This window comes from Neoarius graeffei, chromosome 21, assembly GCF_027579695.1.
Source record: "Neoarius graeffei isolate fNeoGra1 chromosome 21, fNeoGra1.pri, whole genome shotgun sequence".
NCBI classification, from domain to species: domain Eukaryota; kingdom Metazoa; phylum Chordata; class Actinopteri; order Siluriformes; family Ariidae; genus Neoarius; species Neoarius graeffei.
In genome coordinates, this window is record NC_083589.1 from 42,349,775 (window position 1) to 42,638,132 (window position 288,358).

The following is a 288,358-nucleotide window of genomic DNA, read 5'->3' on the forward strand; positions in this document are numbered from 1 at the left end:
TTGAACTGCAGTACTGGAACCACAATATTTAGCAGCTCACCCAGATAGTACTGGTTGGACACCCTTTGGAATATCTAGTCATCTAGAATAAGAAACCTTATTAAATCTCACCCAAAACAAGCAACAGCTCAACCATGATACACACCTATCATGAGACTCGAGGAGAAAAGTTCCTCAGCAGCTTGGACAGAAGCATGTGTGAGCCAAGCAGGCACAAGACCACTGCTACTCACATTGTGGAGCCTGGAAAGCATTAGAACAAAAGGCTAAAGGAACACAGCCTCCCAAGTAAACCCAAACAGATTTATTGGTAGGTATTGCTCCATACGTCAGCTACTGACTCAATGAAAGTCTTAGGCTACGTTTACATTACGTCGAATCAGCGGATCATCAGATTAATGTTCTTAAAACGATTCGCGTTTACACCAAAACCGTTAGCCGTGCACACAGCAACACCAATACACGGATACGCTCGGCTCCGCAGGCATCCTGCGCTCCAAATCACTCCGCCCTGAACAGCGAGTGCCCTCTGGAGGGTGCGCACTCTGGCCCTGCGCAGCTCACAGAGCGCGCGAGTGAAGTGCACAAGCCACGATTCGGGACTGAGCCGCTGTGTGTGTGATCCCAGCGCATATCACTTACTACTTGCAAGTGGAAGGATGGCAAGCCTAAAGACAATCATAACTACACAATGGGCAGTACTTGCATCAGTATTTGCAGTATTTTCATACTTTTATACTCTAATGAAAGGTGATACAAGGCGTAAGTCCACACCGTTTTTCAGCAGTCGCGTCACATGACCAACGCCAGCGAATCAGGAAGGTGGATGTCACAGTGACATTGTCCAATGAGACGCCAGCTAGAGCTCAGCACAGCGTATTCACGTATCTCAATGTTTACACAGCACCGGACCAGATACGATCTAGATTGAATACGTGGACGCTGGCGGATTCCCGTTTCCCGGCTTTTCCAGGTGGTTTAATGTAAACGGACAGTGCATCCGTGAAGAAAACGAGACAGATACAGTCTAATGTAAACGTAGCCTTAGCACCAGCACTTCCAAGTAGAGGATGGCCACTTTAGGCACTGGAGCAAAATGAAGGGTGAAGATAAAGACCAGCTCATTTGCAGTCACCTGAATGAAAAAGGAAAGCTATAAAACCAGCTATGACAAACTTAAAGCAATACTGAGGTCCTTGGCAATAGAAAGCTTACCATCAACTTGCTGTGGCAATCATCCAATGTCAATTCATAGATAAGGAATTGGGAAGCATCAACAACCCCTTTGGCAGCACAGCCTACCAATGTGAGAGCAGCAACATCACAGGTTACAACAGTTCCAAGCAGTTCTTTCATCATCTCTACATACACTGCAGTCTCATTGCACCTTGCCATTACCACCTCAGAAAGAACAGGCTGAGGCAGTCTCACAAAGTGCACTGGGGTTGGTGGTGTTGGGATTTGTGGTGCTACTGGAAAACACCAAGACAGTTTCTTCACTGATTGCTGAATTACTTGCTGGGCTTGAGCATCTGAAGGATTTAAGCTGTAGCCCAAGTGAGGCTACTGCAGGGCTTCCAGCTTAGGAACCCCTTGGAGTCTACTGAGAAGGCAACCCAGCATTCACTCACAGTGAAGGATGCCCTGGCTCATTAGGTTAAAGTCCAGCAGGAGCTTAGATATTCCCCCAGCTTGTCCACTGTACTATTGACAAACCATCTGCAAAAGCCTAACTCACCATCAACTTGGTTAAAAACCCATTACTACTAACAGATAACTGCAAGCACACCAATACTAGCAGAGCACTTCCTATTTATGCAGTGATTTTGTGCAACGATTCAGGCTTCTGGGCCTGTTGAGTTGCTAATTAGGCTGTCTAACAAAATTTAATTGGACACAGAGCTTAATTGTCTAGGACACATGACCGAGCAAAGCAAGTTGCCAAACATAGAAATCTAATTACAGTCCCTGATTGAGGACTTGAGTTAAAAATGAAATGTAAAAAAGGGAAATATCTTATGTTGCCAGAGCACGTTCATTGTAACTGTGCTTGCTTTAAAGAATACCTTTTTAAATACCTTTGAACTTTTCAAGAACTATTTAAGAAAGTGAAAACTTAATATATTCTAGACTCATTACACATAAACTAAAATGTTTCAAGCATTTTTTCAATTTTATCTTCTATTAGGGCAGAGAGACCCACTCTGTGTGTGTGTGTACGGTATATATCCTCCTTGTCCATTTTAATAGGAACACCTTTACACCCATAGACATATAAACATAGACGCCGCATTCTGCATAGAATCATACTGTGGCAGCGGGGGCGTGGTCAAGCATCGTTCTGTGACAGGAGGGCGGAGTCAGGGAAAGTAAGTGGCAGAATCACTACACCTGTCGTTAATTAATGTGTTTGTGTCTTCCCAGTGACCGTGCCCTATTTAAGGAGAGAGAGAGCAAGAGCAGAGGGTGCTCTCTCCCCCCAACCAGACGACTGGAATGTGTGTGCGTGCGTGTGTGGCTGAGAGAGAAAGATTTGCACTGAAAAGTGAAAATAAAAGAGTTTTTGTTAACTCAGTTCTGTCCTGCCGTCCTTCTGTGCTCCACCCACCTACACGCACTGTCACAGTGGTGCTGAAACCCGGGATCAAGCACAGAAGAGAACAGCCCCATGGAGTCCTCCACCTACGCCGACCTGATCCACGCCCTCACCATGGCCCAACAGAGCCAGCACCAGGTGCTGCTCGCCCTCCGAAAGGAGCAAGAACAACGGTTCGAGGCCCTAGTGCTGGCGCAACAGGAAGATCGTCGGGCGTTCCGGCACCTCCTCGCGTCGGTGGGGTCCACCATCTCCACCGCCGTGGGCCCTTCCCCCCTCACCCTCACGAAGATGGGCCCGCAGGACGACCCCGAGGCATTCCTCACACTCTTTGAGCAGGTAGCAGAGACCTCGGGTGGCCAGTGGAACAGCGCGCGGCGCGCCTCCTCCCCCTGCTAATGGGAGAGGCGCAGCTGGCCGCGCTACAGCTCCCCGCCGACCGCCGGCTGGCCTAAGCGGACCTTCGCCGGACCATCCTCCAGCGGGTGGGATGCACCCCGGAGCATCAACGTCAGCGTTTCTGCGCTTGGAGGAAGTCGGCCGGCCGTTCGCGTTTGGTCAGCAACTCCGGGACGCCTGCTGGCAGTGGTTGAGGGCCGACAGCTGCGACGCCGAGGGACTCATCGACCAGGTGGTACTGGAGCAGTTCGTCGCACGTTTACCAGCGGGAACTGCAGAGTGGGTCCAGTGCCACTGCCCAGCATCGCTGGATCAGGCAATCGAGCTGTCGGAGGACCATCTGGCGGCTGTCCCGAATGGCAGGACAGCAGACGACCTCTTCTCTCCTCTCTCTCTCTCTCTCTCTCTCTCTCATCCCTCCTCCTGTGTCTTCTCCTCGTCCTATTCCCCCACCGCGGAGGCGGGGGCCGGCGCCACCTCAGCCGGCCCGCTGCACCCGCGGTGCCCTCCCGTGTCTCCCTTCTGTGTCTGTCTCTCCCCCCCCTCAGGTGAGTGAGCCCCAGAGCACTAGTGCAGAGAGGGAGCCCGGGCCGGTTTGCTGGCGCTGCGGGGAGCCGGGCCACCTCCAACAGCAGTGCTCGGTAATGGAGGTGGGCGCGGTGGTTTGGATCCCCGATGCGCCAGGAGCTGCCCTCGATCGGGCCGGAGCGTATCGCATACCGGTGAGTATCCAAGGGGATACATATCAGGCATTGGTGGATTCTGGCTGTAATCAGACCTCAATCCACCAAAGCCTGGTGCAAGACAAGGCATTGGGGGGAGCACAATTGGTGAAGGTGTTGTGTGTGCACGGGGATGTTCACAACTACCCTTTAGTGTCGGTCCACATTCTTTTCTGAGGGGAAAAATTTATAGTGAAGGCAGCGGTTAATCCTCGCCTTACCCACTCTATAATTTTGGGGACTGATTGGCTGGGATTTGGGATTTAATGACACATTTAGTGAAGAGTGGGTCCTGCCATTTAACAGGGAGAGGTCCCGGTGTCGCTTTGGCGGGAGCAGCTGTCACAGAGCCATCTACATCATCTCCGCGTCAGAGTGAGGAGCCGCCAGCCCCTCCTCTCTCTGTTGGGGAATCCCTCGCAGATTTCCCATTAGAGCAATTGCGAGACGAGACTCTGCGACATGCGTTTGACCAAGTGAGAGTAATCGATGGTCAAACACTCCAGCCGAACACCACCCCGTCCTTCCCCTACTTCGCGATTATGAAGGATAGATTATACCGAGTGACGCAGGACACTCAAACTAAAGAGCGAGTCACGCAGCTTTTGATTCCGAAGAGCCGCCGGGAATTGGTATTCCAGGCGGCTCACTTTAATCCCATGGTTGGACACTTGGGGCAGGATAAAACACTAGCCCGAATAATGGCCCGATTCTATTGGCTGGGGATTCGCGGTGATGTCCATAGGTGGTGTACGGCGTGCCGCGAATGCCAGTTAGTAAATCCAGCGGCCATTCCAAAAGCGCCTTTGCGCCCTCTACCATTAATCGAGACCCCGTTCGAAAGAATTGGGATGGATCTCGTCGGGCCATTAGATCGGTCAACACGAGGGTACCGCTTTATATTAGTTCTAGTGGACTATGCAATGCGATACCCGGAAGCAGTGCCTCTTCGCAATATCTCAGCACGCAGTATTGCGGAGACGCTCTTCCGCATTATCTCCTGAGTTGGAATCCCGAAAGAGATTCTGACTGATCAAGGCACCTCGTTTATGTCACGAACACTGAACGAACTGTATGGGTTATCAGGTATTAAGCCGATCCGCACCAGCGTGTATCACCCACAAACGGATGGTTTAGTGGAACGGTATAATCGCACCCTTAAAAACATAATTAAAAAATTTGTAAGTGAGGACGCGCGTAACTGGGATAAATGGCTCCAATCCTTGCTCTTTGCAGTGCGAGAGGTCCCCCAAGCCTCCACGGGGTTCTCCCCGTTTGAATTATTATATGGGCGTAAGCCGCGCGGCATTTTAGATGTGCTGCGAGAAAATTGGGAGGAGGGACCTTCACCAAGCAAAAATGAAATTCAATACATTATTGACCTGCGCGCAAAACTCCACACACTCACACACCTAATCCAGGAGAATTTGCGGCAGGCCCAAGAAAGGCAAACCCACCTGTACGACAAGGGTATGCCTTAGGGAGTTCGCACCGGGAGATAAAGTACTCGTACTGTTGCCCACATCGAGCTCTAAATTAGTCGCCAAGTGGCAAGGACCCTTTGAGGTCACACGGCGAGTCGGAGACGTCGACTATGGAGTGAAGTGAACGGACAGGGGTGGGGCACTACAGATTTACCACCTCAACCTACTCAAACTCTGGAACGAGGAGGTCCCCGTGGTGTTGGTGTCGGTGGTTCCGGAGAAGGCGGAGCTGGGGCTGGAGGTTCAAAAAGGAACATTAGCATCATGTACCTCTCTGGTCCCCTGTGGAGACCACCTCTCCCCGACCCAACTCGCGGAGGTTGCCCAGTTGCAGACCGAGTTTTCGGATGTGTTCTTGCCCCTGCCCGGCCGCACTAACCTCATAGAGCACCACATTGAGATGCCCCTGGGGGTGGTAGTGCGTAGCTGCCCTTACAGGTTACCCGAACACAAGAAAAAGGTGGTTCGGGAAGAACTCGAGGCCATGCTCGAAATGGGCATCGTCGAGGAGTCCCACAGTGACTGGAGCAGCCCGGTGGTCTTGGTACCCAAGGCCGACGGGTAGGTCCGGTTCTGTGTAGACTATAGAAAAGTCAACGCGGTGTCTAAATTCGATGCGTACCCAATGCCTCGTATTGATGAGTTGCTAGGCACGGCTCGTTTTTACTCGACATTGGATTTAACAAAGGGTTATTGGCAGATCCCCTTGACTCCATTATCCCGGGAAAAAACAGCCTTTTCCACACCGTTCGGCTTACACCAATTCATCACACTTCCTTTTGGGCTGTTTGGGGCACCCGCTACGTTTCAGCAGCTGATGGACAGGGTCCTCCGCCCCCACACCACCTATGCGGCCACCTATCTTGACGACATCATCGTCTATAGTAACGACTGGCCGAGGCACCTCGAACATCTGAGGGCTGTCCTTAGGTTGCTGAGGTGAGCGGGTCTCACAGCCAACCCGAAGAAGTGTGCGATTGGGCAGGTGGAAGTACGGTATCTGGGCTTCCACTTGGGCAATGGGCAGGTGCGTCCCCAAATTAACAAGACAGCAGCAATTGCGGCCTGCCCAAGGCCCAAGACCACAAAGGGGATGAGACAGTTCCTGGGGCTGGCTGGCTATTATCGTAGGTTTATACCTAATTATTCAGACGTCACCAGCCCGCTGACTGATCTGACTAAAAAGGGGGCACCAGATCCGGTCCAGTGGACGGAGCAATGCCAGCGGGCTTTTTCTAAGGTAAAGGCTGCACTGTGTGGGGGACCACTTTTACACTCCCCTGACTTTTCTCTCCCCTTTATGTTGCAGACAGATGCGTCGGACAGAGGGCTGGGGGCCGTTTTGTCCCAGCAGGTGGAGGGGGAGGATCGCCCAGTCTTATACATTAGTCGTAAGCTGTCGGTGCGTGAGGTGCGCTACAGCACCATCGAGAAGGAGTGTCTGGCGATCAAGTGGGCGTTCCTCGCCCTCCAGTACTACCTGCTGGGACGCCCTTTCACCCTCTGTTCGGACCACGCGCCCCTCCAGTGGCTCCACCGCATGAAGGATGCCAACGCGCGGATCACCCGTTGGTATCTGGCACCCCAACCCTTTAACTTCAAGGTGATCCACAGGCCGGGGGCGCAGATGGTCCTGGTGGACTTCCTCTCCCGTCAAGGGGGGGGGGAGTCAGCTGCAGGCCGGACGGCCGCCTGGCCTGAGTCGGGTGGTGGGGGTATGTGGCAGCGGGGGCGTGGTCAAGCATCGGTCTGTGACAGGAGGGCGGAGTCAGGGAAGGTAAGTGGCAGAATCACTACACCTGTCGTTAATTAATATTTGTGTCTTCCCAGTGACCGCACCCTATTTAAGGAGAGAGAGCGAGAGCAGATGGTGCTATCTCTCCCCAACCAGACGACTGGAATGTGTGTGCATGTGTGTGTGGCTGAGAGAGAAAGATTTGCACTGAAAAGTGAAAATAAGAGTTTTTGTGAACTCATTTCTGTCCTGCCGTCCTTCTGTGCTCCACCCACCTACACGCACTGTCACACATACGTCATCCTCGCCACCATATTGGATGTGGCAAAGTGGAGATTCTTCAACCGTCTCTGGTATAGCATCTAGACAGTAGCTGGGAATAAAGATGCCTCATTCATGTGCTGCGTTTAACTGTACCAACAGGTTTACCGTCCAAACGAGATCACATGGGATTACCTTTCACAGGTGAGACTGGAAAAATACTTTTCAATACTGTTCCGTCAGTCTTCAGTTTCCCAGCTCATTTCCACTGGGTAGGTGTATAGTTATAAGCAGTGAGAATTAGATAATACAGTGCCACACTATGATGAACGTTTTTGAACGTATGATGAATGTTTTTAACCTTTCTGAATGTGAAGGAATCAGTGATGTATTTTGTTTTGGTAGGACGTTAGAACTTGGCCGAACTCAGTTTGGCGGTCATTCAGCTCACTTTATTCAACGAGAGTAGGTCTGTGTGGTGACTCAATAAATAAAACAGTAAATTTTTATTTTCATTCACTATTTCCAGTTTTTCCACTATTTCCATCATTTATCATATTCAGTCTTGTAGATTGGTTATTGTGGCCTCAGAGTTTGGTAGCTTGGTACGGTATGCTGACTGATTAGCTTACCTGAGCTATCTATCGCATATCTGTCGCTATTTTGCAGTGCACAGGGTATTTCGCACACTATTTATAACCATCACATTAAAAGTTATGTGTTGTTTTGATGCTTGTTTGTTTCCCAAATATGTGTGTGCCTTAATGGGTGAATAAAAGGCATCAAGTTAAATATTATTGTAGAAAGGGGCTTTATGAAGTTCACTCCATTTACTTGCATTGGTTTACGGGGAAGATTTGCCACATCCAATACGGCGGACACTCTGACGTATCCCAGCAACGGGGCCACGAGCTCAATGCGGCGTCTATGTTTATATGTCTATGTTTACACCTGCTCATTTATGCAGTTATCTAACCAGCCAATCCCTTAACAGCAGCAGAATGTATAAAATCATGCAGATACAGATCAAGAGTTTCAGTTAATGTTCACATCAAACATTAGAATGGGAAAAATGTGATCTCTTTGACTTAAACCATGGTTGTTGGTGCTAGGTGGGCTGGTTTGAGTCTTTCTATAACTACTGAGCTCCTGGGATTTTCACACACAACAGTCTCTAGAGCTTAAACAGAATGACACGAAAAACAACAAAAAAAAAAACACTGAGCGAGTGACAGTTCTGTGGGTGGAAACATCTTATTGATAAGAAATGTCAGAGGAAAATGTCCAGGGGTGGGTTTCCCAAAAGCATTGTAGCACAAAGATAATTGTTAAATGGTAGATCGAGCATCACAATGAACACTCTGTCTCCTAGTTAAGATGCTCTTAGCATTAAGAGGCTTTTGGGAAACCCAACCCAGATTGGTTCGAGCTGCCAGGAAGGATATAGTAACTCATATAGCAACTCTTTACAACTGTGGTGAACAGAAAAGCATCTCAGCGTGCACAAAACATCGAACCTTGAGGCGCATGGGCTACAACAACAGAAAACCACATTGGGTTCCTCTCCTGTCAGCCAAGACCAGGAATCTGAGGCTATCATAGGCACAGGCTCCTGATCTTTTTCCAGTCTTCAACTATCCAGTTTTGGTGAACCTGTGCCCATGATAGCCTCATTCTTGTTTTTGAGTGACTTGGTAAACTTTAGAGACTGTTGTGTGTGAAAATCCCAGGAGATCAGCAGTTTTTGAAATATTCAAACCAGCCCATCTGGTACCAATATCCTTGCCATGGTTAAAGTCACAGAGATCACACTTTTCTAACATTCTGCTGTTTGATGTGAACTCTAATTCAAGGTCTTGACCTGTATCCATCTATCTAGCCATTATTTATGCCACTTATCCATCAGGGTTGTGGGGGAAGCTGGAAGAAATACCAGTTGACTTTGGGTCAGAGGCGGGGTACACCCTGGGCAGGTGGCCAATCTATTGCAGGGCTAACACAGAGATGAACAGTCATTCACACTCACGTTCATAACTATGGGCAATTTAGAGTAATGAGTTGACTTAGTCCACATGTCTTTGGACTGTGGGAGGAAACCAGATCACCCAGAGGAAATACATGCAAGCATGCAAAAACCACACAGAAAGGCCCCTGTTGGCCACAAGGTTCGAACCCAGAACCTTCTTGCTGTGAGGCAACAGAGCTAACCACTGGACCACCTCTTGACCTGTGTCTGCATGATTTATTGCATTGCACTCCTGCCACATGATTGGCTGATTGGATAAGTACATGAAAGAGCAAGTGTGCAGATGTTCTTGTTAGAGTGGACAGTGAGCATAACATTAAAACCACTGAGAGGTGAAGTGAATAACATTGATTTTCTCATTACCATGGCACCTGTCAGTGTCATACAGGGATATATTAGGCAGCAAATGAACAGTCAGTTGGTGTGTTGGAAGCAGCAGAAGCATGAAAAATGGAGACTGTTAGGATCTGGGTGACTTTGTCAAGGGCTACTTGTGGGTCAACTGGGTCAGTTCAAAAACTGACTGTTCACTTGCTGCACATATATATATATACAGTGTCTTGCAAAAGTATTCATCCCTCTTCATGTTTGTCCTGTTTTGTCGCATTACAAGCTGGAATTAAAATGGATTTTTGGAGGATTAGCACCATTTGATTTACACAACATGCCTACCACTTTAAAGGTGCAAATCGTTCTTTTATTGTGACACAAACAATAATTAAGATGAAAAAACAGAAATCTGGAGTGTGTATAAGTATTCACCCCTTTTCGTATGAAACCCTAAAATAAGAGCTGGTCCAACCAATTCACTTCATAGGTAACATAATTAGTTTATTAAGATCCACCTGTGTGCAATCAAAGTGTCACATGATCTGTCACATGATGTCTGTATAAATCAACCTGTTCTGGAAGGACCCTGACTCTGCAACACTACTAAGCAAGCAACATAAAAACCAAGGAGCCTCCAAACAGGTCAGAGACAAAATTGTGGAGAAGTATAGATCAGGGTTGTTTTATAAAATATCCCAACCGTTGAATATCCCAGGGCGCACCATTAAATCCATTACAGTAAAATGGAAAGAATATGGCACCACTACAAAACTGACAAGAGAAGGCTGCCTACCAAAACTCACAGACCGTGCAAGGAGGGCATTAATCAGAGATGCAACAAAGACACCAAAGATAACACTGAAGGAGCTGCAAAGATCCACAGCGGAGATGGGAGTATCTGTCCATAGGACCACTTTAAGCCATACACTCCACAGAGCAGGGCTTTATGGAAGAGTGGCCAAAAAAAGTCATTGTTTAAGAAAACACATTTGGAGTTTGCCCAACAGCATGTGGCAGACTCCCCAAACACATGGAAGAAGATTCTCTGGTCAAATAAGACAAAAATTGAACTTTTTGGCCATCATGGGAAACGCCAAGTGTGGTGCAAACCCAACACCCTGAGAACACCATTCCTACAGTGAAGCATGGTGGCAGCAGCATGATGCTGTGGGGATATTTTTCATCTGCAGGCACAGGAAAGCTGGTCAGGACTGAAGGAAAGAAGGATAACACTAAATACAAGTCAATTCTGGAGGAAAACCTATTTGAGTTGGTCAGAGGTTTGAGACTGGGATGAAGGTTCACATTCCAGCAGGTCAATGACCCTAAACATACTGCTAAAGCTACACTGAAGTGGTTTAAAGGGAAACATTTAAATGTCTTGGAATGGCCTAGTCAAAGCTCAGACCTCAATCCAATTGAAAATCTGTGGCATAACTTGAAGATTGCTGTACACCAACACAACCCATCTAGCTTGAAGGAGTTAGAGCAGTTTTGCCTTGAGGAATGGGCAAAAATCCCAGATGTGTTAAACTATTAGAGGCATACTCCAAGAAACTTGCAGCTGTAACTGCAGCAAAAGGTGGCTTTACAAAATATTGACTTTGGGGGTGGTGGTGAATACCTATGCACACTCCAGATTTCTGTTTTTTCATCTTAATTATTGTTTGTCACAATAAAACAATTTTCCCCTTTAAAGTGGTAGGCATTTTGTGTAAATCAAATGGTGCTAACCCCCCAAAAAATCCATTTTAATTCCAGCTTGTAATGCGACAAAACAGGATAAACACCGGGGGGGGGGGGGAATATATACACACACACACACACACACACACACACACACACACGCAAACTGTATGGGCCTTACTTTATCTTGTGACATTAGGAAATATGAAATCATGAAAGTTATCATGTGTTAATTGTCTCCCTTTCAGCAATTCATCAGCCAAGGGTGGGGCATTCATGGCTTATGAATTGCATTATCTTGACCTGTGTAAACTCTCTTGGCACGTAATATGGCCATTTGGACTACATAGATACTATTAAAGAAACTATTTCCTGGATTGCGCAATCTTACATTCACAAAAACCACAAGCCCTCCCCCTTCATTCTTCTTGCTTTCTTTGATGCTTCTGTCTTCATGAAATTTGTGATTGCAGGATTAGACGTTTCAGCTCTTAGACAAGTTTGTACTACGTTTGAATTATGTCCTTTTTCTGGAGTTGCTGCTGCATAATTGCTCACAATTCTGAATGTCTGCCAGCATGGCCTTGTCACATAGGTGTGTCCAACATTCCTCTTTAACAATAATTTAAGTATATACATACTGGTTGAATAAAGAAGACAGCTATTGTGAGCTTTCAGTTCAAGATCAACGTTTTAAAAGTGCAAAGGTAAACAGACATGGAACCTCCCACAGATGCAAAGAAGTATCAGAGACCTGTACAAACAATACCAGACAGGTTTCATTCCAGCGTGAAGCAGACTTGGCTATTTAGCTTTCAACGTTTAGCATGGTGGTCTTAGGAATCTTCTCACATAATGTTTTGCAGGATAGCGAGAATAGCTTTGGCAAGTGGGGTTCAACACAAATATATTCAAGACGAATATCAACTCTGTGGCAGAAAGTTCAGATAAATGTGCATGTGCAGTTATTTATCCACAGCTGCAGTGACTCAGTTTCAATAGCTGTCTATTATTATTATTTGGTAGTTAACCAGATGCCTTTCAAGTGGTCTGGCCACATCCTCTCCATCTCATTCAAAGGGTGATACTGCCAAATTTAAATCATTAAAATTTATTGTTATGTATGTAACCACCATGTTTCTGTCTTTTTAGGGCACCAATGAAACTACTGAGTGATATAACTATTGGTGGTCATTATTCAGTGCACATGTTAATGATTATGGATTGGGCATACATGTACCAGAACACCCATAGAGCACCTTTTTTGCCGCTTTTCCACTACAAACGCGGCTGAGTCGGGCTGAGCCGTGCCGTGCTGAGTCGAGCTGAGTGGGGCTGTTGGAGTTGCATTTCGACTACAACCGCGCTGAACCGTGCTGGCTGGAAGTGGGTGGACACATTGGGTGGAGTTAGCGAAAGTGGGTGGACGTCAGGTGATGTCGTTAAGCAGCGCAAACAGTGACATCAGTGAGCTTTTAAGCGGTAGTCTCACGACCCGGATAGTAAACAATAAACACGGAGGACATGGAGTCGTTAGTGTTGCTGGTCTTGGTGCTGTGGCTTGTTGTCACCGACAACACGGACAGATACTGGCAAGAGCGTATAGATGAGGCGAGGCGCATAAGGCTTCAGAAATTCTCGTAATTCGTAATTCTTCTCCTTCCGGGTTTGCGGTGTTTACAGATCCCAGCGCGCTCACGGGGCATGTGTGGGCATGTGAGGACACTCCTCCTCACCAATCAGTGCACAGGGAAGTGTCTGCTCACGCCCCCAACCTCACTCGGCTCGCTTTGGCTCGCTTCAGCCCTACTCCAAAACGGTGCGAGTTTTAGGGGCTAAGCAGGGCTGAAGCGAGCTGAGTTGTGCTGGTTTTTGGTAGTCGAAACGCGAGCCGTGTCGGGCTGAAGTGAGCTGAAGCGAGCTGAAGTGAGCTGAAAAAGGGTAGTGGAAAAGGGCCATTAGTGTCATTGACAGGTTTATGGTCTTCCATTAGTCATTGACATATGTCATTGGACTGTTTCATTTCTTTCATTAAGATTCAAAATCACATGATTCATTTATCCTGATATAGACACAACTGATTTCATTTCAGCTCTTTATTTCTCTTTCTCATAATTTGTTTTTCAAATGCTTTACCTGAAGGAGCTTCAGAAGCCAATGGAAAAAAAAAACCCTAACTCAATAACAAGAAGCAAGTTCACACATTAGCAATTAACTGAGGCATTGCAATGATTAGGTGCTCAGTGAAACTGAGACCTCACTGGGAGGTTTGGATCTGCCTGCCTGTTTGGGAAACTAAACCTGCTATTATTTCAGCAGGAATATATATGGCTTGGGAAAGCAATCACAGTCTTTTCAGCACATCTCTGAGCTTATTTTAATTATGGTTAACAAAGTTCAACGAAATGATACACCAACCCGACTTCACTTTTCATCACTTCAATCTGTAATGTGCAAAAATATTCAGGCCAAAGTTTGTGTGGTATTTTTTTTTTTTAGTGATGACAGTTTTCATTCTACTTCCTCTTTCCTGGAATAATGAAAACATATTCTATATGGTTACTTATTGATTCTGAAAAATCAATTTAAAAAAACATAAGAACCTCATAAAAACAATAAAGACCCAACTTCACCCTTCTGAAAATGTTATTCTGTCCCTCTCATTAATATTTTGGCAGACTTGCCATGTGAACATACTTGTAGATCTATAAATGGAACAGAAAAAAAAAGTTTTAAAGAAAGTATTATACCATATGATCAAAGTTTGGTTTAACAGCTGGACACCTGTGACATTCGAGATGCTTAGTCCTACTACATTTATTAAAGACAGACCCATAAACTACCATGCCCTGTTTTCTACAAATATCTGTTACCAAGAAAGAAAGCCTGAATGACTAACAAAAACAGTATTACCTGACTCCCACATATGCACTAATCTAAATATTTCATTATTTTTAAATTTCATGATTTGCAGCAACATGCCAAAATAACGAATGACTTAAATGAGCCTGGTGTAAGTCATGCTGTTCGCGTACTGTTGTCTTTATCATTCTTTTTGATGTGCCTTTTATGGCAGATGTCAACTCAAATTACAATGGGATATTAAATTCCTTTTTAGTGTTTTAAAGCAGATTAAAAAAGAGGTTTTTCAAGCAATAAATCCAGTAGCTATATAAAACATTATTAGCATACAGAAGCTATACCATCTCTCAGTGCATCTATACTTGCCTTTGGTGTTTTACATCATGCCTTTCAAATAGACAGCAATGTATTACATCTTAAAACAACAACAACCCTGTATTACTCACCTGTTACTCAATGAGTGGACCAGGGATTAATATTGGTCCCCTCTGTAGTATATACTTCACAGGGTCTTACCTTTCTGTGTTATGCTGATCATACTTAGATAGCCTAAATATTAGCACTAAATGTACCATTGCTACCTTGTTCTTTGACAGCATGTACAGTGCCAGTGAAAAGGTTATGAACATGTGGAAATAAACATGTGTTACATTGTATTTAAGGACTCACCATTCTCAGGTTCTCATGGTAGAGCATCCATCCATCCATCCATCCATCCATCCACTATTTGTAGCCGCTTATCCTGTTCTACAGGGTTGTAGGCAAGCTGGAGCCTATCCCAGCTGACTATGGGCGAGAGGCGGGCTACACCCTGGACAAGTTGCCAGGTCATCACAGGGCTGACACATAGACACAGACAACCATTCACATTCACACCTACGGTCAATTTAGAGTCACCAGTTAACCTAACCTGCATGTCTTTGGACTGTGGGGGAAACCGGAGCACCCGAAGGAAACCCACATGGACACGAGGAGAACATGCTAACTCCGCACAGAAAGGCCCTCGTTGGCCATTGGGCTCGAACCCAGGACCTTCTTGCTGTGAGGCGGCAGTAACCACTACACCACCATGCCGCCCTATGGTAGAGCATATAAATGAGGGGGGAAAAAAAACAGGCACTGAGTCCTGCAGTGCCCATGTAGATCCTGGGCTCTGGTTTGTGTCTGTGTGGAGTTTTGCATGTTCTCCTCTGTGGGGGAAGACATACAAGTAGTTGGATTGGCTACTCTAAATTGCTCAAAGTGTGAATGAGTGAATGAATGTCTCTGTGTGTGTGTGTGTGTGTGTGTGTGTGTGTGTGTGTGTGTGTGTGTGTGTGTGTGTGTGCATGGTGCTCTATAATTGATTATTGTCCCATTCCCATGCAGGTTGTATTTCTACCTCACACCCAGGCCAAGTTTACATTAGACCGTATCTGTCTCGTTTTCTTCGCAGATGCACTGTCCGTTTACATTAAACCGCCTGGAAACGCCGGGAAACGGGAATCCGCCAGCGTCCACGTATTCAATCCAGGGCCCTGTACTACGAACGGAGGTTAACCTACCCAGAAGTAACCCAGGGTTCCCCCGCTAAACCGGGGTTGACAAAACCTGGTTATCTTGTTTGGGGTTAAACGGTACTACGACGCCAGTTATGAAGTTGATTTGTTGAACCTGGTTTAACCTAATCAGGGTTAATGCGCATTCACGTTAAAGGGGAGGTTATCAGCGCAAATCACCACTGTTCACAATGGCACGGTCGCCGTACTTCACGGAGGAAGAATGCGCTGTCATAATGCAAAGCTACGAGGAGTTCAAGACAACATTAAGAGCAAAATCTAACACAGCGGCTGCCAATAAGGAGCGGCAAGCATGTTGGCAACGAATTGCCGATCGGGTAAATGCGTAAGAACATTCTCCCTTCTACATGTTCCAGAACAGAAGTATAGGATGAGAGAAAGCTTCATGATCAATCGCAAGTCACAGAAAATGGTCCTTCGACGTGGCCCCAGTCATATATAGCTTAATGTCCGAAAAATCCTGAATAAAATTTGGTATGGTAAATTCATGGAGTAGCCTACTTAAACTGATATGTGCACAGAGTCACATGAATTAGGATGACTGACTGTTCAGTCCCTTTGACTAAGTTGGTGTATGTCCTGTGAACATTTCAGAGGCAACAGCAGTGCCAAACGCACCTGGCAACAGGTGAAAATGAAATATAAAAATATCATTCATAATAGGGTGTGTGTGTGTGTGTGTGTGCGTGCAAGCAAGCATTCATTTGCCTTTTATTTATTCAAGTTTTATCTGTTTGCCTAATAGTTCAAATTGTTTTGTATACAGTTTATAATGTTGTTGTGTGATATTAATGATAATATTGTGGGAAAACTACTTTGCACGGACGTTCATTTAATTTATTCTATCGTCATTTTGTTTATTCTATTTTTGTGTATTTTATTTATCTGTTTGTCTAGTTGTATCTATTTTCTAATAATAATATATTTTTTGCATTAATAGTTTGTTTTTTCCTATTAAAATAATCTTGTGTTCTTGTTATAACTTTATCTATTTATCTGACTGTTTAGTTGTATCTATTTTTGTTACAATTTCAATATTTTTAATATAGAAAGTTTGTTTTTTTCTATTAAAATGTTCTTGTGTGATAACTAGTTCTTGTGTTATATTTATTGTAGTTGTATCTATTTTGTATTTTTGTAAAACAAGTGTTTTTCTATAAAATATTCTTGCGTTCTTGATAACTATGTTCTTGAGTGGCTTCTTCTTCTTCTTCTTTTTTTTTTTTACAGAAAAGCCGTTATGCATGGACATTCATTGAAGCCCTCATTGTTTTTTAATGGTTATTTATGAGCGTTTAGGGGTTACAATAATGTAAGTCTAGGTTGCTTTATATAAAAGGTATGTCCAGAAATATTGATGTCACTGTCTAAGCAGAGGGATCTGGCTTCTTTAGACGCTGTCTTCTTAAAACTGAATAAATATTTAAAAAGAGCCAAATGAGCCAGTCTTTTGAACGGCTCTTTTCAAAGAACGGATCACAAAGATGCGGATCCCATCAAAGAGCCAAATCCCATCTCTAATCTGCGCTCCGATATCGCACGGGTCATCCAGGTACGCTGGCAATGTCTCTAGAGGAAATGTCGGTGGAGAGGTGGTGTTTAAAAAGGGTGTGGTTAATCGGAAACCTCGGGTTAACCAAGAACATAACCTGAGACGAGCAGGTTTGAGATGCAGCGTAAGTTGCCATGGCAGCATACCTCGGTTTGAACATAGCCAACTTTCGTAGTATGGGTTAATCGGGAAGTTACGCTGCACGTGATCAAGTTACTCTCGAAGTTACCCTGGTAAGCCAGAAAACCCGCTTCGTAGTACAGGGCCCAGATCGTGTCTGGTCCGGTGCTGTGTAAACATTGAGAATACGCGGATACGCTGTGCTGAGCTCTAGCTGGCGTCGTCATTGGACAACGTCACTGTGACATCCACCTTCCTGATTCGCTGGCGTTGGTCATGTGACGCGACTGCTGAAAAACGGCGCGGACTTCCGCCTTGTATCACCTTTCATTAAAGAGTATAAAAGTATGAAAATACTGCAAATACTGATGCAAATACTGCCCATTGTGTAGTTATGATTGTCTTTAGGCTTGCCATCCTTCCACTTGCAAGTGGTAAGTGATATGCGCTGAGATCACACACACACAGCGGCTCAGTCCCGAATCACTGCTTGTGCGCTTCACTCGCGCGCTGTGTGAGCTGCGCAGGGCCGGAGTGCGCACCCTCCAGAGGGCACTCGCTGTTCAGGGCGGAGTGATTTGGAGCGCAGGATGCCTGCGGAGCCGAGCGTATCCGTGTATTGGTGTTGCTGTGTGCACGCAAATCGTGTATTGGTGTTGCTGTGTGCACACTAATCGTTTTAAAAACATTAATCTGATGATCCGCTGATACGGTCTAATGTAAACATGGGCCCAGTGTTCCCAGGATAGACTTTGCTCAACCACAACTCTAACCAGGATAAATCAGTTCCTAAAGATGAATGAATGATGAATGTTGTGTTGATATTAAAGTCTCATCTCATTATCTGTAGCCGCTTTATCCTGTTCTACAGGGTCGCAGGCAAGCTGGAGCCTATCCCAGCTGACTACGGGCGAAAGGCGGGGTACACCCTGGACAAGTCGCCAGGTCATCACAGGGCTGACACATAGACACAGACAACCATTCACACTCACATTCACACCTACGGTCAATTTAGAGTCACCAGTTAACCTAACCTGCATGTCTTTGGACTGTGGGGGAAACCGGAGCACCCGGAGGAAACCCACGCGGACACGGGGAGAACATGCAAACTCTGCACAGAAAGGCCCTCGTTGGCCACGGGGCTCGAACCCGGACCTTCTTGCTGTGAGGCGACAGCGCTAACCACTACACCACTACATTATGTTGCCCTGATATTAAAGTGTTATAACAAATATATGCACACATATAGACAAATTATAATGCATGCTGTGTCTAATTCTAGATCTAATCCCCCCCCCCCCCCCCCCCCCCCACCCCCAATAAAATGGCACCAACATTTTCTGTTTCTAATTTGGTAACTGTAGAGCATTTAAGTTGAATTCATTTAACCAAAAATATTTATACAAGGTGCACAAAAAAGTTTTACTAGCAGTGTATTTCTGCTTAAAGGAGAGAGAGAGAGAGAGAGAGAGAGAGAGAGAGAGATGGCAGGGAAAGGAAGTAAGAGATAGAGACAGACACAGTGAGAGTGAGTGAGTGAGTGAGTGAGAGATAGAGTGAGTCAGTGAGAAAGGAATATCTGCGCGTCAGTGAGAGTTTGCTGGAGCAGCACGACGCGGTGCGCCTTGGAACATTTGGGAAGTTTCCAAAAAGGATCCTTTATAAAATCATCACCTTAATGTCGGGACTGCTGAATATCACCCCACCGATGCTATGGTTACCTTTATTACGGTATGTGTGATTATTTAGTTTTGTTTCTGTTCAGTTTTTCAGTGCATGTCACACAGTTGTCTGTGGCTTGGCACAGTGATCATGGATTGCGCGTTCACTCGATTGGCGCAGGACAAAAACGCACAGTTTCAGCTCTCCAGTTTCTAATCTTTAATAGCTTTCATCAGCATACAGAGGAAATATATATGTGTGTGGCATAAGCACAAACGTTTTTCCAGTCTGTTATAGGCTACATTTTAGCGTCAATTCATTGTTACATTATTCACAGCTAAAAGGTTGCAGTGTGTCTTCTTTATAAGTGAAAGCTTGCAGTTGCAGTGTGGCAGCTAGAAAAAAGTGAAATGCTATACACAGCCTGAGGGGCAACTGCAAACCAGTACAGGCAAATTCATCCGTTTCCTTCCCTTCCTTGATATGCACTCGTCTGGGTGGAAAACAAAAGAGTTCCAGCGCCGAAAGTGTGGCTGCGCCCCAAACCGCATCCTACTGTAGTAAATATTGTGTTCAGTCAGGACGGTGGCGTTCTCACAGGTCGCACTGGAGGGATTAGTTACACTGTGCGTTATGTGGCACTCTCATATAAGCTGTACTCTCATATAAGCTGTACCCAGTGTAGCGTTTTTCCGTGCGCAAACGCAGCAGTTAGGCAAACTATTTAAAATATGGCTTTGACATGCAGAGAATACATGCATATTCATGCAAAGCCTCCTGGAATTTAACAGAGCAATGGGTCACAACAACAAAAATGTAAGAAAATTTGTTTAAAAAAATTTCTGTGACTTTTTACAATACAGTACTCAATGGCAAATGAACACATATCATTTTCATGTAAGCTCACAAGTAAGAGTTAATTCAGTAAGTATTAATCCCACACTTGCAAACTTTTCCAGTGTGTTTTCTTGAATAATTGTGTCATTGCCCAAGCAGCTGAACTGACTCTACTCCCTGTTTTCTTCTGAAAGGATGATCCGGTCAAATACGGAATGTGGAAAATTGTTCATTTTTGTTTTCATGTACAGTTTGGTTTGCAGTTATATAACACACACACACACACACACACACACACACACACACACACACACACACACACATGTCCATACGCATACATATGTTGAAAGAGACAGTCAATGGCTTTCACTCACTGTGGTCTTGTGTAGGCTTGCCATACTGTGGAATCTGTCAAATAGAGTTAATCGACCTAACACAAAAAACATCTGCTGTGAAATTAGCTAAAGAAGTTCAGGACAGAGTGAGACCGAGACCATGTGAAGGCATCCAGCTTACTTAATCCATTCTTACAGATGATCACTCACATGATAAACGTGGCAAAATTATGCCTGTCGTGTTGACTCGCAGTAAGTGTTCTGGGAATGAAGAGAGGTTGTGTGTACTTGCAAGTAAAGCGAATGTTTTCTTCAAATCAAATGATTTCTTCATTATACGAGGGTAAATCAACAAGTTCTAAGACAGATGTTATAATTTCAAAAGGAATTCAAAAGAATAAAAAAAGGAATACAAAGAAGGAATTCTCCGATGGAAACATCGCTTGCAGAAGTGTTTAGACTTAAATATGTAGAGAAATAGCTTTGTTATTTTCATAAATAAAGATTTTTTTCAATTTGTCTTAGAACTTTTTGACTTATCCTCATATTTTGACTTAACTAGAGGTTTTATTGTATACTGTTAAAAATTTACTGTAAAATTTACAGTAAATTACTGGCAGCAGAGTAGCCAGTATTTTACTGCAAAATTTACAGTTACAAAAAAACCCTACTGTAAATTGTGGAACAGTATGTTACTGTAATTTTTACACTACTGCAAGATGTTACTGTAAATTTTACAGTAAATTTTTAACAGTGTAGACACGGACAACCATTCACACTCACAACTACGGTCAATTTAGAGTCACCAGTTAACCTAACCTGCATGTCTTTGGACTGTGGGGGAAACCGGAGCACCCGGAGGAAACCCACGCGGACACGGGGAGAACATGCAAACTCCACACAGAAAGGCCCTCGCCGGCCACGGGGCTCGAACCCGGACCTTCTTGCTGTGAGGCGATAGCACTAACCACTACACCACCATGCCGCCCTGAGGCTAATGTTTAGGCCTAAAAACCAACGTTAGATTGTGTCCGTATACTTGTAGAATTGATACAGATGTTGCCGACTTATGCACACGTTGAAAAATACCGGTCATAAAAACAAATCAGTATGAGTTCAACATCCAGTAAAGCTTATTATATTTAGAGGCAACTTGCAAAAGAGCTTGCTTCCCGCTCCCTTACCAGATTCACGGCAGTGGGTGAGTGGGTTGCATCAGCATCCGTCTGCTCGCTTCGTGCTTAGCGCCAAAAAATTCCCAGAAATCTTCACGCATTACGGTAGCAGTACACTGTACTGTATAAACATAGCCACCTACAGTTATTTACTGTATAAGCGTCACACAGTATCTTACTGTAAAATAATACGGTGCTATACTGTAAGTTTTACAGCAATTGTTTACAGTGATATACCGTACTTTTGCATGTACTTTTACATTACTTATACCTGAACGGACACAGTAGTTAATCCATGTCCATAAGAATGTAGAACGTATTTCTGCTACTTCAGGAGAAATCTATGTTCATCATCAGATACAGTGGCGGCTGGTGGTAATTTTTTGGGGGTGGGTGGGGCACAGTGAATAATATATATGTGTATGTATATATATATATATATATATATATATATATATAAACTTTTTTTATTTGACTCTGAACTGTGTTCATCTGAATAACAAACATGCTACACATAAAAGTTGTAACATCCATCCATCCATCCATTATCTGTAGCCGCTTATCCTGTCCAACAGGGTCGCAGGCAAGCTGGAGCCTATCCCAGCTGACTATGGGCGAGAGGCGAGGTACACCCTGGACAAGTCGCCAGGTCATCGCAGGGCTGACACAGAGACAAACAACCATTCACAATTTAGAGCCACCAGTTAGCCTAACCTGCATGCCTTTGGACTGTGGGGGAAACTGGAGCACCCGGAGGAAACCCATGCAAACTCCACACAGAAAGGCCCTCGTCGGCCGCTGGGCTCGAACCCAGGACCTTCTTGCTGTGAGGCGACAGTGCTAACCACTACACCACTGTGCCGCCCAAAAGTTGCAACACTTTTATTCAAACCAAAAAACACTAAACTTACAGTTTTGTTATCTGTCCTTTTTTGTAACTTGCACTTTGATTAATGTGTGCAGTCTTTTAACTTTCAGTTACTCCTCTAAACATATGTTAACGGAAAAAGAACAATCGAGTAAATAATCCACTTCGTTCATGTTCATTACATCTGCGACTGAGACCATAACACGCCTACTGGTGATTATGCTGATTATGGAAATGTCTGCAAAATGAGCTAGAATATATTAGCCTACTGAAGCTCAAAACTTGGTAGGCGTGTCATGCTGTGTAATCATGTAACACAACTATCACTGACTGGCTGCATGAACCTCTAATACTGGGCTCATTTCAGTTAGCTCACAGCCTCACTTCATATCATTGTGTGTGTGTGTGTGTGTGTGTGTTTATGAGTGCTAGTGGTGCTGTTACACTCGCTTTAAAAAAACCACAAATAATCATCTTTAAAATGTTTATTAACCACAGATAAGATGATGTGGATGCCCAACCTTATATTGATTTTTATTTTATGTTTGAAAGATGGGCGGGGCTTAGCCCTGCTAGCCCATTCATATGATCCACCTCTGACCAGGAATGTACCTGCATGATCATTAGAGAATTGTAGATGGTTTGCAGGTGCTACATTAAGCAGTAATGCAGTCGAAAACATCTCCAGCAGGGCTTTCCGCATGCCGTTAATTTTATAGGGCTAGAAAAACTTACAGACGTCAGTAGCTGGGAAGGGATGTTCAGATTCCTGCAGTTCTTGTGAATATCTTGTTCAAAATAGTTCTGAATAACTGACATTAAATTGCAGAAAGAGTTTACTATTTTAATAACTTCAGTGAGACTAATAAATATGTTGTTAATTAATAAATATTCCTTTTTACTTTTTATATATTTGGTGTTCTTTTCCTTGTTTTGCGATCAGACATGCAGTCATTTTATAAAACAAGTTTGAGGAGAACAAAAAGTAAGGGAAACAATGAAAAATATAAGTTGTGATTTTATTCAAAACAAGTACAAGAAATTATTGCATCTTTGAAATCTAAAGTGTATAATCAGCTCCAGAATTATTGGCACCCTTGGTAAATATAGGTGAGAAGGTTATTTACAAATATCTTTGTAGTTAATTAGCTTAATATAAAGCTGAAAATATGAAAGAAGTATAATCTTTAACTGAAGTCAGTTCATTCTAACAGTATAAAACATAATTAGCTTTTTTTTTTTTTTTGCTTTTTCATAATTAGTCACAGTTATTGTCAGCCCTGAATTTAGTACTTGCACAAATTACACCAAAAGTACTTCTACAAAGCAAGAAATCTGAGACACTCCTCAGGACAGACTCTTTCCAGATCGCCAGGGTTTTAGATTATCTCTTCTGGATTTTCCTCTTTAGCTCACACCACAGGTTTTTCACTGGGAGTTGGGACGTGGGTGGCCATGACAAATGTTTGATTCATTTTTATGTAGATTTGGACATATGTTTTGAATAATTGTCCTGCTGAAAGTTCCAGCAATGACCCAGCTGCAGCTCCTTGGTAGAGTTTTACTTAAAATCTCCCACAACGTTACAGATCTTCCACCATACTGAACAGTGGTGATTACGTTGTTTTCTGTGTAATCATCCATCTTTCATGCCAAACCCACCTTGAGTATTGGTTGTCAGAAAGCTCTATTTTTGTCTCATCTGACCATGGAACTGGTTCTGGTCAAAGCTCCTGTACTGTCTAGCAAACCCCAAGTATTTATGTTTGTGGTAAGATGAAATGAAAGGTTTTTTTCTGGTACACCTTGCAAATAGTTTGTTGACATGGATGTCACATGTAATTATAGATTTGGGGACTCAATACTGCAAATTTCCAACCATGATGTTTAGAGAGCTTTTTGCCTCAGTAAGACTAGTGTGTATGGAAATAGTATGATAACGTAATTTGGTTTCAATGTGATTTTCAATGGTCACAGATTTGGGCCTATGTTCTAGACTATGATGAGTCTTAAAACAAGGAAAAGTGTTGTGTAGTTTATGCAGAAATAAACAGGGGGTACCAAAACAGTCTGTATTTAATATGAGTTATGCGTTCCCAGGTTCTGATGGGGGCAAGACCTTTAGCAGCTAAATTATGCACATATTGCAACTTGCTTTACCGTCAGGCAGAGTGTTTAAAGAACAACACTACAGTTAGTTATGTCAAGATGCAATAAATGCATGTCTAAGGAATTCGCCTACAGGGTAAAAAGAGAAAAAGATTATGTTTTACTTAGTCCTGACAAGTGAGGATATTGGAAACTGTTCTCGATATCCTGGATGAAGTTCATATGAAAATATGGGTGGTGTATTTCCTAGTAAAACACTCCTGTCTATATAATAAAAATTAACATGGCCTCAGATGTATCAAGATTCTGTATATAAAAAAGTTCTGTGTCATCCAGGTCTTTATATCAGCCAGTCATACTGACTACTAATGGTGATTTGAACAAAATGGACCCATATTTTCTGTTCAGTGTAATGGCTCAGATATAGCACATGTACATAAACAAATTGTAAATTCAGTGCAGGTTGTATGCAGGAGCAGATTAATGGTCACGTAGGGCTGTATTCAGAGTTGAGTTAAGCACACTTTAAGACCTCAACTAACTACAGATTTATAGTGGTGCTTGAAAGTTTGTGAACCCTTTAGAATTTTCTATATTTCTGCATAAATATGAACTAAAACATCATCAGATTTTCACACAAGTCCTAAAAGTAGATAAAGAGAACCCAGTTAAACAAATGAGACAAAAATATTATACTTGGTCATTTATTTATTGAGGAAAATGATCCAATATTACATATCTGTGAGTGGCAAAAGTATGTGAACCTCTAGGATTAGCAGTTAATTTGAAGGTGAAATTAGAGTCAGGTGTTTTCAATCAATGGGATGACAATCAGGTGTGAGTGGGCACCCTGTTTTATTTAAAGAACAGTGATCTATCAAAGTCTGATCTTCACGACACATGTTTGTGGAAGTGTATCATGGCACGAACAAAGGAGATTTCTGAGGACCTCAGAAAAAGTGTTGTTGATGCTCATCAGGCTGGAAAAGGTTACAAAACCATCTCTAAAGAGTTTGGACTCCACCAATCCACAGTCAGAGAGATTGTGTACAAATGGAGGAAATTCAAGACCACTGTTACCCTCCCCAGGAGTGGTCGACCGCCAAAGATCAGTCCAAGAGCAAGGTGTGTAATAGTCGGCGAGGTCACAAAGGACCACAGGGTAACTTCTAAGCAACTGAAGGCCTATCTCACATTGGCTAATGTTAAAGTTCATGAATCCACCATCAGGAAAACACTGAACAACAATGGTGTGCATGGCAGGGTTGCAAGGAGAAAGCCACTGCTCTCCAAAAAGAACATTACTACTCATCTGCAGTTTGCTAAAGATCATATGGACAAGCCAGAAGGCTATTGGAAAAATGCTTTGTGGACAGATGAGACCAAAATAGAACTTTTTGGTTAAAATGAGAAGTGTTATGTTTGGAGAAAGGAAAACACTGCATTCCAGCGTAAGAACCTTATCTCATCTGTGAAACATGGTGGTTGTAGTATCATGGTTTGGGTCTGTTTTGCTGCATCTAGGCCAGGACGGCTTGCCATCATTGATGGAACAATGAATTCTGAATTATACCAGTGAATTCTAAAGGAAAATGTCAGGACATCTGTCCATGAACTGAATCTCAAGAGAAGGTGGGATAAGAAGAAAGAAGAAACCTTTATTTGACACATGCACACTTCAAGCACAGTGAAATTCATCCTCTGCATTTAACCCATCTGAAGCAGTGAACACACGTGCACACACACACACACACACACCCAGAGCAGTGGGCAGCCACACTAGAGCACCCGGGGAGCAGTCAGGGGTTAGGTACCTTGGTCAAGGGTACTTCAGCCCAAGGCCGCCCCACGTTAACCTAACTGCATGTCTTTGGACTGTGGGGGAAACCGGAGCACCCGGAGGAAACCCACGCAGACACGGGGAGAACATGCAAACTCCACACAGAAAGACCCTCGCCAGCCGTTGGGTTCGAACCAGGAACCTTCTTGCTGTGAGGCGACCGTGCTAACCACTACACCACTGTGCCGCCCGATATGGGCTATGCAGCAAGACGACGACCCTAAGCACACAAGTCGTTCTACCAAACAACGGTTAAAGAAGAATAAAGTTAATGTTTTGGAATGGCCAAGTCAAAGTCCTGACCTTAATCCAATCGAAATGTTGTGGAAGGACCTGAAGCGAGCAGTTCATGTGAGGAAACCCAACAACATCCCAGAGTTGAAGCTGTTCTGTATGGAGGAATGGGCTAAAATTCCTCCAAGCTGGTGTGCAGGACTGATCAACAGTTACCGGAAACGTTTAGTTGCAGTTATTGCTGCACAAGGGGGTCACAGCAGATACTGAAAGCAAAGGTTCACATACTTTTGCCACTCACAGATATGTAATATTGGATCATTTTCCTCAATAAATAAATGACCAAGTATAATATTTTTGTCTCATTTGTTTAACTGGGTTCTCTTTATCTACATTTAGGACTTGTGTGAAAATCTGATGATGTTTTAGGTCATATTTATGCAGAAATATAGAAAATTCTAAAGGGTTCACAAACTTTCAAGCACCACTGTAAGCGCTGTTCAGAAGTAAGGCAAGGCAAGGCAAGGCAAGTTTATTTATATAGCACATTTCATACACAGTGGCAGTTCAATGTGCTTTACAGAAGTAAAAGCAAAACAGTAAGCAATAGAAAATAAAATTACATAAAATAAATGGGGAAGAAAAATAATAAGAATTAAACAATAGTAGAAATAAAATAATAAAATGAAATAAAAGTTCAATTAAAAAAACAGCAGAATAAAATAGAATAAAAGTTAAGTAAAATTTAAAACATGCAGAGACTGTAAAAGTAAAGAGTTTAAAACATGTAGAGATGACAATATTAATAATTTAGCAGAAAGCATCTGAAAACAGCTTGGTCTTTAGTCTAGATTTGAAGCTGCCAACAGCTTTGATGTCCTCTGGGAGTTGGTTCCATAGCTGTACTGCATAGTAGCTAAAAGCTGCTTCACCACACTTTGTTTTAACAACAGGTTTTAACAGTAAATTTTGCTGCTGCGATCTGGTAGATCTGATTGGGTTAGGCCGCTGCAACATATCAGAGAGGTAATTGGGCCCTGTACCATTTAGAGATTTGTACACCAGAAGCAATGCTTTAAAGTCAATTCTGTAGCTTACTGGAAGTCAAAGGGACCTTAGAATTGGAGTAATGTGCTCTGTTCTTTTTGTTCGTGTGAGAACCCTAGCCGCTGCATTTTGAATCAGCTGAAGTCGTTTGATGGTCTTTTTTGGCAGGCCCGTGAAAAGGCCATTGCAGTAATCAACCCTACTAGAGATGAAGGCATGTATAAGTTTTTCCAGATCATTTTTTTACATAAGTCCTCTTAGTTTGGAAATGTTTTTTAGGTGATAAAATGCTGTTTTAGTGATTGCTTTCATGTGACTGTCAAAGTTTAGCTCGCTGTCAATAAAAACACCAAGATTTTTAACCATTTCTTTAGTTTTAATCCCCTTTGTGTCAAGAATAGTGGTAATCCTGAGTCTTTCATCTTTTTTTCCAAATAGAATTACTTCTGTTTTATTTGTGTTCAGCTGAAGAAAATTTTGTGAAATCCAGTTGTTGATTTGATCGATACACTGGTAGAGACATTCAAGGGGGGCATAATCATTAGGTGATAGAGCAAAATAAATTTGGGTGTCATCTGCATAGCAGTGATACAAAATTGAATTGTTCTTGATAATTTGCCCAAGTGGGAGCATATAAAGGTTGAATAGTAATGGTCCAAGAATTGACCCCTGGGGGACACCACAGGTCAAGGACATTGATGTCGAGGAACAATTTCCCATGGTAACAAAGAAGCTTCTATCTTTTAAGTATGATTTTAACCAATTGATAACTTTACCAGTCAACCCAACCCAGTGTTCAAGTCGATATAGCAGTATGTTGTGATCAACAGTATCAAAAGCTGCACTGAGGTCCAGTAATACCAGGACCGATGTTTTGCCTGCATCAGTATTAAGACGTATGTCATTTATAACTTTAATCAGCGCTGTTTCAGTGCTATGATTGGCACGAAATCCTGACTGAAAGTTATCAAAACAGCTGTTTGATATCAAGAAGGCAGTTAATTGAAGACAATTTTTTCAAGGATTTTCCCGATGAATGGTAGATTTGATATTGGCCTGTAGTTATTTAATACTGAAGCATCCAGATTATTCTTTTTAAGTAGGGGCTTTACAACGCCTTTTTTCAGGGACACAGGAACAATGCCAGTCTCTAGGGATGTATTTATGATTTGAAGCACATCTGTAATTATAAGATGAAGAACAGACTTAAAAAAGTTGGTGGGCAGAATGTCCAATTCAGATGTTGAGGAACTGAGATTTTGTACAGTTTTTTCAAGAGTCTCATAATCAATTAAACAAAATTCTGACATTGTGTTGAAGTTATCTGTCTGTGTCACTGATGATTGCAGTTTTTCAATTATTTGCAACTGAGATATATTATGAGCAATATTCTGCCGTATTTTATCAATTTTACCTTTGAAGAAGGATGCAAACTCATTGCATTTATTAACTGAGAGAAGTTCAGGTACTAATTGTGGTGGGGGATTAGTTAGCTTCTCTACTGTTGAAAATAGCACACGGGCATTGTTCATATTCCTGTTGATGATGTTGGAGAAGAAAGACTCTCTTGCTTTACGAATTACATAATTATATTTACAAAGCATCTCTTTATAGATTTGATAATGGATGTGAAGTTTAGATTTGCGCCATTTTCTTTCAGTCTTTCTACATTCTCTCTTTAGCAGTTTAACAGCTGGGTATTGCTTCCATGGTGCTTTCTGCTTATCATTGACTCTTTTAATTTTGAATGGAGCAATATCATCCATAATTTGGGTCATATTTAAATTAAAAATTTACAGTAAATCATCTACAGAGTCTGACATTTTGGTTGAGATCCGAGAGAGAGCTTGCTCAAAAAGAACACATGTTGTCGTTTATGACTCTCCTACCCATAGTCGTTGAGCTGTTCTGAATGTGAGGAGACATAGAAACATCAGAGAAAACACAAAAATGATCAGATAAGGCCAGGTCAACAACAGTAGTAGAAACAGTAAGACCCTTTGTGATGACAAGGTCAAGGGTATGACCACGAGAGTGGGTCGGCCCCTGTACATGTTGTACTAGGTTGAAGTTGTCAATAAGTGCAAGTAGTTCTTTGGCATAAGTGTTTTCAGGATTATCTACATGCAAGTTAAAATCCCCAGATATAATAAGACAGTCAAACTCTAAGCAAATGACTGACAACAGTTCACCAAGCTCTTCCAGAAAAACTTTGGCTGAATGTCTCGGAGGCCTGTAAATAGTTAATAATAATATGTTAGGAGAGCATGTAACAAGTGCACATAAGTGTTCAAAGGATGTAAAATCACCAAGTGAGGATTGTTTACATTGAAAAGAGACTTTGAATATATTTGCGATCCTTCCACCTTTCCCCTGTCGGGTAACATTCATAAAATTAAAATTTGGGGGAGTTGCTTCAATAAGGGTGGTAGCACTATTTGCTTGATCCAGCCATGTTTCAGTTAGAAGCAAAAAATCAAGATTGTGTTTGCAGATAAGATCATTAATTAAAAATGACTTGTTTGAAAGTGATCTAACATTCAGAAGAGCTAGCTTTACAGAAAGTCTAGAAGTAATATCCGCTTGGGCATTCTGATATTGTTTTGAAACAGGAAGGAGACTAGACTGGTTTACCCCCTGGGTTAAATATGCTCTATGTTTTCTATTTCTTATCAACACAGGAATAGAGAATGGCATAGGCATACTGGGTCCCAGCTTGTTTTCAAAACTACACCCAATGCCGGGACCCACAGCACATCATACAAGACTTTCTGTATGTTCCATTAGGTTTGACGGTGAAAGAACTGGAGATGTCATGTATCTTTTAGATGGTGAAAAGACTGGTAGCCAGCTGAAAGTCCTGGGCGAACACAGTTCAGTCTGTTGGTTAATTTTTGATGAACTGGGTACACTGCTAAGTAGTATGAGAGTTTGACATGCGAGGGTGGTGTTGGTTAAAAATAGAGGTGTGTCCAATTTTATGTGATTCTAACTTTGAACTTATGCCAATTTTTCTTGCATTACAATGTCTAGAGTGCTTGGTCAACCCACGGGCATATTTTCATCCCGTGTATATGTTATGATTTCATAACCTTTATTTAGTATCTCATGGCCAAGGTGTGTGCAACTAACTGTCTGCACATGATATTGAAAACATGCAAAATAATATATTGTGTTGGATCAAGTATTATTTTTTTAAGCTGCTGAATAATGATGGTGGAAACCATATTGCTAAATTAAACCAAGTTTACAGCGATACAACTAGGACTATTCATCACCCCATTTTGATGCTTATTTCAATGTTTTCCATCTTCTACTTCCTATATAATTGTACAAATCTTTTTTTTTATTTTTCATTTTAAATAAATCTCCACCTTTGATGTTATATTGTATTACATTTGAAATTTGACAAATGATCTTTCCTTTTCAAGCTATATAATAAAATGTGTAGACACTTGAAACGTTCAGTCTTGGATGATTTTACTCAAGAAAAATTTTACAACCTCAGAGGCAAGAGCAGGCAAGTAATATGAATAATCTGAATAATCTACATATGGCGAATATCCTAGATAATTTTCCACGCATAAATATTGGTTTAAAGTTTGGATTTAAGTCGCCAAATCTGAATATGCTCTCGAGACAATTTGAGGTATACTTCGGATTTTTTTTGGAAGACTTTTCTGAAAGACTGTTTTGGAATTCTGACCTTCACCTATGAAATATAGCAATAGTACTTGTTTTGTTTGGACTAATTCATTTTTAAGTACAAATGCTGCCTCATAGAGATATGTTACACTCACTCAAAATCTCGAAGAAGCAACTGTACATATAGAAGGAGTTTTCTTGCACTCTTTCCACCATCACTGCCATGTATTTATGTTGCCTTATGTCTGTATATTCTGTATGAGCCCTGTTTTGGAGTGCTGCTTTACTCTCACAGACCTGATGTGACCCAAATATGTGAGCAGAGTGACAGTGCTCCACCAAAAGCTGGTCTGTCCCTACAGAATGTGAACTGAGGATCTGGCCAGAAACTTAGAGTACTTGCATGTAATGCATCAAAGGTTAAATCATACTGAAACATGGCCATACCCAAACAGCCATACCCAGTAGTGACCTCAGGCTTTTTGGTTTCCATATTCATACTGTGGGAAATTCACAGCTTTGACCATATATGGAACTGTTTGATCAGTGAATATCAAATAAAATGAGAAGCCATCTAGATAGTCTTTACTTAAAGTGTATTTGGGAATTGTGGACATTTGTAGATGAAGATATCTCAAGAATGAGTTACGTTATTCATTTTCTTTATTAAAACTCATTTTCACTTAAAAAAGTTACACTGACAGTCTAAAGAAAACCAGTAGACCTGCAGACATACTGTACGTGATCATAATCACCTCATCTCATCATCTCTAGCCACTTTATCCTGTTCTACAGGGTCACAGGCAAGCTGGAGCCTATCCCAGCTGACTACGGGCGAGAGGCGGGGTACACCCTGGACGAGTCACCAGGTCATCACAGGGCTGACACATAGACACAGACAACCATTCACACTCACAACTAAGGTCAATTTAGAGTCACCAGTTAACCTAACCTGCATGTCTTTGGATTGTGGGGGAAACCGGAGCACCTGGAGGAAACCCACGTGGACACAGGGAGAACATACAAACTCCACACAGAAAGGCCCTCGCCGGCCACGGGGCTCAAACCTGGACCTTCTTGCTGTGAGGCGACGGTGCTAACCACTACACCACCGTGCCGCCCCTCGTAATCACCTGTGTCATTTAAATTCAGTTCAGCAATATAAGGGGGAAAAATTCTCTTATAATCACTGAATTGTACTACATATCATAACATGTGGAACAGTACAAGGCAACTCAAACTTATCCTGGGAGAACTTCAGGGTGAACTTGCTTTTGCATTGTTTGTGTGTGCCTTTGTGTGTCTGGGTCTTTGCATATTATTTTTTTTTAGAAAGCTGTTTTGCAAAACAAAATATATGCAACAATCCTTGGGCTATAAAACGCAACGTTAGATTGCTGCTGTGTTAATAGTACTTACAGCTATTTATAATGCAGAAGGAAAATTAGCTATCATTTTCCACTTACTGGAGACAGTCAGTGTCAGATAGTGTTAGCAAATATACAAGGTTAGTCCTTACAATTCCAAACACTACCACAGGATCAAAACAACCTTAACCATGTAAAGCCTAGGTCACAACCAGATGTACGATTTTTTGGCCGTGCAATTTTTGGCGTTTCCCAAATCGCTGCGTTTTTTTTGTTCGTGGAGAAAGAGACACGTTGGCCGTAAGTTTGTCTTGCAACCTGAAAAAAACGTAAGCGTCCGTAGAGTTTGTTTGACATGACAAAGAATCTCTGTGGCCAGTCTACGGCTTGAAAATCAGCACGTCACACGCGCGCCCTCCGTGCGTTTCATGCGTTTTTTGCACGTAGACCGGCCGTAGGAGCACATACGGCCAGTTGTGACCGAGGCATTATTGAATGTTCATATGATCATATTGTACATGATTCTTTAGTATTAATCAATTAAAACATAAACATTTTGCTTTTCTGTAATCTTGCGTGAAACTGCGATTACTTTTGTCTGCCTTTTCACACCTACTTTGTTTGGTGTAGACCTGTTGAACTTTTTCTTTAATTTGGTCTATTTTGACATACAGTATGTGAACACTTCACTCATATTTGAGCCATGATTCTCCAAAAACGTTGGTCTCGGTCCTCATCTAAATGAACTGTGATACTGTTCACTACTAAAATGCAAACTATCATAGTTTTATAAAGGTCCACACCATAATGATGTTGAGCACTTTTATTATCATGGTAAAGTTTAGTTATTGGTATTCATCTTTTTAACTGACTTTTGAATGAATTCTGGAGTCCATCCATCCATTATCTGTAGCCACTTATCCTATACAGGGTCACGGGCAAGCTGGAGCCTATCCCAGCTGACTATGGGCAAGAGGTGGGGTACACTCTGGACAAGTCACCAGTTCATCGCAGGGCTGACACACAGAGACAAACAACCATTCACACCCACATTCACACCTACGGTCAATTTAGAGCCACCAATTAGCCTAACCTGCGTGTCTTTGGACTGTGGGGGAAACCGGAGCACCCGAAGGAAACCCACGCAGACGCAGGGAGAACATGCAAACTCCACACAGAAAGGCCCCCATCGGCCACTGGGCTTGAACCCAAAACCTTTTTGCTGTGAGGTGACACTGCTAACCACTACACCACCATGCCACCCATTCTGGAGTCCAATATACTCTTATACACATGCACACACAGGATTTTGAAGTGAAACTCAATATACAACTTTCTTTGCGTTAATATAAAAAAGAAAAGATTGGTCACCCCAGAGAACAATAGAAATGGGTCAAGAAAATGTTTATAATGCAGACTTCGTTTGTCAGAGTAATTGATTTTTTGACCTTGCTGTATGATGACTATTATTCTGTTTTAGTAGTCTAAGGTTGTATAATTGTACATATCGTTTCTCATCAAAATACAAAACATTAAAAAATTTGTAAAATACTAAACTCATACTTTCTCTTAAGAGAACCAATCAGACGTGTCTATCAAAGCACACACCATTAAACCTGATCAAGGAACACTTTTGCATGGAAGGAATTCAAAATCTTGAGAACTGTTCAAGAAAAAAGTCACAAAAGTTCTAAATATGGTGCACATGTTAGTAAATCGTCATCATGCCCACACACTTGGGAGAACAGTAATAATAACAATTTAAAATGTCATGGTTCCCCTCCCTCAAGTCCAACCCACCAATTATCAAGTGAAAACACTGTGTTTCATTCATAAATCTTACTGAAGAAACTGACACAAGGCAATTCTCATATGAAAGGTTATGTTTATGGCTAAGAGTTGGTTTATCAAAGACAGATTATGTTACAACTTGGGTCAGTAATAGCTTAGTTGTTAAAGTTTGGTGCTGGTGACCAGAAGATTTTGAGCTCATGTGACTGCCTGAAATCCACTGCAGGGACATTGCATGTAACTAGTAGCTTGTAGTACTCAAGTCCAGGACTCGGACTCGAGTCTGACTCGTGCCCTAATTTTAAGGACTCATGACTTGACTTGGACTGATGACTCAGACTTGTACATTAACTGCATTTGGACTCGTAAATTGGAGACGAGGATTTTTTCTTTATTTTTTGCAACATGCTATAATAAATTGGCATAAGATATTTATATCTACATTAAGTTTTGTACTAATTTCGTGCAAGAGTGTCACACCTGCACGCCTTGGCACATGCATCAGATAGACTCTCGGGCACACTCTAGACAGCACGTGTGCCAAGTGGACTCTCTGGCACGCGCTATAAACGGTTTCACATGAAGGCAGCAACAGCCACCATCAAATGGTTGGAGTCTTGTTCTCAGACTCGACTCGGATCAGTAGTGGACTCAACTCGGACTTGACTCGAAATTTTCTTTAATGACTCAGACTTGAATGCTTAGGACTCGAGACTGGACTCTGACTCGACTACAACACTGACTAGTAGTGTATTTTACCTTCAACATCTCAATTGATTTTGTCTCAAATATAAATTGCTCTGGATAAAAACATCTGCCAAATAATTAAATAAAAATATAGCTATGTGCATGCAGTTGTGGTAAGATTATTTCAAAGAACCAACTCAAGACAGTTCACAGGAGTACTTTCTCTATAATGTCTATGGTTATGCAGATGTCTGGCCTGTTGCACAGCTGAACTGTTATCATCAGTCCCTGATACTGTAAAAAGGTAGCAGACTTGAAGTATGAATAAATTCCACAAAAGTATAATGCTTTATTACATGCTGTTTTCACTAGAGACATTTTTGTTCTGAAAACCAAATTTCTGCACTCAGTTCCACAGAGAAATTGCACAGAATCCTTTTTTTAATTAAAATTTTTTTTTTGGGGGGAGGGACCGCAACATGGCTGGAACCCAGACAATAAAAATAGTAAAACTAACATCAATTCAGCAAGGGAGAAATGCTGTAACACTGGCAGTAGTGTATAAATATTTACTCTGCTGTGGCTGCTGGACAAATATTATCTAATTGTAAATGATAAAGACAGAAGTGTAAATATATCAGACTTGATGACAGTGTCACGTTCATGTATTGTAGCTACTTAAAGAGTGTTTGCACTGCCTTTAAATTATTCATCCATCACAAATTCCCAGGAAGACCTTGTTTTGGATCATTTTATTCATCAAACTAGATAAATAAAGATTGGATTAAACTGGGTTTCAAATTGCGACAGTATCACTAAGAGTGTAACTTTCACTGTTTCATATAGGCTTGGTAATCCTTTCCTGAATTTCAGAATAAGTCTCTCATTTTATTACTCCTTCTTTATTTTCCTGAAAGCTTATTCATTTTATTTTGTTTGGCAGAGCAGTATCAGTATAGACTGGAGGGCGCTCTGAGCTTACACTCAGCCTTTATTTGCCTTTAAATGGTATTCTGGGCGAATACGAACAGTAATCAGTCTCAGACCAAGCATTTCCCCTGTCTATGCTATGTTCTTTGGCACCAAGATGAAATGTGTTTTTAATGAAAATTAAACCACTTCTTTATGAAACAAATGTCTACACTGTCACTAAATATACTTGACGTGAAGCAAGCGTGAATTAAAATAGTTATTTCCATAAAACGTTACAAATAATCTACATGTATTTCATATAGAAGATAAGGACTTTTATCTAACCATCAAGACTCTTTTATATATAAACATGCAAAATTTTGAAGCTCCATGTTACAAGTATGCTTTTGAGCTGTGCATACAGTAAACATCAGGAAAGTTTGGGCTTAAAATGAGGACTGACTGCAAGCTCAGCCCTCTAAAATCATTAGAGAACCTACAATTTCAAGCACTGGCAGGGAGTGTGTAGAGATCACACTTGCAGTGTGCTTTGTGTTAACAGGAGGTGTTGAATGCAGCTGGCTAGGCCAGACATTCAAATGTGCTCCAAACACACAGTCGCATAGCTACAAGACAGCAGTAACAGTCTTTCCTCTGCTTATTCATCCATAACCTTCAGGAAGAGATGTGCAGTTCATCATGTGCGTGTCACAAATTGTTTGTTGACCACACTTTTGAGAATTTATTGATTCATACTCCAGTCATTGTGGCTGGATAAGTATCAGAGTGTAGGACTATGAGTGTAAAACTACCAAACTTCGATTTCTATGTTGACTTTACTTTGATCTATGATGGTCTGGTGTAGACTCAAAAGACTGAGACTAGGCAGTGTGCGTACCTGCAGAGAGTGTTAATAGTTTCCTTACACAAGTTGATTTTATAACTCAAATAGACCATCAGTAATGACTCTTAGTTGAAACTACTGTTTAATTAGTTCAGTATGTGAACGTCATAAAGTAATTTAATTAAAGAAAAATAACTCAAATCCGAAGATAATGAAAGCTAGATGTCAAGTCAGCACACTGTACAGAGTATATGTGTAGATTTCTCTGACTAGAAATATTTGTCTGTTTGATCCTGATGTGATTTCAGAGACTGCGGGGTCAAGCCTGTGTGCTGAAAACATTCCGCAGGTCTCTGAATGTAAACCAAGAAGTATGCACAAAGCATTCTTTCCTGTCTCTTGCCTTCCACCAGATGGGAATTGGTGTATGGTGCTAGTCACAGATCCAGATTTGAGGGGTTCAGAAACTCCTGCTTTGCGGGAACATCTGGACATTTGGAAAGCATTAGGGCTTAGATGCTCTTTTTTTTTTTTTTTTTTTATAAATACTGGGTGGTTAGACATCAAATCTATTACTGCTAAGGTGTTTTTCCATTGAACATTTGAAAACAGGATCTGGGCCCACAGGAGTCGATGGGTTCTAGTTGTTGCTCAAGGTTTCCAGGAATTGAATTGGCCATAGTGATGACTGAAAGTGGCCGTGACATTGCTGTTTATGGTATGCTGTCACTATTGTTAAATCCAATATGAAAGAAGTGCTGGGATTAACTTTGTTTATTTGTCTAATCCACCATTTAGTTAACAAATTCATACTGACTGATTTAATGCCTTAATGTTCTCAGTTTTTTTCCCCTCCATTTTTAATCTACAATCTCTTTTTAAAAAAATGACGTGTACACATGTCGCATGCCTCTGTATACAGGCCCGTAGCCAGCATTGGGGGGGGGGGGGGGGGGGGGGGGGGGGGGATCTTTTTTCCCCAAAAGTGGACTTCATCTGGCCCCCTACTCTCGTACCCCCCAAATACACTTCAAATCTTCTAATTTAGACATTTTTTTATTCGTTATAAGTTCTCTGTTGTCTAACTTATTATTGTTATCTTCCTACAACTGTGCTGTGACTTCATTGTCTGTCTCTGTTGCTCACCTCAGTTGTCTGTTGTTTCTCTTTTCCATTGCCTGTCTCTGTTGCTCTCCTTTATTGTCTGTCTGTTTTTGCTCTCCTTCATTGTCTGTCTCTGTTGTTGCTCTCCTTCATTGTCTGTCTCTGTTGTTGCTCTCCCCTCCTCTGTCTGTCTGTTGTTGCTCTCCTTTATTGTCTGTCTGTTGTTGCTCTCCTTCATTGTCTGTCTGTTGTTGCTCTCCTTCATTGTCTGTCTCTGTTGTTGCTCTCCTTCATTGTCTGTCTCTGTTGTTGCTCTCCTTCATTGTCTGTCTCTGTTGTTGCTCTCCTTCATTGTCTGTCTGTTGTTGCTCTCCCCTCCTCTGTCTGTCTGTTGTTGCTCTTCTTCATTGTCTGTCTCTGTTGCTCTCCTTCACTGTCTGTCTGTTGTTGCTCTCCCCTCCTCTGTCTGTCTGTTGTTGCTCTTCTTCATTGTCTGTCTCTGTTGCTCTCCTTCACTGTCTGTCTGTTGTTGCTCTCCCCTCCTCTGTCTGTCTCTGTTGTTGCTCTCCTTCATTGTCTGTCTCTGTTGTTGCTCTCCTTCATTGTCTGTCTGTTGTTGCTCTCCCCTCCTCTGTCTGTCTCTGTTGTTGCTCTCCTTCATTGTCTGTCTCTGTTGTTGCTCTCCTTCATTGTCTGTCTGTTGTTGCTCTCCCCTCCTCTGTCTGTCTGTTGTTGCTCTTCTTCATTGTCTGTCTCTGTTGCTCTCCTTCACTGTCTGTCTGTTGTTGCTCTCCCCTCCTCTGTCGGTCTGTTGTTGCTCTTCTTCATTGTCTGTCTCTGTTGCTCTCCTTCACTGTCTGTCTGTTGTTGCTCTCCCCTCCTCTGTCTGTCTGTTGTTGTCTGTCTCTGTTGCTCACTTCAGTTGTTGTTTATGGCATCAGAACACTCCTGATCTCCCCATGCTTTAGCATAAAAAACAACAATAATTTCTAATTGAGATAAATGTTTCAAGTAATCCTGAGATTGAAATAATATCGCACAGCCCTATAAGGACAATTAATTTAAAATTGCCCAAATGCAGCAACAGTGGATGTTTTCACACACACTGGTCTGAACATTTTCATTTTTCAGCTAGTGCACACGTTTCTTTTCACTCTGATCCAAATGCCAAACCACTGACAGGGCATCATGTTACCATGACAGGGCGTCATGTTACCATGATGCCATGTTACCATGACGACTGAAAAACATGTGCTCTTAAAGTCTCGCATTTTACTGTCTTCACACCACACCACAGCTCCGATTTCCCAAGCTAAGCTAAAAAAAAATAAAAGCAGCCCCAGGTCTGACGCTACTAGTACCTAGCCATCGAGCCACCTAACTCATCTCTGTGTGTGCGTGTCACTGCCACACATAGACTGACGGACGGGCTGATGCTACCCCCCACCCCCACTGATCACTCTGACAGATCGATCTACCACTACTGTTGTAAACAAAAGAAAAACAAAGTCCTGCACTCAGCACCTTACCCATTTTGGCCCTTTTTTGGAACATGGCGCCAATATTTTGAGACAAAGTAGCAGCAGATTTCTTGCGTTTTCTGTCTTTATCTTCTTTTTTCCCCATTTTCTCTTCTATCCAGGGCTACCGCGTGACGTCACCGTACCGCGAGATTTTGTTAGGCGCCATATTGGAAGACCAAGTACATGCACTCACAATATAAAACAAAGTACGAGCGAGAGTAAAGTGACACGATGGCTGATAATTCGGGTTATGTGAGTACATTACCAGTTGCAGAAAGGGCACTGTATGTGGAGAAACTGGCTGTGATTGATGGGTTTGACCCATATGATAAGACTCGGGGCAAGGGAGAATGGATTTTTTTATTTCATAATTTATTTTTAATTTACTACTTATCTGTTTTTATTTATATGTATTTGAATTATTTGGACATGGGGGAAAAACTATATTTAAAATCCAAAGAGGGATGGAGGGAGGAAAATTAAAACAAAAGAAAGAAATGAAATATAGAGTAGAGTATATTTGATAAAATTAAGGATGTTTTTATTCAATAAACATTTAAAAAAATGTTCTACAACACTCTAGCCTAGTGACTTACCAGTAACAAAATAGACTTGTGTCTATCCCCTTGTGTCTCAATCACAGCTGGTATTCTGAAGAAAGACTTCTTTTCACCTTTCCCATCAGCTTTGTTAGAACCCTAACACAGCACAAAAGTTTACCATTGTAGGTTTTTGATGATCCAAGTGCCTCGTGGGTTCACATACCGCGCGCTACCGTTATTTCCCCCTAATCACGAGTTTGTTGGTCTTCCAATATGGCGCAGGGTTTGTTTACTTCCGATTTCGGATGACGTCAGTGAAAGGGGTCTAATGGGGGCATTACCGTCACCCACTGGATTGGGGTGTAAAGCAGTCTGAACAAAACGTGTAAACATAAACATAGGAGAAATGAACCCGTTTTTCTAACTCGTCCTCACTTAGTCTACTTTTCTTTTTTGATTAGTCTGGATTTGATATTGTAAATTTAAATGTGAATCAATGTATATTCATCGGAGATGAACAAATGAATAAATCTTGAGTAATCTTGAGGGGCGTGTGTGTCCGGGGGGGGGGGGGGGGGGGGATCGAACGAACCCTCCTGGCTACGGGCCAGGTATACATAGCTGGTTTGCAACAGCTACAATTAGGTCTTGTTGGTGCCAGTCTTCTGTAAGTATTATATGGGAATGGGAAAAGTACAGTACCAGTTTTCTGGTGCTGAAAGTTCTGCTGCTGTGCAGTGTAAAATTCTCTTTTGTTCTTCATGAAGAGTCGACTTGACAGATTAGAAGTGAAGGTTCTTATTTGATGCGCAGGGTTCAGTCACAAAAAACAAATGTCCTGCAAGTTCATTAACAGCATGTGCTGTTATCACAGAGTGGACATTATAGACCTTCTGATATCTTGAAGGGACTTCACAGGGCATATTTCTGCCTCACCCTGGTAAATGTTTTGTATCTGCCATCACCCTGATAAGGATAAAGTGGTTACTGTGAGAGAGTTGTTTTATTTTTAACGTAGCTTTATAAACAAAAGAACATTTCAGAAATGACTTAAATAATTCTTTAAACTAAATTTAGTGGATTTGTGAGATAAGCAAATGTTTGTACTGTAAGTTAGCTGCATTCAAAGCAATCAATTTTTAAACTTAAATAGTTTAAGGCTTTCAGTTTTAACTTGAAGAAAGTTCATGGCATCAAAGCAGTTAGATTGAGTGGTGTAATCTATCCTTACAAGATATCCTCATGTGTTTGCGAATGGACTCAGAAAAATCTGTGACTGACCATCCCAGTATCAGTCAAATGCTTTCTTTCCTGTGAACGTAAGTGGTTCTTGGCCATATCTAGTAACAGTGAAAGTGTCAGACTCTCTACAAACAACTAGCAGTCAAGCTTGCAGTCAAAAGTGCAGTTACTGTAAGTGCAGGAGTCATGGTGATTTGTGTTTCCATTCTTAACAACGCTTAAATTAGGGAAACAGGGTTGAATCTTAAACTCTGCAACGCTGTGACAAACAAGCCTAGAGTCTGGCACCCATGACTTACAGGTTGTTTCTAGTCTTTCTTTGTATGAAGTGCAACAAATTCCCTTCCGTTGTTATAATTCCTTAGACATGTTTACACAAGGGTGGCACGGTGGTGTAGCACTGTCGCTTCACAGAAAGAAGGTCCTGGGTTCGAGCCCAGCGCCTTTCTGTGTGGAGTTTGCATGGGTTTCCTCCAGGTACTCCAGTTTCCCCCACAGTCCAAAGACATGCAGGTTAGGCTAATTGGTGGCTCTAAATTGGCCATAGGTGTGAATGTGAGTGTGAATGATTGGTTGTCTCTATGTGTCAGCCCTGTGATGACCTGGTGACTTGTCCAGGGTGTACCCTGCCTCTCACCCATAGTCAGCTGGGATAGGCTCCAAAGCAAAGGGGAGTCCCATATACGATTCGTACATTGGGGGAGTGCCTGTTAGAGAGCGCACTTGTCCTGGGCCATCGGCATAGTGAGGTAGGGTGGCCAGTTCCTTTCCTCGCCGCCTTTAACTTCCCCAGTGTTTCCACCAGGTCCCCATTCACTGCTGGGTGGACAGGGAGCGAGCCCCAGATCCCCGTCGAGCTGAGGCTCGAACCAGGGACCGTTCGCTTAGCGGTCAAGCGCTCTAACCACTTGGCCACCTGCGCTCCGGATAGGCTCCAGCTTGCCTGTGACCCTGTACAGGATAAGCGGCTACAGATAATGGATGGATGGATGTTTACACAACTATCTGCACATGCAAAATTCTTCCCTCTGGGGTGTACACAACTGAGGGATAATAGAGCACCTGGTCCAAGTTAGTGACTCGGATGTCTACACCTGGACTATAGTCTCAAGGACTGTTGGAGCTTATTGGGTCTTTCATACTTCACAAAAAAATGATGCACCAGGATAAGAAGATTCTGTCTGAATATGTGGTTGTATGACATTATGGCATATCCAGAAGAGAAAATCAGAGCCAGAGAGAGAATTCATAGGCTCTGAAAAGTGTTAAGTGGTTTATACCAAAAAAAAAGTGCTGTTTCCATCCCAGGTGAACCCACTGTAAACTGTTCTACACCCTCCGAGTGCTAAACTGTGTATTAACAGCATGCACTAAGATGAAGAGCTCAGATAATACTGTGCGGTTTAAGAGGCCGTGGCTAATCCCAAAGCAATCCACTGGGAGTTTAAAGCTCACATAATGGTAAGCTTGTTTGGCTGGTCTTAGGGGATGTGCGTAGGCAGTGAAGAACCCCCACACAGCAAAATCCCAACACCGAATTAACCCTTACTATGTTCATTTATGTCCAGCTGGACTTCAGTGAGAGTTATTGGTGTTAATTCAGCATGAGAGATTTTACTGACTTGAGAACATTGCCAGGGCATCACATAACAGCTTAGCACCTGCTGGTAGATGTCAGTAATGGTGTTGAAGACACAAGCTAGGAACAGCCTCCAAACATGGCACCCAAGAGTCACAGCGCCCCCTATCACCTGATTACTAATTGCACCTGTCTTTCGTTCCTCAGCAATCACCTTGCCTACTTAAGCCCAGCTCTCACAAACTTGCTTTGCGAAGTATCATTTAGTGTTCCTGTGCCTAACTTTACTGAGCCGTTTACTTTCTGCCTGACTTCCTGTGTTTAGACCATTATCTACGTTCAGTCCCTGACCTCGCTCTATTGTTTTCTCTGCACTATCCTGTTTGCCGATCGACCGACCCCTGCCCATTACTTTGACTACGATTCCTGCTCTTCGTTTTGGCTCAGTCTGCAGTTTGCTTCTCTCCGCTCTCCCCTGTGCCCGCATCCGTAAGTGCCTGCACCCTGACAGTAGAATGTTTGCCTCTGCAACCCAGTCAAGCACAACCCAATGCAAACAACACACGAAAATATGGAAATTCAAAATTGCTGTATGTTATATGCTTCATGGTAGTTTCATTCAAAAGTACTTTGCTTATTACATTCAAAAGAGAATTTACATGAAACCAACCAGATTTCATTCACACTTTTTGTTTTCATTTCTGCATGAAATTGTACATTGATTAAGCAGAAGTCTGTTAAAGGACATGTTTAAGTAGTTTTTATTTCTAAATGGAAATAAAATGTAAAAAAAAAAACTGGTTTGAAGTGTTGCATATAAGCTTAATATGTTAATATGTAATCTCATAAAATAGGCCCAATTTGTTTAACATTCATTGGTTAAAAATTAGAATTTCAGGGAGCATCATGCAGCAACGTTTAATATCCATGTGGAATAAGCTTTGACTTTTAAGTTTTGGTATATGTGTAATAAAAAGGAAGGCAGACACACATTTATAAAGTATCACAAGTCAAGTTACGTAAGTTAACATTTGTAAGTACACTTTGCTTAGATCATATCGATTCTTGCAGACATTTTGTAAGCGGCGATTGTGCATGACTAAATATTTTTTGATTCCCTGTAGTTTTACTCGAACACTTCTCAGTGTCATTAAACAGTATGCCTAAGAGCTATTTAACAACAGTTCCCTTGTGTTTAGGAAGAACTACGAAGCATTCAGCTGGGAAGTTTGGCACATTCCCCCCTGCTACTCCCAGTCCAGCTGCCAGGCTGCTTTAAGAACAACATTCTTCTGATCCGCTGATGATCAGTCCACTCCTGCAGCTATTCCTGCTGCCATTCACCCCTGACACATGTGACTTATGAGGGCTACTGTCCTTGTCTAGTGCATGCTATTTGTTGCATAATTTCAAGTTCTTTCATCAAAGATGCATTGTTGGCAGATGTGAATACCTTAGGGATCTGCAAAATGTAAAAGCAGCAAGACAAAGTTCAAACACGGGGTGAAAGGCATGGAACTCAGATTGCATTTTCTGGTAGGAACGCTAGATACTGTAAATTGCAGGACAGGTTATGACTGAAACATTAACCATGATGTTCAATGCTGGCTTTATTAAATTATGGTTGTATGGAGCCTTATACTATGTTGGCAATTCTAAAATGTATGCCAACCATGTCACTCACACCCAGACTAATTTAAAGCAGGATAGAATGTATCTGAGCCTTCTTAAAGAACCCTGGTCATAGTCACTAAACTGATAAGGAGGCTCATTCCAGGCACTTGAACCGCTCTGCTAAGGCTTGGTAAACAGATATCATGCAAGTACACTGCCTAGAGTAATGGACTCAGTGATTCGCCAGGTAAATGCAACCAGTTCCCTGTGTCTCATTCAGTATGTGGAGAATGATTAATAACAAGTAGGAAAAGTATGGAATCAATTTTGTGCCAAAATGTTCATACAATACTTTTGAAATATCAAACAAAAACGACAAATCAAAATACAAAAAAAGAAAAGTCAATTTTTTTAGACTGGCAAACAAATTATTCGTGTAATCGTGCAAAATATCAGTCTATTACTCTTCAGAAACCTTTTATTTTTGTTCCGCGTCTTTCTGAGTTTTGTTTGACGTAATTTATTTTGGTTGCGATTCCAGCTTTCTTGTTTGCGCTCCCTGACTTTTTGCTTGCAGTTTTGGCACAAACTTCACGTGTGGGTGGGCTGTCCAGGAATGCATTCCCATTGGGTAACTTGTGTTTGACTGACAGCTACGCTCAGCCATTCCCTACTCGGATTTTGGCGGACTGTTTGACGAGTGACCGATCCATTGAGGATCGAGTGGACTTCAGTGGTGACTATGATACTGAATTTACACTTTGTTGAATTAATTCAATATTATAGTCGCCACCGAAGTCCACTCGATCCTTATTTACCGTCAATGGATCGGTCACTCGTCAAACAGTCCGCCAGAATCTGAGTAGGAAATGGCCGCAACAGCCTCCGGGGAATGGCTGAGTGTAGCTGTCAGTCAAACACAAGTTACCCAATGGGAATGCATTCCTGGACAGCCCACCCACATGTGAAGTTTGTGCCAAAACTGCAAGCAAAAAGTCAGGGAGCGCAAACGAGAAAGCTGGAATCGCAACCAAAATAAATTACGTCAAACAAAACTGAGAAAGACGCGGAACAAAAATAAAAGGTTTCTGAAGAGTAATAGACTGATATTTTGCACGATTGCATGAATAATTTGTTTGCCAGTCTAAAAAAATTGACTTTTTTTCTTTTTTTGTATTTTGATTTGTCGTTTTTGTTTGATATTTCAAAAGTATTGTATGAACATTTTGGCACAAAATTGATTCCATAGAAAAGTACATCAAACCAAATATTTCCCAACCTGGCTTTCAGCCTGCTTTTGCAAACCTATAATCTCTTAATGGTTATGAACAAACTAAACCTGTCAAACTATAAGTACACCTGACTGGATTAGAAATAGAAGAAGCTTTGTTATGGGCCTTTATAAACTAAAAATGTGCATGTTGAGTGTGCCTGTCATGCCCACTTTGCAGCTGAGGTGAAACTCTCAAGCAGAAATCAATTATGTATGCTGTATGATTTTCAAAGTACAATAAAAAAAAAAACTGGGTTGCAAAGATGATTGGCCTTACATCAGGTGACTGGGAGCCAAGAGGACAGCTGACGTACCTGCAGAGGAAGGTGTACATATATACAGTATATGTCCTGGACAGTACTGTGCAAAAGAAATGTTGTAGAGCAAAAATGCCTTCAAAAATAATGAAATTAAATTTTTTTACATTAAAAAAATACTATAAAGAGCAGTAAAAAGTAATAAATGGAACAAAGTCAATGAGACCAATAAATGAGACCAATAATTTTACATTTATAGCACTGTCACCTCACAGCAAGAAGGTCCGGGTTCGAGCCCAGTGGCCAACAAGGGCCTTTCTGTGTGGAGTTCTCCCCGTGTCTGCGTGGGTTTCCTCCGGGTGCTCCGGTTTCCCCCACAGTCCAAAGGCATGCAGGTTAGGTTAACTGGTGGCTCTAAATTGTCCATAGGTGTGGATGTGAGTGTGAATGGTTGTTTGTCTCTATGTGTCAGCCCTGTGATAACTGGGCGACTTGTCCAGGGTGTACCCCGCCTTTCACCCATCGTCAGCTGGGATAGGCTCCAGCTTGCCTGTGGCCCTGTACAGGATAAGCAGCTACAGATAATGGACGGATGGATGGAATTTTACATATAGATTGAATCATCCTTTCTAAACTGTTTCACAAGCATGGTTTCTCATCTCTACTGCTGTCAGTGGCCAATTCTTTTCAAGTCTCTTGGCCAAGTCTTGTGCAAGTTGGAAGTGTTTCCGGATGTGTCACACAAGAATACGTCATGGTGGCTCACTCCCCATGGATTGTTCACTATGCTGCCAAAGAATTTTAAAATAAAAGTCCCTGTGGTTCTCTTTCCATAGCACCAATGGGACTTCAAAATAAATGTCCTTTTTCATGCCTGGACCCTCCTTGAGTCACATGGAGGATTATCATGGATATATATATATATATATATATAAAATTATTTTTCTATCCACATTCACTGGATATGAACAATCATGTGCTCTGATTGGGTACTCTACTACTGGGCTATCAACTCATATACCGTCAGTAGAAAATGGTGGACCGTGTTGCTGAACCAACCGAGGATGAAATAAAAACTGTATTCGAAAACAAAAACCCCCAAAAATATAAAAGAAAGCAACAAAATATGGAATAAAAGTAGTTGATGGTAAAAACATATCTTTTTTTTTTCAAGAATTATTATTATTGTGGGGCGGCACGGTGGTGTAGTGGTTAGCGCTGTCGCCTCACAGCAAGAAGGTCCTGGGTTCGAGCCCCGGGGCCGGCAAGGGCCTTTCTGTGTGGAGTTTGCATGTTCTCCCCGTGTCCGCGTGGGTTTCCTCCGGGTGCTCCGGTTTCCCCCACAGTCCAAAGACATGCAGGTTAGGTTAACTGGTGACTCTAAATTGACCGTGGGTGTGAATGGTTGTCTGTGTCTATGTGTCAGCCCTGTGATGACCTGGCGACTTGTCCAGGGTGTACCCCGCCTTTCGCCCGTAGTCAGCTGGGATAGGCTCCAGCTTGCCTGCGACCCTGTAGAAGGATAAAGCGGCTAGAGATAATGAGATTAGATTATTATTGTGTTTTTCATTTTGCCGGTTTGTTTACATTCTAAGTGGAAATTATTTTGTTGGACGTTTTGTAAAAAGTTTTTAATTTATTGAATTTGCAAAAAATAAAAATGCTCTGTTTCTCAAAATCCAGTAAATGTGGATAGAATGAAACAGTTATTCCACTCAGTCTCGTCGGACATGGCTTATAGCTAACTCAGCGCAGTGTGCCTCGTTGGTTATCAGCTCATGTATGACTCGATTTCGTGGAATAACACACACACACACACACACACACACACACACACACACTAGACCTGTCTCACATTGAAAAGATTTGGTGCATTATGAAATGCAAAATATGACAGAGGAGACCTGGAACTGTTGAGCAACTGTAATTGTATATCAGGAAAGAAGGGGACAACATTTCAATTTCAAAATTGCAGCACTTGGTCTCCTCAGTTCCCAAACATTTACAGAGTGTTGTTTGGGAATTGTAAGCCTTTATTTGTCACCTTAGAGCACAGTAAAATTCTTTTTCTGCATTTAACCCATCTGGGGATGTGAGCACACATACCCAGAGCAGTGGGCAGCTGTGCTGCAGCGCCTGGGGAGCAATTGGGGGTTAGGTGCCTTGCCCAAGGGCACTTCAGCCATTCCTGCTGGTCCAAGGACTCCAACAAGCAACCTTTTGGTCCTAAAGCTGCCTCTCTAACCTTTAGGCCATGGCTTCCTGCCATATCTCCCTGAGGTGGGTGAAATACTAAAGCACAGACAGGTGGGAAATGGTGGAACACAGTCTCTTTTATTTTTGATATAGCTTTTCAGTGTCACTTTCACTCTATGCACATACGCACACACTCTCTTGTCAGGAGATGACCACCTCTTCTCTCTCCACCTCCTTTTCACTGCTCTGTCATGACTGCAAAACAGACACACCCAACATCAGTTAACAACAGGTGACATCACTTTGCCACTCACCTTCCCTGCCCCCGCCCTCCATTCACAAACTGATGCTTGACCACGCCCCCGCTGCCACACTCCCCTACTTTTATATATATACTGTATGATTACTTGATTTGTATGCACTTGTTTGTTTGAGGAACAGTGGGGATCACTTAAAAATAAAACAAGCACACTCCAGCATACAGGACAGTCTCAGTCTGGAGTTTACCTAAAAACTGTCTGGGTCAAGGAACACATCTCATTGTGAATCTTCAAAAATAAAAATTCCTTCCTCATCCTCATTCTCTTACTGGAACAGTTCCTTGACACTTCCTTCTTAACACATTTGTAAATCTGGCTGTCATTTGAGCACATCTGTACTTCTCGGGGGCCAACATTTAATCTGTTTATGCAACAGGATGACAGAAGAGCGCGTGAGTCACTGACTTTCAATAATCAAGACAAATTTGGAAACAATTTTGAAACAAACTATACTGATAGTCTTTGTATTCTGAATACATTAAAACACTTTCGATCATTTAGAGAAATTATATGACAAATGACAGAAAATATTGTTTAAGAAATTGCCTTGTAAATAGGGTACCATTACCATAAATCTATATGGTTTATGAGTAACATTTTGATGGTTTAAAACTTTCCAAAGCACATAAATGAAGAAACATCCAAAGGAAGGCTGTGGACCTAATGACACAATGACAAATATTAAATACGTTTTTGTTCTTTAGTCTGGAGTCCCATATAGTACATTTCCACAGAGGCCATATGATTACTTCTCATCTCATCTCCTCTCATTATCTCTAGCCGCTTTATCCTGTTCTACAGGGTCGCAGGCAAGCTGGAGCCTATCCCAGCTGACTACGGGTGAAAGGCGGGGTACACCCTGGACAAGTCGCCAGGTCATCACAGGGCTGACACATAGACACAGACAACCATTCACACTCAGGCCAAGTTTACATTAGACCGTATCTGTCTCGTTTTCTTCGCGGATGCACTGTCTGTTTACATTAAAACGCCTGGAAACGCCGGGAAATGGGAATCCGCCAGGGTCCACGTATTCAATCCAGATCGTGTCTGGTTCGGTGCTGTGTAAACATTGAGAATACGCGGATACGCGGATACACTGTGCTGAGCTCTAGCTGGTGTCGTCATTGGACAACGTCACTGTGACATCCACCTTCCTGATTCGCTGGCGTTGGTCATGTGACGCGACTGCTGAAAAACGGCGCGGACTTCCGCCTTGTATCACCTTTCATTAAAGAGTATAAAAGTATGAAAATACTGCAAATACTGATGCAAATACTGCCCATTGTGTAGTTATGATTGTCTTTAGGCTTGCCATCCTTCCACTTGCAAGTGGTAAGTGATATGCGCTGGGATCACACACACACAGCGGCTCAGTCCCGAATCACTGCTCGTGCGCTATACTCGCGCGCTCTGTGAGCTGCGCAGGGCCGGAGTGCGCACCCTCCAGAGGGCACTCGCTGTTCAGGGCGGAGTGATTTGGAGCGCAGGATGCCTGCGGAGCCGAGCGTATCCGTGTATTGGTGTTGCTGTGTGCACGCAAATCGCGTATTGGTGTTGCTGTGTGCACGCTAATCGTTTTAAAAACGTTAATCTGATGATCTGCTGATACGGTCTAATGTAAACCCCACCTCACATTCACACCTACGGTCAATTTAGAGTCACCGGTTAACCTAACCTGCATGTCTTTGGACTGTGGGGGAAACCGGAGCACCCGGAGGAAACCCACGCGGACACGGGGAGAACATGCAAACTCTGCACAGAAAGGCCCTTGTCGGCCACGGGGCTCGAACCCGGGCCTTCTTGCTGTGAGGTGACAGCGCTAACCAATACACCACCGTGCCGCCCCTAATATGATTACTTTTTTCTTTTAAACATGTTTTTCTTAATTTTATCATTTTACCTACACTTAAACAGCAATTTTGACCAACAAAAAAGACATTGTCAAAATATGTTTTAAATTTCCAAGAACAGATACATTTCAAAACATTTTTTTTTTAAATTGAAGTGTGGATTGAGGAAAATGGACACCGTTTACCATTTAATAGTCTTGTGTACAATATAAACCCTCCATCCCCGTGTGTAAGGTCACATTCACTACTATACAGCTAGCCTCTGTGTTCCTGATGCTCTTGCTAACCTTAGACATTTTTTAATTTTTATTTTTATTTTATTTTTTGTAACTTGTCCATCTTTGCTGGTGCATATCAGAACGAACTGCTAAAACATGGTAAATGGTGTAACGGTCTTGGTTCGGGTAATGTGCATGCTCAATACAGGCTGTTTTTGCTGTGGATGAAAATCTGTCGACAATGAATAAATAAAAGTGAACCAAATAAAGCTGAGGAAGAATTGAAAATGAGATGAAATGAAAGAATGGGAGAACTTGTTTTGTGGATGCTGTAAAAGAGTAAATCCAAAGAATGAGTTCACAATGTGTGCACTGTAAAAATTAGGCTCCTCACATTAAAGACAGCTGTTGTCTGTATGAAACTAGTAATGTTTTCTTTCAGTTATGTAAAATATCTGTGAAACTCAAAGCCAATGAATAATTCAAGCCTGAAACTCAGTAAAACTCCATCTATTCTTACTTTGTGTTTAATATATCTCTGGAAAAAGTTTACTGCTTCAACTCTAATTGTTACGTGAATGTGCACTTTTTTTCTTTGCTAATTGCAGTGCTTTTTGGATTTTATAGTGTTAGTCCTTTAGTGTAAACTTGCATATATAGTTTTATATGTCTGTGCTCTCATAAAATGCATTGCAAACGTCTTATTTGTTTTGAACCACACAGACAGTAGTACTTCAAGACTGACTTTACTGATTTGGATGATCAAAGTAAGTAAGAGTCTTATTTCAGTAAAATCTTTTGCTATGCGTATCTCTAATGCTCTAATCTAATCTGATATATTTTATGAATTCAGCAGTAGAAGTACATTGGAAATGTAAAACCACCCAGCTTTTACACAAAACTCAAGTTGCATTATTTGATCCACTTGACAGTGTATATTTCTAAAGTATACTTGATTGTACATGAGAATATATATATATATATATATATATATATATATATATATATATATATATATATATATATATATATATATATATATACGAAGAGATGAGATGAAGAGGCAAACATGATATCATTATTGACCCTGACAAAAAAAGAGATGCTGCTCTGAGTCCTTTTCAGACTAATTTTGCCTTTTAATCTAAAATGAACTCTTTTACTTGATCTCCTCTTTTTGGTTGGAATTTATCCAAGATTCAAGATGTCTTTATTGAAATTCGCAGTGAAGTCGCCACTGAATTGCTTTCAATTTACAGACTTAAAGGTTAAAAACTTATACGACTAACGATATTGCACATCTCATAACATTCGTGATTAAAAGTAGCAAGATTCTTACACTATACCCCTTACACACAATGATTAACACATTCATAAAATCCGCATAACAAATAAAATATGTATACATCGATTGCACTTAATTTTTCGATCGTCTGAGAACAGAGAAGTGTTAACGACATGGAAAATATTTGCGGCTTGCTGCTGATGGAAATTATTCCCCAGACTTATTGAGCAGGTTGCACATGTACGGAATAGGAGAGTTGCTGTATCGGTTTGTTCTTGTTTTGGGGCAGTTCAGTTTCTGACTGTTTCTCGTGACACGGCCTGAGACCTGAAGCCTGGTCGGTGGCAGCCAATCTCTGTATTCAGACTTCAGCGATGTCCTTGCGAACTTGAGGCAGAGCTGCTCCCTTCTTTCTGCTAATGTCACAAGACCAAGGCTTTGCAGTGCACAAGAGTAGCCTGTGTAAGCGTTCCCTAAAATGATACGGCATGCCCGCTTCTGGATTCTTTCCAGTTTGTCCGCTTGAGATTGGGTTAGTCCTGATGACCATGCGGGTGCCGCATACTCAAGAATGGGCCTAACATAGCCCGTATAAATCGTCGTCAGGTCAGCTGTAGACAGGGCGAACTTCCTTAGTCGTTTGAGGAAGTAAAGCTTCCTCGATGCGAACTTAGCATTTGATCAACTTGTTTGTCCCATCGCAGATCTTTTTGGATGTGAAGCCCTAGAACTTTCAAACAAGATACAACGGCTAAGGGCGCTTCACAAATCTGAAGTGGTGGAAGTAGAGGAGGGTTTCGACAGAAAGTCACATGCATGGTGAGGCATTTGGTACCGTTCAGCAGCATGTGGTTGTTCGTAGACCATAAGTGTAGCTCGTCCAACTCCTCTTGAAGGGTGGAGGGCTGGTGGAGGGCTCTGGACTCAAGCAGATTCATGTCGTCCATGTATTTCCACGTCGGAATGGCGGTGTTACTTGCCGCGTCATCAATAAGGGTTCGGAACAAAATGGGACCAAGCAAGGTTCCTTGAGCAACACCACAAGACAGATGTTCCCAACTGGAGAGTGAACCACGGTAACAGACACACTGCTTCCTGTCAGAAATGAAGTCACAGATCCATGGGATTAACTCACTCCTCAGACCCTTGTTCAGCAGTTTTAAGATGACTGTGTTGTGATGCACCCTATCAAAGGCTTTTGAAAAGTCAGTACCCACTAAAGTGCAGATGGATGCTGGAGCGTCAGTGCCTCTACACAGACTGTCAACTAAGCTCATCAGAGCATGAACAGTTGAGCGTCCCTTAAGACTGCCATACTGTCTCTTGTCAAAGCTGATGTCTTGTAGAATCCATTCCACTGCAAAGTACTCGGCTATCTTCGAAAACTGAGAAGTTAAGGAGATAGGTCTTAACTGGTCTATACTTGCAGGCTGCGTCTTAGGAAGGGGAACAATGACTGCCTGTTTCCACTGGTATGGTACAACTCCCTCATTGAAAGAAGCATTGAGTATGTGACAGAACGGCGTAGCAAGTTCACAGGCAAACTCACGGAGTAGCTTCAGAGGAATGTTGTCAGGGCCAGGTGCCTTGGTTGTCTTAACCGCCAGGAGCTGCTGGTAAACATCCCAAATATGCAAAGTGGGGAGCTGGTTTGCAGCGGGTAGGAAGGTGGGCAGTTGACAGAGATCCAATGCAGGGAGTGCCTTGGACACTTCGGCAAATTTTGTGTTGATGATGTCTGCAACAGATGCATCGACCTCGGTATCCAGTCCCGGAATGGTTATCTCTCTCCCACCTTTACTCACGTTTACCATGTTCATGACCTCCTGATGCCAACGTCGTGGATTGGCATGCTTGAGGGAGGCAACCCGGTCAGTGTAGTAACTCTTCTTGGCTCGAGATAGTGCTCTCTGAACTAGATTCCGATAAAACTTCCAAATAATATGGCCATGTTTATGAAAGGCTTTCTGTCGCAGACTAATGAGATATTTGATCTGAGGTGTCACCCAAGGTTTATCAGTACTATGTATTTTATCCTCCTGCAACAAAGACTTTCCAATGAATGCAAGATGAACACACTTAAAATTCTTTTGTTTCCTGTTCAACCGCTCCAGAATGAAATTTAACACCTTAAAAAAAAATCCTTATTTACATAGCACCCAAAACAAGTGTCATAGCTAATAGGGTTCTGTTCTTATATATATGCCTCATTTCAAATGTTCACATGGCAAAGTTATAAATTACAGTATGGAAAGTGCTACTGAAAGGATATATATATATATATATATATATATATATATATATATATATATATATATATATATATATATATATATATATATATATCCAGACAGGGTTCTCAGAGGTCTGGGAGGCCCAAATATATTTAGTTTTATTACTCTGCAGTCTGACAGGCCCCATTTATGCCAAATGACCCTTTGCCTACGTGGAAACATAATTTTTGGCCACAAAAAAGAGACATATTGTCAAAATATATTTGAAATCTGCAGGAACAGATGTATTTGAACAAATTTTTTTAAATTGAAGTATGGATGGAGGGAAATTAGACTTTTACCATTTAATAGTTAAGTGTACAATATAAACCCTGCATCCCTGTGTGCAAGGCCATGTATTAACTGCTGTACAGATAACCTCTGTTTGCCTAATGGTGTTACTAACCTTCAAAAATATATTTGTGACCTGACTTGTCCATCTTTGCTGATCCGTATCAGAACAAGCTACTAAAACATGGTAAATGGTGTAAACCTCCTAGTTTGGGTAATGTGCAGTACGGTATGTGCATGCTTAGGCTGTTTACACGTTTTGTTGTGGATGAAAATCTGTTTGCAATGAATGAATAAATGTGGACCAAATAAAATTGAAGAAGAATGAAAAATGAAATGAAATAAAAGAAAAGGACAAATTGTTTTGTGCAAGTTTCCTGAAGAATACAGCTAAGGAATTAGACGTGTTCATAATATGTGCACATATTGTCGACTTCTCTGAGTGCTTTTCAGAATATAATTTTGCCTTTTAACCTAAAATTAACTCTTACTTCATTTCCTCCTTTTGGTTGGAATTTAACGTCCCACAACAAAGACTTTCAATAAAGAAGGCAAAATTATATTCAGGGGTGGCACGGTGGTGTAGTGGTTAGCGCTGTCGCCTCACAGCAAGAAGGTCCTGGGTTCGAGCCCCGGGGCCGGCGAGGGCCTTTCTGTGTGGAGTTTGCATGTTCTCCCTGTGTCCGCGTGGGTTTCCTCCGGGTGCTCCGGTTTCCCCCACAGTCCAAAGACATGCAGGTTAGGTTAACTGGTGACTCTAAATTGACCGTAGGTGTGAGTGTGAATGGTTGTCTGTGTCTATGTGTCAGCCCTGTGATGACCTGGCGACTTGTCCAGGGTGTACCCCGCCTTTCGCCCGTAGTCAGCTGGGATAGGCTCCAGCTTGCCTGCGACCCTGTAGAAGGATAAAGCGGCTTGAGATAATGAGATGAGATGAGAAAATTATATTCAACAAAACATTGTGAAACAGCCTACACTGAGCATGCACATACTGCACATTACCCAGACCAGGAGGTTTACACCATTTACCATGTTTTAGTATGCAAGATGAACACACTTAAAATAGTTTTGTTTTCCTGGAAAGAAGGGTAATGCCTTCCAAAACAAATCCTTAATTATGTAATGCCAAAAAAAAAAAAGTCATAGCTAGTAGGGTCTCTAAATTCCCTTTTCTTTGATATATGCCCCATTTCAAAGCTTCATATGGTAAAGTTATCATTTACAGTATAGGAGGTGCTCGTGAAAGGAGATATATTCACACTAGGTTCTCAGAGGTCTAGGAGGCCCAAATATATTTGGTTTCATTACTCTGCAATCTGTCAGGCCCCATTTATGCCAAATGACCCTTTGATGTATTATCTGTAATCACTGACTGCCTTTAACATTCCTGTCTTAACGTATTGCCATCATCATTAGTTGAGCTCAGACACTGGACTCAGGACCTGAGTTGGCCTGGTCTGATGAATCATGTTTTCTTTTACATCATGTGGATGGCTGGGTGCATGATCTTCGCTTACCTGGGGAAGAGATAGCACCAGGATGCACAATGAGAAGAAGGCAAGCCAACAGAGGCAATGTTCTGCTGGGAAACCTTGGGCTCTGGCATTCATGTGGATACTACTCTATTATGTACAACTTACATAAACACTGTTGAAGACCAAGTACACCCCTTCATGGCAATAGTAGTCCCTAATGGAAGTGGCCTCTTTCAGCAGGATAATGCTCCCTGCCACACTGCAAAAATTGTTCAGGAATCGTTTAAGTAACATAACAAAGGGTTCATGGTGTTTACTTGGTCTCCACATTCGTCAGATCTCAATCCGATTGAGCATTTGTGGGATGTAGTTGCAACTTACAGGATTTAAAGGATCTGCTGCTAAAGTCTTGATGCCAGATACCACAGCACACCTTCAGAGGTCTTGTAGAGCCCATGCCTTGATTTGTCAGAGCTGTAAGGGTGGCACAAGGGAGACCTACACGATATTAGGCAGGCGGTTTGAATATTATGGCTGATCATTGCACAAATTAATAATATATTAATACTTAACTAATGCTTTCATAATGACAGATTAATAGATCCAGTCATTCTTAGGGCATCAGGAAATAAGAAAGTGTATACATTAACAACTTCTGACTTATGTATGAATAACAAAGAATAACCTAGCACAGGATATATGCAGTGGTGCTTGAAAGTTTGTGAACCCTTTAGAATTTTCTATATTTCTGCATAAATATGACCTAAAACATCATCAGATTTTCACACAAGTCCTAAAAGTAGATAAAGAGAACCCAGTTAAACAAATGAGACAAAAATATTATACTTGGTCATTTATTTATTGAGGAAAATGATCCAATATTACATATCTGTGAGTGGCAAAAGTATGTGAACCTTTGCTTTCAGTTTCTGGTGTGACCCCCTTGTGTAGCAATAACTGCAACTAAACGTTTCTGGTAACTGTTGATCAGTCCTGCACACCGGCTTGGAGGAATTTTAGCCCATTCCTCCATACAGAACAGCTTCAACTCTGGGATGTTGTTAGGTTTCCTCACATGAACTGCTCACTTCAGGTCCTTCCACAACATTTAGATTGGCTTAAGGTCAGGACTTTGACTTGGCGATTCCAAAACATTAACTTTATTCTTCTTTAACCATTCTTTGGTAGAACGATTTGTGTGCTTAGGGTCATTGTCTTGCTGCATGACCCACCTTCTCTTGAGATTCGGTTCATGGACAGATGTCCTGACATTTTCCTTTAGAATTCGCTGGTATAATTCAGAATTCATTGTTCCATCAATGATGGCAAGCCATCCTGGCCCAGATGCAGCAAAACAGGCCCAAACCATGATACTACCACCACCATGTTTCACAGATGAGATAAGGTTCTTATGCTGGAATGCAGTGTTTTCCTTTCTCCAAACATAATGCTTCTCATTTAAACCAAAAAGTTCTATTTTGGTCTCATCCGTCCACAAAACATTTTTCCAATAGCCTTCTGGCTTGTCCATGTGATCTTTAGCAAACTGTAGATGAGCAGCAATGTTCTTTTTGGAGAGCAGTGGCTTTCTCCTTGCAACCCTGCCATGCACACCATTGTTGTTCAGTGTTCTCCTGATGGTGGACTCATGAACATTAAAGGAGATATGCAGAACCTTTATTTTTAAATACATTTCTGAGTGGATAGTATCTCCATCCTTGACTCTTGTATGCTGCATAAATGGGAATAAAAAAATAGATATTTTTGAGAGTTAAAATCGACTGCAAAGTTAGCATTCGAGCTGCCCCGCTGAGCCAGCCGGGCCTGAGTGCGTGACGTCACAGCAGGAACCGGTTTTAAGGCCGAGGCCTTTTACAGCTATAGACCAAAGTCATATAAATACAAATTTATGGTGAAAGTAAGAAATACCATTACCGACTTGCTCAACTAAGACTGATTTGACTTCATTGATTGTGGGTTGACTCTCATTAAAACAGGCTAGATGTTATAACTTATGCAACATACATGTACATGCATGCATTTTCACTGATAAAACGTAAAAGGCTAAGTAAATAATTAGATGAACTGAGACAATCACATTCTGAAGCAAATTAAATAATCTTATACTGGTAACTTAAACACACAATACAAGTTACATGTATTAATCTAAATTCAGGTAAACAACGTGTTGTTTTTGTTGTTTTGTATTCAAATGAGAGTCGGAGCTTACCCGTCTGTGTTCTCGCTTCTTGGAGGCCAATCTTGTGGCCAGTTGTTTTGAAACAATCTGACTTTCAGTTGTTCTTTCAGTTCTCCGTTCATTCGCTTCTTCCACATAAAGGCGAGATATTGCTGCTGAGACAAGCATATCCAGCTGAGAAATCAGACGGCTGGTCCACTCATTCTCCATTTTCTCCATACTGAGTACTCCGTCATTACTGCTAGGCTCAGGCAATTACTAAAACTCAGGACGGGACGGGACGTCACCAGTTTTAACAACAACCGTGGGGAGGTCACTGCCCGAGCGATATGTCACATCCCGTTCCGTCCCGGGTTTTACCAACAACCCTCGTCTCACACTCCAGGAGAACTGGTGCAACTGAACTTACTTTACTTTTTAAATAAAATAAAATAAAATAAATAAATACTTTCCTTTTCTTGTAGTTTTATTTAATTGTTGGTACTGCACCCTCTTTCAATACAGGCTTATAGCCAACACTCCTCAACAGATCAGAGGTTTCATACGAGTCTTCAGTAAAATGCGCAGAGCAGAGGAGAGACCACTTCGTAGCTGCCCAATGTGCCTGTGTACTTCTCACAAAATGTGTCCAAATCTTTGCAGTTTGAACATTCTTGGGCCATGAATGCAACGTAAATCCGGCTTCTGTCATGTTGCTGCACCGGCCAACAACAGATCTACATGGCATGGTGATAAATTAGTTCAAAATGGAGGATCGGAGTTACAGTCAGTTCTGTGTTTTAGTATAGCGGAAATGGCGATGAAACCGATAGACTTCCTGCTGTGACGTTACGGACGTCAAGGTCATTCACTCAGACCATTACCTATATGAATCATTTTAATCGTAAAAATTACTATATTAGATTTATTGTTAACGCTTAAAACTATTCCTATGCCATTCTTGAGGTATCAAGGCATTTATAAATGAAAGTGAGGCCACGGTTCTGCGTATCTCCTTTAACGTTAGCCGATGTGAGAGAGGCCTTCAGTTGCTTAGAAGTTACCCTGGGGTCCTTTGTGACCTCGCTGATTATTACATGCCTTGCTCTTGGAGTGATCTTTGTTGGTCGACCACTCTTGGGGAGGGTAACAATGGTCTTGAATTTCCTCCATTTGTACACAATCTGTCTGACTGTGGATTGGTGGAGTCCAAACTCTTTAGAGATGGTTTTGTAACCTTTTCCAGCCTGATGAGTATCAACAACGTTTTTTCTGAGGTCCTCAGAAATCTCCTTTGTTCGTGCCATGATACACTTCCACAAACGTGTTGTGAAGATCAGACTTTGATAGATCCCTGTTCTTTAAATAAAACAGGGTGCCCACTCACACCTGATTGTCATCCCATTGATTGAAAACACCTGACTCTAATTTCACCTTCAAATTAACTGCTAATCCTGGAGGTTCACATACTTTTGCCACTCACAGATATGTAATATTGTATCATTTTCCTCAGTAAATAAATGACCAAGTATAATATTTTTGTCTCATTTGTTTAACTGGGTTCTCTTTATCTACTTTTAGGACTTGTGTGAAAATCTGATGATGTTTTAGGTCATATTTATGCAGAAATATAGAAAATTCTAAAGGGTTCACAAACTTTCAAGCACCAGTGTACATACTAGGTAACATCATGAACTAAAATAGGCCACCAGTATTATTCATGAGATAGTTCATGTGAGAAATTGGTACGTGAGAAAAGTTATGGTAGAGGATCTTGATGTTGTGATAGGATATCTCCTTTTCGCATTTCAGATGGTTCTCCTTTGCCAAAAAAAAAGGGAAAGGGAACAGCCTGAATGTTTTAGCATACAGGTAACACAGTGTATGGATATGTCTATTTACACGATTACCTGTTTGTTCAGCATATCGCAGAAAATCATAGGAATACAGGCTAAAGTAACAAAAGGGCATTGACCAATCCATACACAATTACTATGTACTTACAGTGCCACCTAGTAGTGGAGAAGGTAGTTTCCCTTTATCCTGATTAAATGAGAGGCATTTCTCAGCTCTAATTTAAAAAAATTTCAAGACTATGACCTACTCTAAAGCTAATGGACCGTGTGGAAACAGAATATTTACACTTTACAAGTATGGTATTCAGCCCTCTGTAATCTGTGCATGGACATAGACCTTTTTCACAAAATTATATATAAGAAATTATATATTTGTGTTCCGATAGTCAATAGTGTGTATTTGCAGCCAGTTAAGCCCAAGGACCATTTTATCAGTGCAGAATTGGAGCATTAAAAGATACATGTTCTCACGGTATAAGGTGCTTATTAACAGATGTAGGTTTCTGTGACATGGGTCATGGATCTTTCTCCAATGGGTATGTCATCAAGTATAACTGGAAAGGGGATTGTAGTAGGTCAACGAGTAGAGTTATCTCCACCAATATGAAATTTCACACTACACTATAGTGTAGTAGAGCTGGGAAACACAGAGGGTGATGATGGTAGTGAATTGCCACAGGCATGAATATTTGCTGTTTGGAAAATGGAAGAAGTCCTACCCTAGCTTACTTTGAACAGGGATCTTTCAGAGAAGGTTATCCAGCTTGATAGAGATAATGATAAGTCCATCCAGTGTCATATTCCCATCTCAACAAGCCAGTTCTCTCTGTGCATCATCCCAGAGAAGAGTGCAGAATGCTTTTTAGTTCCAGCCACAGAAAGTCACTAAGTTATTGTAACAGAAGGCATAACCACCTGGGAACTGGAATCATGAGGCACAACAGTCTTTCTCCACAGTCCTTTCTCTCTGGTGCATGGTCAAAGGGAGATCAAGGGAGAAAGAAGATATATCCTCCCACTGATTCCCAAATCACTGTGGCCCACTCTAAGGCTCTACCTGTTAGCAGAACTGTGGTGGTTTTGGTGAGTGGTGATTGTGTTGATTTTGGTCATATCACAGTAAGTGGCAATTGCCAGACTGTTGAAATATAGTGAACACTGTCATAGGAAGTTGCGAAATTTAGAGGGCGTTCCATCATACTTGCGAGGTAGGGCAAGCCAGTGTGATAACTGGTGGAAGAAGTAGATTTTGCAAAGTCTTTTTTTTTTTTGCTCTATTTGATCAATTTTAAAGATAAAAAACCCCAAGCATTACATGACCTATTCATCTATATCCAAAACAACAGTATAACATACACAGTATGAACCTACTGTTAGGTACGTAAAGGAGGCAGATGCAAGTGCAGAAGTATAAGTTTAATAATAATGTGAAGATATATACAATAGTGAAAACAGACACAAACAGTCCAAAACAGCAAGCTAAATCCAAATCGTGAAACATGCAAAGGGTTGGGCGAGGCACAAACGTGATATCAGAGGCAAAGTGAGAACCGGAATGAGAAACAGGCACAGGAAACAGGAACTCAGAAACATGGGTAGTAAGGCTCGATAATGCGTACTGATATAGCATAATACTTCGCACTGATCATGCATCAGCACAGTCCTTAAATACAGTGCCTTGCAAAAGTATTCATACCCCTTGAACTTTTTCACATTTTTCCACCTTACAACCACGAACTTAAAAGTTTTTTATTGAGATTTTATGTGATAGATCAACACAGAGTAGCACATAATTGTGAAGTGAAATGAAAATGATCAATGGTCTTCAAAATTTTAAACAAACAGAAATCTGAAAAATGTGATGTGCATTAGTATTCAGCCCCCCTGCGTCAATACTTTGCAGAGCCACCTTTTGCTGCAATTACAGCTGCAAGTCTTTTGTGGTATGTCTCTACCAGCTTTGCACATCTAGACACTGAAATTTTTGCCCATTCTTCTTTGCAAAATAGCTCAAGCTCAGCCAGATTGGATGGAGAACTTCTGTGAACAGCAATTTTCAAGTCTTGCCACAGATGCTCAATGGGATTTAGGTCTGGACTTTGACTGGGCCATTCTAACACATGAATATTCTTTGATCTAAACCATTCCATTGTAGCTCTGGCTGTATGTTTAGGGTCATTGTCTTGCTGGAAGGTGAATCTCCTTCCCAGGCTTAAGTCTTTTGCAGCCTCCAACAGGTTTTCTTCCAGGATTGCCCTGTATTTAGCTCCATCCATCTTCCCATCAACTCTGACCAGCTTCCCTGTCCCTGCTGAAGAAAAGCATCCCCATAGCATGATGCGGCCACCACCATGTTTCACAGTGGGGATGGTGTGTGCAGGGTGATAAGCAGTGTTAGTTTTCCGCCACACATAGCGCTTTGCGTTTAGGCCAAAAAGTTCAACTTTGGTCTCATCTGACCAAAGCACCTTCTTCCACATGTTTGCTGTGTCCCCTACATTTCTTATGCCTGTCTTTCAACAATGGCTTTCTTCTTGCCACTCTTCCAAAAAGGCCAGATTTGTGGAGTGTACGACTTATAGTTGTCCTGTGCACAGATTCTCCCACCTGAGCTGTGGATTTCTGCAGCTCCTCCAGAGTGATCATGGGCCTCTTGGCTGCTTCTCTGACCAGTGCTCTCCTTGCTCGCTCTGTCAGTTTAGGTGGACGGCCATGTCTTGGTAGGTTTGCAGTTGTGCCATACTTTTTCCATTTTTGAATGATGGATTGAACAGTGCTTCTTGAGATGTTCAGAGCTTGGGATATTTTTTTATAACCTAACCCTGCTTTAAACTTCTCCAGAACTTTATCCCTGACCTGTCTGGTGAGTTCTTTGGTCTTCATGATGCTGTTTGTTCTTCAGTGTTCTCTAACAAACCACTGAGGCCTTCACAGAACAAGTGTATTTATGCTGAGAGTAAATTACACACAGTAGGACTCTATTAATGAATTAGATGACTTCTGAAGGTAATTGATTGCACTGGATTGTATTTAGAGGTATCAGAGTACAGGGGGCTGAATACTAATGCACACCACATTTTTCAGATTTTTATTTGTTTAAAACTTTGAAGACCATTTATCATTTTCATTTCACTTCACAATTATGTGCTACTCTGTGTTGGTCTATCACATAAAATCTCAATTAAAAAACTTTTAAGTTCGTGGTTGTAAGGTGGAAAAATGTGAAAAAGTTCAAGGGGTATGAATACTTTTGCAAGGCACTGTAGGTGCACATTATAGCTAATTGATTAAGTTCAGGTGCGTGTTGTTAATGGCGCGCGTGCTGGAGTTCGCTTGATGCGTGCGCACCCCGGGGCGTGCCTTCAGGTGCACATGCCACAGCGTGCAGGACTGACAGAACCCCACTCCCCCGTAAATAACTCCCTCCAGGAGCAAAAATCCATCCTACTTGGCTCCGGTGGGGGCTCAGGCTCAGGACAAAACTTGGACTCCTGACTTGCACTGGTTTCGGGCTCTGGAGATGGCTCGGGCTTGATCTCTGGAGATAACTTGGGTTCTGGACTGGATTCAGGCTCAAGCTTTGTACTGGACTTGGGCTTGAACTGCAGAGATGACTCAAACTCTGGATTCGACACAGGCTCTGGAAATGACTTGGGCTCTGTGCAGGAAGCACACTCAGACTCAGGACTTGACTTGGACCCTGGACTTGGCTCAGATCCAGGACTTACAGTGGACTTGAGCTCCGGGCTGGATTCGAGCTTTGGAGATGACTTGAGTTTTGGGCTGGATTCTGGCTCCAGCTCAGGAGATGATTCAGGCTTGAGCTCTGGAACTGGCTTGTACACAGGGCTGGAAGTGTATTTGAGCTCTGGACTTAACTTGGGATTTGGACTGGACTCAAGCTCTGGGGATGACTTGGGCTCAAGGCAGGAAGCAAGCTTTGACTCGGGCTTCAGGCTGTACTCGGGCTCAGTAGAGGACTCCAGCTCTGGACTTGACTCAGACCCTGGACTTGACTTGGACTGTGGACTTGACTTGGACTTGAAGCTGGGCTCAGGCATGGGCTCAAGCTCTGTCAGCGCATTGCTTCTGTCCTGGTTAGGACCTGGCGGTGGGGATGATGAAGGCGTCTTCATAGCCAGGCAGCAGCGGGACAACACAGACGTCTTCATAGCTGCGTGGCGGTGGGACAACACATACCCCTTTTCCACCAAATCAGTTCCAGGGCTGGTTCGGAGCCAGTGCTGGTGCTGGTTCATAACTCGTTCAACTTGCGAGCCAGCTGAGAACCAGTTTGCTTTTCCATAGCTTGCGGTGCTAAAGAAAGCCACGTCATTACGTCGCTGTATACGTCAGTTACGTCGCTGTATACGTCATTATGTCGCTGTATACGTCAGTTATGTCGCTACGTTTGCATAAACCTTGGCGCGAATATCGAAGCAAAAACAACGCGGAAGAAGCAGCATCAACAACAACAATAATAATAATGGATGACTTCGCGTTTGTACAGCTGCTGCTTCTCGTCGCTTAAAAATGGCGATCTTTCGTGGTCTTGTTATTGTTGTTGGTCTTAACAACTCCGCCCCCCACTGATGTAAGCAGTTCTTTCCTCTGGCCCAGCAGAGAGTTGGTGCTAGCCTGGAACCGGTTTTTCTGGCCCCAGAGCCAGTTCTTTGTCAGTGGAAACAGAAAACCCGGTTCCAAACTAAGCACTGGCCCCGAACCAGCCCTGGAACTGCTTTGGTGGAAAAGGGGCAACAGATGTCTTCATAGCCAGCTGAAGCAGAGGTCGCTCCTTCGTCCTCTAACAAAGGTTCTGGAACAGGCTCAAGTTCTGGCACTGGCCTTGACTCTGGCATAGGCACTGGAGCTGGTGCAGGCACCAACTCTGGCATTGGCTCTGATGCTCTAGCTGACACAGGCACTGGCTCTGGAGTAGACACTGACACAGGCTCTGACACTGGTGCTGGCATGGGTTCTAGAGTAGACACTGGCACAGACTCTGACATTGGCTCTGGCACTGGAGCTGACTCCAACACTGGTGCTGGCACTGGTTCTAGAGTAGACACTGGTGCTGACTCTGACTCCGACTCTGGCACTGGTTCTGGAGCTGACACTGGTGCTGACTCTGGCATTGGCACTGGTTCTGGAGCAGACACTGGTTCTGTTGCTGGCACAGGTGCTGGCGCAGGAACAGATGCTGGCACTGGCTCTGATGCTGCCATTGGCTCTGGCCCTGGAACAGATGCTGGTGCTGGCTCTGGCATTGGTTCAGGTGCTGTCTCTGGCTGAGAAACCAGCTCTGGAATGACAGCCTCCTCTGCTGTCTCTGCAAAGGCCACTGGAGCAGATGCTGGCTCTGTCTTGGATTCAGGCGCTGGCTGTGATGCAGGCTGTGGAACTGGTTCTGGACTGATGGCCTTTAGGAGGTGCTCTAGAGCAACAGCCTCCTCTGCTACTGCTGCGTCGGCCCTAGCCGTGATAGCCCCCTCCCAAAACATTTCATGGTGGTCCCCCTTTTCCAAAGTTTCATAAATAACCTGGAGCATGGCTAAGAAAGTCTGTGAGCTCCGAAGGCATGGGTGCTCAACCCTTATTAGATAATCTAGCCATCTGCATGCTCGTCCAGCAATAAACATGAGGATAAAGCTTACCCAGATGGGTTCTCGTGGCTTGGGCTCTTGGAGGTCCTTATAGAACAAGTTACACTGAAGACTGAATCCCCTAGGATTATATATTCCATAGTAGCGTGCTGGGAGACTCCAGTCTGAACTCAGCCGGAAATATGAGGCGAGGGGCTGAGACAGAGAAACCCAGAAGCAGCGTGGAATTGCATACTGGTATAACACTGGTATAACTCTGCTACATCCATAGTTTGGCAAAGTATTCTGTCAGGTAAAAGGTAGGCAGATGCAAGTGCAGAAGTATAAGTTTAATAATAAAGTGCAGATATATACAATAGTGAAAACAGACACACAGGCAAAACAGTCCAAAACAGCAAGCTAAATCCAAATCGTGAAACATGCAAAGGGTCAGGCGAGGCACAAACGGGATATCAGAGGCAAAGTGAGAACAGAAACAAGAAACAGGCACAGGAATCAGGAAACAGGAAATCAGAAACACAGGTAGTAAGGCCCGGTAATGCGTACTGACGTAGCGTAATACTTCACACTAATCATGCATCAGCACAGTCCTTAAATAGGTGCACATATAGCTTCTTAATTAAGTTCAGGTGCGCGTTGTTAACGGCGCGCATGCTGGAGTCCGCTTGACGCGCACGCAGCCCAGGGCGCGCCTTCAGGTGCATGGACCACAACGCGCAGGACTGACATCTACCAGAGAAACAGCATAAGCCTAAACCTAAATGCCTAGCCAAACACACTCCTCCTACTGTCAGTCACAAAACTCTGGCGGTGCCAAACCACCTAATAACTAGTTTATCATTGCGAAAGTATCCATACTTTATTTTTTGTAAATGGAGTTTTACAGAATATTTGGTTTTGTGGTATATTTTAACTTTAAAGTTTTGTGCATTTCTACAAATTCATGCATTGTTTGAGAAGATTTAGCTATGATGTGTGGAGTGTTCAAAGGGCCACATAGACGTACCATGTACTCCAGTAAATCAGACTGAGTGAATCCTTATGGAATGTTAGTGCATGTTATTACATGCCATTTTTCTACACTCTTCATTACTGATTTTCATGCATCACCAAACAAACACCTCAAACATCAGCTGTGTGGCTTATACACAAACAGTGCATCAAAGCTGATGGATTAATTTACTGTGATTTAGCTTTAAAAACATCATGAATGGGACTATTATTTATTTATTTATTTATTGGCAGTCCATAACTGCAATCTTATATTTACATTCTTTAGTTGTTGTGTCCCTGAAGATTCCTATTTCTTTCTTTCTGCAGGTCTTACAGGTGAATCTAGTGATGTCCATCCTTCTGTACGTGATATTCTTCACGTACCTCTATTGTGTCTCTATCACTGCCATGAACAAGCAGCAGCCCACACAGGACCCCATCAACACGCTCATTGTCAAGCTGCTGCAGGCCGACATAAGCCGCAACCGACAGCAGCAAAATGAGGGGAATAAGGATACACCTGTGCCTACTTCTGTCAATGCACCTACAAATACGGAATACCCCCAACAGTTCATCCCATCTGCTTACCAGTCCAAGCGGGCTATGGCTGATGAGCTGTTGAGGCAGCACAAGCGCTACAATTCCCCACGAGTGTTACTGAGTGAGCGGCCACCTCTGGAACCCCCACCACTATACCTCATGGATGACTTTGAAAGTGCTCAGGACACTCAGAGCACCAATAAAACACGCCAGAAGCGTTATGCTGAGCACAAGAGTTACCGTGGTGAGTACTCAGTCTGTGATAGCTTGAGCCATTGGGTGACAGACAAGACCACAGCAGTGGACATCCGTGGCCATGAGGTCTCAGTGCTTACAGATGTCGAGATAAAACGGTCGACTATGAAGCAGTACTTTTATGAGACAACCTGCCAGAACAGCAAACCAATTAAGAGTGGCTGCCGAGGCATAGATGACAAGCACTGGAACTCGCAGTGCAAAACCTCACAGACATACGTACGTGCCCTCACCAAATACAATAATGTGATGACCTGGCGTTGGATACGGATAAACACCTCATGCGTTTGCGCACTCTCACGTAAACACCGCAGGACGTAAAACTAAAGAAAACCCTATATTGTGCAACTAATCCACTGTCTTTCTATTTTACCCTGAGAGGTTGTAAATATGATATAAATTATTATTTAAGTTATATGAAATGCATGTAGTCTATACATGTCTATATGATGTATAAATATATTTGTGTTATTTATTTAAGTTGTTATCAAAGCATATTCTAAAAAAAGAGACATGGATGGACTTAAAATGACTTAAGAGATACAATGCCACTAAGCTAAAAGAACATTACAGGGTGAAACTGTGTGCCTTGCTTAAACATCTTCACCAACAGTCAAAGGACATATCATTCATTTGGACCTTAAATCCTGGGATCAGCTGCAATTGAAGTATAAAATTTAGTGTAATTTTAGGTTTTTTTCCAAGTTTTTTGCTTAGAAACGCATAAATTTACCAATCACATCCTCATCACTCATCAACAGTATTGCTCCAATCTCTGCTACTGATATTGTGCTGTCTGGGAAAAATAAGTCATAGTTCAGATGATCTTATTTACTTTGAAGAAATATGCCACACAGCATATGAGGTATATGTGTATCGCAAAATGCATGGAATAATTAAGAATTATATATTTTTGTATAACTCATCTACTTGTGCACAGAATGCAATGCATATGGGTATACTGATCATACAAATCTATGTACAGAAAAAAAATAGCCAACAGTAAATATCAGAAACATTGTACCTCTGGAGATTACCAGTAGAGCAATGAACTCAAGAAGTGGAGTCCAATATTTTTCATATATCTGGATTGAGTATGTATAAAAGGTGGTTTCAGTGGAAACTGAATATTTAACCTTATGTGAAACTATAACAATGATTGATGTATTGTCTCTAAATCACAATAATCCAATCATTGTTCAACCTTTCACATTCCTTTGCAACTTTTTTTTGGGGGAGGGAGCTTCTTTAGACTCATTAAGATGAATGTTAAAAAAATTCACTGTGCATAGGCATTAACTGCATGTAGAGTATAGAAAAATGGTAAAGATGTAGAAGGATGTGATTTCATAAAGTAATAGAGTACTGACTGAATAAAACTCCTCGCCAAATGGAGGAATAATGGGTACATAGACTGCTTACCTTTCACAAAGACCCTCTCCTGTTTACCGGAGACTAAGCCCATGTTTACATTAGACCATATCAGCGGATCATCAGATTAACGTTTTTAAAACGATTAGTGTGCACACAGCAACACCAGTACACGATTTGCGTGCACACAGCAACACCAATACACGGATACGCTCGGCTCCGCAGGTATCCTGCGCTCCAAATCACTCCGCCCTGAACAGCGAGTGCCCTCTGGAGGGTGCGCACTCCGGCCCTGCGCAGCTCACACAGCGCGCGAGTGAAGTGCACAAGCTGTGATTCGGGACTGAGCCGCTGTGTGTGTGATCCCAGCGCATATCACTTACCACTTGCAAGTGGAAGGATGGCAAGCCTAAAGACAATCATAACTACACAATGGGCAGTATTTGCATCAGTATTTGCAGTATTTTCATACTTTTATACTCTTTAATGAAAGGTGATACAAGGCGGAAGTCCGCGCCGTTTTTCAGCAGTCGCGTCACATGACCAACGCCAGCGAATCAGGAAGGTGGATGTCACAGTGACGTTGTCCAATGACGACGCCAGCTAGAGCTCAGCACAGCGTATCCGCGTATCTCAATGTTTACACAGCACCGAAGCTGACACGATCTGGATTGAATATGTGGACCCTGGCGGATTCCCGTTTCCCGGCGTTTCCAGGCGGTTTAATGTAAACGGACAGTGCATCCGCGAAGAAAACGAGACAGATACAGTCTAATGTAAACTTGGCCTAAGGCTCTGACCCAGCTCACTCCAGAACACAGTTACTTCTTCTCAAGTTGTCAATCAAATACTATTGCCAATGGTTAATTTTCCAAACATTCTACAACAGAACAATAGCAGCAACAAATTGACACTAAACTAGCTGTTATTAATAACAAAATGTACTCTTACAGAGGAGTAAAGCTGTGCTATGATAGTGTACATACTGGGATTTGAGTACCATTAAGAGTGCTTGCGTTGCTTGGGATTATTTGTCACAGGAGACAATTTTAGATATGAAAGAAATCTACCTGATTTCTCTCCCTTTTTGGTAGGTGATATTAAATATGGAAGCTATTCTCTTGATATGAGTAGGGCTTTGTTCTTAGTACTTTACCACCACCTTTGAGGCAAATGTTGATATTCCCAACAGCTTTTTTCTTGTTTCCACTGTGCTATGCTGTTACATAGTATTTATATAAAAAGTGATTAAAAAAAGAAAGTTTATCTTCCATTCTAAAAGGACATCTGGTTATCAAAAAGTTTCTATTTGGAATTGAGTCTAGTAATATAAAACTGGACACAACAGCTTCCAACACTTGTCTGTCCTGTCCTAACTTATGACTGTTCACTCTATACCTGAAACAAGCATTATACTGTCACAACAGATGTCTTTTTTAAAAGTTTGATCCAGTGTGAGCCATTCTGTGGTTGTTATGACCAATAGCTTGTACACTGGGGAACCATTTACCGGACATGCTGTTTGAATTCCAGGCTTTTTTTTTTCTTTTTTAAACCACACCATACACAAATATACTAGCTGGTGTCTTCTAAAAGAAAGGGTCCATTTAAAAGCAAATGCTTCCTATATCTAGGCACCTAGAATTTAAGACTTCCAGATGTTACCTTTGTTTAATATTCCCCTGACTCTTTTAGAGGATATAGAGACAGGTTGCCACCATGTTATCATCTTGAAAATTCCACACCAGTTCCACATGTGCATTCTGAGATAGTAATGCTAGTATTCCAGGCAAGCTATGTACACTTCAATATGTTGTTGTTTCTCATAGGACCTTTTGTATTTGTAGTAAGGGGTGAAAATTTTGTATTTATGATTATTTGAGTGACTATATGAAAGAGCAGAAGCTGGTGCTTTACAGCTCAGGGGTCAGATATGCTTAAACAGGACCATCTCAGGTGACTGTAATAACAGCCCCTAAACATCCCATAGGGTCATGGAGGAGACCCTGTAGCCTATAAATCCACGTGAAATAGTACTACTGTAGTGTCCTATAAACTTTTGGTCTGTTAAAGGATTTAAGGATGTTTCAAACTCCTTCATCAACTGTTCAAGGAAAGTGTTTGGGAAAAAATATACAGGATGTTGCATTTCTTTTAAAGCTGGGTGTACAAAACTTCATTATCCACATTTGTATCAAAGTATACATTGCTATGAAATATTAATAATTATTGTATTGTACTTTAATGTGTGATGATGGTGCATTTAATAATAGAAAGGATGATCAAGAGAGCATCTGATTAAACCAGATAAGGCTTTCTAGGCCAGTCAAATTATAACTGACAAACTCTGCCTGCTTTGAGTACATTTTTGGGTGTGAGTGTATGAGAGAGTTCAACACCATTCACATGTCAGCAAGCATTATAAACAGAACAGGATATGTCCTGTGCTTCATTTGGTATTCCAATGGGATGCCTCCTCCATTTCTATCAGGAACTATAGGAAGAAAGTACACACAAAACAGGAACTCACTTTGCTCTTATTTCCCCTGGAAGCTCTAGAGAATGAGCCTACACATTCACTTGAACACATTCTCTTTCCTGTAAAGCTGAATCTAACACTGGAGTCTGGAAGGCGTGCAGCCATACACACCCTTGGCTTTGCTCATATTTGGATTGTCTTTAATTCATCCAGTGCCACACTCCAACATGTATTGTACTGTGTGTAAAAGGGCCTGCTGCTGTAGTGCATACTGTATACAATTCTTGCTGCTTTAACAAATTATGATGACCCTGATCATGGAACCATTGGGAATGCTGAAATCCAAGGACATGTACTCTCTTTTTATTGATGAATGCTTACAACTTTCACAAGGAGAACGTGCCAAAATGTTCAATTCATGGACCACCTGATATTTTAAATGTCATTTTCTTCATGGGTATGTCAAGATTGAGTTATGTGACCAATAACAGAGCTCTATTTTAATAAGATATAGACATGTATGTTGGATGTTTCTTGTTTAGTGAAGTAGTTTCCGTTTAATCCACCCTTACTGACCTGATGTCCAAAGCTTCTTTGTTTTTTTGTCCCTTTCTTGAGTTATGCTTCATGTTGCTCTGTGATACTTGAAGGATCATTTTGAGAAAATGGGGCCAACCACTTAAATATAATGACACTTAAGTCCTGTTTCTGCGAAAGTCTTCTCTGAATAAACTTGTTTTTATACTATTTACAACATGTGATCTGATTTTTATTTGCTGAGGAATCCAAACAAGTACAATGATTATCCTAATCAGCATGTGATGGGTGCAAATCTAAGAAATTACACAGCTATGTGGCGCATGTGACCTTTTCGATACCACAAAATGGAGGATGACTTTCCCACAGTGGATTAAGTTATTTTGGGTTACCACATTCGGGGCATGAGCCAAACAGGCCAATCCATGTGAATGAAGAATAAAGCAAAAAGGAAAAAAAAAAGAGAAAAAGGCCCTTCTTTCATGGGTGACCTGATCAAAAAGAAGTATACTTCAAGTTAATTTTATTAAGTATACTTAAGTAAAGTTAAAGTATATTTCCTTAAGTATACTTTTGTGTACCAAGTATACTGATATCAATGTACTTACAGTATACTTGTAAGTAAACTAATCTAATACTTCTTGGGACTAAATTGGTCCACTTTTAGTTTATAAAAAGTATACTTTAAGTCTAAGAGAAGTAAACTTTGAGTATACAACTAGTATTTTTTATTTTGTACTGCAAGTATATCACAAATAAACTTATACACAAATAGTTTACTTGTTTTATACTTCTAGTCCACTTTTTTAGTTTACTAAATTATACTTTGTAGTATACTGGAAATATACTATTGGTTTATACTATTGGTTTACTTTATAGCATATTGGAAATATACCATTAGTTACTGGTTATATACATCTAGTCCACGTTTTAGTTTTGAAGTATACTGCAGTTACCTTTCTAGGTATACTATTATTTTCTAGCCCTAACCCTTACCTCATGCACACTACCATTAGACAACTTAAGTGTTTTGTACCTTAAGTTACAATGAAGTTATAAAGGTAAGAATGTAGGTTTAAAAGATGGGATTTAAAACATGCTGCCGTACATCACAAAGAAGCCAATATGTGTGAAAAAGAAGTATTTTATAGGCTACTAACAAAAAGATAAGCACAACTACAGGGCAAGTCCACTTAAACATAAGGTACAAATATTTTAATACTTTATTACACTTTTGTTAAGTATATCTTTATCAAAATTTTTAGTATAAGCTTAATATACTTAGACTTTTCTATATACTTTTCAGTATAGAGGAAGTGCAGTCACGTGACCCGCATGTGTGTACTCCGCCATATTGGACGGCATCAGGATTGTTTACCTTGCACGAGCGTAATGGATCCAGGGAGCAATTCCCAAGAAAATTCGGAAAATACCCCATCTACATCACGCGATTACTTGTCTAAGTTTGTTCAGCATCTTGAAGGTGACGTGAGGCAGCATTACATGGAAAAGTGTTCCAGGTTGGGGATTGCAGATCCGTACAACTTGCTGCAATCCTTGTTCAGGGAAATTCAGAGCTGCGGTGCCGGCGATTTGCCCGATCTGGCCTACCACGACATTTACAATTTTCTTGTTAATCGTGAATCGTGTTACACTGGCAAAGCCCTCAAAGCTTACAAGAGCCTGGAAGCTTATAAATATTTTGTTGCGGGATGGGTATCCCAACTATACCTCTGGAAGGTTCCGAAGAAGAATGTCTACTTGATAACCTCACGGGTAAGTGGCATTAAGATGTTTATCATAAAGAGACTATGCAGGACGTTTTATCGTAAGAATGTTCGAAATCTAAACTCGGTTCCAGATAATGACAGGGTTGTAAATATGTATGTTTTTGTCTGAAAAACAGTAAATCAGAAAGCTGTGGACGTTTGCGCGGAAGCTGCGCAAATGTGCGCAGCTTTCTGATTTACTGTTTTCTTCTCATACTTATACTTCCTGTTTCATGGACTGTAATGGCATTTGCTCATTTAGTAATTTTAATACAGAATTTACTTTGATTAAATTATTCAGACACTCCAACGACCCCCCTAAAAAAAATTGGATCTGCACGATTCAGCCATGAAAAAGGCGGCATCCGCCGTTTGCATCCCTGTTTAAACTCATAGGTTAACCGACTTTAACCGGCTAATGAGGCTCGGTGGTCGGTCAAGATTTTTTTTTAGTTTTCGCCATCTCTACTATGGATTGGCCTTTCAAGGGCATATATGAGCCAAAAAGATAAAACATTGTCATAGACTAGGCCAGGGTAGTAGGGCTAGGCATAGCCATTTTAAACGTTAGAGACTGTCTAGTTTCTAAGTATGCAGTTATCATTCAATCCGAAAATCAACTTAATAGATGTACTAGGAGTATTGAATTAGAAGATTACACCTACCTGATATGAAGTGTTCACTACAAATTCGGCTGGTAGAACTGGGGTACCAGTTTTCTCTTCGCACAGCGGACACCCATTTTGCGCATCTCTCCTCGTTTGCGGGGAATCTATAAAATGACAGGCCCTCCTTTTGGCCCTGTGTATTGGTACAACCAAATGCTGAACAAGATATAACCATTCTCGAAAGATCTACTCCCACACACTTGATAATTAGAACAGGTTCATCTAAGTTCTATTCGCGGCCATGCCGTCCAAGATGGCAGATAAACAAATATCACGTGACCTCGTGACGTCACGTGCACGCTCTCTATAGGCAAGTATACTTATGTATAACTTTATTAAGTATATCTCTGATAAGTAAACTGAAAGCATACTCTCTTATTTTTAGTTTAAAAGAAGTATACTAGAAGCACACTTGAATAAACTTTTTTTTGTAAGGGTGATGAAATTAGATAAGCTATTAGGAACCTTTAGAAACAATCTATTCCACTAAGCTACCATTATGGACTACCAGAAACATATTAAAACACTCTAAAGGATTTCTAAAGGGTTTTAATGATTTTCTTCCATCAGGAGAAAAAACCTCACAAAACTAGTAATCTATCTATGTTCTAACAAACATGCAGGTAAAAAAAAACCAACCAACAAACAAACAAACAAAAACCCCAAACCCCCCCAACAAACAAGCAAACAAACAAACAAACAAACAAACAAACAAAAACAGTAGCAACAAATCAGCAAATGCTGACTGAAATTACCATTCTGATACAATGCTCTATTTTCTTTGGACTTCACTTTAAGTTCCAGACGTACAGGTTTAGGCTGCCTTTTTATAATAGTATAGAATACAGGGCTTGAAATTCATATATTTTTTCACCAGCCAGCTGGACTAGTAACCTTCCAAAGTAACTAGCCAAACAGAAAATCAACTAGCCAAAATTTGTTCATGTATGAATTTTACTTCTATCAAAAATAACACAAAAGAGAGTAGTTACCATCAGGGGTGCAGATCCGATGTCAGGATTGGGGGGGACACAAAAGTGATTTATTTTTTTTTTGCCCATATGCAACTCATACCATGCAGAGATGGAATGCAGAGTCAGAAATATATTTGTCAAACATTATTTGTTCCACCATTTCTATCTAAAATGTGAAGAATGTGAAGTCTGAAAATACATTGTACAATTTTGAATAATTTAGGGGATTTTTATTGGGGGGGCAATTAATGTTTTTCAGAAATGGGGGGGGGGGGGGGGGGGGAATGCCGCCGCCCCCCCCCCCCCCCCCCGCCCCCCCAGGATCTGCACCCACGGTTACCATTGTTCATGACTAATGTGCATTTATTTAAAGACCAGAGTATTCTGATACTGTTTTTTTTTGCACACTTTACAAATTGGCATTTGCTGTTCCACGTCCTCCTCGCGATATACAAAAAAATGCCGGCTGACTGAACCCTTACTAGTTCTTTTAGGAACCAATTCGTCCATTTCCATTTTTGATTTGTCGCTGAAATTGCCAGAGCTTACACGGTAGCCTATGCAACACCAGCGATTGCACGAACTGAGTCAGCGCTGTAAACCGTGTTGTCAGATACTGCTGACGTTTTCCAGCCCAAAATATGTTCAAAACCCGACAATTGCTGATGTTTTCCAGACCAAAATATGTTCAAAACCCGCCAAAAAACCGCCCAAAATGTAAAATGTACTTGATGGCTATCTTGTAAAGTAAAAATATGCACCTAAAGACCAGTATACTATTTGTAAATCGAACAACAATGCAAACAACTTCTAAATGGCAGCATGAGCCCGTCAGTGCTGGAGGTGAAAAATCTGCTGTCTGGTACTCGGCTCCGTATGGTTGAATCAGATTATAACTTTGCAATCATCTGCTGTGTTCTGAATCCTACATGCACCAGTAGGTGAAGCACACGCATAATATTCGGTAGGCTATGTTAGGCTACGATGCATATCTAACATCTGCATTGCTGAGGTTATTTATTTTTATTTGTCTTTTATTTATTTACCTTTTTATTTATCCTGTTTGTTTTATTAATTTTATAGGCCTAGTTATTCTGCTTAATTTATTTTTGTCTACATCCATGTATTTTCTTCATCTGTTATCCTGATTTTTGTGGATTTGTTAGATTGTACCTGTTTTATATACTTTAATTAAAAAAAAAGAAGTTAGGCTACGATGCATGGCTGAATGTAACATGAGAAGAGAAAATGGAGAATGGATTGCGTCATTCTTATTTACTAGTTTATGAGTTCAGTTTCTGCACTACATTACACACATTCATATTAGTCTTACAGTTACATCGACTTTTTTTGTTTAAATAATACTTAATGAGATTAATGTTTATTGTTAATGATTAATTTAGGCCAATGCTCGATTTTGGTTGTTGAAAATACCTAAGGGGTACTGGGTAAACTAGGTCTCTGACTTGCCTCAGTTGACCAAAGATACACTATATTGCCAAAAGTATTTGCTCACCCATCCAAATTATCGGAATCAGGTGTTCCAATCACTTCCATGGCCACAGGTGTATAAAATCAAGCACCTAGGCATGCAGACTGTTTTTGTAGTTTGGATCTGGCCCCTTCCTCTTCCAACATGACTGTGCACCAGTGCACAAAGCAAGGTCCATAAAGACATGGATGACAGAGTCTGGTGTGGATGAACTTGACTGGCCTGCACAGAGTCCTGATCTCAACCCGACAGAACACCTTTGGGATGAATTAGAGCGGAGACTGAGAGCCAGGCCTTCTCGTCCAACATCAGTGTGTGACCTCACAAATGCGCTTCTGGAAGAATGGTCAAAAATTCCTATAAACACACTCCTAAACCTTGTAGACAGCCTTCCCAGAAGAGTTGAAGCTGTTCTAGCTGCAAAGGGTGGACCGACATCATATTGAACCCTATGGATTAGGAATGGGATGTCACTTAAGCTCGTGAGTCAAGGCAGGTGAGCGAATACTTTTGGCAATATAGTGTAGCTGTTTTTCCTGATTTCCTTCGCATATTCAAGAACATCATTCGGTTTAGGTGTTTACATTCTCTCCCATCTCTGCTTTCTAGTGGTAGTGAAACTATATAAACATCTGATAAAAACCCACCGAACTAACGTCAAACCCGCCCAATTTTTGTCAACTAGCCCAAGCCATTTTTAGCCCGCAAAGTAGAATTCAAAACCACCCAATCTGGAAACATTGGCTGTAAACCGAAACTAGAAAATCTTCCCGCAAGTTCCTTTCAGCACCGAGATGTCGCCCGGGATTGGTTGGCGAGTGTGTGACATTATTGGTTTTTTACCCTTAGGCAGCCTCTCACATTACTGCCTGAGGGACAGGGAGAAAACCACTGGGAAAGCTTTTAAACAAACGCAACAAACACGAAACAAACCGTCGCTGTCAGTTCAAAACCTGCTATGTGACAATTTAGGTCAATTCTCAAGGATGATTTTTTTTTTTTTTTGCAATTTATGCTAATATAATGTTGCAAGCAAGAAGGTCCTGGGTTCGAGCCCCGGGGCCGGCGAGGGCCTTTCTGTGTGGAGTTTGCATGTTCTCCCTGTGTCCGCGTGGGTTTCCTCTGGGTGCTCCGGTTTCCCCCACAGTCCAAAGACATGCAGGTTAGGTTAACTGGTGACTCTAAATTGACCGTAGGTGTGAATGTGAGTGTGAATGGTTGTTTGTGTCTATGTGTCAGCCCTGTGATGACCTGGCGACTTGTCCAGGGTGTACCCCGCCTTTTGCCCGTAGTCAGCTGGGATAGGCTCCAGCTTGCCTGCGACCCTGTAGAAGGATAAAGCGGCTAGAGATAATGAGATGAGATGAGATGAGATAATGCTGCAATTAGCTATTTTGATGGATATTGACCAAGCTAATAATAGAACAAGTAAACTTTTACTGGCTTCTCAGCTTGTTATTTCAGAGTTTTATTCATTTTTTTATGTCTCCTGTAAAAAAGGAAAAGTGTAGAGATGTTCCTTTAGAAGTGTAGAGATGTTCCTTTAGTAGTTTTCTTGGGTATTAAAAACAGAAGAAACCATTTATTATTCAACAGATTATTTGAATGGTTTAACATGACATGGTCACAGGTATTTACTGTAGATAGAGAGCTTGGAGGTTGGATTTGGATCAGTGCAAAACAACACATTCTGAACATAGAGTACAGAGAAGACAGTGACAGAAGCAACAGTGGATTAAGACTGATGAGATGTTGCATTTTATTCGCGTACTAGTGGCAGTTCTAGCATGCTTATGCTGAAATAGCTGTAATGTCTGCTCACTTTCGTCACGGTAAATCACTGATTGAAATAGGCTGATCACCACATAAGAGCCGCAGGATACCGAGAGGAGAACATGTAAGTACTTACAAGCCGGATGCCTCTTTCCTAGGTGAGTTAGCTGGTTCACTGCTGATAGACCGATATGTAATGTTAACACTGTGACAAGCTGGAGATGGAATAGTGGAAAGTGTAAGAAACAACAAAATATGAAAGAAATTTCCTTAGCATTTCACTGCATACGCAGGGGAGGAGCTGAACCATTAGATTTACATTGGAATGGGTTACTAGCACCGTACATTCATTTCTAAAGCATGTTTACTGAGTGTTCTACACGACTGTGACCAGAATTCATATTTATGTACTTTAAACTTTTAACAGAATAATTTAAAAAGCTTTTACACCACTTTCTTTTAAGGATGGCTCACGTGAAGAGGTTTGCAGCAATTTCTATGTCTAAGGTAAGTGGCATGATTTTCAGACATTTATGTGTGAAGTGATACTGTCAGACTGCAGTTGCTGTGGCTGGATTCTGGAAAACAGCCAAAAAATTTATTTGGACCAGAATCGAGTACTTTGCCATCTCTACCTTAAGAAAACATAAATATATTTTTACCTAAATAATACTTGATGGTGTTTTTAATCGGTCAAATTCTGAACTAGTCTTTGCAAACAGTAAAAACACAATGTCATCAGTCTGCCTAAAGATGTCCCTGATGCACATCACATCATCATCATAACAGAAAAGAACACTTAGTTCAGATGTCTGCAGACAAAGTTTTAAATTTTTTTAAGTTCCCTCAAAACTTATTTATTATTTTAATGATTATTTCAGCACTGATGTTAGTGTGAACAGAGATAAAAGGAGTGAAAAGATGAGGATGAGGCTTAAGTTTAAGTGCCATGAGTGAATTTTACCTTAGGTGATGAGACAGAGACTGATGTGGATGATCAAAGTGATATCATATAGCGATAAGAATTTCAGTTGTAAACTTATAATTCTTTAAAATGTGGCAGTAATGCTGTTTTTCCATTAGCAGATTAGATTATAAATGTAGAGGTAGGTGGGAAGTGTTTCAGTGGAATTGAATTTAAATCTTTAAATGCACTTTTCTCTCTTTCAAAAACATTTTCAACTTTACTTCTGACTGGGATATATTCAAAAGAGAATATTTCAGTTCACGAAAGGCTGTTTTATATAGGTTTTCAGAACTATATTCAGTAGAAAATATCAAAATGTGACCATGTGAAGGGTTTTCCTAGGCCACCACACATATGCTTTGTAACAATTCTGATTGTTCAACCTTTAAATATAGAACTGTGGAAGAATTTAATCTGCTTGTTGTTGTTTTACACTTGCTGATTGCAATGGGCTGATGTTACGAGGCTGTGACAGGCTGTTCCCTTCATAGTGTATGAGAGACATGTGCAAAGAAGAGGACTATGCTTTCCTAAACAACCAGGAAATTATGGAACTAGATAAGACTCCAAAGGAGAGCACGTTTTGTGAGAGCGAGTGGCAGCAAAAACAAGAAGAAAAGGTAAATACCCCTCTATAATTAGTCCCCAAAACATTTTCAATTACTTTTTGCATATGTTTATTAATATGACTTGTTAAATATGTGTGGTGGGACCTGAAGCACGGTCGGAAGGTAGACCAAGAGCAGCAGGAGCAGGAGAGGCAGCACAAGCTGGAAAAGCAGAAGAGGGTATGACGCCCTGGTTGCCAGCTTGGCCATCAAAGCTATAGTAATCTGCGGAGATAACACTATTTATATCCATAACCCACACTGTTGTCTTGCCAAGCACAGCAGGCCTTCCTCAGCAGACAGATTTGCAAACCTAATTGCACTTGATTGCTTTATTGGTGCAATGCAGTTGCATATGCAAAGACCTCAGCTTAGCAAAACAAATCATGTTGAGTAGAATTAGAGAAAAGTGCGACAATATAACCACACATCCCTGTCCATAAGCAGCAGACGGTGTGACTGTATGGTGAGTTAGTTGGCAGAAACTCAAGGCGGAGTTGTATAATAAGCAAGAAGCTTGAGAGAAGGCTCAGAAACAGTATGTGTGTCTGTGTATAAGGAAAGAAGCTTTCCAGCTGCATACTGTTGACTGCCAGCACAGTGATGGTCTAATGGGATTGTGTGAGGTCACCAAAGGACAGCTTGCTGTTGTTTCCATGTGGTTAGAAACTCTCACTATGCCATTCTACTCTTACACCATTTCCAGTTGCATGAAATAAATTAGCACTTCTTCTATTGTTCATGTTCCAGTTAACATGGTTTTATTTGCCCCTAAAATTACAAATGGATGACAGAAACTGGTTACATTTTCTAATGTGTACTCCACTCCATCCTATTGCAATCCATCACTGCCATTGTCCGATCCAAATAAATAAAATTTACAGACTCCCATCCATCCGCATAAAAACCTCCAACACACACCTCCACCCTCCACCGTCCCCCTGGGGACCTGGGTGTGAATGTGTATAGGTTCTGTAGGCATAGCTCTGTTCCTCAAGGAGCTATAATATTACCACAGCGGAAACAGGAGAGTCCGCATATGAGATATTTTAAGCATGGAACAATAGAGGTCACACGCCCAGCCCTATTACTCCATGTCGACTAAATCAAACTAACATGAACAGTAAGTCCTGTCTCTGAGCCACACAGGAAGTGAATTTTCAGAATTAGGTATTCTTCAGTATTCATGGTTAGCCCAAGGTTCTGAGGTCAGCCATCACTTATCAGAAGGGGCCAAAGCTGATTAATGCATGAACGATATTTTTCGTCAAGGCAACATTTGAAAATAATGCAAGTCTCATATCTGCAAACTGCTTCTGCAAAGCTTGGTGAGATCATTTTAAGAAGTGGGTATTTCTCATGTACTTGCCATATTATCCTGGAGTGCTGGAGTGTAATGTGTGATGGGGTTGTGTATGTCTTCTGAAGGAGAAAGAAGAGCAATGGAAAAGCCATGTGGCAAGCCTAGCATCTGAGCGTGAGTCTCTCCGTGGCAGATTACACAGGCTACGTGAATTCAGGGTGAAGTAGCCACTTTATCTCACGCACACATGCGTGCGTGCGCGCACGCACACACACACAATAAATTGATTAACCACACAGATGTGGAAGTCAGGGGAAGGCTAACCGAACTACACCAGATGTTACTGTACATTCAGCATGCTGAACAGTGCCAAACCACTGACCAACACAAGCACTAACCACAAAAAATAGCAATACACAAGTGGTCACAAATACAGTTCTCATGCTGGCTTAAACATCTCCTTAAAAGTAAACAAGGCTCTCAGTCAAAACATAAATTGTGACACATGGCAGCTGTATGGCTTATCACAAATCATCGAAAGTCCATTTTGGTTTTAAACATCCAAAATACCAATAAATTACTAGTAATAAGTAAAAAGAAATAAATTAATGAATTAAAAAAAACAAGTAGATTCCACACATGAGACAGCTTCTATAATTTATTTTTAATTCCACAAAAATATATGAGGCTAAAAGTAGCTGTATACTTTGGTAGCTTGTCCTACCTCCCTAAGACATAAAAGGCTTTAGTAAAGGTGGTGGAATTAATTCCCACCTTCTCAGGAGAGGAGCTTTTAGGATTTTCATCCTGAATACAAAGACTGATGTCTTAATGAAGACACCTTCCTTTCATATAATGGCTACTAATGATCTGTTGACGAATCACAACTACAGTGTCTTGCAGAAGTATTCATCCCCCTTGGTGTTTGTCCTGTTTTGTCACATTACAAGCTGGAATTAAAATGGATTTTTTGGGGGTTAGCACCATTTGATTTACACAACATGCCTACCAGTGTTGTTTTCGTTAACGATGACGATGACGAAATGATTTCATCAATGCACCTTTTTTCATGAGTAAAACGAGACAGTGACGAGCTAAACATAACTCTTTGATCACGAAAATATGACGAGACGTATCTGTTGTTTTCGTTGACGAGACGAGACGAGACGAAAATGTTAGTGGGTTGGCTATAGGACTATCAAAATGCATGGCATTTCCTCCAACGGCACGTGCAACCTGTCTGCCAAATGCTGAAAATATCAGCAATGCACCTGCATCCTGTCCTTGTTTGGCCACGCCCACCAGGCACAGTGCACACAGTTCATGGACCATGGCGGCGGCAACGCCAGCACAAGGGCTTGGTGGGCGGAAAAGACGCGATGATTTATGGACATACTTTACATATAATCCAGCAGAAATAAAACAGAATGCCTTGTAGTGGGAGACAGAGGTACACGCTATGGCTATAAACTACTTGGCAAGAATACGACCGATCTCAAGAGTCATCTAAAGGCTCACCATGCTGCTATTTCTGCGACGGTAAGTTAACGTTACAAGAAGTCCTGTTAACAGATCATGCATACGTTTGCTAGCTTTGGTTAAGGTCACTCAACAATCGGGCTGTGATGAATTTCCTATGAAGTTTTCCAAAACACCGTGACCTGGCGAAAATGAATGGGACCGCTAGCTTCATGCTAAAGTTGGCTTGGTTAAGCTAACTTAAATTCAATTAACATGTCATGAGTAAAACTTGTCCTGCAGGGATTTTTGGTGGGACAGCAACTGAATGCTTTTGTCGTATATTGACCCATATTTGAGTTACTGTGAAACATACGGGGGAAATAGAGGTCTGCGCGGGTCAGATTTTTCAGTCCCGCTCCCGCCCGCGCCCGCATTGTGCAGTCCCACTCCCACCCGCAAAGAATTATGATTTTCAGTCCCGCTCCCGCCCGCGCCCACAAAAAAATTATGATTTTCAGTCCCGCCCCCGCCCGCGCCTGCCATATTTTGTCCCGCTCCCGCCCGCAAATCCCACCCGCAAATCCCGCATGATGCAGACGTTCGCGTTATTTCTCAGGAAAGTTCTTGTCTTGACACAGCGTGATGGTGCCCCGCCCCCTACTTTGAATGGATTTGAGCATAAATATCTACAGCTCACGTTTGTTATTGTTCACCTTATTTCTGAATTCAGCATGTAGTATCTCTAATAATAATAATTAGTGCTGCCAAACGATTACAATATTTAATCGCAAATCGCACATTTTTATCACATGAGAAACCATTATAATCCTCTGATCAGCATAAAAACGTGAATAGGCTTGCTTTGTACCAATGTGTTTTGTTTTTTTTATCGTAAAGCAGAGCTAGTAAAAGAAATGAATTGATTTCTTGCTTGCGTTAGTCTACAACTTTAATCAGAGAGACATGTTACACAGTGACGGTAGGCTTGACAATGCTATCCCAGAAATCCTTCCTGTAATATGCAAATGTGGCCGCCTCTGATTGGACAGCCAAATTTGCATATAGCATTGAGTCAAGCCTACCGTCACTGTGTAACCTGTCTCTCTGGTTAAAGTTGTAGACTAAGGCAAGTGCTGTGACAGCCAGCAGACCGTAGAACATGTTCTTGTATACTGTCCAAAATACAGTGCTGACAGGGAGGTGCTTATAAGGTGCCTACAGAGGGAAAAAGTGGTGATTAATGTCCAGAACATGCTGCAGTTAAGCACAGGAGAGATGTGTTTCAACCACCTATGTAGGTTTTTAAAAAACACAGGCCTAAGTAACAAAATGTAGCTGGAAATCTGAGTGATTTCTCATCCTTTCATACATTTTTTTTCCCCTTTTCTTTTTTTGTTAACAATTATGGGTGGTAGATATTCTTGTTCCACACTCCAGTCCAGAGGTGGCGGTAATGCACCAACAAAGCTGGTTACCAACCGCCATAAAACCCTAAGAAGAAGAAGAAGAAGACAAGTAAATCAATTCACTCATGGTTTTCTTGCTAGCTGGGTGTGAACTGCGAGTCATTAGAGTGATCAATGGCAAGTTTAAGATGCTATTTCTCACTCAATCCGGCAATCAGACTTTCTCTGCAAATTTAGGCATCTTAAAATGTTTTTATTAATGCCAAATAAAATATCCAGCACAAATTATATATGATAGATATAAATTAATAATTTATACATTTTATTTCAAGCACGTTTTTAGTTAGCGGGACTGCAGCTTATCACCGCTCCCACCCGCGCCGCATATGTGCACTCCCGCTCCCGCCCGCGCGCGCATATATGCACTTCCGGTCCCGCCCGCGCCCGCAATGAGCTTTCAAAATTTGTCCCGTGCCGCACTGCTTTGCGGCGGGTCCCGCGGGACTCCCGCGGGAGTGCAGGGCTCTAGGGGGAAATGTAGCTTTTCAGACCTTTTGCTGTGCCTTAATATATTGCGACATGTTAAACGGAGGCAGAAACACGAGTCTGTGAACAATGGAGCATGCGCACTAGCAGACATCCCAGCCTGCAGAAACTCATTTCAAGGAGGTGTCGTGACGCATGACTTTTTTCCCATCGGGGGGGTCACGACACCTCCCTAAAATGAGTTTGGATGTCTGTAAACCAATCAGGATGCTCTTTGTCTAGCATGCGCTACATGAACAGTCTCTCTCGCTCTCCCTCACGCACTCCGTCATACGCGCGATGCAGACACTAATGTTTCGCATGCACGCTCTTGCTCGCTTGCTGTAGATTCCGGGAGATATTATCCAATTTGCGGGCATCAGGGAGCCATTATCAATATGCGGGAGACTCCCGGAACTTCCGGGAGACTTGGGATGTCTGCACTAGACAGTGTTTATGTAGAGAGCATGCGCACTAGATAGTGTTTATGTAGAGCATGCACACTAGACAGTGTTTATGTCGAGAGCATGCGCACTTCAATCAATCAATCAATCAATCAATCAATCAATCAATCAATCAAGGCAAGGCAAAGCAAATTTATTTATATAGCACATTTCATACACAGTGGCAGTTCAATGTGCATCAATCAATCTTTTATTTCAATTACATATAAACATATAATAGACTACATGAGTCCGCAAATAGTGCACTGCTAATCAAGGCAGACTCATGTTTACAAAGAAAAAAATATTTTATCTGAATTAATATAATACTTAAATATGTATGAAAAAGATAAAACATACTTGACAAATTAACAACTATTTGGTAACAAAAAGAAAAAGAGAAGACAATACTTGTTATTCAATATAAAGGTACAGTAATATATCATTCAATAACAATGAAAAAAATATATATATATAGAGAGAGAGGTATACTTGTCATACTGATAATAATTCATGCATGGTATTAAATAATATTTAAAGTTAAAACTAAGATAAATAAATAAATATATATATAGCTCTTAATTATATATAGAAATAAAGTTATGTAGAAAGAAAGAGTTTGGAGATGTCAACATCATATCCATATCTACTTAAATCAGAAAAAAGGTGGTGGCTGACTTTTTTCTTGAACGACAATTTAGATGAAGATCTTATAGAAGTTGGAATCTGGTTCCATACCCTAACACCAACACGGGAAAAGGAGTTCTTTTGTAGATTTGTACGAGAATACTGAGTATATAAGTTCTTGGAGTAAGATGACCTAGTGTTATAAGAATGGATACTAGAAATAGAAGAAAATAATTTACAAATGTTTGAGGGTGCACTTTGATTAACAACATCATACATTAATTTAGAAATACATTCATAGAAAAGAAGATTTACTGGTAAAATATTGGTTTTGGAAAACAATGGAAAGGCACTTTATTATCAACAAAATGGATTAATCTTAAAGCTCGTTTTTGTAGGATTAATACTTTATGAGTTTTACAAGCCCGTCCCCAAGAACTAAGACCATATGTTAAATAAGGTTGAATCAGAGAGTGATATAATGTCATAAGGGTATGTAGTGGAATAAAATGTCTAAGCTTGGCCAAAAGGCCGACAACCTTGCTTATTTTGTTGCAAATAAAATCAATATGAGGCTTCCAAGAAAGATTGTCATCGATTATTAAACCCAAATATTTGACATACTTTTTACGTTCAAGTGAAACAAGTTTGTTTTGAGAGTGTTATGCACAACCTGTCAACCTTGATTACAATTTCCTATCTCTGTATTGGCCTAATTTGATGTTTTAAAGTAATTTTTTTTTTTTACTAAAATGAATGACTAAAACTGGACTAAAACCCTTTTAGTTTTCGTTGACTAAAACTAGACCAAAACTATCAAGGATGGAATTGACTAAAATGTGACTAAAACTAATAAGCATTTCGTCCAAAAGACTAAGACTAAAACTAAATCAAAAATGGCTGCCAAAAACAACACTGATGCCTACCACTTTAAAGCTGCAAATTGTTGTTTTATTGTGACACAAACAATAATTAAGGTGAAAAAACAGAAATCTGGAGTGTGTATAGGTATTCACCCCCTTTCGTATGAAACCCCTAAATAAGGGCTGGTCCAACCAATTCACTTCATAAGTCACATAATTAGTTGATTAAGATCCACTTGTGTGCAATCAAAGTGTCACATGACCTGTCACATGATGTCTGTATAAATCAACCTGTTCTGGAAGGACCCTGACTCTGCAACACTACTAAGCAAGCAACATGAAAACTAAGGAGCCACCAAACAGGTCAGAGACAAAGTTGTAGAGAAGTATAGATCAGGGTTGAGTTATAAAAAAATATCCCAAACTTTGAATATCCCAGGGAGCACCATTAAATCCATGATAGCAAAATGGAAAGAATATGGCACCACTACAAACCTGACAAGAGAAGGCCGCCCACCAAAACTCACAGACCAGGCAAGGAGGGCATTAATCAGAGATGCAACAAAGACACCAACGATAACGCTGAGGGACCTACAAAGATCCACAATGGAGATGGGAGTATCTGTCCATAGGACCACTTTAAGCCGTACACTCCACAGAGCAGGGCTTTATGGAAGAGTGTCCAGAAAAAAAGTCATTGCTTAAAAAAACAAAAACAAAACACATTTGGAGTTTGCCCAACAGCATGTGCAAGACTCCCCAAACACATGGAAGAAGATTCTCTGGTCAAATGAGACTAAAATTGATCTTTTTGGCCATCACAGGAATCACCATGTGTGGTGCAAACCCAACACCCTGAGAACACTATTTCTACAGTGAAGCATGGTGGTGGCAGCATCATGCTGTGGGGATGTTTTTCATCTGCTGGGACAGGAAAGCTGGTCAGGACTGAAGGAAAGATGGATGGCACTAAATACAAGGTAATTCTGGAGGAAAAACTGTTTGAGTTGGCCAGAGGTTTGAGACTGGGATGAAGGTTCACGTTCCATCAGGACAATGACCCTAAACATACTGCTAAAGCTACACTGGAGTGGTTTAAAGGGAAAAATTTAAATGTCTTGGAATAGCCTAGTCAAAACCCAGACCTCAATCCAATTGAGAATCTGTGGCATAACTTGAAGATTGAGGTACACCAACACAACCCATCTAACTTGAAGGAGTTGGAGCAGTTTTGCCTTGAGGAATGGGCAAAAATCCCAGTGGTTAGATGTGCTAAACTAATAGAGACATACTCCAAGAAACTTGCAGCTGTAATTGCAGCAAAATGTGCTTTACAAAATATTGACTTTTTTTGGGGGGGGGTGAATACCTATGCACACTCCATATTTCTGTTTTTTCATCTTAATTATTGTTTGTGTCACAATAAAACAACAATTTTCTCCTTTAACATGGTAGGCATGTTGTGTAAATCAAATGGTGCTAACCCTCCAAAAATCCATTTTAATTCCAGCTTGTAATGTGACAAAACAGGACAAACACCAAGGGGGATGAATACTTTTGCAAGACACTGTACCTTTTGTAATTATTTTTCCCATTTAAAGGCAGGGTAGGTAATTTTGGAGAAACCAGCAAGAATAAGTTAGATTTTGAAAGTATCCAACCAACAAAACCCACCCCTCCCTTCAACCCTCCCTCCAAAGCCACTCCTCCAAAACACATGAACGTGCACTACCTGATTACTGCTGGAGGATGAGTCCAGAAGAAAGAACACTGGGTGGAGGAGTGTAGCACATTGTTATCATATCCAACTACCTCATATCTCATTCAAATGTAAGAAAACACTTCACATTATCATAATGAATATCCAATAAACATTTCATTTGAACCAAATTAAATTACTGGACAGGCTTTTTATAGCCCTGTTACTGCCACAGATGACCGGGTTTTTTTCCTTCTTTTTATTGTCAGAGCATTTGATTTATTCATTGCTGTTGGGATGTAAAGAGAATTTCAAGAAATAACAAAAAAAAAGCTTATAAAAGAAATTACCTACCCTGCCTTTAAGCTCAAATGGTTTAGTATCTCTTTGCAGTGTTTACATTGTAATAGTATTTATGTATTTTCTTGGTATTTGTGTCATAATTTAAGATCTTTGGTTATAAGGCCTGTAAGGCACATGTGCTTTAATTCAAGTAATCTTTTCGTAATTGTTGTATGTGGAAATTTATGGGTATGTGCAGATATTTATTGCCAGTTTGGTATGTGCGTGTCTATTGAAGATGGAAACACAGGATTTTTATGGGGGTAAAAGATTCTTTTAAAGTGTATGTAATGTCCCTAAACCACACTTTTTTCCTTGTACAAAGCAGCAATCATTATGTTGATTGACCATGTGTTTTTGAACCATAGCTGATCCAAAAGGCCATAAATTAATGGAAAATCAATAAGATTTTCACAGAATCTGCCAAGACTGAACTGGAAGATCCCAAAGGGGTGTGTGATGTCACATGTGTAACAATCCAGGTATCAATTTCGTTCATGTGCACAGTAGTGGTTAGACCAGTCTCGATATGGAATCACGTTTTGGAGAGAATTCTGATAGTGATTGGGATTCTTACACTACCGTTCAAAAGTTTGGGGTCACTTTGAAATGTCCTTATTTTTGAAAGAAAAGCACTGTTCTTTTCAATGAAGATCACTTTAAACTAATCAGAAATACACTCTATACATTGCTAATGTGGTAAATGACTATTCTAGCTGCAAATGTCTGGTTTTTGGTGCAATATCTCCATAGGTGTATAGAGGCCCATTTCCAGCAACTCTCACTCCAGTGTTCTAATGGTACAATGTGTTTGCTCATTGCCTCAGAAGGCTAATGGATGGTTAGAAAACCCTTGTACAATCATGTTAGCACAGCTGAAAACAGTTTAGCTCTTTAGAGAAGCTATAAAACTGACCTTCCTTTGAGCAGATTGAGTTTCTGGAGCATCACATTTGTGGGGTCGATTAAATGCTCAAAATGGCCAGAAAAATGTCTTGACTATATTTTCTATTCATTTTACAACTTATGGTGGTAAATAAAAGTGTGACTTTTCATGGAAAACACAAAATTGTCTGGGTGACCCCAAACTTTTGAATGGTAGTGTATATGTCAGAGGAAAGGGCAGATGATTATCAAGGATATTCCAGAGTAAATGGTTATCTTTTCGAGCCCCCAAGACAAGAAACTCCAAGTTCATGACAGTCCCACTCACTGCCGGTAGTGCACCACCAGCTAAAGAGAATTGGAAACACAGATTGGTTTGTGGATTTTTATTCTAAAATGGCTGCTGCAAAATATAGGGAAAATATTTACATGTACCTCAATAAATGTAGAAATATAATCTTTAAAACATACACTTATTCAGTGACATTATTGAAAGAAAATATGAAGTGGGCAATAATAGGGGAACCGGCTAGTGGCCTAGTGGTTAGCGTGTCCGCCTCTCGATCGGGAGATCGCGAGTTCTGCTCACGGTCGGGTCATACCAAAGACCATTATAAAAATGGTACCTTCTGGCAATGCACACTGCAATATGGATGCGAGTGGAGAGTCAAACTCTCACGGTTAAAAGAGGACTAGCCCCCCACTGTAACCCTAGCTACGTGAGAGGCCAAGGGCTATGGAGATCAGTGCTGCCACGTGGCGTGGGAAGGACTTTGATTTTGAATAATAGGGGAATCAACGAACTGTCCAAATGTCAGATCAAATGCCATTTATTAAATCAATGGGTTTCTGTTTTTGCTCCAATAATTCCCATGTGGCCGTTCTGGTGGTGATGAACACTTGATGAATCACGAAATCTGCCCGCTTTGTTTGCACAAACCTCACCCACTGTCACTTTAGATTAGTGTCATTTCTCAGAAATTCGTGAACTGAATGTCCTGTTGTATATGGATTTGAACATTCAAACACAACACAGCACTTTCCCATCGTTATTTTTGTAAGATTCCAACAACAATATCCAATTTCAGCGAGTAAACAAGTACGAAGTCAGATGAACCAAAATGACCGAGACAACCAGGATTCCACATGTGACATCATGCGAGATTAGCCCTGGGGCAAGGCTGCCTTTTTCCGGGATCCGGAAGCCGCGATTTATTGATAGTTTTGTGCTTGATAATAAAATAACAATTAATATTATTTTTCCCCTTGCTTTATGAATTTCTTTTTGGTCATTACTAATGATATATATTCCTTTTAAAGCATTACAATAAGGCATTACATTCACTTTAAATGGAGCCTACTATCCAATGCCATGAATAGGCTTAGCACATAATATGTACAGTATATATGACCTGATTGATTAGAGCAGCATCCCAAACCACAGATTTAACTAAATTGTTTCAGAAAGTATGCCTAGCATTTAAGAACAACTTTTAAACAAACTTGCAATTGGTAAGGCTTGTTGCTGGGTGATTCCTATAGCACTGTTCACTTTATTCACCTGGAAACATTTAACTTTCCCTTTACAGGACTTTCAGAAGAGGGTGTTGATGCAGGATCTGGGCCTAGAGCCTGGTGCAGCCAGTGAGAACCTTACCCACCTTCTTAAGAGACTGTAACAGGGCTGTTTCACAATCTGGGTAAACTTTTTGGGTCCACGATAGTCCAAAAATCAAACCTAGATTTTTGTGTTTCTCTGCTGCCAAAAAGTACCTTTTGAGATGGAAATTAACTGTGGAGAATTTCAGAGTTACAGGTCATATCCTGGGCATGTTAATTGTGATGAGAAGACGGCATATAGTGTGCTTCTAAAATTGACCCACTTTCTTATAGTCCACAAGAGAAAGGGATACAAAGTGAAAAACTGTTGAAATGTATAAGAGTTTAAGTACAAATTTTCAAGTAGCGTTCAGCAATGTTTGTGCATAGTCGTAACTGTAATAACAACTGAAGTGGGGACGATCCTTGTGGTTTTCCAGAGGGGACACTTTTTGACTGACTCACATTTCAACCACATGTGAAGCTCTGCTGCAAATGTCTCTCACATCTGTTTCAAATCCTATTTTTTACTGTGCAACAACTACAGAGTATTCTGCTTCAAAATAGATATATTTTCTTAAAAATAATTTATATTATCATCATATGGGGAGTGATTTCCAGAGAAGATATTTTTGAAGGACAAAGGATACTTGGAGGCACTTAGTTTACAAAAAATAAAAAAGAAACTTACACTTAAATATATCTCTACTGTGAACGAAAGTATATATGTCCCAAAGTAAAACCTAGTTAGTGCTAAAAAAAATGCAATTCTGAATTTAACCAGCAAAATTTAAGTGTAATAATTAAAGTAGAATTAAATGAAATGACCACAAGTTGTCATTGCAGACTAGCCTAGTAAACTAGACCCACCCGCCTAGTGGCCAAAAATATTTTTGCCTACGAGTGGGTCTAGCCTCGGACCATATCAACAACACACCCCGGGCATCAAATCGTGCCCGCCAATCACGACGCAAGGTTTTTGTTTGGATTCTTTGGGCGGGCTTTTGCAGGAGTGACAAGACTTTGCGACGCTGGAGAAAGCGCTATAGAGGGCTATCGCGTGATGTCACCGTACCGCGAGATTTTGTTAGGGCGCCATATTGGAAGACCTCAAGTACATATATACTCACAATATAAAATAAACTACGAGCGAGAGTGAAGTGACACGGCAGTTGACTCGTAAAGCTTTGCTGGCACACCTGAAATGCAGCAGCAAATTTTCTTTTATTAACATGTTAACAGTGTTTTCTTTACTACATTAACAGTTGTTCCATTCTTCAAATAAAGTCTGTTAATTATATGGACTTTTAATTCTGTTTCAAACAATGATTATGAAATACCTGTTCAGAATATGTTCATTTATATTTCATATAATAATCAGTGCAGATTAAATGAAATTCTCCACTCTAACGTCCTACCAAAACAAAATACATCACTGATTCCTTCACATTCAGAAAGGTTAAAAACATTCATCATACGTTCAAAAACGTTCATCATAGTGTGGCACTGTTTTATCTAATTCTCACTGCTTATAACTATACACCTACCCGGTGGAGATGAGCTGGGAAACTGAAGACTGAAGGAACAGTATTGAAAAGTATTTTTCCAGTCTCACCTGTGAAAGGTAATCCCATGTGATCTCGTTTGGACGGTAAACCTGTTGGTACAGTTAAACGCAGCACATGAATGAGGCATCTTTATTCCCGGCTACTGTCTAGACGCTATACCAGAGACGGTTGAAGAATCTCCACTTTGCCACATCCAATATGGCGGCGAGGATGACGTATGATTCTATGCAGAATGCAGCGTCTATGTTTATATGTCTATGGTTTACCCTCCCCCACTGCTTTCTGTCGCTCTGACTACGTCACAGTCAGTCACTACGTTTACATGCACATAGAGAGAATCGAATTTCTGCCGTTGCTTGACTGAAATCGAAGTTCAAAATGCCATGTATACACCTTAATTCGGCTGAAATTGAACCGAACTTGATTTCTCGGAATCGAGCTACACGACCTAGTTTATGCGATTTCTGCCGAGCTACTTTGTGCATGTATACTCTGTCGAGCTACTTCCGGAAGTGACGAGTGACGAGACCACAAGCGGGAAACACAACAGCCTCGGTCGGCATGACAACAGTAGTAGCGAGCAGCAGAAGAGGTCAGGAGGAACAAACGAAGAAGAGAAAATGGCGATGTAGAGCTCTCTGAAGTGTGGGTGGAGCACAGAGGACGGCAGGACAAAGCTTCTGGTACTAATAGGCTTTTTATTGTCAGACTTTTCAGTTTAACAGCCTACTTTTATTCTTGAGAGAAAAACACACGCACGCGCGCGCTGTGTTCTAGTCCCGGGATGAGCTGTCCCCTCTGCTCTCCCTCTGCCTCCTTAAATAGGGCGCGGTTACTGGGAAGACACACAAACACAGGTTAATTACCGTCAGGTGAAGTGATTCTGCCACTCACCTTCCCTGGCTCCGCCCTCCTGTCACAGACCAGCGCTTGACCACGCCCCCACTGCCACAGGCAAGCAGAAACGTGCACTTCTGGAGCAATGAGGAGACAGAGTTCATGCTCATTCAGCTTAAGGAGTTGAATATATTAAAATTCATGGACGGGAGAAAAACGCGCAATGGAGAACACGGAACTGATAACTTTGTTTACACTCTTGAATAGCTCTTCTTCATGACGACAACCGGAAGTGTACCAACACGATGGGGCGTGTTGCGCCACCTGTGGCTCGGGTGCACAATGCACCTCACACAATAGCCCGATTTCATTGTGTGCATGTAGGATTGGATTTCTCTGGCACCCTGCTGGGACCTTCAGCTCGATTACCAACAGCAGCTCGATTTGGATGTGCATGTAAATGTAGTCACTTGCGCTGATTGGTCAGAGCGTTGGCCTATACGCACAGAGACAGTTTGAAAGACAACGGGTTGTTCCTACCCACACCCTTCGGAAATGTCTAGGACCGAGACCAGACTAAATATTCACATTTAGTCTGGCTTGCCAGGCTAATTGCAGACATTTATAAGAACTTAAAAGAGACATTAGTGCTGTACCGGTAGATAGGGCTGGTGTGTCCCTGTGAAGTAAGTATAAGAAACTCCAGCATATATATACTGGACCCAGTTTCAGGAGTTAGATGGTGTTATTCAAAAAGACAACCATGATTTTGAAACAGCCCAACAAAGGTTATTACATGGTAAAGAAACAGTTAATTCCTAATTACGTGAATGTAAAGAATGCTGGAAAAAGAGCATATTAAGTAATGAAGTTGTATATTGTGTTTAACTAATGTTAGATTAGGCTTATAGTGCAAGCTAAGATATTTCTACATTGTAGCTAAAAAGAAATTTTGTAAATGTGTAAAGTTTTGGCTAATAATAATAATAATAATAATAATAATAATAATAATAATAATATAGATCATGACTATGTGCATTATGACTATAGTAGAGTGACAACAAATTGCTAAAATAAACAAGAACTGAATTCTCACATCTAGAAGTGTATCAGCTGATCATATCTCCCAGGATGCCGTGGGCTTAAAGTGCATATCGCGGGTAAATTCAGGAGCAAGATCAATGTAATTCTCCTATTTTATATTAAACTTTGGTCAAATATCTGTCACATTTTGCATTTTGTGCAATTTTTTTACCTTGCGCAATACCAGAAAAATTCAGTTGAAATCAAGCCATTTGAGGCGAATTCGTCCACCTCTGAAAAAAAACTTGTCATTTGGATTTCCCGGCAAACATTGATTTTTGTGACGTCACGTGCGGGACGCCTCCTTCTGAATCCTACATCAGTGCTGGTTTGTTTATGAGAAAATGATCTGGTGGTTTTCTGCAAATTTCTTCAACGTTATTACGTAATTATTAAAATGATTAACAGATGTATCATAGGAGGGTGTAGCAACACCAATCATGATGGGATTAGTACTCATCGTTTTCCAAAAGACCGGACAATGAGAGAGAAATGGGAGCGCTTTGTGCGAGGCACCCGGAAGCCGAGGACCAAAGCAGAGCCGAGAAAAAGACCAAGAAAATCGGCGAGTCACATGTTGACTGTTGCCAGGGTAAGAAATAAGAGAGACTATACTCTAAATTAGGTGTTCCTGTGTTTGTATGGTACACGGATAATGTTATTTATTGACACACACAAAAGTAAACAACACGAAAGCGCTGGGCGATAACACACTTACTTCATATGTATCAAGGGATATGCATGTTGATATATCTTGGGACCTGTCGAACACATTAAATGTATATACAACCCTGCTTAGCCGATTCCATGTGTGTAGCTTATGAAATCTTTCTCCTACAGTCGCCAGTACTCTTCTAAATGAAGAAATATATAAATACATAATAGTAATTAGAAAAAATATGATTTATGTAACAATAGACAGATGAGCATTGATACATAAATCCATGGGTTTAGAAGCTCAGGCGATAATTCCATATTTCAGTGCAAAATCGTTAGCTGCTAAACTTGGTCTACACAGGCTGTGCACTGAAACCGTGCAAGCTCGCGCAGCCTGCTGGCGGATCCGCACGTGACGTCACGAATCTGGCTCCAGACTCCCTTGGGATTTTTCCAGACGCGTTTTGTTATTTTATTTTTTTCTGCTGTAGACAGATGGCCTTGTGCAAAATTACCCTTCTGGATGAGTGTGTAAAGGGACATACTTTCATATTTTAAAAAAAACACGAAATTGGTCCAGGATATGCACTTTAAGTATGGTTATGTTACTCTTACACAAAAAATGTTTATTTAGATTTGTGTCTTCTTTAGGAACCTCAGACTGATATGTATGACTAGTATGAAAGAGATAAAGAAGGAAAAAGACAGAAAAAGGACCCAATCAGTGCAAGTCTAGCATTAAATAAAGGAGATTCTCAGGACTCATGTTGCAGTATGTCTGGCCCCTGAAGGCAGGAAAATGCCAGACTCAAGTGTTCCTCTCTCTCTTGCGCTCTCTCTCTCTCTCTCTCTTTCTTTCTTTTTTGTGATACATGCAAGAGAGTACCTAAATTCACATCAAACACTGTTGCCCCAACTCTATTCTATTCTGTTTAAAGGGGAACTGAAGTCATTTTTAAACTTGCTTTATTTCTTAATGAACGTGTTATTTAATTACGTTTTCAGTTTTAGTAACCTTATATCGTGACTTGTATTGGCAACTAATTGCAATTAAATATTATACTTACTGGCCTATTCGGTTTTTAGCCATGATGAATTTAGTTTGTTTGGTCCACGGCAGGCGTCACTTATCCACGCGATCTTCACGAGACTTGTGCGAGACTTCAAAACGTGAAGTGTCAGCCAGGTGTCAGTGCCGCCATTTTGAAAACTGTTTTCCAAACGAAATATTGCACAAAAATGAGTTTAAATGACGATTACTGCCTACTTTTTTCAAACTTTCCTGATTGCTATCAAAACAAACAAAACTTCCAGCTTGATTACGTCAGCATTTGAAAGAGGGTGTACGCATCTTTTGACAACATTGGCAGATGTTGGTCACTTTGATTTCCACTGTACGTTTTACTTCTGTCCTACGATGTCTCGCACAGGTCTCAACGAATCTCATTTATGGCCATTGCTTTGACATATGGACTGATATATTACATAGCATATTTCAAACACTCATAACTTGGTATAGCAGTGACAAAATAGCTATCAAAAATGCATTCCTATATTTAATAAAATGAGATAAATAGAATTTTGATAATAAAAAATTTGCCTTCAGTTCTCCTTTAAATAATAACTGATAAAATCAACTAAATAAAAATCGTCTAAATATGTGTTGTGAAATGGAAGAATACCATATAATCATCTATATAATTACATCAAATCAGTGCCACTGTGTTACTGGAAACGATTAAGACATAATTGACAAGCTGTTCTGGTCTACATGCTTAGATGCAAACTACTCCATTATTACGCAAACTACCTCGCAAGATACATTCACGTGTCCTTTTTTAATATTACACAAACTTTTCCAGGCACACTCTCCCAATCATCTATCCAGTGTACAAAATATGCTTCCTTCATAACCACATGAATCGATGAAGATCAAGCACAAGGGAAAAAAGCAGAAAAGTAATGCACAGTTCAAGTCAGATTTGTGGACTAAGGAATGTGCTATGGGTAGGGCTTACCTGTGCATATGATCACGCACATACAAAATGGAGGAGTTTGGAAATGTACACATACAAAATGGAAGAATTCTAAGTTGTAAGCAACACCTGAAACCATGTGAAACTTAAGTATGTACGGTACCATCTTCAATTAAAGATGAGTTGCCCTAGAGGAACTTTTGGGAAAAGGATATGATTGTTGTCCCTCTGTGCCTAGTCTGTGAAACTCCACATGTATACTTTACACTCTAGGCTTGTAAAATGCCTCCAGTTCTGAGGTACACACATCCATATACATTCACATTCAGTATGAATATCCTATCTATCTATCTATCTATCTATCTATCTATCTATCTATCTATCTATCTATCTATCTATCTATCTATCTATCTGATCGCCATTTTGACAACGCGTGTCAAGTCAGCAGGAAAACACTAGGAGTGTCTATATAATAAAAATAAAATCATACATTGGCTTGAAGATATGAAGTTTATCTTCTCGTGTAGAAAAACTTGTATTTGTCTTATTAAATATATCCCAGATCTGAGTGACATATTTAAATAATATTGGCTGGCTTATTTTTGTGCTATATCAGATATATTCTTTTCGGCTCGCATAATATTGTACAAGTCAAAGACGAGTTCAATATCATGCTAGTTGAATGGAATATATCTGATATACCACGAAAAAAGCCAGCCAATATTATTATTATTATTATTATTATTATTATTATTATTATTATAATACATACACATTCCTTTCGGGTTTTCAATGTGTCTTTTTCTTTCAAAATTCTCTCAAAATCTTCCGTATTTAATGAAGCAAACCTGGTGGCCATGTGTGTTTACAAATTGTCACAGTCGCTTGCTAGCGTGGAAGTTTTATGTCTCCGATGTGTGATGTCATGTTGTCTTGACAGCCATGCAACATCATAAACCATATTCAGTGCTCATTCTCCATTGGGTAGAGTGACGCAATACACGTAGGATAAGCAATATGCTAACAATATTGCATGCTATCAAACCAAATGAATGAAACCCGGTAGAAGGGAATAGAGTGCATGTTTTTATTCCATTGAAAAAGTGGCCCGTATGTATATTAATTACCAATATTTCACTCTGATGATGCCACTCCCAGTGTTTTCCCGCTTAGTAGACATGCGTTGTCAAAATGGTGAACTAGTTCAAAATTAAAATTCTTTTGATTAACTTGTGTATTTTTTGTGGATGTGTCTATATAATAAAAAGAATATTACACGGTGGTGCGAAAACATGAAGTTTATCTTCTCATATTGAAAAATATTTAACTCGTTTGCTTCACTCACTCATGATGTATACACTCATTACTCGAAGATAAACTTTATATCAAACTGCTGAAAAAGTTCATGCTGACACCTTTCTGTTTTAGCCAGTAATAACTTTTTCAGCAGTTTGTGCCACAGTAGCTCTTCTGTGGGATCGGACTATATGGGCTAGCCTTCATGCCCATGCGAGTCAGTGAGCCTTTGACACCCATGACCCTGACGCCGGTTCACCAGTTCTCCTTCCTTGAACCACTTTTAGTAGATAATAACCACTGCATACTGGGAACACCCCACAAGATGTGCCATTTTGGAGATGTTCAGACCCAGTCTTCTAGCCATCACAATTTGGCCCGTGTCAAAGTCGCTCAGATCCTTACACTTGCCCATTTTTCCTGCTTCCAACACATCAACTTTGAGAAATAATTGGTCTCTTGCTGCCGAATATATCCCACCCCTTGACAGGTGCCACTGTAATGAGATAATCAATGCAATTCACTTTACTGGTCAGTGTTTTTAATTTTATGGCTGATCAGTGCACACACACGCACACACACTGATCAGCCATAATAGTACCCTCTTTTGCTGCCAAAACAGCTCTGCCCAGTCGAGGCATGGACTCCACAAGACCTCTGAAGGTGTATATATGCATAAATACAATTATACGGAATGTTTTCATAGATATTGTGCTTTTAGTGTCTCTTGGCTTACATTCAGAAAATTATGCTCTGATTTTCATGACATTTACTTCACCCTGTCAAGCCCTGTTTAAGAAATGCTCGGGGCAGATTACTGCCAGTAATCTCCTCCCAACTCCTACCACGTTAACTCTTTGGCAATCTTTAGAAAAATATCTGACATGATACATTTAGAAGTATTTATAATTAAGGTGTTATACAAAACACTAACCTGGGTAAGGTCATCTAAAGGCTTCATTTATTAATTAATGAAACTTTAATTAATCAATCACATTTCTGCATAGCTGCGCAGTACACCTGCACCATGACAACACCTGTCATGTCGTCTAAGTCATTAGCCAGGCAAATGACACAGTGACTGGAACTTTATTAAATTATTCAGCCATCAGACTGCCGTTAGTAGTGAGAAAAGATTATAATTACAGGGTGAAGCCGGGCCTTTCATCAGATCACATTCTTATATAATGGCATGTACAGTATAGCATATTTGACAATAAAGTTGACTTGACTTGAAAATATACTGGAGGAGAGCCCAGGGCTTGTAGCAGGAAGATATGATTAATGCCACAAGTATGATACAAGCCTATCTTGTGTCTCTGGCTACACACAATGCCCACTGCAATTTAAATACACTTTCAATAAATAAGTTCCATGTAATAATTACTTCCATGCAAGCATACCAAATAATAAGGTGAGATGGAACAGCTAGGTAGTATAAAAGTGTATAAATGGAATATATTCAATTAATTTAATGCCTTCATAGTTACCAAATCATACACATACAGTTTATGTACAAGATCCATCTTCACCATCAGCCTGGCTTGTTGAAATTTGAATCGACTGTATGATAGTCATAGAATGGCACTCATGTACACAGTTCTTTCTCTAAGCTATGGAAACTGATTAATGAATTTTTAAAATCATATTGGTGCATGGGGTGATAGGAAAATGAAGTTTACTTAAATTTACAAATAATTTATGAAAAGGGAAAATGATCTCTTGCCCTACTATGGGCATCTGCTACTAAAATTCTGCACTCAAGAATGCAGTCAGGCAGATACTGTCCATGACCATCAAGCAGCAGAACACAGTGTACTGCCAACATAGAAGCCCAATGAGTCATTTGAAGAAAAGAAAGTGTGACAGCCAGATGTTGGTCTTCCTTTCCCAGCCACCTACAATCAATCCCTGGCTGATGATGGCCACTTTTGGTGGAGAATGGGTTTCACCACAAAGCAGAAAACTGTATAATAGTCATAAACGTGAAAGAAATGCTAAGCTGCAAACTTTGAATAGTGGATCCAAAGGAGACCCCTTATGCTCTATTTGAACTTAGAAGAGATTAGATAAATGTCTAAACTTTAATATAGAATGGGATTTCAATTCCATTTTTCAACAATATATGCTCTACATGGCAGCACGGTGGTGTAGTGGTTTGCACTGTTGCCTCACAGCAAGAAGGTTCTGGGTTCGAGCCCAGTGGCCGACGGGGGGGCCTTTCTGTATGGAGTTTGCATGTTCTCCCCGTGTCTGCATGGGTTTCCTCCGGGTGCTCCAGTTTCCCCCACAGTCCAAAGACATGCAGGTTAGGCTAATTGGTGGCTCTAAATTGTCCATAGGTGTGGATGTGAGTATGAATGGTTGTTTGTCTCTATGGTGGGGTTTACATTAGACCGTATCAGCGAATCATCAGATTAACGTTTTTAAAACGATTAGTGTGCACACAGCAACACCAATACACGATTTGCGTGCACACAGCAATACCAATACACGGATACGCTCGGCTCCGCAGGCATCCTGCACTCCAAATCACTCCGCCCTGAACAGCGAGTGCCCTCTGGAGGGTGCGCACTCCGGCCCCGCGCAGCTCACAGAGTGCGCGAGTGAAGTACACAAGCAGTGATTCGGGACTGAGCCGCTGTGTGTGTGATCCCAGCGCATATCACTTACCACTTGCAAGTGGAAGGATGGCAAGCCTAAAGACAATCATAACTACACAATGGGCAGTATTTGCATCAGTATTTGCAGTATTTTCATACTTTTATACTCTTTAATGAAAGGTGATACAAGGCGGAAGTCCGCGCCGTTTTTCAGCAGTCGCGTCACATGACCAACGCCAGCGAATCAGGAAGGTGGATGTCACAGTGACGTTGTCCAATGACGACGCCAGCTAGAGCTCAGCACAGCGTATCCGCGTATTCTCAATGTTTACACAGCACCGGACCAGACACGATCTAGATTGAATACGTGGACCCTGGCGGATTCCCGTTTCCCGGCGTTTCCAGGCGTTTTAATGTAAACGGACAGTGCATCCGTGAAGAAAACGAGACAGATACGGTCTAATGTAAACTTGGCCTATGTGTCAGCCCTGTGATGACCTGGTGACTTGTCCAGGGTGTATAATCATTATTGACTGGCCTTGTCCAAGTGAGACATTGTAACTATATATTAGATATTTAGGCACTGCCTAAAAGCGGCGCTCCAGATGAGTGTATAAGCAAAATACTTGCAAGGGCACAAAATCAACCTCAATAGAATAATATTAAAGCATATGAACCATGGAAATATGTAGTGTAATGTATTTTGCATTAGTAAATTGCTCCATTGTTTTGTGACAGTGATACCAATAATGAGATGTGCATTGTAGTTACGATTACATAATTATTCATTTCTTTGACACTGTATGGCATGCACCAGAAACAACACCACGACATTTATTATGGTGTGAATCTGCTGGGTGCCTGGTGGACAGCAGTGAACCAGCGCTTTCACTTTACATCATTATTACTATATAGTTACGATTGAATATCAAACTTGACATGCCAAACAGTTATCTGGTTACATCTCTCACTTCCACACACGTTGGCGCTCAGAGTGCACTGTGCGCACTGCAGACTGCAACACACGCATCATCATCATCATCATCATCATAGTTTCCTGTCTGGCGCATTTCCAGCTTTGGGGCATTTCTGAATGGGTGGAGGTGGAAATCTGACATCCATCAGTCGCAGGAGGGCTGCCTTTTCCATCATAGCTTTTCTTGCCTGATGGGCGTCGACTCTCAGTAGCTTTTCAACATTCATCCATACTCTCCTAGACATTCGTACATCAAAGAGTGCCTGTTTTTGCAGGGCATCATTGTCAAGTTGGCAGATATGGTCAATATACATCAAATGTTGGCGGTAGCAGAACTCGCGGATAGGTAGTGTGTTGGTGATCTCCCGCAAGCGTTGGTTTGAGATTGTAAAGCTCCAATCTATCTCTCCTTCAAGCTGGACATCACTCTGTTCTTTTCTGCTTGGGGTGTTTTTACGCTGGTATCCACCTTTCACCATTTTCCTTAAGAAACTATGCCACAAAGTCTCAATCTTATCCAGTTCCTTCTCCGTTAGAGGCCATGCTTGGATGCTATATACATAGCAGCTGAGACCGCACACGTGGTCAGAAATGCCACTCTTGTAGATAACTGTATTCTATGGTCTGTCAACACATGTTTAAGCTCATTCCATTTCTGGAAGGCGGCTCCAATCCTGGCATACAGGATAATGAGAGGTATCTATTTCATTGTTTGCAATGGTGTAGCCAAGGTATTTGAAACTTTGCACAGTCTTTATTTTATTGTTACTGACAGTTATCAGGCATTCCTGGATCTTGACTTCATCGTCAACAATGAAGGCCATTGTCTCAGTTTTGCTGTATGACATCTGCAATCCAAACCGTGTGAACGTTTGGTCATAAATTTCAAGGATGCTCTTCAGTTCCTGGACAGAGTTAGCAAAAATTACCTCATCATCTGCATACAGGATTTCAGTGACATGAGTGACACCAGCTGGTGGGGCCTTCTTACGATATTCCCTTGGTGAAACTTCATTAGGTATGTAGTACTCTACTCTAAGGCCTGCTTTTGGATGTTTCTTCAGTACTTCATTGCGTGCAATTCGTACCACAAAGTCCATGTATATGTTGAAAATGAGAGGCAACTCCAAGGCTCCTTGATGGCACCCTGCCAGCATCTCAAAGAATCGTGTGCTCCCTTTAATACAGGCCTTCGTGCCGGTGTATAATGCATGTTATATGGATACCAGGTGGGGGCACTTGAGTCGGACTTCTAAGCACTTGAATATAGCATCTCTTGGAATTCAGCCGTAAGTGGCTTTTAGGTCTACAAAGGCTACATAAATCGGGGTTTTGGACTTTCCTGCATTCTCAATCAACTGGCATAGAATATATATAGCATCCGATGTTGACCTATTCGCTCGGAAGCCAAATTGTGATGACAGCAAGATGTATTCGTAAACTTCCCTGATCCTCTCAACGACAATCCCGGATAGCACCTTGGATACTGTTGCAAATATACTCAACCCTCTATAATTCTCTGCAAGTGACTTGAGCCCCCTCTTATGCAGAAATGTTATGCTAGCTATCAGTCACTTGGCCGGCACTTGGAGACTTGTCCATATTATTCCAATCAGAAACATGATATAGTTCAGCAGTCCCATCGACATTGAGTATTTTAGTTGTTCTGCATATATTTTATCTGTCCCCTGACATTTGCCATTCTTAAGTCTCTTCATGCATTTCTCAACTTCAGCACGGTCAGGCACCAGGACACATGTCAGGTATATCATCCGGCAGCAGTATGTGTGGATAGTTCTCAGGTTGTTCCAATTCGGGCTGAGGCTCATACATGCGACTACTAAAGTGCACGGAGAAATGTTCCTCTTGCTTCCGCTTTACTTGCAGCGCCATTAGGACTAATTACCATGTGCCTGTTCCTGATTAGCGTGCCACCACAGCGCATACATATAAGGAGTCTCAGTAACATACAGACTTTGCAAAATTTACACTCTGTACCTTGCGTGTGATGTTACCAAGCCTTGTATTTTGTATCACTTTTCTGGTTTTGACCCGGTTTGTGTTTTTGGACTGTGAGTATTGTATTACCTCTGATATCCTGTCTGTACCTCACTCGACCACTGCCTGTTTTTCAACTCTGCCTTCTTCTAAGTTTTGGATCTGTTTGCTAGTGTGTATTCAATAAAACTCTTCTTGCACTTACATCTATCTACTGACCTTACATGACAGAAATCGTCAACCGTCCAACAAGCTAGTGGACTAATAAAACTGTTTCTGCTAGTTTTATATGAAACTGTCATGAATATTTTCCATAAGATGTGTCAGTAAATAATCCCATGTTTAAAAAGCAAAATAAAAATAAGATAGAAGCAAAATAAAATTTTTATTTTGCCATTTTTTAAAAAGCAAAATAAAAATAAGCACTGGATAAAAATCCATCCATTTTATGAAATAAAGATGCAAATTTCATTGCCCAGTTGTCAAGTGTTAAAGAGATACGTTGCCTTGCACTTACAGTCAGGTTCCCTGTGGTGGTAGTGAAAGCCATTAAAAATCAGGTTGATGCATTACCATATTCTCTTAAGTATGGAGCGCTACTCCATGCGCTTTGCGTACAAGGAGCTCTGCTAATACATACAACAGAAGTTGATTTTTAAAAAATCACTAATCATAAATAATGAGTGATAAAATTTAAATGGCTTATTAGTTGACCCAAAGCACTAACAAAACCTTACCTGGTAACACATCCATCAGAGACAGGCTTATCATCTAGTTTACTTATGAGAAGACTAAACAATTCACTTCCATCTTTAAAGAAAGAGATCTGTAACAAGTTTGACACCCATCAAGTTTTATGTATTGTTTTTTGTACAATACAATTTGTGCAATAATGTCATTCATGTTCCTTATCCCTTATTGACAAACAAGTTTCAGTCTCTAATAAACAAAAAGATGTAACATTATTTAGATAAACAAATAAAGCCTACAGTGATGGTGTTACCTGAGAAAATGAAAGGGAATAATTATTTGCTGTGATACGCTACATTTCATAAAATTTGCAAAGCAGCTTGAGTTTGTGCAGTTTCACAAATTGTTCAATAAGCATGGACCAGATGTGAACATTAGCTTTTGAGTCCTGTTAAAAAATATCTCCTCTTAGCTTAAGAACAGATGGGGGAAAAATGTGCAAGAGGCCCCAGGGATAAGAGTCCTGGTCTTTCATTCCAGTGTCTGTCCTCGCAACCAGTTGCACTGTGCATGGGATGAGGTCCTATGGCAAGCGGTCCTAGGAAGCCTTGGCTTAGAGGCCAGGATGAGATCGCCTCTGTGGACTGTGTGGATACATCACAGCTTTAAAAGCAATCAAAACATGCCGCCTGTGGACATATGCTCAGACATACAGTACAGAGATAGATATATAATAACCTCTCTTGCGTTAGCTCCAGTGAGAACACTGTACGGAGGATTCTAATTCACCTCAAGAACTCCATGGAAAGCTTAGCCCTACCCTCTGTTCTCTGCTAGTCCTCCATTCTGAGTATGGGCACTCTGAAGATCTCATGGCCAGCTAACCCCTCTTGCTGACCCCTCCTTGCCCTGTTCACACTGCTGTATTTGTGCCCCTATCATGATGGGGCGACACAGAGGCCTGGCGGGTAAATTGGCTAAAGCTGGCAGCACGTACGCGGGTGTGGGAACAGGAAGCAGTGGTGATATTGTTAGCCTGGGTCAGGTTGGGCAAGGGAGCCTGGGGGTCAGAGATTGGCTGCACTTCCTTCCTGGGCTCCTGTATCAGTCCTGATTCTTTTGAGAAAAGGCTATTGATGAGCTGAAGCTTCTCCTTCTCCTCCTTCATGAAGACATCTACAAGAAGGATCTTCTCCCTCTTAATCTGTTCACTGATGTTCTTGGGCACATCTGGGATCAACCAGGCAACCAGGAGGCCTAAAAACATTACCAAGTTCTGGAACACACAAATGTACATATCAAGATACAGGGTCATGAATAAAGAAAGAAGTGTGAAGGTGGTGATTATGAAGTGGGTCTGGAAACAATAGATAGACTGCTTAAGAATGCAGACAAAGTATCTCTTAAGAGAACCACTATTCTTGGGTTTCAGTGATGTGACTTTTCTTAGTGATTTCACTTCCGGTAAAACAGCTGGTGGTCAAGCAAACTAAAATGGCTGCTGTAGTGCAAACAACTAGCAATAACTTATCAAAGTATGCTTGTAATCTAGAAACCATGGCTTGCTTTAGATATATTGAGAAGATTGCTATGTGCAATGGAATCGACCCCTACAGTCTGGGAAAGGATTTGTCATACAATCTCGAAAACTACCCTTCAGTCGAGTTCCCTGACATCTCAAACTATCTGGTGTTGCAGACGCCCTTCTACACCACAAAGCAGATGAAAGCGTGGAAGAGTATGGAGGCTTACAACTTTTTTGTATGTGGCTGGGTAAAGGACCTCGGTATCAAGTCGCTGCTGAATGAATCCTGTTTTGTTTTTGCCTGTGTATGTTTGGTTTTTTTAAGCTTTTCGTTTGCCTCTTTACAACGAAGCGCTGCAAGTTGAAGTGTAAACAAACAACAGTTTGCTTGATTCATCAGAAACCCCTTTAAAGACCTGGATCTTAGTTAAACAAGACGGAGAAGTGATCACAGAGCATTGTAACTGTATGCCTGGGTAAGAATTTTGTCACGACCTTCATGCATATGGACTTTGTGAGGAGTGAGGAGTAAACAAAGAAACAGCTGGGGACTTTAGCGCTTCATGACTAAAAAAAGTACCGGAAAATAACGACACATAGCAAGAAAAGTGCTTGAAAAACACTAAGGACATAGCTGAGAGGGATACAAACCTTTCACCAAGTGATCACTGCAAACTCGAGCACACTTTGACTCTGCTCCCTTCGATTTCAGTGAGAGGTTCAAAAGCCACCTTTTTCGACATCTTTTTGTGAAATCCTGTGTTCATTCACCTTTTTTTTAATTAGTTCACGGGGAACCCTGAAGAAACTTTTATTAGTTTCATGGTTTGATCGATTCAAGCAACCTAAAATGACGCAAGCATAAGGCATTTTTCATGCGAGCAATGGACCTTCTTTGTACAAATGCTTTGTCAACTGAGCTTTGGTTGACCACCAGCTAAAATTTTGAATAACTAATGAGGCAGATGTGACGTCACATGACGCCAAGAATATGTATTTCTTTACCCTGGCAAGACACCACTGCTCCCCTTTGCCAATGTTATCCATTACATTCAGTGATTACTAACACACGTCAAATAGTTACTTTGAAAATGTATTCTGTTACTCCTTCTTGATGACCGAATTAAAATTGTAATAAGTAACATATATCTAATCTCAAACCTTAAATCAGCTGCTTTTTCCAATATCAATCCATTAATTTTGGATTATCTTCCACGAAAACCTACATTCAGAAAGTAATATTATGGGTTTTTTCCCAATAGTATGCCAATGTTATCACTATAATGAAATACTCTTACCAAATCCTGTTGTAATTTGTAACTGCTAAGCTCTGCCAGGCATTTAACAAATCAAACCACCATATTATGTTAGGGGCCTAAAAAGTGAGCTAATCTGAGTTTTCTTTTTTGGGCTAATGCATCAAAAAGAGAGAGTTTCTTTTTCTGACTTTCACACATAATGCACATGGTTCAAGTGGGAGTCCCAGCACAACACCTGGTCAAGTTCATTTATTTCCTCATTAGGAGAACTAATGCATAGGTGATATTATTGAATTATTGAGTTATGTTATAGCATTTGCATGCAGTGTTTGGGTAGTAAAACATGCTACATTTTATGTGTGGAGAAACCTGACTGCATAGTAACTAATAGCTCATTCGCAGTTCTTTGAAATGTCGTAATGTATAAGTCGCATAAAACAACACACAATGTATTGCCTGTAAATTGTTTTATCTATTTCAGTTCCTATATAAAAGAGGATGACCACCTACTTCTGTATATAGAGCCAGAGAATACTCATTACTCTGGCTGAGAGAAACTGGTTCACAAGGTTTGGGGTAAAAGGTTGCCAGCAAAGTAAAAACATACCTGGAAGAGTATTACAAATCCCAGTCGAGCTGCTAAGATTGACCAGTACTGTTTGGAGAACTGGTAGGGCTGTGAAGACCAGGGTGGTTCCCTGTAATCCTTATACCTGCAGATAAAATCACAGTTTTGCAAATAGCACAGTTGCCATCTTCCTCCAATAGATGTTTTGCTGTATGACCATAAAACAAGAGGACATGTGCCACAGGTCTTTTTTGCATGCTACATGGTATAAGACAATAAGACTTAATTAATCATTTGACAGGCAGGAATGTGGCTTTCTCTTAACACCATTTCTGTCTCTAGAGTTGCTGTACAGTTTGTTTTTCTCCATGGGTTTCCTGAGCAAGCCAGGCGAAGAGGGTATAAAAACATTCCAAGAGCCTTCAGGTTTTCACTACCCATAATTAAATAGCTATGGAGCAAAATATTTATATGTTTTATCAGCAAAAGTTATCAGATTATACTTGTCTGAATATTATTATAAGATCCTAGTGTACCGATACCTTCAGCAAAGTGAATTAATTCCTTATAAAGTATTATTAGGCTTTCCTTTTGCATGGTGTTCGATTCAATTGGATATAACCTACTGGGAAATTCTTGTTTTTTTTTTTTTAGTGTGTTAGGAAAGCTGTGACACTTCAGTGAACTTCCTACCTTGATTTAATGGCCATATATCTACTTTAAACATGTAAAAGTAGATTTGCCAAGCAGGCTGTAACTCCTGATACTGAAATAGCTATTTCAGGGAAAACAGTATCCACAGTGAATATAAAAAGTCTACACACCCCTCTTAAAATTGTTTTTTTTTTTTTGTGATATAAAAATGAAACCAAGATGAAATATGTCTTTTTCCACATTTACTGTGACAGCAACCAACAATTAAGTGGAAAAACAAACAAAAAAAGGTTGGGGGGAAAAAGAAAAAAAATTAGACAGTAACTTAGAATAACCTGGTTGCACACCCTTTTATAATGGGACATGTGACTGCTCAGAATGAACAAATCACATTCAACCTCATGTTTAAAAGTCATTATCATACACCTGTCATCAATACAGTGATTCTGATTAGCCCCAAAGAAAGATCAGCAGTTTCTTTTGGTTTTCTTGATATCAGCCTTGATATCAGGGGACTGCAGATGAAAAGTAGTTATTTTACTAATTCTGGCATATTTACATGCTGTATTCTTATACAACAATGTTCATCAATATGCATGGTCCCTATTAAATAAACCATTAAAATAAAAATAAAAAATAAAATCATCTTGGTTTCATCCAACTGGTGATGCCATGGTCTGCAAAGAGCTTACAAAGCATGTACTGGATCTCACTGGTGAAAGGTATCAAGCAGGAGAGGAGAGGGACACAAAATATTTACAAATCATTAGCTGTACCATGGAACACTGTGAAGTCCATCATGAACAAGTGGAGAAAATGGGACATCACAATGACATTACAAAGAACAGGACATTCCTCCAAATTGGACGAAAGGAAATTTATGCCAAGAGACCTATGGAGACATTAAATGAACTGCAGGAATATCTGGCAAACACGGGTCATTTCCTGCATGTGACAACAATCTCTTGTATTTTTCACTTGTTTGGGCTGGCGATGGGGTAAGGTAACTAGATGGAAGAAAAATAACATCCAAGCCCAACTAAACCAACCCAAACCATGGGGCAAAATGTATTATGGTCTGAGACCAAGATAGAAGTTTTTGGGCACAAATCTAAAAGATGTCTCATCTCATCTCATTATCTCTAGCCACTTTATCCCGTTCTACAGGGTCGCAGGCAAGCTGGAGCCTATCCCAGCTGACTACAGGCGAAAGGCAGGGTACACCCTGGACAAGTCACCAGGTCATCACAGGGCTGACACATAGACACAGACAACCATTCACACTCACATTCACACCTACGGTCAATTTAGAGTCACCAGTTAACCTAACCTGCATGTCTTTGGACTGTGGGGGAAACCGGAGCACCCGGAGGAAACCCACACAGACACGGGGAGAACATGCAAACTCCACACAGAAAGGCCCTCGCCGGCCACGGGGCTCAAACCCGGACCTTCTTGCTGTGAGGCGACAGCGCTAACCACTACACCACCGTGCCGCCCCTCTAAAAGATGTGTTTAGTGCAAAAACAGCTAATATCACCCAAAGAACACCCAGAGTGTAGCATGGTGGTGGCAGCATCATGCTATGGGTCTGCTCCTTTTCAGCTGAACTGGGGCTGTAGTCAATATAGAGAGAATCATAAATAGTTCCAAATACCAATCTATTTTGGCATATAAAATCTACAGGCCTCCATTAAAGCTGAAGATAAAGAGAAATTTCACCTTCCAGCATGACAGCAACCTAAAGAACCAAGTCAACAAAAGAACAGCTTCAGAAGAAGAGGAAGAAGAAGAAATATTTTGCAAAGGCCCAACCGTAGCCCAATGTAAATCTTTTCAAAAACCTTTGGAATGGCTTGAATTACAATGCAGTGTCAAATGACTTTTGCAATTTGATGGATCTGGAGCATTTTTGCAAGAATGAGTGGAATAAAATCGCTAAATCAAGATGTGCTCAAGTTCATAGATTCTTACACACACACCTAAAAAAAAAACACCACCACCAAACTGAGTGCTGTATTGCAAGCAAAAGGTGCTTTAACAAAGTATTGGTTAAGGAGTGTTCACATATGTGCAAACAGGTTATTAAAAAACTTTTTTTTCTTTTTGCTAAAGCATTTCCATTTGTTTTTCCCTTGAATTTTATTGGTTGCTATATCACATTAAAATGGGAAAATCATATAACAAATTTATCTTATTTTTATATCCACTGTATAGCTTAGTTTACCGCTGATTAGATTAGACATCCTTATCCACTGAACATTTTTCCAAATTTCTGGGCAGTGTCTCTATAGTATTTAGACACTACTCCCATCTTACCATCTTCTTCTACTTTCCTCACTCTTTTGTCCATATATTCAGACACTCTCTCTCTCTCTCTCTCTCTCTCTCTCTCTCTCACACACACACACACACACACACACACACACACACATATATATGAACTAGGGATAATATATAAGGATGACATTAATATAACAGTATACTAACAGTATCATATAGTCGATATCATCATGTGGCAATTATTTTATAACTACTGCAATAAATAACTGATTGGACATTAAAACTAATTTTAGTACTAATTAAATCAGAGTCCAAAAGACCACTGTGATCCAAAATCACTGTAGCCATTACACTGACATTAGTGACTGGATGTTGTTCTGGGATGGATAGTAGAAGCAGCAAATTGCTGACATTTTAAACACCCCAATGTAACTGCTGGGCTGACAACAATCCAACAATAAAAATGTTTACACAGTCAGTGATTGTATACCTCTATAAAGAGCACCTTTAAGTTAAGCCTGACAAAAAAAAAGTCCAATAAGTAGAATTTACCCAATAAATGTGGCAATAGGGATACCCTTCTTTTTAATGCAGACAGTGTAAGAATTAGAGGGCTTATCTGGAAATTTGAAATTCTATGTTATCAGCTTGTAATTTTAATCCTGTGTGAACAGTGTTTAAGGTAATCCTTTCTTGCTAGACCAGAGACAGAGAGAGTGCTGACATCATAGTAAAAGATACTGCAGTTTATTCCCTGTGGTACAAGAGGCCTGCAAAAGGTCCCTCTCACCTAAAGATGCATCCTGTCAGTGTTTAGATATGCAGTTAAAGTGCTAGTCTTATGAAAATGACATCACCCCTGGAAATTACACCTTATAAAACTTGACATGTTAAACAGTTTACTGTCTAAATTTTATTTTAATACGAGACCGGGAACATGTTCTATTTATTTGGTAAATTTTGGCTCTTTGAATCCGTCATTACACGAATGAGTTCCTGGTAAGTTACTGTTAATTCAAAGGAAGTGACGTCATATGCGCAATGCTTGAAAGTTTGTGGCATTTCTGGTTTCATCTGCTTTGCAAAGTGTAGCACGTTTTTAACAATTTTTTTTATTCCACAACAAAACTAAAATCAAAGTATGTCTCCTAAGAGGTGTGTCGTTCAAGGCTGTTCAAGTGTAGCCGATTAAAAAAAGTGGAATTTTGATCCATTATAGCCCAAAGTCAGCAGGACACTTACGGAATTAATGGGTTCGATTTGTACGGACAAAGAGAGGTAACTTCAAGCCGACAGGACAGTTTGGTGTCTGCTCCATACATTTTGGAAAAGATAAGTTTGTGAGGCAAATTCACATAGAAGGATTTGAGCAATGTCTGGTACGCAGAGCAGTTCCTATGATCTGGAAACAAAAGTCAGAAGTGCCATCCCAAAGAGCTCACCGCACAGTAAGTGTCAAGCTTGTGTTTAGCTAGTTGCTTGAATTTATTAGTTGTCTTTAGTCTTTTATCCTTTTAACTGATGGCAGTTCTGAAGTTTTATACAAGGCTAAATAATGACAGTAATTAGGTACTTTCACTTTCAGTGCCGGTAGAAGTAGCGGGTGCGTTGTGCCATCCGCATTGTGTGCAGCGAGCGCGCAGCAGCAGCTATAAGGATTCACCATCAAAATTAAGTTGCGGATAAAACTACAACCTTTTCTGGTTCTAACAGTAACAATTAGGACCATATAGACTCTTTCTATTTTATGCTACAATGTTAAGTAGAGGTGTGTGTGTGATTTTATGCCCTTGAAATGCCAGTACAGCAAGGTTCACCAGTTGTCCTTCCTTGGACCACTTTTGGTAGGTACTAACCACTGCATACCGGGAACACCCAATAAGATGTGCCATTTTGGAGATGCTCAGAACCGGTCATCCAGTCATCACAACCTAGCCCATGTCAAAGTCCCTCAGATCCTTACGCTTGCCCATTTTTCCCGCTTCCAACACATTAACTTTGAGAAATGATTGGTCGCTTGCTGTCAAATATATCCCCTTTGGACACAAGGAAAAATGCTATGGAACTTCATGTGTACAATTGTACACATTATGTCCGAAGAGGTTATTCCACCCTTGAGAGGTTCCATTGTAAAGACATAATCAATGTTATTCACGTCACCTGTCAGTGCTTTTAATGTTATGGCTGATCTGTGTAGATCCAGCATTAGTTCCTCATGTATGTATTTGCATATATACTTCTTATCTAGTTACTGCTCTTTTTACAATTTCTTCACCATTTCTCACTGTAAATCTACAATAATCGTAGTAGTTATAGTACATCTAGGAGACATTAAGAATCCTTACTTGAAGTGTTAAATAACATGTAAACAGCAGTTGTGGGGGCTCACCGGCAGATTACGACAGCAGAGACGGCAGGTACTGTGCCTGGTTGAAAATCACTGACATTGAAGTAAGACAGTGTGTGGTCAATAAAGCCATGCATGGTTCCAGTATCGCTGTACATGTACTGATAGACCAATCGTGGGATGAAGTCTGATGTAAAGGAGATGACAAAAGCCTGAAAAATAAAAGCATTAGTGTGTCAGTAGTTTCCTACTGTTATTTGTTTGTTATTTCGTTATTTCTGAAGGCATCTTTACATTAGGAAATTTCTTTAGAAGTTCCTGGACCTTTGTACAGAACTGTACGTAATGAGGCAGTGTGGCAGCGGGGGCGTGGTCAAGTGCTGGTCTGTGACGGGGGGCAGAGTCAGGGAAGGTAAGTGGCAGAATCACTACACCTGAGAGCAATTAACCTGTTTGTGTGTCTTCCCAGTGACCGCGCCCTACTTAAGGAGGGAGAGCGAGAGCAGAGGGAGCTCTTCCCGAACCAGACGCCGAGTGTGTGTGTGTGTGTCTGTAAAGTGCATACTAGTTGTTAGACTGAAAAGTGTGGCAATAAAACGCTCTGTCAACCCGATCTCTGTCCTGCCGTCTTCTGTGCTCCACCCTTCTACACGAACCGCTACAGGCAGGTAATGGGATTTTAAATTTGGCAGTCTATCAGGCAGAACTGGACACAGAAAGACTGCTGTATCTGCCAGTATTAGCTCTCAAAGCTCTGGAGGAGACACAAGTCAGCTCTACTGCCCATTCTAGTATGAAGTCCATCTTGTTTTTTCTCTTTCTCATTCAAAACTAAAATAAAATAATATTTCCATAGATATATGAACACTTTTTAGGCAGACAGGGAATCACGCATGTCCAAAGTGAACTCATTGACTGTAGGAACACTGCAAGTTATGCACACCTACAGTATATTAGATTTTGTGTCAAACCAAAATATCGCTTTGTGAAAAACAAGACGACATAACACATTGAGAACATATTTTCAGATGTATGCAACCTACGTTGTAGAGAACACATCAAAGCATTCTATAACATGTTTGGATTTGAGACCTCTGGTCCACATTAGAGTGGCTGCAATCCCAGACTTATCTGACACTGGAGATAGAATATCCTATTCTAGAGACCCGTAGCTTATCCATGGGATACACTGTACCAGAAAGGAATGGCAAATGAACAAATCTCCTTCAACTCCTTTGTTGCCTCCTTTACAATCACAGATAATTTATAGGAAGAACCACATGAACTGTGTATATAAAACCTGAAGAAGTCTGTGCAGGCTGCAATGTGGACCCACTTACATTGATGAGAACTGAAAACTTCCCCAAGCCATTTAGTATATTGTACCAGATTCCTAAAACAAGAAATGAATACCATGAAATTACAAGCGCTGCCACAAATGTGCATAATCATCAGTACATATGATCTGTTTTCTAGATAATAAACAGTATATAAAGATATATAAGGATAGTCTAGTACCGATGTCTTGTGCTCTCACAGCATCTGGTCTGCGTAGCTCAGTGACAAACTTCTTAGCATCCAGCCGGATCTCAATGATGTTGTTTAAAAGAGCAAATAGAGGAGCCAGAGGAAAAGAAGCCACAAAGAGGGAGACAAAGCCAAACTGGATGACTGCAGACAGGAAAGAATAAACACACAAACAAACAGATGGTCTTGAGTTCATTATTATCATGCATGTGACTCAATGTTGTGCACTCATGTCTAACACGACCTAATCTTTCATTGTTCACAATGTTAGATTGTGTGTACCTGGACTGATTAAAAGTCTGAAGGCCTTAGGCACCAAAATTATTAAAAACCATGACCTGTGTTGTATGTTACTGAAGCACTGATTTTTATCTTGACCTAAATATCTTCAAGTTCTTTGGGAAGAAACCTTAGGGATATTGCTAAATTTGCTCCTGTGGTTTTAGTAATTTGGTTCTGACGAACACACAGCCTTAAAAATTTCTCTTTTGTTCTATGTGTGCTATCTTATGATCAGACATGTGTGCATAAACAGTAAAATGTGCAGGGTGTGTAAATTGGTAAACAACTGGGAACCTACAGGCTGATAGTCAGGGGTGAGTCAGTCAGTAGTCTGCTGACAAAGCAGGAACTATCAATGCTAAAGAGAGTATTAACAGAAATGCGTGTAGCTTACCTTCTATAAAAGCTCACAAACATTTGAAGAATTTGAAATGCCTGTATTTTTGGACCTTGCTCTAAATCACATACAGTCTTGTGAGAAAGGATGTGAAGCCTAATATGGTTTTGTGCATGAATGTGAAACGATCTTAATCTACATTTAAAACAAAAAAAGACAAGCATATAATCTTACAAGCCTGTCTGTGATTCTATATCATGCCCCTAATCTCACCTTAGAATGACACAAACTCTCATGGACCAGCAATTTCTTGTATAGTCTCAGTACAGACTGAGTACTGAGGCCCAAGTGCTTTTAATTCCTTATGAGATCTTTTTTTCCAGTCTTATGAAGATCACCAAGTTTTGTTTTTCTGAGTTTTCTTCATAACTGCCTGCTCAGACTAGATAAAAGTTGGTGGTGATAACTAATTTCTCAATATAATAGTAGTGTAGTGGTTAGTATGGTCGCCTCAAAGCAAGAATGTTCTGGGTTCGCGGCCGGCGGGGGCCTTTCTGTGTGGAGTTTGCATGTTCTCCCTGTGTCTGCGTGGGTTTCCTCCGGGTGCTCCAGTTTCCCCCACAGTTCAAAGACATGCGGTTACGTTTTAGTCACGTTTTAGTCAATTCCATCCTTGATAGTTTTGGTCTAGTTTTAGTCAACAAAAACTAAAAGGGTTTTAGTCCAGTTTTAGTCATTCATTTTAGTAAAAAAAATATTACTTTAAAACATTAAATTAGGGCGGCACGGTGGTGTAGTGGTTAGCGCTGTCGCCTCACAGCAAGAAGGTCCGGGTTCGAGCCCCGTGGCCGGCGAGGGCCTTTCTGTGTGGAGTTTGCATGTTCTCCCTGTGTCTGCGTAGGTTTCCTCTGTGTGTTCCGGTTTCCCCCACAGTTCAAAGACATGCGGTTAGGTTAATATGGGACGGCCTTGGGATGAGGTGCCCTTGAGCGAGGCACCTAACTCCCAACTTCTCCCCGGGAGCTGTTAGCATGGCTGCCCATTGCTCACGTGTGTGCATGTGTGTGTTGACTGCTTCAGATGGGTTAAATGCAGACAGGAAATTTCACAAGTGTGTGATGAATAAAGTTGTGCTTTCTTTCTTTCTTTCTTTCTTTCTTTCTTTCTTTCTTTCTTTCTTTCTAATAATGCCATTTTCCTAATATTTTAAAGCTAGACTGCGTTTCAGATTTTTCAAGTGTAGGTCATAAAAAGAATTTTCCCTGACACCTGATTATTTTTGTTTAGTGGACCGAAAGCTACTGAATTCGAATCACAGACTTCCAATTTTATTATTATTATTTTTTAATCGAACAATTAATGACTTTAGGGCCATGTGGCCCTAAATTCTCCACTATTTTTTCTTGCTTCACCATGACCCAATTCAAGATACTACATCATGCATCACATGGTGGGCTTTCCCCGTTAGCGCAAGGCATTGTGAGATACAAATTTGAAACAGGAGAGAAAAAATGGGGGATATGAATGAAACAGGGGGCGGCACGGTGGTGTAGTGGTTAGCGCTGTTGCCTCACAGCAAGAAGGTCCGGGTTCGAGCCCCGTGGCCGGCGAGGGCCTTTCTGTGTGGAGTTTGCATGTTCTCCCCGTGTCCACGTGGGTTTCCTCCGGGTGCTCCGGTTTCCCCCACAGTCCAAAGACATGCAGGTTAGGTTAACTGGTGACTCTAAATTGAGCGTAGGTGTGAATGTGAGTGTGAATGGTTGTCTGTGTCTATGTGTCAGCCCTGTGATGACCTGGTGACTTGTCCAGGGTGTACCCCGCCTTTCGCCCATAGTCAGCTGGGATAGGCTCCAGCTTGCCTGCGACCCTGTAGAACAGGATAAAGCGGCTAGAGATAATGAGATGAGATGAATGAAACATGGAAGACCGACTATAGTAACAGAAAGCGAGAAGAAAAGACGTTATGTTGTGAAGGAAAGGAAACGCAGGACCAAACGAATAAATATCGGCAGTCAGCGAGCACCTCGGTGTGATCAGCTGTTCGTTTAGCGACAGAATGATGTAACTGTCAGTGCACGGTCAAAGTAAACCTGTAGATGGCAGTAATGCAACACTGGATGCTAGCTGCCGTAAAACCCAAATGAAGAAAGAAAAGAAGGAGCAGCAGGTAAACCTGTCTGTTTGACTACGCGAAGTGAGCGATTTCATGCACGTTATTTGCTTGGGAATCCCCTCAAATTAAATAACTTCCCAGCCACAGAATGGCCTGTTTTTTTTTTTTTTTTTGGGGTGGGGGGGGTGGGGGGGGTTGAGATATTGCAGAAAAAAACATATCACAATGACCAAATTTCAGTGGGAACAAAATTTCACCGATTTTATAAAATCAAAAAGCTGTCTAGCTTTAAGAAGGACCACACAAATTCATAAATATTGCATGCCGGTTCAAACAAATATAATAACTGCATGAGTGGGATAAAAAAAAAAAAACAAGTCATATACACACCTCTAGTTGAGACTAATTATGAAATTAAGCCAAGGTTAAGGTTTTAAGTCTGAATACAGATATGATTACAACCCTAGTGGGCATGCATACTAAGCTATTCCAGTAATATTTATAACACAACATTTGCAACAAATTTCATTATCATAAAAAAATTAAAAACATAAGTTTCAAATGATCTGGAGGTTATACAGGGTTCATAGAACCAGAGTTGTAACTCGACATATGTAACTAGCATTCTATTTCACCCCTTTTAACAGCATATGAGTACACCTCTTAAAGAGCTGCCAACTATGTCATGAGAAACATTGTTTACTGTAGAACTGCTGCAAACGAGCTTTACAGATGACCACAGCTGCCACACCCCTTTGAGGGGTGATATTAATCTTGTAAATCTGAAGATGCATGATGAAATCTGTATAAGATGGTACAGATGTTGGCACATCTTTTACATAAAGCCTATGGCATTTAGATGATCCAGGTTGTAGACATCCACTCGGGCAAATCTCTGTTTAGACAGGGGATCTTTCAGATGTTATTTTTCATAACAGATCAACATCTCCTCTGAGTATGGAATGCATGAATTCTACATTTAGCCACAAGGAAACTCCACAGTTATCTGACCACTAACAGATACAAGTTGTGTTAATTGCCAGGACAATGAATATGCAAATACATTCAGTGTCCTGATGCCAGAGGCCATCAGAAGGCCACTGATAACTGCTGAAAGAACTGAAGTTTGTGAGTTTGTACCCCTCCAACACTGTCTTTCATGACTGATCTGATGTAGTTAGTGCCCAGTGAGTGATGTTTAAAGTGATAAGACACTCCAAATCCAGCCCCCACCATTTAGTTTCATGTTCTATTAGATTTCTTAGTAGCTGGGGTGCTGTCTAGGGCCTTCTTTGAAAGGTATTTGGACACTCAAATACTTAACCAGAAGCCTGTGTGCGTGCCCCCCAGGCATCTGAAAAATGGAGGGAGGGTGTGGTGTCCTAGAAACACCACATGGACACAAGGCTTTTATAATTCTGAAACCTGCAACCTCATGTCTTGGGCTACACTGACTGCAGGCTTAATGAAGCACCCAAGCAGACAAGATAGGTTACATAGGGCCTATGTAACCTATCTTTTTATTTACATCGAACAGGCAAGTGCATATTCCAAGTTGGCAGAGAGTATTCTTGTAGCCTGGCCCAAATGAGCCACTAACAAATGAAGTGAGGTGTCTATTAGCTCACTTACAGAGAAGTCAACAGCTACCTTAGTGAGGGTGGTGAGCATCAAAGTTACATTTGTTTTAGCTGCTACTTTATGATTTCCTCTGAGCCATGCCTGCTGCCAAGTTATTAATTCATCTAGAGGGTAACTTGGACTGCTTTCAGGCCTTCAGTCATCACCAGTTTGAATCAGGTCAACCTCTAAACCTGCCAGCTGAACTCACCGTGTTGATTGGTTTGACAGAACGATCAATGGAGCAGGAGTCAGACACAACTTTCTTAGGATGGTCAGTGCTGATGGTACATAAATGATTCTCATTTATGAGCCCATCCTCATTTTCAGACACTTCTGCATGAACAGAAGTCCTGGAGCACGGTTAGCAGTCACTACATATTGGGTAGCTTTGGAAGTGAATGAGGTATATCATACTATGTCGAAGAAAGAGAGTCTCAAGTATGAAAGTACTCCTATAAGTAGCTAGCTATAGTACCTAACAGCAAGTAAATAAACAGCTATTGGTATACACAATAATCATATAAATTCACCAAAAAGATCAAAGTAAAACCAATCCATTGGGACTATGCCAAAATTAATATCTACTTAAAATAGTCAATAGTACAACCAAGAAAATATTCAACACTGTTCTAACACACTGTATTGGAACTAATACAAAGAGCGAACTACTCCCTGTACATCTGTAGATCTGATGCTATAGTCATATGCTTCTAAGCCATTGACTCTCTACAATATTCATGTGTTCCAACATGTCTTCAGACAAGTAGGTAGAAGGGGACTGTTGTATGACAATATTTTCAGGGGTTCTCACCACTAGCCATGGACATCTAGCAATCACACTTTGCCTAATCCCACCATGTATGGATGGTGGCCTGAGATGGTCATGGCTACCCCTATAATATCAATGGTCACCACACTAGTCACGTCAGAGCCAATGAGTTGTTGCTGAATTTTAATTTTTTAGAAGAAGAAGCCTTTATTTGTCACATGCACACTCAAGCACAGTGAAATTCATCCTCTGCATTTAACCCATCTGAAGTAGTGAACACATGTGCGCACACCCAGAGCAATGGGCAGCCATACTACAGCGCCTGGGGAGCAGTTAGGGGTTAGGTATCTTGCTCAAGGGCACTTCAGCCCAAGGCCGCCCCATGTTAACCTAACCGCATGTCTTTGAACTGTGGGGGAAACCGGAGCACCTGGAGGAAACCCACACAGACACAGGAAGAACATGCAAACTCCACACAGAAAGGCCCCCCGTCGGCCACTGGGCTCAAACCCAGAACCTTCTTGCTGTGAGGTGACAGTGCTAACCACTACACCACCGTGCTGCCCATTTTTGGGGAACAGAGCATGATTTATCACAAACACACCTATAAACTACTCATAAACTACCATGTACTTTTATTTTCATTTGCTGATGTAGAAAGGTTGAAAGATGGACTCAACCTTCTGTATTAGCCATGCTTTAAATCAAGTTGACATTTTTACATTGATAAATTCTCCTTTACATTGAAAAATCTCATCTCATCTCATTATCTCTAGCCGCTTTATCCTTCTACAGGGTTGCAGGCAAGCTGGAGCCTATCCCAGCTGACTATGGGCGAAAGGCGGGGTACACCCTGGACAAGTCGCCAGGTCATCACAGGGCTGACACATAGACACAGACAACCATTCACACTCACATTCACACCTACGGTCAATTTAGAGTCACCAGTTAACCTAACCTGCATGTCTTTGGACTGTGGGGGAAACCGGAGCACCCGGAGGAAACCCACGCGGACACGGGGAGAACATGCAAACTCCACACAGAAAGGCCCTCGCCGGCCCCGGGGCTCGAACCCAGGACCTTCTTGCTGTGAGGCGACAGCGCTAACCACTACACCACCATGCCGCCCCACATTGAAAAATGTATAAATAAAAAAGTTAAAATGTCTGCTTGTGATGGAGTAAACAGAATGGAAGAGGTGAAGTGAGGGAAAGCAGGATGAAGAGGCCACAAATGCAGAGAGAGAGAGAGAGAAACAAGCCCAACCAAGCACCAGGTGAGAGGTAGTCAAGACATTCATGCATTCATAAGGGTTAAAGGAACAGTCCACCGTATTTCCATAATGAAATATGCTCTTATCTGAATTGAGACGAGCTGCTCCGTACCTATCCGAGCTTTGCGCGACCTCCCAGTCAGTCAGACGCAGTCAGACGCGCTGTCACTCCTGTTAGCAATGTAGCTAGGCTCAGTATGGCCAATGGTATTTTTTGGGGCTGTAGTTAGATGCGACCAAACTCTTCCGCGTTTTTCCTGTTTACATAGGTTTATATGACCAGTGATATGAAACAAGTTCAGTTACACAAATTGAAACGTAGCGATTTTCTATGCTATGGAAAGTCCGCACTATAATGACAGGCGTACTAACACCTTCTGCGCGCTTCGGCAGCGCATTGATACGGAGCTCAGATATCAATGCCACTTTTTTTTTTTATTTTGCCACTCACAGATATGTAATATTGGATCATTTTCCTCAATAAATAAATGGCCAAGTATAATATTTTTGTCTCATTTGTTTAACTGGGTTCTCTTTATCTACTTTTAGGACTTGTGTGAAAATCTGATGATGTTTTACGTCATATTTATGCAGAAATATAGAAAATTCTAAAGGGTTCACAAACTTTCAAGCAGCACTGTATGCAGAAAGTGGTTTGGCATTGTCTTGCTGAAAGAAGGAAGGCCTTCCCTGAAAAAGACATCGTCTGGATGGCAGCATATTGCTTCAAAACCTGTATATATCATTCAACATTAATGATGCCTTCCCAGATGTGCAAGCTACCCATGCCATGTGCACAAATGCACCCTCATACCATCACAGATGCTGGCCTTTAAACTGTGTGATAGCAAGCTGGATGGTCCCTCTCCTCTTTAGCCTGGAGGAAATGGTGTTTATGATTTGCAAAAAGAATTTCAAATTTCAATTCGTCAGACCACAGCCACTGGGGGTGCATAAGCGTACTCTTGGTGCTGGTCCCAAGCCCGGATAAATTGGAGATGGTTGCGTCAGGAAGGGTATCCGGCGTAAAACTATGCCAAATCTAACATGTGGATTGAAAAGAGAAATACCATACCGGATCGGTCGGGGCCTGGATTAACAATGACCGCCTCCGGTACTGCTGGTCAACAGGGTGCCGGTGGAAAGTATGCTACTGTTGCACCAAAATGGAGTACGAGAACGAGTGGGGATAGGCGTGTTAGGAGAGAGTGTGAAAGATGGAAGGGAAGGAGCTTAGAATTGAGGGTAGGAACACTGAATGTGGGAACATTGATTGGCAGAGCGAGAGAATTAGCAAGTATGATGGAAAGAAGGAAGTTGGACATTTGGACATGTGCAGGAGACGAGATGGAAAGGAAGCAAGGCCAAGAACATTGGAGGTGGATGCAAGTTGTTTTATTATGGAGTCGATGGAAAGAGAAATGGTGTTGGCATTGTTTTGAGGGGAGAGTTGGTCAACAGTGTGATTGATGTGAAGAGGGTGTCAGAGTGATAGGCATGAAGTTGGAGATTCAAGGAGTGGTAATCAATGTTGTGTGCATGTATGCCCCACAGGTTGGATGTGAGAATGAAGAGAAAGAGTTTTTCTGGGAAAAGATGGACGAAGTGGTAGAAAGTATACCGAGGGAGGAGTGCGTACTGATAGGAGCAGATGTCAATGGACATGCTGGTGAAGGAAACAGAGGAGATGAGGACGTGATGGGCAGATATGATGTACTGTAAGAGAGAGAAATGCGGAAGGGCACATGGTGGTTGATTTTTCAAAGAGGATGAATTTGGCAATACATACTTTGAGAAGAAAGAGCAGCACAGGGTGACGTTTAAGAGTGGAGGAAGATCTACACAGGTGGACTATATACTCTGCAGAAGGGGTAACCTGAAGGAGATTGGAGACTGTAAAGTGATGGCAGAGGAGAGTGTAGCTAGACAACATCGAGTGGTCGTGTGCAGGATGAGCTTGAAAGTGAAAAAGAGGAAGCATGAAATAGTGGAGCTGAAGATTAAGTGGTAGAAACTAAATGAGGTTGAACATCAGAAGGAGTTTAGGGAAGAAATGAGACGAGCATTGAATGGTAATGGAAGTCTGCCAGAAAATTGGGATACTACTGCAATACTAGTAAGAGAGGCAGCAAGGAAGGTGCTAGGGTGGTCATCGGGAAGGAGGAATGGAAGACAAGGAGACATGGTGGTGACATGGACGATCAGAGAGATGAAGAAGGCAGGCGGTTATACAGAGAGACGAGACAGAAGGCAAAAAGAACAGTAGTGAAGGCGAAAGCAGATGCATACCAGGAGTTGTATGAAAAACTGGAAACCAAAGAAGGAGAGAAAGACCTGTACAGACTAGCTAGGCAGAGAAACAGGGAAGCGAGGGATGTACAGCAGGTAAGAGTGATGAAAGATGTAAATGTAAATGTGCTGACAAACAAAGAGAGCGTATTAAGAAGGTGGAAAGAGTACTTTGAGGATTTATTAAATGAGGAGAATCCAAGACAGAAAAGGTCAGATTCATTGGAGACAGCAAATCAGGAAGCAGAGTTGGTTAGTAAGGATGAGGTGAGGGCAGCCATAAAAAGAATGAAGATTGGGAAAGCAGCCGAACCAGATGGTATCCCGATTGAGGCTTGGAGATGTTTGGGTGAGACGGCTGTGGAGTTCCTAACGAGATTGTTTAATGAGATCCTGAGAATGAGAAAATGCCAAATGAACGGAGAAAGAGTGTACTAATCCCAATATACAAGAATAAGGAAGATGTACAGAGCTGCAGTAATTACAGAGGGATAAAATTGATGAGCCACACCATGAAGTTATGGGAAAGGGTATTGGAGGCGAGATTAAGAAGCAGGGCTTTGAACCGGTTCAAGGAACGAAAACGAAAACCGGGAACTTTTTCTATTTCACATGGAACAGAAACGAAACCAGAAACTTTATTATTTTTTATGTTCCGGAACAGAAACGCTTATTAAAAATAATGGTAACTGGTTAATACCGGTTTTTATTTCGTTCCTCAAAGTTTCCGTAGCCTACAAATAAAAAAGCCATTCTTCTCCTGCGCAAGTTTCTATGACCCGCTGGGGTTCACTTCCTGTTTGACGTTTGCTGACTGAATGGAGAGAGCGGGAAGGTGGACTACTATCACGTCTCCATGTGATAATAAGTGAATTACTGAGCGTCTAAGCAAAGAAGAGCCTGAACGATGCAACCTCCCTATTGGCTGTTTGTAAAAATGTATCAATTGTTGTCCTTCCCACGGGAATCATCGCGGGCTCGAGAGCCGAGACCTGACGAGTTAGTTCGTTGGTAGCAGAACAAAATGTCTGGACACAAATGCCTGCAGGCTTATTTATTATAGCCCATTTAGTTAAAATAGTTGATATAAAATGTTTATAGTTATAGTTATGTGATGGTTGTCCTGATTTAGACTGGTGTTTTTTTTTTGGGGGGGAGGGTTGCGCGATGTTGCACCCGGGTCCAGATTAGGGCAGAACCGGCCCTGGCTACATTTCAGGTGTAGTTTGTTTTATGTATGTATGTACTTGCATAGATGTGTACTTGGTCTTCCAATATGGCGCCTAACAAAATCTCGCGGCGCGGTGACGTCATGCGGTAGCCCGCTATAGGGCCTGACTAGCCTTTGGTAACACACTAAACGAATTCTCTTTCATTTTTGGCACTTTTTCTGTTTGTGTAGATGGGAAGACATACTGAGAATCCAAATCGGCAACATTTGAAATAATAATTGTTTTGAATTATTTCTTGTCTTATTTAATGAAGGTTGTAATAGAATTAGCCTACATTTGGCTTAAGCCGGATGAGACAGAGACATAATTTTATAGCCATTTGTTAAACAGCTGACAGGGAACGTAATTAACCGTTCCGGGAACGAAATTTTTTTGTTCTAACTGGTTCGGGAACGTCTATTTAATGGTGGAACCCAAAACCGGAAACGTTAAAATTCCGTTTCTGTTCGGAACGAACCAATAGGAAAAAAATTCTGGTTCAAAGCCCTGTTAAGAAGAGAGGTAGCAATCTGTGAACAGCAGTACGGGTTTATGCCAAGGAAGAGCACGTCAGACACAATTTTTGCTTTAAGAATGTTAATGGAGAAGTACAGAGAAAACCAGAGAAAGCTACATTGTGTGTTTGTAGACCTGGAGAAGGCATACGAGAGATGAGTTATGGTATTGTATGAGAAAGTGTGGAGTGAGTGAGACATATATTAGAGTGGTGCAAGACATATATGAAAGCAGTGAAACATCAGTGACGTGTACAGTTGGAACGACTGAATGGTTCAAGGTGAAGGTGGGACTTCATCAAGGATCTGCTTTGAGTCCTTTTTTATTTGCCATAGTGATGGATAGCTTGACGGACGAAGTGAGGCAAGAGTCACCATGGAACATGATGTTTGCAGATGATATTGTGATATGTGGCAAAAGTAGAAAGGAGGTTGAGTTGGGTTTGGAGAGATGGAGGGATGCATTGGAACGAAGAGGAATGAAGGTAAGCAGTAGCAAAACAGAATACATGTGCATCAGTGAGAACGGGGATGAGAGTGTAGTGAAGATGCAAGGAGTAGATGTAAAGAAAGTTGGTGAATTCAAGTACCTGGGGTCAACTGTGCAGGAAAATGGGGGCTGCGATAATGAGGTGAGAAAGAGAGTGCAAGCAGGGTGGAGCAGTTGGAGAAGGATTTCAGGAGTCATTTGTGATAGGAAAGTCCCAGCAAAAGTGAAAGGTAAGATGTATAAGACAGTAGTGAGACCAGCTGTGATGTATGGATTGGAGACCGTACCCTTAACGAAGAGACAGGAGGCAAAGTTGGAGGTGACGGAGTTGAAGATGTTAAGGTTTGCGATGGGAGTGACGAGGTTGGACATGATAAGGAACGAGCACATCAGAGGGACAGCACATGTGGAGAGCTTGGGAATGAAGCTAAGAGAGATGAGACTGAGATGGTGTGGGCACATCCTGAGAAGAGATGCAGAGCATGTTAGAAGGAGAATGTTGAGGATGGAGCTGCCAGGCACACGAAAACGAGGAAGGCCAAAGAGGAGATACATGGATGTGGTGAGAGAGGACATGAAAGTGGCAGGTGTGATAGAGAAGGATGCGGAAGACAGGGAGCAATGGAGACGAAAGATCCGTTGTGGCGACCCCTAATCAGGAGCAGCCAAAAGAAGAAGAAGAAGAAGAATTCGTCAGACCACAGGACAGTTTTCCACTTCGCCTCAGTCTATTGTAAAAGAGTTCAGGCCCAGAGAAGGTGGCGGTGTTTCTGGATATTGTTTATATCTGGTTTAAACTTGCATGTGTGGACACAGCAATGAACTATTTTCACAGATTATGGTTTTCTGAAGTATTCCTGAGCCCATACAGTGATTTCCACTACAGACACGTGTCTGCTTTTAATGCAGTGTCGCCTGAAGACCTGAAGAGCACAGACATCCAATGTAAGATTTTGGCCTTGTCTCTTGCATACAGACATTTCTCCAGATTCTCTGAATCTTTTAATGATATTATGTACCATAGATGATGTGATCCCCAAATTCTTTGCAATTTTATATTGAGGAATGTTATTCTTAAAGTGCCATTCTACCATTGGATGTATTCTTTGGCATAAAATACAATATATTTTATGACAACATGACTAGACAGAGAAATCTTTTAGCTTCAAAATGATATCTCAAACATAATTTTTTGACAACGACAAGTATATTAATTTTGCGACCAAAGTCACCTACCCTTTTAATTTCCGCGCAGTAGTGAAACGTGATGTCATCGGCAAGTTCCCCTTCTTGTGTACCACGTCACGTGTGACGTGGCACAGATTATCAGCAATGGCGGATAGAACGCGATTTCCACTTGTCGATTGCTGTGCCGATATTCACCATCGACCGTCTCCTTTGGGCATCACTTGCTATTTTCCTTCGCTTCTTTTCCGAAGCTGACAATCGCGTTCTATCCGCCATTGCTGATAATCTGTGCCACGTCACACGTGACGTGGTACACAAGAAGGGGAACCTGCCGATGACATCACGTTTCACTACCGCGCAGAAATTAAAAGGGTAGGTGACTTTGGTCGCAAAATTAATATACTTGTCGTTGTCAAAAAATTATGTTTGATATATCATTTTGAAGCTAAAAGATTTCTCTGTCTAGTCATGTTGTCATAAAATATATTGTATTTTATGCCAAAAAAATACATCCAATGGTGGAATGGCACTTTAAATTGTTCCACTGTTTGCCCATGCAGTCTTTCACAGAGCAGTGAACCCCTCCCCATCTTTAATTCTGAGAGACTCCACTTCTTTGGGATGCTCTTTTTATACCCAATCATGTTACTGACCTGTTGCCAATTAACCAAATTAGGGTTTTTTTTTCATTACATAACTTTTTCAGTCTTTTGTTGCCCCTGCCCCAACTTTTCTGAAATGTGTTGCTGACATCAAATTCAAAATGAGCATATATTTTTTCAAAAAACAATAAAATTTCTCCGTTTCAACATATGATATGTTGTCTTTGTAATATTTTCAATGAAATATAGGGTTTCTATGATTTGCAAATTATCACATTCTGTTTTTATTGACAGTTTACACAACGTCCCACCTTTTTTGGAATTGGGGTTGTATACATTTGCTTACAAAAGCAACTCAAATTTGTGAGAATTTGCATAGGGTAACTCGATGATGATTCCAGATGCGTGATTCCACATAACCAACAATCTACAGTGAGGAAAAATTTCAGCCTATAATTTGTGACAGAACATAAGACTGCTCTTCTGTCACCCACACACACATGGAACATAACCTTTGTGGGATGCTGTGTAAAATGTAAATAAAAACAGACGGATATGATTTGCAAATCATGGAAACCCTATATTTCATTGAAAACAGTACAAAGACAACATATCATATGTTGAAACGGAGAAATTTTATTGTTTTTGGAAAAAATATAAGCTCATTTTGAATTTGACGCCAGCAATACGTTTCAAAAAGTGGGCAAAAAAAGACTGGAAAAGTTGTGAATGTTAAGCAAGCAAACAAAGAAACAAACAAACAAAGAAACAAACAAAAAAACTGATTCATTGACAACAGGTCAGTAACATGATTGGGTATAAAAAGAGCATCCTGAGGGGCAGAGTCTCTCAGAAGTAAAGATGGGGAGGGGTTCACCGCTCTGTTAAAAGACTGTGTGGGCAAACAGTGCAACAATTTAAGAATAATGTTCCTCAATGTAAAATTGCAAAGAATTTGAGGATCACATCATCTATGGTGGGCGGCACGGTGGTGTAGTGGTTAGCGCTGTCGCCTCACAGCAAGAAGGTCTGGGTTCGAGCCCCGGGGCCGGCGAGGGCCTTTCTGTGCGGAGTTTGCATGTTCTCCCCGTGTCCGCGTGGGTTTCCTCCGGGTGCTCCGGTTTCCCCCACAGTCCAAAGACATGCAGGTTAGGTTAACTGGTGACTCTAATTTGACCGTAGGTGTGAATGTGAGTGTGAATGGTTGTCTGTGTCTATGTGTCAGCCCTGTGATGACCTGGCGACTTGTCCAGGGTGTACCCCGCCTTTCGCCCGTAGTCAGCTGGGATAGGCTCCAGCTTGCCTGCGACCCTGTAGAACAGGATAAAGCGGCTAGAGATAATGAGATGAGATGAGATCATCTATGGTACATTATATCATTAAAAGATTCAGAGAATCCAGAGAAGTCTCTGTACGTAAGGGACAAGGCCAAAAAACAACATTGGATGCTTGTGATCGTCAGTCCCTCAGGTGACACTGCATTAAAAATAGACACAATTCTTTCATATTTTCCAATATCTTCATTCGTGAGGAAATCGATGAATTGTTTTGATAAATTTGTGTACTTTTTGCTTGTGAACATTATTGTGAACATAATAAAAAGAAAATCACATGTTGGCTTGAGGATATGAAGTTTATGTTTTCGTGTTGAAAAACTCGTATTTTTCATATGAAATACATCACGTAGCTGAGTGACATATTTTCCGATAGTTCATAGACATGCGGGTAGGTTAACATAGGGGTGGCCTTGGGCTGAACTTCCCTTGAGCAAGGCACCTAATCCCCAACTGCTCCCCGGGCGCTGTAGTATAGCTGCCCACTGCTCTGGGCATGTGTGTGTGTGCTCATTGCTCACTGGTGTGTGTGAGCATGTGTGTGTTCACTGCTTCAGATGGGTTAAATGCAGAGGATGAATTTCACTGTGCTTGAGTGTACATGTGACAAATAAAGGCTTCTTCTTCTTCTTCTTCTTCTTCTTCACTCCAATGATATCACTCCCAGTGTTTTCACACTGACTAGACACGTGTTGTCAAAATGGTGACCCAGTTCAAAATTAAAATTATTTTGATTAACTTGCATATTGTTTGTGGATGTGTCTATATAATAAAAATAATATTACACAGTGGCACAAAGATATGAAGCTTTCTCTATCTTCTCGTGTTGAAAAATATTTCACTCATTCGCTTGACTCAGTCACGAAATATGTTCACCACTTAAAGATAAACTTCATATCTTCATACCACTGTATAATATCCTCTATGTATTGTTTTGAGTGCAATACAGGTCAATGATTCTTAATAAATCATTGTTTTCAGTTTTAATTTTAATGTCAACATACCATCCCAAGGTTTTCTGATTTGGGGTTGTAAATAAAAAAAAAAATCAACAGAATTCACAATTCCTAGCTTATTTAATAACCTTATGGGTAAGTCTCTGTTTTATTCGGTCTACTGTAGCGATAACTATAAACGCTTTTACGCTTTTATAGGCATGTACAATACCTATATCAACTGCTAAGCTAGAGTGTAGCCTCTTATAAGATGCTTAATTTGGTATAAATCTCCACATTTATTTCACCTAATAGAAAAAAATTAATTGTTAAAAATCCCATCATCAACTTAGTGTTGCTTAAAAAATTTCCACTGCACCTCAACTATTAAGTTGTTTAGCTATATAATGATGATTGTATAAAATATTCCTATTGCTGAACACACATGTCCATGTCCAATGGCAATTAGTAATGATTCAATCAAGAATTTATACACAATGCACTCACTAATGAAAACACTGTTTTGTTAACATGACCAAAAGATGAATGCGGAACGTGCATGCACTAACCTAGCATGCAAACAAACCCCAGTGCATCAAACACTACAATCAAAGAGGACCATTATTAAATAACAACCCAGGACACCAAAGAGGTTTAAAGTGATAAACATGTGCATTCCTATAGGACCTGACACTTCGATGCTGAGAGACAGTCACTCACTCATCTCCATGTATTCGGGTGTGAGGCCAACAAATGGCTCTAGATCACTGTCCAGGTGCCACTGACGCAGAGTACGGCCTGTCTTTTCCACATGCACTTCAGGAGCTCGTTTCTTTTCCTTCAGGGAGCGAAACAGCTTCTTCAGCTTCCTGCAGACAGGAACAGGAAGAACAAAAAGCACATATTAATTAATAATATATGAAAGTGGCATCTTAAGTATACACTCTATTGGAGTCAACATGTTGTTAAAATCTTTTTTTTTTAATCCCGTTGTCTTTTAGTGTCTATTTCAACAAACCAGAAATACAATATGCAATAATAAAGGTGCAAAACATTCTTGATCAATTGGACACCAAAACACCAAAAGTACAAACGCATAGTACTAAAATAAATTTAAAAAACATGGTTTAATTTTTCCTCATCTTTCTAAAATGAATGAAGGCTGTGCGTTCCAAGTCTGTTTCTCAGCTGCAGGCAAACACTAAAAAGGCTGATGCAGCAGTACCATGTTAGAGCAAACTAACATTAAGTATATTACCTTTAATAACCCCTTCGGACACAAGGAAAAATGCTATGGAACTTCATGCTATGGCACTTCGTGTGCACAATTGTACACATTATGTCCAAAGGGAATAAAAGAAAGATATATACCGACTTTTAGGCTATAAAGTATTGTGACTGGTGGCTCCAGATGAATGACATGGACATGTGCCACTCTGCATGTTTGCAGAGCTCTCACTTTTCACTCATAAACTTTACTCTGTAGTAAAAGTTAAACAGCCTGAGTAAATGGGACCAATTTCAACCCAATAATGTTCCAGAACTCATGCTGAGATTAAAGGCATGCTATGTCATGTCAGTCTACTCATAAAAAAAGTTCCCATGCATACATAGAACAATTTTTTACTTATTTAAGAATGTCAAAAAAGGAAGTTTGAAAGACTCCAATAATTCCATATCCATTTTTAATTCAAGGATTACTAAGGAAGGTTTTCCAGATGGTGCTTAAATAAATGAAAGAAAGGGGGAAAAACAAGCCAGCTGACTTAAAACCAAAAACTTTCACATGACTTTCAACTGTTGTTTATTTTCCTGTTTCACAACTGACAATTCCAGATGATCGTGTTCAGCATAGGCAGACAACTTGTCCAGTACATTTGAAAACAATTAATTAAAGGTGCAACAGAATGAGAATTTACATTTATATGCAGTAATTTACAAAAAAAACCAAACCCTAATCTGATATGAATTTGTTACATATTACCCTACATTAAATGATTGTTTAAGACAGATTAAGGTTTGTTTGCTTGTTTGTTTGTTTGCTTGTTTGTTTGGCTTGAATGTACTTCGATTTGAGACGTAACCAAATACCAATACCTTACTTGGGTTGAACAGATAATGTGTTCTAAATGGATATAAAAATATATATGGTATATGAATAGGAGCCACACCATTTTTTGTTGGTTTATCTATCTATCTATCTATCTATCTATCTATCTATCTATCTATCTATCTATCTATCTATCTATCTATCTATCTATCTATCTATCTATCTATCTATCTATCTATCTATCTCAGAAAGGACATCTGTTTAACACTATGCACTGGGACTGGGATCATGGGACTTAATGGAAGACCCTAATGAACTATGCTGCTTCTCTCTTTTTCTTAAGAAACTGGGTTTATGCTGTTTACAGTTACAATAATTTTGGTGTTCAGATAACATTCATTAAATTAATTTGGTCCTTTCAAACCTGCATTAACCTTGGTCTGTGTGTAGAAAGCCATCCCTAATATTTGGCAAGTTGTCATGGAGAGAGAATAAGGGTACGGTAAAAAAAAAAAAGAAAGAAAGTGTTTGTGTGTCTTTTGCTTTCTCCAAAAGCCAAATATAGACAATGAAATGGGCCATGTGGTACATATCTCTACCTATTAATGTCTCCAATAAAATCCGTTAAATGCAGTTGATGCATTATTTATATCCTCAAAATACAGCCCTTTTCCAGAACATTACTTTTTAATGCCTCTGTATCAGAAGTACCTTCCTCCTGGCATGCTAAAGCTCCCATTTATCAGCTGTTGAGCTGCATTTAGGACAGAAAAGCATATGCGCACACGCACGCGCACACACGCACACACACAGCCTTGAATGCAACAACCTGCTCTCTAATGGACACAGGTTCTAAATATTAGAGGACACACTCATATACAATTTGTATCCTATATAGAGGATATTATGTGGTGGCATGAAGATATAAAGTTTATCTTTGAGTGGTGAATGGATATATCACGAGTGAGTGAAGTGAATGAGTGAAATATTTTTCAATATGAGAAGAAAAACTTCATGTCTTTGCATGACCATGTAATATCCGTTTTATTATATAGACACATCCACACACAAAAAATGCGCAAGTTAATCAAAAGAAATTTAATTTTAAACCAGTTCGCCATTTTGACAAAGTACATCAAGTCAGCGGGAAAACACTGGGAGTGATGTCACTGGAGTGAAGATATTGGAAAATATGTCACTCAGATCCGGGATGCATCTTGTATGAAAAATACGAGTTTTCAACATGAGAAGATAAACTTAATATCGTCAGGCCAACGGGTGATTTTCTTTTTATTATATAGACACATTCACAAACAAAAAGTACCCAAATTTATCAAAACAATTCATCGATTCCCTCACGAGTGAGGATATTGAAAAATATGTTACACTATGTCCAGAATGGAGTTCGTATGAAAAATACGAGTGGCGTATTTCCCAGTAAAACACTCCTGTCTATATAATAAAATATGGTAGGACGGGGAGTAGAGTAATCTATAGGGAGATCAGAACTACAATGTAGGTCAGGTCTGTGTGTAGAGGGAATTGTGGGATATTGAGTCCTCCTGTCCCCTCTGGCCTCCATCACAGAGCATTTGCACCAGGCACTTCAGCCCTGTCCTTTCTCCAGTAACGAAGTTGGGTATTTATAGAGTAGAACAAGAGAATCAGTTTAAAGTCACCCTCATTTTCTTCTCCCAGGTCTTTCCAAGGACTTCACTCTTGTCATTCGCATTCTTGAACAAACTACATTAATAGAAGGATGGAAATGTTTAAATAGCAACAAATGGAGAAATGTGGACACTAAACGAGAAAGTGGAGCAGGGTCTTAGGACGGCTCTGATGCATTATATTATGAAATTACTTCAACCATGAGACCAAGTGCTTCTAGTTCAATAAAGAATTCAATTCAATTTGACTCGTATAGCACTTTTAACTATGGATATTGTCACAAGCAGTTTTACAGAAATATATAAATTCCAGATATACATTTTACATGTATGAATTTATAAAATTTATCCCTAATGAGCAAGCCAGAGGCGACGGTGGCAAGAAAAAAAGGAGACGACATGAGGAAAAAACCTTGAGAGGAGCCAGACCTAAAAGGAAACCCATCCTCATCTGGGTGACACCAGATAGTGTGATTATAAATCACTCATTATAAACAGTATAAACAATGCTGGATGTATTTGTGTAGTGGCCTATAAAACCCTTCACATAGTCAAAGTTTGACATTTACTACGTTATTTTAAAAGTCTGTTTGGATGTTGATATGGCACAGAAGCCTTGCAGACATTTTGACAAACTAAACTAATTCTGTTTTAGTCTTGCATGGGGAAAAGAAGCAGCTTTGGGACCTAAAGGTTGCCAGTTCGATTCCCTGGACCAGCAGGAATGGCTGAAATGCCCTTGAGCAAGGCATCTAACCCCAACCACTCCCTAGGCTGCTCTGGGTATGTTGCATGTCGCTCCGGATAAGAGTGTCTACTAAATGCAGTTAATGTAAGGTATGTCTCATTCTCATCTCATTATCTCTAGCCGCTTTATCCTTCTACAGGGTCGCAGGCAAGCTGGAGCCTATCCCAGCTGACTATGGGTGAAATGTAAGGTATGTATCTATCCAAAAGCATGATAAAATTATGAGAAAATCAAACTTGGCCAGCAGGTTTTAGTTTCAGACTCACTCAGTTAACCCCTGTGGTTATTAAACTGGCTCTTTACTTGATGTGATCTTTGCAGGCAGACACTAAGGCAAAAATCACCTAAAAATTTTTTTATTCATGTTTTCTTGGCAGAAATCTCATTCTCATCTCATTATTTCTAGCTGCTTTATCCTGTTCTACAGGGTCGCAGGCAAGCTGGAGCCTATCCCAGCTGACTATGGGCGAAAGGCGGGGTACACCCTGGACAAGTCGCCAGGTCATCACAGGGCTGACACATAGACACAGACAACCATTCACACTCACATTCACACCTACGGTCAATTTAGAGTCACCAGTTAACCTAACCTGCATGTCTTTGGACTGTGGGGGAAACCGGAGCACCCGGAGGAAACCCACGTGGACACAGGGAGAACATGCAAACTCCGCACAGAAAGGACCTCGCCGGCCATGGGGCTCGAACCTGGACCTTCTTGCTGTGAGGCAACAGCGCTAACCACTACACCACCGTGCCGCCTCTTGGCAGAAATTTTGGCAAAAAAAAAAAAAGATTTTTCATAATTTTTTCAATATTTCAAAATTAATCTCTTGTGACTCTTTTCAGACCGCTTCACACATGTTCTCCCAGTGTTAAATAGAAACTTGGGGGGGGGGGGGGGGGGGAGCCAACAGTTTCAAACCGGTCATGTACCGTATATACATAGTTCACAGCCTGCAGTTGTGTTTATGTTGTGTTTTTTCTATGATTCATGTATACTGTGGTAACGCTCTCTCCTCACACACCAACAGATAAACACACAAAGAAAAGGCATGTAGCAACATCAGTGCAAATGAATGATTGATGTATCCACTGCTGTAGGTGCATGAAGTGAGCCCGTTACCATAAACAGCCGTATTGTACCTACACGCCGAAACAGATGTAAGCTGAGCCATGGGAAAATAAAACCCAAGAGGCACTAGCATTTACCATAAACCCAAAAAAGAGCAAGAGTTGGACTGGCCTGAAAGCTAGCATGTCACATTAATTAAAATAAGTGGAAAACATGGTAGAGACATAGACAATACAAACACCTTGAAGCAGGTCAAACACACTGGTTCAAGAAAACAAATGCAGACAGGATACCACAACAGAGTGAATAGTCAGATATATACCTATATCTTTCCAGTGGAGTGTCAACACTATTCTCAGGAACGAAGGAGCAAAACTGAGGACGATGAGGGGAAAAATAGGCTAAAGAGGGATTTTCAGTAAATGGGAATGCATGACTACAGGTCCATTTTTTGCTTTGGGGAAATTGTGTCCTAGTTTATTATCCTTCCTATCCAAGTATTCTGAATCCTTTATCAGAAAAACTAGTCAGGCATGTGGCGAGTGTTATGTCTATGAAGCATCACATAAAACAATAATTAATAAAAAAATATGAAAAATATTCATTTAAGTAATAAAATCTATGAGTACAACAAGAAGCCTTTATTTATCACACGTACACCCAAGCACAGATTTAAGCACACAATGAAATTCCTCCTCTGTATTTAACCCATCTGAAGCAGTGAACACACACATGCACACACGAGTGAACAATGAGCACACGTACATACCCAGAGCAGTGGGTAGCTATGCTACAGTGCCCAGGGAGCAGTTGGGGGTTAGGTGCCTTGCTCAAGGGCACTTCAGCCCAACCTCAGGCCATGGCCACCCCATGCTAACCTAACCTGCATGTCTTTGGACTGTGGGGGAAACCAGAGCACCCGGAGGAAACCCATGCAGACACGGGGAGAACACGTACACTCTAGACAGAAAGGCCACTGGGCTCGAACCAAGAACCTTCTTGCTGTGAGGTGACAGTGCTAACCACTACACCACCATGTATAGAGTAATCTATAAAAAGACGAATCTAGTTCAGTTGAAGCTCAAAGCATACAATGCCTGTAGAGAAAATGATAATGTCCCATTTGTTGTACCTAATGAGTATATTAGTTTGAATGCCTGTGAAAACCTGCAAAGTGCTACTGGAATGTGTGTGTGTGTGCGTGTGTGTGTGTGTGAGAAAGAGAGAGACTAAGGAAATGAAAGCGAGACAGAGAGTAAAGCTTAAGAAACAAAAAGGGAATGAGATCCCAGAGACTGCGATAAGGAGGTTTTCTGTGCTGGAAAAAAAGAGAAAAAAAAAGTCCTAGGAATCTTTGATAGTATGCCACATATGTGATTTAGCAAAGTCTTTATCGAAGCAAAAGATATAGTCTATTTCAGGTTATAGAGAGTAAAGGCATGACTGAGCATGTTTTACAGAGGTACTGTAGATGCAGCTGGGAAAAAAGATTGTGCACTTACGGGATGCCAATCTCAAAGATATTGTTCTGAATTAGCTGTTTTCCCAGCATGATGATGCTGAGCTGAATACATAGCTCAATAAGACAACCACCAGGGGCACACTGAGAGAGAGAGAGAGAGAGAGAGAGAGAGAGAGAGAGAGAGAGAGAGAGATTGAGAATGAGCAGCTATGTCCTTGCAAAATAATTGTGATAAATGCTGTATTAACGACAGTTATAACAGTGACAACAGAGTGACAGGTATACGTAATCATACGCTATGCTACACACACATATCTAAATTTACCTCTTCCATTCGAAACTGGTTGAAAACATAAACATATTCCCCAGGCCGGCCTGCAAACCTGTTAGTAGGGAGGGGAAAAAAAGTTAAACAAAATATGGATGCTTAGAGAACCATGGATTCCTTTCCCAACATCCTGATAAAATAAGACACGTTTGCATTTTAGTTAGATAGTTAGAACTTTGGGTTTCATAATCTGATGAGAACAGCTTCGACAATACTGGTTTAGGTTGAATTTTTTCCAACCAAAGCCTCATCCAGAAAAGGGTCTACTTCTCTTATAGCTTTCTCTTGTCTTTTGCTTGTCTTCCTTAATCTATCTAATAAACCTACCTAATCTTTCATTAGAGGACATGGGAGGGATCTAACGACATGTGCATAGGCATATAAGAATGGAGAATCCTTGCTTGGTCTTCATTTCAAGCTTCTGCATTACAGCCATCACCCCATACCAGCATGACCTTTTACTGTATTATTATCTTAAACAGCAACAAGGCACAAACAACAGCTCGGACTTTCGGATGGACATGTCTACTTGCCTTCCTTTGAAGAAGGCAACGTAGAAAATGGGGGCATAAGCATTCATAAACTTTAGGAGGAAGGCCTTCAGAATCAGTCGCTCCTCAAAGCCACTCTCTGTCTTTGGAATCTCTGCAGACAAATCAGAAACTGTAATTTTTAGAAGTTATGTTTGGGATTACATATATCAAGTCTCTCAGCTACATTTTTATCAACAGTAGAGATAACTATGTGAACTACAGTGATATTGGCAGTCAATACAGAATGAACTCATAATTCCAGCACTCCGAAATTACATGGAAGACAAGAATGTAATTAAAACATTAGTGAGATGCACAGAGAAGAGAAAGAGGGATCATACTTAAGAGGAAAGGGCATTATTTTTTATTCTATCCACATTCACTGGATATGAGCAATCGTGTGCTCTGATTGGCTACTCTACTACTAGGCTATTAGCTCATATACCGTGAGTAGAGCAAGACAAAATGGCGGAGCGTGTTGCTGAACCAACTGAGGATGAAATAAATAAAAACTCTACTCGGAAACAAAACCCCAAAAAATACAAAAAAGCCACAAAATACGGAATAAAAGTATTTGATGTTAAGAACATATCTTTTTTTATTTTTCAAGAATTATTATTATTATTATAGCATTTTTCGCAAATTGCTCCTGTCATTTCGTTGGTTTGTTTACATTTTAGGCTGAAATAATTTTGTCGGATGTTTTGTATAAAGTTTTTATTTATCAGATTTGCAAAAAATAAAAATGCTCTGTTTCTCAAAATCCAGTGAAAGTGGATAGAATAAAACAGTTATTCCACTGAATCTCGTTGTACATGGCTTATAGCCAACCCAGTGCTATGCGCCTCGTCGGCTATCAGCTCATATATGACTCAATTTCATGGAATAACTGTTAAATATTCATATTCATGAAGAACTTAAAATCAGAAGGCATCCTAATTAAGAAGATGATACTTCAACTTCCTATAAACATCCCAGTAGTGTATCTTATGGACTGACAATAAGATTTATTGTATGTGTGCAATAAATCTCACCCAACTCTGTGAGCCAGACAGCTACAGAGCCGTAGATCTCATCCAGGATGAGGATGACCACTAGGTTGATGATGACAGCTGTGGCTGTGACGGTCACTCGCACACTGGCTTTGATCTGGGGGTCAGGACTCATAGCCAGTGTGGCAGAGACGGTGATGCGGTACATAATCACCGCAAACACAGCAGCAAAAGTTACACCAAACTAGAGTGCAAGAGGAGGGAGAATAAATCAAAAGACAGCAGGACAAGACACAAAAGAATAAAAAAACACCCGAAAGACAAAGATTAGAAAGACACTGTGAGAGGAGTTTAAATCTTAGTTACAAAGAAATTATACAGTTTATTAACTGAATTTAACAAAGGTGTTTCTCAAGTAACACTACTTACCATTAGTAGAATGGAGGAGACATTAATGAAATACCCAGGCAACCTATCCTTCCATGTAAGTTTCTCATCTCCAGGCTGCGAGAGAGAGACAGAGAGAGAGAGAGAGAGAGAGAGAGAGAGAGAGAAGGGAATTGAAAGATTAAGTAAATGTTTATATATGTCTGTGTTGTGGGTGTACTGTTCCTTCTCTTCACGGTTTATCCGAATTCATGTAACATTTACAGTGTCTGCATTAACGTACTACAATATTACAGTAAGACTATAACTCCGAGGCCTTACAGCCTCAACTCTTCACTGTAGAAAACATATCCCAAGTGTCTCCAAAGGTTCATATCTTCTAATTCACCAAGAAAAACACTCTGAGGCACTTGAAATGCTTCCATTGCTACGGGACTATCCTTCATATAACCTGGACAGCTAAATCAAAGCAATCGAACAAAGAAAAACAGCCAACAAAGTCCTGCAATCTCATGCATCATGGGAAGCTAATGATGACAAAAGAAGCAAAGTAAACAAATGGGGAGAGTCTCTGGCATTTAATCAATGCATATACTTAAGTTTCCTGGCTGGAGTCATGACAAAAAGCCACAAAAAACCCAATATAGTGCAATACAAAACTTAGTTGAAAGCATGCACCATTGAATCTCCCCATTTCATCATACCACTGCTATAAAAATAAATAAAATACCAACATTGTTTTGTATAGACTATTTAATGGTTATCATTTATCCAATTTGGCAGGGAGAGGATCTCGTAGCTTGGTCTGGTAGCCTCTCCCAGCTCTAATTAGGCTCATTAAGGGAGCAACAGCACCACCTAGCACACAGAAGCACTCACCGTGACTAAACCATACTGTCTGAGCCCTGGGACACCCAAAGCAACCAGAGATTGATTGCTGCATTTGAGGGATACTCTGAGAATACCACAAGTTTTGAGTTTTGGAAAATAATGAATGTCGTTCATGCAATACAGCCATTTATGACAAACCACAGGGAGTCACATGTAGCCCCTGCTGAACATGCTGATTCTCAGCACACCCATGCTCTCAGTGACAAAACATAGTTCACACTCTTTGGGGAGGAAGATGAGGTAGATAAGCTTGGCCTCTCTCTTTCGGCAGCAAGAGCATTAATTGTTAGGAAGCATTCCAGGATTTGAGATGCTCTGGACTAGCAGCCACAGTGCATGCGCAAGAAACAAACTTTGGAGTTTCACTGACCAAAACTGAGCTGAAGAAAAACGTTTTGCCTTCAGATAAAGGCCAGATGGAGATGATCTCCAGATACACTATGAATATACAATGATTATGAATGTATGAATATAAACTTAGGAAAATACCATAAGAAAAATAATTGTAGGAAAGACAGAGGGAAACACAGAATGCTCTATGCTTCTTATTCACTTTTCCTTTTACTAACATTACATAGAACACACAATAAAAAACAAAATACATTTTACATGTTACATTTCATTCAATGACATTTTGTTTGCATGACAAGCATTCATCACTTGCTGATGGAAGACTTAAATCCGTGTTTTGTCTCTCATAAAATATCAGCAGCCTAGATTTTCTACTGTAACATGTTCGTCCTTTATATCAGCAGCCTAGATTTTCTACTGTAACATGTTCGTCCTTTATATCAGCAGCCTAGATTTTCTACTGTAACATGTTCGTCCTTTCTACCTCCAGGTATCCATAGCTTTAATCTGTTTCAGGAGGACAGATGCTAAACATGCTGAAAAAAGTACAGTATGCTTCCCCCTTTTTTATGTATGATTACAAATCACTGTCAGTAGGGGAGAACAGGGAGACTTGGGACAAGTTTTCAGCTTTTATAGATTGTGTGAAATTCTTTGCAGGTAGCGTCACATTCATATTGCATTAGAGAGTATTTACTCTACCCTCTTACCACAATATTAGCTTCTCAGCTTGTCACATAGACTGGCCTTCAGGCTTCACTTTTTGTGTCATTATTTTCTGCAGGGAGACATGAGACGTTGAGGGGAAACATGGGACCTTATGTTGAGAGACTTGGGACATAGTGGGGAGACATGGAATAAAAATAAAATCCCTAGGCCTACATGTTTAATTTTTATTTATTATCAAAACTTGTAACTTACAGTATAAACTGTATGAACACACAATGCTGGTACAGTGATAGAAAAAATGTCAGTTCACCCAAAACCTGACGAAACAAAACAGTTCTATTCTCAAGAAGGAATGAAGTAAGTTTAATCCTCATGCAGGTGCATGCCCACATTTTTAACAAAAATTTTAAACCATTTTATCTTTGTAAACCACAAGAAAAAAAAACTATAACATGAACTGTCCCAACTCTCCCCATCTGACCATTTTGAAAAAAAAAAATCCTTAAATGTTTTTTTCCACAGAATTTAAGTTTAATAAATAAAATGATATATGGTAACTCAGGGCTACGTACTTTAATTCCTAACAAATCCCAAATTCACCAGTGTGCATTACACCATAGAATGGAGGTGGAGGCGAAGTTGAAAATACAAATTTTGGTTGACAAAAATATTGAACTGCACAGACCTTACTGCAGTGTCCAGCTTCGTGGCTCTAAAAAACGTGCGGCTCGATCGGACTCGGTGTGCTATTACCTTGCACGTTATTCTGTGAAACTCTCTCTAAAGGAAATAGGTTACTTGAAGGGGCAACATCTCTAAAACCTGATTGGTTGACATTAATTTCTGGGGAATACAAACTGTCCCAAGTCTCCCTGTCCCAAATCTCCTCGCTTGTCCCTACTAATAAAGTGGGGTTGTCTGTTTACTGTATGAGTCAGCCCTTGGCAAAGTCCAGTCTGCAATATCTGTCGATGTGTTTCATCTAAAGTGGAGCATGAGTGCTTGTCTATTACTCAATTGTGCTTTTGTATTCTTATCTGTGTCACACAAAACAGTCAAGTCAAACTTGTGTCTATGTACAGGTCTGTAACATGGCATTCAAGACAGATACAAAGTCCAGGACATTATCACTTGGACAAGGCCCTGTTCCCTTCTCAGGAGGATTGTGTCTAACCCTGAGGCATTCAACACTGATAATTCTGCTTTTGACAGAATGTTGATCTTCATTGTACTGTATATGTGGAAGGCATTGCAAATAAGCTGCATGTGAAGAGTGGCTTTGGTGTCAGTGACTGCATTAAGATGGTCCACATTAAACAGACCATTCCAACAGGGCCAAGTAAACCCAGTGAGATGCTAATGACAAACTCACTGGTGTGGAGAATTCCTCTGAGGCCATATGTCACTACTAAGATGCATAAATGTGCAGTTACACATTCAGAGAGAGAGAGAGAGGACCAAATGGACCAATAATATGTACGATACACATAACTGCAGTTTAGTTTAGCAGAAGTCAGGAACATTGTGTCAGAGATTATAGTTGTAAACCCTATGCACTGGTCAAACCTCTGACAATCCCATGCAGTAGTTCCAGTGCTGGGTTGAAGTAAAAACCTTTTTGGGTGTTGACTACAGAGAGAATAAATCCCTCTTCTTCACACCCACACACTAATTCCTTCAAACAGCTCAGGCTGAATGACCCATGTCATGGATCACCTAAATACAACAATTCCATGTGCAAGACAACATAAAATATACACTCTCCAATAAACGGTTTGTACAAGGTGGTAGATGACCTTTTACGATTAATGGCAAATTTAATTCTATAACACCCAGGAAGAAAAGCCCCAGACTTTCTGCTAAAATACTTCCATTAAAATCAGACCTCCAAGGCAAAAGCTCACTGGACCTGTAGAAACCCAAACTGTCATATATATATATATATATATATATATATATATATATATATATATATATATATATATATATATATATATATATATATATTATAATATACTAGTGCATCTCAAAAAATTAGAATATTGTGAAAAAGTTCAATATTTTCCATCAGTTATTTAAGAAAGTGAAAATGTTATATATTATAGACTCATTACACATAAACTAAAATGTTTCAAGCATTTTTCTATTTTAATTTTAATCAGTATGGCATACATTACAAAAGCATAAAAAAAACCATCTCAAAATATTTGAATATTTCATTTCGAGTTTGAGTAAAACAGTATGAACACAGTGTATCTCTCGGTCTAGTTCAGTACACACAACCACAATCATGGGGAAGACTGCTGACTTGACTGTTGTCCAGAAGATGATCACTGATGCCCTCCACAAGGAGGGGAAGCCACAAAAGGTCATTGCTGAAAAGGGTGGCTGGAAAAGGTGCACAAGCAACAGGGATGGCCACAGTCTTGAGAGGATTGTCAAGAAAAGTTGATTCAAGAACTTGGGAGAGCTTCACAAGGAGTGGACTGAGGCTGGTGTCAGTGTATCAAGACCCATCACAAACAGACATCTTCAAGAAAGGGGATACAACTTTCGCATTCCTAATATCAAGCTACTCCTGAGCCAGAGACAATGTCAGAAGTGTCTTATCTGGGCTAAGGAGAGAAAGAAATGGACTGTTGCTCAGTGGTCCAAAGTCCTCTTTTCAGATGAAAGTACATTTTGCATTTAATTTGGAAATCACGGTTCTAGAGTCTGGAGGAAGAGTGGAGAGGCACAGAATCCAAGGTGTTTAAAGCCCAGTGTGACGTTTCCACAACCTGTGATGATTTGGGGTGCCATGTCATCTGCTGGTGTTGGTCCACTGTATTTTATCAAGTCCAAAGTCAACACAGCCATCTACCAGGAGATGTTAGAGCACTTCATGCTTCCAACTGCTGACGAGCTTTTTGGAGATGCTGATTTTCTTTTCCAGCAGGACTTAGCACCTACCCACAGTGCCAAAACTACTACCAAATGGTTTGCTGACCATGATATTACTGTGTTTGATTGGCCAGCCAACTTGCCTGACCTGAACCCCATAGAGAATCTATGGGGTATTGTCAAGAGGAAGATGAGAAACACCTGACCCAAAAATACAGATACGCTGAAGGCCACTATCAAAGAAACCTGGGCTTCAATAACACCTCAGCAGTGCCACAGATTGATCACCTCCATGCCACACCGCACTGATACAGTAATTCATGGTAAAGGAGCCCCAACCAAGTATTGAGTGTATAAATGAATATACTTTTCAGAAGTTGGACATTTCTGTATTGTAAATCCTTTTTTTGATTGATTTTAGGGAATATTCTAATAATTTGAGATACTGGATTTCTGATTTTCATGAGCTATAAGCCATAATCATCAAAATTAAAACAAAAAAGGCTTTAAATATTTCACTTTACATGTAATGAATATAGAATATATGAAAGTTTAGCTTTTTGAATTAAATTATGAAAAAAGGAACTTTTTCATGGTATTCTAATTTTTTGAGATGCACTATATTGTTCTTAAGAATAAGCCATCAGAGTTTATAGCTAATTCGTGGTTTCACAGCCATGTGGAAAAAAATTCCACCTCAGACAGTGAACAAACAATAATCTGAACAACAAAAAGGATAAGGACATTACACATTTTAGTATACACTAGTAGTTATTGCCCGTGACAATCGAAACTCTCAGGTGAGTCGGGGAGGAGATTCCCTGCCGAGGCTGCACGCAGTGTGTTAGCGTGAGCATGGAGCCTATGGGAAATGAATAGTGTGTTAGATTAGCACGAATCCCACGTTTTGGAAAATCAAAAATGTTGTCTTGGGCCCCTCTGGGGTGTCACTAATCCATGTGCAAAGTATGGAGTATGTGCATCCAGTTGTGTCGATTTGCATAGGTGAACAGACAGAGACAGACAGCCTTCCTTTAGTAGTATAAATATAAAGCAAAGTAGCAAATAAAAAGTCATATGGTTAAAGTCTTAATTTTATCCCTTAAAAATGAAAGCACACAAGCAAGGAGGGGCAGGTTCTACTCAAATAAGCCCTTTCTGAATGTACATTTTCTTGAGGAACAAATAACACATTTGCTTGTTTGCCTTCTTCCTGAAACGCCTGTATTTGATTTATAGACGTCACTACTGGTTGTGTCTCATTAAAGTTATAAGCGAGTTGGTATAACTGTGCGATAAGACTTTTAAAAACACCAGACCAGAACAGCCCCATGTGTGTTCAAGTAAAGGGGCTTGAATGTCACAGGTTTGCCATGATGATGATGATGATGATGATGCAGGGACTGTGGTTTACTCTGCATTGGCCGTTCTGCCTCATGTTGAGCTGTGACACTCCTGCACAGACGGCACTTCCTCTCTCTTCCTCCCTTCTGTCTCTCACACACAAACACACAAATACACAAGCTTCCATACATTCACTAGGTTGAAACGCAGCTCTCTCTGCTGGCCAGAGTATGTACATAACACTCCTGAAAACTGCAAGACTAAAGTAGACTTTTTTCCTTTTTTTTTTTAGCAGTAAGGAAGACTTTAGGAAAAGCATACTTTATAAAAACAAGTCATGAACCACACATTTCCTTTGTATTTAATTACAAGACATTATGAGCTAAATACCTTACAAATTTTGCTCCTGGTTATGCTGAATTTTCTCACCCATTCACGCACACACACACACACACACACACACACACACACACACACACACACACACACACACACGTGCCACATGGTCCCCATGCAAGAGTGCAAAGCATATTTATTCTTAATCCAATGCTATTACACAGTGATGTTTGAGCAGTATTACTAAACTGTCTATTTTCTTTTTCTGTTCCAACGACTGATGAACACTAGGAAGTAATAAATGGGGCTGGATATTCAGATTATTGGTATTCGTCCAGTTTAGTTTTAATAGTAATCTTTCAGACTGCATTTCAAACTTTATTTTGACAAGTTCCTCAACAGCTGCCGTGGAAATAAAAAGTCTACACACCCCTGTTAAAATTGCAGGTTTTTGTGATGCAAAAAAAAGAAACTATGATTAATCATACCAGATCTTTTACCATCTTTAATGTGATATAGCAACCAACAGAAGTGTTTCTGTAGGATTTTCCTGACATCTTGGTTTCATCTGACTGCTGAAGCCATGGACCACAAAGAGCTTACAAAACATGTGCTGTATCTCATTGTTGAAAAGTATCGTGCAGGAGAGGGGAATTTCCAAAACATTATACAACATATGCACAATGGAACACCATGAAGGCATTCATCAACAAGTGGAGAAAATGGGGCAGCACAGTGACATTAACAAGAACAGGATGTCCATCCAATATTTACAAAAGAAAAAGACAAAAACCTGTCAGTGAGGCTGCCAAGAGACCTAAGGCTACAATAAAGAAGTTACAGCAAATATCTGACATGTACTGGTCACTCCCTGCATGTGTCAACAATGTCTGGGCTTATCTGTCTGTCAATGTCATGTATTGTGTGATGAGGCCAATAATGTGTGTCTGTGTGTGTGTGTGGGGGGGGGGGGGGGGGGGGTGTCATAAATATGTCTACCACAATATATTGGAGCTCAAATTACTAATGAATATGTCTACCACAATATATCAGAACTCAAATTACTAATGAATATGTTGAACGCAATATATTGGAGCTCAAATTACTAATGAATATGTCTACCACAATATATCGGGGCTCAAATTACTATGAATATGTCTACCGCAATATATTATAGCTCAAATTACTAATGAATATGTCTACCACAATTTATCGAAGCTCAAATTACTAATGAATATGTCTACCACAATATATCGGAGCTCAAATTACCAATGAATATGTCTACTGCAATATATTATAGCTCAAATTACTAATGAATATGTCTACCACAATTTATCGAAGCTCAAATTACTAATGAATATGTTGACCACAATATATCAGACCTCAAATTACTAATGAATACGTTGACCACAATATATCGGAGCTCAAATTACTAATGAATATGTCTACCACAATTTATCGAAGCTCAAATTACTAATGAATATGTTGACCACAATATATCAGACCTCAAATTACTAATGAATACGTTGACCACAATATATCGGAGCTCAAATTACTAATGAATATGTCTACCACAATTTATCGAAGCTCAAATTACTAATGAATATGTTGACCACAATATATCAGACCTCAAATTACTAATGAATACGTTGACCACAATATATCGGAGCTCAAATTACTAATGACAATTTACACACACAATCAAATTACTAATGACTAAATATCCATCCATCCATTATCTGTAGCCGCTTATCCTGTCCAACAGGGTCGGAGGTAAGCTGGAGCCTATCCCAGCTGACTATGGGTGAGAGCCGGGGTACACCCTGGACAAGTCGACAGGTCATCGCAGGGCTAACACATAGACACAGACACCCATTCACACTCACACCTACGGTCAATTTAGAGCCACCAATTGGCCTAATCTGCATGCCTTTGGACTGTGGGGGAAACCGGAGCACCCGGAAGAAACCCATGTGGACACGGGGAGAGCATGCAAACTCCACACAGAAAGGCCCTCGCCGGCCACTGGGCTCAAACCCAGGACCTTCTTGCTGTGAGGCAACAGCGCTAACCTCTACACCACCGTGCCGCCCATGACTAAATATCTTTCAGTAAATTAATTTGCAAGCCATGCTAACACAGTTGTAACAAAATTGTAACAAAAGCACTTTCAGCTTCAGACTTTCAGCTTTAATTTGAGGGTATTTACATCCAAATCAGGTGAAGAGTGGAGTTTTATGTGGTCCCCCACCCCCATTTCTGGGAGTGGTTGGAGGCGGCACAGTGGTGTAGTGGTTAGCGCTGTCGCCTCACAGCAAGAAGGTCCGGGTTCGAGCCCTGTGGCCGACGAGGGCCTTTCTGTGTGGAGTTTGCATGTTCTCCCCGTGTCCGCGTGGGTTTCCTCCGGGTGCTCCGGTTTCCCCCACAGTCCAAAGACATGCAGGTTAGGTTAACTGGTGACTCTAAATTGACTGTAGGTGTGAATGTGAGTGTGAATGGTTGTCTGTGTCTATGTGTCAGCCCTGTGATGACCTGGCGACTTGTCCAGGGTGTACCCCGCCTTTCGACCCATAGTCAGCTGGGATAGGCTCCAGCTTGCCTGCGACCCTGTAGAACAGGATAAAGCGGCTAGAGATAATGAGATGAGATATTTGGTTGGGCGCCACAGAGGTGTAGTGGTTAGCACTGTCGCCTCACAGCAAGAAGGTCCTGGGTTCGAGCCCAGCGGCTGACGAGGGCCTTTCTGTGTGGAGTTTGCATGTTCTCCCCATGTCTGCGTGGGTTTCCTCTAGGTACTCCGTTTTCCCTCACAGTCCAAAGATATGTAGATTAGGCTAATTGGTGGCTCTAAATTGACCATAGGTGTGAATGTGAGTGTGAATGGTTGTTTGTCTCTACGTATCAGCCCTGCAATGACCTGCCGACTTGTCCAGGGTGTACCCCGTCTCTTGCCCATAGTCAGGTAGGATAGGCTCCAGCTTGCCTGCGACCCTGTACAGGATAAGCGGCTACAGATAATGGATGGATGGATGGATGGATGGATGGATGGATGGATATTTGGTTGCAAATCCACCTTCAGCAAGGACTCCTTGAAGATTCACAAAAGGTTTTCCATGCTTAGTGATGTCAGCTCTTTTGAAATCATCCCTTTTCACTATTAACTCTGTGCTTTTTGTTTGTAGCTATGACTAAATATTATTCAGTAAATTAATTTGCAGGTGTAATCGGGGGGGGGGGCTCCTGCATTTTAGCAAGCCATGCTAACACAGTCTGCAGCCACCATCAAGTAAACAGAAAAATTCTAACAAAAGCCACAGACAGCATTTGGCCCGGGGGCCAGATTTTGGACACCCTTGAGTTACTGTAGAAAGATTTGTGTACAGCTCCAAACACTACTTATTTTAGCACAAAACCTGCAGATAGCTGAAGTAAATTTTCACCATTCAGCACAATATAAAACCAAAGCACAAATCCAAGTCAACAAAGGAATGGCTTCAGAAGAAGATCAGTGTTTTGGGATGACCCAGTCATTGCCCAGACAAAAATCCTATTGAAAATCTGTGGAATGACTTGAGTGCTTCGCACAAAACATCCCCTGTCCTATCAATCTGATAGAGCCGGAACATTGTTCCAAGGAAGAGTGGCATAAAATTGGCAATCAGAAAGTACACAAGTTGACAGACTCTTACTCAAAAAGACTATAGTACTGTATTATAAGCAAAAGATGCTTTAACAAAGTATTTGTTAAGGTGTCTATATACTTGTGTAACCAGGTTATTGTAAGTTTTTTCTTTTTCCTTTCTTTGCTAAAAATTTCATTGCTGAAAAGGCTGGCTGGAAAAGGTGCACAAGCATCAGGGATGACCACAGCCTTGGGAAGATTGCCAAGAAAAGTCGATTCAAGAAGTTGGGAGAGCTTCACAAGGAGTGGACTGAGGCTGGTGTCAGTGCATCAAGAGACACCACACACAGACATCTTCAGGAAAAGGGCTACAATTGTCACATTCCTAATATCAAGCCACTCCTGAACCAGAAACAATGTCAGAAGCATCTTACCTGGGCTAAGGCGAGAAAAAAATGTACTGTTGCTCAGTGGTCCAAAGTCCCCTTTTCAGATAAAAGTAAATTTTGCATTTCAGTTGGAAATCACGGTCCTAGAGTCTGGAGGAAGAGTGGAGAGGCACAGAATCCAAGGTGTTTGAAGTCAAGTGTGAAGTTTCTGCAGTCTATGATGATTTGGGGTGCCATGTCATCTGTTCGTGTTGGTCCACTGTGTTTTATCAAGTCCAAAGTCAACGCAGCCATCTACCAGGAGATTTTTAGAGCACTTCATACTTCTATGTGCTGACAAGCTTTATGAAGATGCTGATTTCCTTTCCCAGCAGAACTTGGCACCTGCCCACAGTGTCAAATCTATTACCAAATGGTTTGCTGACCATGATATTACTGTACTTGATTGATCAGCCAACTCGCCTGATCTGAACCCCTGAGAGAATCTTTGGGGTATTGTCACGAGGAAGATGAGAAACACCTGACCCAAAAATACAGATGAGCTGAAGGCCGCTGTCAAAGCAACCTAGGCTTCAACAACACCTCAGCAGTGCCACAGGCTGATCGCCTCCATGCCATGCCACATTGATGCAGTAATTCATGGTAAAGGAGCCCCAACCAAGTATTGAGTGTTGAAATGAACATTATTTTCAAAAGTTGGACATTTCTGTATTATAGATAATTATAGATAAATAAATATGAGTAAATAAATGTAAAACTATAGTTAATGACAGAAGACCAACCAAATGCTTCTTTTGATTAATTTTTTATTAAAAGGGTTTTTATACACAACATTAACCTTTTTTTTTTAATAAAATAAAAAAGCATTTGTTTGGTCTTCTGTTATATCATAACCAGACCTGACAAGAAATACAGTTGTCATGGAGAGACACAGACAGCTGAGAGATTTCACACCTTTGAAATATAACAGCACAGGTACAAGGCACTTTACATATGGTATGATACAGCAGTATTTCTGAAAATGTTATCGTACAGCATATATGTCTGTTTGACTGACAGCTTCCAAGCCTGTATTCCTGTCACAGCTGTGCCATTCAATTAATAACCCTTGACTGACATGACTAATTTTTCGCATGATTCTTTTTTTTTATTTCAATCACTCTGGGCAGAATTACAACAGGAAAATTCGTGGGGAGACCAAGTAAGAAATATTAGTCAAATATCTTCACTTCACTGTCAACATGCCATCTGATCACAATACAAAGGTCTCAGGATCAAGCACTATCTAAAAAAAAAGAAAAAGAAACTCAAGCTCACAACTGCAATGCAAGCATAATATAATACTTCGCTTTATACTATGACGCTTCTGTGCAATTGGTGGAAACAATGTACCATATAGGAGTAAACCGATTGTAGTTGGGTCAAACATTGTGTCCACATTGCACACAATGGCCCATGGGTATCACACCTCTTTAAAAATGAGAGCTGACCTAGAATCAACTCATTGTCCACAGATACAGTAATTTTGGCACTGACAAAAGGAGCTAATTCATTATAAGCATACTTTCTCTGAGGGACTTGGTACATACAGCTCCTCAGACACAAATTATCTTGCTATATACATGGCAAACACCAATGAAACATAAAACCCAGTGAGATAGCTACCTCAAGGTTTGGGACACACATACAGAAGGTTAAGTACAGGGTGATTAAAAAAAATTGATATTATTTGAGCTGTAAATATCCCATAAACTACATAGTCTAGGCCAGTGGTTTTCAAAGTGAGGGCTGCGGAGCCCTGGGGGGCCGCCAGGGGGCGCTAGGGGGCCTCAGAAAGTTGGAGGGATGATAACAAAAAAATTGTGAAAAAAATATATACTTTTTTAAAATAATTATTATTAAATATATTGTAATTAGTTTTTTAATAATTATTATAAAATATAATTATTAATAATAATACATCATATCGAAACGTTGTTTGCCATGCTCATCTCTCCGATTGCCTGTGACGTTGCGGTTTGCACCATTTATCAAGCTGCTTTGCTCCTCAAGCTAGCGTATTGCTAGCGCAAAATGGACAGGTTTTTGAAGAAGAGACCGAAGGAACAAACCAACAGCCCTGCTGTGGAGGACACTGCTGCGAAAAAAACTAAGAAGTCCTGGCCAACTAAAATCCGAAAATATGAGGCAGCATACATTAAGTATGGCTTTACAGCCATACAGAAAAATGGCCATGATTGCCCGAAATGCGTCCTCTGTCTGGAGACCCTGTCAAACGAATGCTTAAAACTTTCGAAACTTCAGCGTCACTTGGTACAAAAACATCCGACAGATGCCAAAAAACCAGTAGATTTCTTCAGACGCAAAGAAGAGCATTTGGTCAGGCAATCTGCTGCATTCACCCAGCAAGCTACTGTCCCCGAGTGGACCCTGAAGGCATAATTTTTAGCCTCGTACCACATTGCTCGTGCTAAAAAACCTCACTCAATTGGAGAAGATTTGATTTTACCAGCCGCCAAAGACATTATCCGAGAATTGCTTGGTGAGGATGCTGCCAAAAAAATCGATGCTGTCCCATTCTCTGATAACACCGTGAGCCGACGGATTGGTGACATGGCTCAAGATGTATCTGCTCAGCTGTTGGAGCAGGTGAGAGCCAGCAAATACTTCGCACTTCAGCTGGATGAGAGCACAGATTTATCCAATGAGGCCCAACTGCTTGTGTACATCAGATTTATTTCACAGCAAAGATTTGTGGAGGAAATACTATTTTGTAAAGCACTTGAAAGAAGAACTACTGGGAAAGACATTTTTCAAGTTTTGGACGATTACATCGAGTCTAATGGATTGGACTGGACCCGTTGTGTGGGGGGGTGTTTGGACGGAGCCGCGGCAATGACCGGGAAGATCAGTGGAGTGACCGCTCTCATTAAGCAGAAGGCCCCGCATGTAGTGGCCACACACTGCATGCTCCATCGCGAGGCACTGGTCGCAAAAAGGATGGATAACGAGTTGAATCAGGTACTACAGGAGGTTGTACAGTTTATTGTTCAGTGCGAAAATATTTGTGTTGAAAACATGCTAGTTAATAATATTCTTATGCTAAACAAATGTAACAATTATTGACTATTGAATAAAAGTAAGAGAAAACATTCTAAAAGTTGATGTTTCTTTACATATTTTGTAGCATTGTCTGTGGGTTTGCAAAGGGGGTCCCCGGCCAGAAGCTAATGCTGTTTGGGGGGCCTTGGCATGGAAAAGTTTGGGAACCCCTGGTCTAGGCAAATGAAACTGAACAGGCTGAATGTTGAGCAATATAAGATTTATTCCTCAAAATTTGAATGAGAAATTCAAAGATATGTGGGTTCCATGAACGATTTCACAAATTTTCAATATGTGCGCCGCCTGAGACACAGACACACAGATACACACAGACAGCCTTCCTCTTTGAACTTTTTGTGCCATGTCCAAATCTGCATTGCAGTTCGTGCATTTTTAGAGAATTTTCTCATAAATGCACACTGCCCAGTCTTGTTCGACTGTGTTCGAGCGTACTCTAACACACAAAACGCCTTTTCTTTTCCAGCAAATGGGATTTCTATACCTAAATAGATAAAAATATTAAATATAAAATTTTGACCTGTTTCCACACATGCTGTTAAAATTTGTGGTCAACTGAATGAGAACTGGCAAAGTTATTAGATTGTGAAAGTATATCAATTTTTTTAATAACACCCTGTATATTTAATGTAACACCAATTGAAGGTGGGTTTTTTTGTTTGTTTGTTTCTTAAGAAGTTTCATTTTTAAAATGTCCAATAGGAATCAGTTTCCAAACTCCAAAAAGTCAATTTAAATAACCAGTAGATTTTAGACATTGCTGAAATATTCAAAATCAATGCCATAAAGTGAACTTCTCCAATTATTTCAAGAGATCAGAATATCTGTCTTTTTTCCATACAGCAGGGGTATAGAATACTGGCATCAATTAGATTTGCATTTACAGTGCCTTGCAAAAGTATTCATACCCCTTGAACTTTTTCACATTTTTCCACCTTACAACCACGAACTTAAAAGTTTTTTAATTGAGATTTTATGTGATAGACCAACACAGAGTAGCACATAATTGTGAAGTGAAATGAAAATGATAAATGGTCTTCAAAGCTTTAAACAAATAAAAATCTGAAAAATGTGGTGTGCATTAGTATTCAGCCCCCTGTACTCTGATACCTCTAAATACAATCCAGTGCAATCAATTACCTTCAGAAGTCATCTAATTCATTAATAGAGTCCTACTGTGTGTAATTTACTCTCAGCATAAATACACTTGTTCTGTGAAGGCCTCAGTGGTTTGTTAGAGAACACTGAAGAACAAACAGCATCATGAAGACCAAAGAGCTCACCAGACAGGTCAGGGATAAAGTTCTGGAGAAGTTTAAAGCAGGGTTAGGTTATAAAAAAAATATCCCAAGCTCTGAACATCTCAAGAAGCACTGTTCAATCCATCATTCAAAAATGGAAAAAGTATGGCACAACTGCAAACCTACCAAGACATGGCCGTCCACCTAAACTGACAGAGCGATCAAGGAGAGCACTGGTCAGAGAAGCAGCCAAGAGGCCCATGATCACTCTGGAGGAGCTGCAGAAATCCACAGCTCAGGTGGGAGAATCTGTGCACAGGACAACTATAAGTCGTACACTCCACAAATCTGGCCTTTTTGGAAGAGTGGCAAGAAGAAAGCCATTGTTGAAAGACAGGCATAAGAAATGTAGGGGACACAGCAAACATGTGGAAGAAGGTGCTTTGGTCAGATGAGACCAAAGTTGAACTTTTTGGCCTAAATGCAAAGCGCTGTGTGTGGCGGAAAACTAACACTGCTCATCACCCTGCACACACCATCCCCACTGTGAAACATGGTGGTGGCAGCATCATGCTATGGGGATGCTTTTCTTCAGCAGGGACAGGGAAGCTTGTCAGAGTTGATGGGAAGATGGATGGAGCTAAATACAGGGCAATCCTGGAAGAAAACCTGTTGGAGGCTGCAAAAGACTTGAGACTGGGAAGGAGATTCACCTTCCAGCAAGACAATGACCCTAAACATACAGCCAGAGCTACAATGGAATGGTTTAGATCAAAGAATATTCATGTGTTAGAATGGCCCAGTCAAAGTCCAGACCTAAATCCCATTGAGCATCTGTGGCAAGACTTGAAAATTGCTGTTCACAGACGCTCTCCATCCAATCTGGCTGAGCTTGAGCTATTTTGCAAAGAAGAATGGGCAAAAATTTCAGTGTCTAGATGTGCAAAGCTGGTAGAGACATACCACAAAAGACTTGCAGCTGTAATTGCAGCAAAAGGTGGCTCTGCAAAGTATTGACGCAGGGGGGCTGAATACTAATGCACATCACATTTTTCAGATTTCTATTTGTTTAAAATTTTGAAGACCATTTATCATTTTTGTTTCACTTCACAATTATGTGCTACTCTGTGTTGATCTATCACATAAAATCTCAATAAAAAACTTTTAAGTTCGTGGTTGTAAGGTGGAAAAATATGAAAAAGTTCAAGGGGTATGAATACTTTTGCAAGGCACTGTATATTGCTGAATGCTCAAACCATAGTTATTTGTCACAATTACTAAGCCATCACTCACTACACCAATAAATAAACCATTACTGCATACAACAAATTACAGAGTTGAACAACTTAATGAGGAACTTGTGTTCTGATGCATCTGGCAATAAACATCAATATTTAACATTACCTCACATAAATTATTATCTAACACAAGCCAATCAGCTACCTTTAACTAAGCCCATCAATATCACAACTGATTTTATTTCAGGTGGCACGGTGGTGTAGTGGTTAGCGCTGTTGCCTCACAGCAAGAAGGTCTGGGTTCAAGCCCCGTGGCCAGCGAGGGCCTTTCTGTGCGGAGTTTGCATGTTCTCCCCGTGTCCGTGTGGGTTTCCTCCGGGTGCTCCGGTTTCCCCCACAGTCCAAAGACATGCAGGTTAGGTTAACTGGTGACTCTAAATTGACCGTAGGTGTGTATGTGAGTGTGAATGGTTGTCTGTGTGTCAGCCCTGTGATGACCTGGCGACTTGTCCAGGGTGTACCCCGCCTCTCGCCCGTAGTCAGCTGGGATAGGCTCCAGCTTGCCTGCGACCCTGTAGAACAGGATAAAGCGGCTACAGATAATGAGATGAGATGAGATTTTATTTCATTCATTGAGGAAATGAAATATCTTGACCATAATCAAGATTAATTATTCACCCATATGATACAGCATGCTAGGCACTTTCTGTGACTTGCAGAAGCAAGAACAACTGCACTGTGGAAGACATTTTCACTTCAGAAGAACTTGTGAACTTGAAAATGAAAATAAAAAGGATTGGGATTAGATTATTATTGTTGCCTTTAATGTGTACAGCTAAAGTGAAAGTTTTTCTAATCTAATACTTTTCTAATCCTCTTATATGCTTAGTGACACATGGAGAAGCATGACTAGATATATCTTCTTACTCATTTTAAAAGAACTCATTAGCTTCTTGAGTTCAAAAAGTCATACTGGAATGAAGAAGTGCTTTGGCCTTTGTAATTCTTGATGTGGATTGTGACATACAGTATAACAATCACAGAACATTTGGGTTATTAAGGTTTTGAGACCGGAATAAATAATGGTATTAAGTATTACATCAGTATATCAAGCAGTAAACATATGATGAATTACATACGTTGTAGATATTATTTTCCATCCATCCATCCATCCATCCATTATCTGTAGCTGCTTATCCTGTTCTACAGGGTCGCAGGCAAGCTGGAGCCTATCCCAGCTGACTATGGGCAAGAGGCGGGGTACACCCTGGACAAGTCACCAGGTCATCGCAGAATATTATTATTATTATTATTATTATTATTATTATTATTATTATCATCTCACCTATAGGTCAGCTATACCACAGTGAGGTGGTATTGCCAGAGCCAATTATCTTAACACTGCAGTCAACTTTAGTTTTATTTTCTGTATACATAAACAAAGTGTAACAAAATATCACACAGAAACAACACTCATACCAGCTAAGTACTAAAATACTTTCCAACAAAACAGCGCACATGAATGGCACTACCCTGATCCCAGCTGCATACTAAGAGTACTAAAACGCTTCCAAAGCCCCACCTAGACTTCAACTGAACTGAAAAAGTTTACAACCAAAACAAAGATAAAATGAAAGCTCAAGCCCCCTCTAGCATACATGCTAAAGAAGGCAAATCCAGAACTGGCCAAAATCAGCTACTGACAGCAAAGCAGTATCAGAAAAGCAGATCCAGAGCCCAGTAACTAAGAAAGGAAGGACCAGAGGCCATAATTATACAAGAGGAGAGGGGAAAATCTTGCTGTCCCACAGTAAGAAAAAAATTTAGAGACAGAGAGAGAGAAAGAAAGAGATAGAGAGCAAGTTTCAGAGAAGCATGAAAGCAGGTGCAGCAGCTCGAGAGCAGTGATCAGAGCAGTGACCTTTGAACAGAATTTTGTTTCAACCTTAATCAAAACACACAATTTCCTGATAATCAGTTACTTGATTAGGGTTGAATTAAATTCTATTGGACAGGAGCAGAAATCGTGATCATTGCTCTAGAGGAACTACAGTGGGCGAGAAACAAAGAGAAAGATCAGCATTTACCGGGTTCCCTGCAGCCATGGCAGACAGCAACCACTGTCTCCATTTGTCCTTGCCTGGATCGCTGCTCTCCTCCACACTTTTCTGAGGCTGGAACAGACAGAGCCCACGGATCACACACTAACAGGTAACAACACTAAAAACACTAGCGGTTAGGAGCTCCAGCCAGGCACCAGCGCTGCTCATGGACAGAGAAGCTGCGCTCTCACCTCCTCTCCATTGCTTGCTCACTTTTCTCTACCTACGTACCTACATCTCACATTCTCTCTCCCTCGCTCTCCCTCTTTCCCCATCCCACTCCTTCGGCCGTGGCAAAACCTGGAGCAGCCCACCATTTTATAGCACCAGATGACTACAGCCAGAGTAGTGCATCATGGTGGGGTTTGCTGCAAGCTGGCAGCGTTTGGCACAAGCCCTCTACCCCTAAATCCTCATTCTAATTGCTTCAGAGAAAAGAAAACATATACACTTCAAGTGCTTTACTCCTTGGTGACAGTTCTGCAGAGAGGAAAAGCAAGACATCCATTTAAGGTTAGTTATTATTCGAAACGGGCAGCACAGTGGTGTAGTGGTTAGCACTGTTGCCTCACAGCAAGAAGGTTCTGGGTTTGAGTCCAGTGGCCGACAGGGGCCTTTGTGTATGGAGTTTGCATGTTCTGTCCGTATCTGCGTGGGTTTCCTCCAGGTGCTCCGGTTTCCCCCACAGTCCAAAAACATGCAGTTTGGTTAACTGGCTACTCTGAATTGCTCATAGGTGTGAATGTGAGTGTGTGTAAGTGTGCAGAAAGGAACCGGCCACCCTACTGCTGCAATTCTGGCCAAGTCAACCAAACATGGTTCGCCTCAAGCCCGGATTAGGTTCGGCAGTGATGATGACGATTATTCAAAACAATAACTAAAAGTATGTGGTGGCATCCTTCAGTTAAGGTGTTTTTATTTTTTCTTGAAGACAAAACCTAAAAGAAAACTTCCAGTTTGTAGAGAAATGCAAATAAAACAGTGATTACTTCAGTAGAGCTTTCAGCATTGTGTTAGAAAACTACCCACCTCTCTTTTGTTCTTTTTGTTTCTCCTCTTCCTCTGTCTCTTCTGAAGGAGTAATGTTTCATATTTAGGCCGGGGATGCTCCTGCAGATGGGAAATCAAACAATAATATTTCATTCACATTCTGTATGTAATTCACTGGCTTCAATTGGAAGATTTTCAAACCATTCAAACAGGTCAAAATCCACAGCAAACCAAGGGCACACACCAAGCTTGGACAACTTGGGATGGAAGGGTTATAAAAGAAAAAATGTCAAACCTTTGCTCGTTCCTGATATGGGGAAAATTGCATTTTCAAGATAGAAAGGTGAGTGTTCAAATTGTATGATCAAATTCAAGTATAACTTAAAACAAATTCAAATCAAATTTAAAATGTAATGAATTAAAACAGTAAGCAATCTAGCCATTATTTTCATTAAACAAATGTCTACTGTGAGTGTAAGACACAAACCTCTTCTTCCTCCATTCCCGTCATATTCCAGCTGTAGTTCAAAGTGTTCTGTCTGCGTTTCCAGTGCTCCAGAAACATTACGGCTTTATGAGGGAACCAAGAGAAAGTGATATGAGAAGGGAGAAAAGGAGGAAAAAGGAGATGAAACGACAAATGAAACTTATTACATAACTGCGAAAATGAGAGGATAACTCATTAATAACGTCAATCGTTTACATATTCTATTACAATTGTCATCTCTATCAGCTTGAGCACACTTAGAAACTAGATAATAAGTAATCATATCTGCGGTGACGTATCATCCCATTCACCTTGAATAAATGTTTACCATCAGTCTGAAAAACATAAGCAAATGTCAGTGATATCAGCTGATGATATTCATTGGTGCAAGATTGTACACAGAGAGGCAGGTGCATGATTGTATACCCAGACCATTGCACATACGGTATACTGTATATACCGTATTCCATCTGACCATCTCCCCAACCCAACCCAGGGTAAGTGCTTGCATATAAGAAATAATGTGTATACCCTGTTGCCACATGCAGCAGTGAAAGACAAAGGGCTTTTACAAAAGCTGCATGAGAAAGGCCGATGATGGAGCCTTGAGCCCACGCAGCCACTGATAGACACAGGTAACACTATACCCAGACTGTTAATCTCCCACACATACTGTACACACAAGTTTGTTTGTTTTTTTTTTAAATCTCCATCTCCATAGAGACACACCAACAGATCTGCTTACTACCACAGCCTGTTACCTGAGTCTTACATTCATCAGAACAAGGGAATGTTGAGGCAGTGCACAAAAAAAATGGGCCTATGTTATGTTTGGCCTTACTTTAGAAGACAAATTTGAGAAGGACAGATGGAAGAAGAACATAAAGCAAAGGTGAGGGAGAAGAGGATGATGCCTACCCCAGAGGGACATGAAGATGGCAAAGAAGACAGTGGCTGGGTTGTCAAAGAGGTGGCTAGCACGGGCAGTGCCACAGGCTGTGCTCAAGTGCCAATAATCGCAGCCACGATCACAAAGAGGGCACATAGTGAAGTTTTGTTTCTCATCACACATCTCCAGACTGAAACAAAAATTAGACAAAGGACATATCGGTCCAACACGACATAGTAGACTTCTACATGAGTCATTCCCAACTGTGACATGACTGAGTGAATCATATGCAGTTGATTCAAAACAACTGATCACAACTTGTCACACGTTTCATTAATATCCATATCAAGATAATCAAGATTATCATCTTCATAATAAATACAACTATTTAATAGATTCACACTGTATTCAGAATTGTGTTGACATTTTCTGTTAACTATATTCCTCAGACATATGTAATCTCTAAAAACCATATGATATAGTAAAACTCTTCCTTGTCTATTTCATCAGAAGTCCAATGATGTAAATAAATTTGCCTTATGCCCCCCTGTGTGTATACTTGTACCTGTCTGATGCACTACAAATGACCCAAGCAACATTTTTATTGTACATAAATGTCCTACAATTGCAACCTGAGGTTGAGGTTAGCAGACCATGACTCTGAATACACTCCTGCCCCCTCAGGTTGGCCTTCCAGGCCCTTTCATCCTCACACCCACACACACTTTAAGCCTAATGCCTAGTGGCCACACACTGCCTCATACCTAGGAACATTGGTCTCGATGGTGAAACAGCCGTACAGGAACACGATGATGCCTACCACAGATGCCAAAGCCAGCAGCTGAGTGTAAACACCAAGCCAGGCAAAGTAGAGGCCTATCTTCTCCCCAAAGTATTTTCTGAGGGCAAAAAGTAAAAGCAAGTATGGCAAAAGCCTCCAGAAACCATGGTCATGTCAATAAGCACAAAAAGCAGTCACAGTATCTGGTTAAGAGCAAAATGTATAGTTATGTATAAAAATATAGATGTACCTGATAAGATCAACAGGCTGATATTTGTAAAATGCTCCATATCTTGCCCATTCATTATGTAACAGCTGTAACAATTCGAAGCGTTTAGGATTCATGATTACAAATAACATTGTGTTTGATTAGTTTATACAATAAAATTGCTACTCACCTGTCTCTCATTCTTCTGTTCTGCTTGTCTAGAGTCCTTGAAGTCTCCCTGTAGGCAATAATAAAAGCATCACATTAACAACAATGAATTCTCGAAAGGCAGAATATCGTGACACTTCATTTAATAATCAGTAAAATGGGTCCGATAAACAAAGAGTTTAAGAAATACGAAGAATCATCTTACATCGTGCAGAGGGAAGGCAGAGTCATACACCCCTTTAGCTATTAATGTAGTGATGCCTGTAGGCAAGAAGAAAAATCACAATATATCACAACACACTACCTCAGGGATATCCATCTGACGGTCATGACAGGACTGCCTGCCCTGCTTTATGTGAATGCAGCACACTAGCTTTTCAAAACGGAAGGAAACTGACATATAGAACACAAGCTTTAATCAAAGTAATTAAGCAGTCCTCAAAGGAACAACATGTACACTCTTGCTATTAGCCCTCAATTACGAAGATGGCTCCCTAGCAACAAGCTAGAGGGACCACCACGCCCCCCATGGACCCTGCTTCACTTCTGAGCCCAATCCTAAGATTGCATGTCCCAGTTTAGATGGTAGATGAGGCAGAGGAGAAATGAGCAAGTAAGAGAGTAGGCTAGATATGAGACCCTAAACCCAACCCCTTCTGTTAGCTAGCCTCAATTCCCCTGTAGCTGGTGGCAGTGTCCGTCTGCCAAGCAAAGCGATCCAGGAGAGCATATGGATTCCTCTCCAGCACCTGCTCCACTAGCACTGAGCCCACTGATACTCTTATGTCAGGCCTGGATTTTCTCAGGATTCCTCCAACACTATGCTGTGATTGGTTATGGCTTATTGTATTACTAACCCATGGTTTGGCAGGTCCGCGTGCAGGCAGTTCGTCTAAGGATTTCATACACCTGGGAGGATGGGAGAGAGTGAGTGTGAGAGAGCCAGAAAGAAAGGGAGAGACAAACAAGGCAAAGTTTTCCTGAAAAGGTCACAGAGGAATTGTTTCCTAGTAATATGTCCACAGGGAACACAATCACCTCAGACTTCGGGTAAATAATTATGCTAGTCCAACACCTTCACATAACAATCAGGACACTTAACTACAGCCATGCCTTTAAAATAAAACAAGATGACCTTTCCAGCCACAGGGAAAACAGAACTCACAATTCGGCTCCTTGTGGCATTGTCGAAGAAGGTGTCCTTGCACTTAATGTCGTACCTGAAACAAGAGAATTATAATGAGGCTAAGTAGGACAGGTGTAACTAAAAGTATAAATCAGGGTTTACGATTTTGACTTGCTCAGGTGCCTCTGACACACAGAGAAATCTCAGTAAATACCGCTTTTCCTCTCAACCCCCCCCCCCCCCCCCCCCCCCCCCCCCCCCCCCGCCACCTCTTAATTATCCCCAGAGATTTCTCACAGATGGAGCTTGTCCCGGGAGAAGCTTTGAGAGAGGAACTTTGTGCGACTCTGCTGATGCAGGTGAGGGACGTTGGGTTGAAACGGTTGGTTCAACTTCCTCCACACTGTGTTCATAGTTGCCGACAGACCCTTCTCTTCTTTCAGCTCATAGCTCTGGGATAGATGTGCAATAAAACAACATGGTATGAGGAAAAAATAAGCTACAGACGTAAACCTAATGCCTGAGAATAAAACCAATGTAAATACAAAGGGTGTCCAAAAAATTCTGTGGGTATAACATTTTATCTACTGAAACAGCTCTTTGTCAAACTTGTCCCCGTTACAAAACCACATCAACACAAAGGTACATATGTAAAAGTTTCTTGGTAGTTCACAAGACTCCAGTACAGACTCCAGTATTGACTGAACATCCACACTCTTGCATGGTATGAAGGAAAACTCTGTGTAGGGAGACGGCTCCAGAACAAAATGAACAGAAATGGCACACCTTTTTCGTGGGCACCTTGATCTTGAGAAACTCTGCCTCTCTGCTGAGCACCTGCCAAGGGGCATGTACCCGGACAAATCCCTGCCCATAGACCTTGTGCTGAGGGAGAAACGTGCAGAGAGAGCTTGAGTCAAGAAAGAGAGCTTCAGGAAAGTTGTATTTTCTAACAGACTAACTCAACTATCTACTAGAAACAGTCCAAAATCTTCACACCATTCAAAATATGAGAATGTGCTGCAATAGTGACGGAACTGGGTTTAAAACCATGATATACTGAAATGCTTTTTTTTTTTAATTCTAGTAAAATGCATTAGTATAAAATGGAAGCCAAAATGTTTCAACACCACTGGCCTATTACTTGTTTTGAGCATTGTTTTATTTCTTTATTTCTATCCTCCTTTTAACTTCATAACTCTATCTCTTTCTTGATGTAGACACGACACAGGACAAAGACAACCTGTTCTCTTCATGTAATTAGCAACTTCACTAATGCATGGTTTTGTACCACTGGTCATGCTCCATTGTCAAACACCTTTCTCTCTTTGAGATCTTGAGCAACTGTGTCCGCTGGTAAACCTTATGCTAGCTGGCATAACCTGGGTCCCAGCTGTTGAGTTCGTGTCTGCGTTTTGGGCAGTGCTTTAGTTGGGTGCGCTCTAGGTTCTCCCTGGGGAATTAATTATGTGTTAAAAATATTTTGCATGTAGATCACAGTTACAAATGGAGATTAACAGGTCACTTTATCCAACATATCCCTACTAAGGCTCAGTGAAACAGTTATCTAAACTTGACCAACATGGAGTTTAATAAACCTGTGTGTGTGTGTGTGTGTGTGTGTGTGTGTGTGTGTGTGTGTGTGTGTGTGTGTGTGTGTGTGTGTGTGTGTAGTGTAACAGGACCCCAAAGTGCCCTCCTCTCAACACAGAGATGGTGGTAACTTTATCAGTCTGGTGATACTCAGCTATGGCATCATGAGCAACAAATAAGCAGCTGTTCAGAGAGAATGAAGAACAGGTGACTCTAGTACTTTAATTTTTTCCTGTCCCCTCAACACACACACACACACACACACACACCACAAAAGTTTGATAAAAATAACATGTGAATCTGAGAAGGTTAATTAGGATAAGATATTCCAATTAGTACTTCATCTCAGCAGGGTAAGGCAATTAGGTCGATTTTCGCCTGGGCTGAGGGGGAGCCTTCGTTACAGAAACCGGCTGTGGCTGACATTTAAGGGGCTTCCAAAGACTCAAAAGTGGAAGTGTCTCCACATGATAGGGTGAATCCTGTCTTTGACATTTGGAATAATTAAGCAGAAATAAAGGGCAGTCAGTGAATGAATATGAACAAGACAAAACCAACATGTGTCTCTGTGACTGATGATAAAGTCTGCTTCTAATGATAATGATGATGATGGTCATAAAAATAGACCTAGTTAAGAAAAAGAACATTGATGCAATGATAAAATTGATGAGGTCTGATCTCTTGACACTCAGGTAAAAGGAAGTGTTCGGTGTTCAGATTGCACTCATTACATGTGGTGAATAATTTACAGGGTGCAATCTCGAGTATTTAGTAGTAGTTATATAATATTTAAAATATATCGCCATTCTCAAGAGTCAGCTACACCAGAGGCCTTCGGTTATAAATCAAGAAAGTAGTATTTATATAATACTTAATATATAACATATTCACAGTTGGGCGGCACGGTGGTGTAGTGGTTAGTGCTGTCACCTCACAGCAAGAAGGTCCTGGGTTCGAGCCCCGGGGCCGACAAGGGCCTTTCTGTGTGGAGTTTGCATGTTCTCCCCGTGTCCGCGTGGGTTTCCTCCGGGTGCTCCGGTTTCCCCCACAGTCCAAAGACATGCAGGTTAGGTTAACTGGTGACTCTAAATTGACCGTAGGTGTGAATGTGAGTGTGAATGGTTGTCTGTGTCTATGTGTCAGCCCTGTGATGACCTGGCGACTTGTCCAGGGTGTACCCCGCCTTTCGCCCGTAGTCAGCTGGGATAGGCTCCAGCTTGCCTGCGACCCTGTAGAAGGATAAAGCGGCTAGAGATAATGAGATGAGATATTCACAGTTATAACTTACCATTATGGCAGTGTTGTTAACTGTTGCTCACTGTGTATTATCCCACTTATTACACAGTTACTTACTAAAGGAATCAATAATTTGACAAAATATTGATTTAAAAAATGATTTTATTGTTTCCACTAATGACAAGGTCCATGGCAACAGTCTGTTATACAGAAGTAACAGACCACAGAATGCCATAATTGACCAATCGGATTCAAGTATTCAACAACGCCATGTAATAATTAAGCTTATCAATTCCCTTAACATTATCCTTTAACAGGCCACCAACCTTAGCAGTGAAAATGTACGTGGTGTTGTATCCACATCACTGTTACTTATTAGCCAACCACTGATACGCACTGATGCACTGACATGTATTAGCCAAGAAGCTTTTATCTTTTGTGAAAAAGCGAGAAATCCAAGAACCAAAATGAACAGTATCACTGATCCATATGGAGATCAGATAGGAAGATTTTATTCTATTTTCATTATTCTATTCTATTTTAGTGTTTCTCTGTGGTTGTCACTATGGTTACAGGCGTTATAGACTAACTCAAAATGAGTGCTGATTCTGACCATCTCCCAAATAGTGCTCTAAACCCTGCAGTCCTCCTCCAAGTCTGCACTTTAGGTCAAATGAAAATATCTCTTTTGAAAATCTGTTCAGGATGCATGAATAAAAAAAATGCTTATGAATACAGCACACAGTTCCACTAGTATTGAAACCGTTTCAGCGGCCCTCAAAAGCAAATATGGCCATCAGTTGTAAACACTGATTGTATTAACATTTATGAGCATGGAGCTTGATGTAAACTTTGGTTTTTCTTGGTTGGTAAAATCAAGTTACTTCTTACTTCCTTTTTAATCCAGATTAAGCCTACAGTTTGCAGCAGTTCACACCTGACACTGTCTTACATTTTCAAATTTATTCAGTTTACTTTGCTTATTTAATCATGAGCAGCCACTTGACAAAAGAAGGCTGAACATTCTGCCACAGTAAAGAGGTGGCCAAAAGTCTTCCATACTGGTTGATTGGTTTGTTATCTACATCTTTTCCCCACCTCTACATGGGGTTGATGTGGATAGGGTCTTGCCCATGAGCCCATTAGTGGCAGCCCAAACAATCAACCTTGTAACCAGCAACTCAGCACCTTAACTGATAAACCACCACCACCACCCCAAAAGTCTTCCACAGTGAGAATAAAAATATACTCACCTCTAAAATTAAATGTAGCAGCAATGATTTGATTTTGAAATTATGATTTTCACCAAATTCAACCAACACCAATCAAACCAATATATGCAATGAGCATTCAGTAATATCTCCTCTCTAAACATTAAGGGACATGCCTGTACTCCTTGGTCTCCCCCTAAACCAGTGCCTCATCTTCATAGACCATGAAAATAACTGAATTTTTTTTTTTTACATACAATACCAGTCAAAAGTTTGTACACCCCTACTCTACTCATTCATAGGTTTTTCTGTATTGTGACTATTTTCTACACTGTAGAACAACACTGAAGACATCAAAACTATGAAATAACATATGGAACATATATGGAATTATATGGTAAACAAAAAGTGTTAAAAACAAAGCATGTTTTATATTTTAGATTCTTCAAAGTAGCCACCATTGACCTTGATGACACTTTGCACACTATTAGTATTATCTTAACCAGCTTCATGAGGTAGTCTCCTGGAATGCTTTTCAATTAACAGGTGCCTCGTCAAAAGTTAATTAGTGCAATTTCTTGCCTTCTTAATGTGTTTGAGATCAAATAGTAAATAATAAATACAGTAAATAGCCCGATTCCACAACTGTAATAATCCATATTAGGTGAAGAACCACTCAACTAAGCAAAGAGAAACGACATCCATCATTACTTTAAGACATGAAGTGACTTTGAATTAATAAAAATAAAGAAAAAACATTGAATTAGAAGGTGTGTCCAAACTTTTGACTGATATTGTATATTCTAATGTTTAGCTCAACCAGTTTATGCTATTAAAAAGACTGTACTGACAAAATAGCTGTCAAGAATCCAAAAGATTCTTGATTTTTGTAGTAGCTACACCTTGCAGCTACTTGCAGTTCTGCAGAAGCTACATCTCTCAGATTGCATAAAATTGAGGACAGATGAATTTTTGTAATATGATACACAAGATTCCTACTGAAACTGTCTTCAATTTGATTATCTGTTTCCATAATCCAAGAATTAACAGCAATTATAAACTCATGAGAACAGTTGACATGGGCAGTAGGTTTGAATTGATGCTCCATATCCTGTTCCACCCTGGAATATCATAAAGGCACTACACAACCCAACAGTTTCTTCCATACTGCTGTAACAGTGCCATTACCAGGTTGCTCTAAACTTACAATTCTGCACCCTCATGGCCAGTTATCTAAAGGATGATAAAGTACAGGATAAAGTCAGATGCATTTTATAGTTCTTACAGAAAATAATAAGCCCTATGAATAAACAGGAATGGAGAACTTGGAGAAACTGGATCATTTTGGGGTCTTCAGTGGCTGACAGCTCAGAAGAACTGGGCTATATGAAAATTGCAAAAAAAAATTATTGAGAAATGCCACAGTGTCAGAATTAATCACTTTGATCACATTAATTTTGTACTATACATCTAAAAGTATTACTCAAATTGAGCATGTTTTGATACTGTATAGAGAGGCAGATTTTGGGATAATATTTCCTCAACATAAAAAGACTAAAAATGTCCAGTGACATAAATGCCTTGAGGTGAACATTACTATGACAAATAATTGCATATATCATGAGACAAAAATTAAATGTAGCCAGCTTCATACTCCATAATTAGACCATAGAGCTTGAACAATTCTTATTTGAAAACACCGACTGGCAGCAAAGCAAGGATTTATCATAAAAAATGAAATGTTAAAAAGACTCTTAGCTTAATTCTTCTGAGACTTTAATTTCCTGTGAATAATGAGAGATGTGCACTGTGCTCTTTACTGACATTCTAAACTTTTAATTTTTTTTTTATTAAGGGTACTGACAAGGTGACTTAAGTCCAACAGTACTATAAAGGATTAAGCATGAAATAAGTGTCCAGCTGTTAAACATCATCACACTGACTGTCATGCTTTTGTTCTCAATGTCTACCATTTAGGAATTATAAAATGAAAAATGTCTTTCACTTACAGATTGAAGAATGATGTGGGATGTTAAAAAAATAATCTTATCTGGTGTTTGTTTGTCTCTGAATATTGGGTAGCACAATTATACATATTTTAATCAAAATTCATATTTTTGCCTGTCACAATTATTTATGATCTTAGCTAAAGTTATCGAATTGGCAAGCATTTGTTGTTTGCACATTACAGTGATTCGTTAACTCCTTATAAATAATGCAGGCTTATACTATTCTTGAAGTGCTCGCCAAGTTAAGATTTAAACTGTAAGTGTCAATTCATAAATGTCAAAAGGCAACATGTCACATCCGATATAAGGAGCATTTTAAAATATGTTATATATTATTACTGTGATTATATTAGGCATAATCTTTTTCAGATTTCTCATAAAATCTCAACTCCACCATCATTTCAGCTTATTTCCTATTTTACAATAACCATTATTTATCCAGGAATCCAATACAATATAAACTAAGGGGGTGTACACAAGTAAATTGTATGTAATTATTAGAACTGTAAGCATTCATCCGTCCCTATAATACTCATATATGTAGATCTCTCACACCAGGAGCTGGTGTAGGATGAGTTTTAAAAATGCTTTCTGTAATCTATGCTGGATTAAGTAATTACCCAGGATATGCATGCAAATGACTGACAACAATAATTCAATGAGTATGATTAATAATAAATCATCTATAATAACATGGGTTTACACTGTGAAACAAAGCTGCTCGTTTGGCCTCTGAAACTGTTACTCTGCCAAATAAACTGCTTCTTTGGAAAACCTGGCTTAAGGCCCAGTGCAATCACAAGAGACAGCCAAAAGGAGTAGCCCAAACCAAACACCCACACACACAGAAATTCCACTCTGGTGTATTTTGTGAAGCAGTATTTCTAGAAGAGCTGACATGAAATGAAATCTCTCAATAGTATAGACCAAATCATGGTGATGAACAAAACCACCTTGACCAATATGCAATATATTCACATTAAAGTATCAAGGTTCTTCTTTAGTGAAATTCTCTGGCTGGAACCCAGAGACAGAAGAAAAAACATGCCTCCCTAAAGCATCAAGAAAATCATTCCATTCGAAAGGATTCAAAGCTACCAATGCCGAATAAAAGCATTCCATTTTAACCATCTTAATATTCACCTTCAACCCTTTTGCTCAAAATTGCTTTCTAGTCTGTGTTTTGAATTCTCAGGTTGTGAAAGCAACGAGAGCAAAGTAACATTTGGCAGAATTCAGTTTGTCACCATAACAAAAAGAGTCAACAGAAACTGTCCTATTACTCAGGAGAGTTCAGGTGTGATGAAGCAATTTAACCTTCACCCACCTCGTTATCACACTCGATGTGCAGTCCTGCTTCCCTCAAGTGGGTCTCAAACTCCTCTCGAATCCTGAGTTTGTCACACTCAGCCGGATCGGTTGGTCCCATGTCCACTACGACCTCAGCATTGTCCTCCTTCACTGTTTCAGCCTCTTTGCTCCCTGCTTGGGGAAAGCTACCGTTGGAGATAACCGAAAGCCGGTGCTGTCCTGGAGAGTCTTGAACCACTGGTGTTACCCGGAACACCAGTACATAGTCCACCTTCCTCTTCCCATCAGCAAAGTACAGCCCTTTGTCCGGCTCGTGCCCCATGCCGTCCAAGAAGTTGTTGACCACCTGAAGCGGGTGACAAAAGTGTAAATGTGTAGCAGCACTTGTGCTGGTCCTCACTGGTTTGAGTGCATATCAAATTCACATCAGAGGGAAGCTGGGAGGGTTGGAGGGTTGGGAGGGTGCAGTGATGATAGGCATGGATGTAGGTCAGTCTATTGCTATTTCTAATTTAGCTGCTCTCAATAGACTCAGATATAGACGAGGAGAGCAGCACTGCTTGGGAGCACCTTTCATTCAAGGTTGTATGCCTTAAAAGTCACCAACGTTATCACGGATAATTCAGTATACAGTCAAACTGAGCCAACATGTTGAGTTATTTAGGAAATAAACCGTACTTACAGGGAGCTTGTCAGAGTGCAGCATGGTGTTTGTGCTCCAGAGAGAAAGAAACGAAAGACACAACGAACTGAAATCGGTTCCTTGTCTTCCACGCGACGTGCGCGCACCCGCACAAATGATGCCTACTTTATTTGCTCAGAACATCTCCACACCCAAATCACCTCGAAGAGACACGCCATTCGCCATCTTCGCCTAGCCCGTTGTCAAATGCAACCATTTATTCTGCACAAAGAGCAAAGCTCCCTCCTGTAGCCTCCAGTTTTGGCACTGCTCGCCACTGACGGGGCTGACTAGAAAGCGCGAACCTCGGCTCTCGCGCAACTACAGCATCTCCATAGAAACTTGGGATTCGTCACTCTCGTAACTCCAGACACCTGTATAGCAGCTTCAGCATCCAGATTAGGACATTTCCCAAATTACTAACCTGTTTAAATCACACACGGTTGCAGTATTGCATTAGGACGGCAAGCATCATTGGGCAAAGTTAGTTTGAGCTGGTTTACATGGAATATAACATGTTTATAAACCTCCAGGCTCTGAAAGATGACTGATGTAATCTGATAACACTGATGTAAGTCACACTCCATCATCATCATCATCATCATCAGTAAAGTTAGCCGATTCGCTGTGTTTATTATTAAATATTTATTACCCCATTTGACTTGAATTGGTTGGGTTTCATCTAAACCACAATAACTAAATAGTACTTGGTCTATAATAATGACTATTTTAAGCAACATGTCAAAAATAATTTCACTAAAATGCAAGTGAATGTAGCTTACCGAGTGTGACCTCTCCTCTATGCAGTCAAACGTATCAAGGCCCATTCCAGAAAGTTCTCTGGCTTTTCTGTACAGTTTATTGCTTTGGATGGAGTTGGACTCACTCATAGCCACATTCATCCTCAACTCATCCGTGGTATTATTCCTCGTTTCTGTACAGCAGAGAAAAGCTTTTATCAGTCGTTTAAATTCTGAAAGCTTTATAAAAGATGATTTTGCTCGAGAGAGGACGCTCAGTTATTGAGCTTTTGGTTTCAGCACCATGGATAGATGCCCCAAACCCAGGATCAGTAAACTGGGAAAGTTTCTTCAACGTGTATAAATGTTTACAATTAAGCTAGTTATCACTGGAAAAAAACAACATTTAACTGTATTTGTGTGAGAGGCAGGAATAAGGATAGTAAATATTTTATTCCTATTGCTTAATAAGAAAGTTTTTCACATACACAATGTTAATATGAGGATAAACTATGGAGTCCATAAAGGTTTTTTTTAAAATAACGATTATTATTATTATTATTATTATTATTATTATAGCTGTTAACATAAGCCAACAGCCAATACAAAGTTTGTTAACCCACTTGAGAACTCACAACACCGTACTTGTCAACTGTACTTTCGATTAGACCTGATAGAACCTTCTGGATAGTTGTTTCTCCATCCATTAGAACTGTTTTCTGCATTGTTCCAACCGTAGAGTGAGCTTTCTTCTCTTCACTGAAGATTTTCCTTAATTCCTTGGTGAAACCAGGGATACCACCACCTAAACAGCCAATCACCAATGTAACCACATGTACTGTGTATCCCTGCCTTCTTTCTCGAATTTCAAATGCTAGCTGTCGATATCGTGTTATTTTCTCTGTGAAAGTTTTTTCAATATTCTATTCCTGGGGAATGCCATGTCACACATCCATATGATCTTCTTTTGTTTATCCTCCAAAATTAAGTCTGGTCTCCTATTATTATTATTATTACCTTGCCCAGGACGGAGTCCACCGGGTGTGGAGTATTGTTTTCGGTCAGGTTTCTTTGTTTCTTTCTTTGTTTTTTTTGTTAACAATGTTTCAGGAAAATGGTTGGACCAATCTTCATGAAGCTTTCAGGATAGATGGGCATTGGTCTCAAATAGAACCTCCACAATTTTGGGGGTCATCCGGTCAAGTTCAAGGTTTTTGTGGCTACTGCCTCATATAGAGGTGGTAGCCACTATGTCATCATGCTGTAAGAATGTAAGCATGTAACAATCATGCAGTACAGTGTGAGAGCAGTACTGTGTGTTCTGATTGACTGAGAGCAGTACTGTGTGTTCTGATTGACTGAGAGCAGTACGGTGTGTTCTGATTGGCTGAGAGCAGTAAGCAGTACAGTGTGTTCTGACTGGCTGAGAGCAGCAGAGAAGCAGAATCAGTATTGGTGAAGTATGTTCACACACAAGGTCAAAAGCAAGGTCAAGGTCACCAAAAAGGTCAAAATCATTTTTTCGTGATATCTTTCTTCATATTCATCATAAGTGCTGCTGGGCGAAGTTTGTTTTGCCTGGCAACACTTGTTGTTGTTGTTGTTGTAAGATAATAATCTTTGTGTACAAGACTTTTTTAATCACCTTTTGGAACTTTAGGAGCTCTGTATTAAACTGATAAATTTCTGGGTAATATTTCTTTGTTCCATGCCGGGCAGAGCATTTTTTAACATAGTTACTGGGAGACCAAATGGTCTCCCAGTGGCCAGATTTGGTCTCCTAGTCAATGCCAAACCAGCTTCACTGGGAGACCAAATTTTAAACCAAGTTATGTCTTATCATTTGGTTCAATCAGTTGCAATTAATTAACCAAGTACCATGTAAGTATACATTTAACAAAGAAAACTTGGCAGTGCATTAACTATGTTGATATTATGCTGGCTGAAACGAGGATTCGTAATGCAGCAATTTGCATCACAGAATATGCTGCAGCGGTGCAGCCGCATGGACTCTGGGGCCTGTGATTGTATTGCCCAGACCAATTGGTCTCCTAGTGGAAAATCCTTAAAAAATGCTCTGATGCCGGGGCAATAAAATTTATTATCTTCAGTCCTCTAGTGTAAGTGTTAGAATGGAGGATGGGTTGGAAACATTAGACATAGTCTGAGTTTCTATCTGGTTTGTGGTAGAACTTAAAAAATAATAATAATAAATTTGGGACTATGTTAGAGTGTAAAGCAACCAAAGTTTTTTTTTTTTTTTATCTGATTTGACTATTGGTTGTTGAAACTCAGGAGGTCAAATGCCGTTAGAACAAAGCAACTGGCCATTACACAATTACGTTTAAAATGTGTGGGATATCTTGCAAAAAGTTATTCCACTGAGTAAGCAACTTGATATAAGTCTAAGTCATCCATAAATTACATAAATGTCATTAGAACTGGAGAGAAGTATAATTTTTTTTCCTATGCCATGCAGACCAATTGGCCTGTCAATTGACAGCCTCTTACGAGGCTGTCTGCATCTGTCTTGAACACACTTAATTTACTACCAGCTTACTAGGCCCGTCGCACCCTCACCAAACAAACAACCATTCACATATACATTCACACACAGGCAATTTAAAGTAGCCATTTAACCTAACCGCATGTCTTTTGACTGTGTGGGAAATCAGCGCATCCAGAGGAAACCCACACAGACATGGGGAGAACATGCAAACTCCACACAGAAAGCCCCCCATATATCTCTGGGCTTGACTGTATTGTATACCTGCTGTGAGGTGTGAAATGCTAACCACTGCACCATCATGCCGCCTACAAAATAAACAAACAAATAAAATAATTAGGTATATAATGGAAAAAGGTACAAAGATATTCATCAAAAGAAGACATCAAGAGGAGAAACACAGATGCCATATCTCTCATCAGCACCACAAACAGAAATTTAATATACCAATCAGTGTTAGGGACACATAAAGTGAAGATAAATGATTATCAAAGTAATGTGAAGGCAAACAGAAAAAGACAGCAAACAGAATGATTGGAAATGTTCCAAAATATGCCTCATTGTGAAATATGGAGGACACAGCATCATAGTTTGTTTATGCATGGCTACTTACATACAGTGTCTTGTGAAAGTATTCATCTCCCTTGGTGTTTGTCCTGTTTTGTCACATGACAAGCTGGAATTAAAATGGATTTTTGGGGGGTTAGCACCATTTGATTTACACCAGGGGTTTTCAAAGTGTGGGAGAGTCAGCCCCCCCTCGGAGAGCAAATAAACAACAGCGCCCCCCCCTTACAATTTTTGTTGTTGCTATACTTAATGTTCCATTCGTATTTAAAAAAAAAATGGTTGTTTTACACATTATTTTTTCCTTTTTCACATTTTAAACATCTGTGCTTTTTAAAACATCTTGTTTTACACATTTTAAACATCTCATAGCATCGTTAGCTAGCACCTCTTGGCAGACAACACACTGTGGCAAGTGGAGCATCTTCAGATCCAGTCCATGAAAATCCAAACTTTAAATAATCGTGGTCATACTTCCTTCTTTTTCCAGTCCCCCAGGATTCCGCGGGCCTTTTTTGTGATTGTTGCGGGCTAAAATGTCTGATGTTGCGGGGGTTTCCAAAAAAATTGCGATGAAAGTTGCGGTGTTTAGGTTTTTGTTGCGATTACATTGCGGGAGGAAGTGAAAGTTGCGAGAAATTGTTGCGATTTTCTCTTTTTGTGATTAAAATTGAGTGATATGTTAAATATTAAGTTATTACTGAAAAACTATTGATTAAAAAACAAAGACACTGAGAAATGGTCCTATAAACAACTTTACTAATATAAAAGATTACCAGGGCTACAAAAATGCAGAAAAATAGGCTTTACTTATCCAAATGCACCTGTTGGTTCAAAAGTTAAAGTGCAGAGAACCTCACAGCACAACATGAAGTTACCTTAAAATATAATATAAATGCCTCAGCTTTCATGTAAGAAAAAAAACTATTAATACTAGTACCGTGTGCAGGCAGTCTCTCCTGAAGACTAAATTAAACAATAATTATAAACTAATAAAATAAATGGCTCAGGCTTCATAGAAGGAAAAAAAACAATTTGAACAGAATCTCACAGTATGATGCTGAAGCTGCCTAAACAATGGAAAATAAAATACCATTTTGGCAAAAATGTTGGCATCCATTAATTTCTTGTATTAAGTAAAAAAATAAAGTGCACACAGTCCTTCACTGTAAACATAACACACTTTCAGTAACAGAATTTAAGCCTACATAAACACTGACTCGCACATCATGCAATGTTGCCAGATACTGCTGACGTTTTCCAGTCCAAAATATGTTCAAAACCCGCCAAAAGGCGCGCCCCACATTTTGAAAAGCCCTGATTTACACAACATGCTTACCACTTTAAAGGGGAAAATTGTTGTTTTATTGTGACACAAAAAAATAATTAAGATGAAAAAAGAGAAATCTGGAGTGTGCATAGGTATTCACCCCCCACCCCCAAAGTCAATACTTTATAGAGTCACCTTTTGCTGCAATTACAGCTGCAAGTCTCTTGGAATATGTGTCTATTAGTTTAGTACATGTAGCTACTGGGATTTTTGCCCATTCCTCAAGGCAAAACTGCTCCAGCTCCTTTAAGTTAGATGGGTTGCGTTGGTGTACAGCAATCTTCAAGTTATGCCACAGATTTTCAATTGGATTGAGGTCTGGGCTTTGATTAGGTTATTCCAAGACATTTAAATGTTTCCCTTTAAACCAGTCCAGTGTAGCTTTAGCAGTATGTTTAGGGTCATTGTCCTGCTAGACCATGAACCTTCATTCCAGTCTCAAACCTCTGGCTGACTCAAACAGGTTTTCCTCCAGAATTGCCCTGTATTTAGTGCCATCCATCTTTCCTTCAGTCCTGACCAGTTTTCCTGTTCCTGCAGATGAAAAACATCCCCACAGCATGATGCTGCCACCACCATGCTTCACTGTAGGAATGGTGTTCTCAGGATGTTGGGCTTGCGCCACTCATGGTGCTTCCCACGATAGCCAAAAAGATCAATTTTAGTCTCATTTGACCAGAGAATCTTCTTCCATGTGTTTGGGGAGTCTGCCACATGCTGTTGGGCAAACTCCAAACATGCTTTCTTAAGCAATGACTTTTTTCTGGCCACTCTTCCATAAAGCCCTGCTCTGTGGAGTGTATGGCTGAAAGTGGTCCTATGGACAGATACTCCCATCTCCATTGTGGATCTCTGCAGCTCCTTCAGTGTTATCTTTGGTGTCTTTGTTGCATCTCTGATTAATGCCCTCCTTGCCCGGTCTGTGAGTTTTGATGGTCAGTCTTCTCTTGTCAGGTTTGTAGCGGTGACATATTTTTTTCCATTTTGCTATAATGGATTTAATGGTGCTCCCTGAGATATTCAAAGTTTGGGATATTTTTATAACCCAACCCTGATCCATACTTCACAACTTTGTCTCTGACCTGTTTGGTGGCTCCTTGGTTTTCATGTTGTTTGCTTAGTAGTGTTGCAGAGTCAGGGTCCTTCCAGAACAGGTTGATTTATACAGAGATCATATGATAGATCATGTGACACTTTGATTGCACACAGGTGGATCTTAATCAACTAATTATGTGACTTATGAAGTGAACTGGTTGGACCAGCTCTTATTTAGGGGTTTCATACGAAAGGGGGTGAATACCTATGCACACTCCAGATTTCTGTTGTTGTTGTTGTTGTTGTTGTTGTTTTCTTCAGTTTAATTATTGTTTGTGTCACAATAAAACAATTTGCACAGTTAAAGTGTTGCATGTTGTGTAAATCAAATGATGCTAACCCTCCAAAAATCCATTTTAATTCCAGCTTGTAATGCGACAAAACAGGACAAACACAAAGGAGGATGAATACTTTTGCAAGACACTGTAACAGGCTCTCTGTACTTTATTAATGATGTAGCTAGTGATTATCATGCGTGAATAAATTCTGAAGTCTATGGGGAAAAATGCCCAAACATTGGGATTCTGCTTTGAATCCATCTGAGCCTACAATATTTTAATGAAGACTCCAAAGTCAAAAGATCTAGAAAACAAGGCACGCATGAAGGAAACTGGCAAGTTAAGGCTTGACTAAACAACTCAGATGAAGAGAGACAGAGAGGAGGAGTATAGGAGCCTGGTGAAGGACTTTGCCATTTGGTGCAACAGGAACTATCTGCAGCTCAACACCTTGAAGACCAAGGTGCTGGTCATTGGCTTTGGGAGGTCCAGACCAAGATCACGACCAGTTCTGACTGAGGGAGACGAGGTGGAGGCTGTAGATTCCTACAAGTACCTCGGGCTGTGGTTGGACAGCAAGCTGGACTGGACTTGCAACACCAACCACTTGTACAGGAAGGGACAGAGCAGGCTATATTTCATGAGGAGGCTGCGGTCCTTTAGCATCTGCAGGAAACTCCTGTGGATGTTCTATCAGTCCATAGCCGCCAGTGTCCTGTTTTAGACCGTGGTGTGCTGGGGGGGCAGCACATCCAAGAAGGACACATCCAGCCTGGATAAACTGATCAAGTGGGACGGCTCTGTGGTCGGCATGAAGCTGGACTCTCTGGTGACGGTGGCAGAGAAGAGGACTATGGACAAACTATTGAACATCATAGACGATGCCAGTCACCCTCTGCATACTGTCATCAGCAACCAGAGGAGCCTGTTCAGTGACAGAATGCTCCTTCCCAAGTGCAGGACGAACAGACTCAAAAACTCCTTTGTCCCTCACGCCATCAGACTGTACAACTCCTCTCTGGGGGGGAGGAGGGGTAACAGGAGGACAGAGGACGGGAAGGAGCAGTAGCCTAGCCTAACAATAAGCAATACTGGACAATGTGCAATATAAATGTGCAATATAATGTGCAATACCTCTCCTGCTGGCCTTTCCCCCCCCATATCTTATTCTTTTTTTATATTTGTATATGTAAATACTTAATTCAATTTAATTTAATTTATCTAGAAGTTTTCTCTATTTTCTATTCTCTGTTTATCTGTAATGATGCTGCTGGAATTTTAATTTCCCTGAGAGAACCCGGCCAAAGGGATCAATAAAGTTCTATCTAATCTAATCTAATCTAATCTAATCTAATCTAATCTAATCTAATCTAATCTAATCTAATCTAATCTAAGATGGTATGAATCAGGCAATAATCATTCCATACTTAAGGTGTTAATTGCTTGTGGCATGTGTAACCAAATACGTAGGCTTATCATTCATCCATCCATCCATTATCTGTAGCTGCTTATCCTGTACAGGGTTGCAGGCAAGCTGGAGCCTATCCCAGCTGACTATGGGCAAGAGGCGGGGTACACCCTGAACAAGTTGCCAGGTCATCACAGGGCTGACACATAGACACAGACAACCATTCACACTCACATTCACATCTACGGTCAATTTAGAGTCACCAGTTAACCTAACCTGCATGTCTTTGGACTGTGGGGGAAACCGGAGCACCCGGAGGAAACCCATGCGGACACGGGGAGAACATGCAAACTCCACACAGAAAGGCACTCACCGGCCACGGGGCTCGAACCCAGAACCTTCTTGATGTGAGGTGACAGTGCTAAACACTACACCACCATGCCGCCCCTAGGCTTATCATTGCTTAATTAAATAAATAGATAGATAGATAGATAGATAGATAGATAGATAGATAGATAGATAGATAGATAGATAGATAGATAGATAGATAGATAGATAGATAAAAAAAACTCCAGTGAAGTTCATCAACTGTAATTTAATCTGCTTGCATTGATCCAAACATGTGCTTCATTATCACTACTAGCAGTTTAATTAGGGAAAACTACACCAACAGGCCAATATACATAAAAAACACTAATACTTCACTTTTATGTATTATTTACATTTTTAAAAATTATTCCACAATTACATTAAAAGGGGATTTGTTATACATTTAACTCCACTACATTTTCTGACACATTAATTTTGGGAGCAAATAAACTGCAAATTTAAAGTTTAAGTGAATTGCAAGTTAAAAAATAAAAACAAATCACTGACTAGTCATATAAAAAGAAACTCATGAGAATGTAAATAATGTTAGATCTAAACTTATGCTAAATGCAACTCTACATACTTCCTATTTCTTTTACTCTCTTAAAACATTTTAGTACAAGTAATTTAGCACTTGAAATAAAGTGGATTTTTAGACATAACCACATTTTCAAGAATATACAGGTATTTTTACTTTTATTATCTCATTGCACAGAACAAATAAAAATATAACACTATAAGACGATCAAAGTATGTCTGCTCGATTAATGTCTGTCAGACTGACATACACTTACCACCCTGTGTCAGTGATCCTAGAGTGTTCAAAGCCATGTTGCAGGACACTTGGCTAATGTCAGGGTGCACAATCCACTCTCGGCTTTATCCAGGGTTAAATCACAGATGGTTGTAGCAGTTAATACCATGCTTGCTTAAGAGGAGACTTATGACCAGGCCAAACTTGGACTAACAGCCAGGAGTGTTGTCTTGGTTTTGTAACAGTTGTACAGAGTTAATAACAAATTCCAGATTCAAACCTTAAACGGATAAATTAGCTGTAAATAGTAACTGATTAAAAAAAATTCTGAAAAGCTCTCAAGTGAGATTATACCAACAAAATATTAAGTCAAAAGTTAAAACACGGAACTCTTCAATCTAAGACTTGAACCAAGAACCTCTCATCCCCTGGTGCTGCATGATGTGTGATAGTGTCTTATTACACTATTCACTTGTCAAATAGCTCTGTGATTAAATATTAAGGCAGTCTGTAGCTGCTTTTCATGGAACCCTTCCCAACTTTGAGGAAATAAACAATGTCACAGACAGCATTAGGCCTGATTAGACTCTTTGACTGACATATGAGCACTGAGGTTTTATTAGTCAGCATGGCTAATTAGTCAGCACTGCATGATAGTACTATACTAGGAATATTAGATAGCCTGTGAAACACAAGCAGAAGACTTTATCACAAGGTTTTATAACACTGAGCAAAACTGAGTTTAGATGTATTCATATATCATCTCATCTCATTATCTCTAGCCGCTTTATCCTGTTCTACAGGGTCACAGGCAAGCTGGAGCCTATCCCAGCTGACTACGGGCGAAAGGCGGGGTACACCCTGGACAAGTCGCCAGGTCATCACAGGGCTGACACATAGACACAGACAACCATTCACACTCACATTCACACCTACGGTCAATTTAGAGTCACCAGTTAACCTAACCTGCATGTCTTTGGACTGTGGGGGAAACCGGAGCACCCGGAGGAAACCCATGCGGACACGGGGAGAACATGCAAACTCCACACAGAAAGGCCCTTGCTCGCCGGCCATGGGGCTCGAACCTGGACCTTCTTGCTGTGAGGCGACAGCGCTAACCACTACACCACCATGCTGCCCCCATTCATATATCAAACACCCAAAAATATTTTCACTTGTCCCTACTCATGTCCCCTTCATCATTCACATGCTTTATAAAAAGGCTGTTTACATGAGTTGATTTTACTTCACTTAAATCTACCACCTAGTCACATTCAAACCAGGAGTAAATGAAGATGAGTATGAAATTGAAATGCACACTTTCCAAGGTTGTACAAATAATTTTTTTCTTCAATAAGCTCACCCACACAGCTCAGCAGATGCTCTCGATTCAGCTGATTTCCCCTTGGAAACAAGAACGCAAAAAAAGTCACGTTTTAACTCTTTGAAAGCAGGTCTGTAAAATTGATCCTGTGTGTCCTATTCATTTTTATACTGGGGTTACATTTCACAATGGTGGATTCAGGAGGTGTTAACTGGTGAGGATTAAATTACTGAGAAGAGGTTCATATCCATTGTTATGTAAAGAAGTGTATTTAAGCAGAAACAACTGATGTGATCATATAGGAGAGGAACAATGGACAAAACTAATACTAGCTCAGCTGTATATACACCACTAGCTATATTATATATATCCTACTGATAAACACCTTTTTAATCCTTTCTGCTGTTTGCACCTAGTCCTAAAAGCCCAGGACCATATCACCCAAATCGCTAAAATTCTGAATAAAAACATTATTAAATATGATTACATGTATAAGAGATTTAAGTCTGTAGGATGCTGTCAACATTTTGGTACTTGGAACCTTCCAGAGAAAATGTGTATTGAGAAAAAGGGGGTCTTTGGCTCCCTCGTGGGGTAGAATATGGAACTGTTTGGGTCAGCATCTCATTTCATCTCATTATCTCTAGCTGCTTTATCCTGTTCTACAGGGTCGCAGGCAAGCTGGAGCCTATCCCAGCTGACTACGGGCGAAAGGCGGGGTACACCCTGGACAAGTCGCCAGGTCATCACAGGGCTGACACATAGATACAGACAATCATTCACACTCACATTCACACCTACGGTCAATTTAGAGTCACCAGTTAACCTAACCTGCATGTCTTTGGACTGTGGGGGAAACCGGAGCACCCGGAGGAAACCCACATGGGCAGAACATGCAAACTCCGCACAGAAAGGCCCTCGCCGGCCATGGGGCTCGAACCTGGACCTTCTTGCTGGGAGGCGACAGCGCTAACCACTACACCACCGTGCCGCTCTGGGTCAGCATCACAAATTAAATTGGGATGTTGTCCTGGATGCCAGCCGGTGCACTGCAGGGTACCACACACACACACACCTTGGAGAAATTCACACCCAGTGGAAATCACAATGGTTATAAAGAGCTATTATTACACTTATTATAGACTTCCTGTCAGCTTGAACCAGTCTGGCTATTCTCCTCTGACCTTTCCAATTAACAAGGCATTTCTGTCCATGGAACTGGATTAGTTTTTGTTTGTTTGTTTTTGTTTTCTGCACCATCCTATGCAAATTCTAGAGACTGTCGTGCATGAAAATCCCAGGTTATCAACAATGTTATCACCAGCAATTTTTGAAATACTCATACCACCCAATCTGGCAACTATACCACAGTCAAAGTTTTCAATGTTTGAATTTGAAATGAATATTAACCTCTTGAGGCGGCATGGTGGTGTAGTGTTTAGCACTGTCGCCTCACAGCAAGAAGGTCCTGGGTTCGAGCCCAGCGGCCAGCAAGGGCCTTTCTGTGTGGAGTTTGCACGTTCTTCCTGTGTCTGCATGGGTGTGCTCCGGTTTCCCTCACAGTCCAAATACATGCAGGTTAGGCTAATTAGTGGCTCTTTGAGTGTGAATGGTTGTTTGTCTCTATGTATCAGCCCTGTGATGACCTGGTGACTTGTCCAGGGTGTACCCCGCCTCTCACCCATAGTCAGCTGGGATAGGCTCCAGCTTGCCCGCAACCCTGCACAGGATAAGTGGCTACAGATAATGGATGGATTAAGCTCTTGACCTGTATCCTCGTGATTTTATGCACTGCACTGCTGTCACATGACTGGTTGATTGGATAATCCAATCATTGAATCAGTCAATCATGTGGCAGCAGCACAATCAGACGCACAGCTTGTGAACAGGCAAGGCAGGCAACTGCTTGGGGCCCCCTGGCCCAGGGGCCCCCCGAGAGTCGGGGCCCAAGGGCTTATTTATTTTGTTTTTTATTGTTTTTATTGTTCTTTACCACTGTATTTTCACATTTGGAATTTAAAAAATTTTGGTTTCATACATTTTTCGTTGGTGTCAGATTATTTATAACATATTGGTGATGAACACTGGTCAGGAAATTTTTTGCTTGGGGCCACAACAGACTCTAGAATCGCCTTTGAGCACAATGAATGAGCAGCTGTACAATAAAATAGATAAAGTGTATATAATATAAAACAAACACAAGATTCTGTATTCTTATGGGGCCCCTCATGGCTCAAAGGCCCAAAGTGACCACTTCTACTTAGACACTGCTCTGGTCAATAGTGTTTGTATTTTAGATGCTTTATTTTCTTAGCATGCTTTATTAGGAAATTAGAGAACAGACTTCTTGTTTGCATCTTCAACAAACAAAGTTTTAAAATTTAAAGCTTAAAATGTAAGGATATATCCTCCCCTGGGGTGTCTTTTTCAGACTCATCTGTTTCTGATTGGTTCTCTTTCTCTAGCTCCACCCTGGCAGCATCTGCTCATAACCTACACCTGTTTTTTTTTTCTTTTCTGTCTCTTTGTGAACTTATTTGGGCTTGTTTGGCTTATCTTTCTTAGTGACGTGCTCTTTGCTAACCTGCTAAACTGCTTTCCCATTATTGTTCGAGTTGTAACCTTATCCTTATCTTATCTTTACCCTTAGCCTTACCCCTCCATTTAAGTTTCATTTCCTGTGTAACATTTATCAGTGTCAACATTCATGTGTATACTGTAAGTGCCTATAGCTATTATTCAGAACATACTGTAGGTCCTATTATTATTAGGGTGGAAATGTTTATTTTTCTTAATTACATGTCAAGCTAACCCTAAGTCACAGGCACCAATCTAGACCTGTGAATAGATCCAGCAGAAATGCTGCAGATACATTTCACCCTAGACAATACTTATTTCAAAAGTTTCCTTCTGGAAAACACAAAGGCACTAAAAGCCAAAGGCAACAGGAAGCTTTTATTCACAGTGCCACAATTCTGATAAACCATCCTCCTCTGTAAGTAAGTAAGTAAGTAAGTAAGTAAGTAAGTAAGTAAGTAAGTAAGTAAGTAAGTAAATGTTTAACAAATTAGAAATGATTGTGTACATGGCTGATGTGCTTCACTGACATGCTTACATATTCACACAACTTTTCAATTCATTTTGCACACAGGAAAGTATATAGTCTGAAATCTGTCTTTGTCCCTGGTTAGAGCTTTTTTTAATAAGTCAGTTGATGTTTGGAAACAGTAATTGCTTTACATCCAGTGGAAAGCTAAAAGGTTTTCAACCTGTGAGCTGCAGTCCGGGCGGCATGGTGGTGTAGTGGTTAGCGCTGTCGCCTCATAGCAAGAAGGTCCGGGTTCGAACCCTGTGGCTGGCGAGGGCCTTTCTGTGTGGAGTTTGCATGTTGTCCACGTGGGTTCCCTCTGGGTGCTCTGGTTTCCCCCACAGTCCAAAGACATGCAGGTTAGGTTAACTGGTGACTCTAAATTGACCGTGAGTGTGAATGGTTGTCTTTGGTAGTCGAAACGCGAGCCGTGTCGGGCTGAAGTGAGCTGAAGCGAGCTGAAGTGAGCTGAAAAAGGGTAGTGGAAAAGGGCCATATGTGTCAGCCCTGTGATGACCTGGCGACTTGTCCAGGGTGTACCCCGCCTTTTGCCTGTAGTCAGCTGGGATGGGCTCCAGCTTGCCTGCGACCCTGTAGAAGGATAAAGCGGCTAGAGATAATGAGATGAGAGCTGCAGTCCCCTGGTGAAAACTGATGGTATTACAGGAAGTCATATATACACTACTGCATTTCAAATAATTAGAACATCATGAAATTTTTTTTTGGGGGTGGGGTGTAACTTAATTCAGAAAGGTAAACTGTCATAAATTCTATATTCATTACATGTAAAGTGAAATATAAAGCGGCTAGAGATAATGAGATGGTTTACAGCTCATGAAACTCAGAAATCCAGTATTTCACATTATTAGAATATTTTCTAAGATCAATCAAAAAAGGATTTACAATACAGAAATGTCCAACTTCTGAAAAGTGTGTTCATTTATCCACTCAATACTTGGTTGGGGCTCCTTTACCATGAATAACTGCATCAATGCGGCATGGCAAGGATGCGATCAGCCTGTGGCACTGCTAAGGTGTTACTGAAGCCCAGGTTGCTTTGATAGTGGCATTCAGCGTATCTGTATTTTTGAGCCGGGTGTTTCTCAGCTTCCTTGTGACAATAGCCCATAGATTTTCTATGGGGTTCTGGTCAGGCGAGTTGGCTGGCCAATCAAGCACAGTAATATCATGGTCAGCAAACCATTTAGTAGTAGTTTTGACACTGTGGGCAGGTGCTAAGTCCTGCTGGAAAAGGAAAGTGGCATCTTCATAAAGCTTGTCAGCAGATGGAAGCATGGAAGCAATCTCCTGCTATTCAGCTGACATTGACTTTGGACTTGATAAAGCACAGTGGACCAACACCAGCAGATGACATGGCACCCCAAATCATCACAGACTGTGGAAACTTCACACTTGACTTTAAACACCTTGGATTCTGTGCCTCTCCACTCTTCCTCCAGACTCTAGGACAGGGGTGTCCAAACTGATCCATAAAGGGCCGTGTGGCTGCAGGTTTTCATTCCAGCCATGCAGCAGCACCCTGATTTGGCTTATTCAATCAACTGACACACCCACCCTTTAGTCAAGGGTGGGTGTGGCTGCAAGTATTTGACTATGTGAAGACAGTTCAGTTGATTGAATGAGCCAAGTCAGGTGTGCTGCTGCATGGCTGGAATGAAAACCTGCAGCCACACGGCCCTTTATGGATCAGTTTGGACACTCCTGCTCTAGGACCTTGATTTCCAACAGAAATGCAAAATTTACTTTCATCTGAAAAGAGGACTTTGGACAACTGAGCAACAGTCCAGTTCTTTCTCTCCTGAGCCCAGGTAAGATGATTCTGACATTGTTTCTGGTTCAGTAGTGGCTTGATATTAAGAATGCAACAGTTGTAGCCCCTTTCCTGTGGTGTCTCTTGATGCACTGACACCAGCCTCAGTCCACTCCTTGTGGAACTCTCCCAAGTTCTTGAATTGACTGTTCTTGACAATCCTCTCAAGGCTGCAGTCATCCCTGTTGCTGGTGCACCTTTTCCAGCCAGCCTTTTTAGCAAGGACCTTCTGTGGCTTACCCTCCTTGTGGAGGGTGTCACTGATCATCTTCTGGACAACTGTCAAGTCAGCAGTCTTCCCCATGATTGTGATTGTGTGTACTGAACTAGACCGAGAGACACACAGTATTTATACTGATTTAGTCAAACTCAAAATGAAATGTTCTCATATTTAATTCACATTTTTATTGGATTCATCTTAAATGGATTTGACCATATTCACTTCCTGCGACAAAAAGTTAGTATGAGGAGCACTGATTCAAAACTATGTATGGTCAGTTGACACATTCTTCCTGTATTTCATAAATTTATCAGTTATTTAGTAATTTAGATGACTATAACTTCAGCCCATCACTGGTGTTATCCTTTATTAGCCTTGTATATTCCATTTACTTTAAAAGAAAAAAAGCATAAATATCTATAATTACTGATTTGACATTTTGAAATAATCCTCCAATTTAATTTTAAAAAATGTCATTGGTGTCACATTAAAGGTGTGTAGCAGTAACATTTCTATTTGGGTTGTTTAAGTGTTGTGGACTTCAAAGTTATGCTGTAACTGCTCACTGGTGTTGCACTTGTCACTGTTGTTTTCCATTATTAGAGCATTTCATGTCATTTAAATTTTATGATGCTTGTGAATTATAGGGAAAAAGCACACTGTATCTGTTTTGTTGTTTTTAATAAAGTATATTTAAACAAATTTCACATTCAGCTGTTATTACACAAAAAAATCTTAATAGATTACTATTATGTGTATACTTGTGACTATTATATTAAACAAATTCATGCTAGTGACCTGAAGCTTGTGAGTTCAGATTCCCAAAAACTCTTCTTTAAGGCATTAACTGGTCAGCTATATGCTGAATTGTATTTTGTCTCTTGTAAGCCATTCTGGATCAGAGCATCTGCCAAATTGCATGCATTTAAATGTATTTCCTTCTTTCAATGATAATGCTTTAATGTATAATAATTCCTTCCTGGCTCAGTCTACTGATTTTAACTATGTGACATCTATTGTATTGTGGTTGTGAAGAATGACATGCAGCACTGACGGATTTGGGTGATTGGTGAGTGGGTGAGGGAGAGCGGCGCCTTATCTGTGACAATGGGCTCCATTATTCTGTACAAAGCAGTCCCTTTGCCAAGGCACAATTGTCATCCCCACTGTCCTTCTGTCTGTACCAGCCCAACACTAGTAGGCAAAGCCATAAACATTATTGATGAGAGGGAGGATGATCCGTCACACTCCATATATACAGTGTCAAGCAAAGATGCAACTGCATATTAACCAACAGCACTGACAGTATCTGAAAAAGGCCACAAATTTCATAACTCATAGCCCTGAACTGGGTTAAAATTTATATTTATTTTATGGACTTATGGTTACTCAGTGACACTGCAATTTTTTGAGTGTGTAAATGGTTTGTGTCACAGTGCTAGATCTCTATTTGTATCCTATAAACTATAAAAAATAAAAATACAAAATGGAGTCGGAAAAGAAAACAAAAGCTGCTTATGAAACTTAATCACAACATCAGCTAGTAGTGGCTCAGTGTTAAAGGTTATGTGTTCGTGACCACAATGTTGGGAGTTTAAATTCAAGGATGATGAGCAAGCTTTGGGCCCTTTAGCAATAATAAGACAACATTCAGCTGTTTTAGTGGCTCTGTGTTATGACTGACCTTGTGCTCTGAATCAAGCCTACCGTCTCCTTTCCTGTACATTCAGGAGCATTCCATAAATTTCTGGGCCCTTTGCAAATGTAGTCTCTGTAAAAGTGAATGATCTCTACACTGTCTAATGTCAGAACCTGGGTCATGATAGAAAAATGCAACATTTAATGTTAAAAAATAAATAAGTAAAATAAAAAAATAAAAGGTTTTATATGTATTCCAAGAAGTGTGAAAATGTAATGCAGGTATATTTCCACATGCATGGCATCCAACATATATGATAAAACATCCATCCATCCATTATCTGTAACCACTTATCCTATAGTTAGTTTTTGTTTTTTTTCTTTTTTATCAGACATCTAATTTTTGGGTTTGTTTACCTGGCATGTTTCGACGTACAACTTCCGTCTTCCTCAGAGTGTCACCGGATGTTATTGGTGACGCATCTTTTATCAGCTGCTGTTTCTGAAGGCGTGGCCTTCCTGTCTGGTTTGACAGGTCGGTCACGCCTTATACTGTCTGTTCGTCCCCTGCAAGATGTCACTCCAGGTATGGGAGAGCATGTATGCTCCCTCATCCCGGTTGATGGTCCTCGGGCTTCGCTTACGGATCTCCATGGCCTCCCTGATCCAGCGCTGATGTTTGTTATCTTCTGTGCGGATGACTCTGGCATTCCCCCAGTCCATAATGTGATTTTCCCTTTTGCAATGTTCTGTTATAGCTGACTTATAATTTTCCTGTTGTGCCTTTTCTTTTATTGTTCGGGTTTGTCTTGTAGCTGTCTCCTTTTCGCACTCTTTCTTATGTTCATTTTTTCTTGTGTTGAAACTCCTTCCTGTCTCTCCAATATAAGTTTTATTGCATAATTGACATGGAATCTCATATATGGTGTTGCATCTGTTGTCCGGATGTATTCTGTCTTTGGGATGAACCAGGATCTGACGGAGTGTTGTGTGTGGTTTGACAGGTGTGTTAATGTTGTGTTTCCTCATTACTCTTTGAATGCGTTCAGTTATTCCCCTGATGTATGGTAATGTAACTACTCCCCTGTGTTCTTGTTTGTTAGTTTGTTTTTTCTCTTTCTTCTGTGTTTTGTTGTTCTTAACCTGTTCCGCCCCTTTGGATATTGCCCATTGTGGATATTGACATGCCTTCAGTGCGTGTTGTATATGTTGTTCCTCCTGTTCTTTGTCCTGTGGATCTGTAATTATTGCTGTGCGTTCATGTAATGTTCTAACTACGGATATTTTGTGCATTATGGGGTGTTCGGAAGTCCAGTTTAAATATTGGTCGGTATGTGTGGGTTTTCTGTGTACTTTTATTTTGATGTCCCCATCTTCTGTGTGTTGTATTTTTAAATCCAAAAATGCTATTGACTGCTCTGTTTCTTCTTCATGTGTGAATTTTATATTACCGGTATTGTCTATGGTGTTGAGATGGTCGGTGAGCTGTTGAGTGTGTCCCCTCTTTACTTTTTCCAATATGTCGTCCACATACCGTTTCCAGAGTGTTGGTCTGTATTCCGCTGGTATTGTAGTGAGTGCTTTCTGCTCCAGATCCTCCATGAAAAAGCCGCACATGATGGCTGATAGTGGGTCTCCCATGGCAAAACCTTCCTTCTGTCTGTAGATTGTATTCCTGAACTGAAAGTATGTGGATGTGGCGATGAATTGAAGGAGCTGAGTGATGTCTTGTACGGTGAGGTTTGTGCGTTTCTTGAGCGTCCTGTCTGTTTTTAATTTATCTTGTACTATCTGTATGGTGGCCTTCAGAAACAGCAGCTGATAAAAGATGCGTCACCAATAACATCCAGTGACACTCTGAGGAAGACGGAAGTTGTACGTCGAAACATGTCAGGTAAACAAACCCAAAAATTAGATGTCTGATAAAAAAGAAAAAAAACAAAAACTAACTATATTTAATATAAGACATAATGAACGTAATCGAAAGAAAACCACTTATCCTGTGCAGGGTCATGGGTAAGCTGGAGCCTATCCCAGCTGACTATGTGCGAAAGGCGGGGTACACCCTGGACAAGTCGCCAGGTCATCACAGGGCTAACACATAGAGATAAACAACCATTCACACTCACATTCACACCTACGGTCAATTTAGAGCCACCAGTTAACCTAACCTGCATGTCTTTGGACTGTGGGGGAAACCGGAGCACCCGGAGGAAACCCACGCAGACACGGGGAGAACATGCAAACTCCACACAGAAAGGCCCTCGTCGGCCACGGGGCTCAAACCCAGAACCTTTTTGCTGTGAGGTGACAGCGCTAACCACTACACCACCGTGCCACCATGATGAAACATATTAACAGTTAATAATCCAAAAGCTGTTCAGAGGCTACAAAAGTCAAACAGATATCATTCTGGTTTTCCATTATTAATATCTTAACATTAACATTTTGGCCCTTTTTCTTACTTATCATCATGAAAGAAAATCATTCTTTAATTAATCTTCAGGTCCAAAAAGGAACTCTACTGCAATCATAAAAGAGCCTGATGCTCATAATGAACATCTTTTCAACACACTCATTGCTATTTGACTTTACAGCATATAATTGTTACTCAGAAGAGGATGGGTTCCCTTTTAAATCTGGTTCCTCTGTAAATTTCTTCCTCATTAAATCCTCATTTTCTAAATCTGCAAAACTGCTAGTGACAATATCCATTATTAAAAGCACTATATAAATAAAAGTCAATTGAATTGTACAAACATTTGCACTCAGTGATACATATTTTTCACCAGTTAAATGGTTGGATGTTGTGCTACACCCCAAACTGCATGTTTCCATAATGAAGTATTTAAAAATGTCGTTGTGTTATTCAAGAGTATGAAGTTCGTCCCTGTGTCCTATTCTTCTTCCCCTCTGTGCTCCTATTGTTTATGTACTGTTACTCAATCGCCCCCACCATTTCTCTCTCTCCCCCTCACTCTCTCTTTGACTCCAACACACAGACACACATCTCTCACATCTCCACAAGAGGAGTGGCACTGACCATCTCAAAATCAGCACAACAAAGCACAACTTTCTCTCTGCATGTTTCTTTGGGATATAACTGCGTGATCTGTGAACGTCTGTGACCACTTTATTACAAGGTTGTAACTTTTTGGTGGAGTTCATCATGGCAGCATTAACAAGTGGAGAGCAGACAGTCAAATATCTCCTATTCACCTTTAATTTTGTTATTTGGGTGAGTTCTAACAATATTGTATTTCCTTTTATTTAATTTCACTTGAATCAATAGGCAGATGATGGTAAATCAAGCTTTTCACTCGGATAAATATGGATAAAATGTAAAAAAAAATTGCATTTATGATATGCATTTACTTTTTATTCAATCGTGAATAATTCATCCAAATGGAAACATATGGGATGGGTCAGTGTACTTAACTGTGTAAATGTTAGTGTAGCAATACTGATTAACAAACAGCTCCAGATTCCAGATTGCAAATAAAGTGTTTCCCAGGTCTGCTCCAGCACTGTACAATTTTAAGTGCATTTGTGTTCTCCTGCTCATATACGTTAATTAAAGTTAATTAATTTGTGCTGGTAGGATGAAAAACACCATGTGCAATGTTTGAGAACTCCAGGATAAGGACTGACCTGTTTTCCTTGCAAGTACAGTTTAAGCTTGTACATAAGGAATTCATCACAACTTTTTTTTTCTCTTAAACAGGAACATATTTGCCCTTAGAAGCAAGCACAGTATAAAGTATTTGAACTAATTGATCTGGTCGTCGTCTTCTTCTTCTCCCTTATCCAGCACTGTTGTCAGGTCGGGGTCCATGTGAACCCTATTGATCCACAGGTCACATTAACTGGAGCATAGTTTTACACCGGTTGCCCTTCCTGCTGCAACCGTCCCATCTCTGGATTTGGGAAACTTGCCCAAGATTGACCTCCCTTGAATTAGGACTAGATGTCATGAATCAACACAAAATAGCCCATATTATTAAATCAATATAGTTTCCAAAATTATTTACAAATAAAAAGAGTTGTGATTCCATAAGTATTCAATCCCATTGCTATGCAACCCTTAAATTAGTTATTTTTGGAAAAAGACATGGTTACAGCATTACATTTTTAGCTTGATAATTAATTGAAGTTGACTACTCTTTTCCTGATGGCACAGTGGTGTAGTGGTTAGCACTGTCACCTCACAGCAAGAAGGTTCTGGGTTCAAGCCCAGTGGCCAACGAGGGCCTTTCTGTGTGGAGTTTGCACGTTCTCCCCATGTCTGTGTGGGTTTCCTCCAGGTGCTCCGGTTTCCCCCAAAGACATGCAGGTTAGGCTAATTGGTGACTCTAAATTGACCGTAGGTGTGAATGGTTGTTTGTTTCTATGTATCAGCCCTGCGATGAACTGGCGGCTTGTCCAGGGTGTACCCCGCCTCTCACCCATAGTCAGCTGGGATAGGCTCCAGCTTGCCCGCGACCCTGCACAGGATAAGCAGCTACAGATAATGGATGGAATAGATACTCTTTTCCCCCTACTGGAATAACAGAGACTAACTGTTATTTTCTCCCTTTCAAATTTTTCCCTTTGCATTCAGTGTTATGGCACATTCCTGTTATGAAATATTGCAGCTCTTATGTTTTTGCCAACACAGTTTACATTCAGGAGAAGAATGAGGTAACTTGTCAGGTTTTAGCTTTTCAGGTTTCTATGATGCCACATCACAATATGTATCCACCATAAAGTATTTAAGACAGAACTGACAGTAAAACACTACCAGTATGAGTGTTGTCAGGGAAAATAAATATAAACACAAAAGCAGTACTAAAAATATGAACATGTTTGTGTCATGGACCCAACTTGACGTGTGTCAATATTTCAGTCTGGTGGTGGTGTCATGGTGTAGGAAATGTTTTCTTAACATACATCTGGCCCCTTAATACCAACTGAGCAATGGTTGAGTGCCACAGCTTCCTGAGTGTTGTTGCTCACTACTGTACGTCCCTTGATGGCCACTACTTACTAATCCTATAATTGATTCCAGCATGATTAGGCACCATTTCACAAAGTAGATAATCTCAAACGTGGCACTGAGCTGTGTACTTCAATAGCCTCCCCAGTGCATGTTTAGGATGTGGTAGAACAGGAGGGTTGCAGCTTGGATGTGCAGTTAACACATCTGCAGCAAATAAAATGGACCAGAATTTCCAACACCTTCTGAAATTCATGCCACAGATAATTGAAGCAGGGGTTCTATTAGGGTTTTGCTGGGATTCAAACCTGGTTCGCTGGTGTGATAATCCAGCAAACCCCCACTAGGCCACCAGGGGGATGACTCAAATGCAGAGGCAAGAGGCGGAAGTAGAAAAAGTATCAAAAGGTTTATTTACAATATTTACAAAAAATCCAAAAAGTATAATCCAAAACGCTCACAAGATCTTAAGGGAAAAAATAAAAAAATCCAAAAGTTCAAAGTCAATACAAAAGCCAAAAAAAAAATAGAAAAGAAAAGGCAAAAGTACCAAATGCTCAGAAGATCCACAAAGTCAAAAACAAAATCCACAAAGTCCAAAAGAAAGCAAAAATACAAAGAACACAAGGACATGGATGAGGAAAACGTTACAGAGGTAACTGGAGCTTAAACATAGCAGCACAAAGACTCCGTGACAAGAGGACTGAACTCAGGGGGTATAAATACACAAAATAAATTGGAAACAGGTGACACTAATGAAAACAGACAATCAACACCAACCCAAAACACAGGATACAGTGGCGACCTCTAGAGGCCAAAACAAACATAGACAAAAAACAGGAAATAACAGCGGCCTCTAGAGGCCAAAACAGTCCCAGTTCTAACAGGACCCCCCCCGGAGCGTCTCCTGATGTTCCCAGGGCGAATGGATGGGCCGAATGGAAGTCCCGACACAGTTCTTTATCTAAGACATCCTGAGTGGGAACCCAGCAGCGCTCCTCAGGACCATAGCCCTCCCAGTCCACAAGATATTGCAGCCCGCTGCGGACCTGGCGGGAGTCAAGCAGGCGATGCACGGTGAACACAGTCTGACCCTGGAAGATGCGGGGGGGTGGGGGGTTCCTAGGGGCAGGGGCATACGTGGACGTCAGTACGGGCCGCAACAGGGAAACATGGAATGTGGGGTTGATCCTCAGAGTCCGGGGCAACTGGAGCCGGTAGGAGACAGGGTTCACCCTGCGCACCACCTTGAAGGGGCCAATGTAGCGAGGAGCCAGCTTGCGGTTCTCCACCCGCAGCGGAAGGTCCTTAGTGGACAGCCAAACCCGCTGCCCAGGGCGGAAAGCGTGAGCAGGTCTTCTATGGCGGTTGGCCTGAGTCTGGTTGGTTCTGGAGGTCTGGATGAGGGTCTTCCTAACCTTGCTCCAGGTCTTGCGACACCTTCTCACATATTGGTTGACCGAGGGCACCCCCGTGTCCTCCTCCTGGTCCGGGAACAGAGGTGGCTGGAACCCGAATTGGCACTGGAATGGCGACAGCTTGGTGGCCGATGACTGCAGGGTGTTGTGGGCGTACTCTGCCCATGGCAGCCAGGTGCTCCACGATGTCGGGTTATCCATAGCCAGGCCTCGCAGGGTGGTTTCCAGGTCCTGGTTGAGCCTCTCCGTCTGACCATTGGACTGTGGGTGAAACCCAGAGGAGAGGCTGGCAGTGGCTCCGATGACCTTGCAGAACCCGTGCCACACTCGGGAGGAGAACTGGGGCCCTCGGTCTGAGGCGATGTCCTGTGGGAGACCAAAGACTCGGAAGACATGATTAAAAATAAGTTTCGCTGTTTCAAGAGCAGAAGGGAGTTTGCACAGTGGTATGAAGCGGCAGGCCTTCGAGAATCTGTCGACTAAAACCAAAATGACAGTGTTACCTTGAGACTCAGGGAGACCTGTGATGAAGTCGACTGCCACGTGGGACCAGGGACGCCGGGGAATGGTCAGAGGATGCAGGAGACCCTGGGGACGCTGTCACGGGTTCTTGGTTCTGGTGCAGACCTCACAGGATAGGACAAATGACTTTACTTCCTTCTCCATGTTAGGCCACCAGAAGCGTCTTTTCAGGAAGTCCAGGGTCCTCCGAGCTCCCGGGTGGGCGGTGAGAGGGGAAGAGTGACCCCACTGGAGAACCTTGGCCTGGGCTTGATGTGGGATGTACAAGAGGCCCGGTGGCCCTGTCCCAGGACCGGGGTCCTGGCGTTGGGCTCGTCGGACGGCCTCCTCAATACCCCAGCGGACAGGGGCCACAATCCGGGACACAGGGATAATAGGCCCGACTTCACTCTCCCTGTTAGTGTCACAGAACAGCCTGGACAGTGCATCAGGTTTGGTGTTCTTGGAGCCGGGGCGGTACGAGAGGGTGAAGTCAAACCGACTGAAAAACAGGGCCCACCTAGCCTGTCGTGGGTTCAGTCTTTTGGCTTGCTGGAGGTACTCCAGGTTCTTGTGGTCAGTCCAAACCAGGAATGGATGTTGCGCTCCCTCCAGCCAGTGCCTCCACTCCTCAAGGGCCAATTTGACCGCTAGCAGTTCTCGATCCCCCACATCGTACCGGGACTCCGCAGGACTCAGGCGGTGGGAGAAGTAAGCGCAGGGGTGCAGCTTTCCTTCTGAACGTTGAGAGAGCACCGCACTGACACCACTGTCCGAGGCATCCACCTCCACGATGAATGGTTGGGAGGTGTCCGGGAGGACCAGAATGGGTGCCGTGCAGAAGCGGTCCTTGACGTCTTTGAACGCCTTTTCCGCCTGAGGAGACCAGACATAAGATCCACCTGTCCCTTTGGTGAGGTCTGACATGGGTGCTGCTACAGAACTAAAGTTCCTGATAAATTTGCGGTAGAAGTTAGCAAATCCTAAGAACCGCTGAACCTCTTTGACGGACTTGGGAGTGGGCCAGTCCTGGACGGCCAGGGTCTTGGCTGGGTCCATTTGGAGTTGGCCTGTCCATACAATAAAACCCAGAAAGGAGACCTCGGGAACATGAAATTCGCATTTCTGGGCCTTGGCGAACAGATTGTTCTGTAGCAGCCTCTGTAGAACCTGGCGGACATGGTGGCGGTGCTCCTGCACGGTCTTGGAAAAGACAAGGATGTCGTCGAGGTAGACAAAAACGTACAGGTTAATCATGTCCCTCAAAACGTCGTTGATTAGGGCCTGAAAAACAGCTGGTGCATTGGTGAGTCCGAAGGGCATCACCTGGTATTCGTAGTGCCCAGACGGGGTGTTAAAGGCAGTCTTCCACTCGTCTCCCTGTCGGATATGGATGAGGTGGTATGCATTCCGTAGGTCCAACTTGGTGAAGACGGTGGCGCCTTGGAGCAGGTCGAAAGCTGTGGACATCAGCGGAAGGGGATATCGGTTGCGCACAGTGATCTTGTTCAGGCCCCTGTAGTCAATACATGGTCGGAGCCCCCCATCCTTCTTGCCGACAAAGAAGAAGCCGGCACCAGCAGGTGAGGTGGAGGGTCGAATGAACCCAGAGACCAGGGCGTCTTTGAGGTATTCCTCCATGGCCTTGCGTTCTGGCTGAGAGAGGGAAAACAGTCTGCCACGAGGAGGGGTAGTCCCAGGGAGCAAGTCGATGGCACAGTCGTAGGCATGGTCCGGAGGAAGAACGGCGGCCCTGCTCTTGCTGAAAACTTCCTTAAGATCCCAGTACTCTGTGGGAACTTGAGATAACTCGGTGAGATCAGGAGGCTCGGCAGGAGACACGGGAGAGCTAGAGAGCAGACAAGAGGCATAGCAAGCAGGACCCCACTCCACAACCTGGCTAGTGACCCAGTCTATACGAGGGTTGTGGCGGGTAAGCCAAGGGAGACCTAGAATAACTGGGAACTCAGGTGAAGGAATCAGGTGCAGGGATATTTCTTCCTTGTGACCTTGAGACTGGAGGAAGACTGGAGAAGTTACTTGGGTGACTCTTCCGTCACCTAAGGCTTGGCCATCCAGGGCAGACACAGACATTGGAACTTCAAGAGGTGCAGTCGGGACATTGATACTTTGGGCGAAGTGAATATCCATAAAGTTCCCAGCCGCCCCTGAGTCTAACAAAGCTTGACAAGAGTGGACAGACTCACCCCAGGAGATGGAGACCAGGATGTAGATTCCTTGGCCAGGGAGTCCGGGAGAGAGGGTAGGCCCCGTCACAACCCTCCCTCGGCTGGACGGGGCGGTCCTTTTCCCGAGAGTTCGGGACATGATGCTCGGAAGTGACCAGGCTTGCCACAGTAGATGCAGCACTTGTCCCTCCTTCTGCGCTCCCTCTCAGATGCGGAGAGGCGAGTATGACCCACTTGCATGGGTTCTGGACAGTCACTGGAGGAGGTAGACAGGCTCCAGGTAGAGGTAGGGAGGCTGGGGGGGCTCAGGACTTGGCGGCGTTCTCTCATCCGGTTGTCCAGATGAGTAGAATGTGAGATGAGAGTTTCGAGGTCACTTGGGCATCCAATAGAGGCCAGGCCGTCCTTGATGGGGTCAGACAGACCATGGTGGAAGGCTGACACCAGGGCAGTCTCGTTCCATCCACTTACTGCTGCGAGCGTCCGGAACGAGATGGCGTAATCTGCGACGCTTCCTCCTTGCCGGATGGACATGAGCTTCCTGGCTGCATCGGTACTGATGTCCGCCTGGTCAAAGACCCGAAGCATCTCTTCAGTAAATAGTTCAAAATCAGAGCACTCGGGTCCCCGTCTCTGCCAGATAGCTGTTGCCCAAGCTCGTGCCTTACCAGCTAACAAGGTTATCACAAAGGCAATCTTGCGGCGATCCGTAGTGTAGGTGGTAGGCTGTAGCTCAAAGGTGAGTTGGCACTGGGTAAGGAACTCCCGGCACTCACCGTGCTTGCCGTCATACCTCTGTGGTGCAGGAAGGCTGGGTTCGCAAGGTGAAGGAGACAGTGTGGCGGGAGGCACTGGAGCAGGAGCTGGATCAGGAGATGCAGGCAGAGGTGTCAGCTGTGCCAGGGTTTTCCCAATTTGCTGAAGCAGTTCCTCGTGGCGAGCAAGGGCCTCACGTTGGCTGGTGAGCGTTCGTCCATGAGCGTCCATGGTCACTCCGAAGCGTGTCAAAGCTGCCATAATTCCCTGAAGGTTGGCCGGGTAGACAGTTGAAACAGCCTCTGCTGAGTCGGTCATGACGGAGTCTTTCTGTTAGGGTTTTGCTGGGATTCAAACCTGGTTCGCTGGTGTGATAATCCAGCAAACCCCCACTAGGCCACCAGGGGGATGACTCAAATGCAGAGGTGTGAGGCGGAAGTAGAAAAAGTATCAAAAGGTTTATTTACAATATTTACAAAAAATCCAAAAAGTATAATCCAAAACACTCACAAGATCTTAAGGGAAAAAATAAAAAATCCAAAAGTTCGAAGTCAATACAAAAGCCAAACAAACCTAGAAAAGAAAAGGCAAAAATACCAAATGCTCAGAAGATCCACAAAGTCAAAAACAAAATCCACAAAGTCCAAAAGAAAGCAAAAATACAAAGAACACAAGGACATGGACGAGGAAAATGGAACAGAGGTAACTGGAGCTTAAACATAACAGCACAAAGACTCCGTGACAAGAGGACTGAACTCAGGGGGTATAAATACACAAAATAAATTGGAAACAGGTGACACTAATGAAAACAGGCAATCAACACCAACCCAAAACACAGGACACAGTGGCGACCTCTAGAGGCCAAAACAAACATAGACAAAAACAGGAAATAACAGCGGCCTCTAGAGGCCAAAACAGTCCCAGTCCTAACAGGTTCATATCCAGAATTAGCCTAGTGTTCGTAATAAAATGACTGGTGCTTGTATTTATAGTTTTTGAGCTACTGTGAGTCACCTTGTAAATTCTATAAGGTTCATCTGATAGTTCAGATATGTCTTACGTCATCATACTGGAAAGACGTAAACACAAAGAAAAAATGTCTGGTATGGTTTCACACAGAGCCACCAACATCATAACAGAGAGAAACCTTTCCCTTTCAACAATGCCTTGTGTTTTATGCAGCTAGCATTAGCAGGTTAGATGACGCCATATGCTTTGTGCTGTGATCAGATGTTGCACTGTTTGCCCATGACACTGGTGATCAAGTCAGAGAATCGCAAAAACAGCTCTGCAGACTTAGAATATAGCTTACAGTGCACCAGTAGTTTCACTCACTGTCAATAGGGACGTCACTGATTGAATAAAATGTGGTTTGGAATGCAGCCCTGAACTCTTATTTTATTTGTATGGCTTGCTTACTGCAAATGTTAGTGTAGAGACACCCTGACGTGGGTGGAGCACAGAAGCACAGCAGGCTGTTGTTGTTTCAACCCACAAGTTCAGTTACACAAATTGAAACGTAGCGATTTTCTATGCTATGGAAAGTCTGCACTATAATGACAGGCGTACTAACACCTTCTGCGCGCTTCGGCAGCGCATTGATATCTGAGCTCCGTATCAATGCGCTGCCGAAGCGCGCAGAAGGTGTTAGTACGCCTGTCATTATAGTGTGGACTTTCCATAGCATAGAAAATCGCTACGTTTCAATTTGTGTAACTGAACTTGTTTCATATCACTGGTCATATAAACCTATGTAAACAGGAAAAACGCGGAAGAGTTTGGTCGCATCTAACTACAGCCCCAAAAAATACCATTGGCCATACTGAGCCTAGCTACATTGCTAACAGGAGTGACAGTGTGTCTGACTGCGTCTGACTGACTGGGAGGTCGCGCAAAGCTCGGAGAGGTACAAGGCAGCTCGTCTCAATTCAGATAAGAGCATATTTCATTATGGAAGTACGGTGGACTGTTCCTTTAAAGTGCATAGAACCTCACAGCACAACATGAAGTTACCTTAAAATATAATATAAATGCCTCAGCTTTCATGTAAGAAAAAAACTATTAATACTAGTACCATGTGCAGGCAGTCTCTCCTGAAGACTAAATTAAACAATAATTATAAACTAATAAAATAAATGTCTCAGGCTTCATAGAAGAAATAAAAACAATTTGAACAGAATCTCACAGTATGATGCTGAAGCTGCCTAAACAATGGAAAATAAAATACCATTTTGGCAAAAATGTTGGCATCCATTAATTTCTTGTATTAAGTAAAAAAAAAAAGTGCACACAGTCCTTCACTGTAAACATAACACACTTTCAGTAACAGAATTTAAGCCTACATAAACACTGACTCGCACATCATGCAATGTTGCCAGATACTGCTGACGTTTTCCAGTCCAAAATATATTCAAAACCCGCCAAAATGCACTTGAAACCGCCAATCTGGCAACACTGCACGCATGCTGCTTCTCTTGAACATAGACATCCGGAAGTAAGGCGGAAGGTAGTTTGTCGATGTCACCTCAAGACGACACCAACGATTGGTCAAATTTGCGGGAAAGTTGCGGTGATTGGATATAATTGCAACACTGCCCTGAATTCGCGGGGATTGGTTGAATTTGCGCTGAAGTTGCAAATCGCAACATCCTGGAGGCTCTGTTTTTTTGCTTGGCCATCTCCTCACTCCCTGTAGCTTTAGGTACTAAAAATCGATCCATTTTGTCTCTCACGTTGCGCCCCCCCGAAGAACTCTGGTGCCCCCCAGGTGGGGCGCGCCCCACACTTTGAAAAGCCCTGTTCTATAGGATTTTTGGCACTTTGGCGCCACTGACTGGGCTGGAGTGCGGAACAGGAGATATTGGGGGGGGGGAACTATATTATTTTTGCTATTTCTGTTTCTTTTAAATACTTGATAACAAAGTGATGTATCTGACTTGATGCACGCCGCCATTTTGTTTTTCTCTACTGATGGTATATGAGCTGATATCCTAGTAGTAGAGTAGCCAATCAGAGCGCGCAATTGCTCATACCCAGTGAATGTGGATAGAATAAAAGCAGTTATACTCTTGGAACACTGCTTGACCATTAAAGTTAGTGGTCTGAAACTGTTCTGTGCAGATAGGAGGGAAAAAGAAACCCAACATGTAAAGTGTAGCCTATAGATATAGATGTGTTTATAGAGTTTTTATAGGTGTGGAGCCCACTTCTATAAACAAGTTGTTAATTTGTTTTAAGGCCTGTCACCCACCAGACCTTTAGAGTGAGGTGTGGCAATGTGCAGATCAGATACTGTAAACAGTCATTGGTTGGACTTTTATCAAAAAAGTCCCAGCTGACGGCACGGTGGTGTAGTGGTTAGCGCTGTCGCCTCACAGCAAGAAGGTCCGGGTTCGAGCCCCATGGCTGATGAGGGCCTTTCTGTGTGGAGTTTGCATGTTCTCCCCATGTCTGCGTGGGTTTCCTCTGGGTGCTCTGGTTTCCCCCACCGGAGGTTAACTGATGACTCTAAATTGACCGTAGGTGTGAATGTGAGTGTGAATGGTTGTCTGTGTCTATGTGTCGGCCCTGCGATGACCTGGCGACTTGTCCAGGGTGTACCCCGCCTTTCGCCTGTAGTCAGCTGGGATAGGCTCCAGCTTGCCTGCGACCCTGTAGAACAGGATAAAGCGGCTAGAGATAATGAGATGAGATGAGAAGTCCCAGCTGAAACATTGCCTGATCACATCATATTTAATTCATAACTTAGACTCAAATTTCTGAATTTCCAGAATGCCTTGAATGAGAGATCATAACAGAGAGGTAAATCAGTGGTAGCTTACACATACTACTGATGGACTGCAGGATGATGCCAATTAGGTTCACAATTATTAATATTTATCTATATTACGGACTGTGCTGGACGAATTTCTAATCCCAATCCCATCCATTTCTGAAGGATTTATGACCAATCCTGTAGGCTCCCAATCATGTTATTTTTGTTTGTTTCTGACAAATTTATTTTCTGAAATAATTACAGACGAATGTTTTTGGTTCTATTTTGCATGAGAGTTAAAAAAAAAAAAAGCCCACTGCCGTAACTGTTTTTTTTTTTTCTGTGTCTGACAGTTCCTGCAAGGTCTTAGTAGTTATGCACAGCACTATATTAGTATTATTTGAATTTCAGTCCAAAATTTTGTTGTGTTTGTGAGTATTTCAAAATGCTATTTTCAATCTTGGGTGTTCTGGTAAATTAATAGAAACCTACACCATGTGCATAAAGTTGGAATTGCCGGTAACATTAACGCAGGTGATGTATAAAAATGTAACTTCTAAAAGTATTATGGAAAATATTTTTCAGTGGAAAAACTTTGTTGTCTTCACTACAAATGATCTGATCATTAAACCATGAGACAAGATGATGATTATTACATAAAATAAAGGTGCATGATAGCTGCCAATTTCCACCCACCAACCAACTCTCCCCATCATACAGCAGCTACCATCTAGGAAGGGTGAAGGCTAACACATACGTCCTCCAAGACACATGAAGCCAGCCAACTGCATCTTTTTGAACTGCGGCTCATGCTGCATGAAAAATGCTATCTACCCTCTTCTACATACATGGACTCATAGACGCCCACAACTGTGTAATGTTACTGTGATTGACAGGGGAGAGAGTATGCCATCCTATCTCTCCCTGACAAACAGCTTTCTTTGGTGCCAGTTTGGAGCAGAAATCTGGAGTAGGCTTGAAGGACGCTACACAGTGCAGGAGTGCCATTAAATGCAGGGGTGCCAATAATAGTGGCACATGTTTAAAATAATTCTTTCTTGATGAGGGATTTGTTTTTCTCTGAATAAATTTAGTTCCGTTAACGTTGGATTTTTCTCATTTTTTCAGTGTGAGATGAAGCTACTTCACCAAGAAGTGGATTTGTTTCTTTTTACTAATCTTTACAAGCAGTGCCAATAATTGTGGAGGGCACTGTATTTATAGTTTGCCATAGATAATACTTTTGATAAATCTCTATGGTATTATACTGCATATTTTTACTTGCACTCTGTTATGTAGATTAAGAACCACATGAAATGGAAACAATAACATTTATTTTTCCATAACATGACAGGTTTCTGAGTAAAATATCAATATTTTCCCTGCTCTATGTAAATGATTACATGGCAAAATAAGAATTTTGCTAGGTATGGGCTATTGTTACCGCGAGCTGGCCTAATGGTTAGCGTGTCTGCCTCTTGACCAGGAGATCGTGAGTTCTACTCATGGTCGGGTCAGACTAAAGATGATTATAAAAATGGTACCTACTGCCATCTGTTTGCGAGTGAGGAGTCAAACTCTTGCGGTTACCAGAGGTCTAGTCCCCCACGGTAACCCTAGCTGTATAGGTGAGAAGCCGAGGTCTATAGAAGTGGAGATTGGCACCACCCAATGCACCTTAAAGTGCCATTCCACCATTGGATGTATTCTTTGGCATAAAATACAATATATTTTGACAACATATATAAATGGTATCACTAGATAGAGAAATCTTTTAGCTTCAAAATGATATATCAAACATAATCTTTTGACAATGACAAGTATATTAATTTTGTGACCAAAGTCACCTACCCTTTTAATTTCCGCGCGTGATGTCATCGGCAGGTTCCCCTTCTTGTGTACCACGTGACGTGTGACACATATTATCAGCAATGGCGGATAGATCGCGATAAAAATAATACCAATAAATCTAGCTAATACCAATAAATCTAGCTAACTGAAAGATTAACTCAAAATTTTTCGCAATTTTTTTGGCCCCCATATACGAGGAGAAATGACTCTCTCACTTTGGGGGTTTCCTGGTCTAAAAATAGACCGACACGTGGTACACAAGAAGGGGAACCTGCCGATGACATCACGTTTCACTACCGCGCGGAAATTAAAAGGGTAGGTGACTTTGGTCGCAAAATTAATATACTTGTCGTTGTCAAAAAATTATGTTTGATATATCATTTTGAAGCTAAAAGATTTCTCTGTCTAGTCATGTTGTCATAAAATATATTGTATTTTATGCCAAAGAATACATCCAATGGTGGAATGGCACTTTAAGGGCCTGGTTAGCACTGGAACGGGAGACTGCTTGGGAAGACCGGGTCCTGGCACGGAAGGGACTTTGACTTGATTGCACAATATGAGCAAGGGCTTTTTGAATATCAGTATAAAAATAAAAAGGTCAGTCTATATTATATTATATTTTGTCTTGTTGAATATGGAATGACATCAATTTCATGCATTTCAACATTTGAAGTTCTACTGCTCTCTGATCCCACTTAAGCAGCTTTTGGAGATAACGGAAACAGATGATAAATCCATACACCTTATTTGTTTAAACAAATCTCCACCCATTTCTCAGTCAGTCATCACAACCATTCCTTATTTACCCTGGAGACTGAATAAAGAATGGAGAGATATTCTGTCAACCAAAAGGATAATGGAGGGCAATGGTAATGCTGTGATAGCTTTCCAGTTTCCAGCTGGAGAACTAGTCTTGAATTACTTTATCACACAAACAAGAGAATATGAACTCCATCAGTTTTCTAGAGATAGCAGGTTTGTTGACCAAATCTGGAGCAAGATGTTCGCTTGCTACCTGGGCCTCATCTCCTGGAATTCTTTTCATTCAAGTCCAGACATGTTTCAGGCATTAGTCACTTTAAAGCTACATGATGTTAGATTTTGAAATTCCACACTCTCAGGTAGAAAAATGTTATTGAGTTACTCTTGCGCATTAGAGTATTTCATAACATGACTTATGCTCTGTTCTTCCTCCACTGTGTGAATTAATCTCAGGGTTCGGAGTGCATAGCCTTGGAATTCTGTGTCCCAAACCAAACAATGTACACTACATAGCATGACTACATAGTGGCCGACAGGGTCCTTTCTGTGTGGAGTTTGCATGTTCTCCCAGTGTCTGTGTGGGTTTCCTCTGGGTGCTCTGGTTTCTCCCACAGTCCAAAGACATGCAGGTTAGGTTAATTGGTGGCTCTAAATTGTCCATAGGTGTGAATATGAATGGTTGAGAGGAGAAAACCTCTATAATAATCCAGTAGAAGGCAACAGGAAACTACTACTGTAATGTTCCCTAGACACTGTGATGGCTGAAACCATCAGAGTGGTCACATCACTGTAGTGATATGCTAAAATGGATGGATGGAATCAATATTTACCAATTTCTTTATCTCTTGACCTTATATATATTTTGCTGGATTTACTCTCTCTCTCTCTCTCTCTCTCTCTCTCTATATATATATATATATATATATATATATATATAGTAAATCCAACAAAATCCATACTACTGAGTTTGTCCACACTGAAAAGCCAGTCATATTCGAGATATCAGATACACCTGCACTTCCGTGAATATTTCACTCACCTCACTTCCTGAATCAAACCCTCAGCCTGCCACACCTTGTCCCTCCCAACTTTGCTTTCAGCCATTTAAATGAGGCTCAGAGAGTTATAAAGGGGCAGGGCTTGCTTTGGGTGTTTTTCCTCCTAGTTCAGTCTGTCTAAAGGGAGACACATTCATAGTATTGTCAGAGCTACAACACACTTTTGTGATTTGTTTTGTTCTCCTCACTTGGAAATCCAGAAGTTTAACCATGGGACTACAAGGTGGTCTCAGCTGTGTCAAGTACTTGATGTTTGGCTTTAATTTCCTGTTTTGGGTAGGTACTTACTTTTCATGTTTGCAAATGATTGTAGTTTGCTTGAACCAATAATGTATATGAACATTAATGTTTGTTAAATAAGCATGTACTTTAGTTTATTAACTTGACTAATAATTTTCTGGGATTTGTTCCAACCTTCTGAAATGGTTGGGGTGACCATTTTGAGATAATGGAATTGAGAGTCTAGTTCTTCATGGAAGTGTGATGAATGCTGTGGAACTACTTCCTGGAAGTGTGTTTTGCTCTGTCCTTTATTGTACTTTGAAACAAATGTAAATACTGTTTGAGGAAAGTTGTGGATTAAAGTAGAAAGTATCAGTTGGGAAAGGCACATTGAGCACTTCAGGAAGTTGTATTAATGGTTATTTTACCAGTGGTGTACTTGAAGCGGAGTTTAGCTTGTTGTCCCTCATGGAAGTTTTGGTTCCCATGACTTGGTCATTCAAATATGACTATTTGTGTATTTTTCCTTCATTGGCTAAATGAAAAGGTAAAATTGTTTTTAGGTATACATTTTGTTAAAAGAAACATTCAAAGGCTGGATCTGAGTATCTGTGTATTGGATCATCTCACTCAGGAGATTCTCAACAGCATTGTTGCTAAACATGGGACTAGTTGACTTGGTCAGTCGGAACCTGTTCTGCAGGTCTAAGCTGTCGTGTTTGAGGGTTTACTTGGCCAAGATTAATGAATGTTTATCATTTAACAGTACTCTAATCAGGGGGAAAATGTCAACAAAGCCTAAAGTTCCTGTATTGGTTATAGTGGCTTTAGTTCCTTGTAAGGTCAATCTGTAAATGATACTGTAGTTTCTAACCATTTTGTATGTACTGTAGGTGTGAAACTGCCCACACCCTGGACTCAATTTCATCTTAACACAAACCAGTTTTAACTACTACCTTAACACCACCAGTTATTCTCTGAAACCCAAATGTAGCTTTTCAGCCATATACTGTAATGATTGACTGACTGACCTAGGTTTTATCTTATTGTGGTTTAACATGTTTGCGCATTAGTAAACATGCCTGCCCACTGAATGAGTGAGTCACGCACTATTGCTCATACTCCTGATCACGTACTTGTTGAATTTAAAGCAGGAGAGTAACTAGGCTTGTTTCCTACTAAATATCCATTTGTATTGTGTGAACTAGGGTCTGCCTTTTTGGTAAAATGTCACATGATGGGGATAATGCAGCATGGTATGGCTTTGATTCAATGTAAGGGTTTTTTGGAGAGGTTGTGATGTCATGAGAATTAAACGAAGTCAACCTTGTTCTGAACTCTGAGGTCATGAGGACCTCTGTTGGACTGGTTGGTCTTGATTCCTTTGGGTGGCGTTAACTCCTAACCTTTAAGTGCTCTGTGGTGGGGTGTCTGTCCCTCCCTCCCCCTATCCAAAATGGTGTTCTTGAAGTATTTCCTTAATTGATCTAGTACTGTTGTGCCAGTCTGTACCAGAGACTGACTTCTGCTATCTTGCTGCTGGGGAGAAATGCAAACAAATTTCATTTGCTTGTTTTAATCAGCTTGCAGGTACAGGAGTCCTGGCAGTTGGACTCTGGCTGCGTTTTGACAAGACGACTGAACACCTTTTTGGAGAAGGCTCACCTTCCACATTTCTCACTGGTAAAAACTTTATTTAAACTTGGATTTTGTTTTCAGCATTCAGACAACACAGCCAATCTGGTATCAGGATTCAGTATCTCACCCAACCCCCACTGCACTCCTGTTTGGGTAGTCATGGGAACAGGTCACACCCCCCCAAAAAAAGTTGTCATTTGAATGTGGTAATGTGATCCAAGTGATAGGTACATACCACAGAGAAGTTAGTGTGTATACAATACTGTGCAAAAGCCTTGGGCACCAAAGTTTTCTAAATAAAATTTTTCTTCTCGGTTTCTTAATTCTCCATTGAATTGATACAAAACATTTTAGCTTTCCAAGCATTACTACTTTTTGTTGTTGGAAAAGTAATGTTTGTTGGTAAAGAATGTAACACCTTGCACCACTTCAGACACAAAGCAGAAGGAAGTCTTTCTGGTTTATCTGCAAAAATAGAAATGTGACCTGAGACTTCAGAAGAACTATGGCAGATATTTCAATATTTGGGAAAACTTGCAATGTGATTCTCTGTGTGAAGTGAATGTGAGATTAATGATGCATTTTTATAAAGCAAAGTGTTCACGCTAAAATGTAAGCTTTTAGTTTGTTTACTGCTCGTGTGCTTTTTGAAGGCATCTTCATTGTAGTGCACTTCATGTGCTTAAAACATCTGCACAGTACATATTGTATACATTAGTCTGAGGTTTGGGGTCTTTGGAGTTGAGTGCTAACAAAATGAAGTGGGGGTTTTTAATTATAAGCAACCTTCAAAATGTCATACTGGAGCGGTGTGGCGTTTAGCATTTTAGCACTGTAAATGGGTTGACTTGTTTAGACTGGGGAGATTATTGCTTAGCAGAGATACATGGATTACTTAAGGGTGAAGGCATCCTCTCGGGCTACATCCACATGACAACGGCAACGAGATTTTTTTTTTTTTTTTTTTAAGTGGATAAAAAAAAAAATCGCGTCCACATGGGCAACAGATCAGTAAAATATCAGGTACATATGGCAACGCTTGCTGAAAATGATGCAATACACATACCACACCTCTACGTGCACTAAGACTGTCCCATTGGAGACACCAGAACAATAGAAGTAGGATGCATGCGCATAAACCCCTTCTACCTGGTGTGAAGCACTCACAGGAACAACACACAACAAGATGGCTGCAACTACACAAGGAAATCATGCCTTCTGTGTGTACAAATTAGTTTTATTAGTGTGCATAGTTTTATATAACTTAATTTTCTTATTGTGGGTGAACATTTTGAAAAGCAGTCTCATCTCATTATCTCTAGCCGCTTTATCCTGTTCTACAGGGTCGCAGGCAAGCTGGAGCCTATCCCAGCTGACTACGGGCGAAAGGCGGGGTACACCCTGGACAAGTTGCCAGGTCATCACAGGGCTGGCACATAGACACAGACAACCATTCACACCTACGGTCAATTTAGAGTCACCAGTTAACCTAACCTGCATGTCTTTTGGACTGTGGGGGAAACCGGAGCACCCGGAGGAAACCCACGCGGACACGGGGAGAACATGCAAACTCCGCACAGAAAGGCCCTCGCCGGCCACGGGGCTCAAACCCGGACCTTCTTGCTGTGAGGCGACAGTGCTAACCACTACACCACCGTGCCGCCAAAAGCAGTCTTATCCAATTAAAAAAGACTCAAGAAATGGTTCAGTTACTTGTTTGTTTAAAAGAATTATTTAAAAGCCATTGTTGCTGTTACGAATGATGCGCGCGAGAGTGCTGCTTGTTCTAGTCATGTGGTTGTGATGTCATCGTAAATAAGTCCATTCTACTCATCCAGACGACTTTGCAACGGCGCCGTTGCCAGATGTTTCCACTCTGGAACCCGTTCTCAAAAAATATCGTTTTGGGGCACCCAAAACGCCGGTGCCGTGTGGACGCCAGGCCGAAACAATAAATTTTATCAGATTCACCTTAATCTGTTGCCGTGTGCACAGGGCCTCAGTTTTGTCCCACTGGAAACTGGGAGTTTGATGATCAAAGTCTAGTCATGTCAAGCTCTGATTGAAATGAACCTGTTTTTTAAGAATTTGATGGTACTGTGTGAATCTAAATGTGCACTAGATAGTTAGTCTGATTGGACTGAACTGCTTAGAAAATTCTGCAGGTTTTAGTTAGGAAGTTGGTAGGGGACAGTAGTAGTTGTCTAGCAAGACATGGAAAATGTGGGCTTTATACATTTACAGCATTTGGCAGATGCTGTTATCCAGAGCAACTTGCGTTTTCTCATTTGTACAACTGGGCTTTGTAGTAGCAGCTTGGTGATTTTGTAAAGTTGCAAGTTCAAATCCTATCAGTAGACCAGCATTTTAACCACTTAGCTTCCAGTACGATTCCCCCTGTTTTCCAACTTGGAAGCATCATTCTCTGAATGCCCACCCACCCCCGGAGAAACCAACAGGGATGCATTGTTCTGTTTTCCTGTGGAAAAGAGTTGGCTCTTTCTCCCTTCATTAGTTTAAGACCTCATAACATGACCATAATAGTGAGATGCTGTTCTGCAATGGCAAATATCTTAATGATTGAGTGGGTGCCTACAACAATATGTAGTGGGTGGTGTTAGTCAGACTTCAACACTGTGTTCAGTTTGCACACTCTGCATATTGAATACGCCCAAGCTGCACTAAAAGAATGGCTTGGAATATGGCCTAGTTTATGGAGAACACATCAGTATTAATTGACAAATCCTCATAAATTATGCTTTAATATAATGTGTATGTAATCATCTTCAGACATGCTATTTGTGCACACTTGTAGGTGTGTGGGGGTCATCATGTTTAATATCTAGTGGATTTATTTTTCCTGTTCATGCTGACCTGTCTCTGTGCTGCTTAGGTGTTTACATCCTCATTGTGGCTGGAGCCCTTATGATGGTGGTCGGTTTCCTTGGGTGCTGTGGAGCCATCAGAGAGTCACAGTGTATGCTGGGATTGGTGAGCGTATCCTGAAGCATTTGTCTGACTTTTTTTTTTGAGATGTACTTTGTTTCATATGCCAAGTTCTAGCATGTAGCTTTACTATACAGTACTTGTATATTTGGGAGGGTGCATCTGAGTTTCAAATATTAATGGTTTTAAACTACATGATCAGCATTGGATGTGTACTTGGGACATTTGATGTAACGGCATGCTCAATGTAGAACAGTAAGAATCTTGTGTTCGTTTTCTCCATTTCTGTAGTTCTTTATTTTCCTGCTCATCATCTTTGCAGCAGAAGTGGCTGCAGGAATCTGGGGGCTGTCTAACAAAGATAAGGTTTGTAAAGTCTAAACTAAGCATGAAGTCTTTCCCTTTTTTCAGTTAGAGCATTGCATTTTTTTTTTTTCAGATTGTAGATGAGGTAAAGAGCTTCTACTCTCAGACTGTTGATAACTACAAAAGCACAAAGCAGCCAGCACTGAAAGAAACTTTGACAGCCATTCAGCATAGTGTAAGTGTTGAATTTTATGCAACTTGTTTGTTAAATCTCTGGCTGATTAGTTCACTCTGGATAAGTACCTTTTTTCCTCTTTAATTAGCTTCAATGCTGTGGTCTAACTGGAACTCCTTTGGATGGCCTATCGGACACCTGCCCAAAGAAGACTGGTTTGGATGTGTTGATCACGACAGTAAGATACTTACAATAGCAATGACTAGCTTTGTATGACACTTTGGCTGTGGGGTGGCTTTTTTTTTTGTTAAATGGTTAACCTTTTTCCTTCCCTTTGTCTAGAGTTGCCCAGCTGCAATTGATGACCTGTTTAATTCCAAGATGCACATTATTGGAGGTGTAGGCATTGGCATTGGTGTAATCATGGTGTGTATAGCATTTGTCCAGAAACTGATGCATACTTTTGAGATTATGTAATGTCATCAATGCTAACAGAGTTTCTCATCAACAGATCTTTGGCATGATCTTCAGCATGGTACTGTGCTGTGCCATCAGGCGAACGAGAGATGTTGTGTAAAGGGATTTGCAGATTCATTCACTTTGCAACGACCAGTCTGGCCTTTAAGTGTTGGCTGTTTTCACTGCCAAAGCACACTGCTTCAACACCCCATAATATGTTTAAATTCTTTCTAATGCAGTTGCATATCCAAGTTTAAAAAATGGCACTGGAGACTATTGTTCATTCCCCTGGGTTTTACCATAACATTCTTGTTTGCCTGTAGTACATTCCCTTTTAATTCCCTTTTTGCTTGTGTTTTTATTTTCAATATATTTTATTTAGTAAAGGATTTGTTTTACAATTTCCCATGTATCTATACTTGAGTTAACTCTTTGAAATACTAAATAAAATTGTCGAATACAAACACTGTGCACCTGGGTAGCTTATTTTTCTTGTACAAGGTCATGGAGGCAGGACAGCCTTGATCTTCCTTTACAACTTGCTGCTAAATGCACTGCACTGACTTATTGTAACACCCTCATGGTACTGGCTCATAAATTCAACTGTTGCCTAAATAAGGTAAATCATAAAGGGCTAAAGAACCATTCATTGATAAGCTTCAGCAGTCATGGAAGACCTTTTCTTACTGTGCATACATAGTGTTCACTTCTGGTTATGTACTAGCAGCTGGATACTTTTGAAAAGTACTGATGCACTAAACTGAATACTGAAACACCTAATTTGAAAGTTTCCTATGTGGTTGAACTTTCTTGCACAGTGGTGCTCATCACTGTGGTTTTATCATCATACAGAATGAGGCATGCTGTTGTAGGAGAATAATGACTGGGTGGTGTGATGCCATTACCATCATGAAGTTGATAGTTTTCCCAAGAACTGCAAATCCTGAAGTATTTTCTCTTGGGAGTTCCTGTACATCTGCTCATTGGCTGACTTTTTATATCTGCAATAAATCCATGAGTTAGCAGCTCAATAAAATCATGTAGCAATGGATCAAAAGCTTCAGTTAATGTTCAAACATCAGAAGGGGGGGGAGAGAAAAGATGAGATCCATTTCTTTGAGTGGTGTGGTTGTTTGTGCCAGACATGCTGGTTTCAGGAACTGCTAACCTCCTGGGATGTTCAGTTTAAACAGAAAAGGAAAATGTATAAAAATCCAGGGCGTGACCTTGCTGAGAGAATTCTGCAAAGAGTTGACGGGAAGGCTACAGTAACTGAAATAACCACTCTTTACTGCAGTTGTAAACAGGAAAGCATCTCTGACTAGTTTTCTGAATGACCCACATGCATGTAGCTACACTAAACCAAATGGTGTGATTTTCCTTTGTGCACAAGAACCATCTTTTAATGTTTAATATTCAGCTTGCCTGCTGTGACTTTTTTTTTCTGTACTTATTTAACTCCTGGTTTGTGGCTCCCCATGAAGTGTAGGCCTACCTTCTGTCCTGGCTAGCTAAATGCTAACTAGCTTGTCATTGACTATCAATGTTAACGTAAACTGATAGTTGCAACTAAATTATGCTTGCTAGCTAGCTAGCCCTGGGCTAAGACTGACATGCTGGCACTTACTGCTAATGAAAAGGCTTCATTTCTAAACTGAGGTTTTTAGAGACAATCTTGAAATATAACCACTAACTTTTTAGGAGGAACTGTAACAAAAATATGCTCTGCTGCAGTGTTGAATTCTGCTTCTGTTAACTTTTAAAGTACTGTATATGGCAGTTTGATCAATGAGTCTGTCCAGATTAGTTGCATGACTTTTTACCAGTGGCGAAAACCTGGAATTTCTACCTGTTTTGGGGTTGTCTGTGTTTTAGTATTGATGTTTTGAGATGTCACTCCAGAGTAGCAGTTAATGGCTTATATGAAAGACACTCGGGGCTTAAAGAATTTGCCGTTTATCATAAGTATTTCTTCTGAAATACTGTGTATTTCTTTAGGTCATGGGAAACCATAGCCTAATTGGTTAGAGAAGCAGCTTTGGGACTAAAAGGTTGCTGGTTTGATTCCCTGGATCAGCAGGAATGGCTGAAGTGCTCTTGAGCAAGGCATCTAACCCCTGCCTGCTGTGGGCAAGTCAGGGTCCTGTTGTACGTTGGCTCTGGAAAAGAGCATCTGCTAAATACCTGTAATATAATTTATTTTTTTTCTTTTACGTAGCCTGTTAGGTTTAAATGTTATATTATTGTGGAATTTACATGTGGTGTTTTACTATCAAAAAAGCTTTAGTTATGGTGTCTGTTAAGCTTCGTTAACTTCTGTGGATTAGCTGAAGTGATAACTCACTCTTGCTGTATTGCTGAGGTCTACTCTCTCTGCACAGGAAGAATAACCATATCTCCTTTTGTTCTATAGTTAGTCTGCTGGTTTTATATGGAGAATAGGGAAACTTCAACATAGAGTCTAATGTCACTTATGCATCCAATTGCAGTTTTAATTGCTAGTGATAGTGAAGATAGTTTAATTGGATAATGTTAGCTATGTATTTGCAGATCAAATTTACCTGCACTTGAAGTTAATTAAAAAATGTGGGGGGGGGTTTCCGTATTCTCTTGGAGGGCTTTTGTTTTTCATGCCCCTCCTTCTGCTCCACCTGACTACTCTCTTGTTCATTCTTCAGGGCCTCTAGATAGCTTTTTGTTTCATGTTACTTACAGAAGCTGGCGGGAGCTGAAGCAACAGATGTCCAATGGTATAAAACTAGTGGGTTCATGATCTATTAACAGTCATATTTAACTACATGGACAAAAAAAACAAACAAAAAACTGCAGGCCAAAATCATTCGCAACAGATGGCACAAGGCCCCTCCAGGCCTTGTGCCATCATCAGTACATCTTTATTCTTTCATGAAGTTAAGACAAAAAATGCAGCTCGTCATCATTCAGCTTTTTATCCCGAAGACTTTCCCATATCTGAAAACTGTGTTTTACCCATTTACTGATAACTGTTAGAAAGTGCTGACAAAAGACTTTTGTCCAAAATTGTAAATCGTAATGATGAATACATACATTTTTAAAATCTGTTCATGTGCCATGTTCACATATGGGTTCCTGCATAAGTTCATCCATCCATTATCTGTAGCCGCTTATCTGTTCTACAGGGTCGCAGGCAGGCTGGAGCCTATCCCAGCTGACTATGGGCGAGAGGCAGGGTACACCTAGAATGAGCACAGAATAATCTAGAATGAGCACATTAATAAAAACTTTGCAGCCAGAACTATTTAAGTGCGGCTGTTACAAAAAAAAAAAAGATCAACACTTTGTGACTAATCAGAATTAATGTGTACGCTGAAAAACAGTGTATGCTGGTGATTGTTTAATGCCAAACTAACTGGTCATTTATTAATATCAACAAGCTAAAGAGGCCAGTGAATGATTTAGGAAATTAGGTAAATAAGTGCCAAATATTTAGTTGTTTTATCTGTTATTTATCTCAGAAATATACTATTTAGCATTAACATTACATCCAAGAGCCCTGTGATGACCTGGCGACTTGTCCAGGGTGTACCCCGCCTTTCGCCCGTAGTCAGCTGGGATAGGCTCCAGCTTGCCTGCGACCCTGTAGAACAGGATAAAGCGGCTAGAGATAATGAGATGAGATGAGATTACATCCAAGAAAGATACATGAAAGAGCTTGGGTTCTTAAAAAATATACAGTATTTATTCAGAATTGATGTACCTGACAGTATCATTTACAGAATATTTATGGCTGATAGTTTTGTAATTCACAATAAGACCGGTTCTCTCTTCCTCACTTTTTGTTTTTTTGTTGTTGTTGTTGTTTTAGTCCCTTTCCTTTCTTCTTAGTGGCTTCAGGCCAGCCAAAGCCTCTGAACTCCAGGCAGTCCACTGCATTGTGGGAAATGTAGTAGGCATTCTTCATGGCAGCTGGGCTCAGAATATCCACTGCTGGCTTTGCGCATGTCTTACTCGCTGACCTTTTCTTAGATGGCCGCTTTTTGTCACTCTTTTTCTTAGGTTTGGCACTATGGGACTTTGACTTTTTGTTTCCTGTAGGCTGTATAAACATTGCTGAATGTATGTTAGGGTTTTCAGTCATCCATGTCATTCAATTGTCGAGTAATGGTATGCCTTGGGCTTTAATCAGCTCACACAGTTACACTGACTTACTACCACTGTAAAGAAAGCAGCATGTGATGTAATGCCACTTTTCATACAAAAAAACATAACGAAGACTGCTGGGTTTTGATGCAAAATGTACAGTGGTGCTTGAAAGTTTGTGAACCCTTTAGAATTTTCTATATTTCTGCATAAATATGACCTAAAACATCATCAGATTTTCACACAAGTCCTAAAAGTAGATAAAGAGAACCCAGTTAAACAAATGAGATGAAAATATTATACTTGGTAATTTATTTATTGAAGAAAATGATCCAATATTACATATCTGTGAGTGGCAAAAGTATGTGAACCTCTAGGATTAGCAGTTAATTTGAAGGTGAAATTAGAGTCAGGTGTTTTCAATCAATGGGATGACAATCAGGTGTGAGTGGGCACCCTGTTTTATTTAAAGAACAGGGATCTATCAAAGTCTGATCTTCACAACACATGTTTGTGGAAGTGTATCATGGCATGAACAAAGGAGATTTCTGAGGACCTCAGAAAAAGCATTGTTGATGCTCATCAGCCTGGTAAAGGTTACAAAACCATCTCTAAAGAGTTTGGACTCCACCAATCCACAGTCAGACAGATTATGTACAAATGGAGGAAATTCAAGACCATTGTTACCCTCCCCAGGAGTGGTTGACCAACAAAGATCACTCCAAGAGCAAGGCGTGTAATAGTCAGCGAGGTCACAGAGGACCCCAGGGTAACTTCTAAGCAACTGAAGGCCTCTCTCACATTGGCTAATGTTAATGTTCATGAGGCCACCATCAGGAGAACACTGAACAACAATGGTGTGCATGGCAGGGTTGCAAGGAGAAAGCCACTGTTGTCCAAAAAGAACACTGCTGCTCATCTGCAGTTTGCTAAAGATCACGTGGACAAGCCAGAAGGCTACTGGAAAAATGTTTTGTGGATGGATGAGACCAAAATAGAACTTTTTGGTTTAAATGAGAAGTGTTATGTTTGGAGAAAGGAAAACACTGCATTCCAGCATAAGAACCTTATCCCATCTGTGAAACATGGTGGTGGTAGTATCATGGTTTGGGCCTGTTTTGCTGCATCTGGGCCAGGACGGCTTGCCATCATCGATGGAACAATTAATTCTGAATTATACCAGTGAATTGTAAAGGAAAATGTCAGGACACCTGTCCATGAACTGAATCTCAAGAGAAGGTGGGTCATGCAGCAACACAACGACCCTAAGCACACAAGTTGTTCTACCAAAGAATGGTTAAAGAAGAATAAAGTTAATGTTCTGGAATGGCCAAGTCAAAGTCCTGACCTTAATCCAATCAAAATGTTGTGGAAGGACCTGAAGCGAGCAGTTCATGTGAGGAAACCCACCAACATCCCAGAGTTGAAGCTGTTCTGAACGGAGGAATGGGCTAAAATTGCTCCAAGCCGGTGTGCAGGACTGATCAACAGTTACCGGAAACTTTTAGTTGCAGTTATTGCTGCACAAGGGGGTCACACCAGATACTGAAAGCAAAGGTTCACATACTTTTGCCACTCACGGATATGTAATATTGGATCATTTTCCTCAATAAATAAATGATCAAGTATAATATTTTTGTCTCATTTGTTTAACTGGGTTCTCTTTATCTACTTTTAGGACTTGTGTGAAAATCTGATATTGTTTTAGGTCATATTTATGCAGGAATATAGAAAATTCTAAAGGGTTCACAAACTTTCAAGCACCACTGTATGTAGTAACATTTAACTTCATTATTTTATTTTTTAAGCCATTTTTGCTTCATTTCTGTAGCATTATATAGGCTATATATCAGGCTACACTTAGACAAAGAATAACATTTTGTAGTATCCATCCATCCATCCATCCATCTATCCCAGCTGACTACGGGCGAGAGGTGGGGTACACCCTGGACAAGTCGCCAGGTCATCGCAGGGCTGACACAGAGACAAACAACCATTCACACTCATGGTCAATTTAGAGTCACCAGTTAACCTAACCTGCATGTCTTTGGACTGTGGGGGAAACCGGAGCACCCGGAGGAAACCCACGTGGACACGGGGAGAACATGCAAACTCCGCACAGAAAGGCCCTCATCGGCCGCTGGGCTCGAACCCAGAACTTTCTTGCTGTGAGGCGACAGTGCTAACCACTACACCACTGTGCCACCCTTTTTGAAGTATTTGTTGCCAAATTCTCAACATAAACCTCATCATATCCTAATGTTAAGGTGACTTACCATTCTCAAGTGTCAGCTTTTCTCAGGTGAGTACTGAAGACAGTCTGTAAAGAAAACTATGAAAATCCTTTGAGAATATATAATCTCTCTCTCACACACACGTATATACAGTATATATACAGTATACATTCATTCACATTCCATGGTGTGAACCCATAAATGCGCATGCGCACGTAAAACTGTCACTTTCCACAGCCATGAGACCATAAAGCAATTACTGTGATCCAAAAAACACAAGGATTATTATAGTTCGAGGAAGTCAGTCTTACCTGAGGACAGAATCACACCATTATCCTCCCGAACAGCTTTGTTTACATCTGGTTGTCCTGGAGACATGCGCGCGCGCTCCATGATTTGAGCTCAGTGGCGGTGAGATTTGTGGGCGGGGCCTGAAGTCCCGAGCTCCTCCCACAGCAAAATAAAAAGTAAAAAATAACAATAGCGAAATATTTTTCTGAATTTAAGAGTATATGGATTTATAAAATATTGAAATGTGTTATTTTAATTACATCTGTTGGTACATTTGTTAATTAAAACAAACAAACAAACAAACAAACAAACACACCATGGAAAAGCAATGAACCAAACTGAACTTGTGTAAAACGGTATAGTTGCCTATGGTAACGGTATAATTGCCTGTGGTTATGTCCCTGAAAATATAATTATTGATGTGTCAGGCAGACACTGAATCATTAGGGCAGGATTACAGTGTAGGTGATGGTGGTCTGTTTAGAACAGTCTGTCTGCACACACACACACACACTGTCTTTCTGTAATCCTCACTGTCTAACTAATTATAAAACAGCACAGACCCATAGCTACAGACCCATAGCCGACATTGAGACGTTAAGGAAAGTAAATGTCTGTGTCCCACTGATACAGAAGAGACTCCTCACAGCAGGAATAGGCTTTCGGAGTCTCATCTCATTATCTCTAGCCGCTTTATCCTTCTACAGGGTCGCAGGCAAGCTGGAGCCTATCCCAGCTGACTATGGGCGAAAGGCGGGGTACACCCTGGACAAGTCGCCAGGTCATCGCAGGGCTGACACATAGACACAGACAACCATTCACACTCACACCTACGGTCAATTTAGAGTCACCAGTTAACCTAACCTGCATGTGTTTGGACTGTGGGGGAAACCGGAGCACACCCACGCGGACACGGGGAGAACATGCAAACTCCACACAGAAAGGCCCTCGCCGGCCCCGGGGCTCGAACCCAGGACCTTCTTGCTGTGAGGCGACAGCACTAACCACTACACCACCGTGTCGCCCGGCTTTCGGAGTATTCTAATAAAAGAAAGAAAGCACAACTTTATTCATCACACACTTGTGAAATTCCTCTCTGCATTTCGTGAACACACACACATGAGCAATGAGCACACACACATACCCAGAGCAGTGGGCAGCCATGCTAACGGGGAGCAGTTGGGAGTTAGGTGCCTCGCTCAAGGGCACCTCAGCCCAAGGCCGTCCCATAGTAACCTAACCATGTCTTTGGACTGTGGGGGAAACCAGAGGAAACCCACGCAGACACGATGAGAACATGCAGGCTCCATACAGAAAGGCCCCCACCGGCCGCTGGGCTCAAACCCAGGACCTTCTTGCTGTGAGACGACCGTGCTAACCACTTACACCACCGTGCCACCCTGAAACAAAGACCACTTGTTATCAGGATGTGTAGTCAATACAGCTCATAACAAGTCAAAACAGCTTTCCCCTCTGGAGTGTCTAGAAGAATAAGCTCTTCCGTGAAGCATTGTTGCTCACAGAATTTCTTTCATTACATTTACAATTTACACCCAAGTGTCTGTTAATATTTACAGTCCTGTGCAAAAGTCTTAGACACATGCAAAGAAATGCTGTAGAGAAACGATGCCTTCAAAAATCTCATCTCATCTCATCTCATCATCTCTAGCCGCTTATCCTGTTCTACAGGGTTGCAGGCGAGCTGGAGCCTATCCCAGCTGACTACGGGCGAAAGGCGGGGTACACCCTGGACAAGTCGCCAGGGCCTTCAAAAATCATGAAATTAAATGTTTCTACAATGCTATAAAATGCTATAAAGGGCAGTAACAGTAATATTTTTTTAAAAAGCAAATATTTGATGTGATGACATTTGCTTTAAAACAGTAGGTACAGTGTGTGCAGCTTTATTGAGCATCTTGCAGAACCAGACACAGTTCATCTGGAGACTTTGACTGTCACACTTTTTTCTTATTTTTACGGCAAAACCCAATAGCCTTTATGGGTAGTTTTTTTTTTCTTTTTTTCTGAAAAGTGGTCTCATGCAATATGCTGCTTTCTTTACAGACAGACAAACATTTTTCTGTAATATTCAATTGTGTGCTGGAAAACTAATGTTTGGAATCTAAAATGTTTCTGTACTGGCTCAATAATGTAGAAGTTATAAAATAAAGAGATAGAACAAAGTTTGCATTTAAAAAAATTAGGGTGGTTTAGTGGGTTCGAGCCCAGCGGCCGGCGAGGGCCTTTCTGTGTGGAGTTTGCATGTTCTCCCCGTGTCCACGTGGGTTTCCTCCGGGTGCGCTGGTTTCTACCACAGTCCAAAGACATGCAGGTTAGGCTAATTGGTGGCTCTAAATTGACCGTAGGTGTGAATGAGTGTGAATGGTTGTTTGTCTCTATGTGTCAGCCCTGTGATGACCTGGTGACTTGTCCAGGGTGTACCCCGCCTCTCGCACATAATCAGCTGGGATAGGATCCAGCTCACCTGCAACCCTGGAGAACAGGATAAGCGGCTACAGGATGGATGGATAGAGTGCCGAAGATTTCTGCACAGTGCTGTATTAGTCAGTGGTCTAAAATTAAAGCATGCAATATTCTATATAAAAGGCACTTTTTTTTTTGCAAACATATTGACTAGGCGGCACGGTGGTGTAGTGGTTAGCGCTGTCGCCTCACAGCAAGAAGGTCCTGGGTTCGAGCCCTGGGGCCGGCAAGGGCCTTTCTGTGTGGAGTTTGCATGTTCTCCCCGTGTCCGCGTGGGTTTCCTCCGGGTGCTCCGGTTTCCCCCACAGTCCAAAGACATGCAGGTTAGGTTAACTGGTGACTCTAAATTGACCGTAGGTGTGAATGTGAGTGTGAATGGTTGTCTGTGTCTATGTGTCAGCCCTGTGATGACCTGGCGACTTGTCCAGGGTGTACCCTGCCTTTCGCCTGTAGTCAGCTGGGATAGGCTCCAGCTTGCCTGCGACCCTGTAGAAGGATAAAGCGGCTAGAGAGAATGAGATGAGATGAGACATATTGACTAGTTCATTTTCAAGAGAATAAGAGAATCCATCCATATCAGTTCATTCTGCTCACATATAAGAACCATTAAAAGACTTATTTTGCAAATCACCCATTGACGAGTCCATTCATCTACCAACTCCCTTTCCTGTTAAGGTTTATAGACTTTTGCTGTTCTCTTTCACAGAAACTCAACATAATCTAGTCATTTGATCAGCAACATTTCTAATGTTCCCAGTCTGTGAAGGTATGACTAATGTGAAATTAAAATGTTCTTAAGTTACATTATTGTCATGGATTGTAGCAAACATCTGGAATAAGCAGATTTATTTGCGCATTTTGGTACCATGGTAAAATTTAGCAGAGCAATTTATGTCATGGTGTTCTCTAGGGTTACAAAATCACAACACTGACTTTTGTAATGCTGGCATCACCCAACGATGTAATATGCAAATATGTCCTTCACTAAATCATTATAAGTTATTTTGTGTGTTGTGATCATCCTGACCAATTTTAGATGTTTCAAATGGAAGCTGTCACTGGATCTCATCTTTCAAATGATCCAGCAATCAATTATGGTTAGAATAATGTAGACCACTAATTAGCCATGGCTTCACTAATGTGTGTTTTAATACATTAAGGCATATTGCCAGTGCAATATGTAGCAATACAATTACAATATCCATTTTGTGCAGCCACTAGATGGTATTGCTTCCTTATGTTGGATCAATATCTCTGAACAGAGGCATCAGTCAAAGCCTGTAATGGATTTTTTTGAGCCCAGAAGAACAGAAATAATTACATTCCATCTTAAGATTAGACTTCTACATTCTGTGACAGTGATATCAGAGAATAAGACAATAAATAGGTGCAGCTGATTAAAAGATTAAAAATATGTTCCAAAACAGTTCAAAACACATGCTGTACATTAAAATTACTGTTTTTAAAGAAAGAATCAAAACATGCATTATTCTACAATTAGAATCCCAAATCAGAAAAAAGATGGGACGGTATGGAAAATGCAATAAAAGAAAGCAGTGATTTCTACATTTACTTTGACTTGTATTTCATTGGGTGGCATGGTGGTGTAGTGGTTAGCACTGTCACCTCACAGCAAGAAGGTCCTGGGTTCAAGCCCAGTGGCCAACGAGGGCCTTTCTGTATGGAGTTTGCATGTTCTCCCCGTGTCTGCGTAAGTTTCCTTTGGGTGCTCTGGTTTCCCCCAAAGATATGTAGGTTAGGCTAATTGGTGGCTCTAAATTGACCATAGGTGTAAATGTGAGTGCGAATGGTTGGTTGTCTCTATGTGTCAGCCCTGCAATAACCTGGCAACTTGTCCAGGGTGTACCCTGCCTCTCACCCTTAGTCAGCTGGGATAGGCTCCAGCTTGCCCGCGACCCTGCACAGGATAAGCGGCTACAGTTAATGGATGGATACATTTCATTGCAGACAGAATGAACCCAAGATATTTCATGTTTTGTCTGGTTAACTTCATTTCATTTGTTAATATATATATCCATTCCTGCATTTCAGGCAACACATTCCAAAAAAAGTTAGGATGGGGGCAATTTAGGGCTATTAATGAGGTTAAACAATTAAATAATGATGTGGTTTGTAACAGTCAATGTTAACAGGTGATTGTAATCATGATTTGGTACAAAATTCATATCCAGGAAAGGCCTAATCTTTGAGGAGCAAAGATGAGCTGAGGATCTCCAGTTTGTTAACAAATGCATGAGTAAATTATTGAAATGTTTGAAAACAACGTTTTTCAAAGAAAGATAGAAAGGGATTTGGAGATTTCACACTCTATGGTGTATATCATTAAACAATTCAAGGAATCTGGAGGAATTTCAGTGTGTAAAGGGTAAGGGCACAAGCCTAAGCTGAACACCTGTGACCTCTGACCTCTCAGACAGCACTGCACGGGATAACTTTGGCAAACCTTTGTCAAGCACTACAATACGGAGTTATATCCACAAATGCCAGTTAAACCTTTACTGTTTGAGAATGCATGGTGAATTCTGAAACGAAAAACATGATAACAATGACCCTGTACTCTTGCACACCTTAAGACCTGTTTGCAGAAAGAATGGGACAAAATAACACCCGCAATGCTTAAATCACTTGGTGTCTTCAGTCCCGAAAGATATTTAGAGTGTTGTGAGAACGAGTGACAAAGTGGTAAATGCTTTACCATCCCAACCTTTTTTGAAATGCATTGCCATAATCAAAATTGAAACATGTTTATTTTGAAAAAACAAAATTCGTGAAGTAAAACATCAAATAAATAATATGCTGTAGTATTGTTTTGAGTGCAATACTGGCCGATATTATTTAAAATCATTGTTTGCAGTTTTAATTTACATTTCAACATACCACCCAATGTTTTCTGATTTGAGGTTGTGTTATTGGCAAGTATGTCCGGACACACAAATGTATTTTAACGATTTTTAACAAAAAAAAAAAAATCAGTATAGAAAACAATTTTAGAAATGAAGCATATAAAATCCTCTCTCGGTTGAACAAAACTCAGTATTAAAACAAAGACTCTTCTTTCATGTCATTTAATCATGACGAAGAAAGAGTGCAACAAGACAGAGGTGAAAGAGAGGAAGTGGGGAGGGGGGAAAAGACAGAGGAGACGTCATAAAATCATGTTTAAAAACCAGCACCGTTATGTTGTAACCTTGCTATTTGTAAAGAGGGTGATGCTATTCACCAAGGACACTTCTGTGTTTTTGTGCTGTGCTGTTAGAGCTCGTTCTAAGTATACAGTAGTGTAGGCAGCTCTGACATCCAACATACAAAAAGAAGCGTGACTTTCTCAAGGACGTTTTTTTCCAGTGCACTGAAAGAGAGACACGGTGCAGGAAGTGAGAGTTAGCAGCAGTCTCTGGAAGGAATCTTTAAGGACCAGTTCTTCCGGTTCTGCTGACACATGAGTAATGCTTATGGATGCCATGGGATATTTTTGTTTGTTTTTAAAATCAAGTCTCTCTAGCTTGACAACATGCATTATTTTTTGTTCTATATATATATGCGCATCAAAAATAAAAGTTTTATCAGCAGTTCCAGACTGAGAAAATTTGAAAAGAATGACTAGATAAATAAATAAATACATACGTACCTTCACTCTTTTTTTAGGACATACTTATAATACTTACTTCTATTATATTCGTACTTTAAATGGTCATTTGTATACAATGTAAAGGTTGAAATAGAGGCTTCGTTTTTCTTTCATATTGTCGTCAGGAGTACATGTGCGAGAATGGCGTTTCACAAATGAAACAGGTTACCATGTCAAAACCCATACACTGTATTTAGAGATATTTCTATTTACAAGCATTCATTTACAGGAAGAATAGCACTGGCACGTGCACTCTGTCTGCATGTGTGTTTCTCTGTATATGCAGGGTTGCTTGTGAACCCACAACAGGTTGTATCAGTCTAGTTCAAGTTAACGTCTTGTGGCATCACTGAGCTTGCAGCAGGCCTTCCCATTGGATGGGCTGAGAGAAGACCTCTCTTTCCAGCCACATCTCATAGCTGTAGTGGAAGTCCTCAGGCAGCTCGACTCGCTGGCCCAGCACGCTCTGCAGGCAGTTATCCACCGGGACAAACTCACTGTTCTGGTTCGTATCGTACCGCCGTGCGTTGAACTTCTCGATGCTCTCCCGCAAAGCGCATTCCTCCGCCTGAAAGTCCCACGGCCGTGCGTCAATATCTGTCAAGTAAGGAGAGAGGTCTAAAGGTTCTTATAGTCTGACAGTAATATAATGCAGTTGGATTTAGAGTTGCTGCATAATAGACGAATACATTTCTGTTGTTTTTATTTGCAGAGGACACACTGGATTTTCACATCACTAGGGTAACACAAAGATCAGAAGATTATGGACAGTCATTATGTAATGTAATTTTCGACAGAACATAGTGGTAATGCAGGGCGGTACGGTGGTGTAGTGGTTAGCGCTGTCGCCTCACAGCAAGAAGGTCCGGGTTCGAGCCCCGTGGCCGGTGAGGGCCTTTCTGTGTGGAGTTTGCATGTTCTCCCCATGTCCGTGTGGGTTTCCTCCGGGTGCTCCGGTTTCCCCCACAGTCCAAAGACATGCAGGTTAGGTTAACTAGTGACTAAATTGACCGTAGGTGTGAATGTGAGTGTGAATGGTTGTCTGTGTCTATGTGTCAGCCCTGTGATGACCTGGTGACTTGTCCAGGGTGTACCCCGCCTTTCGCCTGTAGTCAGCTGGGATAGGCTCCAGCTTGCCTGCGACCCTGTAGGACAGGATAAAGCGGCTACAGATAATGAGATGAGATGAGATATAAGATAGTGGTAATGCTGTCTAGCTAGCTGGGACTTACCAGAGTTAATATCACGAGTCAAAAGGCTGGTACCGCATAATTTGCAGGTCCACAAATTTATTTAACACAGTATCAAAATGAACAAGAGCTGACAACAAGAACTACCTCAAAGCTCCGAATGTAAAGATGATGACATTTGCTGGTCGAAGTTTTAGTTACTCATCGCCAACACTGTGGAATGAACTACCAGATGCTCTTCATTTTGAAACTGACAGAGTTATTTAAAGAAACACTTAAGGCACATTTATTTAGTAAGAATAGTTAGAATTACTTGTTGGCAACAACGTTATTGGATGCATCTTTTTGGAAGTTGTAAGTCAAATGGTTTTATAATTTATAAGATGTAGCCTTTTCCCCCTGCAAATATCATTGGCAACAACAATATTTGTGTCTGTTCTGAAAGATTTTTGTCTATGTTTTTGGAATTTTGTATAATTTATAGCCTTATTTTTTTTTCCAAGAACACTTTTATACAGTACATCATTGGATCTTTTATAGTATTTTGTCAAGCACTTTAGAGTACTACATATAAATGCGCTTTATAAATGAAATAAAATAAAAAACTATTTGGCTATTTACTTGATTCTCAAATTCCTCTAGACCTTATTAGCAATGATTTATCAGACTCAGTACCACCTAAACTACTTTTAGAATGATCATTAGTGTGGAGCCTTTACTCAATATAATACATTTGTCATTTGGCTTGGGCTAGCTGTCCTTAAACCACTACTTGAGAAACCACATCCTAACCACTCCAATCTTTCCGATTATAAACCCAATCCCAAAAACGGTGGGATCCTGTGTAAAATGGACATAAAAACGGAATGTGATGATTTGCAAATCATGGAAACCCTATAGGTCATTGAAAATAATACAATGACAACATATCAAATGTTGAAACTGAAGTGTTATTGGTTTTTTGAATAACTATATGCTCATTTTGAATTTAATGAATTTTTCAGAACATCTGTCTGAGAACGCTATGGCTCGTACCATTCCCATAAGCCCAGTCATCATTAAGTCGATGCCGGACCTTCTGGTAGATTGCCGACATGGTCTTCATGTTACTCTTCCTCCACTGGCGGCCCAGGTACTTGGTCTGAATCTTGAGAAGCTTGAGAACATAAAGCTGCATCATGGCTTGCTTGACCTTCAGTGCCCTCTTCAGGATTGGAGCAGACTTAAACACCACCAGCATCTGGAGAGGAGAGCAAAGTGAGCTTCCAACAACATCAAAATATATTCTACATCACCAAACTCCACAATGCCAACAAGTAGTGTTTTTACTGTTGTATCCAGAGAGGTCCACAAGCACCGGCTTGTTTTCTCTGCCTACACAGATTATCTGCGCTCCCAGAAAAAAAACAACAAAAAAAACCCAACCAAACAAACAAACAAAAAAAATCCTTGCTTTTCAATGTTCAAGTGATTTATATCGTCTCTGCTGCCCATAATTTGCTGCAAATCCAATTATTTCATCATGAAACTGTCTTTGATTCGGGTCTAACATGACTGGAAGCGACACCATATTTGTTGATCAATTCTTGCATTTTGATTGGTTGAGCTGAACCACATGACCACGCCGTAGCGCATGTACGGTAATTATGTTACACCATGTAGTTATGTTACAGAGCCAGGCAGCGTACTACAGAGAGTAACTGAGAAAGCCAAGCACACGTACATCTGGAGGGAAATTTCAGACATATTTTGCAAGTATTTTACAGGGAACTGGTTAGTAATTTATTAGCTGAGAATGTACCAGAAGACATGTAAATTTCAAATTTTTCTGGGGGGCATGCCCCCAGACCCCCCTAGCATTAGCTGCCAGTTACTTCAGATTTTCTGGAGAACCCTGTGCATCACAACTAACGCAATATACGAAAGCCTTCAGAATTATCTGACAAGTTGAACTGGGTGGTTTAAAGCAGCTTTATGAGAGCCTCATGCACAGAGAGCCTTAATGCAATGTTCCATCGCTCACCATGGTTCTGGAGTGTTTCCATTTGGTAAGTTTGTTGAGGATCCGCAGAAGGTTGATGCACGAGAATAGATTCCGCCAGCAGAACTGATTATTGTCTCCAGCTTCCTGTTAATGCACACACACACACACACACCTGATTATACTGCATTAAACATCTTTACAAATGAAGAGCACTGAGAAAAAGAGTCTATGGAATTGTGGAATTACCAAGCTTTCAGCAGTGAGTTCAGGCATCTCATGGACCACACAGTGAGGGAAATCCAGCACACAGATACTGCAGTGAGAACACTCGGTGTAACACACACACACACTGACTGAATATGTATTAAAACACACACACATACGATAAGCAAATGTGTGATCACAGAGAAACGGAGGCCTAAATGTGGCCTACCTGTTTTTAGCACTGATGTAAGACATGATGTTTTGGTTGAAGAACTTGAGGATGAGAGGGATGCAGTTGGCAAATACCAGATGTTGGGACACGTACTCAAACTGGGCAGGACAATTAAAACACAGTCATTAGCTCACCTAATAAACCTGAGATTTATCAAACATTATCCAAAACATTCAGATCAAGCCTGTGCTTCTGAAATGTCATTAATCATGTAATTTACAGGTCTGTGTCTTTCCAGCATTTGTAATTTTAACAGGAAAGTACATCACACTATTATTAATCTGGTTGGAAAACATGGAAAGCGCTACAGCGTGCTGCATTTCACAAGACCTGCGGTTGTTCGGTCATGTAGTACTTGAATTTACTCAACTATGATTTGAAACTAAACATGATTTTTTTTTCGGTAATCAAATATACTCCCTGAGCACTTTATTAGGAACACCCGTACACCTGCACATTCATGCAGTTATCTAATCAGCCAATTGTGAGGCAGGATCAACCATCAGAATGTGAAAATGTGATCTCGGCGATTTTGACAGTGGCATGATTGTTGGTGCCAGGCAGGCTGGTTTGAATATTTCTATAGCTGCTGAATTCCTAGAGTTTACTCAGGATAGTACAATAAAGAAAAAAACATCCGGTGAGCAACAATTCTGTGGCTGGAAATGCCTGATAAGAGAGGTCAGTGAAGAATGACCAGACTAGCTTGTATGGACAAAAACACTACAGCACTGATTCTCAGTCTTTCTCCTGGGGCCCTCCTGCTCCACATGTTTTCCAACTTTCCCTGCTTTATCTACCTGCCTGAACTCCGCAGCACTTTTGATTAGCTGAGCACATCCAAGTTAACCAAGAGCATTCCCCTTACAAAAAAAAAAGTGTACGTCTAGTATATTTCTTTTAAACTAAAAATGAGAGTATGCTTTCAGTTTACTTTGTATTTACTTAAAGATATACTTAAGTTATACATAAATATACTTGGCTTACAGTGTCATGCAAAAGTTTGGGCACCCTTACTGAAAATGTCCGTTACTGTGAATAGTTAAAGTGCCATTCCACCATTGGATGTATTCTTTGGCATAAAATACAATATATTTTATGACAACATGACTAGACAGAGAAATCTTTTAGCTTCAAAATGATATATCAAACATAATTTGACAACGACAAGTATATTAATTTTGCAACCAAAGTCACCTACCCTTTTAATTTCCGCACGGTAGTGAAACGTGATGTCATCGGCAGGTTCCCCTTCTTGTGTACCACGTCACGTGTGACGTGGCACAGATTATCAGCAATGGCGGATAGAACGCGATTTCCACTTGTCGATTGCTGTGCCGATATTCACCATCGACCGTCTCCTTTGGGCATCATTTGCTATTTTCCTTCGCTTCTTTTCCGAAGCTGACAATCGCGTTCTATCCGCCATTGCTGATAATCTGTGCCACGTCACACGCAACGTGGTACACAAGAAGGGGAACCTGCCGATGACATCACGTTTCACTACCGCGCAGAAATTAAAAGGGTAGGTGACTTTGGTCGCAAAATTAATATACTTGTCGTTGTCAAAAAATTATGTTTGATATATCATTTTGAAGCTAAAAGATTTCTCTGTCTAGTCATGTTGTCATAAAATGTATTGTATTTTATGCCAAAAAAATACATCCAATGGTGAAATGGCACTTTAAGTGAGCAGAAGATGAACTGATCACCAAAAGGCATAAAGGTAAAGACGATACATTTCTTTTCAGTGTTTTCTGCAAGATTTGTGTATTATTTTTGTTTTGTACAACTGGAGAGTGAAAAAAGAAAAGGAACACCATGCGAAAGTTTGGGCACCCCAATACATTTGAGTTCTCAGGTAACTTTTACCAAGGTTCCAGACCTTAATTAGCTTATCGAGCTGTGGCTTGTTCAAATTCTTCGTTAGGAAAGGTCTGATGATGCAGATTTCAAAGCTGTATAAATTCTCTGACTCCTCAAACTTGTCCCTAAAATCAACAGCCATGGGCTCCTCTAAGCAACTCCCTCGCATTCTGAATAATAAAATAATTGATGCTCACAAAGCAGGAGAAGGCTACAAGAACATAGCAAAGTGTTTTCAGGTAGCTGTTTCCTCAGATTGCAATGTTATTAAGAAATGGCAGTTAACCGAAACAGTGGAGATCAAGGTGAGGTCTGGAAGATGAAGAAAACTTTCTGAAAGAACTGCTCATTGGATTGCTAGAAAGGCAAATAAAAACCCCTGTTTGACTGCAAAAGACCTTCAGAAAGATTTAGCAGACCCTGGAGTGGTGGTGCACTGTTCTACTATGCAGCGACACCTGAACAAATATGACCATCATGGGACAGTCATCAGAAGAAAACCTTTCCTGCATCCTAGCCACAAAATTCAGTGTCTGAAGTTTGCAAATGAGCATCTAAATAAGCCTGATGCATTTTGGAAACAAGTCCTGTGGACTGATGAAATCAAAATAGAACTTTTTGGCCACAATGTGCAAAGGTATGTTTGGAGAAAAAAGGGTGCCAAATTCCAGGAAAAGAACACCTCTCCAACTCTGAAGCATGGGTGTGGCTCGATCGTGCTTTGGGGTTGTGTTGCAGCCAGTGGCACAGGGCACATTTCATTGGTCGAGGGAAACATGGATTTGAATAAATACCAGCAAACTCTGGAAGCAAACATCACACCATCTGTAAAAAAGTTGAAGTTAAAAAGAGGATGGGTCCTACAATAAGACGATGATCCAAAACACACCTCAAAATCTGCAATGGAATACCTCAAGAGGCACAAGCTGAAGGTTTTGCCCTGGCCCTCACAGTCCCCTGACCTAAACATCATTGAAAATCTGTGGATAGATCTCAAAAGAGCAGTGCATGCAAGACAGCCCAAGAAACTTGTAGAACTGGAAGCCTTTTGCAAGGACGAATGTGTGAAAATCCCCCAGGTAAGAACTGAAAGATCATTAGCTGGCTACAAAAAGTGTTTACAAGCTGTGATACTTGCCAAAGGGGGTGTTACTAGGTACTAACCATGCAGGGTGCCTAAACTTTTGCTTTGGACCCTTTTCCTTTTTTGCAATTTTGAAAATGTAAAAGATGGAAATTAAAAAAAATTGTTTTTGCTTAAAATATAACGGGAACGCGTCATCTTTAACTTTATGCCTTTTGGAGATCATTTCATCTTCAACTTGCTTAACTGTTCACAGTAACAGCGATTTTGACCAGGGGTGCCCAAACTTTTGCATACCACTGTATACTGAATAGTATATAGAAAAGTCTCAGTATATTAAGCTTACACTTAAACTTTTGATTAAGATATACTTAACAAAAATGTAATAAAGTATTAAAATATTTGTGCCTTATATTTAAGTGTACTTGCCCTGTAGTTGTGCTTCAGCATTGTTGACTCTTAGGTGTGTCTGTGGTTCCATACAGTACAAGGGTTTTTTTTTTTTATTTCTCCTGAGTGGGATAATTAATTTTTTTTTCTTTTTCTTTAGAGCTTGGATGTCAATTTCAGTTGTCATTACCATGTTTTTATACTTTGGGATTTAATACAATGTTGCTTTAAATTTTGATTTTTAAAGAAAATGAATATGTTCTTAATCCTGAGTATCTCTTGTTATTTTGTGAATTCTTACCTTTATAACTTCATTGCAACTTAAGGTTCGAAACACTTAAGTTGTCTACTGGTAGTGTGCATGAGGTAAGGGTTAGGGCTAGAAAACTAATAGTATACTGTATCTAGAAGGGTAATTGCAGTATACTTCAAAACTAAAAAGTAGACTAGATGTATATAACCAGTAACTAATAGTATTTTTCCAGTACACTACAAAGTATACTCAGGGATGTGATTTGGGGCTGATGAAATTATCTGAAAATTTTAGGTGGGGGTCTGGGGGCCGCAGGCCCCCAGCTGGTCCAGGGCAGCGCCCTGGTGGGGGGACAAGGGGGGAAGCCCCCCGAAGCTCCTGGGTTTTGGGGTTTTCTGACTTAAAAATTGTACTAAAATGGCAAGCAAAACACACAAAAAACTTGTCATGATTAACAAATTCAAGCCAATTTAATGGTCAACATGCAACTCTAACACACACGCTCACTCTCTCTCTCACACACTCTCACACACTCACTCTCACACTCACTCACTCACTAACTCACACTCTCTCTCACTCACCCCCCCCCAAAGAACCAGTGCGAGCAGGGCCCGCTAGCCCCACGCCTTGGGACGTAATTCGCCCCGAGGCGAGCCGCGGCGCTCCGCTTAGGTTTCGTTTCTATCCCGGGCTCCAGCCCAACTTTGGACGCTCGTAGCTCAGGCAGGGGAGGTCCCAGTATCCCCAAACTTGACAGCCAGAGACCTCTGCCCTCTCCCCAAAGAATGAAATCGCTGAACAAATGTCTCACAGTCTTATGTCCAACGTCTGTAGCAACCTCTTTCTCCAACCATTCCCAGCGGAACTTGTTTTTCACTATTCTGTCGATTTCTTTAACTCGATTTGCATCTTTACGCTCGATCACGGAGGCTGCCATCTTTCAACTCTTTGTTTGAAGCGAGCTTACGTACAGCTATCTAACAAGCGCGTTCATTGGTTGTTACAGAGCGATGGGCCAATCACGTACCTTGTTTCATCTCAATGACGTAATTGCGTAAATGACGTAATTACGTCAATGAGATGAAACAAGGTACGTGATTGGCCCATCGCTCTGTAACAACCAATGAACGCGCTCGCTTCAAACAAACAGTTGAAAGATGGCAGCCTCCGTGATTGAGGCATAAAGATGCAAATCCAAGGCTGCCATCTTTCAAACAAAGTCGGAACGAATAGGATACGAATGTGGATTTGAGGGAAAAATCGGAAACATTTTTTTTTTCAAGTTTTGAGGTGAAAAAAGCGGAATTCCGCGAATTCGCGGAAAAATCGCATCCCTGTATACTTTAGTAAACTAAAAAGTGGACTAGAAGTATAAAACAAGTAAACTCGTAGTACATTTCCAGTATACCATGAAGTATGCTTTTGTAAACTAAAGAGTGGACTACAAGTATAGAACTAGTAAACCATTAGTATACAAGTTGGCATACTTGCAGTACAAAAAAAAAATACTAGTTGTATACTCAAAGTTTACTTCTCTTAGACTTAAAGTATACTTTTAATAAACTAAAAGTGGACCAATTTAGTCCCAAGCAGTATTAGATTAGTTTACTTACAAGTATACTGTAAGTACATTGATATCAGTATACTTGGTACACAAAAGTATACTTAAGGAAATATACTTAAACTTTATTCAAGTATACGTCTTTTTGATAAGGGGTTAAATCACACGAATTTCAAATCAGCTGTGTTTGGAGCAAGGAAAGACAAAATATATGCAGGACAGGGGCACTCCAGGAGGTGAATTGAGAAACACTGGGCTACAGTAACTCAGATAATCCCTCTGTACAATTGTGGTGAGCAAAAAAGCATTTCAGAATGCACACCAGGTTAAACCTTGAGGCGGATGGGCTACAACAGGAGAGGACCACGCTGGGTTTGACTTCTGTCAGCCAAGAACAGGAAGCAGAGGCTGCAGTGGGTACAGGCTCACCCAAGCTGGACAGTTAAAGCCTGGTCTAATGAATTTTGATTTCTGCTGAGGCACACAGATGGTAGAGTCAAGTGCTAACAGCATGAATCCATGGGCCCAACCTGCTTTGTCAACAGTCCAAGCTGGTGGAGGTGGTGTAATGGTGTGGGGAATGTTTTCTTGGCACACTTTGGGCATAATTAGTACCAAATCAATCATCACTTGAGTGCCACAGACTTTTTGATGTTGCTGACCATGTGCATCCCTTCATAGCCACAATTAACCATCTTCTATTAGCTATTTCCAGCATGAGAATGCACCATCTCACAAAGCAAAATCGTCTCAAACTGGTTTCATGAACATGTCAATGAGTTCAGTGTTCTTCTGTGGCTTTCTCAGTCACTGGATCTGAATCCAGTAGAACATCTTTGGGATGGGGTAGAACAGGAGATTCACAGCATGAATTTGTGCACCTGAAAAATCTGTAGGAATCGCCTGATGTAATCATGTCACCATGGACCAGAAACTCAAAAGGAAGGTTTACGATCTTGTGGAATCCATGCTACAAAGAACTGAGACTGTTTTGAGAGCAAATTGAAGTTCTACCCAGTATTAGTACAGTGTTCCTAATAAAGTCCCCAGCAAGTTTATGCTCTAGACTGGAGTTCTGTTTGCTCTGGGACGCTGGAGCTATGAGGCAGGGTATTACCTTAGGAAAGTAGTGTAAGATTTAAACTTACATGTTTGAATGTTAGTTGAGCTTTTGTTGCACATTTCTTGTTTTAGTGCATGAAGACAGTCTAATTAACCCACAAATTAATTAGAAGGATTATAAAGTCCCTTTTGGTTTGTAACTTAATGACAAACGTAGATCGTGAGACAAAAACAAGCTGAGAGCCATTGCACTAAAGATCACACCAAACCTATAAACGTCTCTCCTCTGTCTCTTATTTTCTCCCAGTAGATGGCATCAGTCCAACTAATTCCCATAACTCACTATACAGTAAACTCCAATTATCAAAAAAAAAATGGGGGGGGGGGGGGGGGGGGGACCTGAAGCATACTGACAAGACTATGCAAATCACAGCCCAGAACACTGTTGTCTCTTCGTCTTTCTCTTTACTCAGTATCCATGTCTATTTTTCATCATCATCATTCTCATGTTCGAGGTGCTTCATATTTGTATGGTTCAGATCTACTAAGACTTGAGCGCTACATCAGGTCAGGTGAAGAAGGCAGCAGCATATAATCGTCTCTGCTGCAGCCAGTGTAGAACGGGGTGAATATAAGCTTCCTGAAAATAGGACCTAAATCCCCTGACTGAAGAATGAGAGATGTGCTCTTCATCAGAGGAGCTCAGATTCATTCATCTCCCCCTCACTTCTGTCACTGCTGCAGCGGAACGTCAACTTGACTGTGTGACTATCAGCACTGCACAGGATCGGTTAGCTGCAGGCAGTGAAAGAGGGGGAAAAAGAACCAGAAAATATTTCTGACCTGGTATATATGGTTGAGTTTGAAGTGCTTCAGCAAGAGGAGCAGCAGTGCAGAAATGGCCTTGACAATGATCTCCTTGTGTCTGTTCACATCAATGCCCAGCTTCATACTCTGGAGGACAGTGATGCTGTTTCCAGCACATGCAAGTTATTAAACCAGTGCCATTTTGAGATTTATCCATCTATCTAATACACTTTATTATTATTATTTTAACAGTTATTCCACGAAATTGAGTTGTACATGAGCTGATAGCCAATGAGGTGCATAGCACCGAGTTGGCTATAAGCCATGTACGATGAAATTGAGTTGAATAACTTTTATTCCATCCACATTCACTGGATTTTGAAAAAACAGAGCATTTTTATTTTTTGCAAATTTGATAAATAAAGACTTTATACAAAACGTCTGACAAAATCATTTCTGCTGAGAATGTAAACAAACTGGTGAAATGACAGGAGCAATGAAAAATGCTAGAATAATAATTCGGGGGGGGGGGGGGGGGGGGGATATGTTCTTACTAGGGCTGCGTACCAGTGAAAATCGATTCGGTACAGGTCCAAAATACCGGCTCATGAAGTACCGGTACTGTACCGATATAAATTTACACCAAGTATATGCTTATTTTGTGACTGAAGATGCATAAATCCTACCACAAAGATGAAAATTTAGCACTGGAAAAGACGTAAAATGCCGCGCTGAAACTTGAAATCAGAGCCATCTTTGATTTGAGATCCTCTCGCCACAATCTCACGAGACATTGCGAGAGCTTGGCTGATCCAGCATTCTGATTGGTCAAAAAGACTCAAAAGCAGGTCAGCCATTTTTCCTTTGCTGGCATTGGCGGCCTTTGTTGCTTTGTGTAATTTTGCCGTGCAAGTTAAACTCTGTAGTACTCTAGTCACTTCTCGTTGTGAAACAACTTCTCAGGTACTTTGAAAGTTTGAACTATATGTTGTCTGTACTCTGTAGTACTCTAGTGTAGTCACTTCTCGCTGTGAGACAACTTATGACTTTTTGTCCCAAGTTAACCAAGTGTGAGACTGAGAGGATGACTGAGAAGTGAGGTAGGAAACCTAGTTAAGTTCGGTTTTCTTTGAATAAAGATACTGACAAGTTGTCAACAGTTTATTAATGTTTCTGTCATTATTGAAGAAGTTCAGAAGAACACATGTTAATTTGCCAAATTGTTCAGGTACAGGTCTGGACCTGTACCTAAACCTCTGTACTGGTACCTGTACCTGATGTTACGTTTAGGTACGCAGCCCTAGTTCTTACCATCAAATACTTTTATTCCACATTTTGTTGCTTTTTTTTGGGGGGGGAGGGTATTTTCGAATAGAGTTTTTATTTCATCTTCAGTTGGTTCGGGAACATGCACCACCATTTTGTTTTTCTCTACTCACGGTACATGAGCTGACATCCTAGTAGAAGATTAGCCAATCAGAGCACGCAATTGCTTATATTCAGTGAATGTGGATAGGAAAAAAAAATTTTTTTTTTTTTTTTTTTTTACACACACACACACACACTTTCCCCACACACACACGGGCGGCACGGTGGTGTAGTGGTTAGCGCTGTCGCCTCACAGCAAGAAGGTCCAGGTTTGAGCCCCGTGGCCGGCGAGGGCCTTTCTGTGCGGAGTTTGCATGTTCTCCCCGTGTCCACGTGGGTTTCCTCCGGGTGCTCCGGTTTCCCCCACAGTCCAAAGACATGCAGGTTAGGTTAACTGGTGACTCTAAATTGACCGTAGGTGTGAGTGTGTGAGAGTGTGAATGGTTGTCTGTGTCTATGTGTCAGTCCTGTGATGACCTGGTGACTTGTCCAGGGTGTACCCCGCCTTTCGCCTGTAGTCAGCTGGGATAGGCTCCAGCTTGCCTGCGACCCTGTAGAACAGGATAAAGCGGCTAGAGATGAGAGACACACACACACACACACACACACACACGTCTGTCTGCGCGTGCCCACACTTACGGCATCTCCTCAGGTAGAACATCAGCCAGGATGTTGATGGAGTCCGTCTTGGCCTTGGAGGTTGGAGCTGCAGCCAGAAGCAGCTTCAACAGGGCAATCTAAAAACATAACAGTGGAAACATGTGAAGAATTTGGAGTAATGGCCAAAATAAACAAGAACTAAAATTGCTGACAGGTTAATCTGATTAATGAGAACAGCAGGAACAGTTTGGTGATCTACAGATTCACAGATAAACAGGCCCATCTTTGGGCCGAAAGAACGTCCTTGGATTTCCCATCATCAAACAGAGCAATTAAAACAGAGTTCCTGACCCCACACATATGCTCGTTAAGCAAATACATAATATACAAAAAAGGGATAATAATAATAATAATAATAATAATAATAATAATAATAAAAATTCGGGGGGGGGGGGGGGGGAGAGACTAAAAAAAAACAAAAAAAACCCACCAAAATAGCTATCTTTTTTCCATAATAAAAGAGGCAGATGAGCCATCAATATTGCAAAACTGTTTTGAACTCTCTAACATTTATGGACGCTCCCTGGAAACTTGGTCTTTCCCTCCATTTCACATGAAGTAATGTTTTGGCCAGTGCCTGCCGTTCTTGAAAGATGTGTTGATGTGGCAGCCTCACTTTCTGCCAAGGTAAGTGGAGAATGTTTTGAGTTCACAGAAAATGGTCAAAAATTAACAAAGATCTCAAAGCCTAGGAAGTGGGCCTCATGGGGCAAAAGCTTGAACAGAATTGAAAGCATACCAGCTTTTATTGAACGGTAGATATTTGGGGGGGGGCACAGTGGTGAAGTGGTTAGTGCTGTCACCTCAGGGCAAGAAGGTTCTGGCCGACAGGGGCCTTTCTGTGTGGAGTTTGCATGTTCTCCTCGTGTCTGCGTGGGTTTCCTCTGTGTGCTCCAGTTGCCCCCACAGTCCAAAGACATGCAGTTAAGTTAACTGGCTACTCTAAACTGCCCATAGCTGTGACTGTGTGTGAATGGTTGAGAGGAGAAAACCTCTAATAATCCAGTAGAAGGCAACAGGAAACCACTACTCTAATTCTTCCTTACAGAATCTCATTGCTTTTAAAAGTGGCTGCTCTGACGTCATGCTGTGGAAACTCCCAAGCAAAAATAATTCAAAGAGTTTGCAGAAAAGTTGAGACTTTTATTAAATCAATTAACAAAACCTGAGTCAGTCTGCAGAGTGATCTGACTCCAGAGTACAAAAGCATCCATTTTTATAGCCTTCAGACATGAAGTTTGGCAAGTATAATGAATTCTGATTGGTTGACACTTCTCAACATTCAAGACCTCGTTTCCACCAGTATTTTCTTTTGGACCATATAAACCCTCTAAGGTGGTGTTTACATTAGACTGTATCCATCTCGTTTTCGTTGCGGATGCACTGTCTGTTCACATTAAAACGCCGGGAAACGACTTCACAGGCGGAACAACTTGAATCCGCCAGGGCCCACGTATTCAATCCATTACGTATCTGATCCGGTGCTGTGTAAACATTGAGGAACGAGGATACGCTGTGCTGAGCTCTAGCTGACGTCGTCATTGGACAACGTCACTGTGACATCCACCTTCCTGATTCGCTGGCGTTGGTCATGCCACGTTGGTCATGTGACGCGACTGCTGAAAAACGGCGTGGACTTTCACTTCCTGCTATTTGTCCCAAATCACTGCTCGTGCGCTTCACTCACGCGCTCTGTGAGCTGCGCAGGGCCGGAGTGCGCACCCTCCAGAGGGCACTCGCTGTTCAGGGCGGAGTGATTTGGAGCGCAGGATGCCTGCAGAGCAGAGCGTATCCGTGTATTGGCGTTGCTGTGTGCACGCGAATCGTGTATTGGCATTGCTGTGTGCACGCGAATCGTTTTAAAAACGTTAATCTGATGATCCGCTGATACGGTCTAATGTAAACCCCACTTAAGTTTCAAGTTTGTCTCCACCAGGACACTGATGATATTAAAAAAATTAAAATAATACTAAAAAAAATAAAATAAATAATAATAATAATAATAATAATAATAATAATAATAATAAATTACATTCAGGTCTCGCTCCAATATTTCCATGGCCACATTGAGCTAACTGAAAAAAATAATAATAATTTAAGCAAGACTTTATTCTGATTTAACACGATTCAAAGTGTTATAATAATATAATGCTTCAACCAATCCATCTGTAATTTATTTTTCAAGTATAATCAACTTCATTTACTCTTTAGTGAAAATCAACATGATTGGCTCTGAATTAAAATACAATCAACATAAAACAAATTACTGTGTGTGACTACATTAAGGTGTGTGCGCACATATGCATATAAAATCGCCACATTTACTGCAGTGATGTGCCAAATAGAGAGGGCGCAATCTATAAGGAAATTGTCTCTGGTATAATTCTGTCCTCTTTCTTTGTGAAAGCTTACAGTATATAGGGAATTGGATGTTTAAAATAAATAAATAAATAAATAAATATGTAGAGTCAGTTGATCCCATCATCAATTTATCAAAACACAATGCTGTGAGCTGTACACAACTCTGATAAACATATCCCTAAAGACAGATTTAAATCATAAATAAATTCCATATATAATCAAGATGGACAAAATCCTTTCTAATATCTTTTCTTCAGTCCTTTCTTTTGTATACAGTACTCCTCCCAAATGTATGCAGTACACTGGTCACTACTATTACAATCAAGACAGGTTTTTGTTTTTTTGCTTTTTTAGTTTTGCAATATCAGTTAAATGTCCTTTGAAAGCAAATTCTTTGACTAGCTTGAGTGATGAAATGGTTTAAAACCTCAAACAGTCTCTATCTCCATGCATTATGACAGAACAGTTCAGGGGGACAGTGTACAAATTATGAAGACGTATCAATTTCTTTCACACACCTTTTAGATTAATCCATCTGGTTTAATCGAGCTGTATTTAAATAAATCTACTCTTTCCTTTTACATCCAGTCAGCAGCCTTGTGACTGTAATGTAATCCATCACCAGATATATTAAAACACAGAGTAAAATGGATTGCGGATAGGAAACTCACCACATACTGAGAAAGGCTTGGAAGCATTCCCACATATAGGCTTTCTGCAGGTGTCTCATCTACTTCCTCCTCCCCCTAGCCAATCAGAACATTAGAGGAGTCAGACTGGCAACTCTAGCAGGTATGTGTGCATAAAACTGTATGTATGAACATTCACCATGGTCATGGGGCACTGCTGCAGGTCCTCCTCTCGCTTGATCTGCACTTCGGCAATGGAGATGTACTTGTGCTGTGAAAGGCAAAAGATAGAGAGGAAAGGTGTATTACCATGGTGACAGAGGAGCACAGTCTTGTCTGTGAGTGACAGACAGAACAAAGTATCTGTGGACTGCAGCTGTTCAAACACTGAGCTCTGTCACTCACAGTTCGGAATCTAGTACCGATTATGCTTTAGTGGTACTCCTGAGAAGCCAAAAGTGGCTCCTGAGATCTGCCACCCCACAGAGTTCCGTGATCCGTTTCCAGTAATCATTATTAAGACATGATTATTTGAATGGGTGGCACGGTGGTGTAGTGGTTAGCACTGTCGCCTCACAGCAAGAAGGTCCTGGGTTTGAGCCCAGCAGCCGACGAGGGCCTTTCTGTGTGGAGTTTGCATGTTCTCCCTGTGTCTGCATGGGTTTCCTCCAGGTGCTCTGGTTTCCCCCCCACAGTCCAAAGGCATGCAGGTTAGGCTAATTGGTGGTTCTAAATTGGCCGTAGGTGTGAATGGTTGTGTGTCAGCCCTGCGATGAACTGGTGACTTGTCCAGGGTGTACCCCACCTCTCGCCCATAGTCAGCTGGGATAGGCTCCAGCTTGCCTGCAACCCTGTACAGCAGGGGTGTCAAACCTGATCCATAAAGGGCCGTGTGGCTGCAGGTTTTCATTCCAGCCATGCAGCAGCACCCTGATTTGGCTTATTCAATCAACTGACACACCCACCCTTTAATCAAGGGTGGGTGTGGCTGCAAGTATTTGACTGTGTGAAGACAGTTCAGTTGATTGAATGAGCCAAGTCAGGTGTGCTGCTGCATGGCTGGAATGAAAACCTGCAGCCACACGGCCCTTTATGGATCAGGTTTGACACCCCTGCTGTACAGGATAATCAGCTACAGATAATGGATGGATTGATTATTTGAATGAGGTATCTCTAGAGTTGGAATTAAATTGTTTGGGGTATCTTGCAGGGCTGGATGCACAAGCAGTTCTTAGGCCTGGGCTAATTTTCTGGAAGTACGATTAAAACTCCTATAGGGACCAATCTTCAACTGAATTTTCACATAAAGTCAAATTGTATTTTGTTACTATGACTTCAGTGGACATTTCCTAATCAGTTTACACAGAGAAGTCCATCAGTTAGAAGGGAGTTATTATGAATTAAAGAGTTCTCCGGAAATTTCAGTTAGTACTACAACTACATGGGTACTTCAAAAGTGTGTTTCCTGCTAGTTAAACTAATACACCCATTCTCAGATCTCACAATTTTTTTTTTAAACTCTCCGTCAGTGAGGTTATGTTTTCGGTGCAGTTTGTTTGTCTGTCTGCATGCAGGATTGTGCAAAACCCTACCGACCTGATTTTCATGAAACTTGGTAGAACAATGTAGCATAGGCCAAGGAAGAACCCATTAAGTTTTGGAGCAGATCTGAGTCGCAAGGTGCATCAACAAATTTAGTTTCTTGTTGAGTAATGTTGCAAGATATGGCTGGGTGCGATTTGCTGGGGGGGATGGTGGGGGATCATCCCCCCCTCTGGTTTTTATCTCTGCTGAAAAAAAATCCTCGGGGACAACCCCGTCAATAAAACAAACAAACCAAAAAAAAAGTTGACATGACAGGCATGTTGTGACACAGTTTTCTATGGTCTACATTGCACTCACTTTCAAAATGACCCGAAGTGGCAGCTTTGATGTTCACGAACGTCCCCGGCAAATAGATACATTGTAGATAATAACAATATCTTTGCGTTCTATGCAGGGATGCAAACAGCACGCCTTTTGGCGGATGCCGCCTTTTTCACGGCCGATTTTTTTTTTTTTAGGGGGGGACGTTGGAGTGTCTGATTATAATTTCAAAGTAAATTCTGTATTAAAATTACTAAATAAGCAAATCCGTTACAGTCCATGAAACAGGAAGTATAAGGATGAGAAAAAAAAAAAAAAACAGTTTAAATCGGAAAGCTGCGCACAATGTGAACTGCGCCATCAGAGCAAACTGTTCATTTAGTATTCATGTATTTTAGTGATTTTCGAGTCACTGTCCATTTAATCCGGAGGGAGAGAAACATCACAGCAACGCGACAAGCAATGCGAACTTTGTTGTGTGTTAGTGTATTTAGTCAGAGAGATAGGAAGATGAATTTACTATCTCTGGTTTAGTGCTCGTTTTCATTTAGTGTTATTCATTTGATATCATCGGATGTTATTGAGCTGTTAGCCTATTGTTACCTTAATTTTGTGACGTTTCATGATTTAAAAAAAAAAAACATCCCCCCATTCTGGTTTTTTGACAAATCGCTCCCTGAGATATGGTATTTCGCTTTGGTGGAAGTCTGCACTCAGGGCCATGCGTATTAAAATCCTGTAGATGGCAGTAAATTTCAATAGTGAGAAAACATAGCCTAGAAAGAAATATTATGACTTCATATTACAATCTACATTCAAGGTACAGGTAATTGAATGCACATCTAGGCTAGTTGCTCAAACATAATACAAAAAGCAGTCATCATTGAGCACTTGGGGACAGTGGTTTCAAAATATGTGTTAACATGAAACAAACAGGCTACAAAATTATTGCTAATAAGTACGACTCATCCATCATCTTATAAAGTAGTTGAAGTTGCAGATTTGCATTTCATAAAAAAGAGTCAACTATTGTCCTTGGCAGAGATTTGTGTTGTCTGAGCGACCTTCTAGTTTCATTGCTTTATCCTTAAGTGCATTTTCTGTTTTTTAAATTTGTATGTTATGGCATCTGGTAGGTTACACTTAAAGTGTTAACACTTAAAGTTTTATATCCGTCTGTGATCCATTTACGATGCTGTTTTGCTCTCAGTCTGACTTTAGTCTTTGAATTCCACTGTTGAAAAAATGACTTGCATTTTATATCTCCTATTACTGGTAGCATGAATTAGCGATTTAATTACGGACTAGTAACAGAAACCATTTTGCTTAGTAACACAGATTCTGGGTAGTACTGACAGCTCCAGTGGCCTCAGGGTTACTGTCTGTGCACAATTTTACATGTTCTCGTCATGCCCGTGTGGTTTTCTTGAGTGTTCTTCGGTTTCCTCCCACCTCCAAAAACATGTATTTAGCCTAAATTTCCCATTGCACAGTTCCCTAGCGTGTGAATGTGTGTGAGCATGGTGTCCTGAGATAGACTGTTTCTGGGATAGGCTCAAGATACACATGAGCTCGATCATTTTAAGAGGTACCAAGAGTAACTGGGGTTGGTGCAATCTCTATGTAAAGTCCTCTCTAATCATTTAACTCAAATCTACCTGAGTGAAAACTTTTGTAACCCTGATGTACAGACAACTCTTATGGCCAGTGCCAAAATACATTCAAAAGGAATTTGCAAGGACAAATAAAACAGACGGATTATTTCCACTGTCCTTTATGAAAACATTTGTTCAAACATGCATTACCTGTTTAAGAGTTTTTACACTTTCGTGAATGGGTCTGGGCAACCCAACAAGCGTCTCGGTATCACTGCAAAAGTAATGATGTGTTAAGATAAAGCCTGATATCATCATGAACAATGTCATTTCCAAGCAGGAGTTAAGCTGACCTGATCGAGGTCGTAAGCTCAGACTTACCTTCCCAGGGTGAAGCCGATAAACTTGTTCCTGCTGGTCTCTAAAAAATGCTCGATGTCTTTCTCTCTGTGGAGGAGAAGAGAGAAGAGGATAGTGCTTAGATCTTGAAAGAGGCAAAAAAAAAAGGGCATATATGAGCAGTAGGGGAGAGCGGGGTAAGATGAGCCACTTTTTACATTTTTCATCATAACTACATGTTAAAGCCATTTTTGCTTCCAGTCTACACACCATACCAAATTTCAAAGTGTACTGTTACTATATGAGCAAAAAATAATTGATAAGCTCTTATGGTTAGAGTGATATTACCTCTTGAAAAAAAAATGTCAAGTGGCTCAACTTACCCCATGCATGGGGTAAGATGAGCCACTGTGTGGGGTAAATTGAGCCAACACAAAACATGTTAGGTTAACAAAGTAAACAACTTTTATTATTAGAAATGCAATCAATGAATCAAGTCAAGTCAATCAAGTGGGGGATAGGGCCGTTGCATAGAGAAGGGGAGATGAAGAGAGAGGTGATAGAACGAGATGGGATAGGGAGGGATAGATAGATGGATAGAGAGAGAGATATGCGTAGATCATTCACATCATGCACACCTGTAATAACAGAGGGCATTATTTTATTTATTAAAAACCTTTTAAACATTTTATATTAACGTGTTATTTATTTGTTCGTTTATTTGTTGTTGTTGTCATATATGACCAGTAAATGTGAAAACTTAAGTGTCATCCATATTGGGTAAGCTCAGCCACCAATGGGGTAAGTTGAGCCAGTGGCTCAACTTGCCCCACATCTAATGGCTCATCTTACCCCGTGGCCAGCATTTTGTAGAAAAATGCTAATAAAGGGGATTAGGCTAATCAAAATTATTTTTATTAGCATTCATATCATAGCTTAGAAAGCCACTAACTTAACCCTAATGTGTCTAAATATTATTCTACTTTTGTCTTCTCTAAATCATCTTCACTGTGGACAAACATGGAATTGACTTAGAAAGCACAAAAACACATTTTTATAAATATCTCCCTCACCTAGTTTGACATGTGGTGCTCCTCTCCACAAGTGTAAGTAAATGGTCCCGCCCCCCTTTGAATGTGGTCACATGGTCACATTTGTTTACTGTTTCTTAGAAACAGGGGGTGGCTCATCTTACCCCCTGGCTCATCTTACCCCGCTCTCCCCTATATGCGCCTCATGAGAATTCTTGCAGGGAATGAAAAATTGCTCAAGTGCGTGATGCTGATGACCTAGGTGTGAACTGTAAAAAGGGGAAGGCGGGTCATATGAACGGGGACACACAGACGGCACACAAGAAAAACCCATAGAGCCTATTTTGTTAAGAAATAAAATACACCAGGAGTGTACTGTTCTAGGGAAATAATTAATGACAAGGAGGTGTGATACCATTATGACCCCAATAATGATTAACAGTACACCCTGAATATTTTAAATCTTATTACACTACAGCAATCTTGGCTCTATTAATGAAGGACATCATGCTTTTTAACCTAATAAAATAAATCTGAGCATGCAGTAAATGCCAGAACATGCTTCGTAGTATTTGTTATAGTTTTCCCCACATTGTGATAAAGGCACAATGGGGGGGGGGGGGGGGGGGGGGGGGGGGGGCTGAAGAGGGATGGTGGCTTTACAGTGAAAATTTGTTATTTTTAACTTTAAAAAAAAAAAAGACAAAAATCACATCACACTGTAGACATTTTTTCTATAAACCAGACCCGCTGCTCAGAATGTAGGTGTCACTACTGGGTGTTTAGCATAGTAATGAGATATTTTCTAAACACTTAAAGCCTAATCAGATCTCTCTCTCTCCCTCCCTCCCTCCCTCCCTCCCCACTTCACGGATGGACACATTTGTAAACCAAGCAGTACTGTATTCATAGCCATGTTAGCTTCAAATCCCTCCCCTCTCTGTGCATCTCTCCCTCTCTGTGCATCTCTCCCTCTCTGTGCATCTCTCCCTCTCTGTGCATCTCTCCCTCTCTGTGCATCTCTCCATCTCTCTCTCCATCTCTCTCTCTCTCCCCCTCTGTCCATCTTTCTCTCCATCTCTCTCTCCCAGCCCACACAGTCATGCATTATTCATATCCCAGGTGCAGACATCACTAAGGTTGCTCCTTTCCGGAGCTGGCCCAGTGACCGGTTAAAACCTGTCTTCAGCAGACAGAATACACTAATGCGAGTTTGTACCAACATTCAGATCTTTTTCCATCTACTATCTCATGTCCTCTATTTATTAGAGATTTATTAAATGCAGAGAAGTTAGTACAAATAGGCATTCATAATGAAAAAAGAGGCATTAATAATGAGTTAAGTAGGTACACTACATTTTCTATAAACACTATCACATCAGTGGAAGAAAAGCATGATCGTGCAGATGGAGTTTCTGCCTTACCGGACTTTAGGTGCCCACGGGAGGCCTTTAGGGAAGGTCACTCTCTCAGTAGAAGGCCGCAGAGGGGGCGGAGGAGGAGGGGGCTGGATGATGACATCACGGTCGAGGGGGTCAACCTCGCCCTCTATTCCGCTGTCCACATCCTCAGCGTCATCTTCCTCATCCCGAGCATCATCGTTTTTAAAGGGGTCCCGCTCGTTGTAGGTGTCCAGGCTGTCCTGCTTGACCAGAGGCTGCAGGACAGGAAGGATGTGTTAACCACCTTCATACAAGTTTATACTCCCTAAAGGGTTTATATACATACACCCTGATGAGGAGTCTCTCTGTGAAGCTAGGACTGAGATTTTGTATAACGTTGATCAAATTCACATATGAACAATTATTTTTTTTTAAATTGAAAAATAGCTTGGCATTATAGCGACAATTATACACCTCCAGTCAAATGTTTAAAAGTTGGGCCATGTGGCCCTAAATTCTCCGCTATTTTTTCCTGCTTCAACATGACCCAATGTAAGATACTACGTTATGCATCACATGGTGGGCTTTCCCCGTTCGTGCAAATTTGGGATACAAATTTGAAACAGGAGAGGAAAATGGAGGACGCGAATGAAGTGTGAAAGACCGACTACAGTAACGGAAAGCGAGAAGACGTTAAGTTGCAAAGGAAAGGAAACGCAGGACCAAACTAATAAATATTGGCAGTCAGCGAGCACCTCGGTGATCAGCTGTTCGTTTAGCGACAGAATGATGGAACTGTCAGTGCACGGTCAAAGTAAACCTGTAGATGGCAGTAATGCAACACTGGATGCCAGCTGCCATAAAACCCAAAAGAATAAGGAAAAGAAGAAGCAGGTAAACCTACACATGCGCACACAGACTTCCTCGGTCTGCTGGACTGCACAAAGCAAATGACTTCAGGCACATTATTTGCTAGGGAATCCATTCAAATTAAATAACTTCCCAGCCACAGAATGGCCTGGGTTTTTTTTTTAAGATATTGCAGAAATAAACATGCATCACAATGACCAAATTTCAGAAGGAACTAAATTTCACCGATTTTATGAAATCTAAAGGCCATCTAGTTTTAAATTTACATATAAAATACTCTGTATTAGTATAAATAAGACATATATATGACGTGCTATAAATGTCTAATTACAGCAATGAGGTTATAGATCTTCTGCAAATATTTCTAAATGGTTTCCAAGGAACTAAAAAGTTACAAGGTTGAGGAGCTCGTCAATCCAAGAGAACCTTGGAGCAGAACTGTTTTTGGGGAATATCTAGGGATTCCTCAGGAAGCGATAGGATCTGTGATTAAAGACGTTAGGGCTGATCTTCTCAGCCTGCTGCCACCATGACCTTCACCAGGAAAAGTGGATGGATGGATGGATGGATGGATGGATGGATGGATGGATGGATGGATGGAAGAAAGAAAGACAGACAGAAAGAAAGACAGAAAGACCGACCACCCATTTTTTTCTCAGGTATTTTACTTCACAAAATTAAAACGTGCCCTTTTTTTTTTTTTTTAAATGCAACTAATATGTTAATATGGGGTGTTTAGAAAACTTTGACTGGCAGCGTACAAGAAGTTGTGGCATGGCAGCATTGAGAGAGACCAACATCAGGGAGACATTTACAGCCACTCTCCCTGCTAACAGAGTCAATTTCCTCATCACGTTTTCTCTCACACCACAATTCTGAAATGCATCTCTCTCAAGGATGACATTCATCTCTTGAAACTCCTCGGATTAGAGTTCTTCTCATAGACTTACCAATCCACTGAGCTCCAGGAGGAATATGAACCCTTGTTGTGGCCCCGCAGACTTCAGAAAAAAAAAATAAATCCACACTAACTTTTGTGCATTCCAGTGGTGCATGTTTCATTCGGCAAAGGCACAAACAAGTTCCTTATCGCTAGTGCTGTTCAAATGGATGAATGGCAAAATCCAGAGCAAGCATCAGGCATGGGTTGCATTAGTGGAACAGGTGTGTTTTTGAGTAGGTGTGGGTTTTTTTCTCTTTCTTTTTTTTTCTCTGGTGTGATGCATGGGCGTGTGTGTAGTGGTCAGGTGGCTGTAGTGCTGTGGCTATGAATCAGCTATGACTGGCTGCTGCCTATGAAGAAAGCCATTCTGGTAGCTATTCTGCTAGTGGGTGTGTGTCTATATGATTTTTAGGCCTAAAACGAGGTGGAGATGGAGAGACATGAAAGTGAACGACAGAACAGAGTCAGAGACAGAAAGAGAGCTAATGTCTGGCACATTTACTACACACTTCAGCCAGCCTTAAGCCTTAATGCTTATTAAGACCTCTCACCACCGAAGGCCTTTGTTTATACTCAAAACAGCAAACTGCAGTGAATGAGGGAGAACAGAGGAGGAGTGCAACAGCCCAAGACAGAGAGAATGCACACAAAAGGGGATCTGGGTAAAGACCTGCTTCCTGGCAAAGGGACTGTCTCCTTCCAAGCTATCAACAAAGGCACTCTGTAGGAACACAAGGAAGAAAGGGGGATGAGCAATAAGAGAAAGCCAGAGAAAGACAGACAGAAAGGGTGAGAAAGAGCAGAGAGACACTAGGGTTGAAAGGTCAGAGAAGATGAGATCGAACAGGAATAAGGTCCTCTCGTGTACGAAGTATACGAGGCAGACAAGTCAGTGAGGATGTTACTAGATTTCACTCATCACGGTACTGGTACAAGTCAGTTAGTGCCGCAGTGTGAAAAAAAAAAAACAGCTGTGTTGCCGCTGGTGTGCGAGTGTGTGCACAGTAAGTGTGAGGCTTATCCCAGTACGCAATATACAGTACAGCAGGCATGCAGGAAGTGTGTGAGCTGAGGAAACGCTAATAAAAATTGCTGGAAGGAGGTGTGTGTGTTAGTTTTATACATGTTTTATTTGTATCCATTTTTTTTGCCAAATCTGAATTATCGTGCAACATTAGTCTGTCACTCATGAGTCACACAGTGTTCAAGTTAACGTCAACATTCTGTAGTCTGCAGTTTACACGGGTCATATTTCAAGATATTGCACAGAAGTCCAGATTTTTACAAAATTGCCTCAAACCAAAATTACTGTGCTACACTTTGCAGAAGGTACAATAATTTGTCTATATATCTTAAGGTGACGCCAATGTGCAGCGTTCATGACTAGCGTGTACGATTATCACATTTCTTCGTGTTTTGTTCATTGCCATAACATCTAGTCACAGCCCCTGACACCCTGCCCACAGGATCCAGAGCATCCGATAACTTTTGTACACTTTTCTGCTCACAAGCTTCAAAGTTTTGAGGGCTGCAATCTGATTTGAACTCCAATTCCATGTATATGCAATTCAGGGTTTTTTTGAGCAAGATACACAGTCACTGGATTAAAACAAAAGTAAGTTTTGAAGAATAATAAGCTTTGAATGTTAGAGAGTTTTGATTGAAGCACTTAGTAGCGAGTGAACAAGTTAGTGCCTCTTATTATTCATGCTTACTGGCAAAATTTTCACCGCTCTCTGAAAGGGAAACCATCTGTTGTAGTGATCTACAGAGTGTTTTAAAAGGTTCTCCCAGAGGAGCAAGCCTTTTTATCCCCAAGAGTGGAGGGCCACTGTTGCCCCTTTTCCACCAAGGCAATACCAGGGTTGGTTTGGAGCTGGTACCCAATCTTGAACCAATTCTTCATCTTTCAACAGCCAAAGCACTGGCTCTCAGCCAGGAAAACTGGTCCAAGAGCAGTCTAGAACCAAGAACTGCTTAGGTCAGGGGCTAGGGGCAGGATTATTGTGACCAGCAAGACCAGCCATATTTAAAAAAAAAAAAAAAACCACCCCAAGTCTGAGAGCACAATATCCCCCGCTGGCAACTATGCCATAACTCTGGTAAAATATGACTGAATTGAATGAAATTGCAGTATGCGTATTACCGATATATAACAAAGAATCCTGTCAAGTTTCGTGAAATTCGTCCAAACATACCCTTCTCAGGACGGATGGACATCGCCACGACAATCCCCCTTCGGGCCTTTCAGTCAGCGGGGGATAAAAATTGTGAGGGAAGTTGATTTCAGAAAGCAAGCACATCTTGATGAAATTGCCAAAGTACAAGTTTGTTAATAATCAAGGGCGTAACTGGGAAAATTTGCCCAAATTAAACGAAATTTCAATATGCATATAACAGTCATATAACAAAGCTTTTTGCCAAGTTTGGTGAAATTCCTCCACAAATTGTGAGAGAAGTTGATTTCAGAAGAACGTACACCCTCATGAAATTGTCAAAGTTATTTAATCAAGGGTCAAAACTCTGGTAAAATTTTCACAAATGAAATTAAATCGCAATATGCGTATTACCGTCATATAACAAAGCCTTTTGCCAAACTTCGAGAAATTCATCCAAAAATTGCAAGAGCAGTTGATGTCAGAAGACAAACACACCTTCATGAAATTGTGAAAGTGCAAGGTTGTTAATTAAAGGGCCGTAACTCTGGTAAAACGCGACCGAATTGAACAAAATATGCGTACTACCGACATATAGTAACAATGCCTCTTGTTAAGTTTGGTGAAATTCCTCCAGAAACTGTGAGAGGAGTTGATTTCAGAAGGAAAACACACTCATGAAATTGTCAAATTATAATTTTGTTAATCAAGAGCTGTAACTCTGGTAAAATGTGACCAAATTTAAAGCATATATGCACAGCCATGGCCTCACTTTCGTTTATAAATGCCTTGAGACCTCAAGAATGGCATAGGAATAGTTTTAAGCGTTAACAATAAATCTAATATAGTAATTTTTATGATCAAAGTGATTCATATAGGTAGCGGTCTGAGTGAATGACCTTGATGTCTGTAACGTCACAGCAGGAAGTCTAGCGGTCTCATCGCCATTTCCGCTATACTAAAACACAGAGCTGACTGCAACTCCGACCCTCAATTTTGAGCGAATTTATCGCCATGCCACGTAGATGTGTTTTTGGCCGGTGCAGCAGCACGACAGAAGCTGGATTTACATTGCATTCATGGCCCAAGAATGTTCAAACTGCAAACATTTGGACGCATTTTGCAAGAAATTCACGGGCACATCGGGCACCTATGAAGTGGTCTCTCCTCTGCTCTGCACATTTTACTGAAGACTCGTACGAGACCTCTGATCTGTTGAGTAGCGTTGGCTATAAGCCCGTATTGAAAGAGGGTGCAGTACCAACAATTAAAAAAAATAAAAAATAAAAAACTATAAGAAAAGGAAAGTGAGTTCAGTTGCACCAGTCCTCCAGGAGTGAGCCGAGGGTTGTTGCTAAAACCCGGGATGGAACATATCGCTCAGGCAGTGACCTCCCTACAGTTGCTGCTAAAACCAGTGACATCCCGTTCCGTCCCGGGTTTTAGTAATTGCCTGAGCCCAGCAGTAATGGCGGAGTACACAGTATGAAGAAAAGTGAATGAGTAGAGCAGCCGTCTTATTTCTAAGCTGGATATTGCTGCCATCTCGCCCTTACATGGAAGAAGTGAATGAACGGAGAACTGAACATCAGATTGTTTCAAAAACAATCGGCCTTCAAGAAGTGAGAACACAGACGAGTAAGCTCTGACTCTCATTTGGATTAAAAAAATAAATAAATAAAAATAAAAAATAAAAATGAACACGTTGTTTACGTGCATTTAGATTAATACACGTAACTTGTATTGTGTATTTATATAAGATTATTTAATTTGCTTCAGAATGTGATTGTTTCAGTTCATCTGATTATTTAATTAGCCTTTTAAGTTTTATCAGTGAAAATGCATGCATGTACGGTATGTTGCACAAGTTATAACACCTATCCTGTTTTAATGAGAGTCAACCCACAATCAGTGAAGTCAAATCAGTCTTAGTTGAGCAAGTCCGTAACGGTATTTCTTACTTTCACCATAAATTTTTATTTATATGATTTCGGCCTATAGCTGTAAAACGCCTCGGCCTTAAAACCGGTTCCCGCTGTGACGTCACACATTCAGGGCTGGCTGGCTCAGCGGGGCAGCTCGAATGCCAACTTTGCGGTCGATTTTAACTCTCAAAAATGTATACATTTTTAATTCCCATTTATGCAACATAAAAGAGTCAAGGATGGAGATACTATCCACTCAGAAATTTATTTAAAAATAAAAGGCTCTGCGTATCTCCTTTAATTACCCTTACAATATGCGCATTACCGACATATAACAAAGAATCCTGCCAAGTTTTGTGAAATTCCTCCAAAAAATATGAGAGAGAGAAGTTGATTTCAGAAGGTGAGCACCCTTCCCCAGACAGACGGATATCACCACGACATAATCCCCCTTCGGGCCTTTTGGCCACCGGGGGATAAAAACAGAGCTAATGTAGCATCTAGTCTGACTAATCCAAAAGATGAATAAGTAAAAGAAACAATGTACTCTGCCATTGCTGTTGGTGTGCTTGGTGCTAGCGGGGCTGGTGAGCAGCGGGGCTAGTGCCTGGGAAAGCAGAGATGTTTACGGTGCGCTATGACGTGGCTCTGTGGTGGTTCTGTAGCCAGTGGAAAAGCAAACCAGCTCTTCAAAGATCTGCAAGTTGAACCAGCTCCAAACCAGCATTAGAACCAGCCCTGAATTAACACCTGGTTCTCATTGGTGGAAAGGGGTGTGTGTGTGAATGTTTTGGGCTCTAAGGTGTAGTAATGTGATGCAGTATACTCATTACCCCCTTTTTTTTTGGATTATGGATTGTTGTTGGTCTGCAGTAACAGGTGCTTTGTCTAAATTGTGTCTTTCAATTATACAAATTGCTCTCGCCTAGCCATGATTTCTTAAACGTGTTCTGTTTGATAAAAATCTATTTAGTGGAATAAAATTTACTAAAACATTTAGTATACATTTAGTAAATCTCCTTCCAAAATTTCCCAGTTCCTACTGTGTCCTGAACGAACCAAAAATATACCGTACATGGAAAGTTTTGTTTCTGTTGAATCATCAGGCATACGCTTGTTGTGTTGTGTGTTATATTGGTTTTGAGGATGAGTTTTGTATTCAGTGCTCCAGGGAAATAAAATATACTGACGTGTGTACACGCATGCAAATTCCTACATGTGTTGTGTGCGCGCATGTTATACCCTGCGACTCCTGCGTCCTCTTTTCTGCTGCTGCTGCTGTTCAATGAGCTCCATGGCAGTGGCTGGTGGTGAGGCTGCTCTCATGCTCCGGACCACCTTAATACTGTCCTCAGGGAGCGACGGCAGACCCAACTTCTCTCTCCCTTTAACCTTCATCTCCTGCAGCTCCTCAAAACCACCCAGAGTGAACTAAAACACACACAATTCCATAGAAAAATCTGTCAACACATCCGTCATTAAATCTGCCATCAAGTCAGGATCGTCGTCATACAAAATTAAGTGCAAATAAAGGCACAAGGTCATGGTATTGTTGTGCATGTGGCATTTTTGTCCACAGTTTGAGAGTTTCATAATCATCATCATCATCATCACGTTTTCCCTATTGGCCAAGCTTGGCCTTAGGGCACCGACTGTAGGTTGAGTCTTACATTTAGGAGTCGGTTCAGTTCCGATTTGCTCATTAGTGTTCTCCATGCCTGGGAGACATCTGTGCCTAATATCTTCTCCACATTAGTCCAGATCTTCTTGGGTGTATTGATATCAAACAGCACCCGTTTTTGTAGTGAACTGTTTTCCATCCTGCAAACATGTCCCATGTATTTGAGATATTGAGCAAGGTAAAAGTCCCTTATTGAGCAAGATTTGGTAATTTTCCATAGTTGCTCATTCGAGATTCGAAACGACCAGTCAAGTTCTCCATCGACTTGGGTTGCTGGATCTATCCCTTTTTTTCGCTTAGAGCGGGCAGGTGCGTTTTTTCTGGAATATCCCTGTGATCATTTTCCTTAAGAAGCCATTCCAGATGGTGTCGATCTTTTGAAGTTCAGTTGAAGATAGCTCGTGGGTTTGGATACCATAGAGCAGCCGTGACCTAACACACGCCTGAAGAATAACTAACTAACTAGGGTTTGTTGTTTTTTTTTTTTAAACAATGCAGATGGGTGGTTAGACACACTGCTGTGATAACAAACCAAACAGGCTGATAGTGGTGATTTTTATTTATAAAGATAAGTGACTAGATTACACTCGAAACTCTATAAATAGTAGAAATAACTGGAATTTTTGCCTGCTCATGCACTTACATGTATGGTCCTCTCCTGTTGTAGCCCATCTGCCTCATGGTTTGGCATGTTATGCTTTCTGAGATGCTTTTCAGCTCACCACGGTTGTAAGTGAGGTTGAAACAGTCTGGTCATTATCCACTGATCTCTCTCTCATCAACAAAGCCTTTCTTCCCACAGAACTGCCATGCACTGGATGTTTTTTTTTTTGTTTGTTTTTGCACCATTCTGTGTAAACTCTAGATACTGTTGTGTGTGAAAATCCCAGAAGATCAGCAGTTATGAAATACTCAAAATCAGCCCATCTTGTGCCAACAAACATTCCATGGTCAAGGAGTTAATATTTGTCCCAACTCTGATGTTTGATGTGAAAAATTAACTGAAGCGCTTGACCAGTATTTGTATGATTTTATGCACTGCGCTGCTGCCACATGACTGACCGATTGGATAACTGCATTGTTGAGCGGGTGCATGTTTTTCTTTTGGTTCTTTTAAAAGTAGCCGACAAGCATATAGTGTATATTCACAAAGCTGGGTTGTTAGAAATGGGTCAGATTGGATAAATACCACTTTGGCCTGATGTCTGCCTAACAAAGGTGATCCTAAGAAGTTGTAATATACACATAATATTGGACCAAAGTCTGAAAGTACCATTGCTAACAGATTTTAAAGGCTAGACCCTTTTGATTCTTTTGACCTACTGACTTTTAAATCCCACCTTAAGACACACCTTTTCAAACTTACCTGTTCTGTCTGACTTCAGTGTTAATGACTTTTACAATTTTGTTTTTTGTATTTTAGGCTTTGTATGTTCATTTTTGTGTATTGTAAAGTGTCCTTGAGTGCCTTGAAAGGTGCCTATAAATAAAATGCATCATCATCATCATTATTACGGCAGCACGGTGGTGTAGTGGTTAGCATTGTTGCCTCACAGCAAGAAGGTCCTGGGTTTGAGCCCAGCCAGCGGCCGAAGAGGGCCTTTCTGTGCGGAGTTTGCATGTTCTCCCCATGTCCGCGTGGGTTTCCTCCGGGTGCTCCGGTTTCCCCCACAGTCCAAAGACATGCAGGTTGGGTTAACTGGTGGCTCTAAATTGACCGTAGGTGTGAATGTGAGTGTGAATGGTTGTTTGTCTCTATGTGTCAGCCCTGTGATGACCTGGCGACTTGTCCAGGGTGTACCCCGCCTCTCACCCGTAGTCAGTTGGGATAGGCTCCAGCTTGCCCAAGACCCTGCACAGGATAAGCGGTTATGGATAATAGATGGATGGATTATTACTACTATTACTACTACACCACCACCCTCGGTTTTGCTTATTACCTCCACCAAATGGGTTATGTTTTCGCTTCAGTTTGTTTTTCTGCCTGTAAACAGGATTGTGCTAAACCTACCAACCCATTTTCCATAAAACTTGGTGGAGGAGTGTGGCATGGACCAAAGAACAACCCAGTAAATTTTGGGCAGGTCCAAAAAATTCATTCCACTTTTCACCAACATTGTGAGTGAAGGCATTTGGCCTTGGCAGAAGTCTGCACTCAACAATGTCATACACTGTAAGATCCAGTAGATGGCAGTAAAGTTCAATAGTGACAAAACATGGCCAATGTAGAAATATGATCACAATGCACGTTCATGGATACCAGTAATCCTCTAGGGTACACATCCATCAATCCTTTAAATATAAAATCACTTAGTGGTCAGGGTTGCAGGAGAAGCTGGAGCCAATCCCAGCTGAATTCAGGCGAGAGGCAGGGTTCACCCTGGGCAGGTTCCCAATCCATCACAGGGCTCACACAGAGATGAACCACCATTCACACAGGCAAATTTAGAATAGCCAGTTGACCTAATCTGCAAGTCTTGGGACTGTGGGAGGAAACCCACGCAAACTCTACACAGAAAGGCCCCAGTCGGCCACAAGGCTCGAACCCAGACCCTTCTTGTTGTGACACAACAGTGCTAACTACTGCGCCACTTTAGGCACATACAGTAATCCTATGACTTTTGGAAATGTGCAATTTTTCCGAGCCTCTCAATAAGGCAATATTTCTATACTTTTTCACGGTAGATAATGCAAATAGCCCTCTGTATTTAATCTTTTGTTTGTCTAATTTTTATTTCAGTTTTATTTGTTATCTGTATGACATTTTCTTGCTACTGTAACACGTGAATTTCTCCGATGTGGGATGAATAAAGTGAATCTAATCTAATCTAATCTATCCAGACATGTCAAGTTACTGCAGTTGCAGATTTGCATAACAAAGAAGAATTGATTATTGTCTTTGGTCTGTGCTCTGAGTGCACTTCTAGTTATGTGTTTATTTCTGATCACAAAAATAGCATCAAGGAACTCCTAAAGATGAGAACACTTGCATTAAAATAGTGTCCCGTGTCTTGTAAAAGAGTTTGAGCAGCTTCCTGATATAAAAGTATAACAAAGACTATTGTTCCTTGTGACAGTAGATTTAACAGTAATTGTAGAATAGAATACAACAGAAAAGAAAAAGTAGGTGTGCGTGACACTGACCAGTACGGTCTTCCACAGCAGCAGCAGCACTTTCTTCATTGGAAAGTGGGGGGCACTCATGCTGCAGAATTTGGTTACCATGGTGAAGAGGAGAAGGGCGAAGGGCTCCCCGTTGTACAGTGGTGAGCCTATGATGGGGAAGACAGGTTAATCATAGATTACAAGGTCAACTTTTCTCACACACACACACACACACACACACACACACACACACACACACACACACACACACTCACCCAGCTCAGTTCTGAAGGACTCTCGAGCCTTCTGCCACTCCGGCTTGTCTCCTGTTTCCACCCGGATCGTCTCCACCATCAGATACATGATGCTCAGTAGAACCCTGCCCAACACACATTTTTCATGCTTTTCATCATAGGTGTGTGTGTGTGTGTGTGTGTCAGTGTATTTGTATGAAGATGTCTTTCAGAGTTCTCTGTGTCTTTAGCTGTCTAATTAACATGGCAAAAAGCAGCAGGTCTCTAATTCTAGCTCTTTTGCCTAGCGGGATTTCACACCAAGTGTCTAATGAGCAGATAGAGGACTGATGGCATTGGGATAAGAAGTGCAGGAACAGGACAGCACTCAGATGGACTGATGGGTCACGCTGGATTTAGCAAGCCGTAATCTAAGCAGTCCCTCTTCTGCAGCCACAAGGCTCGGTCTAATAGAGCAGGGAGAGGAGAACTGAGGGCTGGATGAGATGGTGATCGAGTGTGTTCATGTTGTGTGTGTGTGTTCATATGTATCTGAGCATATGTATTTAGGAGAGAGAGGTTACATCATTGCTGGAATCATTTCTGTAATGTTCCTCACCTGAGTTCAGTGCTGTCTGCCAGGGATATGGCAGGTTTCCTGACAGCACTGCTACATGCCTGGTTATTACTGTATGAGAGAAAAACACACACACACCAAAACCAAATAAATACAGATTTAAACCGCCTCCAAACATTTCACTAAAAATCTTACATAATTCCTGGGTCAGAGAAAATATCAGTGCAATCTTATATTTGTACAATGACTTTCTTTCACGCAAGGACACTTGGTAAAGAAGAAAAAAAAATACATATACATTATTCATACAGACAGAAAAAACTTTTACATAACTTAATTATAAAAAGAACCATGCATACAACTATAAAGACAATGAAACCCAAGCATTTAAAAAAGGGGGGGGGGGGGGGGGCTGTGTGATGCAGAACTTTCTTACAAGACTAAAGGTGTTTAGTTTCCTATAACCGTACATCCCAGTGTTTATTATTTCTCTTATACCACTGAAATCCCAGTGATACAATTTTTTAATTAAATAAAAAGACAGACACACCATGCTTTTTGATCAGCTTACAATTACATCTAATTTGGGGGAACATACAAACTATATAAACGGGGGTAAACATTTAAACGATAATGTACTAGAATCAACACTAATATAAACCTGTGATTTGCATTACAGTTGGCACTTCTGTTGATGCTGCTGTTAATTTATCAACACCTTTTAACCAATCAGATTTGAGAATTCAGCAGCACTGGGATAACAGGAAATAATGAAGTTTACTGAATAACAACTAGGAGTGAGTGCCAACACGTGAGCAGTGTGCCTTTTAAAGCACTCAGGAGCTTCATCTCAGTTCCAGATCCAGCACATCCGATTCCACTTCAACACTCGGCACCGAGGTGCGGTTCAGTCATGCAAAGCAGATCGTTTCACAGAATCAAATCGCAGACCTAGGTTGTGTTCACACTCAGACGGTCTGAATACGCATACTTCGATACTCTTAGTATGCAAAAAGAGTAGCATGTACCAATTCGAATACTTGTGTTCAAAATACCGAGTAGGCATTTAATAGTAATCAAACTGTTGATCTGCTATATCTGGAATATGCAAAAGTACCACACTATACTACACTAGGATATCCCATAATTCAGCTGGAACCTCTAAAAAAAAAAAAAGGAGAATTTCCTGTGGAAATTCTTCAGGCCATTGGGCGGCATGGTGGTGTAGTGGTTAGCACGGTCGCCTCACAGCAAGAAGGTTCTGGGTTCGAGCCCAGCAGCCGGCAGGGGCCTTTCTGTGTGGAGTTTGCATGTTCTCCCCGTGTCAGCGTGGGTTTCCTCCGGGCACTCCAGTTTCCCACACAGTTCAAAGACATGCAGTTAGGTTAACGTGGGGCAGCCTTGGACTGAAGTGCCCTTGAGTAAGGTACTTAATCCCTGACTGCTCCCCGGGTGCTGTAGTGTGGCTGCCCACTGCTCTGGGTGTGTGCGTGCACGCGCATGTGTTCACTGCTTCAGATGGGTTAAATGCAGAGGATGAATCTGACTGTGCTTAAAGTGTGCATGTGACAAATAAAAGGTTTCTTCTTCTAGAAACTGGAAAACAAGAAAGACGATGGATGTCTGACAAACTGTAAAGCCAGTTGTTGCAGTGATGTATGAATGGATGGAGATATTTATTTATACTTTACTTACACACACACACACACACACACACACACACACACACACGGTGTTTCAAAAAAAATTGCTACCATTTCACAATCTAATAACTTTGCCAATTCTCGTTCAATTGACCTCAAATTTTAAGAGCATATATGGAAACAGGTCAAAATTTTAATGCTTAAATGTTTTTTGTTTTTATCTTTTTAGGCCATTCACTGGAAAAGAAAAGGCATTGTGTGTTAGAGTACGCTTGAACACAGTCGAACAAGACTGTGCAGCGTGCATTTATGAGAGAATTCTCTAAAAATGCACCAACTGCAATGCAGATTTGGACACGGCACAAAAAGTTCAAAGAGGACGGCTGTCTGTGCAGCAGGGCAAAAGGATCTGGACGACCACCAGCATCGGAAGAGACGGTCGAGCGGGTTCGTGAATATTGAAAATTTGAAATCGTTCATGGAATCCACATACCTTTGAATTTCTCATTCAAATTTTGAGGAATAAATCTTATATTGCTCAACATTGAGCCTGTTCAGTGTCATTTGCCTAGACTATGTAGTTTCTGGGATATTTACATCTCAAATAATATCAAGTTTTTTGAAACACCCTTATTTATTTGTTTTATGGCATACCGTACATGGATTATCTATGAACATCTGGGTCAGAAGACAGGTCAGATGACGTCCGAATTGTGTCCTTACTGCTCGCTTGCGTACTCCTAGAACATGCTACAGTTACCATCAGGTAGTAGTTACTTAACGGTCATTAGTACATGCTGAGAATTCGGATGCAGCCTTAATGTTTTTCTTCAAATGCCAGCATGATGCATATAATTCAGTGTGAAAATGCCGGTGTGTAAAAGTGCTATTCTCCCTTTTTTGTTGTCAAAGTGGATCACAGCTCAGGGAACAAGCAGAAATGAACAAAACATGAAGTACAGATTTGTACAGTAATAAAATCCATGATCCCACATTTCACTGCCAACTGTCCTGTGTGGTGACTCAGTACCCGTGCTGAATTGAGTTTCAATTCTATCAGAGAGACAAACTGGTCAAATGCAACCATCAAAGGATTATCAGACAGTAAAGTAAGACACTACACTCAAAACACTACAATTTTGGAATAATTCTTTAATATTTCTCCCTCTTGGGTTTTCAACATCACAGTTTTATCAGAAAATTAAAAAAAAAATTCAGATTTTACTTATTTACCCATAGTTACTGATATTTACCTTGATTTTACATTTCTTACCTTTGATCAATGTAAAATGCCTCATGCACATAAGGGACTGAAGTTGTTTACTACATAAAGCTGCTGTAGAACGTAGCAGGCTCTGCAGTACACGCTTAATTCAGTGCCGTTTGTGATAGATCCATTAAAAAGGGTGCTTTATAAATTTTGTTGCATTCCACATTGACAAATTTGCTTCTCAAAACCCGGTTTGTTTTTCCTGAGATTAAAGTATTGTCAGAGGTTTCATTTACTCAACGTTATTACCACAGGCCAGAAAAATCACTGTGCCCCATGACAAACAATGACAGCACCACACACAGTTTTATATAAAATAAGCTATACGTTTGCTTTTTAATCATGTGTTAAACAAATCAATTTGTTAATTTCAAGCAGTACTGCGTTAATTGTGCCACATCATAAGGCCAAACAAAATAATATATGTGTTTCCTGTTTCCTGGGTTTTCAAAATAGGGTAGGTAGGTAAAAAAAAAAAAATTGTTTATCCCAAAAGTTTACGACAAATTTTCTAGGGTAGGCAGGAAAAAGTGAGAAGTTTCCTTTGAAAACTTTTTTTGCAAAATACTCGTTAAACGTTTGCAACTGATCCCAGAATGATTTGTTGTAGGAAACAATGTTGTAGTTACTCTATAGTTCATTTGGAAATATTTTTAATTGTTGTTAATATCTTTTGCATTGCAATAGGCCGATTTGACAAGCAAACATTTCTGTCCACTGTGTCGCTTTTTGTTCCGAGGCGAACCTCCATTTTATAGGCACCCGGAAGAATCGATGAAATATACTGCACATGTGCAAGCAGTCATTTACATCCGACCCTTCGAGGCGTGAACACAAGGGGGGCCAGTTTTTCTACTTAAAAATCTAAGATAATCATCATTGTAACACTAGCAAGAATACGCAGCATTGTTCAGCTATGTATTCGATTGCATCCAACAGTGACCCCTGTCTAGAAATGCCTACGAAATTTGGCTTTGAAGCAGGTAGGGTCAGGCGCGAGAAATAGTTTGTTTATCATGGTCATAAACAGTTGAAGGGTCGCGGTGTTTTTACAGGGTCGGTCGGGTAACCGGAAACGCATATATTATTTTGTTTGGCCTAAGCAGAGAACTTCCCGGGTTTATTCCACACTGGGAACAGACACAGGTACTTGATTTTACTGATGGTTCTGGATTCAGATTCATAACAGCTCCTTATTATCGTTATAGTTTGAAAATAGAATCTTTAGTTCTATATTTAGATTTTTTTTATATCCTTATTTAAAAGGTGGACTATGTAGATTTAGGGGGATCTGTTAACAGAAATGGAATATAGAAAATCATAAGTATGTCTTTAGTGTATAATTATTTGTAACTACGAATCATTGCATTTTCGTTAGCTTAGAATGAGCCCTTTATATCTGTACAGGGTGCCAGTGCACTTCCACGGAGCCGCCATGGTGTGCCACTACAGTAGCCCAGAACGGACACACCTCTAGAGAGCACCTTTCACTAACTTGGTTAAATCCTACCTAGTGGACCTTTAATCTTTATTTCACTTTTTTTTTTCTTTTAAATGGCAGCGTGAATCTGAAAGAAAGCGCCAGAAGGAAAACAAAGAAGATAGATGAGAAATCAGGTGTTTGCTAACAAGTTTGAGAACCCAAATTTTGTAAAATGGAGGATAATACTTATTATTTAGCAGGAGAAGACACAAAGGAGCGTGAAGTTAAGTCTTGTACGCTGTGGGCACCTGATGGACACTGTATGCTTTAATAAACACTGGGAAAGGGGTGTGTGTAAGGGAGAGGCATTCATTCCTACCTAGTGGACCTTTAATCTTCTCATCTCATCTCATTATCTCTAGCCGCTTTATCCTTCTACAGGGTCGCAGGCAAGCTGGAGCCTATCCCAGCTGACTACGGGCGAAAGGCGGGGTACACCCTGGACAAGTCGCCAGGTCATCACAGGGCTGACACATAGACACAGACAACCATTCACACTCACATTCACACCTACGGTCAATTTAGAGTCACCAGTTAACCTAACCTGCATGTCTTTGGACTGTGGGGGAAACCGGAGCACCCGGAGGAAACCCACGCGGACACGGGGAGAACATGCAAACTCCACACAGAAAGGCCCTCGCCGGCCCCGGGGCTCGAACCCAGGACCTTCTTGCTGTGAGGCGACAGCGCTAACCACTACACCACCGTGCCGCCCCCTTTAATCTTTATTTCAATATTTATATTTTATCTGTGTCTATGTGTAAGCCCTGTGATGACCTGGTGACTTGTCCAGGGTGTACCCCGCCTTTCGCCCGTAGTCAGCTGGGATAGGCTCCAGCTTGCCTGCGACCCTGTAGAACAGGATAAAGCGGCTAGAGATAATGAGATGAGATCTTTATTTACTTTTTAATCTTCCTATTTAATCTTTTTTGTTAGTAGTACAGAATTATAATATATGGTTATAATGTGTGCTTGCGGGAACCTTTTTTTTTTTTTTTTTAAATTTCATATCTCCGTAAAAAGGATGCCAGGCTACGTTCTTAAAGTACACCTAGTGTGAACACAGCATACGGAACAAAGGACTCGCTTTATTGCACCATATAATGGCTACACATCCATATATAACATCTTCAGTTTACATTTACAATCTCTTAACCTCTAAATCAACCAGATGAGTGAACCTGATTAATACGCGTCAGCTCAAAAGCTCACACAGCTGCGTTTCCTCTACTACAGCAACAGCTGACAGCCACCAGAGCCAAACAGTAAGAGCTTGAATGCAGAGCAAACTAATGCAAGGGCAACATGTTTCTGAACTGCACTCGAAGCCACTTACTCACAGTAGAGAGAGAGAGAGAGAGAGAGAGAGAGAGAGAGAGAGAAAACTATTTGTATCCATTGAATAACAGCTTTTTGGCTTCAGGTGGCTATACGTGTACTGCAGTATTTAAACGTTCATCTCAACCCCTCAATTAGATTTTCATTGAGAATGTCATGAAGTGATTATAAAACCATTCTTTATTCATCTCGACATCTCAAGGTTTTCGTTCTTCTTGATACACTGATAAAATTGATCCTTCTTGGCCATACTAATCTTAATGTTACATGTCCATATGCAAGTCTGATTTTGTGCCCTGATGCATCCAAGAATAATTTTCTGCTATTCCGAGGTACAATGCCACAGCAGGGCCACTCATGCTGTCAATTTGACCGAACAGAAGTCCTACAGGAGCACCATAAGAGCGTAACAAACCCATTTCAAAGCCACGCTCAATAGCACAGAGATGGAAACAGTGAATGACTGAGACAGGAGAGGAGAGATGTCTCATTAGGGCAGGCCTGGAGAGAGCTGCACAAATACAGCACCAGCAGCAGCCAGGACATGACAGCTGTTTCCAGCCTGTTTCCTCAGGAGACTCGTAAGGGGCAAAAATAGAACAGACTCCTGCCACAGAGTGCAGAGGTTCTCAGGTCTGTGGCCTCATGCGGAGACAGAATGTACATCTCTAACGTGTGTGGAACAAAACTCATTTAACTTTCCTTACATCCATCATCTATACCACTTATCCATCAGGGTTACAGATGAGCTGGAGCCAATCCCAGCTGACTCCAGGTGAGAGGTGAGGTAATAATAATAAGTTCAATTTATATAGCGCCTTTCACAAACCCAAGGACGCTTTACAAAAGAATTACCACCAAAAAAAAAAACTAGTTAGAATAGTGTGAGGTAAAGAGAAAAGTTTTCAAGTTGGCTTTGAAGGAAGAGAGAGTGGAACAGTCACGAAGTGATTGTGGTAACGAGTTCCAAAGTTTAGGAGCAGCAACACTAAATGATCTGCCACCCATAGATGTCAGTTTAAAACGTGGAACAGTCAGAAGTCCACAGACAGAAGATCTGAGGGAGAGGGAGGGACAGTACAAATGAATTAGCTCACAGAGATACGAAGGAGCGAAACCATGAAGAGCTTTATAGGTTAAAAGCAGGATTTTGTATTTGATCCGAGAGATAACTGGCAACCAGTGCAGTTGCTGTAAAACAGGAGTGATGTGAGCAGTGCGCTTGGTGAGTGTGAGGACTCTTGCTGCTGAGTTTTGGATGTACTGCAGGCGATTGAGCAATGTGGCAGGGAGACCATAAAAGAGAGAATTGCAATAATCAAGACGAGAAAAAATAAATGCATTGACCAACATATTGGCATCAGTTTCCAAGAGAAAAGGGCGGAGACGTGCGATATTGCGGAGGTGAAAGAAAGCATTCTTAGTAATTAGTTTAAGATGGGGTTCAAACGTAAGGGTGGAGTCAAAGATAACTCCAAGGTTTTTTATAACTTGGGAAGGATGAATAGACACACCATCAACATCAATAGTAAAACTGGAGAAATTCTGAACCTGTCTTTTGGTACCTACTACTTGTAATAGAACCTCCGTTTTGCCAGCATTAAGTTTAAGGCAGTTCTTATGCAGCCATTGCTTAAGGTCAGTGATGCAAGTCCTTAGCAGCTGAACAGAGGCTATGGAAGGGGTGATAGTGATGTAGATTTGAATATCATCAGCATAACAATGAAAGTTAAGGCCATAGTTACGAATAATCTGGCCTATAGGAGAAACATATAATATAAAAAGAAGGGGACCAAGGACAGAACCCTGAGGCACACCTTGAGCAACAGTAGCAGTGGATGATTTATGAACACCAATAGAAATAAACTGTTGCCTGTTTGCTAGATATGACTGAAACCAGGATAAAGCTAAGCCAGTAATACCAAAAGAAGATAGTCTGGAAATGAGTCTCTCAAGATGTACGGTCTCAAAGGCAGCTGTGAGGTCCAAGAGAACAAGGACATTGAGATGACCAGCATCAGTTGAGAGCAGGAGGTCATTAACAACTCTTAAGAGAGCAGATTCAGTGCTAGGCATATTGCGAAAGCCTGACTGAAAGGGTTCATAGAGATCATTATGAGCAAGGAAAGTATGAAGTTGAGAGGCTACAACTCTCTCCATTACTTTAGCTAAGAAAGGGAGATTTGAAATGGGTCTGTAATTGGACAGTGAAAGAGAATCTAGACCAGGTTTCTTTAGTATTGATGTAACTGAAGCAATTTTGAGGGAGATGGGAACAGTGCCTAAAGCAAAACACTAATCAAATGAGCAATATAAGGGGAGATAGCAGATACACAAGATTTAAGAAGTGCAGTGGGTGCAGGGTCCAACAGACATGAGGAGGACTTAGACATAATTTCCGATACTTTAGAAGAATCAACAGGAGAGAAAGCAGAGAGACAGCAGTCAGCTTTATGAGAAAGAGCTACTAGCGGGACAGAAGAATGAATTTCAGAATGAAAGTGTTGGTAAATACTGACAGTTTTATCCTTGAAAAAATCCAAAAAAGCCTGACACTGAGCAGGAGAACTAGGAATGGTTGAGGAAGGAGGCCGAAGAAGTTTATTTATTGTATTAAACAGAGTTTTGGGTCTATGATTGCCACTCTTAATGATGTTAGCATAATAGGAGGATCGGGCAGCATTAAGAGCATCCTTATACTTTGTGATGTGTTCAGAGAAGAGTGAAAGATGAATAGTAAGGCCAGTTTTCTTATAAAGGCGCTCTAGCCACCTTCCCTTGGCCTTCATGGCCCTAAGCTCAGAGGTGAACCAAGGAGAGGCGCGATTTGCAGAGACCTGTCTAGTTTTAAGGGGAGCGAAAGTGTTAAGTGTACATCCTGGACAGGCTGCCAATCTATCACAGGGCTAACACAGAGATGAACAATCATTCACACTCATGGCCAGTCGACCTAATCTGCATGTCTTTGGACTGTAGGAGGAAACCCACACGGGCACAGGGAGAACATTCAAGCTCTACAAAGAAAGACCCTAGTCGGCTGGCAAGTTCGAACCCAGAACCTTCTTGCTGTGAGATAACTGTGCTAACCACTCCACCATCATGGCACCCTAACTTATCTTTATTACATCAATTTGATTAGATTAGAAATGGACCACCATAGACAAACCCAACAGCACTGCTTTCTCAAGTTCTGTGTGGAGTTCATATGCAGTCATGCCATTTTTCACAGCATAAAGTAGGTTCTATATTATTTTCACCATCTGGAGGAGGAGGAGGAGGAGGAGAAAAAAAAAAAGAAAAAAAAAGAGTGGTTCTACAAGCAACCACTGATGTCCTGCCTCTCTGTCTGAATTCCACAGATTTATCCTTCTCAGCAATCGCCAACCTTGATATGACTGACTATTTGATTGGTACACATCAGAATGATGTAAACCGCGACCTCGTCAAGAGTAAAGAAGAAAATCCAGCCAATTGTAAACCATGGGTGAAGTAAACTGATCATAGCTGGATGTAACAAAGTAAAAATATATTTTGTCTTTACACATTCATTTGAGTAAGAGTAATTATATGACACAAACTACTTCCAGTAAAATCATGCTCTCTGATTGGTTCCTTGGCAGGCAGCATTTTCCCATAATACCTGCGGGGATTGCGAACTTTCTTTCCAAGGTGCCGGCTTTCAACGTTGCAAAAAAACAAAACGAAAAAAAATTGATTGGAAATCAAAAATGGCCAAAAGACAAATGAGTCACCAAGTTATTCAAGAAATGAGCAATGAAGAGCATTCAGAAACGGCACCAACAGAAATTCAGTTTTGAAACCACTAGCCATTTATTCTGCATGCGTGAATCAACTACGTTACAAATATGACGTGACTTAAAGCAGCGGCACGCCTCATTATAATGACTGTCTATTTTAATCTTAGAAATAAAAAAAGCCATATAATAGACGCCTTATTAACCTCGCTTGGTGGGTCTTTACAGGAAAATATCAGACCGAGGTGTTCTTGTACGGCTCAGTCCTTCCTGTCAAGACCTCGGTCTGATATTTTTCTGTAAAGACCTTGTGCTCAGTTAATAAGCAGTTAACGGTAATTAGCGTTAAATTGCTCTTACAAATACCATTTATTTATTTTCCTGAACAGGAAGTCAATTTCTGGGGCGGCACGGTGGTGTAGTGGTTAGCGCTGTCGCCTCACAGCAAGAAGGTCCTGGGTTCGAGCCCCGGGGCCGGCGAGGGCATTTCTGTGCGGAGTTTGCATGTTCTCCCCGTGTCCGTGTGGGTTTCCTCCGGGTGCTCCGGTTTCCCCCACAGTCCAAAGACATGCAGGTTAGGTTAACTGGTGACTCTAAATTGAGCGTAGGTGTGAATGTGAGTGTGAATGGTTGTCTGTGTCTATGTGTCAGCCCTGTGATGACCTGGCAACTTGTCCAGGGTGTAACCCGCCTTTCGCCCGTAGTCAGCTGGGATAGGCTCCAGCTTGCCTGCGACCCTGTAGAAGGATAAAGCGGCTAGAGATAATGAGATGAGATGAGATGAGGAAGTCAATTTCTGTGCAGAAAAAAATGTAAAAGAGAAATGAACAGATCCAATGCGTGGCACAAAGCATGTCTGATCAAAATAAACTATGTAATTGTTCCAGGCTTAAATACAGGTTTAAAAGACATTACACACTGCATGTTTAACATGCTCTTTCTCACACACACACACACTCCGGGAAGAGCACACTCACTCAATCTCCATGCTGAGCAGCTCCAGCAGTGCAGTGAAGATGCCCATTTCATACAGCAGAAAGGCATTGTGTCGTGTCCAGTAAAGAACATCCGCTTCTGTGTTACACTCATCAAACACCCCTTTATGTACACATGCGCACGCGCACACACAAACACACAATTTAAGAATTTAACATATGTACACACATCTGTCTATGGACCCTTTTCACGTGACGTCACGACAAACGCGGCCGCCATTTTGGACATGTACTACCAGTAGTCTACCACAGCCAACAACAAGGAACGACGGCGAAGCATCGAAAGGAATATAGCCATCAAAGAAAGTTTTTACTTTCAGCAAGACTTCCATCATGCCATTATATTGTGCACCTGGATGTAGTAACCGTCAACACACAAGGCAAGATTTATCATTTTATCGGATCCCGACAGATGCTGACCGACGGAGAAGATGGATGGTCTCTAAAATATTGGCAAAATGATGTTTATTGACATGGCAATCGTGTGTAACGGGAAGCATTTGCATATCCGAAGTGTTGTGTTTACATCAAAGATAAAATAAACCGCTATGACAACGACTGCTGCTGCCAGGTTGGGGACACCAACTAGTAGAAAGGAAGTGTGCCAACAGACTTCCTTTGTGGTCGATTCTGCTTTAAGGTAAGATGCATTTAATTATTCGTCTGCTGTGGGTTTGGAATCGGTAGCCTGACCGATTCGTTCATGTTTGTGGTGCCATTTGTTTGTTGACGCGTGTTGAAATGGAGGATTGGTTGTTGACATGATTTCCAGTGATGCTTTGGTGCTGCTGTGGATCAGATGTGTTGAGTAGCCTGACTGTTTTTTTTTTTTCTTGCGTGTGGTATCATTGTTGACGCGAGGTTGTTTTTTGAACATGCCAATGCGGACACGATTTCCCCTGATGAGTTATGACTTCAGACGCGATGCGTGTGTGGAGTCCACGTGATGTGCGCGTAAGATAGGCTTCTCGTGCGTTTGGAGATCCGCGCTCTGAGACAAGCGCAAGCACACACACCCCCAAGGGAAAAAAAGGGACCCCCCAAAAATATTGGCATAGTTCGAATACTGGGTTGGAGAAAGTAATGGCAAATAGTGAGTGCACAAACCGTAGAAGGTAAACTGTACACAGTGCCAGGGCAGTGTGATGGTATGTCTACTTTTAGATTGTGTTAGCTTATCAATGAACACACTCGTCACTCGATGAGTTTCACGTCTTTACGACGGATACTTAAATGTGTGTTAGGTATTATTGTTGCAGTCTAAGCAGTCATTGTAGCAGCTAGATGAGCGAGAACCGAAAGGGTCTGTGCCATAAACCGTTATTTCTTCATGTCCAAAATGGCAGTCGCGCTTACAAAGGTCATGTGAGTGAAAAGGGTCTATACAGTCTCTATCCTAGAAACACTGAATACAATGCATGGGCTCAGTCTCAATATGCGTGTGTGTGGGGTGGGGTTACCCTGGGCCAGGTAGAGTATAGCCCGAGCCACTTTCAGCCTTTTGTCTCTGTCCGTGACCTCTAGAGCATCCAGCAGTCGCATGATGTACGTCCTCTGTTCATCCACACTCAGCTCCACCCATCGCCTGCCCTTCACTAACACACAGAAAAACAGGAGTAAATACACACGTTCAAACACTCTCACTGCTGCTCAATGACTCATGTTCCTTCACAAATGAGAATGATTAGCATTCCTCTTTGATTGATCCACAACATGCATCGTAAATCTTGAACGTTTGCTTTATAATTTTGAGATTCACTGCAGTCTATGAATTCTATAGGAAACATTCAATATGAAACATTTCTCAAGTAGCTGGAGATTTGGAAGGACATATAATCAAACAATGAACGTTATAAGATGGATGAGAATTCATTTGCAATTTGAAAAAAGACGACAGGAGGACAGACATGACGGGAGCAGTGACACGAGCAGAGAGTGTGTGAGATATCAGTTCTGGGTGCATTGCACTTGTGTTGAGCAACAGAGAGAGAGAGAGAGAAAGAAACACACACACACACAGAGCAAGGTCTAACAAGGCAATCTGAGCATATACACACAGTGGAGAGATAAGTCCATGGGCAAACAGCCGTATGCAACAGACTGTGCACTCTTGCTTAGATTAGTATAAAACAAGTGCCACCTCAGACACATTTTAAAGGATTTCTTTTCTTCGTAACACTCGTGTGTGTGTGTGTGTGTGTGTGTGTGTGTGTGTGTGTGTGTGTGTGTGGTGTTTTTTTTTTTTTAGCCTAATCTGTATCAATTGTATCAGCAGGTCCGTAGAATCCAGTGATTTCCACAGACAATAATTTAGACACGTTTCCCTGCACTGTATAATGAATTAGTACATTTTCTTTACTCAGAATGTACAACTTCGGAAAGTGTGTATCCAGTTGTTGAGAAAAGTTTATGCAAAAGCTGTATTTTTCTAGAACACTGATTTTATTTCTTATCATCATGTAGATTTTTTGCCAACTGAAGACATCAAGGCAGCGCTGACTTGATCCCCTTTAATGCGTTATTAATATTTCATTATTCAGTTCATGATTTTTAGTAAGTCTCACACAACCAGCTAAACAACACACTTAAAAAGGGGAACTGGAGCTGAATCTCCTTATCACAAGGTAAGAGTTTGAATATTTAATAAATAGTCACCAAGGACACAGGGGATCTGTCTTACAATGCTGACAGGTTTAAATATCACACATTATACTCAACAATAGTTAAAATAAGTGGATGCTTAAAAAAAAAAAAAAATCCCACTTCTCTAAAAGCGAACATGGTGCATGTGGTGTCACTGAGATGTAAAGTGTGTAAGTGTTGACAACGTATGTGTGTTATCCATCCATCCATCCATCCATCATCTATAATCGCTATCAGTCAGGGTCACAGGGGAAACTGGACCCACTCCTAGCTGACTTTGGGTAAGAGGTGAGGTCAACCCTGGGAAGATCGCCAATCCATTGTGTGTGTTGTCTGGATTTTTTTTTTTTTTTACTTCATTGCTTCAGTGGTGAAAGTTGGATAAAACTACAGCACCAGTCAAAAGTTTGGACACCCCTACTCATTCATAAGTTTTTCCTCTATTGTGACTATTTTCTACACCGTTGAACAATAGTGAAGACAAGACAAAGCTATGGAATAACATATGGAACATGTACTGAATTATGTGGTAAACAAACAAACAAACAAAAAAGTTTAATATTTTCGATTCTGGGGTGGCACGGTGGAGTAGTGGTTAGCGCTGTCGCCTCACAGCAAGAAGGTCCGGGTTCGAGCCCCGTGGCCGGCGAGGGCCTTTCTGTGCAGAGTTTGCATGTTCTCCCCGTGTCCGCGTGGGTTTCCTCCGGGTGCTCCGGTTTCCCCCACAGTCCAAAGACATGCAGGTTAGGTTAACTGGTGACTCTAAATTGACCGTAGGTGTGAATGTGAGTGTGAATGGTTGTCTGTGTCTATGTGTCAGCCCTGTGATGACCTGGCGACTTGTCCAGGGTGTACCCCGCCTTTCGCCCGTAGTCAGCTGGGATAGGCTCCAGCTTGCCCGCGACCCTGTAGAACAGGATAAAGCGGCTAGAGATGAGATGAGATTTTAGATTCTTCAAAGTAGCCAGCGTTTACCTTAACGCTTTGCACACTATTAGCATTATCTTAACCAGCTTCATGAGGTAGTCACCTGGGATGCTCTTCAATTAACAGATGTGTCTCGTCAAAAGACCATCAAACAGTAAATACTAAACAATAAGAATGCAGTAAATATCCCTATTCCACAACTGTAGTAATCCATATGTCAAGAATCGCTCAAATAAGTAGAGTAATGACATCTCTCATGACTAAGACATGAAGTGTCTTTATTTAATAAAAATAAAGAAAAACCATTGAATTAGAAGGCATGTCCAAACTTTTGACTGGTACTGGATATAAGAATAGCTTTAGTATGACTCTACTGTAACATCTCTATTGTGACTGTAAGGGGTGTTTTGTTCACATTTTAGTCAAGTATTTTTTTTTTAAACAACTGCCTTTAATCTGACAATAATGTTTAATAAACAGGTTTTCTGTATTAAAAAAAAAAAAGAGAAATTGAAAATCTAGTTCCAAAACATCCATCCACTATCTGGAACAGCTTATCCTGCGCAGGGTCGTGGGCAAGCTGGAGCCTATCCCAGCTGACTATGGGCAAGAGGCGGGGTACACCCTGGACAAGTCGCCAGGTCATCGCAGGGCTTGGCTCCAAAACAGTGTTCTCCAAAAGAATATTATGGACATGCTGGTGTGAACTGTAGTCGTTTTTAATCATTAAAATATTGGGGCCCATTAGTTAAACTTCTTGAGTTGGATTTAGCATCCATGAAATCCTTAACTACTGTCTTAAAACGAATAAGATGGAGAAATCAATTGATTTAGGCCATTGTGGATGCAGGAACAGAAGCATGAAGATCATTTTAATATAAATCTTGGAAAGATGTATAAAGACATACTGCAGTCACTGGGGTTGTGACATGGAGTCATTAGCCAACGTCACTTCAAGCGAATTCTCAAAGTGAACAGACTTTTACCACCCGTTCTCACCAAATAATCAACTGGAGGTCATGTATTATGGGTAATGCTCCTAGAGTATAGTAAAGCATGGGCTCAACCGACACAATCTGCGGCTACAACGTTGGTCCTGTATGGTCACAATTATAGCTGTAATTATATAATAAAACTTGTGGATAGGAGATACTTTCTGGCCTTGAAACATTAAATTCTTGCTTCAGCGTATTAATTTTTGGTCATGCCTTATTAAAAACTAACTCATTTCCTCTCAGAGGCTCAGCATTTTACAGTCAGCAGGCTACAGGACCTTACAGTGTGTACACAAAACTGTGTGTACAAGACAAGTGGACTGCTGAACTGGTTAAACACAACACTGTCTCCATCCAGAGAGCTGTACTTTGTTAAGCCTCTGGCCTCTTTGTACTTCCCTGCAGTGTGTAACACACACACACACACACACACACACACACACACACACACACACACACACACAGCTGACAATTCATTTTTCCCTCTTTCCGGACCACTTGGGAGCTTTCAATTAATCAGCTCCTTCCATCTCCCTCTCGGCGCACACACACTTTACATGCGTGAATAACCTGCTCATAGCGCTCTCGTTCTCACTCGCTCTCCCTCTCTCACAAGAGTTAAAATTCCACCACAGAAACCAGCCACAGTGATGATACATGCACAAAAACATACACAAACACGAACACACAACAGCTCTGATCAGGCCTCTATGAGCTGCTGATGAGGTTAAGAGGGTAAAAATAACTGTACGTGGCCACAGCTGAAGCAAACAGGAAGCTGTGTAAATGTTCATACTGCACTTTAACTGGACTGTCATGACAATACCGTGACTCCTGAAATCCTCCTCAAAGCAGTCCCTGTTCAGGGAGAACTCGGGCTCCTCAGTGTAGCTGTACAGCTCTGAAAGGGAAGAAGAAAGAGAAAGAAAAGTGGTATAGCAGGTCTACCATGTTCTCCAGAAAATGTGCTGAACATTAATCCTGTCCAGTGTCTTTATAATATGCCGAGTGCATGGCATGGTCGTTAACACTTTCGACTCTACTTCATTTGCATAACTCTGTGCTTTGTATGATCATGTAGTAGTCCTGGGAGCGATGCAGTATGATGGCTAACATTGCTGTCTCACAGTTCCAGGATCCCATTCAATCCTGAGCTCGGATTACTGTCAGTGTCGGAGTTAACTCGGAGTTCTCTGGTTTCCTTCCACCTCCCAACAGCATGCTGGTTGATAAATTCACTACAGTAAATTGCCCCGAAATGACAAGTCTGCAAATGTGTGTATGTACGGTGCCCCACAATGGACTGGGATCTCATCCAGTATGCTCCGTCTCTACTGCAAGTCTGACCTGAATAATACCAGGATCAGACTACACAAATTCAGCCTGACAACGAAACGATTTTGTCGCGGCTGACAAGTTTCTAGCGTCACGCCCGAAATATGAACGCCGAGAATGACTGACAGATCTTGTAGCGTGGCATAATCGAAGAACAGCGATGTAGCATCTGGGACGTCCTTGATGAAAAATCTAGCATGTCAAATTTGTGTATTTTCTTGCCTAGTTTGACAACTCCTAGGACGTGTTCCTTGACAGCTAATTTCTAGACCTTCCTCCCCAATGACACACAAGGACATGAAAGATGATTATTTGGGGTAAAACTCAGTGTTGCCAGTCTCCTGACCAAGACACGGCAAGAATTTATGGCACTATGATTTCCTAATCTGCCATAGTGACCATCGTGAAAGACAAAAATATCATGTAGTCTGATCCTGACAAAGTGCTTAATGAAGATGAAAGAATGTTAGCCAGTAAGATCTCAAATCAATAAACCACCTATATACTAGAATAGGGTGTTATACTAGAACATTAGTTCATGTCACCAACAATCACAGTGGATTGAAACTGAGCTACATGCAAAATAATACAACAAGCAAAGATTCCGGTAACAAACTAAACTTGTTCCAAAAAAAAAAAAGTTCATGCTAATTTAGGCCCACTTTACACGGGGACGGTATAAAACAAAAACGCAAAAGTCCGTTTTCGTTCTCACTTTTTTCCGCGTCTACACGACTGTTTTCAAGGAGGAAATCTGCGTCTATACGGTGACGCATAAATGTCTCCGCTATGTCTGCACGCATGCGCAACGTCTTCCGTCTTGTCTGATCTGCACATCTGCGCCGCTGTTCTGTCAAGTTATCCTACCAAGCCTACTACGCATGCGCGAAATCCAGGAGGGTAGGAAAATTCAACAGTAGTTTTGTCCCACCGATCAGCTGGGCTGATAGAAAATCGGTGAGAATTTCACGCATTTGCCGATTTTTATGTTTTGTGCGTATTGGTCGAGTCTTTGGCCGAGTCAAATAATTTGTAATGACTTGTTTTGAATAATAAAACGGTCTGTATGAGAACTTGCTAGGATAACTTTACAGAACACCGGTCCGGCTGAGGTACTGTAGTGCTCGAGGGAGGAGCAGGAGCAAACCGAAACTCTTTTAATCTGCCTTTATTAAGTAACACTCACTCTTGTTTCGGTGAAGAAGAGAAAAGGCAGTGTCCATCTCAGCAAAATAAACCCGTTCGGCTGCTAGTTTTGTTTTCAGTCTCGGGTTTATGGTTTCACGAGCGGCTTGAATAGGCGGCGCGCGCGTGCGTGCGTGCGTGTAACTTGGCGACACCAAACTGAGGAGCTCCAGCTGGGCGGGTGAGCAGGAAAACACATCTTCTGCATTAAAACACAGAGCAGCTTGAAGGTCCGTTAGATCGATGTAATCAGACATGCTCTTACTTTTTTACTTACTTTCTTACTTCCCGGGCTGGCATGTACAGTATGACACATGTATGACGTAAACGCGTACCCGACGTGAGCAGATCCGAGCGGAGTTTCGCGTATTGGGTAGTTTAGACGGATACGCAACGGGGGCCGTTTTTAAACTTATCCACTTTGGAAGGCGTTTTCAATTTTATCCGTTTTTCAGCCTCGGAAACGCCGTCCTCGTGTAAACGAAAGGCACTTCTGATAAAATATTTAGTCGTTTTTACCCGACAGCGTCCTCGTGTAAACGGGCCCTTAATGATACAAGGAAACCGTCCACTGACAAACATGCTTGCTGGCTAGCATAATATGCAGTTGTGGTCAGAAGTTTACATAAAGTGACATGAATGTCATCTTGGATATGAAGGTCATGGCAATATTTGGGCTTTCAGTAATTTCTTTGAACTGTTCTTTTTCTGTGACAGAATGTACAGCATACATCTTTAATTAAAAAAAAAAAAAACCACTAGAATTTGATGTACAAGTTTTAATTTTCTTTGGGTTTTCTGAAATCAACACGGTCAAAATTATACATACAGGGTCAAAAATATACATACAGCACACCTAATATTTGGGTAAAATGTCTCTTCGCAAAATTCACCTTGACCAAACATTTTTGTTTACCATGAACAAGCTTCTGCCAGAATTCTGGTTGGATATTTCATGACTTCATGGTAAAATTGGTAGAGATCAATTAAATTTGTTTTTTTTTTCTTGGCATGGACTCGACTTATAAGCACGGTCCATATATTTTCAATAGGGTTGAAGCTAGGACTTGTTTTAAGCTTAAATATTAGCCTGCTTTTTCCTCCACAACCAGCTCTGATGCGTGTTTGGGTTGATTGTCCTGTTGTAACTCAAATCCCAAGTCATGTTCAAGTTTCTGATGGTTTAGGCTGAAGAATTCGGAGGTAGTCCTCCTTCTTCATTATTCCATCCACTTTGTGCAATGAACCAATTCCACTGGCAGCGAAACAGCCCCAGAGCATGATGATCCTACCACCACCACCAGCTGGTACAGTGTCCCTCTGTACATCGTGGTCATTGTGGCCAAACAACTCAGTCCTTGTCTCATCTGACCATACAGCTATCCTCCAGAGGGCTTTTTTCTTTATCCGTGTGGTCGGCTTCAAACCTTAGTTAAGCTTGAAGGTATCAATTTTGGAGCAAGGGGTTATTTTTTGGATAGCAGCCTCCGTCCACAGTGATGTAAAATTCACTGAACTGTAGACAGCGATCCATCAGCTTCCAGTTCATGGCAGGGCTGTGCCATGGTGGTTGCAAGGTTGTTCCTGACCATCCAAACCAATTTCCTTTCAGCTGAGGGTGGCAGTTTGGGTTTTCTTGAAGCAAAGTGGCTTGGCAAAGTGACTACACCTCACAGTAACTTGCATACAATTGTTTGAACTGATCTTGGAATTTTCAGTTGTTCAGAGATGGCTCCAAGAGACATTCCGGAGTTGTGTACATCTGCGATCCTCTTTCTCAGATCTGCACTGAGCTCCTTGGACTCTCTCATTGTATTGTGTGTTGGTCAAGCCAATGAGTGCTGTAAACAAACCCTTTTTATGAAGGCACAGAGAAGCTACCAGCTGTAGTCAATCATGATCACTAACAGGAAGTTAAGAGACCTTGGCCTTAGCAAGATAAAAAGACATTTTGGAAGTTTCAGTACCTCCGAATTAATAATCTAAGTGAGTGTATGTAAATTTTTGACCCTGTATGTATAATTTTGACCCTGTGTTGATTTCAAAAAACACAAAGAAAATTAAAACTTGTGCAAATTCTAGTGGGGTTTTTTTTCAGTTAAAGATGTATGCTGTACATTCTGTCACAGAAAAAGAACAGTTCAAAGAAATTACTGAAAGCCCAAATATTGCCATGACCTTCATATCCAAGATGACATTCATGTCACTTTATGTAAACTTCTGACCACAACTGTTTGTGGGGGGAAAATGCTAAAAAAAGTCGAGGTGAATGGAGTAAAATAGGCTTAATGGTTTTAATTGAATTCGGACACAATAAGTTAGCACTTCATCTAAAGTCAATTCGATTCTTTGTTGTAGACAAAATAACCACAAGGATTAGAGTCATGTGACACATTTAAAAGAGAACAAGCACAAAGTAAAGACTGGAAATCTTACAAGCTGTTATTTGCCATTTGTGATCTGATGTGTGTGCACGCGCGCACACGTGTGTGTGTGCACACGTGTCTCTCACCTGAGAGTTCTGCAGTCAGACCGTCTGCGTCCCCGTACTCAAACTCCAGATTAGGGGATTCCATGGAACCCTGAAGAAAAGAACGAAGCACACACTTGAGCGGTGAAAAGGAAACGCACACTGATCTACCTGGAGAGTTTACACTGAAACACACTCTTCAGGTTCTGCCACTATTTCCCCCCACTACTCTGCACAGGCTTTCTCCCAGCACTGTTTTTTTCTGTGTGATTATGCAAATAAGTGGATCTGTGTGTAGAGGAAGTTGCAGGAGGCATTTCTAAGGAAACTGGATGAAGTACACCGAAAAACACACTGCAAAACGATCTCTTGTCCAGAGAAAATATCTTTAAAATGGGTGAATTTATTCAATATTTCTTATAAGATTATTAGAACTCAAATAGATAACTGATCTTATTTTTAGATGCTTTTACTCATTTACATTTTCTCATTCTATTGACAGATCATTTTGTTTCTTTCTAGAATTAAATGCTTAAAATTTGCAACATTATCTGCCAATAGAATAAGAAAATTTGAAGCCTGAAATGAGTAAAAGCATCTAAAAGTAAGACAAATAACCTTAATTGGAGTTGAGATATCAGCGTTTTGCAGTGTAGTCCAGGTTTCAGGGATTGGATTAACCGCCATAATCTTATGCATACTGTCATGAGTCTCAGTCAGGAATTACATTTTGGGTTAGTGACAGTACACACACACACCCAGAGGGTAACCACATATTCACCACATGCTTCAAGAAGTCCAAGCTCCAAAGACTTAAACATGTATCCACATGCTTTTGATTCAATGTGCACAACAGCAAAATACGCATACTCTCTCCCTCACTCACACACACACACAGTATTAGTATTTCTGCAGCATGTTAAATGTTTTACAGGAAGATCTTTTCCATCAGCTGCATTTTCTTCACGTTGTCCATGTGCCATCAGACTCAACTAGCTGAGACTGAGATAGTAAAGACTATCAAAATCCCAAACAGCCTGACACCAACTGCGGCTTGATATATATCACCCTCCTTTTAAAATCGAGTGTCAATATCCACACACTAGAAATCCTTTACGATGCAGGTAGTAAGACAAAACACTGCATCACTGTTATGAAGTCCACCTGAGACTTGCTTCAACTTCAGAAGCTCTGCCCACCAACTTCCTGATACATATACACAGCCTTTTGTACACTTCACAAAAGTTTCTTTCATGCTACAAACTCAGGACTAGCTATACTTGGTTGCTTTGTTTTATGCGATTCACATTAGCAACATTCTGCTGTTGACATACTCATATTACCGCATGCTGGACTGCCACTCATCTCATCTCATTATCTCTAGCCGCTTTATCCTGTTCTACAGGGTCGCAGGCAAGCTGGAGCCTATCCCAGCTGACTACGGGTGAAAGGCAGGGTACACCCTGGACAAGTTGCCAGGTCATCACAGGGCTGACACAGACACAGACAACCATTCACACTCACGGTCAATTTAGAGTCACCAGTTAACCTAACCTGCATGTCTTTGGACTGTGGGGGAAACCGGAGCACCCGGAGGAAACCCACACGGACACGGGGAGAACATGCAAACTCCGCACAGAAAGGCCCTCGCCGGCCACGGGGCTCGAACCCGGACCTTCTTGCTGTGAGGCGACAGCACTAACCACTACACCACCGTGCCGCCCCGGACTGCCACTCATTAAACTAATCATTTTGCTTTGAGTATCTCTCTAGCTTCCAGAGATTTCTCCTCATTCTTTTTTTGCTGACTTTTGTAAGTTCTTTTTGTTGTTGCTTCATTGCAAATATCTTTCGAATGACTTGCGTCAGATGGTATCAGTGAATCAGCTGATTTTCACACAAACCCTCCTACCTAACAAGTTTGCCTGATACTGTACTAGGCTTTATCTTCTTTCCTGAACACACCCCCATGGCAGAAAACTTACTGATCTTAACAGCACGCTCATACCTGATGTTACTTCCATAAATGTTAAATAAACATCTGCTTACAAAAAAAAAAAACCTTCACCATATCACAGATTATGTTACATTCCACAGAAACAATAATGTGCTCAAATAAGCATATTAATATAAGCTTGTAGTTTGCTTCGCAGCAGAACGACCGTCAACGCTGCTGTTGTGACGATAGTTACACAGTATTGTTGAATACTGGATTCTGATTGGTCAATTACAGCATTATACGGTCTTATTTCTCCACTTCTCGTCAGGGTCATGCATTGCCCTGTCAGGGTTTATTTCACAATAATGAATCACCCCTTACTTAAGCAACACTTTCTGATCTCGAGATATTGCATTTCTGGAAATACCGGAAGGAAGTACATGAGGTACACCATATAACCAAAAGTATGTGGATGCTGGGCCATCACATCTATATGTGGTTCTTCAGAATATAGTGTAGAATCTGTATTAAGGCAGTGGGCATGTGCCATTCTTGACCGCCATGCAATGGAGTAGTCAGGAATCTCCTTCCCTCCACTAGCCTGGGGTGGTGCCTTGAGCAAGCACTAGGAACCTCTCGCTCCTCCTAGCCAGGGTTATGACCGAAGACTGGACTCGGCAGACTGTGCAGAGGAGACCACCACCTGGTGGTTCAACAGGCAGGAAGGCAGACCCAGCAAAGTGGTTGTGGAGCATGATCAGGGCACAGTGCAACATGTACAACACCGTTGGCCATCCACTGCATCCTGACCTAGCTCCAGCTGTCTTGATTCTGTCTTACCCCTGGACCCAGTTAGGTCAGGACGAAAGAGTGAGGCTGATGGCTGCGCAACTCGCCCTCACTCTAATCCAAGTCATGCTCAAGTCATGACTTCAAATTCAAGTCCTGTGGTGATGGGCAAGTGCGGAAACACTGGAAGCTGTAGTCGCAAGGCTGCACACAGGCGGCTCAGGGCGTGGGGTTGCTCTCTGCTAGAGCGAGGCAGCAGCAGAGTTCAGCAGCCCCCTGGGTGTCTGGGCAGCTCTGTTTGGAATTCGCTCTGCTCACCTCCATGGAGGAGGAGGCTCGAGGGGGTACTCCAGGTGGTGAGCGCACCACAGCTGGTGGGGATCCCACTCAGCAGTTGAGATGCAACAGAAGGATGGTGAGGGTGCTCAGCCTTGGCGCGTATGGGTTGACATGGGCGTACCTTCAAAGCCCAGATTGGCCTCAGTCACCTCTGGGCCCACAACCGCCACCCACCAAATTGAAGTCATGGTCATCTTTGACCCCGTAGGACAAACATCATGGCGTGGTTCTTCCCCAAACTATTGCCATAAAGATGGAAGCACACAATTGTATAGAACGTCTTTGTATGCTGTAGAATTACAATTTCCCTTCACTGGAACTAAGGAGTCCAAACCTGTTCCAGTACGACAATGCCCTTGTGTACAAAGCAAGCTCCATTAAAAAGACATTGCTTGCCAAGTTTGGTGTGGAAGAACTTATGTTCATACTCTTCAATTCAATTTGATTTGATTTTATTAGTGCATCACTTAACACTGGACATTGTCACAAAGCAGCTTTACAGAAATATATAAATTCTGGTTATAAATTTTCAATCTATAACTTTATCTCTAATGAGCAAGCCAGAGGTAACAGTAGCAAGTAAAAGCTCCCGGAGTAGTATATAGTGCATGAATAAGAACCCTTAAGAGAAACCAGACTCAAAAGGGAACCCATCTTCATCTGGGTGACAATGGATAGTGCAATTATAAAATCATTTCTCTTGTATAACTGTATACTATATAGTACTGGTACTCCAGCTGAGAAGCTGGAGCCAATCCCAAATTTGAGAGGCAGGGTACACCCTGGGCAGGTGGCCAATCCATCACAGGGCTAACACAGATCACATTCACTCTTGCACCTATGGGCAATTTAGAGTAGCCAGTTCACCAAACCCACATGTCTTTGGACTGTGGGAGGAAACCGGAGCACCTGGAGGAAACCCACAGAGGCACTGGGAGAACATGCAAACTCCACACACAGAAAGCCCCAGTCGGCCATGGGGTTCACACCCAGAACCTTCTAGTTATTAGGTGACGGTTCTAACCACTGTCCCGCCACGTCACGCAGCAGCAGAGTAATTTACGAATTCATTTTAGTTTTAACTTAAAGTCTACTGTACTGAACTGAAGTTATTAACTGTTTGATGAAGACTTGAGTGCAAACTGTTCTTAGAAATTGCAGTCATAAGGCTATCCAAGGAAGAACATCCACAGCCATTCTTATGATTTCTATGTACAGTGGTGCTTGAAAGTTTGTGAACCCTTTAGAATTTTCTATATTTCTGCTGAGATAGGCTCCAGCTTGCCCGTGACCCTGCACAGGATAAGCGGATATAGCAAATGGATGGAAAGTATGCATAAGTACATGCGCTGCCTTCTTGTACATCTCCCACCCAAATGTGGTTGGATGTTTGCAAAGCCGAAAGCAAAGGAGTACAAAGATATGCACGGACTTGCTTTTTGAGTTTTAACAGCACCACAATAAACACCTGAGCAACATGTTTTGCCAGGGATCGGAATGTGACATCTCTTCCCACCACACTGTTCCCAGCAGGCTGTGTTACGCACTCAACCACCCACGACTTATTTCTGAGAACAGGCGCATCCCAATTAAGGAAAAAAATGTGTATATTTGCAGAGCTACAAGATGAGGCCCTGAAGTCGGTGTAATACAGACCTATACAGAAACACACACACACAGCTACACACTTTTATAGTGAGTAGTGCTTATTTTGGTCTTCAGCAGCAGATGGCATTGAGAGCCAGAGACGAGAGCTCTGGCTGAGAGGCGCGAGGGAGAGCACGGTTTTCCTCGAACAGACATTTCCATAAGGATGCTCCCTGTGTGTCACTGCCAAACACACACTTATCAAGAGTATCCAATCCTTAAGACTAATCTGAGGGGCTACGGACAGATCAACAGCACTATGAGAATGTGAGATAAGCTACAGGTAAAATAGTATTATTAGCCCATAAAATAACAGCAATTGCAGAGAAATTAAAAGGAATTACACGCCAACACCATTTGTATGTGCAATGAACTTCCACAGGCTGTAACGGAGTCTAATCCAAAATCACAGCACTCAATCTTCTCTCAAAACAGCAGCTGAGAGTAATGCCAGAACAGCAGCATCAGCCTCTACGTTAAGAACAGCTCTACCAGCCCCCTACTTCATATTCCATAAATACCAAACATCAACAGCACAAATATACACATCAACAGCAGCACTGGCCTGGATCCAAGGGCTCAAAGATCCAAGTCCTTCTGCCATAATCCATCTTCTTTGACCTCTGAATGAAATGCAATCATTCCTATTTATAGGAGCCTGGGGATTGGTCTGTCCTTCAGCAGCAAGTCTAATGTAGTCATGGGGTTTGATGGGATGGAGGCATGCATGTGTTGTGTGTTTACATCCAAATTCCATCGCCACTGTATTAGAATGTCAAGCCTGAAGGGTCAAAAAGACTCTCTCATGCCTTTATAGCACTCATCTGACATGGTGGAGGGATAACTGCTCCCACTTTATCCTGCTCTGCATTTCAGTGGATCTAGAGTCTATCAGAAACATTGGATGTGAAGCAGGAATGCACCATACACACACTCACATCAAAAGGCAATTTAAAGATGCCATTCAACCTACCGGCATATTTGTGGGAAGTGAGAGGAATTCGGACAACCTGGAGGAAACCAACACGGAAACACGGAAAACATCAAACCTCACACAGAGAGTAACCCAAGCTCCGGACTGAACCAGCGACCCTGGAGCTGCGAGTCAGCAGCACTACAATGCCACCCAGGGTTATTATTATAATTCCCAGTCATTTTGGTCATGTATCTAACAGACAACTAATTTCAGACATTTTTAAAAATACATCCATCCATCCATTATCTGTAGCTGCTTATCCTGTTCTACAGGGTTGCATCTTTTATTTAAAAAAAAAAAAAAATATATATATATATATATATATATATATATATATATATATATATTTCATTATAGCATCGTGGCACAAAGCGCAGCATCACCTCCTCACAGTTCCTTGAGTTTTGATTCCTGTCTGTGTGGAGATTCACATGTTCTCCTCTAGCTTCTCCAGCCTCCCACAAAACATGTCCGGCAATGGACTGGTGCACCATCCGGGGTGTATTCCCACCTTACGCCAAGCGTTTCTGAGCTCCAGATCCACAGCAGCCCTGACCAGAATACTGAAGATGAATGAATCATAACCCTAATCATACTAGAAGAGAAGAAGAAGAAGCCACCCTTGTTATGATGCAACTGCTGTCTATATATTTTTAAACATATATATTTTATATTGGGGCGGCACGGTGGTGTAGTGGTTAGTGCTGTCGCCTCACAGCAAGAAGGTCCGGGTTCGAGCCCCGTGCCCGGCGAGGGCCTTTCTGTGCGGAGTTTGCATGTTCTCCCCGTGTCCGCGTGGGTTTCCTCCAGGTGCTCCGGTTTCCCCCACAGTCCAAAGACATGCAGGTTAGGTTAACTGGTGACTCTAAATTGACCGTAGGTGTGAATGTGAGTGTGAATGGTTGTCTGTGTCTATGTGTCAGCCCTGTGATGACCTGGCGACTTGTCCAGGGTGTACCCCGCCTTTCGCCCGTAGTCAGCTGGGATAGGCTCCAGCTTGCCTGCGACCCTGTAGAAGGATAAAGCGGCTAGAGATAATGAGATGAGATATATATTTTATATTGGGGCGGCACGGTGCTGTAGTGGTTAGTGCTGTCGCCTCACAGCAAGAAGGTCCGGGTTCGAGCCCCGTGCCCGGCGAGGGCCTTTCTGTGCGGAGTTTGCATGTTCTCCCCGTGTCCGCGTGGGTTTCCTCCAGGTGCTCCGGTTTCCCCCACAGTCCAAAGACATGCAGGTTAGGTTAACTGGTGACTCTAAATTGACCGTAGGTGTGAATGTGAGTGTGAATGGTTGTCTGTGTCTATGTGTCAGCCCTGTGATGACCTGGTGACTTGTCCAGGGTGTACCCCGCCTTTCGCCCGTAGTCAGCTGGGATAGGCTCCAGCTTGCCTGCGACCCTGTAGAACAGGATAAAGCGGCTACAGATAATGAGATGAGATGAGATGAGGCTTGACCTTCTAACAGAGTGAAGAAGGGGTTTAGATGCCAATACTATGATTCTGGTAAAGCGTTTATTGATGATAAATAAATAAATAAATAAATAAATAAAAATTCTGCATATATGCACCAATCCAAGTACACAGAGGTGCATTAGACCTAGGAGTGTATATGCTTATAATAAAGATATATACATATGTGATATTGATTTTCCGCAGTGGGGTTGGAGAGTGACAGTCTGAATGAGTCCCACAGGAGACTGCTGAAGTCCTGCAGTCCCACCATCAGCCATCTCAACTGGAAAACAGGAGATGATATTTATAGACACGTGGTGTCGCCAAAATAAGAAGTCGCAGTGCATCCGGTCTGGACCAAGGGCATTTAAAGCTGCCCCAGCAACAACCACCGACACGCGCGCGCACGCGCATATACACACACACACACACGCATGCATGCATGCATACATACACGCACGCGCAGGCGCTCCATGTCCTGACTCTGCGGACTCCTGATCCACTCGTGTGTGTATTAGTGCTGAATGTGTTGCTATAGAAGGTGTAAAACAGACCGGTACCTCCATGTCGTCCGACTGCTGCATGGCTGGTGTATATGTGTGTGTGTGTGTGTGTCTCCGGGTCTCCGCTGTCCGTCTCCTCCGCTCGCTGTCTGTCTGTCTGTCACATTGAGCGCGACGCTGCCGGGTTGCCAACTTCAGAATTCCGCGCCGCTCTGATTGGCTGCTGAGGCAGTGAAGGGGCGGGGATTTACATCCACCGGCCACATCCGGCGCTTATTATAGTCTCGCGCTGTACGGTTAAAGGACGGAGGAGGTTTTTGTTTGTTTGTTTAACACAGACTCGTTTAATGACCTTGTTAGCGTGCACGTTAAAAAAAAAAAGAAGATAGCAAAATTTAAATACTTTTAAAAGTATTTGGAGATCCTAATTTGCCTATTTCCGTTTCATTATGTGACGTCAAAAAACAAAAACGAATGTATTCCATGTCAAGAAGACACAATACAGGTTATATTTTCTCATCTCATCTCATTATCTGTAGCCGCTTTATCCTGTTCTACAGGGTCGCAGGCAAGCTGGAGCCTATCCCAGCTGACTACAGGCGAAAGGCGGGGTACACCCTGGACAAGTCACCAGGTCATCACAGGGCTGACACATAGACACAGACAACCATTCACACTCACATTCACACCTACGGTCAATTTAGAGTCACCAGTTAACCTAACCTGCATGTCTTTGGACTGTGGGGGAAACCGGAGCACCCGGAGGAAACCCACGCGGACACGGGGAGAACATGCAAACTCCACACAGAAAGGCCCTCGCTGGCCCCAGGGCTCGAACCCAGGACCTTCTTGCTGTGAGGCGACAGTGCTAACCACTACACCACCGTGCCGCCCGGTTATATTCTCTACTCGATAATATTAACTTCCAGGAGCAGGATAAAGATGGTACTTGAATTCTCAAATCTGATTGGTCAGAGGATCTCATCTCATTATCTCTAGCCGCTTTATCCTGTTCTACGGGTGAAAGGCGGGGTACACCCTGGACAAGTTGCCAGGTCATCACAGGGCTGACACATAGACACACAACCATTCACACTCACATTCACACCTATGGTCAATTTAGAGTCACCAGTTAACCTAACCTGCATGTCTTTGGACTGTGGAGGAAACCGGAGCACCCGGAGGAAACTCACGCGGACACGGGGAGAACATGCAAACTCCGCACAGAAAGGCCCTCATCGGCCACGGGGCTCGAACCCGGACCTTCTTGCTGTGAGGCGACAGCGCTAACCACTACACCACCGTGCCGCCTCTGACAGTAGTGCCAACTATAATTTAAATCACAGGTCTATACTTATTAATCTGTGGTTGGTAGAAGAGAGCAACTGGACTTGCTTGAAAAGTCTTGAAGACGTTTCGCCTCTCATCCAAAAGGCATCCTCAGTTCTGTCTCTGTTCAATGATGGTCCAGTTGCTCTCTTCTACCAACCACAGATTACTATGTACCTGGATGACTGAGTATCTTCACAGATATGTTTCTACGCACTTTGGGATGAGATCCCTTCGACTAGTACGGGAGTATGAGAGGACTTCCAGAAAACTGGCAGACATCTTAGCCAGAGAGGATCGTTCATTTTTGTCAACCTGGAACGACCATCACTGAACAGAGACAGAACTGAGGATGCCTTTCGGACGAGAGGCGAAACGTCTTCAAGACTTTTCAAGCAAGTCCAGTTGCTCTCTTCTACCAACCACAGATTACTATGTACCTGGATGACTGAGTATCTTCACAGATATGTCTATACTTATTAACGTCCATCCATCCATTATCTCTAACCGCTTGTCCTGTACAGGGTCGCAGGCAAGCTGGACCCTATCCTAGCTAAGAGGCGGGGTACACCCTGGACAAGTCGGCAGGTCATTACAGGGCTGGCACATAGAGACAAATAACCATTCATGCTCACGATCAATTTAGAGCCACCAGTTAGCCTAACCTGCATGTCTTTGGACTGTGAGGGAAACCGGAGGAAACCCACACAGACATGGGGAGAACATGCAAACTCCATACAGAAAGCTCCTTGTCAGCCACTGGGCTCAAACCCAGAACCTTCTTGCTGTGAGGCGACAGTGCTAACCACTACACCACTTTGCTGCTACTTATTAACGTGCTTTTTCAAAACCTGGAGTAACAAGTTATTCATGGGGTGCACGGTGATGCAGTGGCTAGCAAGAAGGTTATGGGTTCATACCTGGTTCGACTGGGGCCTTTCTGTATGGAGTTTCCATGTTCTACTCATTGGTTTCTTCCAGGTGCTCTGGTTTCCTCCCAGAGTCCAAAGGCATGCAGATTAGGCCAACTGGCCACTCTAAATTGCCCATAGGTATAAATATGAGTGTGAATGGCTGTTTGTCTCTCTGTGTTAGTCCTGGTGTCCAGGGTGTACCTCGATTGCCTCTTGGCCAAAGTCAACTGGTATTGGTTCCAGCTCACCCATGACCAATAATGGATAAGCAGCATAGAAAAGAAAAAACTCATTCACAGGGACTTTTATGGTCCGCATAATCTTAGTCTAATAGTAAACATATATATTTTTTTAAAAAGCCTATAAGAAAGAAATTGTAGCGATAATCATTGATACGGAGGTGCTTAGAGATGTTTATATAACATTTATGGAAGGAGTCACGAGTGTTAGTGTTTTGCAACGTTCAGTAAGTTTTCCACCATGACAGAGTCTTCAGGACAGAGGGCTGTGCTTTAATTACCGAACAAGTTAAGCAATTAACAAGAGAGAGAGAGAGAGAAAAAAAAAGTGTGTTTGGTGAGAGCATTATTGTGCGTGTCTGTTATAGTATAAGAGGTAACAGGAGCCAGCTTGTCTTGCGAATGTTCCACAATATTAAATGGACCTAAAACGGTTAATAAACATATTCATTAATTAAAAATTTGTAATCATTGACTAATTGCTATGGTGTAAGAGGAAGAAAACACTTCGGAATGTGCTGTTATAGGAAAATACTGAACTTTATGGTGATAAAATTAACTCTGTTTTACGTCAGCTGCATCACACCATTATTATTTTCCTATAACGACACCCTGTCATGGTTCATTTCTTAGTACTGTCAGGTATTCATGTCAGGGACAGGGATAAATAGTGTTCATTTAATAGCACACTTTTTACTTCGAATCTCCTGCCAATCAGGCTCAAAGTTCTTAAGCTAGCAGTAAATTAGTTAATTACTAATAAGTAATTAAGGTGAAAGATGATTCCATGGGCCTGAAGTAGACAGAAGTAAACCATTGGGTATATTGGTGCAGGTGGCCCAGTGCATTAGCTTTTCATTAGCTCAGCTTTGTTGATGACATCAGAGTTTGAAAAACATTGATTCAAGACCAGAGTTTGGCTCTGGTTCTGTATACACAGAGGTCAGCACACCTTAGTGACTTCCCTTCTTTAATACATGATTGTGATGCAATACAGGAGTGTGACATTTGAAGGGAAATGAGATCGCGTTTTGGTTACTTCACAGGAAGTGGTTGTCTTTGTCATATTTCATATGTTCTCAATTAGGTCTGCTTTGCATAATGACCTGAACAGAGCCTTTAAAAAAATCTTAAACAGGCTTATTTCAGGGTGGCACGGTGGTGTAGTGGTTAGCGCTGTCGCCTCACAGCAAGAAGGTCCGGGTTCAAGCCCCGTGGCTGGCGAGGGCCTTTCTGTGCGGAGTTTGCATGTTCTCCCCGTGTCCGCGTGGGTTTCCTCCGGGTGCTCCGGTTTCCCCCACAGTCCAAAGACATGCAGGTTAGGTTAACTGGTGACTCTAAATTGACCGTAGGTGTGAATGTGAGTGTGAATGGTTGTCTGTGTCTATGTGTCAGCCCTGTGATGACCTGGCGACTTGTCCAGGGTGTACCCCACCTCTCGCCTGTAGTCAGCTGGGATGGGCTCCAGCTTGCCTGCGACCCTGTAGAACAGGATAAAGCGGCTACAGATAATGAGATGAGATGAGGCTTATTTCATGTCAGTGGATCCTTTGAGCCCTGAAATGACAAGAAGATTGGCGTGAACAGTTAAGTAGCACCTCTGAGGCTATGGTTCTCTCCCAGAAATGAGTGGGATACTTTCTTCAGATGAGGGGTGAGACCTTTGCCTTGGCGGAGGAGTTTGTGTCTCTTTGGAATTTTATTTATGAAAGATGGAAAAAAAAATGTGGCACTGATAAACGGATTGGGTCAGCAGTAGTGTTACAGTCACTGTACCAGTCTTTGGTGGGGAAGCAGCAGTTCGATTTGTGGACAAAGCTCTCTGTTTCCTGGTAAATGTGTGCCCCTATTATCCTCACCTATGGTTGTGAGCTGTGAATAGTGACTGAAAGGATCAGGGTGCAAGTGCAGGTGGTGGAAATGAGCTTTCTCTGCAGGGTTGCTGGACTTAATCGCTGTGACAGGGTGAGGAGCTTAACAATCCAGGATAACCCAAGAGTAAAGCCAATATGAGAGGAGGTGCTTTGGGC

At 41.3% G+C, this 288,358-nt stretch overlaps 5 protein-coding genes and 1 pseudogene across 13 annotated transcripts; 2 read left to right on the forward strand and 4 right to left on the reverse strand.

The window, feature by feature from the left end:
* LOC132869968 (zona pellucida sperm-binding protein 3-like) overlaps positions 1 to 7,238 on the reverse strand; it is an 8,134-nt pseudogene extending 896 nt beyond the window's left edge.
* An 11,645-nt stretch (positions 7,239 to 18,883) lies between these two features.
* LOC132869762 (neurotrophin-3-like) lies at positions 18,884 to 113,880 on the forward strand. 4 transcript variants are annotated; one of them, XM_060903155.1, is made up of 6 exons: positions 18,884 to 19,063; positions 78,684 to 78,726; positions 79,678 to 79,806; positions 81,223 to 81,315; positions 90,938 to 91,048; positions 113,737 to 113,880. In XM_060903155.1, the coding sequence occupies exons 1-5, from the start codon at positions 19,011 to 19,013 to the stop codon at positions 91,025 to 91,027; spliced, it is 408 nt and encodes a 135-aa protein (XP_060759138.1). In that variant the 5' UTR covers positions 18,884 to 19,010; the 3' UTR covers positions 91,028 to 91,048; positions 113,737 to 113,880. The 4 variants fall into 4 exon arrangements, 3 of the variants coding, with proteins under 3 accessions (XP_060759138.1, XP_060759137.1, XP_060759136.1); XR_009651005.1 differs by lacking the exons at positions 78,684 to 78,726; positions 79,678 to 79,806; positions 81,223 to 81,315; positions 90,938 to 91,048; positions 113,737 to 113,880 and adding exons at positions 43,123 to 43,164; positions 43,875 to 44,616; XM_060903154.1 differs by lacking the exons at positions 78,684 to 78,726; positions 79,678 to 79,806; positions 81,223 to 81,315; positions 90,938 to 91,048; positions 113,737 to 113,880 and adding exons at positions 51,130 to 51,173; positions 66,689 to 71,753.
* Positions 105,151 to 178,995, reverse strand: ano2b (anoctamin 2b). The gene is made up of 26 exons (XM_060903152.1): positions 178,959 to 178,995; positions 170,654 to 170,805; positions 169,206 to 169,535; positions 162,616 to 162,714; positions 162,127 to 162,281; positions 161,869 to 161,923; positions 161,561 to 161,612; positions 160,909 to 160,964; positions 160,726 to 160,773; positions 160,578 to 160,642; positions 160,311 to 160,445; positions 159,576 to 159,736; positions 158,658 to 158,740; positions 158,210 to 158,290; positions 157,166 to 157,252; positions 139,037 to 139,111; positions 138,650 to 138,851; positions 137,616 to 137,727; positions 137,080 to 137,137; positions 136,795 to 136,895; positions 130,476 to 130,624; positions 114,786 to 114,938; positions 114,608 to 114,660; positions 113,310 to 113,479; positions 108,023 to 108,128; positions 105,151 to 105,907 (listed from the first exon to the last, which is right to left on the reverse strand). The coding sequence occupies exons 1-26, from the start codon at positions 178,993 to 178,995 to the stop codon at positions 105,545 to 105,547; spliced, it is 3,138 nt and encodes a 1,045-aa protein (XP_060759135.1). The 3' UTR covers positions 105,151 to 105,544.
* A 25,378-nt stretch (positions 178,996 to 204,373) lies between these two features.
* cd9b (CD9 molecule b) lies at positions 204,374 to 210,496 on the forward strand. Its single transcript, XM_060903156.1, has 8 exons — positions 204,374 to 204,562; positions 206,092 to 206,191; positions 209,040 to 209,137; positions 209,384 to 209,458; positions 209,532 to 209,633; positions 209,722 to 209,811; positions 209,916 to 209,999; positions 210,085 to 210,496. The coding sequence occupies exons 1-8, from the start codon at positions 204,497 to 204,499 to the stop codon at positions 210,148 to 210,150; spliced, it is 681 nt and encodes a 226-aa protein (XP_060759139.1). The 5' UTR covers positions 204,374 to 204,496; the 3' UTR covers positions 210,151 to 210,496.
* Positions 210,497 to 213,840: 3,344 nt separating this feature from the next.
* On the reverse strand, positions 213,841 to 219,134 carry LOC132870093 (small lysine-rich protein 1). Its single transcript, XM_060903641.1, has 2 exons — positions 219,119 to 219,134; positions 213,841 to 214,121 (listed from the first exon to the last, which is right to left on the reverse strand). Exons 1-2 carry the CDS (start codon positions 219,132 to 219,134, stop codon positions 213,841 to 213,843), a joined length of 297 nt encoding a protein of 98 aa, XP_060759624.1.
* Positions 219,135 to 220,285: 1,151 nt separating this feature from the next.
* strip2 (striatin interacting protein 2) lies at positions 220,286 to 283,997 on the reverse strand. Of its 6 annotated transcripts, none has more exons than XM_060903163.1 (21): positions 283,904 to 283,997; positions 276,245 to 276,314; positions 272,039 to 272,113; positions 268,108 to 268,242; positions 266,630 to 266,750; positions 256,206 to 256,274; positions 255,629 to 255,732; positions 255,393 to 255,520; positions 251,810 to 251,998; positions 244,716 to 244,948; positions 242,303 to 242,368; positions 242,132 to 242,195; positions 238,660 to 238,731; positions 238,503 to 238,577; positions 235,450 to 235,547; positions 233,479 to 233,605; positions 226,417 to 226,517; positions 226,230 to 226,296; positions 226,023 to 226,127; positions 225,035 to 225,239; positions 220,286 to 223,406 (listed from the first exon to the last, which is right to left on the reverse strand). In XM_060903163.1, exons 1-21 carry the CDS (start codon positions 283,925 to 283,927, stop codon positions 223,156 to 223,158), a joined length of 2,379 nt encoding a protein of 792 aa, XP_060759146.1. In that variant the 5' UTR covers positions 283,928 to 283,997; the 3' UTR covers positions 220,286 to 223,155. The 6 variants fall into 6 exon arrangements, with proteins under 6 accessions (XP_060759146.1, XP_060759143.1, XP_060759144.1 ...); XM_060903160.1 differs by having other exon boundaries at positions 226,230 to 226,332; XM_060903161.1 differs by lacking the exon at positions 283,904 to 283,997 and adding an exon at positions 283,798 to 283,836 and having other exon boundaries at positions 226,230 to 226,332.
* Between the last annotated feature and the right edge of the window lie 4,361 nt (positions 283,998 to 288,358).

Bases quoted from the DNA above. Each gene is read 5' to 3' on its own strand.
- ano2b (XM_060903152.1), bottom strand. From the start codon at position 178,995: ATGGCTTTGAACACTCTAGGATCACTGACACAGGGTG. The intron at 169,536-170,653 runs GTAAGCTACATT...CACCCGCTTCAG, and splicing joins TAGAGGAGAGGTCACACTCG to GTGGTCAACAACTTCTTGGA. The intron at 158,291-158,657 runs GTTTGTGTCTTA...TCCCATCTGCAG, and splicing joins CGGGAATGGAGGAAGAAGAG to GAGCATCCCCGGCCTAAATA.
- cd9b (XM_060903156.1), top strand. From the start codon at position 204,497: ATGGGACTACAAGGTGGTCTCAGCTGTGTCAAGTACTTGATGTTTGGC. The intron at 209,634-209,721 runs GTAAGTGTTGAA...CTCTTTAATTAG, and splicing joins TGACAGCCATTCAGCATAGT to CTTCAATGCTGTGGTCTAAC. The intron at 210,000-210,084 runs GTGTGTATAGCA...TCTCATCAACAG, and splicing joins TTGGCATTGGTGTAATCATG to ATCTTTGGCATGATCTTCAG.
- strip2 (XM_060903157.1), bottom strand. From the start codon at position 276,901: ATGCATAAGATTATGGCGGTTAATCCAATCCCTGAAACCTGGACTACA. The intron at 242,196-242,302 runs GTAAGTCTGAGC...TTACTTTTGCAG, and splicing joins ATCGGCTTCACCCTGGGAAG to TGATACCGAGACGCTTGTTG. The intron at 238,732-242,131 runs GTAATGCATGTT...TGCCTTTCACAG, and splicing joins GTGTAAAAACTCTTAAACAG to CACAAGTACATCTCCATTGC.